Source organism: Tasmannia lanceolata, unplaced genomic scaffold (genome assembly GCF_043159265.1).
Source record: "Tasmannia lanceolata isolate RefF3 unplaced genomic scaffold, GAP_Taslan_0.1 ptg000015l, whole genome shotgun sequence".
In the NCBI taxonomy this organism is placed as follows: Eukaryota; Viridiplantae; Streptophyta; class Magnoliopsida; order Canellales; family Winteraceae; genus Tasmannia; species Tasmannia lanceolata.
In genome coordinates this window covers 12,128,218-12,390,055 of record NW_027518692.1, presented here as the reverse complement: position 1 = coordinate 12,390,055, position 261,838 = coordinate 12,128,218, and the positions used below count along the sequence as shown (strand labels likewise).

Below are 261,838 nucleotides of genomic sequence, written 5' to 3'. Positions count from 1 at the left end.
CCCACCATGGTGGTTGACCCATATGGGTGAACCCACATGAGCTCCATCTTTGCGGGCTTTAGCCCAATGGGCCATTTCATACGGGTTTCGGGTTTTTCCGTAAAAAATCAATAAAATCTTTCTAAATTCAACATTCTATATATGAACCCAACTCATTTGACATTTATAGTGCATCCCTCACACATGATCGGACCATTCTTTTTTGGAAAATAACTTTTCGAACTAAAATGCCCATATTTGACTGTTAGACATCTAAATGCGACCAAAATACCCTCAGATTGATTCACCCCTAAAGGGAAAAATTAAAAATGGAAAGTCTTTGTGGTCAAACTTCAAAAATAGAAACTTTTAAAATTGGGTCCTTTCGGTGAGAAATATTAAACACGATCATTTGGTATCCCCTGAAAATACCCAAAATGCCCTCAACACTTAGAATTTCCAAATTAAGCGAAACTCCTGAGAAATTCTAAATTTAACAGGTTTTTCAAATTTTAGAAAATTATTCATAATCTCTCAGACATATTTCGGGGATCAAAAGAATTACACAGGAAAATACCAAATTACCTCGAGGTGCTAGAATTTGGCGAGACTAGGGAAAACCCTGAGAAATTATAAAAATAGCAGATTTTTGAAAATTTATAAACGGACTCAAGATTTCTTAGACACAACTTAGGGACCAAATATGATATGTTTGGAAATGTCTAAAATACCCCCGAAGTGCAAGACTAAGAGAAAATCTTGAGATATCTAAATTTAGCAGGTTTCCCAAATCTTACGAAATTACTCCTAATCCATCAGCCGTACCCTCGATATGGTTTTGAACATATGAGAAATGATTGAAATATCAATAAGATGATGAATATGTGGAAGCCCCATGAGTTTCTAAAAATAGCAGCTTTTTCAAAATTTGTAAAATCACTCAAGATTCTCAAATATAACTCGGGGGTCAAACGAGACACATCGGGAATGACCAAAATACCCTGCAGTGCAAAATAGGCAAAAATGAGGGAAACCCTAAAAATTCTAAAAATAGCAGGTTTTTTTCATTTGCTTGGGAACTTTAACTTTCATCTTCCAGAGGCCAAAGGAACCTCCTAGAGACCTTTAGGATCGCGAATCAACTTCAAAACTCCCATAATGAAATAAATCTACCCTAAAATGCATGGATGCCTAATCTAATGCTGAATACGGATTCAACTCGATGATACTACCGAATCTTTTACTTTTTAAAGCGTAGCAAAATTGGGGTGTCTACAGATGCCCCTTTTTGGTAGAGGGGACGTAGTCATCGAATACCAAAGCAAAAAGTGACATAACCGTTTTGCGAGCTTTAATCAACAATGGATTCACTAGACAATGCAACCTAACCTAATGCAAGACCCTAGATGAAGTCCTAGAACATATTCAAGATCATTTATTCTAAACACTGTGACTTGATGGTTCAGAATAATGAAGAAATGAATCTAATCTGATTTGCAAAAATTTCGCAACTCAAAATGAAATATAATTATGAGGCAGCGCCGTTTTCAAACGGGCAATGAGGAAATGAGAGATCATTTTCAAATGGATACTGCTTTCAAACAGGCTCAACAGAAATGAGGTACTGTAATTGTACAGGCCAAAGGGAAATAAGAGATAGATCATTTTCGAATGGACTCGGATAAAATGAAATGCCATATTTATACAGATTCTAAGGAAATGAGACATCATATGGATCTCAAAGAGAAACAAGAGACCATTTTTAAATGGACTCAGATAGAATGAAATACCGTATTTTTACGGATTCCAAGAAAATGAGATATCATATTTGTATGATGTTCAAAAAGAATTAAGAGATCATTTTTTAATGGACTCAGATAAAATGAAATACTGTATTTTTACGGATTCCAAGAAAATGAGACATCATAATTGTATGATGTTCAAAGATAATTAAGAGACCATTTTTAATCGACTCAGAGAGAACGAAATATTGTATTTATACGAATTTCAATAAAATGAGACGTCATATTTGTATGATGCTCAAGGAGAATAAGGGACCATTTTTTAATGGACTCAGAGAGAATGAAATACCGTATTTATACGGATTCCAAGGAAATGAGACATCACATTTGTATGATGCTCAAAGAGAATAAGAGACCATAGTTGTATGGACTCGAAGAGAATGAGAAATAATTTTCAAATGGACTTTGAAAGAATGAGATACCGTATGTATACAGGTTCAAAAGGGATGAAAGACCATAATTGTATGGACTTAGAGAGAATGAAATACCGTATTTATACGGATTCCAAGGAAATGAGACATCATATTAATATGATGTTAAAAGAGAATAAGAGACCATCTTTGAATGGACTCAGAGAGAATGAAATATCGTATTTTTACGGATTCCAAGGAAATGAGACATCCTAATTGTATGATGGTCAAAGAGAAACAAGAGACCATTTTTTAACAGACATCAGAAAAAATGAAATACCGTATTTTTACGGATTCCAAGTAGATGAGACATCATATTTGTATGATGTTCAAAGAGATACCATAATTTGAGTTTTGACTGAGGTTATCAGAAAAAGGAAATTGAAATCTCCATTTAACAACTTTAGAAGTAAATGATCATATGATAAAGGCCTTTCAAGGCCTGAATTTGAGTCGCCACTTCATTAGCAACCAGCCCCAGCTTGAGGCATTCTGACCTCCTTCTATTCTTTCATCAGAGGTCAATCTTCAAAGATCTTTCGCCATTCATGACGGTCCTGCTTTTTTCAAGTTTCTCAGAACCTGTTGATGAACCCGTTTTCAAAGTGATTGCACCCTACAACAATTCTTAAAATAGAATTTGTAAAAAAAATAATTTAAATAAAACCACAGACATTTGTAATGAAATGACAAAATAAGAAAGATTACTCAAGTAATCCCGTGATGCTTCTGACTTATCAGTATTTTCTTTTGGGTTAGGCTTAGCCTCTTTTAAAGAATGTTTCTCCATTGATAAACATCTTCACTTATTATTTAAAACAGTATGTATTTATCTGTCAACCTTTTGATTACTAGAAATTAATGCCCCTAGTTTCAAGAATCATTGCTGTTTTTGCCTGACCTATTGTGATTTCAGAGATCAATGTAATTCTTCTGGCGTGAACCCAATCTTACCACGACCAAGTTCCCTTTTTGGATTTTTGACTTGGCAGACCGCTTGGCCTTAACTTTTGCCTGAATCGTCTTTTCAGGTTTTCGACTCAGTAGGCCACCCCCTTAACTTTTGCCTAAGCCGCTCTCAGGTTTTCAACTTAGCAGGGGAATGATCCTAAATTTTGCCTAGATAGCCTTTTCAGGTTTTCAATCTAGCAGATCTTCAAGCTCCATTTCTTCTTCTAATCTCTTTTTTTGTTTTTCATCATCATTTTTTTACTTGAACACCAAAAGGACTTTATAGGTGAGGTAGGGCTTTTCAAAGAATGGCTTAAGATTTTGCAAGAATTTCGACTGAACCTGTGAACAGGTTGCCTACGTATCCCAGGGTAGGAATCAGGCCGTGCGTAGTTCAGGGCGAGTGCCCCTAGTTTGAAGGTAAATTATTCTTCTTTTTTGTTCTTTCTCTCTTTTTTGTTTCTTTTTGTCTTTTATCGTGACCGAACTCGTTTTGACCGAGCTGCCTACGTATCCCATTATAGGGATCAGGTCTTGCGTAGTTCAGGGCGGATGCCCCGAGTATATTGGATTTTTGAAGGAAAATATTACTTAGGCTCAAAAGGGTTCGCAAAAGGTCATATTTTTTTTATCTTGGGTTATGAATTTGGGATTTATTCGGCCAAAAGACGGCCTTCTGGTGTTCAAGCATAGAACCTCTTGAGTTGATCAAGGTTTGTTGGTTCTGGTAATATTTCTCCATTTAAATTACGGAGCTTGACGACTTTTCCGGGTAAGATTTGGTCTACCATATATGGTCCTGACCAATTAGGTTTGAACTTACTCTTTTGGTCAAATATTGGTGCTCGGTTCTCTTTCAGAACAAGATTGTCTTTTTCTAAATCTCTGACCTTAACCTTTTTATTAAAAGCCTGGGCTATTCTGCGCTGGTAACTCTGCACATGGTAAAGCGCCTTTAACCTCTTCTCGTCTAGCATGTTCAACTCTTTATATCTGGCATCTGCCCATTCATTTTCTGGCAACTTAACCTCAGTCAATACTCTTTTGGATTGTTAGGTTTTAATTAGGAGAGTTCGTTTCGAACTACGTTGGCTTGATCCTCTTCCACGAGGTACGTAGTGCAGCTTGAGATTTATATCCCAAGTCCAGCCAAACATTTGTAAATAGCGTTTTAAACCTTTTTGAATAAACAGCATTTGATTTCGAAAAGCTCTTCCTTTAGAGTTGGGAGTTTGTCCTAGATAGAGAGTTTAGAGTTAGGGTTTGATCTTTGTTTTGTTGTGTGCTTGTTTGTGATTGTTTTAAAGTTAAGGGTTTGTCCTAGAGTTATAGGAGCGCCTCCGTCCGGTCAGTCGGCGATCCACATCGCTGAGTGATGACTAGAGTAGGATACGCTAGTCCACCTTTTGTTTTCCTTAGGAAATACAACCTAGTTACACATAGGTTGTAGGAATCACCTGCATTAGCTTAGACCTAATCTGCATTTAGTTAGGCATATAGGGTGTCCTAAAATCCACAATTCACTGGAATTTAAATAATTGTATAAGAAACTTTAATAACTAGTCCGGTCTTTTAGATCGAGTCTAGGATAGAGGTCTAGGTGTCTTAGGCATCCTGGCTTAGAATAGGCGCGAAGAACTACGTTGCCTTGATTCTCGTGGAGGCGGGGATACGTAGGCTTCTTTGGATGAATACCAGACCATCCGAGGACTCGGGCTAATGTTTTAGAGTCTTAGGATTTATTGTGTTGTTATTATATGTTTTGATGTGTTTTCTTACTTTCTCGTACTGATCCTATACCTTTAGCTATAGCTTGCATGTGTTTGCACATCAGAACCTAGACACTCATTAGGCATGTCACTCATAACCTAGCTATGCTTAGGTGACATCTTTCATTTTATTTTATGTGTGCTTATTATCTTTATCCTCAGGAAATGCATGCTTAGGTAGACAACTCCTGAAGATTGTTCCCATTTCACATGATTTTTTACCCAAACTTCTTTGGAGTTAGTAATAAATGGCATAAGAGACCAAGTGCTTGCACTCGGACGAATTGGGGGTGCTCTCAGACCTTCTCCATTCGTAACCAGGCACGAACCCATATATATTTCTGGTTATCCATTGCACAGAGGATTTGATTTTAGGGTTCCATGGCATATCCATGGATGGCGACTCTGAGTTTATTTTAGGTATGTCCTGGTCTCTAGCCTTGGCTCCAGATCAAGACATATCTCTTTCTTTTTATATCGCCACCCGTGCTATGCTATGAGGGTGGCAACCGTTTCGAGAGTTCCTTGGTAGAGCTCTCCTTCACACGTGGATGATCCAGAGGGTGTCAGGGACTCGTTCCCTCACCTCTATCTCGGATCGGGGTCCACAACCATCTGGCGGTCCTGCCTGTCAGGGCTGGTTTTTGAAAGAGATACTTCAGAGGATCCATGATTGACAAAAGCAGAACCTTATGTGATAAAAGATAATGCCTGAGTCGTTGAGTAGCCCAAACCAAAGCTAAGCAGGTTTTTTCTAGGACAGTGTACTTCTGTTCATACTCCAACATCTTCTTACTAAGATAATATACAGCCCTTTCATGCTTGGTTTCTGGATCTTGTTGTGCTAACATACAACCCATGGTGGTTTCTGTTACTGACAAGTAAAGCAGCAATGGATGTCCCGGTATTACTGGTGCTACTATCGGTGGTTCATACAAACTTTGCTTTATCTTCTCAAAGGCCTGTTGACATTCCTATGTCCATTCTTTGGAAGTATTTTTCTTTAAGAGCTTAAAGATAGGTTCGCAAGTTGATGTAAGATGAGCAATGAATCGTCTTAGGAACTGTATCCTTCCTAGGAATCCTTGAATTTCCTTCTCGGTTTTAGACGGCGGCATCTCCTGGATAGCCTTAATCTTCTGAGGATCTACCTCTATGCCCCTTTGGCTCACCATGAATCCTATCAACTTACCAGAGGTAACCCCGAATACACACTTACTCGGATTCAGACGCAACTGATATTTGAGTATTCTTTCAAAGAACTTCTTAAGGTTCGGGATATGATCGCTCCCTTCTTTGGCTTTCACAATCATATCATCGACATAGACTTCAACTTCCCTGTGTATCATGTCATGGAGTAAGGCTGTAGCTGCTCTTTGGTATGTCGCACCGGCATTCTTAAGACCAAATGGCATTACCCGATAGCAATAGGTCCCTCAATGTGTAATGAACGAGGTCTTAGTCATGTCCGCAGATGCCATTTTAATTTGATTGTAACCAGAGAAACCATCCATGAAAGATAGTAATTCATGCCCGGCCGTATTGTCCACCAGGATATCGATGTGGTAGAGGAAAATCATCTTTTGGACTTGCCTTGTTCAAATCCTTGAAATCTACACACATTCTCACCTTTCCATCTTTCTTTGGTACAGGTACTATATTTGCGAGCCATTCTGGATATTCCACTACTTGCAGAAACCCAGCATTCAACTGCTTAGTAACCTCTTCCTCTATTTTCAAGACCCACTCGGGCTTCATTCTCCTTAGCTTCTGCCTTTTAGGTTTAATTCCTGGTAATAAAGGTAGCTTGTGCTGAACAATGTATTCGCTCAACTCGGGCATATCTTTGTAGGACCAGGCAAAAACTTCTTTATATTCCCTAAGTAGGTTTATTAATTCATCGTGCTCTTCAGGAGATAGAGTATTTCCAATTCGTATTTCCTGTTTTAAAAGCTTCTGTTCCGATGTTTATAATATCGATTTCATCTTTAAGAGGCTGGGCTCGGCGCTCCTCCTCTTATTTGAGCATATGCTGCAATTCAAGGGGAGTTTCATCGATCCCTTCTTCCTCGTCTAAGGAGGGAGTGTTATTATTATTAAAGTTAGAAGCAAACACAGAGACATACTGAGAATCAGATTTCATTGGATTAAAAGAAATTACATCATCATCATCGGACTCATCCTGAACAGGCTCAGGATTCACATTGAAAATAAAATCAGAAAATGACTCGCCAAACTAGGCATCGACACAGACTTGACTGGACTCGACTTAGCAATAAGATAAGTAGGAAAAACATTAGAACTCCAGTTTGAAAGATTTTCTGTTGCAGGTGCAATCTGACTCTGAGGTTCACTAAAGGTAGCATCGCTCTGAATAACTGCTACTAGCACATCTTCACGGTCTGTCTCTTCTTGTTCTTCAGAATGGTCTAAAACTGGCAACTCCTGCCAAGCAACATCAGGCTCATCTTCTTCAAACAAGGACTCCAACATATCTGGCTCAAGAAAAACTACCCAGTCCTCAACAGTTTTCTCAACATAATGCACCGGCGGTTCTGTTTCTGGGAGAGCAAGGCCACTAAATATTTCAAAACCAGGTATCATAATTCCTGTCACCGAGTCATACCATGGTTCGGAAAACCCATAGTATGGTGAAGTCTCGCCTTCTTTGACAAAGTGACCATTCATCGATAAGGAGTATAGAGCCATTGGGAGTACCCCTCCGGTGCGGCAGATTTCTTCCCTCAATTTCAACAATTCTTCCATGGCTTCTTCCTCTTCCTCAGTAAGTATATATCCGAGACCGAAAGTTCCATGGTTTGCTTTGATTGGGCGCCAGTGAGACGCCTTGCTTGGATCACGGCCCAAATTCATGCCAGGAAAGTAATTCATTTTTCTCATTATCTTGGCAACCACATGACTGATGGCAAAAGGTAAACACAACTCCTCCTGAGAGGCCTCTTCATAGAAAATAGCAGCAACGTCGAACACGAAACTATTCAAGTTATAGTCTTCTGCTTTTGCAACTGGGAGGATCAGAGTTTCTCCTGTTATTTGTCTTATTTCTGGCTCTTCGTCACCTCTGACAGTAATCAACTTTAATTTTTGATGAAGGGTTGAAGCAACAGTGCCTTCCTTATGCAACCAGGGACGTCCCAGAAGTATATTAAACGAGGCCTTGATGTCAATAACCTGAAACTCAACTTCAAATTCTTGACCACCTACAACAATCTTGGTGGTAAGGACCCCGACTACATTTCTGCGCGTGTTGTCGTATGCGAGGATTCCAAGGGTTGATTCGGCAAAATCAGTGGGGCCGAAACCCAAGGTAATGGCAGTTCTCAACGGACACGCATTCAACGCAGATCCGTTATCTACTAACACAGATGGTACTTTATTGCCTTCACAGACAATAGTGACATGAAGAGCTCTAGCATGATTCCGACCTTGAGGAGGCAGCTCCTGATCTGAGAAACTAATGACTCTAGCGGCCTGGGTTAGAGCAACAACTTCAGCCAATTGCTCTGGAGATATTTCTGAGGATACCTGTGTAGTATTCAATTCTTTTAACACGGCTTCTATGTGTTTCTTTGACGCTATTAACAATCCCCAAACAAATATAACAGCCTGAGTTTTCTTCAACTGCTGCACAACCTCATCATCTGGGTCTTTCACATACTGCGCTTCTTCTCCTCAAGCTAATGCCCCTGGATTTTCAACTCTCAATTCAACAGGCTTGAAAATTCTTCCGCCCCTAGTAACATGTCTGACCTCATCTAGCTCTGGCTCGTCATAAGTATTAACTTGAGGAACTTGTGGCTCATAGGTGATCACCAAGGGAGATATAGACTCTCTTAGGTATGATTCATCACAGAAGATGATTTGAGGTTCTGAAACGGGTTCTAAGGCACAGAGGAGGGTGAGAGGGTCAAACTCAGAATCTCCTATGGTTATGGCATTAATGGCAGCAGGAGGATTGGCATGACCAGGTAGCGGGTTTTGGGTAACATTGGGTCTTGGCTAGAATGCAATGCCTTTCTCATCAATGAGTTTCTGAATTCTAAATTTCAAGGCAATGCAGTTGTTAGTAAGATGACCAAGACCCCTGTGATACTCACAATGTTGGTCAGCTCGCCAATTTGCAGGTAGAGGATTGGGGGGAGGCCGGATGGCAGGTAGGGTTATGTGACCTGAGGCAAGACACTGCTTAAGTACCTCTGAAGATGGAATAGGAAGAGGGGTAAATTCTACCTAGGTTCGTTGTCGAGGTGCAGCCGCGAGTTGGGCATAGTCCATCACTAGAGGTTCCTGGGACCTAGATGACTGAGCATTGGAACGAGAAATATTACTAACTTGGGCTAGGGGAGACTTTTTGAAATCCCTGGTGTTTGGGTTACTACGGTTGAATACACCTTGAGCCATAGCCTCCTCTATTTGGGTGCCTGCCACGATGAAATGTTTAAAATCCGGATAATATTGTAGAGACATGTGATACTGGAGTTGGGGGGAAATATGCTTCATAATTATTTGGACCTGCTCTTCCTCAGAAGGGCGCTCCATCATTTGCGCTGCCAGTTTCCTCCATCTTTTTACGAAGGTTAGAAAAAGATTCATTTGAGTCTTGCTTGGTTCTCTCCAAATCTTTTCTAGTGATTTCTGTCCCATCATCGTATTTGAACTGCTTAATGAATTGTTCACCAATGTCCTTCCATGTCTTATAACGGGTTTTGTCTAGGACCATGAACCATCTCCTAGCAACTTTAGTAAGTGAAACAAGGAACAATTGAGCCATCTGCTCAGGAGATAAGCCTTGAGGTTGACACATGATGGTAAACATTTGTAAATGGGTGATTGGACAACCCACACCATCATATTTATCAAAATCCGTCTTTTGAAAATTAGCAGGGAGACGGATTTCTGGAAATAATGTAAGATCACTTGGGTTGAAACCACCCTAGTCCTAAAGCTGGATGTCTTGAACTTTCCTGGTAAGACTTTCTAATTTCTCCATAACTGTCTTATCAACCGTGGACTGAGAAGGCTTACTGCGATCCTCGCTGTACTGTTCTTTTTCTAAGTCTTCTTCTGTTTTATCAGGGATAGGGATGAACACTGGCTGGGCAGGTGCTGCTGAAGTAGCTGTATGGTGCATAGGCCCTTTATCTTTGGAAGACGATGGCCCCAACTTCTCAGAAAGCTGAGCCTTGATAACTCGATTCTCCTCTTTGAGCTCTTGAAGTTGCTGGAGAATTAATGTGAGAGTATCGGTAACAGCAACGGGTGGAGGATTATCTTGGTTTTCTGCCATTGGCGAGGATGAGGGTGAGAAAGAAGCAGATGATGGGGTCCTCAGAGAAGGTGGTGGAGAGACAGATTTCCTCTCCAACCGTAAATAAATCCGAACCCAAGGAGTAGTAGGCTTAGCTATGGTGTTACTGCCCTGAAATATTTGAAAGACATATTTTAAAATCACAGAAGGAAGCAGACAATGATACATACATAGACCAGGATAATGAGAGAGAAAGATGAACTTTATTGATCAATCATTAAAGCTTGAGTACATGGTTCACTCTTATTAAATCACAGATAAACTGACAGGACTGAAAAGACTAAACATTCTTTCTAAACTTTTTCTTCGGACGATAATCTTCCTCAACTGACTCCTTTAAAGGTTTGATGATTTTGACATCCCAAGCAGATGAAACGACTCTGACAATCTTGGGCTTGAGATCCTCAGGCGGATAAAATGACGAAGGGGAGGCACAATAGATTGCTCCCTTCCATACTGACGCAGAATCCTGGCAGGAACATAAAAGGAGGTCTTTTTGAGACCAAGAAGGCGAACATAGTTAGCTTCTCCAGTGTTGAAGACAGCTTCTTAGATTCCAGGAATTTGCCAACAAATCTGATCTTGTTGGTGAGAACTTAACCAATCAGCCCAATCGCTTTTATGATCGAAGGAAACATCATGACGCCATTCGCTGAAGGTGTACAACGTATGATCGAAATGTACAGGAGCTGCGATTTTTAGCTTGTGGCATAATCACACCTGGAATAATGCAGGACATCCTGAGAAGGACCCAACGAAAGAGCGAACGTAAGAGCCTGGACCTGAGCTGGCATGAAGACGAGCCATATCATCCAATCCATCGAAGGTTTCTGCAAGCATAGTAGGAATTGGATTGGCGCCACGATCCATTTGATCAGCGAGATCCAAAAGAACAGCTAACGCAAAGCGAGAAAGCTGGACAGTGAGGAACCTAGCAAAGGAGCAGAATCTCAAAGCGCGACGTCGAGCCTTTTGAATATCAACAGCGCCAATGTGTCCAATAGGAGGGTAAGTGTCGATCAGCTGTTGCATGGACACTTCTTGGCCTTTTATGAAAGAGTCCATGGTTTCATCTGGATTATTCATTAAGCGAAGGAACAACGGACGATAATCCGGCAGACAGGATAGCTTCACCAGAGGGCCATCTACAGGATATTCCAACAAGGCACACCATTCTTCAAAAGTGTGACACATTTCTTGGTTGCCGAAACGGAAGACATGATGATCGGGATCCCAACACTCTGATGCGGCATAGAGTAATCCCCAATCGAGCTTAATGGTTGCTATGTAGCCAAAGAGATTTTTCTCTTGCTCACTTATGGCATAGATGTGTAATTCCTTTAATGTACCACGGATCCAATCAAGAATTTTACGAGTAGACATGGTGCCTGTGCGCCAAGAGAAGGGATACAAGAAGGATCAAGATTACATAAACATGAGATTGGGACAAGTTCCTGTCAGTTTAAAGAAAATATGAAGACATGATCGAATCGTATTAATGAAAGAGACCTGATCAAAAGATTACATAAGATTACATAAGATTACTTTCAACGGGTAGATCAAGAATGACTAATCTTATGAGATCTTAGAAAAGATGAGATTTATATCCTAACCCCAAAGGGAAAGTTTTTTAATCTTCGTACATTTTAACAGTGTTACCTGAAGGCATCAAACCCTAATCCTAATCTAGCGGAGTGGAGAGATGATCTCGACTAATGACTTTGTTTGTGTACCTAAGGACCGATCGTAGCCATTGGAAGATGGACTACGGCCTAATCTATACACAAATGGATAGGATATCCTAAGCTAGGCTCACACACGTGATGCACGTGTGTTCGTATACTGCATGCATGTGTGGGTTAATCTAGAGGTAAGGCCAAGAGTTCCCTTAGCGCGAATCCGTGCTCAATATACTGTACCAGTGTCCGGCATATCAGTACGTGAACAAGAGATCCGTTTACGCACCATAAAGGTGCTAGGCTAAGGGTGGAATGCTTCTCTAGCACATAGGGACCAGGTGATGAAATCCCAGTCAACCATGCTAGATAACACTCCGGGTTCCTAAAATAGGATGTGTGTGCATGTGAGATGCAAGAGTTTAGATGCAAATGATGTAAGTGTGTGCAATATATTTGGGCAATCTATGATGCCTTCAGGTTTTGTTAGATTAAGTTTGAGTATTATGTGATGAGAAAGTAAAGCAAACAAACTAATCTACCAACCATATAAGAGATAGAGTTTTCATGAGGCAGTTAAATTAAATTTAAATGAGTTATCCTTTGAAGTTTTAATGAAGTTAGGTGGTCCCCAGCAGAGTCGCCAAACTGTGGGACCCGATCTCGCGAGAGGGTCGCGAGCGCGCGAGGCGCTACACTCTCTATTGGTCTCCCGTACCCACGCGAATGGCGTGTGTTTTTTATTATTGATTTTAATTACTCAACCAAGCAGGCAGCAACCAAGCCATAGTGTACAAACAAACGTGCAACCCAGTACCCATAAGGGCAGGGGTAAACTGCCGAGCCTAGCAAGGTGTGATTTAATTCATCTTTTCCGTGAACTTGGGATCACTAAGGCAATCCGAATTCCACGCAAAAGAAAGTAACAGAGTCGCCACCTAGATGAGGGATCTAGGACCCATAATTGACTAGAAATCTAGACTCGTTACCTGGTTACGAGAATGGAAGGTATGGGGAGTTACCACCACATGCACCATTCCTGCCCGATAATCGGTCTTCAATTCCAAAAGTTAACTCTTTTGAATTTCTTTTAAATGGCTCATTTAACTCTATATTAATGTGCAAACTACATGACATGCATCCTAAGATCTAATTTCAGTGTAATTCCTAAATGTGTATCTTGATTTTCTTAATTTATTTGAATTCAATCTAAGTGAAAGTTCTCCTAAAATTCTAATTTCATGGAAAGTCCTAAGTGATTTAATTACTTTTAATTTAAGGATTAATGTACAAAACCCCACCACTTATGTATGGAGCCGACTCGGGCTTGGTATGCCACTCAAGTATCCAAGTTGCCTACGTATCCCAGCCTCACTGGAATCAGAGTCGATCGTAGTTCGGTGCACCTGAACTAAGCTACTTATGCCAAACTCATCTAGGACACCGATCTAGACTGGATTTACTGTTTTAACAGTTTAAGAGAAATTATTTAGTTCAAGTTGAAGATTTTATTATCCTAGGACTCCATCTAAGATGCTATATGGTCCTATCTAAGTGCAAGACATCCCTTTGACTAATGCAGGTGATCATACATCCTAGGTAACTGGGCTTGTCTTATGGGAAAAAGGGGTGACTAGTATAACTAGATCTATTAGCACGGTTGTTATCCATAGCAAACGACCGTGATGAGGCTGAACTCCTAACTCTAGGACTCCCTAAAACCTAGGACACAACGAGACGTAAGTGTTCCTAAGGGGCCCTAAAGGTTCCTACGATAGGAGACCGTAATCCAACGGCTCCTAAGACTCGGATCGAGTTAATTCGATTTGTTAAACTTGATGATTTTCGATTTTTGAGGATTTTCGATTCTTAAACATCTAAGGAATATCAAAGGTTCTATGGTTCGCAAGTTTCGGCCTCGAATCGCAACCATGGAAGGGAATCGTGCTCTCAACACTTGTATAATTTAGCACGTAAATTATAGTATCTTATTACCTGGCATATTTCTTAGGATTTTCGTGGACAGTGGACCTCGGAACCAATATCATACTATAATTTATGCACTCCAATTATGCAGAATTAATTGCAATTAGTATACGATTACGGTTACGATCTCGGCAGTTAGACTATCGCGGTATAGCGAATTTACAATGGAGATCTATGAACCCTAAGGTTTCTGTTTCAAACAAGTTAGGGATTAAATTCATGATGTGAATTTAAGATTTGTTTGAGGTTTTTACTGAAATTTGTGTTGATTTGCTATTAAATTATGATTTATTAACATTAAGATCAGATTGCTAGGATTACACAGAAATCCTAAGCAATCAAACCCCAAATCAGCTAAAACTTTTCCAGTAATAAGATATGGATGATTGTGGCTTACTGGAAAATTTTCATGAATTATCATTAAGATTTGATATCAATTTCCGATTTTCCAAAATTTAAATCAGATTATAGATTAACACAACAACTTCTAGCATATCAATTTCGAATTAATCCAAATTTTTACAGAATAGAAATCTAGATTATTATAGCGTATTGGAAAACTTATATGAATTTTTATTAAGATGTGATATCCATTTCCAATTTCTCAAAATTCAAATCAGTTCATAGATCAACACAGTAACTTACAGCATATCAATTTCAAATTAATCCAAACTTTCACAGAATAAAGATAACCATGAGATTAGACTACGGTATGAATTTCATGAACTTTTATTATGATTTGATGTCAATTAAAATTCACACAAAAACCGGATGAAACCAAAGAATTACTTAAAAATCAAACCTAATAGCATCCTAAAATCAAATAAAAAATTCCAGTAGATATATAATAGATTATAAAATTTTCTATCAAAATTTCAAAACTTAAAAATTAAATCTCCTCCATAAAATCGATTTTTAAATAGAAATTGAGAATTTGTTTCCCGAGAATTGAAACCCATTTATTAAAATAAATTACAAAACCATATTAAAACTTTGCAAAACCAATTGAAAATTTTTATCTAACATTCCAGTAACCAAATTACTCGTTTGTAAAGAAAAATTTTAAAATTTTACTAATTTAATACGAAAATGAATTACGGCACGTAAAACGAAAAAGCGATTAGAAAACAGATAAAAAAAACTTTTTTCGAAAAAACAATTTCATGAGAAATTCAATTTATTATTGAACATTAATTCTGGAGAGTTTCATCAATTTGTAAAACATTCTGATATTTATTAAAAATGACCGAAATTTAAAATAATTTATAACCGAATTAAACAAATTCAAAAAAATCTGAAAGTTTTTGGGTGCTCTGGAAATCAAAACATTGGTTTGGAAACAAGATTTCACAAATTTTGGACATGGTTTGATATACTTTTGAATTCGTTCATCAAGAAATAACCCCTTTCGGGGTTATTGTTTGAAAAATAGAATGAAAATTAAAACGGCCAAACCGCGATTAAAAATTAAGTTTCCAGCTGTATTTTATTTTATATAAATTCCAAAAAATATCAGTTTTTAAAGAAACCCACATTTTCTAACACTTGCTTTGATAATCCGATTTAAATCCATATTGAATAAAAAACAAAAGAAAATCATTATTAAATGGAGAAAATTTAATTTTTTGGTGAAATTTTGAATTTTGAAAACTTATAATCTATACTATAACATACTGGAATTTCAAGAAAAAATTCATTAATTTGATCTATCAAAAATAAAACCCTAGCATATTTTTCTACTTTTGATATTACAAAGATAAAGATCCTACCGTTGATCGCGCTCCTTGTTTCTAGGGTGCGTAGATCCGAGGTATACGCTTTGTCACACCCTTTTATATGATGAAGAAGACCCAAAGAACACCCCAAAGATCCTTGATGTGTGATTTGTTGAAGAAGAAAGGGGATTTTAAGAATCCCTTTTGTGAAGAACCCTTGAGAGATATGAACACACTTCAAGAGAGAAGAGGTTTTTTTTTTATTTCTTGGGAGGAGAGAGAAAAATGACGAATTTGGATTTTTTTCAATCTTTTCTAGGATTGTTTGCTTTGATTTTTATACAAAAAAAAGCTAGGGTTAAGAGATAAATAGTAATTTCTAATGTGAGAGCTCCCTTTTTGGCTTGTTTCCAATTTTCCCCTTTTGCTTTCTTTCTTTCTTGTTTCCACATTAGATTTGATTCCAATCTTAATTTCTTGTCAATCAAGACATGCTATTCTCATTCCACATTGCTTCTTTGGAAGAAAACTTTTTTAAGCAATCATTCATCTTTTCCTTCTTTCCTTCTTTTTATTTTTCTTTTAACAAATATGATGTCACGTGACCCATATGGGTGAACCCACATGAGCTCCATCTTTGCGGGCTTTAGCCCAATGGGCCATTTCACACGGGTTTCGGGTTTTTCCGTAAAAAATCAATAAAATCTTTCTAAATTTAACATTCTATAAATGGACCCAACCCATTTGACATTTATGGTGCATGCCTCATACATGATCGGACCATCATTTTTTGGAAAATAACTTTTCGGACCAAAATGCCCATATTTGACTGTTAGATATCCAAATGCGACCAAAATACCCTCAGATTGATTCACCCCTAAAAAGAAAAATTAAAAATTGAAAGTCTTTGTGGTCAAACTTCAAAAATAGAAACTTTTAAAATTGGGTCCTTTCGGTGAGCAATATTAAACAGGATCATTTGATATCCCCTGAAAATACCCAAAATGCCCTCAACACTTAGAATTTCCAAATTAAGCGAAACTCCTGAGAAATTCTAAATTTAGCAGGTTTCCAAAATTCAGGAAATCATTAATAATCTCTCATACATATTTCGGGGATCAAAAGAATTACACAGGAAAATACCAAATTACCCCGAGGTGCTAGATTTGGACGGACTCAAGATTTCTTAGACACAACTTAGGGACCAAATATGATATGTTTGGAAATGTCTAAAATACCCCCGAAGTGCAAGACTAGAGAAAATCTTGAGAGATCTAAATTTAGCAGGTTTCCCAAATCTTACGAAATTACTCCTAATCCATCAGCCGTACCCTCGAGATGGTTTTGGACATATGAGAAATGATTGAAATATCCATAAGATGATGAATATGTGGAAGCCCCATGAGTTTCTAAAAATAGCAGCTTTTTCAAAATTTATAAAATCACTCAAGATTTTTCAAATATAACTCGGGGGTCAAACGAGACACGTCGGGAATGACCAAAATACCCCTGCAGTGCAAAATAAGCAAAAATGAGGGAAACCCTGAAAATTCTAAAAATAGCAGGTTTTTTTCATTTGCTTGGAAACTTGAACTTTCATCTTCCAGAGGCCAAAGGAACCCCCTAGAGACATTCAGGATCACAAATCAACTTCAAAACTCCCATAATGAAATGAATTCTACCCTAAAATGCGTGGATGCCTAATCTAATGCTGAATACGGATTCAAAACTCGATGATACTACCGAATCTTTTACTTTTTAAAGCGTAGCAAAATGGGGGTGTCTACAGTGGTGTCGAGTCGTGTTGTGTGTTTTGCTATGTTTTCTTATTTTCTTGTACAAACCTTATACCTTTAGATGTAGTATGCTTGTGTTTGCCCACCAGAACTTAGACACCAATTAGGCATGACACTCATAACCTAGCTATGCTTAGGTGACACTTCTTTCATGTATTTTGTATGTGTTTATTATTGTCATTCTCGGGTCATGCATGCCTAGGTAGACGTCTTCTCGGGGATATCTGCTCCAATTTCACATGATTTTTGCTCAAAATTCTTTGAAATTAATAAATAAATGACATAAGAGACCGGGTGTTTACACTTAGGCGAATTGGGAGCGCCTAACACCTTCCCCATTCGTCATCAGGCACGGACTTTTGTATCTCTGGTTATCCGTTGTGATAGAGTATTTCATGGGTTCCATGGCTTATCCATGGATGGCGACTCTTCTTTGTTTCAGGTACGTCTTGGATCCGGGCTAGTCCTGGAATCAAGAGGTATCTCACGTACATCGCTACCCATGCTGTGAGTGGCATCATTTCGAGAGTTCCTTGGTAGAGCTCTCCTTCACGTGTGGAGGTCTCAGAGGATTGACGGGGATCTTGTATCATCCTCGCAGCCGTCCTCGGGATCGGGGTCCACAATAATGTTTAGTGATCCATACCTTTCTGATTTCATAAATTTTGAATGATTGATTATTGCCTGTAGGCTGTCGATCAGGATAGTTTAAAGGAATCTAAACGATCATGTTTTTCCCGAAAAAAATAAGGATTGCAATTGCACCAAGTATTAGTACGAGTGGTGACTTTTGCCTGTAGGTGGGTCGCTACTTGGTAAGATATTGCAGTGGCATAAGGCAAGTGTTAGATGTACATGATTTAGAGGATCTCGTCTTGCCCGTAGTGGCGAAGTCTTCGATGACTTTTGTTCATCTAGAAACTTGGCCTTATGATAAAGAGAGGACCTATTACACATTGCAATTCGCCTTGCCCGTAGGTGACGGATTGTAATGGTGTGCCTGGACTCTATTCAAACTGGGACTTATAAGGTTCTCAAGACCAGTTTGATTTAGATCTGATTAATCGCCCAAGTTAATTGTATTTTATTGCATATCAAACTTCTATGATACATGCTTTCATGTATGGATTTTGTGTTGTGCACTATGTGAGCAATTTGTTTTACCAATTTTAAATTCCTCTACAATTGGTAACCATCTTTCTACCATTAAACACTGAGAGACAATCCTAAGGCCAACATGAAGTGGATTGAGAAGCAAAGCACTTCCCTAGCTCTTGTATGTTCAGAAACCAATTTAGTTGATGTTCTCCTTAATACATGGTGGATTGATACTGGAGCCTCAATTCATGTCACAAACTCCTTGCATGGTTTTCAAAATAAGCAAAGGCCAAATCAGGCCTAGAAAACTATATACATGGAAAATGGAGAGAAAGCAGAAGTTAAGTTTATAGGAGTCGTCAGATTACCGTTAGTCACTGGTTGCACATTGGACTTGGTTGACACTGTTTACGTAGCTTCTCTCAGACGGAGCTTGGTTTCCGTTTCTAGACTAGATTCTAGTGGCTATAGTTTAGAATTTGCCAATAAGGGTTTTGTTATGTATTTTGACTCTCATGCGATTTGTTCTGATGCTTTGTATGATGGCTTGTATAAGCTAGATTTGGATCCTTCCTATTATAAAGTCTCACTTCCACATGTCATTAATGATGTTGGTTCTAAACGCAACAGAATAGAGGATCATTCCTCAATGTTATGGCATAGGCGTTTGGGACACATCTCTAGAAAGAGAATGGAAAGATTGGTTAGAGATGGTTTTCTGGATCACTTGGATTTGTCAGATTTCAAGACATGTGTGGAATGTATCAAAGGGAAACTCACAAGAACTAGGAAGAAAGGAGCTATAAGAAGTCAAGGTGTTTTATAGATTGTGCATACAGATATTTGATGGCCTTTTCCCATTTTTGCTCTAGGTGGTTTTCGTTATTTTATCACCTTTATTGACAACTGCTCTCGATATGGTTATATTTATCTCATGCATTTAAAATCTGAGTCCTTGGATTTTTTTTAAGATTTACAAAGCAGAAGTTGAGCTCAAAAGAGATAGAAAAATCAAGATTGTGAGATCTGATCGTGGTGGCGAGTACCATGGTAAGTATGATGAGAGAGTAAAATCCAAGTCCCTTTGCTAAATTCCTGCAAGAATGCGTCATTGATGCGCAAAACACCATGTCTGGGACACCCGAGCAGAATGGAGTTGCCGAAAGAAGAAATAGGACCCTTTTAGACATGGTTAGGAGTATGATAAGTAATTATTCCTTGCCAGAGTTCTTATGGGGCAAGGCGCTGAAAACTGCTGCTTATATTTTGAATCAAGTTCCCAACAAGGCAATTTCCAAGACTCCATATAAGCTTTGGACTGGGAAGAAGCCTAGCTTAGGGCACATGCATGTTTGGGGATGCGCATCAGGAGCGAGGCCTTATAATCCGCAGATGAGAAAACTAGATTTGAGAACTGTCAGTTGCTACTTTATTGGGTACCCAGGCAAGTCAAAGGGTTATCGATTTTACTTCCTACTCTAGTAGGGTCATAGGGACATATCAAGCTGTATTTTTGGAAAGTGATGATATCAGTGGGAGTTTTGAGCCTCGGAAGATAGTTCTTGAGGAAGAGCGAGTTATGGTTCCCATACCTGTAGCTCCACCAAGTACCATTGTTCGCTCTCTGATTGAACAAGATGACATTCCCATCCAACAAGTTGATAATCAGGGTCCTCAAATTGTTTATGAAGATAGAACCCAGTTGACAGATGATTTACAGTTGAGGAGATCTTAGAGAGTGCGTAGACCGGCCCTATCAGATGACTTTGTTGTATACTTGCAGGAGCATGAGTTTGATGTTGGGGTTGATTATGATCCAGTTTCATTTTCAAAGGCAGTTGGAAGCCCTAATTCTTCTAAATGGCTGGATATTATGCATGAAGAGTTAAAGTCCATAGATGACAACCAAGTTTGGGATTTGGTTGACCTGCCAAATGGTTATAGGCCCATTGGTTTCCAATGGGTATTTAAAACAAAACGTGATTCAAAAGGTGAAGTAGAAAGATACAAGGCAATGCTTCTAGCCAAAGGTTTTAGTCAAAAGGAGGGCATTGATTATAGGGAGACTTTCTCACCGGTATCTTCTAAGGATTCTTTTAGAATTATTATGGGTTTAGTTGCACATTTTGATTTAGCGCTTCATCAGATGGATGTGAAGACAGCTTTCCTAAATGGAGTTTTGGGAGAGGATGTATACATGATGCAAGGTTTTCAAGTGGCTAGTAAAGAGCTCTTGGTGTGCAAACTAAAGAAGTCTATATATGGGCTTATGCAAGCTTCCAGACAGTGGTACCTAAAGTTTGATTAGGTTGTTACCTCTTTTGGCTTCAAAGAAAATCCAGTTGATCAATGCATTTATCTAAAGATCAGTGGGAGCAAGTTTATTTTTCTAGTTCTCTATGCTGATGACATTCTCTTGGCTAGTCATGACATCGGTCTCTTGCATGAGACGAAGCGGATGTTGTCCAATCATTTTGAGATGAAGGATATGGGTGATGCCTCTTTTGTTATTGGTATACAGATCCACCGTGACAGGCATCATGGTATTCTTGGCCTATCTCAGAGGGCATACATCGATAAGGTTCTTAAAAGATTAACATGCATGCTTGTTCTCCAGGGATAGTACCTTTCCATAAAGGTGATAAGCTCTCTAAACTTCAATGTCCCATAAATGATCTAGAGAGAGATCATTAGATAATAAAGGATGGAATGAAAGATGATTGCAACATCGAGGCGGGTTTATACTTAAAAAACTAGCTTGTTGTCGCATTACACCTGCATCGAATGGAGATAGGCTGTAATAAGAACATGTGACCTTAGGGTAGAGAAGAGAATGAGATTAGGTTTTCACTCATCTATTTGAAATAAAATATCTTGATATTTTTATAAGGGAAATGTTATCAACACTACTGTATTTTGATGATCACACTCCTCACTTTAATAAAAGTACAGTATGACCTGCACCATAGGATGATCCAAACCGTCCATTAGATGGGCCATAGCCTAAATAGGTTGTGCTCCACAAATCATTTACATAGGTTGATCCTAAGGGTTAAGATCAACCATCTAACATTCAGATAAGAGGGTTAGGATCAACCTATGGGAATAATTTTTGGGGCACAACCTATTTAGGTTGTAGCCCATCTAATGGACGTTTGGATCATCCTATGGTGCGGGCCATACCGTACTTTTAATAAAGTGAGGAGTGCGATCATCAAAATACAGTAGTGTTGATAACATTTCCCTTTTATAAACTCTCAACTCGGTCTTTCTAATCTTAATTGAAGTTAGATTATAAAGGAACTCCCAATCACACTCAAATTAATAATATCCATAATATAAAAAAAACTCTTAATAATTCATATTCACTATTTTTTCTTTACTCGGATGCATATTATAATAGATATAATTTACATTCTCTTTTTCGTCATAATTAAAGATATTTATATGAAAGATTACAACATATAATCAATGAGTTTTAGTAAAGATCGATTGCAAAGCGGGGTTGGTGCTTACTACTTCCAACCCATAGTTAGCAGAACGTGATTCAGCAATAAAACAGGACTGCAAAATTTCAAGTTTAATACGGATGTAGTTAAAAAAAACATGGTAAAAAAACGGAAATACAAAAAAGTGCCTTTAAATTTTTGAAATTTACAAAATTTAGTAGGGATAGAGTTGGGAAGTTGGCCAAAAAAAAGTGCTTAATACGTTTAAAACGCATTTAAACGTGTTTAAAACATTTTCCTCAAATTACTGTAAAAGTTTTAAATGGAATTTTAAACTGCAAACTACTAAAATGAGTTTTAAAACGCATTTTTTGGAAGAAAAAAAATGCCGTTTTTGCCAAGTATGTTCCAACCCCTACCCCTATTTGATAAATCCACTATTCTACAGGGTAAATTCCAGGTAAATCCAATGTTTGAGCTCAGTTTGGTTGCAGGTATTACCTTGTAGAGTAGTGGTGTAAGTAGTCAGCAAGGAGGAGATATGCCTTGGATTTACTTGGAACTTACCCTGTTGGGAGGAGACAAGGGTGACACTTCATCGGACATAGAAAATGGTTAAAGTAGAAGACTTCCAAACAAGGGGGTTTTGCTGATGTGGTATCCAAATGCCAGGTAAAGCCCCAGTCATTCTGGCGTTGTATTCAGCGCAAGAATAAAACCACCGTGGCTTTTTCGTTAATCCGTAAGAGAACGTGGGCAGGTGTGGATTTCCAGCGAGAAACAGCTAAGCTTTCGCCTTTCGTCACCTTCACGTGTATTTATTTTCCGTGAAATGACGATACTATCCTCAAAATCTCATACCTAAGTCTCGATTCTCCAATGGCATTTTTGTCATCCAGTGATTCTTTCTTAAATGTCGGCCGTTTTCTGTTTGGAAAACAGCCGTGGGGCCAGAAACATCAGGATATTTTTGTGGCCCCCATAACGCACTCCAAAATTTTAGGGAGATAATTTTAGCCCCCGTGCAGGATAATGCGCCTCCCTGTTAACATAAATTGTGGGGGCAAACTTTAACCCTTTTTGTCTGAGGTCGTTCCGATCCCGACCCAACACTTCGATGTATAATGCACGGCTGAGATGAATCTCGGCTGACAAAATTTTCTGCTAAATAGAGAAAGAGAGAGAGGAAAAAATTAGGGTTAGGGTTTTTTGGAGAATCGAGAGAAATGAGAGAGATAATCAGCATCCACATCGGACAAGCAGGAATTCAGGTCGGGAATTCATGTTGGGAACTGTACTGCCTCGAGCATGGAATTCAACCTGATGGAATCATGCCTAGGTCTGTAAATTTTTCCCATTTTTTCGATAATTTTGTGCTTCTTTGTTTTTTTGCCAGATCCTGCTTTTAATCTTCGTTTTTTGCGAGAAAGTTTCCTTTTTGCGGTGTAAGAATTAGATTTCCTAGATGCATTAGAACTTATGCTCTTAGTTTCTGTAATTTTGTCATTTTGTTTCTACTTTTGCGATTTTTTATTTTTTTTTGTGCGTCTGAATAGGATAAGCTTGGATCAGTTGAAATGGAATTCGTTTTTTTTTTTTTTGCGGTAATTTTGTAGTTTTTTTTTCCCATTGGCATTGATTTTTTTTATGTAGTTTTCAAGTTTTATTGGATGAATTAAGAGCCTTGTTGGTCGATCTGCGATGATTTTTATATCTGCATTTGGTTTTTTTTTTTTCATATTGTGATGGACGCTGGATCGAATCTGAATGATTTTGCAGTCTATTTTTTTGTTAATTCCTTTATTTTTAGATTTCAATTGGATTTATTGGAAAATTGGAAGTAATGTTGAGCCTTTGTTAGAATTTCTCGTTTTTCTCGGTATTATTTGTGGTAGAAGTTATTTGATTTTCTGTGAATTGGAATGATCTGCGCTTTTGGTTTGATTTTTCAGATGTGTTATCGAAGCGAGAGAATTTCAAGGATTCTATCGTTTTTCTTATCTCCTATTTTACTTCTCATGGTTTTGTCTCTTTTACAGATCTCTTCCTGTGCTAGTTTTGTTGTTCAAACGAGCAAATGGATAGGGTGTATGAATTCAAACGAATTTTTGGAGTTATTGGATTTTTATGGTGTTAAAAAAGTGGAATTTGTTTGACTCGCTTATGTTGATTAGGGTTTATCTTGTCGTTTCCCTTGTATTTTTTTTGGGATCTTAGAATAATTGTGAACAGTTTTGTTGTTTTACATCTTTGCCGCTTGGGCAGGTATCAAATAGTTTTGTCTGTTGTCACCGGAGAACTTGTTCCATTTGTAGGATTTATCTTGTCGTTGAGTTTTCTATCTGGTTTATGGGAAACGACCAGTTGAATGACTGAGCTTTGTTAATTTTTGAACTCTGATTGTTTCTGTTTTTCTAGAATGGAAGTAGAATGTTTCCGAGACATTTTTGAAGTTCTTGGATTTTGACAGGCTATTGGCTATTTTCTTTTTGCTATTCTTGGGAAACATGGGCTATCTTGGTTTAGTTTTTATGTATTTTTGGTCAAATTTTCAGTTGTCAAGTTAATTTTCATTCTTATCTGGAATCTTCTTTTTTAGCTGTTTTCAAAGTACAGAATGTAGGGATTTTTAATTCGACGTAACTTTATCGTGTTTTTGTCACCTTGCCAATTAATGTCCTAATTCTTGAATAAAATAAAATCTCGAATTGCTATTATTCTTTGAGCAAGTGAAAATCATTTAGACTAAAAGCAAAAGACCAATCATCAAGAATGGAGCACCCTTACAATGAATACCAGATCTAGAATGTTGGCGCATTCTTATTGTTTGAACTCCAACGTTTACCAAGTTATAAACTGACAGCTTCCTTATGTTTGTGGATATGGGAAGTCTTTCCTATGTTGAATGGAAGGATAAAATACTTGATCTCTTGGTATCTTGAAAATTCTCACTGCAATGCTAGAATGCTATCTGAAGGTCGCCTGGTAGCATTTTTTAAAAACTATTATTAATATTTTAATTTTGATCACTTGGAAGCGTCTACTTTTCCGCTGCGTTTACAGTGAGTGTCTTTTCTCATTTTATATTTAAAACATTTTGAATCATTTTCTGAAATATAAAAACATTTTGTTTTCTCATTTTGGTTGGCAATGCTATTTTATAGGCCTTTAATAATCTTACGGTCGCATAGTGAGGTTTTCTGTTGCTTGAGTTTTGTGTGTTTAACACTTACAGATTTATGTTACTGTTGCTGAAATTGGAAAGGTCTCTGTCTCTTTTGAGATTCATTGATGATTGCTGCTGCTTGACGGGTGATGATAATGTGAAATGCCTTTGTTTTGGTGCATGGAATTTTTTTTGACCTAAATGTTGGTGGGCTTGCACTTAGGTAGAAGGATTTTGATATCTATAGCTTTAATTTTCAACCTATTTGAACGGGTCATATTCAATTCAGTTAGTAATATTTACACTGATATGTAGGCATGTTTTATGATCGTGGTGTGATCCCTCTGTCTTTTTTCCCGCCTTTCCTTTGCATTGAAAGTTGTAGTGATGAGTTCATCTTTGAGACTCAATCACAGTAGAACCTTATGTGCTCTCTCCTCTTGACAGTGATAAATCAGTAGGTGTTGCACATGATGCTTTCAACACCTTCTTCAGTGAAACTGGTGCTGGCAAACATGTTCCCAGAGCTATATTTGTTGATCTGGAGCCCACCGTCATTGACGAAGTTAGAACTGGGACTTACAGGCAACTTTTTCATCCAGAACAACTTATTTCTGGCAAGGAAGATGCTGCTAATAATTTTGCCAGAGGACATTATACTGGTAATTTTTTGTCCTCCTTCTAAGCTTCAAGGTCCATTTGAGTGCAATGCTTATTTTACACATTTTTTTGGGTTTAAATTGGTTTTCGTTTATGAGTTGCAGTGGGGAAGGAAATTGTTGATCTATGCCTTGACCGGGTGCGGAAATTAGCAGATAATTGCACTGGTTTGCAAGGATTTTTGGTTTTTAGTGCTGTTGGTGGTGGCACTGGATCTGGTTTGGGTTCCTTACTGTTAGAGCGTTTATCCGTGGATTATGGGAAAAAGTCAAAACTTGGGTTCACCATTTATCCATCTCCACAGGTAACAATACTTCACGGGACCTTTTAAACTTTTGAGTTTATGTTGAATCATTTTGGATGTCATTTTCTTTATCTTACACACAAGGGGCATTTTAGTCTCTCAACATATTACCTTTATGTTATTGTTCTGATTTAATAGTAGGATATAAGCCTTTATGGCCAAACACAGAGACACACATATTGGAGATTGGGGATAATGCTCCCATTTCCCAAAACCCGGGAGTGGATTATACGGATATGGGTATCCAATGTAATATTTGTTGTTGATACTGGTTACAAATGCCACTGTTTAAAAGCTCCTTGAGTCAATTATCTACTCGCCCAAGTCGATTCCCGTTTACCTTTGTTCAGTTCTCGTCCCGGGTCCAAGTTTTGCACATAGAAGCACGAAGTGGGTGAAGGGAGCGGGGGCGGGGGCGAGGAAGCGTGGGGTCTAGAAGAGTCTAAGGTTGGGAGCACCGTGGGAGCGTTAATGTAATATTTTCATCATCTTCGTATAAATCTTTCAAAATTTAAGTACATCAAAAGTAGTAATTTCTAACTGTCTTCATTTTTATGTTCTCTTTCCTCATGCCTTCTGAAGATTTGCTTCCTGGTTGCTCTAATGAAGTACTTTGAACAGTTGGAGGAGTTTGATACAAGTAAGTTGGTGAGGGGGTTACAAATAGAGTACTAGGGGAGGGGGTTGGGATCGCAATGGGAGTGGTTTCCATCTCTTCGGGATCGTGCTCCTTGGAAGCTCCTTCCGAAGGAGCGCCGAATCAAGGTTCCGAGTCGGGAACATCACCCCGAGGGAAGATTCCTGCCTCTTAGGTTTTGACCTACCAAGTCAATTAGAACACCTTTGACTCACCTCGGGTAATGATAAATTTAGCGTGCCAATCATTGACCCGTCCGGGTTGATTCTTTTTTTTACGTGGTCGAGCTCTTTCCTTAGTCCAAGTTTTGAAACCTTGTTCAATACCATGTCCATACCAATTCACTAGGTGCTTTTATCCCATCAATGCCAGGGAATCCCAAGCCATTAGCATTAGCTAGTCAGGGTGATATTATTAATTTCTATTTCTTTTTTTTCCCATCAATGAAATTTTGAGTTTCTTTCTTCAATTTTGGTTACTAAACCAGCTGTCCGTGACGCCTGAATTATGTGCTCTAGAATCGCACCCCTTTGTGGGTTTTATGTATGTGAATTTCCACTTATGTGGGCTACTTCCTTAATTGCAGGTTTCTACAGCAGTTGTGGAGCCTTACAACAGTGTACTTTCGACTCATTCCCTGCTCGAACACACGGATGTTGCAATTCTTTTGGACAATGAAGCTATTTATGATATCTGTAGGAGATCCCTAGATATCGAGAGACCAACCTACACCAACTTGAATAGGTTGATATCTCAAATTATATCGTCTTTGACTACATCTCTGAGGTTTGATGGAGCAATAAATGTCGATGTTACCGAGTTCCAAACCAACCTTGTACCATATCCCCGAATCCATTTCATGCTTTCCTCATATGCCCCCGTTATCTCAGCGGAGAAAGCATATCATGAACAGCTATCAATTCCCGAAATCACAAACGCAGTGTTCGAGCCTTCGAGCATGATGGCGAAATGTGATCCAAGGCATGGGAAATACATGGCCTGTTGTTTAATGTACCGTGGAGATGTTGTGCCCAAGGATGTGAATGCTGCCGTTGCAACCATTAAAACCAAGCGAACTGTTCAGTTTGTCGACTGGTGAGCTTCCAATTAACATTACTTAGTAGGCAGTTTCTGTTGAGGGTCAAGGAATTTTGGTTTTGGTGAAAATTTCGGCCCAAATCTTTTAAATTTCGTGGAAAAGTTTCGGGTTCTCTAAACTTTCATTGGAAATTTCTGCGAAATCCTGAAAAAAAAATGATTCCATGCGGATTCTGTTTCGGTCTTGGTGGAAATTTGAAAATCCGAAATTTTAACCGAAATATTTTCTTTTCTTTCGAAATTTAAACCTTGTGTTCCACACGAAAGCAAAGATCCCACATTGGATAAGTGAACGGATGCGGATAGGCTTTGTAAGGACTTGGGCACCCTCCCCTTAGCGGCTGGATTTTAAGGGTGAGTTCTACCCGGGTCCCAACAGTTTCTTGATCAATAAGCTGTAAAAATCCAGTCTATGATGCCGCAGTTTCTCTTCTTGTTTTTTTTTTGGTTTAAATGGAACAATCCAAATGAGAAATGCTGTTTTTGTTTTGTCTCTCTCTTTCCTTTTTCTCAGTTGATATGGATGGTGGAATTGCAGGTGCCCAACCGGTTTCAAGTGCGGAATCAACTATCAGCCTCCGACCGTGGTTCCAGGGGGTGATCTAGCCAAGGTCCAGCGAGCCGTTTGCATGATCAGTAACAACACGGCAGTGGCAGAAGTGTTCGCACGCATTGACCACAAATTTGATCTCATGTATTCCAAGCGTGCATTCGTCCACTGGTATGTCGGAGAAGGGATGGAAGAAGGGGAGTTCTCCGAAGCCCGTGAGGATTTGGCTGCCCTAGAGAAAGACTACGAGGAAGTCGGGGCTGAGGGCGTTGAAGATGATGATGAAGGCGAAGATTATTAAGGGCGTTCAATCCTTATTTTGGGCAGATCTTGTGGCCGTTGGAAATGGAATTACATACTTTGGTTCTGTATTATTTTTTTTCTGTTGTGTGTTTTCTTTTTCATTTCCCAAATGCTATATAAGCTATGGGCCTGCATCTTTTTGCTATATGTTTCTGTCTTTTCACAGTAATGCTATTTCCTGCTACCTGCTTAGCAAATGAAATGATATCACATGCCCACATCCCGGAGTTTCTCATCTTTTTCAGCACTGTACCTTCGAAATGCCTACAAATCTTTGGTCGCCTAGGATCCACTTTCGCACAGATTTATGTCTCTCATGCAACAGCGGGCCTGCGAAATGCCTTCTGCATGGTCCCTAGCAAATCCCTTAAACTTTAGATGTTATTAAACGTGCTACTGATATTGTCACTACCATGTTATGATAATTGCGCAGACTCATCTTGTATTTTATCATTCAAACAATTGTAAAAAAGTTAAAAACAGATAATACAAAGCTGAGTTGGTGCAATTATTAAAACATGGTAGTGTCAATAGCAATAGCATTTCTTCCACTTATTTGTGACGAAAGTGATGTCCTGTTTTTTTGTTTGTAAGGAAAATGTTAACCGCACAGCCATGTTTTAATAATTGTAACAAACATTTTATTTTTTTCCAGGTAAGCTAGGCTACAGACTTTGTCACTGTCTATAAATAATAAAAGACAAAATGAGTTAGTGCAATTATCAAAACTTTGTTAGGGTATATTCTCGGTTCCTCTCTGGGTCTCTACAGCAGCACTCGAATGAGAACCCTTTCACTGGCTTTCCTGCTAATTGGGTCGCGTTCTACTGAGTAAAACAACAGACAGAAGGGCAGAGACATGGTTTTTTGTGCAAAATTCGCAGGAAGATTGAGCCTTTTCCAGTCTTTTTATGCTCAATCCTCATCTTTCAGAGGTGCTCTTTACAAAATCGTCAGTTCCTTTTCCTTCTTCTTTAATAACTCTCCTTTTACCTATTTTTCAGCTTCACAGCCCCAAAACTTGGGAGTTTATTTATTATCTCTTCCACCCATCTCGTCTTTTTTTTTTTATTACTCTGTCTCTCTTTTTTTACTTCAAAACCCAATACTAATTATCCAAAAAATTTATCCCTCCCTATCCATCTTGTTTTGTGTCTTTCTTACACTATTTGTTTGGCTTTAAAATCCAATTTCGTGGTTTCATTCGAATTTTTATTTTCTCACTTCTTTCTTCTGTCTTATTTTTGCCATTTTCTGCTCCAAAACCCAACTTCATGACACTTCTCTGTTTTTTTCGCCTGCCAAAAGTTGGAATTTTAATCTATCCATACCCTTTTACTCTTTTCTTTTTCTTTTTTTCTTTTTTTGCCATTTATTACTGTTTTTCTAGCTTCAGACCCACACTCTGGGTATTTATTTAATTTTCAGGTCTGCCAAAGTTTATTAGTTTCCGTTCTCTGCATCGAAACCCGGATTTTAGAAAGGTTTTTCCAAAGAAAATGGAGTGTAATTTGAAGAGATGCAATGCCGATGTGGAGGTCAATGGCGGAGTCGTTCTTCCTGCCACAGAAGATCACTTGGAAGAAGCTATTGGAGCAATCAAAGAAGGGAAAGTAATCGCCGTGCCAACAGATACCCTTTACGGATTCGCTTGTGATGCCTGGTACGAGATGACACTCTTTTTCTATCAAGGTTTTATATTTTGGTTTCGTTTGGAAATTTCGGTCGAATTCCTATAAAATTAAGGAAACATATGCAAATGATAGAATTTAAAGATGAAACTTCAGGAAATGCTAGAATTAGGACAAATACACACTTAAACAATCATATTAGAATAACAACCATCCAAAATAGTTTAAAAACATCGAAGTATCAAACACCTAGTGACATGCACTGTCACCCATGTCTGATAATTTAGTACACACCAAATTTCACAATCATAGTATATCACTACTACACTTACAATTTTTGTTTATGCATTTCGGTCGCTTCGGTTCCGATTTTGGTGAGGGAAAATTCTCAGTCATTTCGTATCAGTTTCTTTGGAAATTTAAAACCATGCTTTTTATGGCATATTTTATCCCTTATGAAGATGTCTTTTTTCTTCTCATGTTTAGGGATTTGTAGAGCTGAAAACTTATAGTTGTCATTAGAAATGCCAATAATTATGCTTTCTACCATTGTTTTGAAAATCCTAGATGAAAACTTTCTCGTTTTGTTGGGTGACTGGAAGCCAAGAACACTGAACTTCTGTTTCAGAAAAAACATTCACTAGGGAACCCAATGAGAAGGGGAAGGGGATGAAATGAAGAAGTTATAATCCTCTAGAAATCTAGACCAAGGGGATTAAATATATGAGAGGAAGGAAGTGTAGAAACTATGAGAACTTGAAATTTCGGAGCTGACTCAACTCTATCAACTGTCAAGACTTGGGTCATGTTTTGTAAGTTGGTCACTGTAAACTTTAACAAAAAAAAAATAGATCAAGTACTTGAAAACTTGCAATTACTCTGTAAACCCAGGTTAGTACATAACTTTTTGAAAATCAGATTATGTCATAATAAACTTGAAAAAGGTAGGTTGAATGCTCGATTGAGTTTTGAGTCAACTCAGATTTGGTCTCTCAATGAGACTGAATCATGTTTTCAGTTTGCACTGATTGCACATGGAAGAGTGACTAATTATGACCTAAAAATCCATTTCACATGCCCTGTAGCAAATTGGGGGACACTTCTCAACATCAGTGATCAATTAATTTGGTATCTGTTTTTTATTTTTTATACTCTTCCGGACTGACAACAGTATAATTTCATATTTTACTAAAGCCTTACAAAGTATAACATTCCAAGAGATTTGACCCAAGTTTCAAGAATCTCAAAATCCATTAGCAACTGTATTGGCCTCTGTAAATATGACTAGCCAGGGAACTGTTAAAAAATAAAATGAAAATCCATGTCTATAGGAAGTACTGTTTAGGGACTGGTGGCTTCAAAGTTCAAACAGACACCAAAAATGCATCCTTGAACAGCAGCAGTGAAAATTCTCAACGTAGGCCCCATTTTTTTCCAGTTAGCAATTGTCTCTAAAACTTTTAATTTGGATTGAAATGATGTCGAATCTATAGTGATTTGAGATCCTAAATTTCAGAATCCCACCCCTCCACACCACCCTTCTCTAGCATTCGTATGAAAGCCTTGAGTTCAATGTTTGGAAATAGCAATGGAGAGGTAGGTAAGGGTGTCAATTTTGGCTCGGGCTCAGAAGCTCGCTCGAGCTCGGCTTGAATCCTTAACGAGCCGAGCCGAGCCCGAGTTAGGCCAGGCTCGGCTCGTTAAGAATTTTATATATATATATATATATATATATATATATATATATATATACACACATACACTAAAAGGGTTGTCCAGGGAGTGAAAGGGGGAGGCAAAATATGTCACTTCTTTTTTGAAACCCCATTTGTTACTTGGACCAAGGTTGCCAGGGCGGGATTCGAAATCGGGATTCGATTCGGGAATCGAAGGTTCCGGGGATGGTTGGGAGCGGGATTCGATTTTTCGCCGGGAAATCGCCGGAGATTCGCCGGGGAGTCGTCGGAGAGCGATAAAAAATTAATAAAAGATAAAATTTAAGGAAAAATACCTGAAAATCAAAATCTAAGCATTCAACTGTACACCATTAAACATAAACATGATTCTCCAAATACTGAAATTATAACAGTTTTTCATTCAGGAGCCAGGAGGCCAGAAGTCCAGGGACCAGGACTCCACCATTAAACAAAAAATTCAGTTTCCAAAAAGCGAAATATCAAAATTATTATAGAATTTCTCGAGTATTTTCAAAAAAACGAAATAAAGTTAGGCTTTTCTCTTTCCCTTCGAATAAGCATGATCAACTCGTCCTCTTCCTTCTCCTCTTCCTTCTACATTTTCTGTAAAGGAAAAGTTTAAATAAATGAATTAATATTTATAAGACTAATATCTTCACTGGGAAATTGCAAGTGCTAAAGATTTTGTACCTCCCCTTGTACGTTCTCCACGCCCCAGGAAACTAGTAATACGACCTTGAGTGTTGGATGGTCGTCCAATTTCAAGTTCCGAGCTACTGACCACTCTTGGAGTCCCAGATCCTGCAGCTTCGTCATTGTCATCTAAGTCACGAATAGTGAGTGAAGGACTCGAAAGTAATGACTGTGATGACGCACGAAATGTAGAAGGTCTAAGGAAATCATCATCGAGATTCTGCCATCGCATATCCTCCATTCTGATAGAGGAGTCATCCATAAGTGGGAGCTCTGGGTTGATGTCCCATTTTCTATTTGGTCCTTCTTTGTATGCAGCCGCATTAAATCTAAATAATAGATTCGAAATTAAATAAATAATCTGACATAAATAATAAAAAACAATTATTGCATGCAAAAACGAAACAAACTTTAAACCTAGATAGGAGTCGAAGATTTGAGTGGATGTACACAAGAGTATCAGCACGATGTGAATTTAAGCGATTACGCTTTACATTGTGTATGAAGCTATACGTGCTCCATACTCTCTCTGCAGAAGATGTGCTGATAGGCTGTGAGAGAATTTTGATGGCCACTAACTGTAACTCTGGTACATGACTTCCATGAAAGTTCCACCATTTGGTCACACACACATTGGGATCTTTCGCATCATCCCTAGCAAATTTACTAGAAAACCTTCCAACCTTTTCTATGAAATCATATAACTGACGTCTAATCATACCACTCATCTCATCATCAGGGGAGAGATCCATAATGGCTTCATATACAGAATCCATGATTTCAGGGTCTTTATCTGAAAATAAAATTGAATAATCGATCAGTCGATAACATAAATGAAGATAAATACAATTACATTATGAAAATTCACAATATGATAAACAATTACATACCTGGGGTGACTCGTTTACCACCGCCTGGTGCTGGAATATTGAGATATGCAGGGTCATAATATTTTGGAGTGAGTACATGAGCCAAGGCATGCATTCGAACATTCATCTTCCCCCATCGTCCCACGACAATACCATGAATATGATTGTACATGTCAGGCACATCTTTCAAGTTATCTTTTATTTGTCCTAACATATTGTCCATGCCTTCATACACTTCTGATATCAGACAGCCTTCTTAGTCAGTGAACTTAATCATTTTATAGACGGGCTTCGTAATTAATAATGCCAATTTTATGCTCATCCAAAATTCATCAGAGACTACACAAGTAGTTGTCATCTCGCCCCTCTCTATCATCACTTTATCGGTGCAAGCATTCAACCAATCTTTCCAAGCATCTGTTAATACTGTCATCTGCAACGCCTCCCTTACATCAAGAAGTCTCTTAAGTGTAGTATAATGCGTTGCAAATCTAGTCTTCGCAACTTTCAGCAACTCAAACTTCGAATTGCTTCTAAATATAGCAAGAGCCTGCGAATAATTGGTAATATATTTGACGACATCCTTGCAGGAACGGTAAGTCTCTTCAATCCAACCTAGGTGTTTATGCTTGGTCAAGTCTTTGAATATCAGATTTAATGTGTGAACCACACAAGGAGACCAAAATATGTGGGGATAAACTTTATTAACCTCTGTCCCAACAAGCTTGCAATTCGCTGCATTATCTGTCAGCACTTGCACAACATTAAAAGGCCCTACTTCTTCAATAGCATCCAACCAAAACTTTGCAATGTTTTTCCCTGATTTCTCCACGGCAGAGAAGTCGTGCGCATAGAGAAACATTGAACCGAACATATTCGATACCAGTACATTAATCAGGGCTTTGTTCTTCACGTTTGTCCATCCATCAGAGACAATAGAAAGCCCATGTTCAGGCCATTTTTCTCTCACAACACCTAGATCTTTTGTTACATTATCTTTCTCATGGTCCAATAAAGTTGTTCTTGCTTTCTCATAAGAAGGCAACTTGTATCCAGGCACAAAATTGGCGGCAGTTATCATCTCTTGAAAATATGGAGATCGGAGGACGTTAAAAGGAATCCCCTTGGCGGCCAAAAATCGCAGCACTTTATGATCAACATCGTCTCTATCCTTTGCTCTAAAAGACTTGCCAAGTGGTGATTCACCAACCTTACTTGAAGAAGTCGCACCGGAGCTGGAAGACTTGCCAAGCATGTCTAATCGTGATTTCTTCAGTGGCAGTCTCCCAGGTAAATTCTCTGCTCTTTGGACTTGGGTTCTGATGTGCTCTTGTAATTGTTTGTCTTTTGCAACTGCACTGCAATATGCTATTCCTTGACCTTGACCTCTTGGTGCTTTCACAAGGTGTGCATGCACCCTTGTATAAGTCCCAGTGTAAACCTTCTTACAGTGCTTACATTTCCACTTTTTGGTTCCCCCATATCCTTCGCTAGCTTTCTTTCCTTTGACTACGTGTGACCATAAAACTGTCGCTGACCTTGCGTTCGGAATCAACACTATGTCCTCGTCATAATCTTCTTCCACATATTCTTCATCATAGTTGTATTCTAGGTCCCCTTCAAAAACTACGTCATCATCACCTACACCTTGGCCTTGAAATTCTTGGTCGACAGTCTCGTCCATCTTTCCTCAATTGCCTCCTGACAAAATCAAATTGTAAAATATTTGAATAGTATGATAGATATTTTCTACTGTGAGTGTCTTACATGCATGCATGCAAGGGTATGCAGCGGTAGGCTCAGGGTTGGGTTTCCATGGGAATTCCCGAGGGTATTCACTATTTTGGGGTAGGGTGAGGGTTGGGTTTCCCGTGGCGCAGTGTCGAATCCATTGGATTTATATCCAACAGACCGTCTTACATGGGAATTCCGGAGGGTATTCACTATTTTGCAGGGGTAGGGTGAGGGTTGGGTTTCCCGTGGCGCAGTGTCGAATCCATTGGATTTATATCCAACAGACCGTCTTACGTGGGAATTCCCGAGGGTATTCACTATTTTGCAGGGGTAGGGTGAGGGTTGGGTTTCCCGTGGCGCAGTGTCGAATCCATTGGATTTATATCCAACTACCATTACATAAGCCCTATTTGATAATGCAAAATAGTAATCAACTAATTAACTATTACATAGATCTGAATATCTGATACCCGTTCAGCAAAATACATCATCAAAATACAAATAAATCACCCCCTTGCCTCACCAGTCATAGAGGCAGCACTTGACTGTGTCTCACCAGTCCCATACCATTCCCAAAAATAGTTGTTCACCTCTCCAGGGGTGGGGTTGTTCTGAACGACAACGATGGTTCGCCGATTCCAGTCTCTATCAATCGCATTCACTATCCTCTTCTTCAAGGATTGAGGGCGAATGGAGTCTGGTACCGAAACATCCATCATCGCTATGTGATGTTGGGCTCCAAAGTACTGTCGGAGGATCCGAAGAGGCAAGTAAAAGGAAGTGCTTTGGAAACCCATTATCCGAACGCACTTCTGACCAAAAGTCTCTAGGACTGCAGAGGAAATGGGAGCCCATGGGAGAGTTCACTCAATGTCCTTACTTTCGCGACCCTTAAGCCATAGAGCCCAACTGTCCTGATCATTGAATGAAACCAACACCTCCCGAGTATTAAAACTCCTCGTCCAGGCTCGTCTTGGCAAAGGTGGTGGAGCCAAAATTCGTAATCTCTCCACTAGCCAAACCTAAATAAAAAAAAGTTAGAAACAATAATTATCCATAACCAAGTACATCATTCAAGCATTTTTAATAAACCATCCAATACTTACATAAAGAATGACGGAACTTCCCAAGAAGTCAGATCCAGTAGATCGGCGAGCACTATCTAGGCTATCAAAAAGTTCCGCTAAGACAGTAGGAGCTAGATTTGTACCTTGGCGAACTTGATCAACCAAGTCTACAAAATATAATGGAATCAAGTCTGATGACTCTGATCGGCCCGGAAAGAGAAACATTGGATAAGCACATAATGCTAATGCATTTTCACGGCAACGACGATACTCCATATCCAGTTCTCTACTTGGTGAAAAGACTTGTACTAGCTTATGCACGAAAATACTACTTGCCTGACGGTAGTGACCTAGGGACTTATGTGGCACCCCAATCAGACGGCTCAATGCCTTATCATATCCTCCCTTAAAGGAAGGCTTGAACATGGGACCATCAGGAGAAATGCGGAGCATCATGCAAATATCTTCATGAGTCGGACAAAGCTCTTGCATTCCAAAATGAAACACATGCAAATCTGGATCCCAACAACTGATTGCGGCACGAATCAAACCCCAATCAACACAGACAGTGGTAATATTGCGTAAGGTGCAGAGGCCCGCCGTGCCAAGATTAACTCCTTCCACTTGATGCAACCCATTGATCCATGCCAGTAAACCATTGTTGGAGACTTCAGCCATTCCGCTCGCCATCACTCATAAAGGCCCCTTGTAGGCTCGTTATGTAGTCTCGTTACTCTCGTACTATTATCGAATGACAAATGATAAACAATATCTTATTATATCAAAAGATAGGCTAATAAGATACGCCCACCGTAAGTCAGAGAGAAATTGAGTTTGTACAACTACAACTACAATGCTACAATCAGCAATTCAGCACATTCAATTTGAGTCGGACACAAAAAATCAACAATTCAGCACATTCAATCATAAACAATATTTGATAAAAATATTTTTGCACAATGCTACAATCAGCTCATTCAATCTAAATAATATTCAATTTTGAACTCAAACTCAATTCTCAAATTCTAAAATTAATTGGGCCTAAATGTAATTTTGAAAAATCACTTAGTTGTGCAATATTAAAAATTTTAAACATGGTAGTGCTAAACTGCTAACATCAGTAGCCAAAAGCCACTGCCAAACCCAAAGTTATCAACACTACTGTATTTTGAATCTTTGATGCGGGCACTCCTCAGTCCTCAGTCCTCACTTTATTAAAAATTTAAAAATATGGTATGGCCTGCACTACAGGATGATCCAAACCGTCCATTAGATGGGCCACGGCCTAAATAGGTTGGGCCCCAAAAATCATTTCCATAGGTTGATCCTAACCCTCCGATCTATAGAGGGTTAGGATCAACTCTCAAACATTCAGATCGGAGGGTTTGAGAGTTGATCCTAACCCTCTAATCTATAGAGGGTTAGGATCAACCTATGGAAATGATTTTTGGGGCAAAAAAACTTTTTTAGGCCGTGGCCCATCTAATGGACGGTTTGGATTATCCTGTGGTGCGGGCCATGCCATACTTTTTAATAAAAATACAAAAAATCAAAAATCATGGATTATCCAAAGTTCCAAACCGTGAGGATTATCCACGGTTTGGATTATCCTGTGGTGCGGGCCATGCCGTGAGGAGTGCCCTCATCAAAAATTCAAAAATCAAAATGCATGAGTCAACCGACCATTTCACAGAAACTGTGAGAGAATGGTTTCTCACAGAAACCATCCACACAGAAAACCCATCCCTTTTTTTTGTTTTTTCAAAAAAAATAGAAAAAAATATATAATACATACCTTCTCTTCTTCTTCTTCTTCTTCTTCTTCTTGCCGGCGAGAGAGAGGGGCGGCAGCGAGAGAGGAAAGGGGGAGAGGAGCGGCTGTGAGGAGGAAGAGAAGAGGGTTTTTTCTTTTTTGATTTTTTCGTTTTTTAGGATTTTATTAGCTGTTATAGGTTTTAAATTGAAATTACAAAAATAACCCCACTCAAAATATCACCCTTACGGTTAAAAATAGGCTATAAATGTAATTTCACGTCAAAAAATTGGGATTCGCGATTCCCATCACTAAAAGACCGGATTTGATCTTATGGGAATCGCGGTTTTAAATTATGTGATTCCCGAATCCAAATGACTAAAAACCGCGGATTTTATTTCCATAAAACGCGTATTTACTATTCCCGAATCGCGATTCTGGCGGAAACAGAATTGCGATTCCCAAATTACGATTCGCGATTCCGATGGAATGGATTCGGGATTCCCCAGAATCGGGAAATCGAATCGAATTGCGATTCCGATTCGCGATTCGGGGGAATCGCGAATCCCTAACCCCAGGTGCGAATCCGGCTTCTCTGACTTGGACCACCCCCCTAGTGTAAAAAGAGTAGTCAAATTACACTAGATAGGGCTGTCCAGGGAAGATGAGAGCTGTGAATTTAATATAACCCGAGCTCGATAAGGCTCGCAAGCCTAACCGAACCGAGCCGAGCCGAGCTTTTGAGCTTGACGAGCCAAGCCGAGCCTGGCCAAGCTCGACTCGTTTACACCCCTAGAGGTAGGTGGATATAGCAATGGAGATTTAGGTGGAAGAAATTGATTTCGTGTCGGATTTAATGGGGGTCCACCGGAGCTTGGTGGTGGTGAAAGGTGGAGGCTGCCGGAGATCGGATGGTGAAGATGGCTATCGTGCGCGGTTAGTGGCGCACAATAGCTCTAAGTCTTCGAGTAGGATTTTTGAAAATTGAAATCGCCAACTGGAATGAGGTGGAGAAGTCTGTGTGGCATGGCTGACAGGTATCATGACTTGGTGGGGCCCACAAATATAGCACTTTTGCTTGGATTCGACACAAGTAGGCTACTTGGTAATGTAATGGGGAATGGGGATGGGTAGCATATAACGGATATGTAAGCTACTTCTACTGATTGTAGGGGGCGGTCCTCTTGCAGCCGTTTAGGGGACAACTTGTCCTTTATTTGGCACTTTTTGGAATAATAGTCAATTTTCAAAACAAAAAAAAAATTGGAAATCCTTAGTACCAGAAACCAAGATGAGAATTATGTATGAAAGTTTTTAAGATCGAGTTCTAAGACCTCATTGTAAATGTACGCCTAACTTTGATAATATCTACAAATCGAATTATGTATGAAAGTTTTTAAGAGCGAGTTCTAAGACCTCACTGTAAATGTACGCCTAACTTTGATAATATCTGCAAATCCAGATTAGAAGTAGGAGAGAGGGAGAAAGGGAAACCAAAACTTAGGGAAGCCTTCTATTTTTTTATTTTTTTTATTTTTTTGAGCAGGTAACAAAATTTATTCCATCAAAAAGCGATTACAAGAGGGGAACTGTTAAATTTTAAAGTATATTTTTTGGGTAGCTTTATTTTATTTTTATTTTGAGTGTTGTAGTGAGGGCAAATATGTACTTTTGTGTCCACGGGCATATTGGTCTTTTTGCCTAGCTTGCACATGTGTGAGCCACACATGTTTGCTCCAACTTTTCCCACTACTTCCTATTTCAAATTCAAACCCTACTTGAAACTCTAAACCCACTATCCTAGCATTAAAGTCCCCACTTTCCCATACCCACTATCTCCTACCAAAGCTATTACTTCTCTTTACTTTCCGTTGACTAGCCTATTCTCATTAACTTCATTTTGGTAGAGATTCTCCACAACCTAGACCTCCATTGAACCTCTTTTGTGTGCAAGCTTTCCTCTTGAAGCTTTCTTCTTTTTTTGTGTTCTTTATCTTGTATGTTTTGTTCTTCTCTCATATATTGAAGCACATCTTTTTTGGGCATTGTTCTTCTTCTACTTTGGTTGTTGTTCTTGGGCTAGTGTAAACTTTGGTTTCACTATTTGAGAAGAGGATTTTCCGGTGTGTGAAATCCGTCTTTCTCTATATGGTATCACAGCCACAAGGGTGGTAGTTAGTGCTTGTCAAGATATCCTTGGTGAAGAAGTTCAATCGGTGCTTTGAAGATGGATATGAGTGGAAGGGTTAGTGGACTCGGCATTGAGTTGCTAAATCAATCAAACTACAAGATATGGAGAACATGTATGGAGTCTTATCTTGTGGGAGAAGATTTATGGGAGGTTGTTTGTGGCAATGCCGTTGTAGCTCCGGAAGATATACAAGAAAATGCCGATGTATTGAAGGCAAGGAGGATGAAGAATGCTAAGGCCGAATTTCTTTTGAAGCGGTCTATTTCGCATGACTTGTTTGAGCACATCATTGGGTGTAAATCGGCAAGTGAGATTTGGACTACTTTTGATGGATTGCTCAACAAGAAGAATATGGCTCGTCTACAAATGTTGGAAAATGAGTTGACAAATACTACACAAGGTGGTCTCTCTATTTCTCAATTCTTTTTGAAGATCAAGAATCTTTGTTCGGAGATTTCTCTATTGGATCCGGAAGAGCCTATTTCGGAGGCACGAATGAAGCGGCATATTATTCGTGGGTTGAAAAGAGAGTATATTCCTTATGTTACGTCGATTCAAGGGTGGGATCGACAACCTTTTTTGGTAGAATTTGAAAATCTTCTTGCTTCACAAGAGTCTTTAGCTAGACAAATGGCGGGTTGTTCAATATCCGGGAGTGAAGGAGAAGCATTATTTTCAAGCAACAAGGAGCCTTCCAACAAATATAAACAGAAGAAAAATATTCCAAGTAAAGGTGGAGATGAAGGAGGATCATCCGTTATGGGTAATGAAAACCGAAAGGGTATCAAGTGTTACCGATGTGGTAAACTTGGGCATATACAAAAGAATTGTCGTGTGAAATTGAAGGATCGTAATGTAGCCGAAAATGTTGATGACCGAAAAAATGAAGAAGATTGGGGTAGATGTTTCGTGGCGGAAACTACTACGGTGGGTGCTTTGGCATCCATCTATTTTGAGGATGATTGGATTGTCGATTCCGGTTGTGGGCATCATCTTACCGGCAACGAATCCAAATTCTAGTTCCAAAAATATGAAGGCGACGTTGCTATTATCACGGCGGACAACACTATACATTCGGTAGAGAAAGAATAGGCCATTACCATTGGTGGTGCAAATGAGGATCCTATTACACTTAAGAGTGTGTTTCATGTTCCCGGTATGAAGAAGAATCTTTTCTCGGTTGCAAATGGGGTTGATGAGGGAAATTATATTTTGTTCGGGCCTAAGGAGGTGAAATTTCTTCGGAATATTTCAAGCTTGAAGGCTGATGTTGTCTATACCGGTAAGAGGGTTAAAGATTTATTTGTTTTATCGGCTTCAACTTTATATGTTGATAAAATGAGTACAAATGATGGTGCTTCAATTTGGCATGCTAGATTGGGTCATATTAGCATGGATAAATTGAACGTCATGGTGATTAAGAATCTAGTGAATGGGCTACTAAATTTGAATTCTTTTGGTGGTGGAAAGGTGTGTGAGGGTTGTCAATATGGTAAGGCACATCGTCTTCCATTTGACAAGTCTCTTTCAAGGTGCAAGGCCCCCTTGGAGCTTATCCATAGTGATGTAATGGGACCTTGTAGGACACCTTCACTTTCCGGCTTCCGCTATATGTTGTTATTTGTTGATGATTTTACTAGATTCACATGGGTGTATTTTATAAGGGAGAAATCCGAATCATTGTCTAAGTTTGTTGAGTTCAAGAAGACCGTTGAAGGTGTACTTCACAAGAAGATCAAGCGGTTGAGAACCGATAATGGTGGGGAGTTTACTTCCGATGACTTTTCTATATTTTGCCGTGATCATGGTATACAAAGGGATCTCACTTGTGCCTATACGCCTCAACAAAATGGAGTCGCGGAGATGAAGATTAGGCATCTTGTGGAAACTTTACAAGTTGGTTGCATGCAAAGAACTTACCCAAGGCCTTATGGGCGGAAGGTATGGCATGTGCAACTTATGTGATTAATCGGGTGCCTCTTAGTCCGATTAATATGAAGTCTCCTTATGAGTTGATGTTTGGAGTGAAGCCTAGTGTCAAGCATTTCAAGGTTTTTGGTTCAATTTGCTATGTGCATGTGCCGGATGAAAGGAGAACCAAGTTGGATGCTAAGGCGAAGAAGTGTATTTTCATTGGGTATGATGAAAGGAAGAAAGGTTGGAAGTGCATGGATCCTACAACTCACAAGTCCATTGTTTCAAGAGATGTTGTGTTTGATGAAGTTTCTTCTTATTATGCTTTGGATGGTGGTTCCACTAGTGGTGTGGGTGTAGGTGAGCACATCCTTGTTGAGGTTGAGCCTCAAGCAACAATGAACTTGCCGGTGACACGAAATGTTCTAATGGAATTTTGGTCTTCCTCTTCTTTGCCGATGGGGGAGGAAGGTGATAGGGGGAGTGATGTTGCATGTCACGTTCAAGAAGATGAGCAAAATGAAGAAACTAATGAAGAAGAGTGTAGTGCATCACATCTTAGAAGATCAAAAAGAAAGATTGTCAAGTCGGCACGGTATCGGGATGAAAACATGGTGAGCACTTATTCTTGTTTTCTTTCCGGTCCAATTGATGATAATGAGCCTTCTTGCTTAATGAAGCAAAAGGGGTGAGAGAATGGAAAGATGCTATGAATGAGGAGATAAAGGCACTTGTGAAAAATGAGACTTGGGATCTTGTTCCTAAGCCTAAATATGTGAATCCGGTTACATATAAATGGGTGTACAAATTGAAGTGGAAAGCGAATGGGAGTGTGGATAGATTCAAAGCAAGGTTGGTGGCTAGAGGGTTCTCTCAAAAGTATGGAAAGGATTATGAGAAGACCTTTAGTCCCGTTGCCAAGATGACTTCCGTTCGAATTGCAATTTCATTGACCGCTTGCCATGGTTGGAAATTGTTTCAACTTGATGTGAAAAATGCATTTTTGTATGGTGAGATTGACAAAGACATCTACATGGAGCAACCGCCGAGTTACAATTCAAGTGATCATCCGACTCATGGTTGCAAGCTCAAGAAAGCTCTTTATGGGTTGAAGCAAGCTTCCAGGGCATGGTATGGTAAGATTGTCGAATACTTGCAATTTTGCGGTTATTTTGCTTCTAACTCCGATTCTAGTTTATTTGTGAAGAAAGACAAAGGCTTGCTTGTCATTGTGCTTCTTTACGTCGACGACATGATAGTTACCGGCAACAATGATGTTGAGGTTGCAAAGCTAAGGGGGGAGCTTTCTATTCGTTTTGAGATGAAGGACTTGGGAGAGCTAAGTCACTTTCTTGGCTTGGAGGTGGAAACTTTGAAAGACGGAGTGCTAGTTTCTCAAAAAGGCTATGCGGAGAAATTAGTTAGAAGATTTGGGATGGATCGAAGTAAAAGATCCTCTACTCCTCTTGATCCCAACTTAAAGATAAGGCGGGGAGAAGGCAAGCTTCTTCCGGATGCGCGGCCGTATCGTGCTCTTGTGGGTAGTCTCATCTACTTAACTATCACTAGTCCCGATATTTCTTTTTCCGTTGGGCTTGTTAGTCGCTATATGCAAGCGCCACGAAAACCACACTTGGAGGCGGCAAAGAGAATTTTGAAGTGTGTGAATTCTACCCTTGACTTTGGGTTGCTTTACAAGAAAGGGGTTGTTGATTTTGTGTTGAATGGATTTACCGATGCCGACTATGGAGGGGACTTGGATGATCGAAGATCTACTTCCGGTTATGTGTTTTTGTGTGGATCGGCGGGTGTTTCTTGGTGTAGTAAGAAACAAGACTCGGTGTCTCTTTCAACAACGGAAGCGGAATATAAGGCCGCCGCTCTTGCGTCTCAAGAATGTGTTTGGTTGCAGCGGTTGATTGAAGATGTTCATTTACCTATCCACAAGGCGACGACTATTTTTGGTGACAACCAAAGTGCGCTCAAACTTGCCACAAATCCGGTTTGTCATGCAAGAACAAAGCATATTGAGATCGAGCATCATTTCATTCGTTTCGTGAAAAGGTGTTAGATGGTACAATTGGTGTAAGGGAAGTGAGGAGCAAAGAGAACATTGCCGACATCTTTACCAAGTCACTTTCCAAATGACCATTTGAGCTACTTCGGGGTAAGCTTGGAGTAGTTTCCAAAAAATCACTTTAAGGGGGAGTGTTAAATTTAAAGTATATTTTTTGGGTAGCTTTATTTTATTTTTATTTTGAGTGTTGTAGTGAGGGCAAATATGTACTTTTGTGTCCATGGACATGTTGGTTTTTTTGCCTAGCTTGCACATGTGTGAGCCACACATGTTTGCTCCAACTTTTCCCACTACTTCCTATTTCAAATTCAAACCCTACTTGAAACTCTAAACCCACTATCCTAGCATTAAAGTCCCCACTTTCCCATACCCACTATCTCCTACCAATGCTATTACTTCTCTTTACTTTCCTTGACCAAGCCTATTCTCATGAACTTCATTTTGGTAGAGATTCTCCACAACCTAGACCTCCATTGAAGCTCTCTTGTGTGCAAGCTTTCCTCTTGAAGCTTTCTTCTTTTTATTATTGTTTATCTTGTAGTGTTGTTCTTTCTATCATATATTGAAGCACATCTCTTTTGGGCATTGTTCTTCTTCTACTTGGTTGTTCATCTTGGGCTAGTGTAAACTTTGGTTTCACTATTTGAGAAGAGGATTTTCCGGTGTTGTGAAATCCGTCTTTCACTATCGAGTTCTAAGACCTCATTGTAAATGTACGCCTAACTTTGATAATATCTGCAAATCGAATTATGTATGAAAATTTTTAAGAGCGAGTTCTAAGACCTCATTGTAAATGTACGCCTAACTTTGATAATATCTGCAAATCCATATTAGAAGTAGGAGAGAGGGAGAAAGGGAAACCAAAACTTAGGGAAGCCTTCTATTTTTATTTTTATTTTTGAGCAGGTAACAAAATTTATTCCATCAAAAAGCGATTACAAGAGGGGAACAAGATGTCCCCAACCTGGGACTAAGCCTAAAGCAGAAACAAAACTCCAAAACCCAGCCAAATCCCATTACAATAAGGAAGCCTTCTATTAATGCTTTCAATCACTTTACATGATATGTTATATGCAAAACCAAACTTCAGAAAGTTACATGTAAATTACATTAATGCCACTCATACGAATTCCTCAACCCTATTTGTGATGGTCGTACCCAAGAATTGCATTGGATTATCCTTAGCATGCATGCATGCATTCAAATCATAAGCTCATTCATTCTAGTGGTGTTTTAAGAATATTGTCCTTAAATATGCTGTGAGGCAAGTGGTATTGCACTGTGGTTGAAGTTGACTATAACATCATTTCCTTCATCTTATGTTTAAGATGTATGCCCCCTTGTCTATGATATCAGAAGCTCTGTTGTAGCAGAACAACTTTTCTTAATAATCAATCAAATTGTTTTATGAAAACCAAGTCGCCTTTTTAACTCAACCATTAATTTTCGAAGACCTGATTGAGTGTTTGAACATGGATTTGACGACAGGATCTCCATTATATTTCCAACCCAATAATCGACGAATTTTTCAAATGTTTGCTATTGTTTGCAAATCCTTTCAGCGCCTTTAAAGTTTGATGTCTGATGCCATTGATATGCTTCAGTGAAATTTCTTTGGAGTTATCAATTGTGTTTTGTATAATTTCTGTCTTTTACGAATGGTTACACCTTTTATATGTACGCCTCCCTTGTGAAATATTATATGTATGCTTTTGATTCATGCAAATGTGTTGTAACAGTTCAATGGAAGCAGTTCATAGAATATATGAGATCAAGGGGCGTAAATATACGAGTCCATTGGCAATTTGTGTTTCTGATGTATCAGAGATAACACGTTTCGCTGTCACGGACCATTTGCCTCAGGGGTTGCTCGATAATCTCCTTCCTGGACCTGTCACTGTTGTGCTAAGACGAGGTTCGATGTATGCCCTTACAGAATAAAGCTATTGTAACCAAATGAAAACTATAATTGTACTTTATTTCATTGTTCCTTTTTAACATGTCTTCAAACATTGAGTTTACTGCAGGTGAATCTAGCATCCTTGAGAAGTCTTTAAATCCAGGTTTGGATAGTATAGGAGTTCGAGTTCCAGACTCCAATTTTATCCGAATAATTGCGCGTGCCTCTGGAAGTGCACTGGCCCTTACAAGTGCCAACCTTTCTGGGAAGCCTAGTAGTATCAGCATCAACGATTTTGAGAACCTCTGGCAACATTGTGCCTATGTTTATGATGGTGGCTTGCTTCCCTCCGGGCGTGCTGGATCCACCATTGTAGACCTCTCAATACCAGAAATATACAAGATCCTTAGACCTGGCAGGTATTCATCCAGCTATGTCAGAATCTCATTCCTATAGGCAAACATCCATCATGTACTGTTTTTCTCTCTGCTGGAGCAAACAGTAGAATGAGATTCAATGGGGAAAAAAAAAAACTGTAGAATCGTATTCAATGAATTTATAACTGCACATACTACTGCCCATCCCCCCACTCCCTCACTCAGAAAGCCACGTCAAAAGTTGTTAATTTTGCTTGAATTCAGAAATATTGTGTATCTTTACCTGTACATGACCCACATTTATGTGATCAACTGAACTACCTTAGTAACAGTGATTAATGGAACTTGTTTAATTACTTTAAATAATAGAAAATTGAAAATAAGAGTTGCAACTAATTCATTTTTTGTACAAGTGATAAGGCTACATCACCATCAAATCCACCATGAGGAGAGTTTATCGTTATTTATTATATTTATTCAAGTATTATGGATTATAATTGTATAGATTATTGATAGTGCATTAATAATGATGTCCTTATACTGCAGTGCAATGGAAGAAACTGTAGCAATCCTTGAGAGATTCCACCTTGAAAAATCTTCTTGAGAATATGGGAATCATTCCTATGGTTCTGCTGGTGTTAGATTTCCAGGTCTCTATCTTTTTTTTGTTCTGTTCATCACTCTAGTTTGACTTAAGGGTAAGTGTCGATGTAAGACCTTATTTTTAACTTAATAATGAATCTTTAGCTGACCTTTCATAGCAGATTAGTGTTGGGGCTTGATGCTGCTGCTTTATGTCCTGTGTTTTAGTTTTATTTATGGTTCGCAGATCTCTATGTATTTCCTCTTCAATTTCTTTTTAGTTCTTGAAGGTTTGCTAGTTTTATATCTGTCTTAATTAATGTCTTTCAAAGTGGACTTAGTGCGCCGTTACCTTCAAAAATTCTTATTTGCAAAGCCTGCCAATTTTGGCAGTATCCAAAGAGGCCGTTACACTCTCAATCTAATGGTATTTTCCCTCTATTTTAGTTGGGGACTTGTCCATGCTGTAGTGGTTATATTACGTAGGATTTGTGAAATGGTTTTTTTTTTCTTTTTGCAATACTCTGCTATAGTGTATGTATTATGTATAAATATTTACATAAATTACACGTAAAATGTCCTATTTATTGTATTCTCTTACATGTGCAACAATGTGTGTCACTATGTGACCAGGCCATGTTCTATTCTTTGGATTTCTAGGATGCTGATGGCAAAGAAATTCCAATCAAAGGTGCCTAGCCTTATCAGATTCTGCCTTTTTTTATCCATCTCACATCAATAACTCGACCCCTTCTATTCGGTTGATTAAGGATGCTCTTGATGAATTTGAGATAATGGCCGGCTTAAAAGCTACATAGTTGGATCTCATCCTTCAGAGACTACGAGTGTAATAGGAGCATCTATCGACTTAGTGGATTTATTCAAATGCCGGAATAAGAGTCAAAGACCAAATCTGTAAGCCCACTTGGGTACTGAGCATTTACCTGTAAGAACTGAATTGCCTAACATATTTAGTTTAGAAAAAAGAGAGATCTTATATTTCGCATTTCAACTTAAAATGCATCATAAGGAATGGTCTGGTCTTGTGCAATGATTGTAATTCCATACTGATTTTTAAGGGGAATTATAAGAGATACCCAATCTATGCCCACCCATGACATTCAGTACTATCCAAACCCTTCATTTTCATCTGATAGATTGGATTGTGGAAATAGGATGATCAGAAAATCACACTTAATCGACTACAGGATCAACTTGTGAGAAAAATGGAGTTAGTTATTGCAGTCCATGTTCGTTAAAACAATGCTTCAGCCTTATCTGAGACAAATTTGGGATCAGTCTTGGGATTGATGGAAGAGGTATGACCCGGTGCAAAGTGGTCCACAAATAACTAATGGAAACGGTGCTTAAGTAATATATTCTTTCCAAGAAAACCTCGTTAGCTCTGTTTCTTTCCAAGTAAAATGGGGAGAAAACAAAATTTACTTCAATTTTCCCACTGTTTCTTTTTTTATGTAATTTGGGCAAAATATATTGTATCCAAGAGAAATTTCCATAGAAATTGCATTATATTTCTAAAATATCGATTGACTTAGATGAAAATTTGAAAACAAGCAAAATGCCTTCTTATTCCCTTTTTTTTTTTTTTTACCTCCACCACCTGGGACAGAGCCAGGGGGTCCAAGTGGGCAATTGTCCCAAATTATACTCTCTCTCTCTCTCTCTCTCTCTCAAGTAACGACCGGAGTGTTAGCTGACAGAAAAACGATGAATCAAATGTCATATTATGTCCTCAGAAGGTATTTTGAGGGCTGGCTGTTGCATGAGAGCAGCCACATAGGCTCACTTTTCCAACAGATTTTGTCTTATTCATGAGGTGGCTGCTCTCTAATGCAACAGCCAGCCTTCAAAATGCCTTCTTGGATGGTCCCTAGCAAACCCAATATCGAATATGAAATAAGATTAACACAAGAACAAACAGGAAAAAATCTAAAATTATAAAAGGGAAGAAGATGATTAAAAAGAATAGAAACAAAGAAAATGTGGAAGAACAGATAACAATTGTAAGATACAAATTTTGGACTGAAAATTTTGTTGTACCACAATAAATTTTATTTTTTTAGCACTCTTAAAGCTTTTCCACGCTGTGCTAAAACTTCTACCTCTAAAAAAAATTTCGCCAAAAATCATTTTCACCTTCAAAAATTCTTTTCTACATTTTTCTTCCGAGTCAGTCTGTTTTAATTCTTCCTCCTTTTGTCTTTATTTTCTCTATTTTTTTTCCTATTTGTCTCCATCTTCCCTTAATAATCCCATTCTCTGTGAAGTACTCAGTAGATACTACAAAAAAAAATATAACAATAAAGTTTCCTTCCTCACTTAGTCCGTTCATGCGTTCATGCAAAGAATCACTATTAGAATACTACTTCAGCACAACAATCCTAAAATATGAGAGAGAGAGAGAGAGAGAGAGAGAGAGAGAGAGAGAGAGAGAGGGGGGGGAGGATTTATACAAGAAAAAAGAGGAAATGAAAAAGAAGATGAAGATAAACAGTAAAAAAATCCTAAAAAGATTAAAAGAATGGTAAAAATCCTAAAAAGAAGTAAAAAAAATTTTTTAAAAAAAAAAGGAGAGGGAAAAGAGGAGGAAGAATTGGTGAAAATCGAAAGTTACAATAAAGTTCTCCCCTTTCCCCATCCTCCTCAGCCCCTCTCTTATCACGACAATCTAATTTTCCAGTGAAAAACAAAAAATGTATGCCTGCATTGTAAAATTTTCAAGAGGATATAAAGAGAAACAAGGAAATAATAAATTCAGCACCGAAAAGTACACTCATCTCCACAAAGAGGATCAAATAGTATAGAATAATGGGGGGGGGGGGGGAGAAATAGGAGACGAGCACCAAAACTGCTACAAGAATTGCCTCAAAAATTCAGTTTTCTTCCTCCCCCACCACTACCACAACAAAAACCTCAAAGCCAATCACCTAACACTTTATCGTAGACCCGCACCCATTGGTGACTATATAATAAGCTTTCCAACTTGTATACACATTCTACACCAAAACCACATCTCACCCACGCACAGCTTTCATTCACCCTCAACAACCACCACATTGCAGGAAATCCACGCAAGCAATGGATACATTTATAAAGAATGGATAATAATAAACAGAATATAATAGACAACTGACCGGAGGACAGAAGTGTTTGCAAGATGAAACCCTAGGATGAGAGAATGGACTGCAATGCAAGCTGTTGCTGGGGCTGCAATGAAGACCAGGTTGAGGCCAACGCTGAAGGTGGCAATGTGCTCTGAAGCTGCCTCAGAAGATTGATCATGCGGCTTGCAGTTTGTTCCGTAGCCAGATCTTTGCCCGCACATAGAACCTGTATTTTCAGTACATATTGCCAGACCTTGGTTAAAATTTCATGAGAAATTTCAGTCCAAAGTGATGCAAATTACAATACATGCCAAGCATTAAAAATATCAATTGACAGATAACTCGATTTGGAGAATAAGCTATGATTTATTCAAGACTTTGAATTTTCAGCAGACAAGTGTGTGTCGACACATATCGATACTTATTAAACATTGTTGCAAATTATAACTAGTGATCGGTAATTAGCAATTGGTACTTTCCAAAAGTATCCTACTCCTAACTATAGCAGTGCAACAATAGTCTTTACATTTGTATGATTAATTGTTAGGATTAGCTAGTGAAAATGTTAGAAGTGGGTCATTTGAGGTGGCACATTCACGAGGTGGCTGGTCTGACATGCAACAGACCAGCCGCAAAATGGCTTTTGTGATGGACGCTAGCAAATCCCTAGTCTGATTCTGTGCAGGGCATTGTTGTCGAAATTGTGTGATTTGGCTTTCAATCAAAACATAACACCAATGCCTGAAGTCATCACCCATTAAAATCTGGACAAAGTACTAACGAGGAGTAAAATTTGTCCAAAAATGCATTATTCACAATTTAAACCATGCATGCTGACAAATATCATATCAGCCAATTCTTTTTATTCGTTGTGCTTTTTCTGTTCAAAGATATCCAAAAAGAATGGATATCCAAAAAGAATGGTCATGATTTTTAAGAAAGTTCTACACAACAAAATCAATCTTCATTTGTGGAAAGATGGATAGGGTTTCTATGCTGAATCTTTTGAATTGCTGTTGTGTTATTTAATTATTATTTTTTGAATTAATGTACCGAGAAAGTAAAATTTCTATGCCGGGCGATGGTGCCATGGAAGAAAAAGGCAAGATACTTTAGCAAGTTTCCTTCCTAGCCACTATTTGGGTCCTTTGGAGAACGCAATGCAAGTATTTTTAAAGGATACACTAAGGGAGCTCAATTTCTTTTCAATAAGGTGATTGCTCTAACTATATCTTGGATAAAAACATTGGAATGCTTCAGATTTGTATCGGCATATGATTTGTGGCATGGTTGGAAAGAGATTTGTACCGAATCTAGCAATAATCCCAAAGTTATTCAACGATGGTTGCCTCCAAGCCAAGGAATTTTAAAATTGAACTTCGACGGTTCCAGTTTGGATAATCCGGGACCTTCAGGTATAGGAGGGATGTTGAGGGATGAAGATGGAATAGTACTATGGGCATTTAGAGGCCCTATCGGAGTAGCTGACTCAAATGAGGCGGAAGTCTAGGCCATTCACCATGGAATCAAAATGCTCCAAAATGTAGACCTAAGTAAGGTGGTGGTGGAAGGAGATTCTCGAAATGTCATTAGATGGCTAAGAGACCCATATTGTGTTCCTTGGAGATCAGGCGACCTGTTTAATGAGATTCAGGATAGATTAGGGATTGCGTCCATCTCTTTTAATCATGTAAGGCGGTCAGCAAATAGCGAGGCTGGTAGAGTGCTCCGTTAATTCTCATAGCTCTAAACCATATTAATGTAAACAATTACCACTCCAAAAAAGTTGTAAACAATTGATGTATAGGAGATGATCATACAATAGAAGCCACTTCAGAATGCTAGGGAAAAGAGGGAGGCAGATAAAATATAACTTGATTTTATTAGGAATTTTGGCAGGCTATGTGGTTTTTCTTTTTGTCCGTTTAGAAGAATGACTTGATGAAAATGGACCCCACAAAAATATGAAGGTATTGCACTGCAAAGTAAAGGTCTGAAGTACACTAAATGTGAGCCATAAATACAACTTTGTTTACCTCAGCAAACACAGAAACAATCTTAGGAAGGTACTGGTTATTAGGGCCCAAAAGTTCCCTATCCGACCTGAAAAAAGACAAAAAAAAAAAAATAATAATAATACACAATATATGCCAAAATCATGCCAACATAAGTTAAATGTGGCGCTCTATTACAAGAAGAGAAAAAAAGATTGTGAAAAGAATAGGTCAGTAATATTCATGCTACTCTTCACCTACATAGTAATATAAGGCAAAAGCCCTTACCTTTCAACCATTGAACAAAGCTGGTCATGTACAACTTTGGCTTCAATCAAATCACCTTTAATTGGCAGACAACTTAACCAAGCAGGAACAACCTGCCAAACAATATGAAAGATTTACCGTTTATGGAAGAGCCATATCAGAAAAAAAAAATTGAAACTCGTGACCTACAGAATAGACTACACAAGTTCTTAAAACTAATAATAAAAATGTCATCACCAAAAACATTTCAAATGTGCGCGTGTGTGTGTGTGTGTAGGAATGATATTTCCACCTCCAATTTCAGTTTTTCCACCCTTCAAGTCCTCAACCACCCAAAAGAAGGTAACCCTGTTCTAAATAAGCTACATTGCTTTCAGTCACGCGGCCTTTGTTTTCAGTCATAAGGCCATGCATCTTTTTCTTCTTTTTCACCAAACTCAACTAAATCCGCTCTAGTAGTAGAGCTTCCAAGAGTGGCTTTAAGAAAGTAAAAGGTATGCTAATTCCGGAAGATAAGGCGTTGGCGGCTTTGACGCAGGCAAAGCAAATGGCAGTCCAACAGGAAAGGGGTTAGAAACTTAGAAATTAAAGTATTGCCACGGGTATCTTTGAGGAAGGCAAGGAGACGGACACTGGGGTGTCAGATAGAGGATTCGTTGAAGGAGTTGGGTTCAGATGGAAGAGAGAGGAGAAGGAATCACGGGTCAGATTTTGGATGGTAGATTCAAGCTCAGAAGAGGTAATGACATGGATGTATCGTACTGATAACTAGTCGGTTAAAATAGTTTAAACTTCCAATTCAAAATTCCTGGTGTCCATGAATTTTTTTTGGGAAATGATATATCCGCCCCTTTTGATCACCAGGAACACCCCCTGTCAGTGTATCAATGACTAAAGAGGGGCTGTTGTACTTATGTCAGAAGAATTAAATGCCCTTGATTGCCACAAACACTGGCAGGGGGTGTTCCTGGTGATCAGAAGGGGCGGATATATCACTTCCCTTGTGGGATGGAAAAATGGGCAGATTAGTGAACAAACAGTATCTGTCCATTTTCACCCTAAAAAATGGACACCCTATGGTGATCCAATGAAGCTGATTTTTGGTACACACCCCATCCATGATGGCGCCTTTCAAATGAATGCTTAGGATCACCCATCAATGTGGGCCCACGCCTGTTTCCAACACTCGAGCGCAGGAACCCTTCTCTCTCTCTCTCTCTCTCTCTCTCTCTCTCTCTCTCTATATATATATATATATATATATATATATATATATATATAGACACACACTAAGTAGCTAACTTTCCAAAATGTCATTCACTTTTTCCAATGAAAAAAATTTTGGAAAAGTTTTTCCGCCCCTACGAATTATGACTCTTATCTTTTAGCATTTAATGGCCACGTGAGTGCTTTTTGGGAACGGTAAAAAGCATGCCTTTTAGTTATTTTGGGGGAAAAGCAATCTAAGAATTCACATAATTGTCATATTTTGATGCATATTATTTGTAGTTTTTTCCCGTAGTTGCCATATAAAGGGACATTTTCTTAGTACTTTTTCTACTTTGTAGCCCTTTTTCTGTAATTCATAGCATGGGCCTACCATTTTCCATGGGCTTTTTTATTAGATAAGGCCCACCTTTTGCACATCATTTTTGATAGTTTGGGTCTCACCACTTTAATTTTATAACCATTCCTAGTACGGGAGGGCCCCACAATTTTGCACATCATTTTTTTTAGTTTGGGTCTCACCACTTTAATTTTATAACCATTCCTAGCATGGGAGGGGCCCACAAGGTGAGCCAACCATCTGTACGCGAACCTATGCACTAGGGTGGAACCCACCATTTTACACCTCCGTTTGATACGGTGGGGTTTCCTATTTTACACCCATGCATAGCATGGGTCCAGCATGCTAGTATATATACTAAGCAGCTAACTTTCCAAAATGTCATTCGCTTTTTCCTATAATTTTTTTTGGAAAAGTTTTTCCTCCCCTACTCATGATGACTCTATCTTTTAGCATTTAATGGTCACGTGAGTGCTTTTGGAGAACCGTAAAAACCATGCATTTTGGTTATGTTGAGAAGAAAGTGATCTAAGAATTCACGTAATTGTCATATTTTGATACATTTTCTTTGTAGTTTTTTCCGTAGTTGTCATATAAAGGTACCTTTTCTTAGTACTTTTGCTACTTTGTAGCCCTTTTTCCGTAATTCATAGCATGGGCCTACCATTTTCCATGGGCTTTTTTATTGGATAGGGCCCACCTTTTGCACATCATTTTTTATAGTTTGGTCTTACCACTTTAATTTTATAACCATTCATAGCACGGGAGGGCCCCACAATTTTACACATCATTTTTTATAGTTTGGGTTTCACCACTTTAATTTTATAACCATTCCTAGCACGGAAGGGGCCCACAAGGTAAGCCAACCATCTGTACTCGAACCTATGCACTAGGGTGTAACCCACCATTTTACACCTCCGTTTGATAGAGTGGGGTCCCCTATTTTACACCCATGCATAGCATGGGTCCAGCATGCTAGTATATATGAGGAAAGGGTTGTTGCTAATGTTAGCATCAAATAAGGTCGGGCCCACATTGTTGGGGGGATCCAAAGCATTCATTTGGAAGGCCCTTTCATTGATAGGGTATCCACCAAAAGTCAGCTCTATTGGATCAGCTTAGAGTGTCCATTTGTGAGGTGAAAAAATGGGTAGATTAGGGGACAAAGTGACAAACAGTATCTGTCCATTTTCACCCCCACAAATGGACATCCTATGATGATCCAATGAAGCTGATTTTTGGTACACACCCCATCCATGATGGGTCCTTTCAAATGAATGCATAGGATCACCGCAACAATGTGGCCCCACCCTTGTTTTATGCTAATGTTAACAGCAAAGCTAGCTGCTAACCCTCTCTCTCTCTCTCTCTCTCTCTCTCTCTCTCTCTCTCTCTCTCTCTCTCTCTCTCTATATATATATATATATATATATATATATATATATATATATAGAGGAAACGGTTCCTACACATATGTGTAGAGAGTTCTCTACACACTAGCTTAAAATACAGTGGGGGCCCACATTGTTTGGGTGATCCAAGCCATCTATTTTAAAGGCCCTCACATAGATAGGGTGTCTACAAAAAATCAGATCCATAGGATCATCCCAACCCTACGATTTGTGGAGGTAAAATGGATGTCTTTAAACCTTCACAAATTAGTTCATTTTTTGCCTCCAAAGTTCGAATGGTTAGGATGATCCTATGGATCTGATTTTTTGTGGACACCCTATCTATGAGAGGGCCTTAAAAATGAATGGTTTGGATCACCCAAATAATGTGGCCCCCACTGTATTTTAAGCTAGTGTGTAGATAACTTATCTACACATGTGTGTAGGAACCGTTTTCTCATATATATATATATATAATAGCATGCTGGACCCATGCTATGCATGGATCTAAAATAAGAGACCCCACCATATCAAACGGATGTGTAAAATGGTGGGTTCCACCCTAGTACATAGGTTCGGGTACAGATGGTTGGCTCACCTTGTCGGCCCCTCCCGTACTATGAATGGTTATAAATTAAAGTGGTGAAACTAAAACTATCAAAAATGATGTGCAAAATTGTGGGGCCCTCCCGTGCTAGGAATGGTAATAAAATTAAAGTGGTGAGACCCAAACTATTAAAAATGTTGTGCAAAAGGTGGGCACTATCCAATAAAAAAGCCCATGGAAAATGGTAGGCCCATGCATTGAATTACGGAAAAATAGGCCACAAAGTAGAAAAAGTACTGAAAAAATATCAAGAAAAGGTACCTTTATATGACAACTATGGGAAAAAACTACAAATAATATGCATCAAAATATGACAATTACGTGAATTCTTAGATTGCTTTTTCCCCAAAATAACCAAAAGGCATGGTTTTTACCGTTCTCAAAAAGCACTCACGTGACCATTAAATGCTAAAAGATAAGAGTCATAATGAGTAGGGGCGGAAAAACTTTTCCAAAAATTTTTTCCTTGGAAAAAGCGAATGACATTTTGGAAAGTTAGCTGCTTAGTATATATATAGATAGATATATATATATATATATATAGGGAAATGATTTATGCGCTCCAATGTTCTCATAAACATGCGCTCCAATTTTTGTCAGAGGTGTGAATGATATGTTAGCATAATATTCCTGAAGTCTCAAACTTCACACAATGACATGTCTCACAAACACCTTCAACATCATTATACACAACCGTGCAAAATTTCCTCTTTTCAAAATCACGCATGCATCTTACATTCTACGTTGTCACAGTGCCAATTTTACTACACCTCTTATGCCATAAATCAGTACTACCATTCATCTCATCCTGGAATAGCTTAAAAAAATTTCCCGTATAACATTTTCCAGCCTGTGCTTCCCATAGGCTACTTGAACTCAATAAAGCATCTGAATTTTTGGACTTCAAATCTTCTTTTGATTCCTTCTTACAACGCTCAACAAGTGTATTATCATATTGATCTAAGAATTCATGCAAATGAGTCTTCTGGTTAATATATCCATCAAAGAAATCATTTATAATTTCGTTGCGCCCACTAGAACTCATGCCTGCAGTCAATGTATCTCTCCAATATGCTGGCATCCAAGGAGCCCGTAGCTCCCACATTTTAGCTACCCAATTCTTTTCACCAATTTTATATTTTTCCACCAATTTTCGCTGTTCCATCTCACATTCGTTTATTTCTCTCCTGTAAAACCAACAATTGTAATCCTTGTGTAACTCACTATCGGCATCTCGCATGGCTGCGACATTCTCAATTAAATACTTATGAATGTGCCAAGAACAGAACCGATGGCGGGTATTTGGGAAGACACTTCTAACTGCATTTCGCATCGCCCCGTCCATATCAGTTATGATAGCTCCTGGAGCTTTCCCAAACATGCATGCCAACCACTACTAAATAACCAACTAAAGATCTCCCCAGTCTCATCTGATGTCTTTGATGATTAACTACAGTAAATGATGCAAAGGGCATCAGATACCTATTCGTCTTATAGGTCACATTAAATACAATTAGATTACTAAAGGTTGGGTCAGCATTTCTCGCCCTAGAATCAGCCCAGAACATGGATCGCAATGTCCCTTCCGTGTCCAATTCCATAACAAAATAGAAGTTCGGGTCTTCTAATTGTTTTTGTTGGAAACGTTTGCCTACTATGACAGTGTCTCAGCCCATATTGTTCTCCATATGTCTCTCAAATGGGACACCACTTGGTTTATTGAGAGAATACCATCTAATCCATCAAATGCAGCATTAATGGTCTTTGCCATTTAATAATGGTTGTATCCCTATGCCATGGAGCAGGTCCATCAAATTCTTACAACTTTCAGTCTTATGGAATTAATCATGGAAACGATGCAATCGTCTTCTTGGTGGAGAAGTAAGATCGTGAGAATGATTTGTCTTCAGAATCTGTCACTTTCCACTTCCGATCTCACAGGTTGATCTCCATTAATGATTTGTCTTCATAGGCAATGCCACTGCTTTCAAACACCCGGTCAACAAACGGCTCGTTATCTACACTCTTCTCGCCATCATCCTTATTTGACATACTAAAGGTACGAGTACAATCCTCATTTCCGTCATTCCCATCAGTAACAACCCATACTAGATTATCATCATTGTGATTTCTCCCTCATCAACCAAAATTAGTCCATTAGTATCTACTTAATTTATTAATAAGCCACAAGCTTGCGACAAAGCATCATTAACCAACCGTAAGGATGTAGCATCATCTTTTTGGATTGCTAAAGTTCCAGAATTTTCTGCTGTAAAAAAGTGCGACAAACAAATGGCAAGACTGGCACCTGATACTTTTTCTCCTTCTGTCAAATAACTATCACACTCCTTCACATGAAACATATAAAGTTCCAGAATTTTACCTTAATCAAGTTTAAGGATGTTTATCTCGATTTTCAAATCTGATTCCAGTCACTTAAAACAGAAATTAAGGATTCTTTAATTAGTAAAACTAGCTTGTAAAGTCTAAGACACTTCCATTCAGTTATTTCAAAAGAAAGTCAGTCATTTTAATTTCCAGTCAAGTTGGCGAAAATATATCCTTCTGACATGGTAAGTTTGCATCTTTATTATCCAAAATGCCGATAGGCAGGTTTCAGGCGAATCAAGTCATCATAACTCATAAGTGACCTTCGAACCAAATTCATGACATATTTAACTGTGATAGTAAATAAAGTTGTGGAAAATAAAATAATGTAATGAAAGCTAATGGTTCATTTGCCACACGGCCCACACAAAATCAGCAATATGACCATATAAGGAATTCTGGAAATGCCAAAAGCATGTAATCAAAGTTTTATTCTGCTTGGAAGAATAGCCAACCATGTGTTTTGAACCATGAGCAAAATGATCAGAATACTAACCCAAAGTTGTACAGAAGCACCCATTTCTTTTGGTATTGAAAAGAGACACTGAACAGTAAAGTGGCTAGATAAAGAAATGCATGCACATTACAACAAATATTTTGAATTTTTTTTTCAATGATACCAATATTTTGAAGCTTGTCCAGTCAAAATACCAGAAACCAAAGGCAATAAAAAGAACAAAGAGAATGCGGGAAGTACCTGAGTGGCATCTATGCTATCTCGATGGAACATGCATATTTTCCCTAGAGCTGAGACAGCATTGTCATATGCCATTACATTATCTGAATGCAGTGCATTAGGCTGCCTTATCACAAAATTTAGTCTGGAAAGAGCCTCTGTATAAACCAATAAAAATCAGATGTGGGTAATCAGTATTGAAAGCAGACTATTATTGAAGGTACACACATAGAATAAGCAAGATACCTCTAACAAGAGGCCTAATCACAGACCCACCAAACTCTGCACAAACTCCAATGCCATAAACAGCAGCCTGAATATAAAAGTTAGTTCAAATATGATCCATAAAGATGTCCAAAAAGAAATTTGGACAAAAGTGAAGGCCATGGTCTAAAGGACGAGCCTGTCGAACATCAGGGTTTTCATCATTGCATGCCTCCAATAAAAATGGAAGATATGTATCATAATACCTGTTGAATGATGAAAAAAATACACATTTAAGATATGCTAATAAATCAGAATTCATATTTTCAGTTATATACTAAAAGGGAACTGGCTTACTTAAGAGCTGATTCTCGGCATTGTTCTGCAACATCATCAAAAATACAAATGGCAACCCTTCTCTCTTCAGCTGTTTTATCCTTGCCCTGATAATTAAAACCAATATAAGTCAGACCAAAACATAAACATTCCCTGCCGCTGCTTAAAAAGAAAATGTACTCAAGACGTAAAGTTGACAGTATTGCATATCCAAAGGTTGACAAAGTAATGACCAGAATAACACATGAACATTATTCAGTGGATAAGAAAATGATTCATGCATTCATTTAAGTTTTAACATTAAATTGTTGCTTCTCTTATGTAAGCAGGAAAGTATATTTGTCCCACAGCAGCATAACGTGTCTTTGGAAATCAAATTGCGTACACATCTTACACGTCTATATGAAGGTAAAACATAATTTTATATAACAAGAAAATAAATACTAATGTGAAGAAAAAAATGCAGGTCGTCCAATGCTCATTGCAATGAACATAAATACAACTTCCTGCAAATGTAGTGAGGAATCTAAGAGATAGCGGTGAAACTAGTGATGATACACATCAAATACTTCCTTTGACCAAGTCCCCTTAGCAACCGAAGATGATTTCATGAAAGATATTGGTGAAGTCAGACCCGTTAAATATCCAACATTTTGATGTCGTCCTCTTAGCAACCCATGATGATTCCAATCATCATTTTTTATTTTTTTTGGAACAATTTCCAATCATCAATTTTTATTGAAAAAAATATATAATTATTTGCTTGATGTGCACAGATTAGCTTTTTGCATTATCTTGACATCTTATTGTTGCAACTGAATCAAGCTCCAAAGAGACTTGGAGTCAATCAAGGTTATTCAATGGAGCTGTGTGGGATGGGCTCACATTGAGACCAATGGCAGTGATTTTCGTTTTCCAAGAACTTTAAATGGTGCTAAACCAATTGCTGGTGTTAAAAGAGTTCATTTCCATCCAAACTTTTCACCTATGGGAATATTGAAATACGGATGGCATCAGTCCACAAGAAACTCCGTCGTTGAATTTCCAATAGGCTAGGCAAATGCAACAGTAATGTGGCATACACTATGGAGAATGCTTTTGATTTACTCCATGCCCAAAAGCAATGGCTAGATGTTAAAAGTGTTCCAACTGGGGGTGTTCAAACTTCAAAGAGCTTCCTTCAATCCAAACTTTTCAAATAGGGGAATATTGAAATAAGCATGGCACCAATCCATAGGTGTTCAGACTTCAAATAGCTTCCTTCAATCCAAACTTTTCAACTAGGGGAAAATATTGAAATCAGCGTGGCACCAGTCCATAGGGAAAGGAACTATTGCTAATTGTTGTAGAATTCCTATTGGATTAAGTACTTTGGATATATAAAATGGAGAACACTTATTCCCTTTCCAAAAGCAATGGTTAGGTCATGGAGACAATGAAAAATATTGTTCTCAAGCTTCTCTCATAAGATTTCCAAACTTTGAATGTCTCATTGAGATATCATAGATCTCGCGCAAACAACAAAATTGTAAAAGAGGCAACAATAAATAAAACAACAAAATAAACATGTACGGTATGGTAGATATGCAAAAATGGGATTATATTGAGAAATGCCAAGACATGTCCTTTTCTGAAAAAAAAATACCGGGAAATTTTAGAAATCTTGGATATACTTGTCACGGTGGTTAGAGGGAAGGTTTACAAGCCAAGTTGTCAAATCCATTTTGTTTCGCGTTTCAGTCGAAATTTTTCGTTACGCTTCCCGGAGGTAATTTTTTTTAAAAAAAATGTTAAAAATATGGAAAAAATCCAAAAATCAGAAAATGTTAGAAAATAATAAGAAACAATTAAATGAACCAAATATGTAAAAAATACATCTTGATCTTAGATGGTGGGAAAGAGTGTAAAAGTAAAATTAGAAGAAGATTAGAGAAGCTTGAAGAGCTTAGAAGAAGATTAGAGTAGATCTTAGTTGTGGGAAAGTGTGTAGATGAAGTTTGTAAGAAAAGGGTGAAAGAGAAGAATGTGGAAAAACAATGGTTAAAGGGATATATATATAGGCTTGTGGATGCGAAAAGATGGAAAATACCCTTCCAACGGCTATAAAACGGTCACAAACGGTCATAAAATGACGGTAGAATCGTCACAAAACACCTCGCAACGGCTTTAATGGCAAACATAGTAATTTTTTCAAACTTTTCCGCATTTTCAGGCTTTTCGGGCAAAACACCTTGTTTCGCCCGTTTCGACCAAAACGACCGAAATCTGGAACGAAATGATTTCGTTCCAGATTCCAGACTGAAACCAAAATTTCGGTCCGTTTCGGCCGAAACGAAATGATATTTACAACTTAGTTTACATGTCATTTAAGTTTAGTTTCAATTGGCAGTGGGGGTTTAAATGCCCCATCCAATCCAACCCTAATTGAGATCTTGATATGTTGATGAAGCTGGACAAAGGAGAAATTTTTCAAGAAGAGGGAAAAAAAGATGAAGCAGGACAGAGGATGGCTCAATTATTGAACTCCATAATGACACCTCTGATCACTTCAATATTGACGAGGATTTCCCCATAAAGACATGAGAGTTCTAGTGGTTCCATTCCAAAAGAAACACATCAGCATAGAAAACAAGTACACACCATCACGTTGTTTGTTGTCAAGGAATATCCCACAAGGAATCAGATGTAGAAATGAAAGTAAAATACCACTGAATGATTTTAGATATTTGAAATTTAATAGAATGATAGCCATTCAAAAAAAAATATAGAATGATATAATTGATCTCCAGATAATAACTTTTCATCCTTGTTTCCTATAATTTGTTTGTATATTCTCTAAGTTGATTTGATTTTTATTGTTTATTTAAAAAAACAAAGGTTGTGACTTGTGGCCCTAGCACTTCTCACCTCCAAGTAGTCCTGGATGCAAATCAACTCCGTGACACAGTACTTTTTTTTCTTTATTTAACCAGTTAGTCAGTCATGGACTTTTTTCAGACTCCAGCCATTTCCAAAGAAAATACCAGGTGCCTTTTTAGTAGGAAACATTGTCCTGTCACTTAAACGGAGTGAACTCCATTTGTTACCTAAATTTAAATATATATTATTTGGTAGAAGAGCATAAGAAAATGCAGAATTGATACCACAGAACCCCCTTTTTTTTTGGACAAAGAAGATAATAATCTGATTTAGTGGAAACAATGAGGTGGCCGATCGCCTCACTAGAGAGGGTGTCTCCAACAAAGCTCTAGCGTTGTCTGATTCCCTTCCCCCATGAGCCATCTGTTGTCATTGTTCCTATTTTCTTTTCTGTTTTTTCGCTTTATGTTCTCTTATCTTGTATTGACCATCTCGGTCTTGTTTTTATCAATGAAATTGGCTACCATTCAAATATATATATATATATATATATATATATATATATATATATATATATATATATATAATGTAGGTTTCTAAAGAAACAAGAAACAAGAAACAAGACCTTCTACGTGTTTTCTGCTTCTTTATACATGCCAAAAGAGGTGTATTACTTATTTGCACCAACAGTGTATCAAAGGAGTATAGGACAGCACCATTCTTACAAGAAATCATTCAAACCACCCACCTATGCAATGGAGCAGCTGGAAGTAACAACGTAGTAGAATAACCAAAAAAACAGTCATCTTTTTTCAATGACAGATGGAGAAACATTCCTAGCCCATGTCTTAACAGATTAAGTATTCTACAAAGCTTTCCCTTGGGTTTCACAATTTTTTTATGCTTATTGTTGCAGCATATTCAAGTTCATTAGTCGATTAAAAGAAATAGAATAATTAAGCAATATTAGTTTGAATGCATTACCAACCAGAGCAGAAGCACCCCCAAGGGGTTAATAGTTCAACTTACATTATCCTCTACCTTAGTAATAACAACTGCAATTGTGACCTGACAATGGTCTCAGAAAATGCATAGAACACAGACATGTCCCAATTCTCTAGAAGAACCTAAAACAGTCTACTTTCCAGCACACAACGTAAGAGTAATATTTATTCATTATCAAGATAACTTACCCACATAGGCGTTATATATGATGAAAGTTCATCAAAGAAAGGCAAGAATGAAGCTTTGAACGTTTTGATCAAAGTACCCAAGCAATCACCAACCTGTAATCCAAAAATATTCAAGAGACTGAAAACAGACTCAAGTTTTTGGCTTGTGAAATCAACTACGATATAAAACAATTAAACAAGCACCAAAAAAAACAGAAGTTTGAGCATTTTTAAGACAGACTTGGTCAAAAACTTCTTCTTCTTGCTCGTTTTCTTCTTTCAGTAATTCCCCTTCCTCAGCATCGAAGTCCTCTGCTTTGGCCCTCTCTGCTCTTTCTCTTTTTCTAGTGGAGCTAGCAGTTATCACCTGCTTTATTTCATCCACAATACACCTCACCTGGCTTTCATCAAGAAGCAGACCGGAGATCTGAAAAAAGAAGACAAACACAGGAAGGTAATGCATGAAGGATTCATCATGTACTTATAAATGAATGACATCAGAAGGGAACAAAAAAAATGCACCCCAGAGGAGATAATTTCCACATTTAAGCATCAAGGGCAACATGAATCAAACATCGACACTCGATAAAATATGGCATGCTGCCCAAAAAATTTTGAGAAAAAAAAATACAGTTATTGGATCAACGATATGCCAAGTTTTTCTGCAGTTGTACGATTCAATGTTATTATAATTCAGAAATCCAGAAGCCATAGAAGACGTGTATCTCACAAAAGCACAAAGAAGATATACACATTTAATGCCTAATGGTGGAAAAGATTATGATGCCCTACATGTTCATTCAAATATTTAGATCCATCATGTAAGTCCTCGGAGCAAGAAAACATATAGTATCAAGTTTGATACATTTTAAGAAGATCGTGAAAGAGAACTAACTTTACTTAAGCAGCATTCTGTATGTGTATGAGGAAAGTAGAAATGAGACAACAAGCATCACAGTTCATAGTGCATCCTGCAGATTCTTTAGATTAAGCAAATATTCAGGGGACAACTTTGGCCTTTGCATCTTATGGCCGGGACATTGTGCCAGATCTTTAATAACATTCCCATATTACACAATCAAATAGGCAGTGTTTGGTTGCACAAACTCTCGACATCGATTGGAATTTTGATAGAAAAGTAAAGCCGATTCCTCATTCGGTTGCCAATATTGCATTGAAATTCAAGGAGAGTCCCTAACGTGTTTCTGACATAATTATTGCTTATCTGCTCATGTGGCATTCATGTCCCTTCCTTCTCACTTAACATGTGTATTTATTTGGAAGATTGTTTTGTTCACAACTATTTGGGTGATATCGAAAGAAAGGAATGATTGAGTCTCTCATGTCTCCGTTAAACGCCTGTTGTTCGCCTTCACGCAGATATATCGCTCCGTATTTTTTGGGCAAAGTCTTTCCCTTGTTTCAAATGTATCTCTAGCTCAGATCTATGGCGCTGGTGGAGTGAGATTTGTATTAATGGGGATTGGGGAGCGGGTGGATACTCCTCATCCTAGTTGGACTCCTCTTTACCTTGGGATCTATAAGCTAAATTTTGATGGCTTGAGTTTTGGCAATTTGAGGACGAACGGGGTTGGAGGTCTCCTTAGGGACGAGAGGGGTAGCATCAAATGGGTGTCTCCTTAGGGACGAGAGGGGTAGCATCAAATGGGCTTTCTCCATATCGATTGGGGTTTCTAATGAAGTTGAGTTAAGCGAGGTCCTTCAAGGCATCAGGATTGCCGATGTGAGTGTTCAAGCTGCTCTTTTCGTAGACTTTGGACTCCCTGAATGTGATTTGATAGATGCTCAGGAGTGACTCTCACCCTTGTAGGTTTGCATATCTGGTGGATGAGACTCAGGATTGAGAGGGGGACTTTCAGTATCCTTTTGGCACGTTAGGATGCCAATAGTGAAGCGGATGGGCTAGCCTGAGCGGTGTTGGTAGATCCCACTTGGAGGTTTTTGACTTTCTCCCACGCTGTGATCGGTTTGATATGCTTTCTTGTATTTTGTCCGCTCTTTTCTTTCCAACCATCTTAGAACTCTTACTCTCTGTTCAACAAAACATCTTACCATTCAAAAAAAAAATCCGCTTGCCAGAGCGGTGTTGGTAGATCCCACTTGGAGGTTTTTGACTTTCTCCCACCCTAAGATCGGTTTGACATGCTTTCTTGTATTTTGTCCTCTCTTTTCTATCCAACCATCTTTATTTTCTTGCTTTCTGTTCAACAAAATATCTTACCATTCAAAAACAAAAAAACATGTGTTATATCTTTTATAATGTGTTTATTGCCATTAAAGAAAGGTGTTTATCTTTTATAGCATGTTTAAACATTACATATTATACAACGCCTTAAATATGTTATTTTAAATTGTATACCAAGTTACCAACTAACCAAAAAATATAATACCATACTCAATAATGGATTTTTTTTTTAATGGCAAATAAATTTCATTAAAAAAACAGAGACCGAGAAGGTCCCTAAACAGGAGTATATCGAAGAAACGATAAAGATTTTACAATAAAAGACTGGGGGGGGGGGGAGAAAATCGAACTGCTCAAGGCTATCTTTGTGCACCCCTGCCCTCGGTAGACTATCCGCATCACCATTCGCAAACCGCCTAACATGCTTGAATGTGACAGTTGTCATCGCAATTCTATCAAGAATTTCCTCAAAATAAGCTCCAAATCCCCAAGGTACTGGCTTTGATCGTCGAAGCCATCTAATAACATTGAGTGAGTCCCCTTCCACCACCTTGTTCATGTCCACATTAAGAAGCATCTTGATGCCCTGATGAATTGCGTGCACTTCCGCCTCATTTGCATCTGCGATACTAATGGGACCTCTAAAGAACCAAATCACCACTCCCTCTTCATTCCTCAACAATCCTCCAATGCCGGATGACCCAAGATTTCCCATACTACAGCTCAACTCAACTCAACAAAGCCTTTGTCCCAAACTAGTTAGGGTCGGCCAAATGAATCCTTTAGAAAAATTTTGTGAAGAAGGTGAAAGGAATCTACCCTACTCTAATCCTGGCTCTAGTTGGGTTCGTCTACGTGGATCATTTTCTTCCATTCTATCATATCCAAGGTCATGTTCGATGTTATGTCCCTATCTATCAAGTCTTTCCTCACTGTTTCTACCCAAGCTGTTTTCGGTCTGCCCCTACCTCTTTTTACTCCAACTTGGCACGAGTCACCTCTTCTCACTGGAGCATCCAAAGGCCTACGTTGGATATGTCCAAACCATCTTAAGCGGTGCTCTCTCATCTTCTCCTCAATTGGTGCCACTCCCATCTTTTTACGAATGTCTTCATTTTTAATTATATAATTTATATCTAACCTTGTGTGGCCACACATCCATCTAAGCATTCGCATCTCCGCTACACTCATCTTATGCACATGCTGCTTCTTAGTGGCCCAACAGTCTGAGCCGTACAGCATGGCTGGCCTGACCGCTGTCTTATAGAACTTTCCCTTCAACTTGGTAGGGATTTTACTATCGCAAAGAACTCCTGAGGCAAGCTTCCACTTCAACCAACCTGCTCTTATTCTATGGTTAACATCATCTTCAATCTCTCCTTCCTTATGTAGAATTAAACCAAGATGGCGAAAGATATCCCTCTTAGGTACCTCCTGACCAGTCATACTTACTACACCCTCACCCCGCCTCCTTACATTACTAAAGTTGCACTCCATATACTCTGGCTTAGTCCGACTCAGTCTAAAACCTTTGGATTGCAAAGTAATTCTCCATAACTCTAACTTGGCATCTACTCCTGCTTTGGTTTCGTCGATTAATACTATGTCATCTGCAAATAACATAAACCACGGCACCTCATCCTGGATACCCTCCGTAATCTCATCCATAACTAGCGTAAAAAGATGAGGGCTTAGAGCTGATCCTTGGTGCAGCCCTAATGTAATTGGAAACTCACTAGACGTGCCATCCGTGGTTCTGACACTAGTTACTGCTCCATTGTACGTATCCTTAATCACATCAACATATTTAGTAAGCACTTTTTTTCTTTTCAAGGACCAACCACATAAAACTACTGGGAACCCTATCATACGCTTTCTCCAAATCAATGAAAACCATATGAAGGTCCTTTTTATTTTCTCTAAATCTCTCCATTAACTGACTAATCAAGAAGATAGCTTCCATAGTCGATCGTCCGGGCATGAAGCCAAACTTATTCTCTGACACCTTAGTCTCTTTTCTTAGTCTATGCTCAATTACCCTCTCCCAAAGCTTCATGGTGTGACTCGTTAGCTTAATTCCCCGGTAATTGGTGCAACTCTGAATATCCCCTTTATTCTTATAAAGAGAATTTCCCATGCTAGATCCATCGAAATTCAATTTTAGCATTCCATGGATGTGATTATTCTAGCATTCAATTTTAGGATTTCCCATGCTCAGTAATAGATTATTGATGTGATTATTTTATTATCAGTTTATTCCGAATTATCATTAAAAAAAATAGTTTATTCTATATATCAATCTTGTCTCTTCTTGTCCTACGCTTAACTGTTGTTGAATTTTTCCTTTTTTTAAGTTGTTAGAATTTTTCTTATGTTTTCTTGATTCAATTTTAAACTAAGATTCACTTAGGTATTAGTGAACTTGATTAAAATTGATTAGCGAACCAAGGATATCATAAATGGACCATTGTGAAGGCTTTCCAGTACATTACAATTATAATACCATTTCTTTGGTGGTATACTTATTATAATTATAAATTATTTATTGTTAGTTGCAATGTCAAATATATACAGTTATGTTTATATTTATATTTGGGCGTTCTTGTAGACACTATGGGCCATATAGTACAGGGGTTACCTACGCTAATTTACAGCCATGCCCAATGAATTAACAAGAGATCCAAGAGTGGAGGCTTTATTTGGGTTGGGCATGTAGCTCAGCGGTTGAGGCTTTGTTTCTCAACCCTGAGGTCTCAGGTTCGATCCTAGCTTACCGATAAAAAAAACAGAGATTTTGAGAGAGAATAACCAACTGAAAGTTGTTGATTTTACTGGTAGTGCGCTGAGAACTGTTTTACAGATTCTCGCACCGTCCCTGTTTGCACCTCAATTGGTGGATTCTTGCAATCTTGTTATTTCAGTTATCAGCAGACTTGCTCCGGTGGAAAAGAAAATTTTGAAAGCACCTTTCTCGTGTACAGCCCGAGTAGGCTTGATGCCCATGCCCAGTCTTAGCCTTGCCTCTTCTATTATGTTGACGATCCTGGAAGAGTAGATATCTCAAGATATATTAAGCTCTTTTCTTAATCTCTATGGCTATGGATCTGTGGCATAGGCTCGGAGAGTAGTGGAATAAGAAGTTAAAAGGGAGGAGACAAGCATTGAATTTGTCTAAAATTACCTCTTGGAGAATAGTGGAATGGATTATAGTAGTGTTTGGTTGCGCAGCAGACTCGAAGAGTAGGGGAAAGAGTAGGGGGTGTCATTACCAATAGAGAGAGAAGAGGGAAAGACAGACAGAGAGAGAGAGGAAAAAACACCATTTTCAAGATTTTTCAACCAAAATTCTCTCTTTTTGGCTTAGCACTTAAACCACTAGCCACTTGTAAATGAGAGCAGATGCTAGCCATTAGAGGATTAACCCAACATCCGAAGTAGGAAGAAGTCACAAGAAAATTTGTAGTGTCCTCATAATAGTTGAATTTGTAAGCCCTCGTAAATTAAAATGTCAGCCAGTACTTAAATCTCAAGATATTAACTTTGTTTTTCCCTTGCCATTAAAAATAAATGTTTGGTCTTGAGGCTCTTGCCTCTTCTTGAATGGGACTAGATAAGATCTCACAATCATACAGAATGAACAGAAGTGGGAAGATCTTCCAACAGGATGAATGGCATATACGTCGGCATGGGATATATTGAAATTCATTGATAAAAGAGTCTGCAATGCCCAACTTGTGTGTAGATTCAAGTCTTGTAATATTTGAACCATAACACGGGTTAAAATTGTTGTTAGGTTATAACCTGGTAAGGACCCGCAATGAAAATATTATATGTAAAATATATCTTTTTTTTAATGATATATGTAAAATATATCTACTTTATCAGAACAGAAAAGCATGAATCACTATGCGACTAAAGCACAGATAGCTTGGTAGATGAGTCATAATTTTAGTCCTAAAATTTTCCCTAAGCATAATACAACATAACAATTTAATCGCATAAAACCATTCAAAAAAAAAAAATTAATCGCATAAAATATTTAGTAAGTTTGCAGGAAAGTTACAATACATGTAGGAACCATATAATTTCGAGGTCGAATCCCTAATGCAAGTGCATAATATAACTTCACAGAAGAACATGGCAAACCTGTATGCATTCATTCAATGAATCCAGCATGCTTGCACAAATCTCTGTCTCTGGCTCCTGCAAGCCAGTCGCAATTCAAAGAATATTTAATTCAGTGCCAGCAAAAGGAAGACAGGTGGACAATGTCAAACAATAGATAGAGAACACAAAGTAAAAAAGATTAAAAACATCAAATAACCATGAAAACTAGAATGACCTTATGTAAAGCTTCAACCAAAGCTGGAATTATGTAGTCAGACAACTGCTTAACGTAAGACTCATCACGGCCTTGTGCTTGCCCCTTCTCTACAGCTAGCTTAGCTGAACGTAATAGCTCCGGCATGGCTAGACAATAAAAGAGGAATGACCATTTTCCCCCAAAAAAAAAGGAATGACATCAGGAACAAAATCCAAATCACGAAGCAATCAAGAAAAAGAATGTTAGAAACTAGACATCGCAATTAATACCTGAAACAGCCGCCTTCCTAACTTCTTCATGGAAATAAAATTTGAGAAGTGGAACCAAAGTGGGGGCAACCTGCAGAAATTGTAACACCACTTGATTAATCCCAATTATGTTACAAAGTACACTACAGAAGGAGCTTATGTAATACATTAAGACCAACCTGATCAATCCATGGGTAGAACCCTTCCTTCAGCTCATCAGCATAACAACAGAGCATGTTACAAGCTGTAGCTTTCTCCTCCAAGACACTTGTCTTGATCCCTATCCGTTTATCACCGAGAGTAATGGTTTCAATACTGCATTAGATACACAAACCTTAGATGTAAGTGAAAATCACAAGCTCCTATATCAGTCATAATTCCAGGATTGTCCGTCAAAGCTATTGTTTAGACTGACCCAGAAAAAAAAATTTATAACAATGACAACAGCAAAAGAAATAGAGGCTTCAACTACTAATATAATTGAGTAAGAAAGGATCAAAGTTCAAACCATCTGTATCAGCTTCGCCAGAGCTAAAACCAACATGCACTGGCTGAGACATGTGATAATTTTCCTTTCGAAGTCCAAAAGTTACAGCGATATGTGATATTTTGACCCACATTCCTGTTTACTTTCACTTTTAATGATTTTTCGCATAGTTTTCGAACAAATACCAATGTTTTGATAAATTGAATGGGGATTATAATATAGAAGAATAGTTAATTGGTTACTTGACGGTCACTCAGGCCTGAAATAACCTTTGTAGTTGGAAGGGTTAATAAGTTCAGGCACTCATCAAGAAAACAACACTGAGATGGGTTTGTAGAATTTTGAGATATCTAAAAGGTGCTCCAGGTAAAGGTCTTACATACAGACGTTTCTGACATAATGGATATTACAAATTTTTCTGATGCTCCAAGTCCAGGTGAGGTATTGTATGTTTGTAGACAGCAATTTAGTAATGTAGAGGAAAAGGACACAATGTTGTAGTCAAATCAAGTCTTGAAGCATGGCCTATGCAGTGTGTGAAGTAATTTGGGTAAAGTCTCTCCAACAAGAGATGGGCTTTATCACCGCAAGTCCTATGAAGATGTACGGCGATAATCAGTAGCCATCTACATTTCCAATAACCATGTGTTTCATGAAAGAACCAAGCACATTGAGGTTGATTGTCATTAGATCAAAGACACTTTCATGAGTTGAAGATCAGTACCCCATTTGTTTAAGTCTAAAGAATTTGTTCATGGGTTCAGTAAGGGACTGGGTAGAAGTTAGCTTCAAATGAATTGTAACATGTCGGGTATGGGTGATATCTATGCCCCAGTTTGAGGGGGTATTACAAATTATATTGCAAGTCTATGTACTCAATAGGGTATTTTAGGTATTTTGATATTTGTGAACTAATATAAAACTGGGGGGGGGGGGGGCGCCGCAAGTTCGATCATATTCTTCTCCTTCTTTTCCCTCGACCATTCTTTACTCTTCCTCTTCTCTTATGCAGCTAACAGCATGCAACACCATACTTACAAAGACTAAGATTATAGCCAGTATCATTGACAACCTTAAAACAAGTAATATTCTTACAAGAACTAAGATTATGACTATTGTTGTTGACAAACATAAAACACACTTAGGCATTTACCACATTCCTAGAGTAAAATTAATTCTTGAAATGATGGTAACAATCGAGAAAGGGCTTTAAGAATTTTGTCAGAACAATCCTAGATAATTTTAGCCACAATTGAATTTGATTGCTTTAAAGACTTGCCACCATCAATATAGTGGTACCATAGGATAGGAAAAGGAAATTCATAGAATGCGAAGAAAATTTTAGGCCAATACCTTTTGTTTTCAAACATAACTTCAATAATTGCAAATGCAATGCATGTATTTTCTTGAATTAAAAACAAACCTTTCATCATCTGACTCATCTATGTCATCATCTGAATCCGCAGATGTAATGGTCACATCCGGTTTAAGCTGAGCAGACTGAAGCAACGGGGGCATCACAACACTCATGTAAGGGAGAAAATCTTGCCCTAGGCACTTGCAGAGTCTGGCCCATGCCTACAAGTAAAACAATCAGAGGTTAATTGATTCAACAAAAAGTCCTTAGAGCAAACTGTGTACAGGAGGCTTCAGTTTACTTCGAAAGAACCTAAATAATAGAAAGAAAACACACTTGTAGCATGTAGCTTGTTGTCGGATCATCTGATTCCAACGGAGATCCTTGCAATGTCATCAGCACTTCCATAACCTAGCATCACACAAATTAACTAAAGGGATGAAGCAACCATGCCTGACAAATCTTGGAAATAATAAGCTATGACACCAAGATAAGCATGCTGAAGAAAGAAAAAATAATTGCAATGCCTACACAAAAGGAATTTCTTTAGTAGATAAGAATGATAAAGTTTGACTAGATCTTGTGCAAAAAAAGAGTATTAAAACATGAATCCCTACATATCATTATCAAAGTTCACAATATAATGGAACTGTTAGAAACTTAACACATTGGTATCTTTCAAAATCAAACATATAGAATCAATCAGTAGAACAAGTGGTTCAATAATCTACCTGTTTAGCATCATCCCTGAACTTCTCCTTGCCCACAGCCATTCCAACCAAGCTAATGCATTCCATGGATTTGGCACGGAGCATGCGATTAGCCTTATCAGTTGCATTCACCAAAATAGCTTTGAGATAAGGCATAACTGCATCATAATATTTTTGGAAGTGCTCCTGCGTAAATAAATGTGATTTCAGACAAAGTCATTCAAAGACAAATGATGCAATAATTGCTAAAGCAGCCCTTTGTGGTACCTGGGATGAATCCGCAACTGACGCTAAAGCCGTCAGCGCTCCCTCTTGCACCATCTGCTTCCCATTCTGGATTGCACGAATGATACAACATTATAATCCATCACAAATCCCAAGCATCCAGAAAGAATAAACTTAAGTAAATACTGTGGCAATAAATACAAAACAAATATGATACTATACCTGTAAAAGTACAAGCAATTTGCTCACTATTCCATCCAAGTAAGGTGTTAAGATATCCGGTGTGCAGTTCTCGCTGAAATTGAGAACTGCTGAAGCAGCATGTGCCTACATAAAAAGAAAAGAAGAAAAAAAAATATGAACCAAAACAAATGTTTCCTTCTGAAGGGAAAACAATCAACATAAACAATAAAGATTGTATGACGTATATGCATGTGAGCACAGAACAGGACAAAATAACTGTCATTCTCATAAAGTACTGAGCTGACGCTTACAGGAAAGAAAACATCCGGTGAACAAAAGGTAGTCAAATACAGGAGTCAAATAATGAAAAGTCCATTGTATCTTCACAACATAAGATGCTTGGTCTAAAATTTAGATATCCGGAATGCTTGCTTAGATGAAAAAAGTTTCGCACAAAATCGTAAGAATCCATACCAAACTTGTACCCCATTCTAATGTTCACATGAGTACCCAAAATACTAAAAAGTAAAGTTCCATATAGATAAAGCACCGCAAAATCACCAGTGAAGGTTGATGAGGTGGATAAAATTCAGTTTGCTAAGATGGTATCACAAATCCAACAACTAGCAGTTGCAAAAACTAAATAAATAAAAAATTATGTGCCGTTGACAATACTGCAGCTGCCTCTAATAACAAAGCCCTAAGAGACAACTACATAAAATGCTGAAACAAGACAGCCTGTATCTCACAATTATAGTTGCCACTATCTTGGATATTTAAGAAACTCCAAGATTCAGCAGTTATAGAAATAACATAAACTTTGAATGCGCAAACTCCCAAATTTATCACTATCTTGGTTCTTTAAAAAGACTCACAATATTCTGCAGTTATAGAAATAGAATAAACTTTGAAAGAGCAAGCTCTCAAATTTGCCCTCTTACTCAATTAGGTTTAAACCTTAATACTGCAGTAAAAGCATTTCTCCCCAGCAATTTTGACTACTGGAAAAGAGAATCATTATCATCGTATTAGAATTTTGGCAATGCTCCAAGAACCATCAAGCTTTCTGTCCAGTTTTCTACAATTTTCATCTGATAAAAATGAAGTACACATAAGAGTAACGAAGAAAATAATTGAACAAATCAGTGAGTTGAAATTCAAATAAGAAAAAAAAAATTAGATAGGTTCGGTAAGGCATACCAAGTGAGGATGCTACTAGCGGGCTATGGTGAAGTTAGAAGCAAGGTTTTAAATTTCGGTTTCGGTACTCATTTCGGACCCCACTGAAATCCGAAATTTCCGGCCGAAATTTGGCATTTCGATTCAAAATTTCGGACCGAATTTCCGTCCAAAATTTTGGCCGAATTTTTGTATTTTGCGAAATCCAGGATTTCGGCAAATTTCGGTTTAGGTCTCCACCGAAATTTCGGATTTCGGTCGAAATTTAAAACCATGGTTAGAAGTCAGAATTATTGCATACTTCGCGATTTAACGAGGCTTAGTGAGAAAAAACCCAACTTAGTGCTCTTTATCACTACAAAATTTGAAGATGATAGGCATGACAAGATGTAACTAATTCAGAATTATTTAATCACAGGAGTAGTACTGTTTCTAAGAAGACAATAGCAACATCTGTTACATTTAATCCACATCAATGTTCCCATGATTTCAAGTTCTAACGGGGTTGCGTATCTGATGTCAGTTTCTTCTATTTAGAAAAACTTATTACAATCAATCAACAAACAAAAGGATCATGAAACGCATGTCAAAAATTGAATTACCTGAACTCGGGGATTCTGGAAATCATCCATAGCTGAGGCTAATGCAGGAAGCACCCGTTGATGATATTGAACTTGTAGATCTGGGCCCAAATCAGTAGACAGCTGGCCAACCGCATTAATGGCTGCCCACCGCACGCGTGGATGGGGATCTTGGAATGAATTCAACACCATTGTCACTACTTGCTCCAGGTTTTTTATCATCACCTACAGAAAATAAAAATAAAAGAAAGAATGGAGAACAACATCAAAAATTAAACACAAACAAAGAAAACTTCATCAACTCAATGACATCCTGAAATAGTAGATGCATCATCACTACAAGTTTCATCCATTATACATTAAATTTTCTTTCACTTGTAGCACTAAATTTCTATCTAGTAACGAGTTCAGCTCTGAATCAGATATTGGATGAACGATGAAGTCAGACTTGGTATACAGCCTTAACCTGAAAGTTGAAACCCATCTCAACTCTGAATTCATGAGATAAAACTCGTGAGATAAAACTGAACATAAAACGACAAAAAATTATGAAACTTGATCTCTTTCTAATTTATATAGTTAGCTGAATATTTCATTGTTCAAGTTGAAACAGGAATCGATAATTTCTTTCAAAATGAATTTTTATTGTTTAAAATGGAAAATGAATCGAACAGTAGGATTTGAGTTGCAAGTTGTTGACACCTGTTAGAATGCAAGAGATCAGATCTTTCTAGATCTGACCTGGATCATTATAGTGGTAGATTAGGATGTTATTTTAGTTATGTATTTTGAATTCTAAACACAAGTACATGTTTTCATGTAAACTACTTGTAAAACCCTCAATAAATATAGTGCAAAAGGCACCTAGAATGCATTGGGTTTTCACCATAATTTCTAGACATTTTCACATGGTATCATAGCTATTGCCTCATGGCAGGTCCTGAGTTCAAAACGATCTCATCTAATACATTCTAACAACAACTTAACAAGACAGTCATTACCTTTGAGCACCCCTCTGCAATTTGTGCCAGAGTGATGAGTGCAGCATGATGTTTTTGCCACTCTGGTGCAGCCAAATATGCTGGCAACAGCTCAGACGCAACTGGAACAATCGTATTCCCTCCCAACGAAATCGAGAGTCTATCCAAACACTCCTGCCCAACACTATAATTGCTCGTCTCCCCCGCATCCTCATCCTCACTCTCCGCATTATGCCACACAGGATCATCCTCAATATCCAACAACATCTTCATAAGTATCCCAAACAGCCTCCCAATAAACTGGGGCAGCTTTCGCATCATCCCAGGCGCTCTCTCCCTTGCCTCCGCGAGAGTGATCACAAATTCAATCGCTAAATGCCGCGTGCCCTCCTCGAGCGTATCAGCCTCAGCAATCTGCAACATAGACCCAACAACTTCAACTAACTGCCTGCGAAGGAACTTAGGTTCAGTCCCCGCAAGCTCGATCAGAAGCTCGAGCGCCTCTTGGGCAGTAGCCTCCTGTCCAAAATTTAGGGCTTCAGTCAAGGTCTGCATCATCGCAGGTAAGAGATCCTGAAACCGATCTCGATCCGACGGTGAGGATAAGCACTGGATGAAATTAATGGCAGCATTGAGGGAAGCAATACGAACATCGGGCGAAGATGGGGATGAAAGGCAAGAAAAAAAGACATCATGGAGGGTTGCGAGATGGGGGATTAGGGTTTCGCCGATGAATTGAGAGAGCTGGGCGAAGATCAAGAGGGCGGATTCTTGTAAGCGAGGGGAATCGGAGGTGACGGATTGGAACATGAAAGGGAGGAGCTCCGGCCAGCCACCGTCCGGGAGGATGCCGGAGGCGAGCTCGGAGACGGTGTCGCAAAGCTTTTTGGAGATTGATTTTGCCTCTTCGCGTTGGACTGAGATTAAGAGGTGAGATTTTAGGGCAGTTTGTGTGGATGGGGAAAGACGAGGCCAGAGATATGAATCATCACGGGTTAGTTGTTTGCGGAGGAGGATTGCAGACATGGCTCGGAGCTCTACGTGAGGGGAATTTTGGAGGATGTGTGCGAGTTTTAGGGTAAGGGCATCAGGTTGGTTTTGTTTGCAGAGGTTGAAGATGGCTTCAGCTTGTGATCTCTGTTCGTTGGCTGCTGACATGAGATGAGAGATTAGGGTTTCGAAGGGAGAAGGATCAGGGCCGAGTATCGAGGCGAGTTGAGCTTGCTGAAACTGAGAGGAATCCATTGGAGGAAATGCTAGGGTTAGGGTTTTTCTGAGAGAGATTCTGGTTTTTAGGGTTAGGGTTTTTTTTGTTTGTCGATGGAGAATTATGGTTTGGGTTTTTGTTGGATGGGTTTTGGAGGTGAGGGTTAGGGTTAGGGATTTGTTTAATTAAATTAAATGGGGTTTCTTTGTTTAGATTAGAGAAAGATAAGGTTCAGGGAATAAACACACGTAACAGGAGATTAGCTGTTTGTTAGATGTACGGATGTGAAAATTTGGGATTTTTTTGGAGGGAAAGGGGGAGGAATCCTAACATGCTTCCCGCCAGGAGTTAATGTACTATGCTTTAGCATGTGGGCCCACGAAATTACCTAAATACCCCAAACATTCTTAAAATTTCATTACACGATGACTTTTGCAAAGCGCAGAGGTATCGCAAAAAGGGCAGGGCCTTTGATTGATACGGACCATCCACTAGTGGGCCCGCTATATTATTCCTAACAATCGATTATCCAATAATTGGATCAGATGTCATTTTTATTAAGAAAATGATTATACGAAAGTCATCTTTAAGATCCTTAAAGAAAGCCACTTATTGGCCCCTATTTCTGCATCGTTTATACTTTCCAAATGATAATCACCAGGCTGGAAAGTGGCAAATGTTGCTGATAATACCTTCATCCGATGATCCTAACCCATAAGCCCTCGATCCACCAAGCTTCGATCAAGCCTAATTTAGGGTCCCACCAAGAATAGTTGATTTTTGTAGGGTCTTGATCTCGCATACATGCCTTCCAAATGGCCGACCCAAAAATTGCCTCGATGGGATACTAGGGCCGCACTAGATGGATGGCATGTATGTGAGATCGAGACCCTTGATCTTGCAGAACATCATAAGGCAACCCAAAAATTGCCTTGGATCAAGGGTTATGGGTTAGGATAATCGGATGAAGGTATTATCAGCAACATTTGCCGCTTGCTAGCCTGGTGATTAACATTTGGATCAACGGCTCTGATCATATAAACGATGCAGAAATAGGGGCCAATAAGTGGCTTTTAGTAAGGATCTTAAAGATGACTTTCTTAAAAAAAATGACATCTGATCCAATTATTGGATCAATCGATGTGTTAGGAACCCATGTAATGAAATTTTAAGAATGTTTGGGGTATTTAAATAATTTCGTGTTCCTTAAAAATCCGATTATTGCAGTGGGATTTGGGTCTTTGGTTGACCGACAGGTCAATACCTTAACAAGTAATAGAAAGCCCACAAGTAATGAGTGCAAGTATTAGCCTTTTTATCTTATAGCCGGCGTGGAAATTTCAGCGCTTCCTAAGATTGAATATGACGGCGGGGCTGCAAACGAGCCGAGCTTTGGGGCATCGGCTCACTGGTTTTATATTTCAGTTTCGGTACTGGTTTTGGACCCCATCGTATTCGATACCAAATTTCGGCCGAAGTTTCAGTAAAATATTTAATTAATTAAAAAAATACAGGTTTTTGGGTGAAATTTCGAAATTTTGGAAAAAACAAAATTTCAAGCCGAAATTTCGGACGAAAAAAATACCATTTCAGGATTGTGACATTTCGGTGTCGATCCCAACCGAAACCCAAAATTTCGGATTTTGGTCGAGATTTAAAACCGTGGTTTGAACAACAGCTCGAGTTCGGCTCAGGTCGTGACGAGCTTAATACTATAGGGCTCAAGTTCGGCTCGCAAAATATTCAACCAAGCTCGATCCTGGCTCGGCTCGGCTCGGCTCATCAAATGGAACGAACCGAGCATAAGCTCGTTATCAAGTTCGCGATCGGGAATTCGCAACTCCAAACACATTCCAAGAACATGATATCAAACAAATATCATTAACGTCAATTAATTGAAAATTGCAACTTGCAAGTCAAAATGACAATATATATTAATAGGGGGTGCGGTTTGTGAGCTAGAGCTCAGCCTAAGCTAGAGCTCATAAATACACCATCTCCATGTTGTTTAACTCATCTAACTCATTCATTCTGTAGGACCTCACATAGATAAGGTGTTCCTAATAAACCATCTCCATATTATAATTATAACCATTTGATCTATAGACGCCCATTTTCCAGTCATCCATTTTAAATATCCACAAATCATAACCCTAACCATAACCTATAATCCGAACCATAACCATAACCTATAAAATGACTGGATTTGATAAGTCAAACAACTATGGGATATATGGTTTCTGAGCTCTAGCTCAGGTTGAGCTCTCGCTCACATACCATATATCCATATTAATAACGCCCAAAATATCATTTTTCATAATTACATTTGAAGTATATCACTTCTTTTCCCATCTCCATTGTATCATCAAAGCAAAAAAGCCATGTCATTTACCACACTAAAAGTTATAACCCATTTACAATTAGTCCTGAAAACAAGTATTATAATTCCAGCAAAACAATTGGTCTTCCTTAAAATCAAAAGGCCAAGACATGCAACTGCAACTCACTTCTACCTTAAATTTTATCAAAAGAAAACCATATGCTTTTCCCTGGAAATTACAAGGAAACAAGAGTACTAGAATAATTGAAGGAGAATCGAGAATACCAAATCAGAGAGGTAAAAATTAATCAGCAGATACAACACACATACACAAAAAATCTTATCAAAACCAATAATCGTAGCTGAAAGTTGATTGCTTCTACTGAAAAAGTGAAACATATCAACCAAAGCAAATCATGAGTGGGCTTCCTCGAACAATTATCCACATAACAAGAGATGAATAGAAATTCGCAAAATTTTAGTCAAACCAAACTCGTATAATCATAAAGAGCCAAGAGCTATATGGCAGCTTTAATATAAAGAAAAACCTTGTAAACGAAACTAGTGAAAGCAACTCACATGATTTCTTTTTAATGCAAGCACTCCACAAAACAACTAAGGTCGGTGTATCTCCTTTAAATCATATGTTGTTCTCTACAAAAGAGAAGAAATATCAACAATGAAATAAAACAAAAAAAGAAATTTAAATGATATGAATTCACATCTAGATTTATATAAAAAGAACTTACAATATAATCCTCCTTGACTCCATAAAGAGCACACGTATCCAATCGCCTCCACAAACCAAAACTTCCACGGTCTTTGTAGATAATGATGCACGATACTGTAGACACCCCATTTTGATCGAACCTTAATTAGGTGCGCTTGAACAAAATTCTTACAAATCAAAGACTTAGTGTCTTAAATTTCATCATAGAGTAGGTTAGAGTCCTAATTAGGCCTCTTTAAAATTTCGTCAAAATTCGTTAACATTTGCCCAGTGAGATGAGCGTGGTTCGTAAGACAGTGTAAAATAATGTAGCAAAAGGGGGGTATTTTATCCGGTTTAGGGGTAAGCTAGATTAATGTATCTTGCTGTAGAGGGTTGTCCCTGGATAACTAAAGGAGCGAATTTATTCCTTTATTTTCTATTAGAATTTTTCTTGCGGACTACTCAATTTCGTGAAAACTCAGTGTTAAATATTCACAGGGGCTGTCCAGAGTACATTTGGGGGGTGAAAAATTATCGAAAAAAAAATCTATAAATAGCAGTGAGAGTTTTCATTAAGAAAAAAAGAGAGATATTTTCTCATTTTCGTAAGAAAAATTAGAGAGAGAAAGAGCGAGAGTTTTAGAGAGAGATAAAGGGGATCTTAGATCCGAAACCCTATTTTTTTTTTCTCTCTCCCGATCGGTTTCTCCGACGAGATTATTGGAGCTTTGGTCGTTTGCCTTTTGATTCAAGCCTTTCATCTTCCTTTCCTATTTCTACTCTTGTCATAGAACTTGTTTTTAGAACCTGAAACCCTAACCCTAGATCTCATCTTCTTCGGTGATCTTTATCTTTTCCGCAAGTTTTTAGCCTGAATCGAAGAGCTTTCATCAGATTTGTGGATATTGTCAAAGGAAAGGAAAGAAATCTTTGTCTCTAAACAAGAATTTCAGATCTGGTGGTCTCCAACTACGATTTGCATTTCTGGAAGTCTTCTCAACAAATTCAAGGGAAGAACTAGGGTTTTGGTGTTATTTTTCACCGTCGACATCATCGGCATCATGTCTCGTTCTCTGATCATCTTCATTGTTGATTTCCGACTTCAACAGGCTTAGTTCTTGCTTGCAATTTGCGTTCATCATATTAGGTAACCTTATTATCTTCTTTAATTTAAATTTTAAGTTTAAATCAAGGTAAAACTAATTCAATTTATTTTCATTTCTCTTATGAGCTCTGTGTAGCATTTATAAATCTTTGTTTTCAACAGATTTCATTTTATTTTCGCCTAACTTCAGTTTTAGTTATGAATGTAATCTTGATAGATTATGGTTGTAAAAGAAAAAAAAATGAATCGGTAATGATGCCATAGCTGTAATTTAATTTAAGATCCTTCACAATTTGTAGAATTAAGTTCGTTTTAGTTAAAAAAAAATTTTTTACAAATTTATTTTTTCTTCTTTTGAATACTCTGTTACATTTGAATTTTGTATAAATTGCTATTGTACATATTTTAGCTTAAATTCTCGTTGATTGTTTTTAAGAAATTTTTTTTTTTAGTATTGCCTCAATAATGTGAACTGTAATGAATTGATGAAATTATATGTATAGTGATGAGTTCTTGATGATGTTTGTGAGTCTTTTGCCATTTAAATTATCAAAATTAAATATAGTTGTCATTTCCATTTAAAAAAAAAATCCTTTATGACATTAGGAACAGGTGGAATTTCCAGTGTTTTGTCCTTTAGTCACATCTTGTTTTGTATGCTAGCTGTTTGAAACTCTTGAATTGATTATATGAATTGATTATATTGTTTGAAAATCTTGTTTTGTGTGCTTTGTCCTATAAATCTGTCCTCTGTTTAAGTACAGTTTTTCCCTACTTTAGCCCTTTGCTTGAGCACAGTTTTCACCACATTGCTACCCCTGTTTCAGCGCAAATTCTGTCCCCAGTTCAGTCCATGTGGCTGCCCAGTTTCGCACATATATTCATTCATGTTGCAGCCTCTGTGTTTAGCACAGATTTAGCCTTGTTGCTGTCCCCAGTTTTCAACACAGTGTTTACCCACAAATCAGCTTTTATTGAGCTCAGTTTTTACCCATAGTTAGTCCCTGTTTGGCCCCTGTTTGAGGCATAATTATGTCCGTCATATGTACTGTCATATGTCAATGATAACAATTTTTGAATTTTGTCCTTCTTCAAATGATCTGTTAGAATTCTTTAAAGTTTATCATCAGCCCCACACCATTTTTAATATGTACAAACCTTACCTTCTTCGCTAATGACCTCTCTCTTATCTTTAAACAATGAAAACCCCTTTTGCTATGTAACTTGCAGAAGCTATGCTGTACTTCCTGATTTTCTTTTTTTCTTTTTCTTTTTAAAAAAAAAATATATATATATATATATATTTTTGAGATAGAAAATGCAGCAGAGGGTTGGGTTATAAAATTCAATTGTCATTTCATTTTCGGCATAGGTCATAATTGGATTTATTAATTATAAGTGTTGACATTTTTATGTATGTATGGCTGAATTGTATGTGTTGACCATGTGTAGACTTGGGCCAATATTTTGCTCAATGGTATGTTATTGTACACATTTAAACTATTGTAACCACCCATGTTTTATGCAACATTGTGGCTCACTGCAGCCAAATGGATTGTCATAGATGTAGTCATGTCTATTACCCAGTTTTTTTTTTATGATGATGTCTGCGTCACAGACTTCATGAGTTAATGAGCTTAAGGAGCTTAGATATATACTGCAAGTACCTTGTGTTGAGAGAGTTATTTTAGCATGATAACATGATGAGTAATATTTTAACTGTTGTGGGTTTTGTTTTAATATTGGGTTGTACATCGATATCTTTATGATAATGGTCAAAGAAATTAAATTTGTTAGGAGTAACATACATCTTGGAAGGTTGATTTGGAATCACATATTAGCAATCCTATTGCCTTGTGGACGTTTCTAATGATAGTTTGAGTAATAATTTTTATAGAACCCCTTTTGATATAGACATCCCTTTCACCATCTTGATGTTGGCAGCCCATATACACCGATAATTTCAGCCCTCTCATTTTTTTTTAGCCCAATGTAACTTAGTTTAACACCTTGAAATCCATCCCAAAGCAGCCCCTGTTTTAGCCTTCGGCTACCCCTGTTTTGATTTTTCAAATTCAACCCAAAACCAACCAAACAGCCCTTACCTCCTTAGAAGGTTCTTTTTATTATAGCATGGAAATTTATTTAATAAAACTTATTTGAAATTCTTTTATTGGGCAGAGTATAAAGGCTGAAGGTACAGATGTTGTCACACTTATATATATATATATATATATAATAAAATCATTATGTTGTATATGGTATGACATCTGATTTAATTTAAATAACAGTTTAAATTGGTTTAAAGTATGAAAACTAGTCAGCCTTAATTTTTTAGATAGTATATAATGATGTTTAAATGCTTTTAGTGCAATTTTGCCACTTGCTTCAAGAAGGCAGATGAATACCTTGAAATAGATATGTACAGTTCGATGTTTATTTTTATATTTTTAATCATAAATTGTATCTGTTGGAAATGGGATGTTCCCATGAAAAGCTAATCATGTTATATTTCTTTTGAAAAGAGTGGTTGGATATATTTGTGATTTTACTTGTAAGATTAGGAGGTGCTGACGTATATTTATTTCTCTTTTATTTAAATAAATTGTTTTAAGAAAGAAGGAGATCAGATGACTACTCTATTCGATATTATCGACATGAGTACTGTCTGATTTCAAGGCGGGATTAGAAATATTATCATGTGTATTATGATATCAGATGATTACTTTAGCATTATCTGATTTCATCCCCATATTGGGGTGGTGTTTGTGTTTGGGCATAGAAGTGTTTGATATTGTTTTTGCTTTATTAGGCTATCCAGCGGCTGGTCTGGACTAATTAATGTTGTTTATTATTTTATGATTGCTACAGGTTGTGCACTCTTTAGTTGTAGATCATATTTTGCTGATATTTGATTTGTTTTTATAATAATTGATTGAAAATTTGAGATTATCTGGTATCCTTTTCCCTCTCTTCGGGTAGACTAGCACAGTCTTTTGGGTTTCTGATTAGATTTCTTTAGACACTATAACATATACTAGGAGACATACTCTGTCTCGTTAGGCAATCATCTTTTGGAGGCACGTCTCGCTTTTAGCTTGACCTCAAGGAGGTTGCTTTGATTTTGATAAATGGTGTACACATAGGAGGCATGCCTTGCCTCATTTAGAGAGCCTTTGAATATTTCGTTTATGTGGTGATGTTATCGGGGAAGTCTTTGATTCATTTAATCTTTATTGATGTTATTAGGGAGTCATCTGTTTTGGCTTTGTAAGTAATTAGCTTTTAGAAGGCCTGCTTGGCCTCATTTGTAGAATCCTCTCTGAGGTTGCACCTCAATTTGTTCCTCTGTTAATTAGAGACCAATTTGGTCAATTAGTTGTCTTAGCCTTGCTTACCCCTTGCAAGGGCAATGATAAGGTTACTTGGAGCCCATCTTTGTGTGTGTTTGGGAGACCCGCCCGGTCTCATTCTCTCGCTAGTTCTCCTCTTTGTGCGTCGTTTGGTTTTGGAAGAACATCCTACTCGGCTTGGCTTCATACCCTTACCTTTATGGGTATTGGGTTGCACATTTATTGCACCCTAGGGCTAGGTAGCTGTGGACCCCGATCCGAGAGAGAGCGGCGAGGGACGTGCCCCCACGCGAGTCAGTCTCAGGATCATCCACGTGAATGGAGAGCTCTACCAAGGAACTCTCGAAAGAAGTGCCTCTCACAGCATGAGTGGCGATATAAAAGGTGAGATACCTCTCGATTCGGGGACTAGCCCAGATTCGAGGCGTACCTTAAACAAAGAAGAGTCGCCATCCAAGGAAGTGGGCCAAGGATCCCATACTATGCTCTGTTGCAACGGATAACCAGAGATTATAAAAGAAGGTTCGTGCCTGGTTACGAATTCGGAAGATCTGAAGAGCACCTCATCCGCCCAAGTGCAAACACCTGGTCTCTTACGCCATTTACTTAATAATTTTGAAGAGTTTTGGACGAGAATCATATGAAATGGGAACACAAATCTCCGAGAAGACGTCTATCTAATCATGCATGTCTCGGAGGAATAATAAACACACATAAAAGAAATAAAAGTGTCACCTGAGAATAACTAGGTTATGAATGTCAAACCTAAATTGGTGTCTAAGTTCTGATGAACAAACACATGCATGACACACCAAAAAAGTATAAGGTCTGTGCAATAAAGTAAGAAAACACTGCAAAACATAGAAAATGACTCGATACCATACAACCCTAAGACTCTAATCTATACCTAGGCCCGAGTCTTTAGATGATCTGATGTTCATCCAAAGAAGCCTACGTATCCCCGCCTCCACGAGAATCAAGGCAACGTAGTTCTTCGCACCTATTCTAAGCTATGATGCCTAAGACATCTAGACCTCTATCCTAGACTCGATCTAAAAGACCAGACTAGTTCTTAAAGCTTCTTGTGTGATTATTTAAATTCCAATGGATTGTAGATTTTAGGACACCCTATATGCCCTAACTAAATGCAGGTTAGCCCTAAGCTAATGCAGGTGGTTCCTATAATCTATGTGTAGCTAGGCTGTATATCCTAAGAAAAACAGTAGGATCTATCGCATCTTAGACCTAGTCATCAATTGGCGATGTGGATCGCCAACTGACCAGACGGAGGCGTAAAACTCCTAGCTAGGACTCACTCCTAACTCTAACACAAACAAATAAAACACACAACAAACAAACAACGAACGAGGGAGCAACTCCCGACTCAAAAACTCTCTAACTAGGACAACCTCCTAACTCTAGAGGAAGATCCTTTCGAAAAAACAATATTTTGAAAGATTTTTGTAATTTTGAAAGATTTAAAATGCTTATTTTTAAAGGTTTGGCTGGACTTGGGATGTGGATCCCAAGCTGCACTACGTACCCTGTTGAAAGGGATCAAGCCAACGTAGTTCGGAACAGAATTCCTAACTACTCTCCTAATGACTCAAGATTTTTGAGATTTTTAGTTTTTCAGATGTTTTTGTTGTTTTTAAGTGTTTTTGACTCAAGGGGGACAAATCCTATCATCATAAGGGGAGGACAGACTCCCGATATCCCGCAAAGGTTGGACAGCATCCTATGCTTTGCGGGGGAAAAAGACAGAAACACGACTCTGCAAGGGTTGGACAGCATCCTATACCTTGCAAGAGAGGATAGAAGAACATGATCTGATGAAAGGTTGGATAAAATCCTAACCCCTATGATGATAGAATTTGATTCCTGAATAAGAGGACTGACTCTCTAGACTAAGAACGAATTCCTATGCTAGTGAACTATCAAACTAAGATAAAGCTCAACAAGTAATAAGGAAAAAGAAACCTTGTGCATATTTGGCAAAGGTAAAACAACCAGCCGGGCCGGACAGCTACCTAGCCCTAGGGTGCAACAAATGTGCAACCCAATACCCATAAGGGTAAGGGGTATGTTGCCAAGCCGAGTAGGATGTTCTCCCAAAACCAAATGATGCACAAAGAGGAGGTTTAGTAAGAAAATGAGACTGGGTAAGTCTCTTAGACACATAGGTAGGATAGAGAAAAATGTTAACAAGGAAAAAGAGACCTTGTGCATATTTGGCAAAGGTAAAAACACCCAGCCGGGCCGGACAGCTACCTAGTCCTAGGGTGCAACAAATGTGCAACCCAATACCCATAAGGGTCGGGGTATGATGCCAAGCCGAGCAAGGTGTTCTCCCAAAACCAAAAGACGCACAAAGAGGAGGTATAGGAAGAAAAATGAGATTGGGTGAGACTCCTAAACAAAAAGATGAGCTCCAAGAGAGGTGCTGACGAGACATGGCATGTCTCCTAAGGATAGACTCACTAATGAGACAAAGCTTGTCTCTAAAGGATACAACTTTCTCTGTCTGAGACATAGCCTGTCTCCCTGAGAGGGCTCTAGAGAACTCTTTCATTGCCCTTGCAATGAATGGATTTCTAATTTCTAGGGGATACACACCATAAAGACTTGAACAAGTCTTTAAATAAATGAGAGGAGTACTACTTGGACTAAGCGAGTCCCCTAAGGATGGGCTTAGGCTAGCGCCTTCATCGCCCTACAAGAAAAGGAGATTCTAGTATCTAAAGAATCTTAACAGAAATCTATAAGACTGTGTTAGTCTATCAAAAAGAGAAGAAAAGGCTATCAGATAATCGCAAATTTTATTCTAAAAATAAGTCAATTGCCAAGCAAAGAAAAATATACAATCTAATAGCAATCATAAAACGATAAATAACATTAATTAGTCCAGACCAGCCGCTGGATAGCTTAATAAAGTAAAAACAATATCAAACACTTCAAAACCAACCACAAACCCCAATACGGGGACTCCAATGAAATCAGATGATGCTAAAGTAATCATCTGATATCAAATACACATGATAATATTTCTAATCCCGCCTTGAGATCAGACAGTACTCATGTCGATAATATCGAATAGAGTAGTCATCTGATCTCCTTCTTCCTATTAACAATTTATTAAAATAAAAAAAATGAATATAATAGGCTTTGAGATAATCTCACCTGAACAATCCATTGATTACCGTCTTCGAACCCTAACTCAAAGCTTAGTATGAAAGAGAAGTATTAAATTTATAAATACAGGACTATAGGCTTAATTTTGGAAATCCTTATCGAAATTTTCTTAAATTTTACTTCAAAGTACTCTTTATTCAGTTTTTTTTTTATATAGAACGACTGTCTAAAGAATTATAGCTTGTGACATTTGTAAGAAGGCCATATACTAACAAATGCTATCCAACTTAGCACAAATTCAAACCTGTTTGTAAGCCACTTACAGCTCAAGTTATTTAACCAGCAAGAATAGTGATAAATCAAACAAGGTCAAATTACTTTTCACTTCCTCAACATGCTTATGTAAATAAGCCATTTGCACTAACAGCTCTAAGGACCAAAACATGAGAAGTCAAGACATGGATAAGTCTCACCATGCTTTTATCCAAACATTCATTTAGCTTTTAGATATCTACCACAGTGATCATAAAGCCAGAATAAAAAAAAGAGAAGGATTTTGTCTTTGTCATATATGTTTGACCTTCATAGGAAAAAGAAAATTCTATTTTGATCTGACAGTCATAAATTCAAACAGACATATTCATATGTTAAAGCAAAGCTCCCTTGTACCTCAACTTGCCCAAAAACAAAACTCTCACTAGAGAGTAATGAGCATTTCTTATTTTATCTTTAAGACTCAAACCTATAAAATTTTCAAACCTGAACCTAAATCATCATATAACAACACTGATTTTAATAAGTTTCAACAATTACCATAAGAACAAGTCTAAAATTCAATTGTTCTATTCCATTTCCAAACAAATAATCAAATCATAGAATAAAACAATTAAGAATTTGCTCTTAAAATATCATATTCTTCAATCATATTGATCAATGTACTAACATAACCAAAATTATCAATCAGAGCAAATGAAAAGATTACCTGAAGGAATGTCTTCCAAAAGAACTGACAGATAAGTTGAAAAGGATGATGTTCACTTCTCTCACGGCCTTGAACAGATAGACTTAAGGTTTAATGCAAGAAAAGCTGCATAATTCCAGTAAGAAGGGCGGAAAAAATGAAAGATCCAGCTAATTTTCTCATCTTTGCTAGAATTGACAAGGATTAGATGTAAGAATTTTAAACAGATCAGGTTAGATGAATTAAAAATCCTGGCAATAGGAATAAGATCTAGGGTTTCTACTAATGGTAAAACTAGCAGGAATGATATCAAAGGTGAAGGATCTAAGTTGCAGGTGCTAAAGGCCGGAGCTAAGATTTGATTGAGGGAAGTAGATCAACCGGAGCTCGAATCCACCGGTGGATTCACCGGAAAAAGAAAAAAATAATATAGCAGAGGAAGGAGAAAAGCTTGCTGTGAATAAAGATTGATCGGAAAATAATCGGAATCCGACAAGGACTTACCGGAGAAGAAGATCGGAGCCTTACCGGAGAAGAAAAAAAAAAAGGGGGAAATGAAACCCTAAATATCTCTCTCTCTCTCTCTCTCTCTCTCTCTCTCTCTCTCTGCAAGATGCTTGTTGTAGAAGGTGAATCGGCTAGGGGAAATGACCGGAATTTGATCGGATCAAATCGGAACTAAAGAAACTGCCGGAGAAGATGACCGGCGAAGGAAAAGGAGGATCGGCTGAAGAAGATGCCGGAGAAGGATCGTTACCGGAGATCGTGATTGCCGGAGACGAAGGAGTGGAGACCGGAAAATGATCGGAGGGTTTGGGCGAGATTTGATTTCTCTCTCCTCAGAGTATCTCTCTCTAAAAAAAATTAAGAAAAACTTAAGATCTCTAAAATGAGGCTTAAGCCTTTATTTAAAGGAAAATGAGTGGTTGATATCAGCACTCCCATTTGATAAGCGCACACATGCGCGACCCCAGCTGGCTAATGCACCCTCCCCACGCTTGATAACTGCACTAACTCCACTTGTCTTTTGTGAATTTTTTCGTCGGATCTTTCTGGAATTTTGCAGGGATTTTTCTGGGGTTTTAAGGTTTCCAAAAATGTATTTATGGGCACTTAAGGTCTTTGGATGACTGGAACTTTCCTTCAAATACACGGATTTCAGAGTAAAATGAAAAACTTAGCGGGCCACCCCCCTATTTACACTACACACACCCTCTTAGCCCGATTGCTGGGCAAACGCGCTCAGATCATGATGAAATTTTGCAGGGGGTTAAAAGAGACCTGAATCCAGCCTAGGGTGAGCTTTGGGACCCCAATGCTGAGATTCGGATGGATTTGGCACAAGCTGGGAAGGTGTAGGGCTTAGTCAAAATGGGGTGTCTACAGTAGCTGTCCGGCCCGGCTGGGTGTTTTACCTTTGCCAAATATGCACAGGGTCTCTTATTTCCTTTTTACGTCATTTGTGTCTCGGAGACAAGCCTTGTCTCATGTAGAGAGTTTCCCCTTTAGGAGGCTTACCTAGCCTCATGTTAGAGTAGCCTCCTCTTTTAGAGTGAGTCTTTGACTCGGTAGTGTTATTAGAGAGTCTTTGACTCATTTGTTCCCCTCTTTAGTGTCGTTAGTTCAGAGTTTCTCCTTTAGAGTTGTTGATTACTTCGCTTCGATTCAAGACTAACTCAGTCTTATTAGAGCCTTCCCTGCTTGGGATCTTTGTTTGTTTTCTCTGTTCTTGGGTCGTTATCTTTCTTGTTGTGATTTGTCTCTTTGAGACGCTAGTTGCTTATTTGGGGTTTCCCCTTTAGATTTAGGGCTTTGCCCTAGTTTGTGGTGTTGCTTGCGTGTTCTCTTTAAGATTGAAAACATTTAAAGGTTCAGAGCATTTGAAAAGCTTTAAAACTCAAAAAAAACATTGGAAAAACTTAAAAAAAAATATCAAAAACATTAAAAAATATCAAAAATATAAAGTGTTGAATGTTTTTAGAGGTAGCAATTATGAGAGTTCGTTTCGAACTACGTTGGCTTGATCCTCTTTCACGAGGTACGTAGCGCAGCTCGGGATTTATATCCCAAGTCCAGCCAAATTTTTGTAAATAATATTTTAAATCTTTTTGAATAAGCAATCTTTAAAACCCTGTTTTCAAAAGATCTTCCTCTAGAGTTAGGAGTTTCTCCTAGATAGAGAGTTTTAGAGTTAGGATTTTCTTTTGTTAGGTTGCTTGATTGTTTGTTTGTTGTGTGTTTGTTTTAGAGTTAGGGGTCTGTCCTAGAGTTATAGGAGCGCCTCCGTCCGGTCAGCTGGCGATCCACATCGCCGACTGATGACTAGCATAGGATGCGTTAGTCCACTCTTTGTTTTCCTTAGGAAACGCAGCCTAGTTACACATAGGTTGTAGGAACCACTTGCATTAGCCTATGGCTAACATGCATTTAGTTAGGGCATATAGGGTGTCCTAAAATCCACAATTCACTGAAATTTAAATAATTGTACAAGAAACTTTAATAACTAGTCCGGTCTTTTAGATCGAGTCTAAGATAGAGGTCTATGTGTCTTAGACATCATAGCTTAGAATAGGCGCGAAGAACTACGTTGCCTTGATTCTCGTGGAGGCGGGGATACGTAGGCTTCTTTGGATGAATATCAGACCATCCGAGGACTCGGGCTAATAATTTAGAGTCTTAGGATTTGTTGTTTTGTTATATTGTGTGTTTTGATGTATTTTCTTACTTTATCGTACTGATCCTATACCTTTAGCTATAGCTTGCATGTGTTTGCACATCAGAATTTAGACACCCATTAGGCATGTCACTCATAACCTAGCTATGCTTAGGTGACATACCTTTCATTTTATTTTATATGTGTTTATTATTTTTTATCCTCAGGAAATGCATGCTTAGGTAGACGACTCCTGAGGATTGTTCCCATTTCACATGATTTTTACCCAAACTTCTTTGGAGTTAATAATAAATGGCATAAGAGACCAAGTGCTTGCACTCGGACGAATCGGGGGTGCTCTCAGACCTTCCCCATTCGTAACCAGGCACGAACCCATATATATTTCTGGTTATCCATGGTATACAGAGCATATTTTGTTTAAAGGATCCACGGCCGTATACTGTGGATGGCGACTCTGAGTTTGTTTAGGTACGTTTCGAATCTGGACTTATTCCCGAATCGAAAGGTATCTCTTTTATATCGCCACTCGTGCTATGCTATAAGGGTGACATCCGTTTTGAGAGTTCCTTGGTAGAGCTCTCCACACACGTGGATGATCCAGAGGGTGCTAGGGATTCGTTCCCTCGCCTATCTCGGATCGGGGTCCACAGATACAGATTTATTACTCTCCCTCCAGTGCTAAAGAAAGACTCAGAAGCAACAGTAGTGATGGGAATTGATAATATATCAACTGCCATCTTGGACAATATGCGGAAAAATTAGGCTATTCAAATAAACGAGCCGAACTCGAGCTTTGTATAGTTCAGCTTGGACAAGTTCGTGAACTTTTTAGGCTCGGTTCATAAGAGCCGAACTTTAAAGCTCGGATTATGTTCGTTATATATATATATATATATATATATATATATATATATATATATATATTACAGATGAATGGAATTGGGATTATCTTTTGATATCTCCCAGTCTCCAAGGCATACCTACGGCAACAGGCTATAAGGCTGATAACAATAAATGCAAGGCATACCTACAATCATGACTCAACAGTTCCCAATTCCAATTGCTTCTTTGATTTCTACATCTGCTCGTGCGAGAAATCGATTTGCTGCTAATTAGGCGACCGGTGCTGCTGCTTCAATTTCTTTGTCTGTTGCTGCGTCAGCATTCAACAATCGGCCCTTGTTGCTACAGGGAAAGATTTTTTATGAAAATAAAAATGGAAAATGGGGGTAACAAAAAGAAGGAATAGGCAAAAAAATGTGTTTTACTTTTATGATCTCCCTATTCTCTTCTCTTTCTCACTGTTTTTTTAATACAAGCTGTGAATGGGAGTTCTTCATCTCTCTCTTTATTTTATTTTTTAAAGACCTATTTGTTTAAAGAGAGTTGCATGGTGTCTCTCAGCAAAATTTCGAGTTCATTTACATTGTTGACCCTCTCTTTTGGTATGGTGACAAAACATCTAGTGAGTTTCTCCTTCTCCCCGTGGGAATCGCCTAATGGATAAAACCAGGTTTTAATTTTTACTTTCTTCATTATGCACGAGAAAGCTCTAGAACTTTAGATCGTGTGGTACTTTAAGAACAGAGGAAGAATAAAAACAACAATGTTATTATTGGCTTACATAAAATGTTGTATTTACTTATTTTATCACTAGTTTTCTTTCTTTCTTTCAGTTGTTGTGATTCTTCTATAATCGAAAAGAATTCTTGTTTGAACTTTGAGCAAAGATTCTATGAATCTTTAATGTTAAATTTGTTTTGTTTACCATTATGCTTATAAAAAAAAGTATGTTCCTGCTATTCTAATTCTTGTACACATGGCTACTTCTTCATTCATGGCTAATGTGGAAGAAAATACAAAGGTAATAGTTGTTAATGAGAACATTGGGGTTACAGGGTTACAAAAGTTGTTGATCAACAAGAAATCCGTTGCCTAGGAAAGAAAAAAGAAAAGGAAGAAGTGAAGGAAAGGAAAGCATTTGCAACTATTGGGGGCACAGGGATCTATGAGGTTGTTGAAGAAGAAGAAATACCTTACAAAGGAAAAAACAGAAGAAAACATCGGCGATTCGGACCACTATTGAAGAAATCACTCTCGGTGATGGTTCTCTTCGGGCAAAATGTAAACTTTGCAAGAAAATACCCAACTTCAGCCACAAGCCACCTTCTTAGTCACAAGAACTTCACATGTCCACATCGACAACTAGCCAAAGCGAATAATAAGCAGGGGTACTTAAATTTGGAAAAAGGTAAAGGAAGTGAGGGGCGTGTTACTAATTTTAAGTACGATCATGCGAAGGTTAGGGAAGCTCCTACTTACATGATTCTTGTACATGAATATCCATTTCGGATGATGGAGCATGAGTTTTTTAACCATTTCATGAAGACTACCACACCACACTACCAAAAGATATCACGAACAACAACAAAACATGATTGTATAGCAGCTTATGAGACGGAAAAGAAGAGACTGGAGCAAATATTGAAATGTGTGAACAAAATCAACGTTATATCAGACTTCTGGAAATCAGGGCAACAAATTGGACACATGTGTCTTTCGGCGCACTTTATTGATTCTGATTGGAAGCTTCAAAATAGAATATTAAGCTTCTGCAATGTGCCACCTCCTCACACCGTGCCATTTTCAAGTGCATGACAAATTGGGGTATTGAAAATAAAGTGTCCATAGTAACCTTTGACAATGCAAGAATAATGATGCAGCCACAAGGTTTTTGAGAGAACTTTGAGTTGAATAGAAATCTTTTCTTTCGTGGGAAGATTTTTCATGTGCATTGTCGTGCACATATAATTAATCTAATGGTGTAAGATGGACTAACTAAGATTCAAAAGGTAATAGAAAATGTTCGTGAGAGTGTGAAGTATCTAAATCATTCGGAGGGCCGGCTTTTAAACTTTAGTGAGCTTGTAAAACATCTGCGTTTGCCTTCAAGGAAGTTAATTCTTGGTGTCCCCGCCCGATGGAATGCAACATATGCAGTAGTTAAAGCTACAATACAATTCAAAGAGGTGTTTCCAAGATATCAGGACAGGGATCCCACTTATCGGTGGCTGCCAAGTGTAGAGGACTGGAAGAGAGCTGAAAAGATGTGTGAATTTTTGGAGATTTTCCAAGAAGTAACTGACACAGTCTCGGGAAGTACATATCCAAGCTAAAATTTATCTCTTCCTAAGATTTGGAAGATTAAAGAAGTCTTGAATGATAAGTCAATAGATGGGAATTTTTATATGCGCTCGATGGCTAACATGATGAGAGACAAGTTTGATAAGTATTGGGGTGAGTGTAGCCTTCTAATGGCCATAACAGCTGTTTTGGATCCAAGGAACAAAATGATATTAATAAGGTTTACATTCCCTGAGATTTACTCTAAGAGTGAAGCTCAAACCAACATTAGACTGGTTGAGGATGCCTTACATGAACTCTTCAATGACTATGTTGCCATTTACACCTTAAGCAATGCAGAAGAAGTGTCACAGGTAGCTAGTATAGGAGGTACTAGTAGCTCTGTTGTGGGCACTTTAAAGCACAAAAACAAAAGGTAGGGCTGAGTTTGATCAATTTGTAAGAAAAATGGAGATTACTCGGCCATCAAAATCTAACTTGAATACTTACTTAGAAGGAGTTTTCATTTGTGAGGACATTCATAATGAGGGTAACAAGGATTCATCGTACAAATTTGATACTATAGAGTGGTGGAAGGTGAACCACCTCAAGTTCCGCATATTGTCCAAGATGGCAGTTGATATATTATCAATTCCCATCACTACTGTTGCTTCTGAGTCTTCCTTTAGCACTGGAGGGAGAGTAATAAATCTGTATCTGTGGACCCCGATCCGAGATAGGCGAGGGAACGAATCCCTAGCACCCTCTGGATCATCCACGTGTGTGGAGAGCTCTACCAAGGAACTCTCAAAACGGATGCCACCCTCATAGCATAGCACGAGTGGCGATATAAAAGAGATACCTTTCGATTCGGGAATAAGTCCAGATTCGAAACGTACCTAAACAAACTCAGAGTCGCCATCCACAGTATACGGCCATGGATCCTTTAAACAAAATATGCTCTGTATACCATGGATAACCAGAAATATATATGGGTCCGTGCCTGGTTACGAATGGAGAAGGTCTGAGAGCACCCCCGATTCGTTCGAGTGCAAGCACTTGGTCTCTTATGCCATTTATTATTAACTCCAAAGAAGTTTGGGTAAAAATCATGTGAAATGGGAACAATCCTCAGGAGTCGTCTACCTAAGCATGCATTTCCTGAGGATAAAAAATAATAAACACATATAAAATAAAATGAAAGGTGTGTCACCTAAGCATAGCTAGGTTATGAGTGACATGCCTAATGGGTGTCTAAATTCTGATGTGCAAACACATGCAAGCTATAGCTAAAGGTATAGGATCAGTACGATAAAGTAAGAAAACACATCAAAACACACAATATAACAAAACAACAAATCCTAAGACTCTAAATTATTAGCCCGAGTCCTCGGATGGTCTGATATTCATCCAAAGAAGCCTACGTATCCCCGCCTCCACGAGAATCAAGGCAACATAGTTCTTCGCGCCTATTCTAAGCTATGATGTCTAAGACACATAGACCTCTATCTTAGACTCGATCTAAAAGACCGGACTAGTTATTAAAGTTTCTTGTACAATTATTTAAATTCCAGTGAATTGTGGATTTTAGGACACCCTATATGCCCTAACTAAATGCATGTTAGCCCTAGGCTAATGCAAGTGGTTCCTACAACCTATGTGTAACTAGGCTGCGTTTCCTAAGGAAAACAAAGAGTGGACTAACGCATCCTATGCTAATCATCAGTCGGCGATGTGGATCGCCAGCTGACCGGACGGAGGCGCTCCTATAACTCTAGGACAGACCCCTAACTCTAAAACAAACACACAACAAACAAACAATCAAGCAACCTAACAAAAGAAAATCCTAACTCTAAAACTCTCTATCTAGGAGAAACTCCTAACTCTAGAGGAAGATCTTTTAAAAACAGGGTTTTAAAGATTGCTTATTCAAAAAGATTTAAAATATTATTTACAAAAATTTGGCTGGACTTGGGATATAAATCCCGAGCTGCGCAACGTACCTCGTGAAAGAGGATCAAGCCAACGTAGTTCGAAACGAACTCTCATAATTGCTACCTCTAAAAACATTCAACACTTTATATTTTTGATATTTTTTAATGTTTTTGATATTTTTTTTAAAGTTTTTCCAATGTTTTTTTGAGTTTTAAACCTTTTCAAATGCTCTGAACCTTTAAATGTTTTCAATCTTAAAGAGAACACGCAAGCAACACCACAAACTAGGGCAAAGCCCTAAATCTAAAGGGGAAACCCCAAATAAGCAACTAGCGTCTCAAAGAGACAAATCACAACAAGAAAGATAGCGACCCAAGAAGAGAGAAAACAAACAAAGATCCCAAGCAGGGAAGGCTCTAATAAGACTGAGTTAGTCTTGAATCGAAGCGAAGTAATCAACAACTCTAAAGGAGAAACTCCGAACTAACGACACTAAAGAGGGGAACAAATGAGTCAAAGACTCTCTAATAACACTACCGAGTCAAAGACTCACTCTAAAAGAGGAGGCCACTCTAACATGAGGCTAGGTAAGCCTCCTAAAGGGGAAACTCTCTACATGAGACAAGGCTTGTCTCCGAGACACAAATGACGTAAAAATGAAATAAGAGACCCTGTGCATATTTGGCAAAGGTAAAACACCCAGCCGAGCCGGACAGCTACCTAGCCCTAGGGTGCAATAAATGTGCAACCCAATACCCATAAAGGTAAGGGTATGAAGCCAAGCCGAGTAGGATGTTCTTCCAAAACCAAACGACGCACAAAGAGGAGAACTAGCGAGAGAATGAGACCGGGCGGGTCTCCCAAACACACACAAAGATGGGCTCCAAGTAACCTTATCATTGCCCTTGCAAGGGGTAAGCAAGGCTAAGACAACTAATTGACCAAATTGGTCTCTAATTAACAGAGGAACAAATTGAGGTGCAACCTCAGAGAGGATTCTACAAATGAGGCCAAGCAGGCCTTCTAAAAGCTAATTACTTACAAAGCCAAAACAGATGACTCCCTAATAACATCAATAAAGATTAAATGAATCAAAGACTTCCCCGATAACATCACCACATAAACGAAATATTCAAAGGCTCTCTAAATGAGGCAAGGCATGCCTCCTATGGGTACACCATTTATCAAAATCAAAGCAACCTCCTTGAGGTCAAGCTAAAAGTGAGACGTGCCTCCAAAAGATGATTGCCTAACGAGACAGAGTATGTCTCCTAGTATAGGTTATAGTGTCTAAAGAAATCTAATCAGAAACCCAAAAGACTGTGCTAGTCTACCCGAAGAGAGGGAAAAGGATACCAGATAATCTCAAATTTTCAATCAATTATTATAAAAACAAATCAAATATCAGCAAAATATGATCTACAACTAAAGAGTGCACAACATGTAGCAATCATAAAATAATAAACAACATTAATTAGTCCAGACCAGCCGCTGGATAGCCTAATAAAGCAAAAACAATATCAAACACTTCTATGCCCAAACACAAACACCACCCCAATATGGGGATGAAATCAGATGATGCTAAAGTAATCATCTGATATCATAATACACATGATAATATTTCTAATCCCGCCTTGAAATCAGACAGTACTCATGTCGATAATATCGAATAGAGTAGTCATCTGATCTCCTTCTTTCTTAAAACAATTTATTTAAATAAAAGAGAAATAAATATACGTCAGCACCTCCTAATCTTACAAGTAAAATCACAAATATATCCAACCACTCTTTTCAAAAGAAATATAACATGATTAGCTTTTCATGGGAACATCCCATTTCCAACAGATACAATTTATGATTAAAAATATAAAAATAAACATCGAACTGTACATATCTATTTCAAGGTATTCATCTGCCTTCTTGAAGCAAGTGGCAAAATTACACTAAAAGCATTTAAACATCATTATATACTATCTAAAAAATTAAGGCTGACTAGTTTTCATACTTTAAACCAATTTAAACTGTTATTTAAATTAAATCAGATGTCATACCATATACAACATAATGATTTTATTATATATATATATATATATATATATATATAAGTGTGACAACATCTGTACCTTCAGCCTTTATACTCTGCCCAATAAAAGAATTTCAAATAAGTTTTATTAAATAAATTTCCATGCTATAATAAAAAGAACCTTCTAAGGAGGTAAGGGCTGTTTGGTTGGTTTTGGGTTGAATTTGAAAAATCAAAACAGGGGTAGCCGAAGGCTAAAACAGGGGCTGCTTTGGGATGGATTTCAAGGTGTTAAACTAAGTTACATTGGGCTAAAAAAAAATGAGAGGGCTGAAATTATCGGTGTATATGGGCTGCCAACATCAAGATGGTGAAAGGGATGTCTATATCAAAAGGGGTTCTATAAAAATTATTACTCAAACTATCATTAGAAACGTCCACAAGGCAATAGGATTGCTAATATGTGATTCCAAATCAACCTTCCAAGATGTATGTTACTCCTAACAAATTTAATTTCTTTGACCATTATCATAAAGATAACGATGTACAACCCAATATTAAAACAAAACCCACAACAGTTAAAATATTACTCATCATGTTATCATGCTAAAATAACTCTCTCAACACAAGGTACTTGCAGTATATATCTAAGCTCCTTAAGCTCATTAACTCATGAAGTCTGTGACGGAGACATCATCATAAAAAAAAAACTGGGTAATAGACATGACTACATCTATGACAATCCATTTGGCTGCAGTGAGCCACAATGTTGCATAAAACATGGGTGGTTACAATAGTTTAAATGTGTACAATAACATACCATTGAGCAAAATATTGGCCCAAGTCTACACATGGTCAACACATACAATTCAGCCATACATACATAAAAATGTCAACACTTATAATTAATAAATCCAATTATGACCTATGCCGAAAATGAAATGACAATTGAATTTTATAACCCAACCCTCTGCTGCATTTTCTATCTCAAAAATATATATATATATATATTTTTTTTAAAAGAAAAAGAAAAAAAGAAAATCAGGAAGTACAGCATAGCTTCTGCAAGTTACATAGCAAAAGGGGTTTTCATTGTTTAAAGATAAGAGAGAGGTCATTAGCGAAGAAGGTAAGGTTTGTACATATTAAAAATGGTGTGGGGCTGATGATAAACTTTAAAGAATTCTAACAGATCATTTGAAGAAGGACAAAATTCAAAAATTGTTATCATTGACATATGACAGTACATATGATGGACATAATTATGCCTCAAACAGGGGCCAAACAGGGACTAACTATGGGTAAAAACTGAGCTCAATAAAAGCTGATTTGTGGGTAAACACTGTGTTGAAAACTGGGGACAGCAACAAGGCTAAATCTGTGCTAAACACAGAGGCTGCAACATGAATGAATATATGTGCGAAACTGGGCAGCCACATGGACTGAACTGGGGACAGAATTTGCGCTGAAACAGGGGTAGCAATGTGGTGAAAACTGTGCTCAAGCAAAGGGCTAAAGTAGGGAAAAACTGTACTTAAACAGAGGACAGATTTATAGGACAAAGCACACAAAACAAGATTTTCAAACAATATAATCAATTCATATAATCAATTCAAGAGTTTCAAACAGCTAGCATACAAAACAAGATGTGACTAAAGGACAAAACACTGGAAATTCCACCTGTTCCTAATGTCATAAAGGATTTTTTTTTTTAAATGGAAATGACAACTATATTTAATTTTGATAATTTAAATGGCAAAAGACTCACAAACATCATCAAGAACTCATCACTATACATATAATTTCATCAATTCATTACAGTTCACATTATTGAGGCAATACTAAAAAAAAAAAATTTCTTAAAAACAATCAACGAGAATTTAAGCTAAAATATGTACAATAGCAATTTATACAAAATTCAAATGTAACAGAGTATTCAAAAGAAGAAAAAAAAAATTTGTAAAAAATTTTTTTTTAACTAAAACGAACTTAATTCTACAAATTGTGAAGGATCTTAAATTAAATTACAGCTATGGCATCATTACCGATTCATTTTTTTTCTTTTACAACCATAATCTATCAAGATTACATTCATAACTAAAACTGAAGTTAGGCGAAAATAAAATGAAATCTGTCGAAAACAAAGATTTATAAATGCTACACAGAGCTCATAAGAGAAATGAAAATAAATTGAATTAGTTTTACCTTGATTTAAACTTAAAATTTAAATTAAAGAAGATAATAAGGTTACCTAATATGATGAACGCAAATTGCAAGCAAGAACTAAGCCTGTTGAAGTCGGAAATCAACAATGAAGATGATCAGAGAACGAGACATGATGCCGATGATGTCGACGGTGAAAAATAACACCAAAACCCTAGTTCTTCCCTTGAATTTGTTGAGAAGACTTCCAGAAATGCAAATCGTAGTTGGAGACCACCAGATCTGAAATTCTTGTTTAGAGACAAAGATTTCTTTCCTTTCCTTTGACAATATCCACAAATCTGATGAAAGCTCTTCGATTCAGGCTAAAAACTTGCGGAAAAGATAAAGATCACCGAAGAAGATGAGATCTAGGGTTAGGGTTTCAGGTTCTAAAAACAAGTTCTATGACAAGAGTAGAAATAGGAAAGGAAGATGAAAGGCTTGAATCAAAAGGCAAACGACCAAAGCTCCAATAATCTCGTCGGAGAAACCGATCGGGAGAGAGAAAAAAAAAATAGGGTTTCGGATCTAAGATCCCCTTTATCTCTCTCTAAAACTATCGCTCTTTCTCTCTCTAATTTTTCTTACGAAAATGAGAAAATATCTCTCTTTTTTTCTTAATGAAAACTCTCACTGCTATTTATAGATTTTTTTTTCGATAATTTTTCACCCCCCAAATGTACTCTGGACAGCCCCTCTGAATATTTAACACTGAGTTTTCACGAAATTGAGTAGTCCGCAAGAAAAATTCTAATAGAAAATAAAGGAATAAATTCGCTCCTTTAGTTATCCAGGGACAACCCTCTACAGCAAGATACACTAATCTAGCTTACCCCTAAACCGGATAAAATACCCCCCTTTTGCTACATTATTTTACACTGTCTTACGAACCACGCTCATCTCACTGGGCAAATGTTAACGAATTTTGACGAAATTTTAAAGAGGCCTAATTAGGACTCTAACCTACTCTATATGATGATTTAGGTTCAGGTTTGAAAATTTTATAGGTTTGAGTCTTAAAGATAAAATAAGAAATGCTCATTACTCTCTGGTGAGAGTTTTGTTTTTGGGCAAGTTGAGGTACAAGGGAGCTTTGCTTTAACATATGAATATGTCTGTTTGAATTTATGACTGTCAGATCAAAATAGAATTTTCTTTTTCCTATGAAGGTCAAACATATATGACAAAGACAAAATCCTTCTCTTTTTTTTATTCTGGCTTTATGATCACTGCGGTAGATATCTAAAAGCTAAATGAATGTTTGGATAAAAGCATGGTGAGACTTATCCATGTCTCGACTTCTCATGTTTTGGTCCTTAGAGCTGTTAGTGCAAATGGCTTATTTACATAAGCATGTTGAGGAAGTGAAAAGTAATTTGACCTTGTTTGATTTATCACTATTCTTGCTGGTTAAATAACTTGAGCTGTAAGTGGCTTACAAACAGGTTTGAATTTGTGCTAAGTTGGATAGCATTTGTTAGTATATGGCCTTCTTACAAATGTCACAAGCTATAATTCTTTAGACAGTCGTTGTATATAAAAAAAAAAACTGAATAAAGAGTACTTTGAAGTAAAATTTAAGAAAATTTCGATAAGGATTTCCAAAATTAAGCCTATAGTCCTGTATTTATAAATTTAATACTTCTCTTTCATACTAAGCTTTGAGTTAGGGTTCGAAGACGGTAATCAATGGATTGTTCAGGTGAGATTATCTCAAAGCCTATTATATTCATTTTTTTTTATTTTAATAAATTGTTAATAGGAAGAAGGAGATCAGATGACTACTCTATTCGATATTATCGACATGAGTACTGTCTGATCTCAAGGCGGGATTAGAAATATTATCATGTGTATTTGATATCAGATGATTACTTTAGCATCATCTGATTTCATTGGAGTCCCCGTATTGGGGTTTGTGGTTGGTTTTGAAGTGTTTGATATTGTTTTTACTTTATTAAGCTATCCAGCGGCTGGTCTGGACTAATTAATGTTATTTATCGTTTTATGATTGCTATTAGATTGTATATTTTTCTTTGCTTGGCAATTGACTTATTTTTAGAATAAAATTTGCGATTATCTGATAGCCTTTTCTTCTCTTTTTGATAGACTAACACAGTCTTATAGATTTCTATTAAGATTCTTTAGATACTAGAATCTCTTTTTCTTGTAGGGCGATGAAGGCGCTAGCCTAAGCCCATCCTTAGGGGACTCGCTTAGTCCAAGTAGTACTCCTCTCATTTATTTAAAGACTTGTTCAAGTCTTTATGGTGTGTATCCCCTAGAAATTAGAAATCCATTCATTGCAAGGGCAATGAAAGAGTTCTCTAGAGCCCTCTCAGGGAGACAGGCTATGTCTCAGACAGAGAAAGTTGTATCCTTTAGAGACAAGCTTTGTCTCATTAGTGAGTCTATCCTTAGGAGACATGCCATGTCTCGTCAGCACCTCTCTTGGAGCTCATCTTTTTGTTTAGGAGTCTCACCCAATCTCATTTTTCTTCCTATACCTCCTCTTTGTGCGTCTTTTGGTTTTGGGAGAACACCTTGCTCGGCTTGGCATCATACCCCGACCCTTATGGGTATTGGGTTGCACATTTGTTGCACCCTAGGGCTAGGTAGCTGTCCGGCCCGGCTGGGTGTTTTTACCTTTGCCAAATATGCACAAGGTCTCTTTTTCCTTGTTAACATTTTTCTCTATCCTACCTATGTGTCTAAGAGACTTACCCAGTCTCATTTTCTTACTAAACCTCCTCTTTGTGCATCATTTGGTTTTGGGAGAACATCCTACTCGGCTTGGCAACATACCCCTTACCCTTATGGGTATTGGGTTGCACATTTGTTGCACCCTAGGGCTAGGTAGCTGTCCGGCCCGGCTGGTTGTTTTACCTTTGCCAAATATGCACAAGGTTTCTTTTTCCTTATTACTTGTTGAGCTTTATCTTAGTTTGATAGTTCACTAGCATAGGAATTCGTCCTTAGTCTAGAGAGTCAGTCCTCTTATTCAGGAATCAAATTCTATCATCATAGGGGTTAGGATTTTATCCAACCTTTCATCAGATCATGTTCTTCTATCCTCTCTTGCAAGGTATAGGATGCTGTCCAACCCTTGCAGAGTCGTGTTTCTGTCTTTTTCCCCCGCAAAGCATAGGATGCTGTCCAACCTTTGCGGGATATCGGGAGTCTGTCCTCCCCTTATGATGATAGGATTTGTCCCCCTTGAGTCAAAAACACTTAAAAACAACAAAAACATCTGAAAAACCAAAAATCTCAAAAATCTTGAGTCATTAGGAGAGTAGTTAGGAATTCTGTTCCGAACTACGTTGGCTTGATCCCTTTCAACAGGGTACGTAGTGCAGCTTGGGATCCACATCCCAAGTCCAGCCAAACCTTTAAAAATAAGCATTTTAAATCTTTCAAAATTACAAAAATCTTTCAAAATATTGTTTTTTTGAAAGGATCTTCCTCTAGAGGTAGGAGGTTGTCCTAGTTAGAGAGTTTTTGAGTCGGGAGTTGCTCCCTCGTTCGTTGTTTGTTTGTTGTGTGTTTTATTTGTTTGTGTTAGAGTTAGGAGTGAGTCCTAGCTAGGAGTTTTACGCCTCCGTCTGGTCAGTTGGCGATCCACATCGCCAATTGATGACTAGGTCTAAGATGCGATAGATCCTACTATTTTTCTTAGGATATACAGCCTAGCTACACATAGATTATAGGAACCACCTGCATTAGCTTAGGGCTAACCTGCATTTAGTTAGGGCATATAGGGTGTCCTAAAATCTACAATCCATTGGAATTTAAATAATCACACAAGAAGCTTTAAGAACTAGTCTGGTCTTTTAGATCGAGTCTAGGATAGAGGTCTAGATGTCTTAGGCATCATAGCTTAGAATAGGTGCGAAGAACTACGTTGCCTTGATTCTCGTGGAGGCGGGGATACGTAGGCTTCTTTGGATGAACATCAGATCATCTAAAGACTCGGGCCTAGGTATAGATTAGAGTCTTAGGGTTGTATGGTATCGAGTCATTTTCTATGTTTTGCAGTGTTTTCTTACTTTATTGCACAGACCTTATACTTTTTTGGTGTGTCATGCATGTGTTTGTTCATCAGAACTTAGACACCAATTTAGGTTTGACATTCATAACCTAGTTATTCTCAGGTGACACTTTTATTTCTTTTATGTGTGTTTATTATTCCTCCGAGACATGCATGATTAGATAGACGTCTTCTCGGAGATTTGTGTTCCCATTTCATATGATTCTCGTCCAAAACTCTTCAAAATTATTAAGTAAATGGCGTAAGAGACCAGGTGTTTGCACTTGGGCGGATGAGGTGCTCTTCAGATCTTCCGAATTCGTAACCAGGCACGAACCTTCTTTTATAATCTCTGGTTATCCGTTGCAACAGAGCATAGTATGGGATCCTTGGCCCACTTCCTTGGATGGCGACTCTTCTTTGTTTAAGGTACGCCTCGAATCTGGGCTAGTCCCCGAATCGAGAGGTATCTCACCTTTTATATCGCCACTCATGCTGTGAGAGGCACTTCTTTCGAGAGTTCCTTGGTAGAGCTCTCCATTCACGTGGATGATCCTGAGACTGACTCGCGTGGGGGCACGTCCCTCGCCGCTCTCTCTCGGATCGGGGTCCACAGCTACCTAGCCCTAGGGTGCAATAAATGTGCAACCCAATACCCATAAAGGTAAGGGTATGAAGCCAAGCCGAGTAGGATGTTCTTCCAAAACCAAACGACGCACAAAGAGGAGAACTAGCGAGAGAATGAGACCGGGCGGGTCTCCCAAACACACACAAAGATGGGCTCCAAGTAACCTTATCATTGCCCTTGCAAGGGGTAAGCAAGGCTAAGACAACTAATTGACCAAATTGGTCTCTAATTAACAGAGGAACAAATTGAGGTGCAACCTCAGAGAGGATTCTACAAATGAGGCCAAGCAGGCCTTCTAAAAGCTAATTACTTACAAAGCCAAAACAGATGACTCCCTAATAACATCAATAAAGATTAAATGAATCAAAGACTTCCCCGATAACATCACCACATAAACGAAATATTCAAAGGCTCTCTAAATGAGGCAAGGCATGCCTCCTATGTGTACACCATTTATCAAAATCAAAGCAACCTCCTTGAGGTCAAGCTAAAAGCGAGACGTGCCTCCAAAAGATGATTGCCTAACGAGACAGAGTATGTCTCCTAGTATATGTTATAGTGTCTAAAGAAATCTAATCAGAAACCCAAAAGACTGTGCTAGTCTACCCGAAGAGAGGGAAAAGGATACCAGATAATCTCAAATTTTCAATCAATTATTATAAAAACAAATCAAATATCAGCAAAATATGATCTACAACTAAAGAGTGCACAACCTGTAGCAATCATAAAATAATAAACAACATTAATTAGTCCAGACCAGCCGCTGGATAGCCTAATAAAGCAAAAACAATATCAAACACTTCTATGCCCAAACACAAACACCACCCCAATATGGGGATGAAATCAGATAATGCTAAAGTAATCATCTGATATCATAATACACATGATAATATTTCTAATCCCGCCTTGAAATCAGACAGTACTCATGTCGATAATATCGAATAGAGTAGTCATCTGATCTCCTTCTTTCTTAAAACAATTTATTTAAATAAAAGAGAAATAAATATACGTCAGCACCTCCTAATCTTACAAGTAAAATCACAAATATATCCAACCACTCTTTTCAAAAGAAATATAACATGATTAGCTTTTCATGGGAACATCCCATTTCCAACAGATACAATTTATGATTAAAAATATAAAAATAAACATCGAACTGTACATATCTATTTCAAGGTATTCATCTGCCTTCTTGAAGCAAGTGGCAAAATTGCACTAAAAGCATTTAAACATCATTATATACTATCTAAAAAATTAAGGCTGACTAGTTTTCATACTTTAAACCAATTTAAACTGTTATTTAAATTAAATCAGATGTCATACCATATACAACATAATGATTTTATTATATATATATATATATATAAGTGTGACAACATCTGTACCTTCAGCCTTTATACTCTGCCCAATAAAAGAATTTCAAATAAGTTTTATTAAATAAATTTCCATGCTATAATAAAAAGAACCTTCTAAGGAGGTAAGGGCTGTTTGGTTGGTTTTGGGTTGAATTTGAAAAATCAAAACAGGGGTAGCCGAAGGCTAAAACAGGGGCTGCTTTGGGATGGATTTCAAGGTGTTAAACTAAGTTACATTGGGCTAAAAAAAAATGAGAGGGCTGAAATTATCGGTGTATATGGGCTGCCAACATCAAGATGGTGAAAGGGATGTCTATATCAAAAGGGGTTCTATAAAAATTATTACTCAAACTATCATTAGAAACGTCCACAAGGCAATAGGATTGCTAATATGTGATTCCAAATCAACCTTCCAAGATGTATGTTACTCCTAATTGCTCTGGTACTCGGAGTTTCTTCTTCAAGAGGAAAACATGAAGTGGTTTTGCTCGGCGACTCTCCTCCTGTTGAATCATGTGTTTGATTTCAGGGGAAGTTTCGTCGGCATCCTCATCAGAGGGGGAGTCTTGATTATCATTATTATTATCAGATTTTAAAGCAGATTCAGTAGATGAAACAGAGACAGGAATATACACAGAAGAAAACTCCTTTATTTCATTGAAAGTAAAATTGAATACATCCAATAACGAATGGCCCACATCAGGCTTTACAATGGACTCATGAAATGTATTTACAGACTCAAATGGTAGGTTGATATCAGTATCAACCGATTCAAACAAATGTAAAGAAGAAACGCCAGGCCCGTCAGTAGAAACAGCCTCCAACTTGACCTCACTAGGTGAAATGGACTCATCACCGACTTCAGAAATGGACTTGACCTCTACAGTACTTGCATTAAAAGAATCATTAGAAACGGAAGACCCTGAATTAGACTCAGAGAATGACACATACTTATAAACAACTGACTCTTTTGAGGGAGAATGACAGGACTGGAAAGTAACCTGAGGTAGGACTTGAGAGGTCCAGTTAGTCAAAGGTCCCTCAGCCGGGGTGATAAGATGAGTAGGATTCAGTACAAGCGGGTTCCTGCTGATCACGGCCACAGTCTGTGACCCCTCATGAAAAAGAGAGCTCAGCGCATCTGACCCCATTGCATCTGCCCAGTCTATTTCAGTATCTGTTTCAGCTCTTGTGCCCTGCAGACTCATCAGCTCATCATCAAGTTTTAAGTCAAAGAAGATCTCAAAGCCCGGCAGCCACTGCCCAGTAGATTCATCTTTCCATGCTTCAGCAAAGCCACAGAATGGGATATCAGATCCTTCTTTGCGGAACCTCCCATTCATAGTCAGATCAAATGGTCCCATCGGCAAGTCTACACCTCTGCGGCGACACTCTGCCCATTTCATCATATATCGTTTCATTTCTTTGATCTCTGCCCTGGTTGGTTCATACCCAAGTCCAAATAAACCATTAAAGGTCTTGAACACTGGCCACTCAGTCATACCCTGATGGTATCTGCCAAGTCCTGCCCCTGGGATATAACCCTGCAGACGGATCATTCTGACAACATTGGAATTTGTACTGCTTAAGAAAAAGATTTCTTCATTCATCGCTTCTTTAACAGTTATAGTCGCCACTTCCAAAGAGAAACCAGTCAAACTAATATCTCCCTCCTTTCCCACAGTCAATTCTTGCGAAATCTGACCCACTTCCAAATCCGGGTCTCCTTTAACAGTGACCACCTTATGGTTCAAAATGAATTTCAATTTCTGATGCAAAGTGGATGGAACAGCTCCAACCTTATGTAACCATGGACGGCCAATCAACAACAAAAATGAGGCCTTAATATCAAGAACTTGGAATTCAATATCGAATTCCTCTCCACCTATTTGTACTTCAGTTATTAAGGTTCCTATCACATCACGCCTAGTCCCATCATAGGCCAAAATACCCTGATCTGAAGGAATGAAGCTCTCGGGTCCAAAACCCAAAGTAGTTGCTGTACTTAATGGGCATACGTTCAGGGCAGACCCATTATCGATAAGGACTTCAGGCACCTTCATTTTGTTGCAAACAACAGAAATTCGGAGCGGCTTTGTATGGTCCTTCCCTTCTGGGGGCAAATCACTGTCTGTAAATGAAAGAGTTTTTGCTGTTCTAGCCACGGAAACTACACTGACCAGCTCGTTAGGAGTTATCTCAACAGATACCTGGGCAGAGTTCAACTCTTTCAACACCACTTTCCGGTGTTTCGAAGACGACATCAAAAGACCCCAAACAGAAATGTTCGCTTGGGTTTTCTTCAATTGCTTTAGAAGGTTATCATCTTCTTCATTCACTACAAACCGATTCTGCCTCTGGCCATCAGCAGCCCTTGCAATCTCTGCCGGATTGTCAGCGCTCAACTCAGGAGGTTTAAAAACTCGCCCTCCTCTGGTCATGTGACGCATCTCGTCACATTGATCATCCAGCAGCAACAGCTCATCGTCATCCATACTTAAAATGTAAGGAATTTTGATATCTTCTTGTTCAAAGTCATCCATTTCTAAAACGTATGCAGCCTTCTTTCCTTTCCCCATGTCAACATTATGAGGAAGATACGATTGAGATGAAGAGGACTCCGCAATCTCTATATCACTGAATGACAAAACATAGGGCTGCTTCCCTTTCACATCTTGAAGTTCTTCTTCATCAAACTCTAAAACATAGGTGTTATCTGTCATGATAGCACATATAAGGGCAGAGGGATCAAGGATGGGCTCATCACAAAAAATGGCATTAGCTGTAGGAGGAGGAGCAGCACGATGATTCGGGAGGGGATTCTGAGTAATATTCGGCCCTTTAATTGAGAGCTCATCCTTATCAATCAGATTTTGAATTGCATGCTTCAAGGCGAGGCAATTTTCAGTCAAATGGCCAGAATTCCTGTGATACTCACAATGCTGATCTAGCCTCCAGTATGGTGGTAATGGATTTGGCACAGGTTTCAGATCCGGAAGCTTTATCTTTTTGTCCCTCACCAGCTTTTTCAATATCATCGGTAAAGGATAAGGGAGGGGATCGAATTGTCTGAAAACATTTTTTCTTACTGGTCTAGCCACCTCAGCGACAGCCTTGACCTCTGGTCTGAAAGCCGGCTTGAAATAGTTCATTGTATGAACTTCTTTAGGTGGGGCCATAGGCCTCTTGCCTTCCCGCACATCAGACAGTGCCTTTGCTCTAAGCCCCTTGGCTATAGCATCTTCCGTCTGGGTGCCAGTTTTAATCAAATGATCAAAACTGGGATAATGCTGGGGTGCAATGAAATGGAAGTATTGTGGAGACAGACTTTTGATCACTAATTTGATCTGATCTTCTTCTGGCATCCTCTGACTCAACTGAGCAGACTTGCGCCTCCAGCGCCTGATAAACAACGTGAAAGTTTCCTGAGGACCTTGCTTTAGCTGCTTCAGGTCTCTCTTTGTTATCTCGATCCCTTCTTCCATTGAAAACTGCTCAACAAACAGGTTCGATATATCGTCCAAAGATCTGGTTTCTTCAGGCTTTAACCTCAGAAACCACTTCTTAGCTATTCCTATGAGAGACATGGGAAATAGCTGAGCCATTTGTTCACGGCTCAACCCGTGCTACTGAGAGAGGGTTATGAACCATCTGACATGGTTTCTGGGGCACCCAGTGCCATCATATCTATCATAATCTGGTGCTTTGAACTTCGGCGGCAAAGTAACAGTAGGAGTCTCAAAGTACTCAGAAATGTCGAATCTTTTCGGCCCCTGGAACTTCATGTTTTCAATGTCCTTGGCCATCTTCTGACACATATTGAATAACTCATTCTCCCTATTTGTCTGCGGAGCACAATACTCTTCAGCATATTGGCCCTCGTCGAGGTCAATCTCCTCAGCAGGCACATGAGGTCTATTGGGAGCAGGAAATGCAGAAGGAGTAGGCTGGATGACAGGCGCTCTAGAAGTAGAGGTCTTGTCAGTATTCTGAGATTTCAGCACGGCCATTTCTTCTTTCAATCCCGAGATATCTCGAGACATGTTTCTCAACATTTCTTGAATGACCATCATGGGATCAGTTATATCAGCCATTTGGTCAGACTCAGATGAGTTAGATAACTCAAAGGTAGGGGATAAAGATTCTCTGGATGATATAGGTGAGTCAAAATGACGGACAAGTCTAGCAACAGAGGAAGATCTAGACCAGGTAGGTTTGGACTGGTTTTCTTTTGATGGAGCGATGGTTGCTCTCTTTCAGAATCCTGAATGGAAATTAACATATTAGATTAAATGAGTGATGAGTGAAATAAGACATTTTGAGCAAATAAAGATAAGAGAAAACAAACACACTTTTATTGATAAAATTTGAACTGCGATTACAACAGTTGAACTGGTAAAAGAAAGGATAGCATGGCCAAAATAGTGAAATTCTGAACAATAGGATGCTCAGGACAAGATAGATGAAGATTCTCAATCGTCTTTTTCTTCCAACCTAGCCCTCTTAGGTTTACGATTTTCGATGTTCTCCAATAACCACTGATAATACCCCTCGGATACTCCACAATAAGTCTTGCCTCGCAAGCCCCACGATAATCGCATTACTTTATGATCCCAATCTCTACAGATTTCTTCGGCAATATTACGATTGAATTGTACAAGAGGACGATCAGGTGCTGGGATATAAAACTCAGTTCGAAAATCCCCATGCGAACATTCAGTTTGAAATCCTCCGAACTGACGGAAGATACGGTCTGGGATATAGAATGAGGTTTTCTCCAGACCAAGAAATTGAACAATTCTACTAGCTCGGGTCTGGGTCACGAACTGATGATAAACAGGGAACCACCAAGCAATTTGATCAGCTTGACGGGAAGCTAACCACTCAATCCATTCAGCCTTAGAATAGGAAAAAGTTTTCTGTTCCCATTGGTCAAACTTGGACAAGGTAAAGTCTTTGTTTTGCAAAGGAACATAAATTTGGAGTTTTAAACAGAGCCAAATGTACAGAAGGACTGGGGATCCAGCAAAAGTGGTACGGACTCCATTGACAATGTCATCAAATCCATTTAGGGTTTCTGCAAGCATGGTGGGAATTGGATTACTCCCTTTGGAAATTTGATATACAAAGTCTAAAAGTTTAGGGGAAGCATAATGGATATCTTGGGAAAGTAACCATTTGGCGTAAACACACAAAACCAGGGCATGACTACGGCTGGTTTGGAATTCCTTGGTTAGCTTACCAGGCTGAGCAAAAAATTTGACCAATTGCTTAATGGACACACCTTTCTCCCCTAAGATGGATTTAACTGGAACAACCTAAGAGGAGATAAGCTGCTCAAAGACATGATTATAACCTAACTTGGTATCAATTTTGACCAAGGGGCCAGAGCGATCACGGTCCATCAGATAACACCACTCGTCAAAAATGGGGCAGACCTCTTGCATGCCGAATCGAAACACATGGACATCCGGCTGCCTTAAGGAGGTTCCAGTCAATCTTATGGGTAGCAAGACGGTAGAAATGAGAAAAGTCATGACCAGAGAAGCTAAGGCGACCACCTCTACGATCAGAAATCCACTCTTTCAACACTTCATTAGACATGATAAATCACCTATTCCGGGCACTTGAAGCAACAAATGAAGAAGAGGATGAAGATACGATCCGTTGATGCAACAGACGAGTCCACACGCCCAAGATCGGAGCTTGGATCGGATCTAGGGTTTGGTGAAAGCAATTTGGGGATTTCTCTTTTTAAATCTCTCTTGATCTCAGATCTGTATAAACGAAGAGTGCAGTTGGACAAATTGTGGCTGCGAAATAGATGACCGGAGGAAAGATCAGAGCCGTGCTAGAGTGGATGGAAGTTTTGATCGGAGCCGTCGATCGGATGATAGATCCGATAGGATTTGCAGAGAGACGGTTGGAGGTTGCTGGAGAAAGAAGGTACCGGAGAAGGTGAAGGAGATGGCCGGAGAAGATAGATGAACCTTCTAAGGCTCGATGAAGTGTGAAGAAGGTGAGGGGATGGAATTCCAGAGGTCGGATCTCTGGCAGACGGCCGGATTCCGGCAAGATCTTGCCGGAGAAGATGAACAAAAGCTACGGCTTTGAACGGATTTTTTATTTATTTTCTCAGATCGCAGATCTCTCTTGAAGTTTAAAGGAACAAACAGAGCTAAGACCGGAGAAGATGAGCTTGTCCAAGCTTTTGACCGGAGCAAAGCCGAAAAAGAAGATCGGAGGATAGAAAAGGTTAAGATTCTAGGGCTAAAACACAGTGCTAAGGTTTGAAAATATTAACCGAAGCTCTTATAGATGATCGAAGAAAAGAAGTGATCAAGAAAACGAACCAGATTCCGGCATAACTCGCCGGAGAAGATGAAATTTCACCGGAGTCCGGGCCGGAGATGAAGGATTGATCAGAGGAGAAGAGGAATGACCGGATCTGCAAGAAATCAAAACCAGCAAGCTGCCGGAGAAGAGGATCGGAGAAAAGGTGGATCTCAGCCAGATCCGATCGGATTCTTGCCGGATTTTGACCGGGGCAAGATCGGAGAAGAAGGAATGAGCGGAGAAGAAGGATCGGTACCGGATTTGTAGCGATGGCCGGCGGAAATGGAAAGTTGCAGAGTTGATGGAGATCTGATCGGAAAATCCGAGCGAAAATGGAAAACCCAAATTTTTTCTTTCTCTTCTTCTCTTTTCTTCTCTCTGCGATTTTTTTTTCTCTAACAGTAACCTCGAATTTTTATATATATAAATTTTTTTTTTTGATATTGGCACTCCAATTATGGATAAAGCGCGCGGTTCGCTAAGCGCACTCCCGCCGCTTTGTCCTATTGGCAGAAGACAAATTCGAAATTCTGCACCTCAAAGGCGCACCCCCTCTGCAGATAATCCACCCCCTTACAGCTTTAAACTACGACATTGATTCAATCCGTTTGCTGATCAAACGAGCTCGGATTCCAACGAAATTTTGCAAGGACCTAGACGAAACCCTAACCTAGCTTAGGGCGAAGTTTGGGATTCTAAATCATTCATTTGAAGGGGTTTCAATCAAACATGGGAGGTTTAGGGTACGGTCAAAATGGGGTGTCTACAGATGCCCCTCTTTGGCAGAGCGTGCTTGTCGCGTGAATGCCAAAGCCGAACTGACAACTCACTTTGATCGACCCGAAAACAAAACAAAGTAAATTTTGAGCTTTTCGGTTCAAAGATGATATCCACAAAAGTAAAACAACAAAAAAAAAAACTATAAGACTCAAAGCAAATAGGGAATTGATCTCTAAAACTTGATGATGAGCTGATGAGTCTGCAGGGCACAAGAGCTGAAACAGATACTGAAATAGACTGGGCAGATGCAATGGGGTCAGATGCGCTGAGCTCTCTTTTTCATGAGGGGTCACAGATTGTGGCCGTGATCAGCAGGAACCCGCTTGTACTGAATCCTACTCATCTTATCACCCCGGCTGAGGGACCTTTGACTAACTGGACCTCTCAAGTCCTACCTCAGGTTACTTTCCAGTCCTGTCATTCTCCCTCAAAAGAGTCAGTTGTTTATAAGTATGTGTCATTCTCTAAGTCTAATTCAGGGTCTTCCGTTTCTAATGATTCTTTTAATGCAGGTACTGTAGAGGTCAAGTCCATTTCCGAAGTCGGTGATGAGTCCATTTCACCTAGTGAGGTCAAGTTGGAGGCTGTTTCTACTGACGGGCCTGGCGTTTCTTCTTTACATTTGTTTGAATCGGTTGATACTGATATCAACCTACCATTTGAGTCTGTAAATACATTTCATGAGTCCATTGTAAAGCCTGATGTGGGCCATTCGTTATTGGATGTATTCAATTCTACTTTCAATGAAATAAAGGAGTTTTCTTCTGTGTATATTCATGTCTCTGTTTCATCAACTGAATCTGCTTTAAAATCTGATAATAATAATGATAATCAAGACTCCCCCTTTGATGAGGATGCCGACGAAACTTCCCCTGAAATCAAACACATGATTCAACAGGAGGAGAGTCGCCGAGCAAAACCACTTGAAGAGGAAATTGAAATCGTGAATATTGGTGACGAAACTTTAATTCGGGAAATAAGGATTGGCAAAACTTTATCTCCTGAGGAGCGCAAAGAATTAATCTCTTTACTTAAAGAGTTCAAGGAGGTTTTTGCTTGGTCTTATGATGACATGCCGGGATTAAGTGAGGAGATTGTTCAGCACAAATTACCCTTGATCCCTGGCATTAATCCAAAGAAGCAAAAACTCCGAAAACTCAAAACTGAATTGGAGTTGAAAGTTTATGAAGAAGTCAAGAAGCTCCTAGAGGTGAAATTCATCCAAGTGGTTGAATACCCTGAATGGCTCGCTAATGTAGTACCAGTGCCCAAGAAGGATGGGAAGGTTCGAATGTGTGTTGATTTTCGAGACCTGAACAAAGCAAGTCCAAAGGACGATTTTCCATTGCCAAACATTGATCTCCTGGTGGATAATACTGCTGGACATGCTCTGTTATCCTTTATGGATGGGTTCTCGGGATATAATCAGATCAGGATGGCACCCGAAGACATGATGAAAACAGCGTTTATCACTCAGTGGGGTACTTACTGCTACAGAGTAATGCCATTTGGTTTAAAGAATGCTGGTGCAACTTATCAGAGGGCAGCAACTACTCTTCTTCATGATATGATTCACAAAGAAGTCGAGATCTATGTAGATGACATGATCGTTAAAGCAAAGACTAGACCAGAGCATACAATTGCCTTGAGAAAATTCTTTGAGAGAATCAAGAAATATCAGCTTCGCCTAAATCCAAACAAGTGTGTATTTGGAGTTACATCAGGGAAACTCCTTGGATTTATGGTCAGTGAAAGAGGAATTGAGGTGGATCCTCAAAAGATCAAGGCAATCCAGGAAATGGAACCGCCAAAGACAGAAAAGCAGATCAGAGGTTTCCTTGGAAAAGTTCAATATTTGAGAAGGTTCATATCTCATTTAACTATGACATGTGAACCAATTTTCAAACTTTTAAAGAAGAATTCCTCGAAGAAATGGAACGAGGAGTGTCAAGAAGCTTTTGAAAAAGTTAAACAATGTTTATCTTTACCTCCTATTTTATCTCCCGTTATTCCAGGCGAGCCATTATTGTTGTACTTGTCCGTCACAGAGACAGCAATGGGTTGTATGCTTGCTCAGCGAGATGCAGGGTCCAAAAGGGAGAAGCCAATCTATTACATCTGTAAGAAGATGCTAGAATATGAGTTAAAGTATACTGTTTTGGAAAAGACTTGTCTAGCATTAGTTTGGGCAACCCAAAGGCTTAGGCACTATCTGTTATCGAACAAGGTATTTTTATTGTCACGGATGGATCCGTTAAAGTACTTGTTTGAAAAACCCGCCCTTACAGGAAGGACTGCAAGGTGGTTATTGTTATTGTTTGAGTTTGACATCACTTATGTCACTCAGAAGTCCATCAAAGGACGGGTTATAGCAGAGCAATTGGCTGATTCTCCTGTTGAGGAGAGTGCTTTTCTGAAGGCTGAGTTTCCTGATGAAGAGATCGTGGATATTGAAGAAGAAACTCCGAGTACCAGATGGTCGATGTATTTTGATGGAGCAGTCAATAACCGGGGTCAAGGAGTGGGTACTGTTTTGATATCTCCAAAGAAAGAGTATATCCCTATATCCATCAAGCTGCAGTTTGAGTGCACGAACAACATGGCAGAGTATGAAGCTTGTATTGCAGGGCTTGAGGCAGCTTTAGCTCTTCAAATTCAGGACATAGATGTGTTTGGGGACTCAATGCTCATTATTTGTCAGATCAATGGGAAATGGAAAACTCGAGAGGATAAATTGATTCCTTATAATACATATTTGGAATTTCTGGTTAAAAAATTTAAGAATATCATTTTTACTCACCTGTCGAGAACCAGGAACCACTTTGCTGATGCTTTGGCTACTTTGGCTTCGATGCTTGACATCTCTGCAACTATGGAAGTCCAACCCTTAGCTGTGAGATTACAGTGGGCTCCGGCGCATGTGAATGCAATTGAGATATCAGCCAGGTGTCCAGATGGGAAGCCGTGGTTTATTGACATCAAGAACCTCATTTCTGGTAAAGGACATCCTCCTGAAGCTTCGAGCAAAGAGAGGAAGACTCTTCAAAGATTAGCTGCCAACTTCATCATTTGTGGTGAAGAGCTGTACAGGCGATCTTTTGATAGTATTCAACTCTTGTGTGTGGATGAGGACAAAGCTGCAGAGCTTATTGAACAGACCCATGAAGGAGTCTGTGGCCCTCATAAGAATGGGAAGATGTTATCTAGAAAGATTTTGAGACTTGGTTTTTATTGGCCCACAATGGAAGCAGACTGCTTTGCTTTTGTGAAGAAATGTCACAAGTGTCAGGTCTATGCGAATCTCATTCATATTCCTCCTTCGGAGTTGCATTCTTTGTCTTCGCCATGGCCATTCTCAGTATGGGGAATAGACATAATTGGAAAGATTTATCCGAAGTCCTCGAGTGGGCATGAGTACATTTTGGTAGCTATCGATTATTTTACAAAGTGGATCGAGGCTGCATCCTATGCTTCCATAACTTCGAACACAGTTGCGAAGTTCATTCGTGCGAATATTATCTGTAGATACGGAGTACCTCATGAGTTGATTTCAGATAATGGGTCACATTTCAAAAAGGAGGTTTTACACCTGTGTGAAGAGTTCAAGATCAGACATCATAAGTCGTCTCCTTACAGACCTCAAACAAACGGGGCTGTAGAGGCAGCGAACAAGAATATCAAAGTCATTATCAGTTAGATGACTGAGACTTATAAAGACTGGTCGAACAAACTTCCATATGCTTTGTGGGCTTATCGGACATCGATCAGATCTTCGACAGGTATGACTCCGTATTCTTTAGTGTACGGAATGGAAGCGGTTTTGCCGGTTGAGCTGCGAATTCCCTCTTTGAGAGTGATGATAGAGGCCAGCTTACCAGAGTCTGAGTGGGCAAGAGCCAGACATGATGAGCTGCAGATGATAGATGAGAAGAGGCTGAGAGCCTTATATCACATTCAGGGATATCAAAGGCGGATTGAGAGAGCTTTCAATAAGAAAGTTCGTGTCCGAGACTTGAAGCCTGGAGATCTTGTTTTGAAGTCCAACAGAGCACCAATATTTGATCCGAGAGGGAAATTCAGGCCAAATTGGTCTGGTCCTTACATTATCGATGAAGTCATGCCTGGAAAAGCCGTAAGACTCCTCAATGAGAGCGGAGAAAAATTAAATGAACCTACAAACCTGGATCAGTTAAAGAAATATTACGCCTGATACACCAGGAGGCCATCTTTGATCGATTTGAGCTTTGAGCCAACAACCTACATGTTAAAATCATTTTGTAAACCCTTTAAGCCAACAAAAAAATAATACTTCCTTTCTTTGACAAACTCAAACCAGGGGCATCTTTTATGACTTGCGTCATAAAAGATATTGAACCTGAACTACGTTATGACCTGATCCCTTTTTAAGGGTACGTAGGTAGCCTGATTAATTCAGGTTCGGTTACATCTTTCATAGCATTTTGAAAATAAAAATCTTTGAAACTCCAAATGGGCGAACTACGCAAACCTGATTCCCATTTTCTTCAGGGATACGTAGGCAGTCTGGAAGGTCCAGATTCGGTTTAAAAACATTCAAACACACCAATGTTTACCCTGCTTGAACCTAAGCCTACCTGAAAGTCCTTCTGGTGTATTTTAGGCCCAGGTTTGTAGAGAAACAGAAAGAAAAAAAAATGATGGGTCATTCACCCGCTAAGCTGAAAACCCGAAAGGGCGGCTTAGGCAAAAATTACGATGCAGAACCTGCTGGATGGAAAATCTGCAAGGGCAGACAGTCCAGGCAAAAATTAAGGCATACGGTCCGCTAAATCGAAAACCTGAAAAGGCGATTTGGTCATGGCAGTGACTTCATGCAGAAAGGACAATTTCCAAGAGCCAGCCAGACTTTCATTTGCTTTGGATCTCCTACATTGTCTGAGTAAGCACCAGCAATGTTTCTTTTAACACTCTTTGAGTTAGGGAGATTGAGACTAAGCAATCCAAAGGGATAATAACCATAACTGAAATACCGAAAAGAGGAATGAAACGCCTTTAAACACGGTATTCAAAAGATTCTAAGAGTGTTTGGCTTTTACCATTTTTAAACATTTATCAGTCTAAGAAGCAGATTCAGTCTCTCTTAGTGTAAAAAGTCATTTGTTTGTCAGAATCCTCGTTTGTTACTTGTCAGAGTCTTTCTTTTGTCGAGTCGAGTTCAAGTTTTGAGGTCTCGTTAGTCAAAGTTCTCCCAACCCTCAGAGAAGTAGAGAATTAGTGGCTCCTGTGGATAATATGAAACCGAGCAGAGTTCAGAAAATGACAGACTCTTAAACTTCTTTGCAGTATCAGCAGATGGCAGAAATGAAGAGAGTTTTTGAGCAGAACAAGTTTCTTGTACCTGTGAAAAGCCTTGTAAATTCAAATGTTCGTGAGAAGAATCTTTTGTAAATCCCAAGTGTTTGATAATGAAAAGTCTTTGGCCTATTTTTCTTGTGTTGCTCTATAATGAATCTTGTTATGGAAGTAATCATACTAGGGGCATCTTTTATAACTTACGTCATAAAAGATGTCAATCAAATAATGATTTCTGAGATGGATATTTTCATCCGATAGAGACTAGAGAAGTTTGAACATGCTCTTTTGAGTTGAACTCCTCAGTCTAGTTGGTCTCCTTTGGAGTCAGATCTTTTGGAAATTCTTTACCCCAATGAAGTCTAAAATTTATTCTAACAATCTTCAAACTTCTGTTGAATGTTTTTCATCTTTGAAAAAAGGTTGATACCCGAAAAATTTCTTCACGTTACTTAAGTCCGGTCTTTGACCGAGATCAGGCATTTTTAGTCACTCTTTGTGAGAAATAGCCGGTCCATCTATGAAATCAATAAGAGTCAATCTTTTACTTCGTTTGTTTTGAGATATTTTAATAAGATAGAAAGTTATCAGAGTCTGCATCTCATGCCCTGGTCCTTTTCTTTCATCAATTTGAAATTTTTATAATGTCTTTTCCTTCAATCATCCATTGTTTTGAGTTTCTAAAAAGAATAGAAATTGAATGTTCCGTGTTTCACGGGCTGATTTAATTTCATCATATTGAGGAGTTTCCAATAAAGTTGGAAATTACTGGAGTCTATACTGCGTGGTTTGATCTTTTTTTCTTTAAGTGTTGAAATAAGACTTTTTTGGTTTTATACTCATTTTGATGAAGTTTTTCATACAAGGATATAAAAAAAAAAAAACTCTTTGAGTGTTTGGTTTTGTATCTGTATGGAGCTGGTTTATGCGGCAACATACAAATCAAGGTTAATCCGCAATGTGTCGCTACCTAACGAAGTTGGGAGTCAGGCATATCTGCGAAGAGATTCTTGTAGAGCTGGTTTATGCAGCGCTATATAAATCTTAGGTGATTCGCTACCTTGAAAGAGAGGAGTCAAAGTTACCTTGATAGCTAAACAGATGGATTTTCAGCAATGGTCTGTATAGCTATCGCCCCGTTTTTAAACTCTTTGAGTGTTTGGTTTTATGTTTAAGATTCGTATTGAAGCTGGTTTATGCAACACCACATTTGTTTTGAAAAATCACATGGAGCTGGTTTACGCAGCACCGCATTTGTTTTGAAAGAATCATAGGGCTGGTTTATGCAACACCACATTTGTTTTGAAAAATCATATAGGGCTGGTTTATGCAGCACCGCATTTGTTTTGAAAAATCATGGAGCTGGTTTATGCAGCACCGCATTTGTTTTGAAAAATCATGGAGCTGGTTTATGCAGCACCGCATTTATTTTGAAAAATCGCATGAAGCTGGTTTATGCAGCATTGCATATATAAAAAAAAACTTTTGAGTGTCTGTTTTTATGATTGTTTTGGTATATCTAAAAGGAGGTTCATATGGATCTGGTTTTTGCAGAGCCATATGAATTTGGCTTTATATGGAGCTAGTTTATGCGGCACCATATAAAGCAAAATTTATTTGAGTGTTGGTGATTTCAAAAATGAAAGAGTGTTTGTGTTTTGGTGCTTGTTTAGTTGAGTCATGAGCGTTAGAGAGGCTATCTCTTTGAGATGTCATTGTTTTTTTTAGGATTAGTGAGGGATCATTTCCCTATTTGTTTTGAGTCCTGTAGTGTCTTTTTGTTGTTTTATTTTTGTGAATATCGTTTTTGAACCAAAAACCCAAAAATTACTTTCTTTTATTTTCAGGTCGATCAAAATATGTTGTCTGTTCAACTTTGGCATTCGTGCGACAAGCACGCTCTGCCAAAGAGGGGCATCTGTAGACACCCCATTTTGATCGAACCTTAATTAGGTGCGCTTGAACAAAATTCTTACAAATCAAAGACTTAGTGTCTTAAATTTCATCATAGAGTAGGTTAGAGTCCTAATTAGGCCCCTTTAAAATTTCGTCAAAATTCGTTAACATTTGCCCAGTGAGATGAGCGTGGTTCGTAAGACAGTGTAAAATAATGTAGCAAAAGGGGGGTATTTTATCCGGTTTAGGGGTAAGCTAGATTAGTGTATCTTGCTGTAGAGGGTTGTCCCTGGATAACTAAAGGAGCGAATTTATTCCTTTATTTTCTGTTAGAATTTTTCTTGCGGACTACTCAATTTCGTGAAAACTCAGTGTTAAATATTCAGAGGGGCTGTCCAGAGTACATTTGGGGGGTGAAAATTTATCGAAAAAAAAAAATCTATAAATAGCAGTGAGAGTTTTCATTAAGAAAAAAAGAGAGATATTTTCTCATTTTCGTAAGAAAAATTAGAGAGAGAAAGAGCGAGAGTTTTAGAGAGAGATAAAGGGGATCTTAGATCCGAAACCCTATTTTTTTTTTCTCTCTCCCGATCGGTTTCTCCGACGAGATTATCGGAGCTTTGGTCGTTTGCCTTTTGATTCAAGCCTTTCATCTTCCTTTCCTATTTCTACTCTTGTCATAGAACTTGTTTTTAGAACCTGAAACCCTAACCCTAGATCTCATCTTCTCCGGTGATCTTTATCTTTTCCGCAAGTTTTTAGCCTGAATCGAAGAGCTTTCATCAGATTTGTGGATATTGTCAAAGGAAAGGAAAGAAATCTTTGTCTCTAAACAAGAATTTCAGATCTGGTGGTCTCCAACTACGATTTGCATTTCTGGAAGTCTTCTCAACAAATTCAAGGGAAGAACTAGGGTTTTGGTGTTATTTTTCACCGTCGACATCATCGGCATCATGTCTCGTTCTCTGATCATCTTCATTGTTGATTTCCGACTTCAACAGGCTTAGTTCTTGCTTGCAATTTGCGTTCATCATATTAGGTAACCTTATTATCTTCTTTAATTTAAATTTTAAGTTTAAATCAAGGTAAAACTAATTCAATTTATTTTCATTTCTCTTATGAGCTCTGTGTAGCATTTATAAATCTTTGTTTTCAACAGATTTCATTTTATTTTCGCCTAACTTCAGTTTTAGTTATGAATGTAATCTTGATAGATTATGGTTGTAAAAGAAAAAAAATGAATCGGTAATGATGCCATAGCTGTAATTTAATTTAAGATCCTTCACAATTTGTAGAATTAAGTTCGTTTTAGTTTAAATTTTTTTTTTACAAATTTTTTTTTTCTTCTTTTGAATACTCTGTTACATTTGAATTTTGTATAAATTGCTATTGTACATATTTTAGCTTAAATTCTCGTTGATTGTTTTTAAGAAATTTTTTTTTTTAGTATTGCCTCAATAATGTGAACTGTAATGAATTGATGAAATTATATGTATAGTGATGAGTTCTTGATGATGTTTGTGAGTCTTTTGCCATTTAAATTATCAAAATTAAATATAGTTGTCATTTCCATTTAAAAAAAAAAAATCCTTTATGACATTAGGAACAGGTGGAATTTCCAGTGTTTTGTCCTTTAGTCACATCTTGTTTTGTATGCTAGTTGTTTGAAACTCTTGAATTGATTATATGAATTGATTATATTGTTTGAAAATCTTGTTTTGTGTGCTTTGTCCTATAAATCTGTCCTCTGTTTAAGTACAGTTTTTCCCTACTTTAGCCCTTTGCTTGAGCACAGTTTTCACCACATTGCTACCCCTGTTTCAGCGCAAATTCTGTCCCCAGTTCAGTCCATGTGGCTGCCCAGTTTCGCACATATATTCATTCATGTTGCAGCCTCTGTGTTTAGCACAGATTTAGCCTTGTTGCTGTCCCCAGTTTTCAACACAGTGTTTACCCACAAATCAGCTTTTATTGAGCTCAGTTTTTACCCATAGTTAGTCCCTGTTTGGCCCCTGTTTGAGGCATAATTATGTCCATCATATGTACTGTCATATGTCAATGATAACAATTTTTGAATTTTGTCCTTCTTCAAATGATCTGTTAGAATTCTTTAAAGTTTATCATCAGCCCCACACCATTTTTAATATGTACAAACCTTACCTTCTTCGCTAATGACCGCTCTCTTATCTTTAAACAATGAAAACCCCTTTTGCTATGTAACTTGCAGAAGCTATGCTGTACTTCCTGATTTTCTTTTTTTCTTTTTCTTTTTTTTAAAAAAAAAAAAAATATATTTTTGAGATAGAAAATGCAGCAGAGGGTTGGGTTATAAAATTCAATTGTCATTTCATTTTCGGCATAGGTCATAATTGGATTTATTAATTATAAGTGTTGACATTTTTATGTATGTATGGCTGAATTGTATGTGTTGACCATGTGTAGACTTGGGCCAATATTTTGCTCAATGGTATGTTATTGTACACATTTAAACTATTGTAACCACCCATGTTTTATGCAACATTGTGGCTCACTGCAGCCAAATGGATTGTCATAGATGTAGTCATGTCTATTACCCAATTTTTTTTTTATGATGATGTCTGCGTCACAGACTTCATGAGTTAATGAGCTTAAGGAGCTTAGATATATACTGCAAGTACCTTGTGTTGAGAGAGTTATTTTAGCATGATAACATGATGAGTAATATTTTAACTGTTGTGGGTTTTGTTTTAATATTGGGTTGTACATCGTTATCTTTATGATAATGGTCAAAGAAATTAAATTTGTTAGGAGTAACATACATCTTGGAAGGTTGATTTGGAATCACATATTAGCAATCCTATTGCCTTGTGGACGTTTCTAATGATATTTTGAGTAATAATTTTTATAGAACCCCTTTTGATATAGACACCCCTTTCACCATCTTGATGTTGGCAGCCCATATACACCGATAATTTCAGCCCTCTCATTTTTTTTTAGCCCAATGTAACTTAGTTTAACACCTTGAAATCCATCCCAAAGCAGCCCCTGTTTTAGCCTTCGGCTACCCCTGTTTTGATTTTTCAAATTCAACCCAAAACCAACCAAACAGCCCTTACCTCCTTAGAAGGTTCTTTTTATTATAGCATGGAAATTTATTTAATAAAACTTATTTGAAATTCTTTTATTGGGCAGAGTATAAAGGCTGAAGGTACAGATGTTGTCACACTTTTATATATATATATATATATATATATATATAATAAAATCATTATGTTGTATATGGTATGACATCTGATTTAATTTAAATAACAGTTTAAATTGGTTTAAAGTATGAAAACTAGTCAGCCTTAATTTTTTAGATAGTATATAATGATGTTTAAATGCTTTTAGTGTAATTTTGCCACTTGCTTCAAGAAGGCAGATGAATACCTTGAAATAGATATGTACAGTTCGATGTTTATTTTTATATTTTTAATCATAAATTGTATCTGTTGGAAATGGGATGTTCCCATGAAAAGCTAATCATGTTATATTTCTTTTGAAAAGAGTGGTTGGATATATTTGTGATTTTACTTGTAAGATTAGGAGGTGCTGACGTATATTTATTTCTCTTTTATTTAAATAAATTGTTTTAAGAAAGAAGGAGATCAGATGACTACTCTATTCGATATTATCGACATGAGTACTGTCTGATTTCAAGGCGGGATTAGAAATATTATCATGTGTATTATGATATCAGATGATTACTTTAGCATCATCTGATTTCATCCCCATATTGGGGTGGTGTTTGTGTTTGGGCATAGAAGTGTTTGATATTGTTTTTGCTTTATTAGGCTATCCAGCGGCTGGTCTGGACTAATTAATGTTGTTTATTATTTTATGATTGCTACAGGTTGTGCACTCTTTAGTTGTAGATCATATTTTGCTGATATTTGATTTATTTTTATAATAATTGATTGAAAATTTGAGATTATTTGGTATCCTTTTCCCTCTCTTCGGGTAGACTAGCACAGTCTTTTGGGTTTCTGATTAGATTTCTTTAGACACTATAACCTATACTAGGAGACATACTCTGTCTCGTTAGGCAATCATCTTTTGGAGGCACGTCTCGCTTTTAGCTTGACCTCAAGGAGGTTGCTTTGATTTTGATAAATGGTGTACCCATAGGAGGCATGCCTTGCCTCATTTAGAGAGCCTTTGAATATTTCGTTTATGTGGTGATGTTATCGGGGAAGTCTTTGATTCATTTAATCTTTATTGATGTTATTGGGGAGTCATCTGTTTTGGCTTTGTAAGTAATTAGCTTTTAGAAGGCCTGCTTGGCCTCATTTGTAGAATCCTCTCTGAGGTTGCACCTCAATTTGTTCCTCTGTTAATTAGAGACCAATTTGGTCAATTAGTTGTCTTAGCCTTGCTTACCCCTTGCAAGGGCAATGATAAGGTTACTTGGAGCCCATCTTTGTGTGTGTTTGGGAGACCCGTCCGGTCTCATTCTCTCGCTAGTTCTCCTCTTTGTGCGTCGTTTGGTTTTGGAAGAACATCCTACTCGGCTTGGCTTCATACCCTTACCTTTATGGGTATTGGGTTGCACATTTATTGCACCCTAGGGCTAGGTAGCTGTCCGGCCCGGCTGGGTGTTTTACCTTTGCCAAATATGCACAGGGTCTCTTATTTCCTTTTTACGTCATTTGTGTCTCGGAGACAAGCCTTGTCTCATGTAGAGAGTTTCCTCTTTAGGAGGCTTACCTAGCCTCATGTTAGAGTGGCCTCCTCTTTTAGAGTGAGTCTTTGACTCGGTAGTGTTATTAGAGAGTCTTTGACTCATTTGTTCCCCTCTTTAGTGTCGTTAGTTCGGAGTTTCTCCTTTAGAGTTGTTGATTACTTCGCTTCGATTCAAGACTAACTCAGTCTTATTAGAGCCTTCCCTGCTTGGGATCTTTGTTTGTTTTCTCTCTTCTTGGGTCGCTATCTTTCTTGTTGTGATTTGTCTCTTTGAGACGCTAGTTGCTTATTTGGGGTTTCCCCTTTAGATTTAGGGCTTTGCCCTAGTTTGTGGTGTTGCTTGCGTGTTCTCTTTAAGATTGAAAACATTTAAAGGTTCAGAGCATTTGAAAAGCTTTAAAACTCAAAAAAAACATTGGAAAAACTTTAAAAAAAAATATCAAAAACATTAAAAAATATCAAAAATATAAAGTGTTGAATGTTTTTAGAGGTAGCAATTATGAGAGTTCGTTTCGAACTACGTTGGCTTGATCCTCTTTCACGAGGTACGTAGCGCAGCTCGGGATTTATATCCCAAGTCCAGCCAAATTTTTGTAAATAATATTTTAAATCTTTTTGAATAAGCAATCTTTAAAACCCTGTTTTCAAAAGATCTTCCTCTAGAGTTAAGAGTTTCTCCTAGATAGAGAGTTTTAGAGTTAGGATTTTCTTTTGTTAGGTTGCTTGATTGTTTGTTTGTTGTGTGTTTGTTTTAGAGTTAGGGGTCTGTCCTAGAGTTATAGGAGCGCCTCCGTCCGGTCAGCTGGCGATCCACATCGCCGACTGATGACTAGCATAGGATGCGTTAGTCCACTCTTTGTTTTCCTTAGGAAACGCAGCCTAGTTACACATAGGTTGTAGGAACCACTTGCATTAGCCTAGGGCTAACATGCATTTAGTTAGGGCATATAGGGTGTCCTAAAATCCACAATTCACTGGAATTTAAATAATTGTACAAGAAACTTTAATAACTAGTCTGGTCTTTTAGATCGAGTCTAAGATAGAGGTCTATGTGTCTTAGACATCATAGCTTAGAATAGGCGCGAAGAACTACGTTGCCTTGATTCTCGTGGAGGCGGGGATACGTAGGCTTCTTTGGATGAATATCAGACCATCCGAGGACTCGGGCTAATAATTTAGAGTCTTAGGATTTGTTGTTTTGTTATATTGTGTGTTTTGATGTGTTTTCTTACTTTATCGTACTGATCCTATACCTTTAGCTATAGCTTGCATGTGTTTGCACATCAGAATTTAGACACCCATTAGGCATGTCACTCATAACTTAGGTGACACACCTTTCATTTTATTTTATATGTGTTTATTATTTTTTATCCTCAGGAAATGCATGCTTAGGTAGACGACTCCTGAGGATTGTTCCCATTTCACATGATTTTTACCCAAACTTCTTTGGAGTTAATAATAAATGGCATAAGAGACCAAGTGCTTGCACTCGGACGAATCGGGGGTGCTCTCAGACCTTCCCCATTCGTAACCAGGCACGAACCCATATATATTTCTGGTTATCCATGGTATACATAGCATATTTTGTTTAAAGGATCCATGGCCGTATACTGTGGATGGCGACTCTGAGTTTGTTTAGGTACGTTTCGAATCTGGACTTATTCCCGAATCGAAAGGTATCTCTTTTATATCGCCACTCGTGCTATGCTATGAGGGTGGCATCCGTTTTGAGAGTTCCTTGGTAGAGCTCTCCACACACGTGGATGATCCAGAGGGTGCTAGGGATTCGTTCCCTCGCCTATCTCGGATCGGGGTCCACAGATACATATTTATTACTCTCCCTCCAGTGCTAAAGGAAGACTCAGAAGCAACAGTAGTGATGGGAATTGATAATATATCAACTGCCATCTTGGACAATATGCGGAACTTGAGGTGGTTCACCTTCCACCACTCTATAGTATCAAATTTGTACGATGAATCCTTGTTACCCTCATTATGAATGTCCCTACAAATGAAAACTCCTTCTAAGTAAGTATTCAAGTTAGATTTTGATGGCCGAGTAATCTCCATTTTCCTTACAAATTGATCAAACTCAGCCCTACCTTTTGTTTTTGTGCTTTAAAGTGCCCACAACAGAGCTACTAGTACCTCCTATACTAGCTACCTGTGACACTTTTTCTGCATTGCTTAAGGTGTAAATGGCAACATAGTCATTGAAGAGTTCATGTAAGGCATCCTCAACCAGTCTAATGTTGGTTTGAGCTTCACTCTTAGAGTAAATCTCAGGGAATGTAAACCTTATTAATATCATTTTGTTCCTTGGATCCAAAACAGCTGTTATGGCCATTAGAAGGCTACAGTCACCCCAATACTTATCAAACTTGTCTCTCATCATGTTAGCCATCGAGCGCATATAAAAATTCCCATCTATTGACTTATCATTCAAGACTTCTTTAATCTTCCAAATCTTAGGAAGAGATAAATTTTAGCTTGGATATTTACTTCCCGAGACTGTGTCAGTTACTTCTTGGAAAATCTCCAAAAATTCACACATCTTTTCAGCTCTCTTCCAGTCCTCTACACTTGGCAGCCACCGATAAGTGGGATCCCTGTCCTGATATCTTGGAAACACCTCTTTGAATTGTATTGTAGCTTTAACTACTGCATATGTTGCATTCCATCGGGCGGGGACACCAAGAATTAACTTCCTTGAAGGCAAACGCAGATGTTTTACAAGCTCACTAAAGTTTAAAAGCCGGCCCTCCGAATGATTTAGATACTTCACACTCTCACGAACATTTTCTATTACCTTTTGAATCTTAGTTAGTCCATCTTACACCATTAGATTAATTATATGTGCACGACAATGCACATGAAAAATCTTCCCACGAAAGAAAAGATTTCTATTCAACTCAAAGTTCTCTCAAAAACCTTGTGGCTGCATCATTATTCTTGCATTGTCAAAGGTTACTATGGACACTTTATTTTCAATACCCCAATTTGTCATGCACTTGAAAATGGCACGGTGTGAGGAGGTGGCACATTGCAGAAGCTTAATATTCTATTTTGAAGCTTCCAATCAGAATCAATAAAGTGCGCCGAAAGACACATGTGTCCAATTTGTTGCCCTGATTTCCAGAAGTCTGATATAACGTTGATTTTGTTCACACATTTCAATATTTGCTCCAGTCTCTTCTTTTCCGTCTCATAAGCTGCTATACAATCATGTTTTGTTGTTGTTCGTGATATCTTTTGGTAGTGTGGTGTGGTAGTCTTCATGAAATGGTTAAAAAACTCATGCTCCATCATCCGAAATGGATATTCATGTACAAGAATCATGTAAGTAGGAGCTTCCCTAACCTTCGCATGATCGTACTTAAAATTAGTAACACGCCCCTCACTTCCTTTACCTTTTTCCAAATTTAAGTACCCCTGCTTATTATTCGCTTTGGCTAGTTGTCGATGTGGACATGTGAAGTTCTTGTGACTAAGAAGGTGGCTTGTGGCTGAAGTTGGGTATTTTCTTGCAAAGTTTACATTTTGCCCGAAGAGAACCATCACCGAGAGTGATTTCTTCAATAGTGGTCCGAATCGCCGATGTTTTCTTCTGTTTTTTCCTTTGTAAGGTATTTCTTCTTCTTCAACAACCTCATAGATCCCTGTGCCCCCAATAGTTGCAAATGCTTTCCTTTCCTTCACTTCTTCCTTTTCTTTTTTCTTTCCTAGGCAACGGATTTCTTGTTGATCAACAACTTTTGTAACCCTGTAACCCCAATGTCCTCAATAACAACTATTTCCGTTGTATTTTCTTCCACATTAGCCATGAATGAAGAAGTAGCCATGTGTACAAGAATTAGAATAGCAGGAACATACTTTTTTTTATAAGCATAATGGTAAACAAAGCAAATTTAACATTAAAGATTCATAGAATCTTTGCTCAAAGTTCAAACAAGAATTCTTTTCGATTATAGAAGAATCACAACAACTGAAAGAAAGAAAGAAAACTAGTGATAAAATAAGTAAATACAACATTTTATGTAAGCCAACAAAAACATTGTTGTTTTTATTCTTCCTCTGTTCTTAAAGTACCACACGATCTAAAGTTCTAGAGCTTTCTCGTGCATAATGAAGAAAGTAAAAATTAAAACCTGGTTTTATCCATTAGGCGATTCCCACGGGGAGAAGGAGAAACTCACTAGATGTTTTGTCACCATACCAAAAGAGAGGGTCAACAATGTAAATGAACTCGAAATTTTGCTGAGAGACACCATGCAACTCTCTTTAAACAAATAGGTCTTTAAAAAATAAAATAAAGAGAGAGATGAAGAACTCCCATTCACAGCTTGTATTAAAAAAACAGTGAGAAAGAGAAGAGAATAGGGAGATCATAAAAGTAAAACACATTTTTTTGCCTATTCCCTCTTTTTGTTACCCCCATTTTCCATTTTTATTTTCATAAAAAATCTTTCTCTGTAGCAACAAGGGCCGATTGTTGAATGCTGACGCAGCAACAGACAAAGAAATTGAAGCAGCAGCACCGGTCGCCTAATTAGCAGCAAATCGATTTCTCGCACGAGCAGATGTAGAAATCAAAGAAGCAATTGGAATTGGGAACTGTTGAGTCATGATTGTAGGTATGCCTTGCATTTATTGTTGTCAGCCTTATAGCCTGTTGCCGTAGGTATGCCTTGGAGACTGGGAGATATCAAAAGATAATCCCAATTCCATTCATCTGTAATATATATATATATATATATATATATATATATATATATATAACGAACATAATCCGAACTTTAAAGTTCGGCTCTTATGAACCGAGCCTAAAAAGTTCACGAACTTGTCCAAGCTGAACTATACAAAGCTCGAGTTCGGCTCGTTTATTTGAATAGCCTAATTTTTGGGCTCGTGTTTGGCTCGTTTAGTATACGAACGAGCTCGAGCAGAGCTTTTAATGAGCCGATCCCAAACTCGTTCGTGATCCGGCTCAGTTCGTTTGCAGCCCTAAATATGGCATCTTTTGCTTTATATTTGTTTCTCAGTTTGTTATTTGGAAAGACTATTTCCCCCGAGTCATTGAATAAATGAATAACCGGCGATGCAACGAATAGAGGGTGGAGATAAAACAAAAAAAAAGGAAATAAGAGAATGAGCTGAAGAGCCCAAAATAATCTTTTGGACTATATAGGTCCTTCCAAGGTGAATAGAGTTGAAGCAACCAAGTGACCAACCGCCTCTAAATCGTACTCTAAAGGTAACTATTTCATCTCTTGCTCCTCAACTTTAAAAAAAATATTCAGAAGTCCTTAAATAGTCATAAAAAATCGACAAAAATGCCACCCTCCAAAAACTTTCAAAATCTTGTATGGGTGGGCAGTGTGAGGCACGACATGGTGGCGCAGTAGGCACTCCAGTCCAATTGTTCATGATGGTGAGGGCGGCACTTTGGGGGTGATTATGGAGCAAGAGGTCTACCAATCGGCACGGTTAAAGTAGGGGTCAACTCGGGTCGAGTTCAACCCGAAGAAAAAAAATGGGCCAGGTTAGGTTGAGTTTGGGTTGACTTTTCCCAACCTAGGTTGAACTACGGTTGGGTTTGGGCAGCCCGACATTTTTATGTCTTTTTTTTTTTTTTTTTTTTTTGTAAGTTTTAAACTCGGGTCGGGTCAGGTAGAACCTCGCTGGGTTGGAAATCGGGTCGGGTCGGGTTGTCCCCAACCCGACATGAGCTGCACCCCCAGGTTAAAGCTGATCCTGTTGGAAAAACTGTTGGTCGTGCCGGAGTTCGAGGGAAGGTACGTGCATTGGACGATGCTTGTCGGATTGTGCCATTGAGGCTTAAGGCATGGAATTAGGTTTTGGTTGATTATGGAACACATGGAGAGATTAGTGGAGGGAATTGCCGTCATAGTTGAGAAGTGAAATATATACAGATAAATAGAAGATAATCAGGGTTAGGGTTTTGAATGGAAGAAAAGCTTGTCGCTCTGTGAAGGAACCCAAGCTAAATAAAAAAAAGTTTGGTGGATTTAAACGAGGGAGGGAGGGAGATAAATATGAGATGGAATCTTCCACCTACGCTTCTAATCTTTCTCCTCTCTCCATACGAATATACGAAGGGCTTTTGAGAGGGTTTGATCGACCGAAGATTACGTTTCAAGTTTTTTTATGAAAAAAAGAGTGCAAGCCTGGCCAACACGACACAATTTAAGTGGGCCGCAGATCATGGGCCGTGTCATGTCTAACTCTCAGAATTGGTGGCCCATTTTGGCACAACCTGTGACCAAATCGTGCCGTGCTTGGCCAGTGGGCCACGTGGCTAAGAATAATTGTGCCGCCACGGCACATCCCATTTGACACCTTCAGTTATCATTATCGCGTAGAGAAGATTTACCAGGCCCACTCTATTTAGGGAGAGCTTAAGGCCACGTTTGGATACCCACAAGATTTAGATTTGGAATTCTCACATTTGTAGTTGAGATTTGGAACTGGATCAAATCCTTAGATTTCCAAATCAACTACAACAGTGAAAAGAACTTCGATTTTCCAAACCAATTCACTATTAGGTCGAGTGAATAAATGGATAGAGCTCTATGCTCCAATTATAGGGAAACTAGAAGTAACGGGCGGGCTTTTGTTCTTATTCTTAATTCGAATGATTACCCGATCTAATTAGATGTTAAAAATAGATTAGTGCCTGATGGGGAAAGGGTTCTCTTGTGAGTAGATTATCGATTCCTTTTTTTAACTAATCCTAACTATTAAATATTCTTTTCTTTCTCGATCATGGAGTGGAGACGAATGTGTAGAAGAACGGTATACTGATAATCGAGCATTCATACACACTTATGTATAGTATAAAAGCTCAAGAGCAGCAACATAGAAGGGTCCAATTTCCCGGATCAACGGGACAAGACAATTTTTGTGTCCTGCAAGGAGGTACAAAGAGCATGCGTGTGAGATCAAGACCGTTCATCTTGTAGTACGTCACAAGCAATAAATCTTATAACGAGACAAAAGCAGGGCCGCGTGAGTGTTATTTAACAAGGGTGGAGGCTTCATCAGAGGAGTGGGGATGCAAAGTAGAAGAGGATGGCCTTGAGCCGAATCATCTCAAAGCGTGGGTTTTGCAGTAGTGCTTCTCTCACTCATAGGCCATGGCTCTTCGTTGGTCTCGGAAACCCTGGAGACAAATACAAAGGCACCAGACACAACGTACTTTTCGAATCCTGTATTTCTTCTTAAACCCTAAACCCTAAACCCTCTTCTCTCTCTCATTCTCCTTCATGTGATGGAAGCAGGTAGGGTTCGAGATGATCGATGCATTCGCTGAATCGCAAGGGATTCCGGTAAATACTGTGCATTGCAAGGCTCTCTTTGGACAAGGTCCTCATTTTTCTCTTAATTTTGTTTCTTTTTCTTCATCTCCTTCTTTACCGTAAGGTTAATGGCTGTGAGATTTCTTCTTCCAGGTTTAGTTGGAGACACTCCCGTTTTGCTTGCAAAGCCGCAGACTTACATGAACTTGAGCGGTGAATCTGTAAGTTCAAATTGCAGTAAATTCTAGGGTTTCCTATCGATATCTCCCTGTTTGTTCGTTTTTGCTGCGTGTTATTATCTATCTTTTCATCTCTCAAAAATTTATTTTTGAAAGTCAAAATCGAAGAATAAGAAGAACTTACGTCAAAAGTAGATGATAATAAGAGCTTTATAGGATCTTATACAGAAGTTGCATATTGGAATTTCTCAATGTAGGGTCCATGAACTTGTTTGAATTTTTAGACGATTGGGAATAGGCCAACACACTTCAGATTTGAGGTTATATATCCAACAGGGGGATTGTTATAGGTGGATGATCTTTTTTTTTTCCCTTTTTTCCTATCCGTTCGGCTCTTTGATTGATAGTATGTTACTTTGATACTTTGATCTATCTCTTGGTGCTGAGGTATACTCTAGCAATATCCTCAATCTCAGATTCTATGTATCACACACCTTTTGTTAGATAATCTTATCGATGTCAGCCTAATACGCAGTGTATTCGTTGACTCAAAGCACAATCGGCAAGTGCAGGAACAAGTAAGGCTCACAATGTCCACCCGGAAAATTTCAAAACTTCATAGGGCTACATGGTCATTGACAATATCATTTTTCATTTCTTTCGCTGCTGAGTGTTGCGAAACTCTCTTGATATGCTCTTATGACCCTTAGACTTTACCAACAAGTATGGAATAAATAGGTGGATAACCGGCTATCCTAGAATCCATTCATTGGGTTGATGCTCTGGTGGTTCCTTGTCACCCCCGTGTCTTTACCAGTTACGACCAAGAGGGATTTTGGCTGTTCTCTGGTAGTTCTTTACAACCACCTTGGTCATTTTTTCCTTGGACTCCTTTTTTGTTGAATAAAACATTTCTGATATTTGTTCCAAAAAAAGAGAAAGTTCATAACTTCATCTGCACCTTTAGAAACATGCTTGAAAGAGATGAAAAATCTTGCATCTCTTCCTCTTTACTGGCAAGCCTCAATGAAGTGGAACTGGAACCAATTATTATTGCCCATTAAATAACATCAAGTGAGTCACCTTCCACAGTCAATGTACTGAAGATATTCCAAATGTTCCCATGCTCAGCTATCAAATATATGATACCTTCTGTTTATTGGTTGAAGTTGCCAAGTTCTTGACTTGAAGACTTGATAGAGAGGATTGATTAACAACATTTTAATTCATTTGTTTTTTTTGAAATATATTTTAATTCATTTGTGTGCATGCTAAGTTCTACAACAAGAAGCTTAATGGATAAAAGTGTTGGATGTATTCTACAATAGTTATTTGCTTTCAATATAGTTCTATGATTTTTTTTTAATTGGAAAATGACACTATATTTATTCATTTATTTTGGCTGCACTGATTGTAGGCTGGACCGCTTGGAGCATATTATAAGCTACCACTTAATCGTGTATTGTTGGTACATTTCTCTTTCAATTTTGTAAATAAATTTTGATTTCGGTTACTTTTGAGTTTGAATGAACAGAATATTTCTGAACCTTTCATGCTTATTGTCCCATAAACTGTAGATTTTTGATGACATGAACTTGCCATGTGGGGTTCTTCGTCTAAATCCAAGAGGAGGACATGGGGGACATAATGGGTATTAGTCAAAAAACTTTTTTCCATTTATTCCCAGAACTATCTTTTGTATTGTCAAATACAATATATATGTCCATCACAATTTAAGTAAATGTATGAAGCTACAAGGGGCCTTTTGGATACGACTCTGTGTTCATGGCAGTGAATGATGTGATACCAGTTGTAGAAATTTAAAATCTCTTAGTCTGTTGTGAATTTTGTTTTGCTTTTATTATTTTCTTTTTCTACTTTTACTTAAAAGCTTATTTTCTAGTTGCTCCCTTGCGAGAGATCGTGTGATGCAGCTCCCTAGTCCCTACATTGAGTAGGGAGCTGACCTGCAAGTTCTACTACTAAAACTGAATTCTAGTTCTAGAAGACCTCTCAAATCGGCAGTGAATGAGAGGATGAATCTTCACCCATTAACAACAACTAGTTAGAGGGGAATAGAAGTTAGAAACAAATGTATGTTCTATTACAGACAGGTAAACCGTGAACTACACTTTACATGGATCAGGCATATTTATGTAATTATGTGCAATTGTCTACAATAGCTTCTAATTTTATTCTAATTCCAAGAATAATTCAAACACTCAAAAAATTACGTGAATAATTCAACTGTAATTTTGCTTATACTTGTATTAAAATGTTTCTACTATTTTTAGATTTTCCTAAACAAAGAAATAATAATAAAAATTCCCAGCGTCAGAGCCGTACTACGAAATTGACACTTATTCCTTACTAAAAACTCTTTGAAAAGTCTTATAACTCATATATTAGAGCTTCTAATTTCTACCCACATTGAGACTCACTCAAACTCCCAATTTCCTGCAAACATTTCTTCCTTAATTGGAGTTATTCCAAATTGCTGGGTGTTACAAGCAAAAATTTCTTCCTTAATTGGAGTTATTCCACATTGCTGAGTGTTACAAGCTGTATGGTCAACACAAAATTGCGTTTTTGGAAAACCCATCAGATCATCTTATTCGGAAATACACTTTGAAAAGTCTTATTAACTCACACTTTGAAAAGTTTTATTAATTCCTTATTTAGAGCTTCTAAATTCTACTCACATCTAAGCTCACTCAAACTCTTTATTTCTTGCAAAAAATTGTTCCCTAATTAGAGTTATTCCAATTTTCCAAATTGCCGGTTGTACAAGCTGTGTGGTCAACACAAAATTGGGTTTTTGGAAAACCCATCTGATCATCCTACTCAGAAAAACACTTTGAAAAGTCTTATAGCTCCTATTTTAGAGCTTCTAAATTCTACCCACATCTAGGCTCGGCCAAACTCCCTATTTCCTGCAAACATTTCTTCCTTAGTTGGAGTTATTCCAAATTGCTGGGTGTTACAAGCTGTGGGGTCAACACAAATTTAGCTTTTTAGAAGGAGAGATGATTTTTTCACCCCCCATAGGATTATGCGCCCCCCTTTTAACGTGATTTTGAGCAACTTTAACGCTTTTTGACGTCAAATCAACTTAAAAGGGGGGCGCATCATTCCTACAGGGCGTGAAAAAAATCATCTCCCCCTATTAGAAAACCTATCAGATATTCTATTTAGATCAGGAAAAGGATTCTCGATTCTAAAAAATAAAAATGTAAATAACAGTCAAGTCCTTAGTTTTTTTTTGCCAAGGGATGTCAGCAAGATATCATGCTGAGCAAGTATGACCTCACATGGGTTCCAAATTCTCTTTCCCTCGTTCTTCTTCCCTCTCATTTAGATCCTTATAATCATTCGCTCTTTCTTCTTCCTCATGTATTTCCATATGGGCATGTTCGGATGTCCAGAAATTTTTTTCATAGAAAATAAAACTTTCCTGGAAATTTTTTAATGAATTCCTTTCTAGTGCTTGGTTTCTTATCATTCAATTTTTTTTGAAATTTTAAATTCTACTGTTTGGTAAATTGCTAGATTATTGGAAGTGAAAGTGTTTTAAATTTTCAAAAAAAAAAATAAAAAATAAAATCTACTGTTTGGTTGATGTTAGATACCATTTTCATAAAATAAATATATTAACAAAAATTAATAAATAATCTAACATTGAATAAGCAAGATGGGAGTTTTCTAGAGACAAATTTTTTGGATGAATATCTAGACAGTAGTCAATAATAAAGGTATTCACTTCAAGACTATGTAAACCATGCCATCATAATATAAAATGCTTTTTTTTTCCGAATGATAAAAGTAGGTTTCTCGGTTCATCCGTTGGGAGGTGGAAACCGTAGGGCTTATCTCTCATAATATAAAATGCTATACACACAATCTGCATAAAATAAAACCCATGCTCACACCATAGAGCAGGTTCAAATTTCATGTCAAACACATCAAAATGTCTCCATAAGACATGTTCAAATCATGTATACATAAATAAAATATGTTTAAAAGTAAATAAAAGTATATCGACCGAATACCTTCCTAAATTAGAAGATGAAGCTGCAACTATTAATGCATGACATGCCCGTTAAGCACTAAGAATATGATCGATTTGTTCTCATTCTCACATAAGAAGTCAAGTTCCTTCAAGCAAGTATTGCCGTGGATGCATGAGATCTTCTTAATCTCCCCATAAGAGATCTTAACTTTACTTTTCCTGGCCACAATAGCTTCCATTTGCTCAGATAACTAAGCAGAATCCATTCAAAAAAAGAAAAAAAGTAATAAGATAACTCATCAGAAAATGCAGAATAGGTTGGATATAATATATTGGTTCTTATTGGCCTCTAAAAAGAAAGCGAGAATAACATTATCTCTTTCAATCTAATCTTAAAACTTGCCTATGCCAACAAATGTCATTTCATTGCTTCTAAACTCCTACATTGCTTACACCAAAGCTGCCACAAGATTGCATCCTTCCCGTTGGGGCGCTTTTCAGTGGCTAACCATCTAGAACAATTTTGCTTCAATTCATTGATCCAATTGACATAATGGGGTCGTAGAAGTAGTTCTTTATCTTTCCACATCAAAGTCACATTTAAAGAAATGACGAGAGGTAGATTCTGGCTTTTTTTTTTTGGCATGAGACACACCTTGAAACCCCTCATGTGTTGTTTGAAATCAGCCACTAAGGGTGTTAGTCGAGAGAGATTTTAGTGACTTTTCGCGAATCTGATGAGACCCGCATTAGTCGCGCATGACATTTTTTAAGAACTTATACTAGTATGCATTTGTGGGCTCCTCTAATGTTTCTGAATAAAGGGAATATTTATAGGTCTAAATAATGGGTAAAACTCGGATTTTTCTTTGATAGATATTTTTACGTTGTTAGAACCTGAATGTCAAAAAATGTTATATGACTTGTATATTTATATATATAATATATACTGCAAAATATAGCAATCTCATCAATAATAACACCAAAATACCTCAAAGGACACGGACGAATGTAGTTCAATCTCCTACCGACTAACCAAGACAATCTACACCATAGTTTCAAAAATACCTCAAAGGACACGGACGAATGTAGTTCAATCTCCTACCGACTAACCAAGACAATCTACACCATAGTTTCAAAACTCCTCCGCATCATCGTGTACTCCCTTGAGTTGACTGTCTTTTACCCATGCCACCTTTTTGTTTGAGTCCGCATTTTGCCCTATAAAGTCAATGAAAACTCATTTGACTCGAGTTATGACCACACCAACTAAGCACTTAGGCGCGTCAACTAAGTACTCATACCGCGTTGTGCCGAGTCGACTAGGATTTTCTTTGGCCGTGTTTTGACCCTTTTTCGCGTTTTGAAACGTTGATCTACACAGATCCCCATCAATATCCAATATTAACTGCCTATTCTTCCAACCAACTCTTCAATTTTTCCTATTACGAAAAATTAATAATAAACTAACAACTACAATTTAGGTCATCATTAAAGAAATTTAAATAAGATAAACAATGGAACATAACATTTTTAATGACCAATTGTATGACATCTAATCTTGTCACATCCTAATGGCCATATTATCGTGCATTGCAATGCTTTGCTCAAGTTGTTGAGTCTGAGTTTACAATCCTCTCGTTAAAATCACAATCATCGCCATCAGTTGACATTATGGGGTATTTTTTTCTGTGACTCATCTGGTGGGAACTCATCACTGCTGCATTTCGTCCTTAATTAGTTTTGCAAAGCACATGCCATTACTAACTTCATTTGTGATTTATAAAGGTGGGATGGTTGAACCTTAAATATGATGAAATGAGATTTGAATATACGAAATATCCACTTAACTACATTCCTTAGCGATGAATATCGATGATTGAACACCTCTTTGGGATATCGTGTACCACGATATAGGGATAATGATCGAACCTTATTTCGATATCCGACATCGACTAAGTAAAACTTGCCTACATAATTGACCAAATTTATTATTTGAAGATATTGTTAAATGATCTTCTTAAAAATATAATGATTTTCTAATTTTTACCCTCTGGTACTCTAAGATTGTTACGCCTTGTCAAAGCATCCTTCAACACATGATGTGATCCGACCGTTGGATCACCATTTTATTATGTTTGCACTTATTTATTTTGGTTTATTTGGACTTATTTGATATTATTGGATTATCCTAGATGTGGAGGATGTCCACATCATCTAGGGCCCACCCTTGCGCACACCACTTTTGCCTTTTACCCTTTTGTTTAGCTAGTTTTTCCTATAATGCCCTTATGCTACGCTAGTTTTTCCTATAATGCCCTTATGCTACTAATTCTTCTTCTTTGTGAGTTGGGGTATGACAGTCTTTTCACTTTCTTTTAAGTGAGCTAGCAAAGGGGCCCACCAACAAAGCAATATAAAAGAGATAGCAAGAGGGGAGAAAACCTAGTTTTGAAACATTGTGAAGAAAAAGAAGAAAAGAGGAGCCGACGGCCTCCCTTCTCTAACACGCCCTAGGGCGTCACTATCTATCCCCTTCTTCCCTTCTACAAGGTGAGTTCTCCTTCTTCCTTCCTTTGTTCTTCTCCCTCTTTCTCCACCTGTCTCTCATCCCTCTCTCTGATCTCTCTCCTATCTCTCACTTTTGTTACCTCTAACTCTCTCATGCACTCTCTCTTTCTCTTCCCTCTTGATCTCTCTATTTCTATTACTCCCTCTATTTCACACTTTCTTGACTCTTATCTCGTTATCTTCTTCTCTTCTTGATTTCTTTCTCTTATTTTCTTTCCTCAACCCTATTTCGAAATTTATTTGTGGGAGCACTGCTGTCCGGAGTTTTGGAACGTTGCAACAGGTTTCTCCCCCATTCTCTTGGCCTCTTTGCTAGCGAGATTTAAAGTGAAAGGACTGCTGCATTTTTATGGTGAGATTTTCCCTTGATTTCAGCCCTTTTAGAACCCTTTTGCCTTTGAAAACCTGCAGGAACTTTACCCATAAGTTACCCTTGCATATTTTTGAGCCTTTTATCATTTTCTAATAAAATTTTGGCCCTAAATCTTTCTTTTCTGTTATTGACAGCAATGAATCAGTGAATAAATTTAGTTATTTGAGCCTTAAAATCCAATCTTTGAGTCTTTTATTTGATATGTTCAGTAACTGCTCGAAGTAGAAGTATTTATCATTGATGGTCCGTTGCTTACAGTTCATTTCATGCTTTATTTATGCTGAGATTTACTATTAAATGTTTTTCCATTTGTTTATGGATTATGGATGGTTGTATGGATATGAAAATTTGGTCCCATTGAGCTCCTAAAATCCTGGTTGTTATTTGCGAGCCTCCGGGTTTGCACCAACACACGCGCCTCGGTCATAAATCCTTTCCAACCAGCGAGCACGTACATGAATAGGAAATCAAATGTATATGCCATTAAGACATTTGAGAGAGCTTACCCTTTCGTTTGTGATAAGCAAGTATGTCATCGTCACTGACCGTAGTTGGAATATAAGTTCCGTTGAGGGCTCCAATATAATCTTCGTGTCAATCAAGGAATTAGTGACAAGAAAGTAGCATGGTTTTAAATTTCGACCGAAATCCGAAATTTCGGGTTTTGGGCGAGAGCGAAATCGAAATCCCATATACTTGAAACGTTACTTTATTTCGAAATTTCGACCGAAATTTTGCTTATCCCGAAATTTAAGGGATTTCACCCAAAAATCTAAGATTTTATCTTTATTTAATATTATCCCAAAATTTTGGGCGAAATTACCGAAATTTCAAAGCAGATAAAATATACTTTATTCTATTTCGTCGGATTTCGAACAAAATTTTGAAATTTCGGCCCAAATTTCGGCTTCGGTGAGGACCGAAACGCATTTCGAAACTGAAATTTGAAACCATGGAGAGTAGAATAATTATTGAAAAACAATAGAACAATATATACATTTAAGGATTCTGATATAAATTTGATGATACTTACCTTAAAATATGAGTTCCGATAGGCATCATTCAAGATATTCTCAAAAGTGCTACTTGAGGACGGGCCATCATGTTAGCCCTAATGCTATCATCACATTTAATGCTTTATTGAAGTTTGTACGTAGTTGTTCGATCTATGCGAGAAAATCACTCTTTACTAAGATAGTACGTCTTATTTTGTCCAACGATAAGTTAAAATGTCATCACAATTTCTTTTAGAATTATGTGCTTTGTATGAAATATTAGTGCACCCTCTTTTAATATCCGGCACAATTTCAAGATGACGTCTGTATACATCCTATACATCTCATGAAATTCAATTGGTGGTGCCTCTAGTTTATTCATAAGATATACATAACATTTTAAATTAATTGGATGACGATGTAGGTTGGACAGTGAGAGTGGAGAGCAAATGATGCCATGAGTAGGGCTCTGTGACTCATAATTCTAACGTTTCTATAGTCATCCGTGGATGTACAATTGGATGACCCTGAAATACATATGATACCTACGACAATCAAAGTAAAAATTCATGCCAAACATTTATATTATGCATATACAAACATGAATCTACCATATATATATATATATATGTATATATAAACGAATCAACAAAGAAAGATCTTAAGAACAAAGCATCTTTTAGCACAAATAGTAATACAACAAAATGAAGAAAATGAATTGTCTTATCAAATCGTAACTCCCAACAAATAAAAAATCCACAAAAATCTCCACAACACTATAAATCCATAAAAACCCAAGAATCTAAATAAATAAATTTACCTCATGCTCTCAACTATGAGCTTCTCTTTCAGTTATTTATCTCAAAATATTCCTACGAGTCTATACTTCAATCCCTATAAATTGCTCTTTTACCTTTGATGTATTTAAAAACTCATGGGCCGTAAAACGTAGGTCTCGTTCTAGGTTTGGAATCTCATATAAAGCATCTAGTCAATTGGCACGAGTGACTTCTTTTGGATTAATGACCTTCATTTTACTAATTAGGTTAGCAAATAAGTCTACCGACACTTCATTGATGTCGTGCCCTTTGACATTATGAAGTGCCTTTCTTCATATCTATGCTTTCGTTGCCTTTATGATGTGGTAGAATGGCTAGCAGGCACTTGTGATGCTGCATCTGCAACAAAGTCATCTCCCACATTGCCTATATCCTAATCTAATGTAATGTAATCAAATTCGCTGCTTATATTCGCGTCGCGTCTGAAACATTTACAACATTTGAACCAACTGCAAAACTGTGTTTATGATCATTTTCAAGTCCTTGAATTCCTCATCTGATTTCACTTTACTGATGGTAGTCGATGGGTGAGCCTATATTTAAGAAATATTTTTTTTTCTTAAATATGGAACATGTATAATATAATAACCTTGAATAATGTTATGCTATTACCGCAATATAAGCATCCAAACATCCTTTGAGACTGTAATTTATTTAATAAACAGGTCCAACTAAATTCTTGATGTCATTAATTTCGCAATCTGTTTGTATACACTTTGAGACATTTTCATAAGTTTTGTTACATTCAAGTTTTGGATTCAATCCTGGAAGGACTTTAGCAGTGATGAGGTTTTTAGAAAAAGACCTATCACTTTGTCTCGCCCCATTATTGGCTTAATCCACTAATATCCTTAGTAACTTTAGAGATTCTTAAGCACTCTATTGCTTCGTATGCTCCCTTATCTCTTGGTGGCTTTGTCATCTAAAAGTTCTTAAAGTATAAAAGGTTTTGGTAAAATGATACGTAATAAAATCAAAATACCTAATTCCCTATACGATCTATCAAATTAAATGAGACCAAACCAACTATCAAATCAAGATTGTCCCAGTAGTTGACCTTACCTTGAATATCCATAGTCCAAAAAACACTATCGTTGGATGATCACAAGGGTCCCATGTACAGGAGGTCAACCAATGAAATGAGGATTTTCAATAATAATTATATTAACTGTATTTATATGGCATGTTTTAGTAGTTGAAAACTAAACTTGAATGTATTTCAAGGCTCAACTACCTTTTTGTGAGCAATGGTGATTATATAACCATGATTGCCATATAAATTACTGGCCAAAGGTATTGTTGATAATATAGCCTCAAGTAAGCATATGAACAATGCTATATGACGTTGCAAATTAATTGCTACCATGATTGGTACCCAAATGCTTTCTGATGAGCTGAAGTTGATCATAGAAAAGGAATGCATAGAACCTGAAAAAGAGTCTGACTAATGGAGGGCTCCTATCCGAGTAAGTTGAGAGTGGAGCCAAATCGAATTCTTTATAACATGGAAATATGAGCGCAGGCTTTTGGATTTTGCTGCGAAGGGGAAGCCTTACCTTGGATATCCATAGTCCAAAAAATGCTATCCTTACATGATCATAAGGGTCCCATGTATGGGAGGTCAATCAATGAAATGAGGATTTTCAATAGCGATTGTATGAACTGAATTTATATGGCATTTTTTAGCAGTTGAAAACCAAGCTTGAATGTATTTCAAGGCTCAATTACCTTTTTTTGAGCAATGGTGAGTATCTAACCATGATTGCCATATAAATTACAGGCCAATGGTAAGGTTGATAATAAAGCCTCAAGTAAGCATATGAGCAATGATATATGACGTTGTAAATTAATTGCTACCATGATTGGTACACAAATGTAAAAGATAGAAAACGAAATCAATCTTTTTTATGAGCTGGAGTTGATCATAGAAAAGGAATGCACTCGAATACAGAACGTGAGAAAGAGATTCTTGGATTGGATTGACCTTTTACAAAGGGCTTTTAAAACCGGCATTTCGAGAGTTTAACTGAGAGCATATTTAAATAAGTTGAGGCATTTCGAGAGTTTAACTGAGGGCACATTTAAATGAGTTGTGCCACTGTTTTTTCTATGGCTAAAAGAAGAATGGATGAACGAAATGGAAATGGGAAGAAACCCCATTTTCATGGGGAAGTGAGATCTTGAAATATGATCGGCACATCATCTTTGCACAGAGTTTTCTCTGAGCGTGTCCCCGATTTGGCCCCATCGAAAAGCTCATAAGTCAGTCCATTGCATCCTTGCCATACAATCTTTATCCCATTAACCAGTCGATGAGGGATCACGCCATGCAATCTCTATCCCATTAACCAGTTGATGAGGCAAGCAGAATCAAACATATTGTAAATTAAATAGTAAAATAACTAAGAAATTCAGTTAATGATGCAAACAGTAACCATCTCTAGAAAAAGTGAACCACGTAAAACCCATAACAATAACCTAGAATATACAAACCAATTGCAAATTAAATAATAAAATAATTGACGGCAAGAACAACCAATTAATGACGGTGACCTTTTACTTCATTATTTACCATTTTGCCAGAACTTTTTATACATTATTTAGGAATATTATTTATTTATGAACTTTTTCTAGATGTCAAAGCCATTAAGACGCAATGGTGCTTATGAGCGATAGAGTGCTTAAGAATCTCGAGTGGTACTAAGGATATTGATGGATGTGGCCAATAATTGGCGGAGACAAACTGCTGAGTCTTTCCAAGAATCCCATCACCACTAATGTTTTTCCAATATTGAATTCAAGACATCAATGTAAGAGAACTTATGACCATACTATGAAGAAACTCAGAGTGTAAACGAGAATATACAAACCAATTGTGGAATTAATGACATGAAATTTAAGATTTGGTTGGAACTCATTTATTAAAAAAATTACAGCCCTAGAGAAAGTTTATGATGCTTATATTGCGGTAATAGCATAATATTTTTCAAAGTTATTATATTATAATATGATATAAAATTATAAGGATATCTAAGGAAATTTTTTCTTGCTTCGATACGTGCCCCACTTGGAGGCTGCCAACTATAGAGTAATGGTATTTGAGAAATTCGAGGATTTGAAGACGATCATGGGACATTGTAATTGGTTCAAATGTTGTACAGGGTTTCAGAGGCGGGCGTGAATATGTGTAGAATTTGATGATATTATATTGGATGATGACATAAGCAATGGGGTAATTGACTTTGTTGCAGATGCATTTTCATAGGTGCCTGCTAGTCATTCTGTTACATCATCAATGCAGAATGCATAGATTTGGGGGGTGTACTTCATTTCGACAAAGGGCACGACCTGTTGTTGACATCAATGAAGTGCTTATAGATTCATTTGCTAACCTAGTGAAATGAAGGTCCTTAATCTGAAGAACGCCACCTATGTCAACTTGCTAAATGCTTTGAATGAGATCCCAAGCCTAGAACGTGGCATACCTTAGAGGCTCTTGAGTTTTTAATTACACCAGATCCCAAAGAGCATTTTATAGGGATGGACGTAGACTTAGAATATTTTGAGATAGATGTCTGAAAATAGAAGCTCGTAGCTGAGAGCGTGAACAAAAATTTGTTTATTTAGACTCCTAGGTTTTTATAAATTTGTGGTATTGTTGAGATTTCCTTTATTTGTTGGATATTCTGATTTGATAAGTCAATTTATTTGTTTCATTTTGCTATATTGTTATCTAAGCTAAAAGATGCTTTGCTCTTATGATTTTTCTTTATTTTTTGGTTTATTTATTTATGTATATACTTGGTGGATTCATTTTTTGATATGCATAACATAAGCTTATAGCATGGCTTCTTACCTTGGTTGCCGTAGATATCATGTATATTCTAGAGTCATCTGGTTATTTTTCCGAAGAGTATAGAAAGGTTAGAATTATGGGTTACACAACTCTACTCATGACATCATTTCCACTCCACTCTTATCGCCTAACCCTAGATCATCGTCCAATTAGTTCGAAAGGTTATGTATATTGTATGAATAAACTAGTTGGGCTACCACATATTGAATTTCTCGAGACGTATTCTTGAAATTGTGTCGGATATTAAAAGAGAAGACCCTAATATTTGATACAAAGCACGTAATTGCTGAAGATATGGTGATATTCTGTTAGTAAAGATTGATTTGCTAGTACAAACTTCAATAAAGTCTTAAATGCGATAATGGCCTTAGGACCTAGCATGATGGTTCGTCTTCCAACTAGCAATCCTAAAAGGATTTTGAATAATGCCCGTTGGAACCCTTATTTTAATGCAAGTGTTATCCAATTTATATACTGCATTGAAGCTATCGACGAAACTTGTATTCCAGCTATGGTCTGTAAGGATGGCACACTTTATTATCTTAATCGAAAGGGTCAATTATCTCAAAATGTCTCAGTGGCATGTACATTTGATTTTCCATTCATATATGTGCTCGTCATTTGGGAAGGGTCTACGAATGATGCACACATGTCGAATGATGATTTGACAAGGCGTAATGGTCTTAGAGTACCAGAGGGTAACAACTGGATAGTTACCATCTTTTTACATAAAGTATTTAATAATATTTTCAAACGATAAATCTGCTCAAGTAAGCAAGTTTTACTTAGTGACTAATGTTGTTCGGGATGCCCCATGGACTGGGATTGTAAGTAAACCGACTCAAAGAACGAATACCTACGACTGAACTGGTCACTTGGCATATAGTCTTCTCAAAGAAGTCAAGGTTAACACCTAGGAATAACTTATTTGCCGAATCAAGGGCTGGTGGATGCCGAATATCCAAACAAGGATCAGTTCATGGCTCCATATCTTGGTATAAGCAATCACTGAAAGAGTATGATGCCCAACATCAATGGCCCCAAATTCCCAAAGTGGTGTTTAATCATTGACATTCATCGCTAAGGAATGCAATTTAGTAGATAGTTGGTCTTCATTATATTAAAAGTTCAACCACCCTATCCTCCTTATATACAACATAAATGAAGTTAGTAATGGGATGTTGTGCTTTGCACAACTACTTGAGGGAATGCAACAGTGATGAGTTCCTAGTGGATGGGTCAGAGGAAGAAACACCTCATAATGTTCTAAACAATGATGGGGATTGCAAACTTGGACTCAACTACTTGAGCTAGGCATTGCGATGCGAGATAATATGGACATCAGGATGTGGGAAGATTCATTACGTTATACAAATGATCATTTAGAGTGGTATGTTTCATTATTTATCTCATTTCAATTGCTTTCCTAATGAGTTCAATTTTAGTTGCTAACATATTATTAGTTCTTTCTTAATAGGAAAAATTGAAGAGTTACCTGGAAGAATATGCAGTTTATATTAGATCTGTGCGTGGATTGCCTTGGTTGGTCGATATGAGATTAAACTACATTTCTCTATGTCATTTGTTGCATTTTGGTATCATTATTGATGAGATTGCTATTTTTTTTTTTTGAAAAGTGACTATTGTATTCATACCATGAAATATACATGGGGACCAGTTATCCCACCAGAAATTACATAGTATGATGGTCCAGGAGCATACTCCAGGATCCCAAAAGAAAAAGCATAAAAGACTGTATGCAAACTTCCTCCAACACCTAACAGAATTCCACCGTCATCTAAACTTCCTTTCACATCGACCCTTCCCAGAAACCTTCCACTATGCCTTCCAAATACATCCAACAACAAAAGCACCATATAGCCCCCACATCATCGAAACCAAGGAGTTAATATGCCTTGAAATGCCTCAAGATCCTAAAGCGTTTTTTCACCCAACTTGGTAAAGAAGAACACTCATGGGTAAGAATGGTTATCTAAGGGAGAAAATCTCTCCTTAGTTGCGAAGGACAGTGTCCTTCAAGCACGCTCAGATAGACCTAGTTACCCATCCTTAATTTTCCATTGAATTTTTGAAGTGGATGTTCTAATAAGGTAAAATTATCAAAGTAAAAGTCGAGTTTTACCCTATAGTTGGGCCTAGAAATCATTCTTTATTCAGAGACAATAGTGGGGCCCACAAATGCACACTAATATTTTGATCCATTACTAGGGTCCACAAATCCATAGGGTAATAGTAAAAATGAATATTAAACCTCCAAGACTTCGAAGTCATGTACTTGTTGATGACAAACGTGCGGTTTTAATGTCCGAGTAACTCTAAAAGTTATGACTGAAGACTCTTTCTAAAATTGTGTGTAAATCTTGCAGAATGTTACACCTCTTATAATTTTTCCCAGCTGAAGAGCCTCATATCTTTGATTTCACATACACTGCACATCTCCTTAATAGCAAGGAAATGAGGAGCTTAATATCTTTTGAGTCTACTATTTCTGCATCCTGCCTATTCTCTATAATTTTTACTTGTAAAGCTTGTAGCCCATTACAGCTCTCACTAATTTTCTCAGACTGAAGAGTGTGATATACCATTTCCATGGGAACAGAGAGTTTGCTCGACTACGAATTGGTTGGTTTGAAGTTCCAATTTGCCTTATTTTATCTATTAAAATCATTTGTTTTTAGTGACCAAAATTTATGGGTACTCTCTTGTTAAGGTATAGGAAAACCACCTGGGCAAATGGATCCCAAAGCTTTCTTGCTTCAAAAATTCAATGCAACTTCTCGTGAGCGAGTAAGTAGATGATTTCCCTCTTCATTACCCTTCAAAAAATGTAGATGATTTTTTTTTCTTGTTCACATAGAGCACAGCCGAGTTTACTTCACTTTTGCAGGGGTTTTAGCTTTCAATTTCATGAAAATTACCTATTTGAATCTCCTATCAGTAACTAAAATTCTGAATTTTAAATTGAAATAATGAACTTCAAATTCTTGGGGTGACAATTGCACCCCGTAGGATTTTTATTATTAGTTAATGTGCCTATTTATTAAGTATGCAACTTCTCATGCTTGTATTGAGATCTCAATTACAGGCCTATTCATTCATTTCCCTTGTGTAGATTAAGGATTGTCTCTCTTTATGGATTTGTGAAATGAAACCTTGGTGTCCATTCTAACATGTCATCTGGTTTTGCACAAGATTGATGCTGCTTTGCAAGAAGGGGTTGGCATATTGAAGTCCCTCATATCCCATGGCTTGACAGAGAGTGCTAGATGTTTCAACACAGAACAAAAGTACAAACATGCAAGATTACAAACATTGCAGACCTGAGTAATTAACTTTGGGTGTTATCTTAAGGCTGCAATGTTAGACTCTTGTCAGTGTGGGCCTCATATATCTGAACATAGAGAAAGCACAATAGCTGAAAGAGATACCAGGAATGTCTAGAACATTGTGATGAACAGTGTGTGAAATATAGAGGAAAAGAAGTCTCGGAAGATTTGGAATTGGAAACGGCACGACCAAAGTGGAGGGCATTTTCCCTGAACTCCTGAAATGAAAGAACTGTGTCGTCAACCTCCTTGATTTAGAGGGGTCAACCATGGTAGGACTAACCCCAAGATTACAACCCAATTGAACTATATATGTTTATCTTCCATTCCAATGAATGTTGCTTTTGTACCAAATCCAAGCATTTGTGTATCATATCTCATGGTATTTCTGATAAGCATTCTGATTTGTGTCTAATTAGATCTTTTGTAGTTCGAACCATGGTTTTAAATTTCGACTGAAATCCGAAATTTCGGAAATTTTGGGAATTTCGTTGAAATTTATAATAAAATAACAATTTTTTACGCCCGAAATTTTGGGATTTAGGATAACTCCGAAATTTTAGGTGAAACGGAAATTTAAAACCATGGTTCAAACTGATGATAAATTTGGACCATCTTCTCGATTTGGTTCCGTTTTATCCGATGTCCCTAAAGAGACATAACTGGGTTTTCGAGACTAATTCTTTCAGGATTCTCTCTCACCTCCTAGTATTGCTTGTCATGTTGTTTCATCTGGTCATGATACCACTGTTAGAATTTGATCCTTAGGTATATAAAATCTCATACATACTATAGTAGTTGTTGACTTTTTATGTGAAAAAAGTCTTTTTGTAATTCAAACTTACAATGGGGTGTTTTTAGTCATTATATGTATGCTTTTGGGCTTCTCATTCAAATTACTTGGGCTTCCCTCCAAAAAGACTAAAGTGATGAGAAAACTTTAGTCCTAGATGGGAAGTGTGAGAGGATGAGAGTGGCCATATATATACTTTCACTCTCTCTGCCTTGTGAATGTGCAAGAGGTCATGGGGATCCTACGCGCACGGATCACCCAACTTTTTCATCCAGAACAACTTATTTCTGGCAAGGAAGATGCTGCTAATAATTTTGCCAGAGGACATTATACTGGTAATTTTTTGTCCTCCTTCTAAGCTTCAAGGTCTATTTGAGTGCAATGCTTATTTTACACATTTTTTTGGGTTTAAATTGGTTTTCGTTTATGAGTTGCAGTGGGGAAGGAAATTGTTGATCTATGCCTTGACCGGGTGCGGAAATTAGTAGATAATTGCACTGGTTTGCAAGGATTTTTGGTTTTTAGTGCTGTTGGTGGTGGCACTGGACCTGGTTTGGGTTCCTTACTGTTAGAGCGTTTATCCGTAGATTATGGGAAAAAGTCAAAACTTGGGTTCACCATTTATCCATCTCCACAGGTAACAATACTTCACGGGACCTTTTAAACTTTTGAGTTTATGTTGAATCATTTTGGATGTCATTTTCTTTATCTTACACACAAGGGGCATTTTAGTCTCTCAACATATTACCTTTATGTTATTGTTTTGCTTTAATAGTAGGATATAAGCCTTTATGGCCAGACACAGAGACACACATATTGGAGATTGGGGATAATGCTCCCATTTCCCAAAACCCGGGAGTGGATTTATACGGATATGGGTATCCAATGTAATATCTATTGTTGATACTGGTTACAAATGCCACTGTTTAAAAGCTCCTTGAGTCAACTATCTACTCGCCCAAGTCGATTCCCGTTTACCTTTGTTCAGTTCTCGTCCCGGGTCCAAGTTTTGCACATAGAAGCACGAAGTGGGTGAAGGGAGCGGGGGCGGGGGCGGGGGCGGAGAAGCGTGGGGTCTAGAAGAGTCCAAGGTTGGGAGCGCCATGGGAGCGTTAATGTAATATTTTCATCATATGTCTTTCAAAATTCAAAGTACATAAGAAATAGTAATTTTTAACTTTCTTCATATAAATCTTTCAAAATTTAAGTACATCAAAAGTAGTAATTTCTAACTGTCTTCATTTTTATGTTCTCTTTCCTCATGCCTTCTGAAGAGTTGCTTCCTGGTTGCTCTAATGAAGTACTTTGAACAGTTGGAGGAGTTTGATACAAGTAAGTTGGTGAGGGGGTTACAAATAGAGGAATAGGGGAGGGGGTTGGGATCGCAATGGGAGTGGTTTCCATCTCTTCCTTGGAAGCTCCTTCCGAAGGAGCGCCGAATCAAGGTTCCGAGTCGGGAACATCACCCCGAGGGAAGATTCCTGCCTCTTAGGTTTTGACCTACCAAGTCAATTAGAACACCTTTGACTCACCTCGGGTAATGATAAATTTAGCGCGCCAATCATTGACCCGTCCGGGTTGATTCTACCCGGGTCCCAACAGTTTGTTGATCGATAAGCTGTAAAAATCCAGTCTACGATGCCACAGTTTCTCTTCTTGTTTTTTTTTTGGTTTGAATGGAACAATCCAAATGAGAAATGCTGTTTTTGTTTTGTCTTTCTGTTTCCTTTTTCTCAGTTGATATGGATGGTGGAATTGCAGGTGCCCAACCGGTATCAAGTGCGGAATCAACTATCAGCCTCCGACCGTGGGGCAGAGACATGGTTTTTTGTGCAAAATTCGCAGAAAGATTGAGCCTTTTCCAGTCTTTTTATGCTCAATCCTCATCTTTCAGAGGTGCTCTTTACAAAATCGTCAGTTCCTTTTCCTTCTTCTTTAATAACTCTCCTTTTACCTATTTTCAGCTTCACAGCCCCAAAACTTGGGAGTTTATTTATTATCTCTTCCACCCATCTCGTCTTTTTTTATTTATTTCTCTGTCTCTTTTTTTACTTCAAAACCCAATACTAATTATCCAAAAAATTTATCCTTCCCTATCCATCTCGTTTTGTGTCTTTCTTATACTATTTGTTTGGCTTTAAAATCCAATTTCGTGGTTTTATTCGAATTTTTATTTTCTCACTTCTTTCTTCTGTCTTATTTTTGCCATTTTCTGCTCCAAAACCCAACTTCATGACACTTCTCTGTTTTTTTCGCCTGCCAAAAGTTGGAATTTTAATCTATCCATACCCTTCTACTCTTTTCTTTTTTTGCCATTTATTACTGTTTTTCTAGCTTCAGACCCACACTCTGGGTATTTATTTAATTTTCAGGTCGTCCAAAGTTGATTAGTTTCCGTTCTCTGCATCAAAACCCGGATTTTCGAAAGGTTTTTCCAAACAAAATGGAGTGTAATTTGAAGAGATGCAATGTGGATGTGGAGGTCAATGGCGGGGTCGTTCTTCCTGCCACAGAAGATCACTTGGAAGAAGCTATTGGAGCAATCAAAGAAGGGAAAGTAATCGCCGTGCCAACAGATACCCTCTACGGATTCGCTTGTGATGCCTAGTACGAGATGACACTCTTTTTCTATCAAGGTTTTAAATTTTGGTTCGTTTGGAAATTTCGGTCGAATTCCTATAAAATTAGGGAAACATATGCAAATGATAGAATTTAAAGATAAAACTTCAGGAAATGCTAGAATTAGGACAAATACACACTTAAACAATCATATTAGAATAACAACCATTCAAAATAGTTTAAAAACATCGAAGTATCGAACACCTAGTGACATGCACTGTCACCCATGTCTGATAATATAGTACACACCAAATTTCACAATCATAGTATATCACTACTACAGTTACAATTTTTGTTTATGCATTTCGGTCGCATCGGTTCCGATTTTGGTGAGGGGAAATTTTAAGTCATTTCGTATCAGTTTCTTTGGAAATTTAAAACCATGCTTTTTATGGCATATTTTATCCCTTACGAAGACGTCTTTTTTCTTCTCATGTTTAGGGATTTGTAGAGCTGAAAACTTATAGTTGTCATTAGAAATGCCAATAATTATGCTGTCTACCATTGTTTTGAAAATCCGAGATGAAAACTTTGTTGTTTTGTTGGGTGACTGGAAGCCAAGAACACTGAACTTCTGTTTCAGAAAAAAACATTCACTAGGGAACCCAATGAGAAGGGGAAGGGGATGAAATGAAGAAGCAAGTTAATAACTCCTAGTTTATAATCCTCTAAAAATCTAGACCAAGGGGATTAAATATATGAGAGGAAGGAAGTGTAGAAACTATGAGAATTTGAAATTTCGGAGCTGACTCAACTCTATCAACTGTCAAGACTTGGGTCATGTTTTGTAAGTTGGTCACTGTAAACTTTAACAAAAAAAAAAGATCAAGTACTTGAAAACTTGGAATTACTCTGTAAACCCAGGTTAGTACTTAACTTTTTGAAAATCAGATTATGTCCTAATAAACTTGAAAAAGGTAGGTTGAATGCTCGATTGAGTTTTGAGTCAACTCAGATTTGGTCTCTCAATGAGACTGAATCATGTTTTCAGTTTGCACTGATTGCACATAGAAGAGTGACTAATTATGACCTAAAAATCCATTTCACATGCCCTGTAGCAAATTGGGGGACACGTCTCAACATCAGTGATCAATTAATTTTGTATCTGTTTTTTATTTTTTATACTCTTCCGGACTGACAACAGTATAATTTCATATCTTACTAAAGCCTTACAAAGTATAACATTCCAAGAGAGTTGACCCAAGTTTCAAGAATCTCAAAATCCATTAGCAACTGTATTGGCCTCTGTAAATATGAGTAGCCAGGGAACTGTTAACCAATAAAATGAAAATCCATGTCTATAGGAAGTACTGTTTAGGGACTGGTGGCTTCAAACAGACACCAAAAATGCATCCTTGAACAGCAGCAGTGAAACTTCTCAAGGTAGGCCCCATTTTTTTCCAGTTAGCAATTGTCTCGAAAACTTTTAATTTGGATTGAAATGATGTCGAATCTATAGTGATTTGAGATCCTAAATTTCAGAATCCCACCCCTCCACACCACCCTTCTCTAGCATTCGTCTGAAAGCCTTGAGTTCAATGTTTGGAAATAGCAATGGAGAGGTAGGTAAGGGTGTCAATTTTGGCTCGGGCTCGGAAGCTCGCTCGAGCTCGGCTCGAATCCTTAACGAGCCGACTGGCTAGGCTTGTTAAGCTTAACGACCGAGCCCGAGTTAGGCCAGGCTCGGCTCGTTAAGAATTTAATATATTTAAATATATATATATTATATATTAATATATACACTAAAAGGGTTGTCCAGGGAGTGAAAGGGGGAGGCAAAATATGTCACTTCTTTTTTGGAACCCCATTTGTTACTTGGACCAGATAAAGGCTGTCCAGGGAAGATGAGGGGTGTGAATTTAATATAACCTGAGCTCGATAAGGCTCGCGAGCCTAACCGAGCCGAGCAGAGCCCGTGCCTGGTTCGAGCCCGACTCGAGCTTTTGAGCTTAACGAGATGAGCCGAGCCGAGCGTGGCCAAGCTCGGCTCGGCGCGGCTCGTTTACACCCTTAGAGGTAGGTGGATATAGCAATGGAGATTTAGTTGGAAGAAATTGATTTCGTGTCGGATTTAATGGGGGTCCGCCGGAGCTTGGTGGTGGTGAAAGGTGGAGGCCGAGGAGATCGGATGGTGAAGATGGCTATCGTGAGCGGTTAGTGGCGCACAATAGCTCTAAGTCTTCGAGTAAGATTTTTGAAAATTGAAATCGCCAACTGGAATGAGGTGGAGAAGTCTGTGTGGCATGGCTGATACGTATCATGACTTGGTGGGGCCCACAAATATAGCACTTTTGCTTGGATTCGACACAAGTAGGCTACTAGGTAATGTAATGGGGGATGGGTTGGGTAGCATATAACGGATCTGTAAGCTACTTCTACTGATTGTAGGGGGCGGTCCTCTTGCAGCCGTTTAGGGGACAACTTGTCCTTTATTTGGCACTTTTTGGAATAATAAATGTCAATTTTCAAAAAAATAAAATAAAATTAGAAACCCTTAGTACCAGAAACCAAGATGAGAATTATGTATGAAAGTTTTTAAGATCGAGTTCTAAGACCTCATTGTAAATGTACGCCTAACTTTGATAATATCTGCAAATTGAATTATATATGAAAGTTTTTAAGAGCGAGTTCTAAGACCTCATTGTAAATGTACGCCTAACTTTGATAATATCTGCAAATCCAGATTAGAAGTAGGAGAGAGGGAGAAAGGGAGACCAAAACTTAGGGAAGCCTTCTATTTTTTTTTTTTTTTTTTTTTTTTTGTGCAGGTAACAAAATTTATTCAATCAAAAAGCGATTACAAGAGGGGAACTGTTAAATTTTAAAGTATATTTTTTGGGTAGCTTTATTTTATTTTTATTTTGAGTGTTGTAGTGAGGGCAAATATGTACTTTTGTGTCCATGGGCATGTTGGTCTTTTTGCCTAGCTTGCACATGTGTGAGCCACACATGTTTGCTCCAACTTTTCCCACTACTTCCTATTTCCAATTCAAACCCTACTTGCAACTCTAAACGCACTACCCTAGCATTAAAGTCCCCACTTTCCCATACCCACTATCTCCTACCAAAGCTATTACTTCTCTATACTTTCATTTGACTAGCTTATTCTCATTAACTTCATTTTGGTAGAGATTCTCTACAACCTAGACCTCCATTGAAGCTCTCTTGTGTGCAAGCTGTAATTCATAGCATGGGCCTACCATTTTCCATGAGTTTTTTTTATTAGATAAGGCCCACCTTTTGCACATCATTTTTGATAGTTTGGGTCTCACCACTTTAATTTTATAACCATTCCTAGTACAGGAGGGCTCAACAATTTTGCACATCATTTTTTATAGTTTGGGTCTCACCACGTTAATTTTATAACCATTCCTAGCACGTGAGGGGCCCACAAGGTGAGCCAACCATCTGTACCCGAACCTATGCACGAGGGTGGAACCCACCATTTTACATCTCCGTTTAATACGGTGGGGTTTCCTATTTTACACCCATGCATAGCATGGGTCCAGCATGCTAATATATATACTAAGCAGCTAACTTTCCAAAAATGTCATTCTCTTTTTCCTAGAATTTTTTTTGGAAAAGTTTTTCCTCCCCTACTCATGATGACTATCTTTTAGCATTTAATGGTCACGTGAGTGCTTTTGGGGAACCGTAAAAACCATGCATTTTGGTTATGTTGAGAAGAAAGTGATCTAAGAATTCACGTAATTGTCATATTTTGATACATTTTCTTTGTAGTTTTTCCGTAGTTGTCATATAAAGGTGCCTTTTCTTAGTACTTTTGCTACTTTGTAGCCCTTTTTCCGTAATTCATTGCATGGGCTTACCATTTTTCATGGGCTTTTTTATTGGATAGGGCCCACCTTTTGCACATCATTTTTATAGTTTGGTCTCACCACTTTAATTTTATAACCATTCATAGCACGGGAGGGCTCCACAATTTTACACATCAATTTTTATAGTTTGGGTCTCACCACTTTAATTTTATAACCATTCCTAGCACGGAAGGGGCCCAGAAGGTAAGCCAACCATCTGTACTCGAACCTATGTACTAGGGTGGAACCCACCATTTTACACCTCCATTTGATAGAGTGGGGTAGCATGCTAGTATATATATATATATATATATATATATATATATATATATATATATATATATATGAGGAAAGGGTTGTTGCTAATGTTAGCATAAAATAAGGTCGAGCCCACATTGTTGGGGAGATCCAAAGCATTCATTTGGAAGGCCCTTTCATTGATAGGGTATCCACCAAAAGTCAGCTCCATTGGATCAGCTTAGGGTGTCCATTTGTGAGGTGAAAAAATGGGTAGATTAGGGGACAAAGTGACAAACAGTATCTGTCTATTTTCACCCCCACAAATGGACATCCTATGATGATCCAATGAAGCTGATTTTTGGTACACACCCCATCCATGATGGGTCCTTTCAAATGAATGCTTAGGATCACCGCAACAATGTGCCCTACCCTTGTTTTATGCTAACGTTAGCAGCAAAGCTAGCTGCTAACGTGAGCAGCAACCCCTCTCTCTCTCTCTCTCTCTCTCTATATATATATATATATATATATATATATATATATATATATATATATATATATATATATATACTAGCATGCTGGACCCATGCTATCCATGGGTCTAAAATAGGAGACCCCACCGTATCAAACGGATGTGTAAAATGGTGGGTTCCACCCTAGTGCATAGGTTCGGGTACAGATGGTTGGCTCACATTGTGGGCCCCTCTCGTACTATGAATGGTTATAAAATTAAAGTGGTGAGACTCAAACTATAAAAAATGATGTGCAAAATTGTGGGGCCCTCCCGTGCTAGGAATGGTAATAAAATTAAAGTGGTGAGACCCAAACTATAAAAAATGATGTGCAAAAGGTGGGCCCTATCCAATAAAAAAGCCCATGGAAAATGGTAGGCCCAAGCTATGAATTACGGAAAAAGGGCTACAAAGTAGAAAAAGTACTGAAAAAATACCAAGAAAAGGTACCTTTATATGACAACTACGGGAAAAAACTACAAATAATATGCATCAAAATATGACAATTACATGAATTCTTAGATTGCTTTTTCCCCAAAATAACCAAAAGGCATGGTTTTTACCGTTCCCAAAAAGCACTCACGTGACCATTAAATGCTAAAAGATAAGAGTCATAATGAGTAGGGGCGGAAAAACTTTTCCAAAAAATTTTTCCTTGGAAAAAGCGAATGACATTTTAGAAAGTTAGCTGCTTAGTATATATATATATATATATATATATATATATATATATATAAATGATTTATGCGCTCCAATGTTGTCATAAACATGCGCTCCAATTTTTCTCAGAGGTGTGAATGATATGTTAGCATAATATTCCTGAAGTCTCAAACTTCACACAATGACATGTCTCACAAACACCTTCAACATCGTTATACACAACCGTGCAAAATTTCCTCTTTTCAAAATCACGCATGCATCTTACATTCTACGTTGTCACAGTGCCGATTTTACTACACCTCTTATGCCATAAATCAGTACGACCATTCATCTCATCCTGGAATAGCTTAAAAATTTTTCCGGTATAATATTTTCCAGCCTGTGCTTCCCATAGGCTACTTGAACTCAATACAACATCTGAATTTTTGGACTTCAAATCTTCTTTTGATTCCTTCTTACAACGCTCAACAAGTGTATTATCATATTGATCTAAGAATTCATGCAAATGAGTCTTCTGGTTAATATATCCATCAAAGAAATCATTTATGATTTTGCTGCGCCCACTAGAACTCATACCTACAGTCAATGTATCTCTCCAATATGCTGGCATCCAGGGAGCCCGTGGCTCCCACATTTTAGCTACCCAATTCTTTTTACCAATTTTATATTTTTCCACCAATTTTCGTCGTTCCATCTCACATTCGTTTATTTCTCTCCTGTAAAACCAACAATTGTAATCCTTGTGTAACTCACTATCGGCATCTCGGATGGCTGCGACATTCTCAATTAGATGCTTATGAATGTGCCAAGTATAGAACCGATGGCGGGTATTTGGGAAGACGCTTCTAACTGCATTTCGCATCGCCCCGTCCATATCAGTTATGATAGCTCCTGGAGCTTTCCCAAACATGCATGCCAACTACTACTAAAATAACCAACTAAAGATCTCCCCAGTCTCATTTGATGTCTTTGATGATTAACTACAGTAAATGATGCAAAGGGCATCAGATACCTATTCGTCTTATAGGTCACATTAAATACAATTAGATTACTAAAGGTTGGGTCAGCATTTCTCGCCCTAGAATCAGCCCAGAACATGGATCGCAATGTCCCTTCCGTGTCCAATTCCATAACAAAATAGAAGTTCGGGTCTTCTAATTGTTTTTGTTGGAAACGTTTGGCTACTATGACAGTGTCTCAGCCCATATTGTTCTCCATATGTCTCTCAAATGGGACACCACTTGGTTTATTGAGAGAACACCATCTGATCCATCAAATGCAGCATTAATGGTCTTTGCCATTTAATAATGGTTGTATCCCTATGCCATGGAGCAGGTCCATCAAATTCTTACAACTTTCAGTCTTATGGAATTAATCATGGAAACGATGCAATCGTCTTCTTGGTGGAGAGGTAAGATCGTGAGAATGGTTTGTCTTCAGAATCTTTCCCTTTCCACTTCCGATCTCACAGGTGATCTCCATTAATGATTTGTCTTCATAGGCAGTGTCACTGCTTTCAAACACCCGGTCAACAAACGGCTCGTTATCTACACTCTTCTCGCCATCATCCTTATTTGGCATACTAAAAGTATGAGTACAATCCTCATTTCCGTCATTCCCATCAGTATCAACCCATACTAGATTATCATCATTGTGATTTCTCCCTCATCAACCAAAATTAGTCCATTAGTATCTACTTAATTTATTAATAAGCCACAAGCTAGCGACAAAGCATCATTAACCAACCTTAAGGATGTAGCATCATCTTCTTGGATTGCTAAAGTTCCAGAATTTTCTGCTGTAAACAAGTGCGACAAACAAATGGCAAGACTGGCACCTGATACTTACTTTTTCTCCTTCTGACAAATAACTATCACACTCCTTCACATGAAACATATAAAGTTCCAGAATTTTACCTTAATCAAGTTTAAGGATGTTTATCTCGATTTTCAAAATTAAATCTGATTCCAGTCACTTAAAACAGAAATTAAGGATTCTTTAATTAGTAAAACTAGCTTGTAAAGTCTAAGACACTTCCATTCAGTTATTTCAAAAGAAAGTCAGTCATTTTAATTTCCAGTCAAGTTGGCGAAAATATATCCTTCTGACATGGGTAAGTTTGCATCTGTATTATCCAAAATGCCGATAGGCAGGTTTCAGACGAATCAAGTCATCATAACTCGTAAGTGACCTTTGAACCAAATTCATGACATATTTAACTGTGGTAGTAAATAAAGTTGTGGAAAATAAAATAATGTAATGAAAGCTAATGGTTCATTTGCCACACGGCCCACACAAAATCAGCAATATGACCATATAAGGAATTTTGGAAATGGCAAAAGCATGTAATCAAAGTTTTATTCTGCTTGGAAGAATAGCCAAACCATGTGTTTTGAACCATGAGCAAAATGATCAGAATACTAACCCAAAGTTGTACAGAAGCACCCATTTCTTTTGGTATTGAAAAGAGACACTGAACAGTAAAGTGGCTAGATAAAGAAATGCATGCACATTACAACAAATATTTTGAATTTTTTTTCAATGGTACCAATATTTTGAAGCTTGTCCAGTCAAAATACCAGAAACCAAAGGCAATAAAAAGAACAAAGAGAATGCGGGAAGTACCTGAGTGGCATCTATGCTATCTCGATGGAACATGCATATTTTCCCTAGAGCTGAGACAGCATTGTCATATGCCATTACATTATCTGAATGCAGTGCATTAGGCTGCCTTATCACAAAATTTAGTCTGGAAAGAGCCTCTGTTATACCAATAAAAATCAGATGTGGGTGATCAGTATTGAAAGCAGATCATTCCAATGCAGAAGGAAGAAAATCTCACTCAGAGGATGATCTTAGACACTTTACTCTTTTCAAATTGCCAATTTTCATGAGTTATTTGCAAGTGATGCAAATTTTATGATCTTTAATGGCGATGGGTTTTGAGACGGTGAACTTTTCACGGTGAGAGGGGATCGTCATCCGAAGGAGAAGCTAAGTAGAACATGGGGCTTGGACTTCTACTGTGGCGGTTTGGACTACTCCTCTGGGGAGTAGATGGGTTTTGAAAGGTTGAAAGTAAGTTTTCTGAGTTGGAGGTGTCCGGCGGGGAGCGCCATCTTCGTCGTGTCCCAGACAGTCTGGAGGGAGGCCTTTTGGTGGGTATCGGTTTATCTCCTCCCATTTCTGCTGTCTCTTCTGTCTCGACCGTTCTTGCTGACTCGGATTCTCTGTTCAGTGCGTCTTCTTCTCTCTCGTCTTCGTCTTCGTCTTCTTCATCTTAGTCTTCGCTTTCATTTTCTTCGTCTGTTCGGGTGGAAGTGCTATCTGTTTCCGTGTCTGTCTCCCCTACAGTATATACTTCTGGTTCGTCATATTTAGTTTCTGTCTCTGACTCGATCCCCATTCCATTATCTTCTTCTGATTCCGTCTCCTCCTCAGTTGTGGGTGGTGAGATTGGTCTGCACATTGTGAGTTAGTGAAGTTCGGGTTGGTTCACCAGCTCGAATGGAGGAGTTTACGAAGAATATGCGTTCGTCCAGCTTGGAGAAAAGTCGAACTGCCCTCCAGGCTGCTATCGGAAATCGTAACTACGATGGTGGGAAAAAACAATCCTACAATGGTGGGGAAAGCTTAGACGACAAATGGAAAGTTAAACTGAGTCGTCGGGAGGAGCGTCTGCAAAGGGTAACAATCAAAAGAAAAGAATGCAATCTGGGAGACTGGAGGTGCTCCAAATGCAATTTCATAAACTTCCGGAGAAGAGCCGAATGCTACAGATGCAGGAAGGTGTGGTCTGGTTTTGATTTTAACTTCCTAGTTGGTTTTCAAATTATTTTTCTAAAAATCTCTTTTAGAACTTCAAAGAAGCAACTTCCCAGAAATAATTCGACTAAACGACCGATGGAGGAGGTCCCAAGAAGTCCAATTGAGAAGATTGGGAGTCAGCCGGTGGAGGAAATTGTCGGGGCAGGCTCGGATATGGGTGACCGTCGTTCTTCATGCCCTGAAGAAATATGGGCTGAATCCATAGAGTTGGGCGCTAGATTTGGCATCCAAAGAACTATATGGGGTAAAACCAAAAAAGGAGCAGTTAAAGACTCTAAGGAGTTGAAGAGGTGGTTAGAGAAAGCCTCGGGGATTTCAGCAGAATTCGAAATTATGCAGATAGCCAAAGGGGAGTTCGCTATAACCTCCTCACCGGATGCTTCATATATTGATTGCAGGCTTCGGTGGTCTAATGCAGAAGATAACCCATTTGAAGAATTGTATGAATGGAAGGATAAATTCTCTAGGACCTTCACTTCTTCGTGGTGGTCGATTGAAGGTATTCCTCCCCATGCATGGATAGGTGAAAATTTTCGAAAAATAGGATGCCGGATTGGAAGAGTCCTAGAACCAGATGGTTCCTGTAATGAAGGTGATGGCTACGAGAAAGCGTTGATCTTGCTTATGACTTCATTATCAGCACCAGATATAATCAAGATCCCGGTTTGCATAGATGAAACAGTATATTGGGTGTCGGCGGCGAGAAATGTCACCCGTCCTTCTGTTTACAATGTTCGTCAATCGGAGGAAACCTTAGCGTTGTTTAAGCAACCATGGTCGGGTTCTCTCTGTAACCGTGGAATAGGTCCGTCGGAGAAGACGAAGGCGCACGGTAGTCAAATAGGTGTAGAGGGACTAACAAGCGCCTCTTCTTATTCTCACCAACCCAACTACGTGTGCGCTGCAGAAAGCGTTAGCGTGAGCAAAAGAACTGATGGGACACGAGACATGCAAGAAGGTCCTAGGCTACAGTACTTGGATGAGGTGTCGCGTAACGATTACTTCTCAAGTCGGCGGTATTCAGCTTTTAAAAGTGCAATTTCCTATGAGGAGGGATCTCCGTTGATTTGTCTGGAGAGTCCCCCTCCGTCAAATGTGTGTCTACGTAAATCGTGGGCCCTTCAAAGCCCGCCAAAAGCTATGGGCCGTCCGGAAATAGTGATTAATGGGCTTTCGCCTCTTCAGCTGGAGTGGCCATCGAAAAGGGATGAAGTCCATCGGGGTTGTTTAAAAGGCGGTGAGAGTAGACAATCTTCACCGTTGATTCGGCTGACGGTATCAGATGACCACTTTCTCAAGCTCTCAGATTCCAGGATGGTTTTGATTGGCGATAAGGCATCCGGAGGAAACTCTCGACTCGCGGTGAACCTTTTTGACGATTTTTCGGAAGCTTACTCTGAGAGGCCTTCTTCAGCAGATGATCATATGGGACTTGCTCCAGTACAGGGGGAATCTCAGCGCCAATTGTATTTGGAATCAACAACTCAGGACAATTATTCTCGTGCTCCAAGTCAAGCGCTTCAAATTTTCGGGGGAGGTACACAGGGGTTTTGATTTGGGGAAGGGAGAAGGTCATAATCAAACATGGGTGGACTCACCAGAGAAAGACCTAATTTCAGTTTCACCCAGTCAACCAAGGAGTGGTAACACACAGATTGATTGTTGGGAGAATATGGGAGAGGAAGCCGATAATGGATGTGGGTCTCCATTCCGAGAAGCTTCAGAAAGGGATAGCCTAGCTTTAGTCGTAGGCGTGGAGGAAAATCTTAGACCCATTTCCTGGGTCGACCCAAAATCTGAAATCGTAGAGATTTTCGTGAACCATATCATTTCCACAAGCAGAGTTTTAGGTTTGTCATATTCGGGCCCGGAAGATCAGCTGAGGTCTATGTTCAGAGCCGCAGAGATTAGAGAAATGGATCATCGGAGTGTATCAGATCCTTCAAGTATTGAAGGCATAAGGAAGTTGTTATGGGAGCTAGCAAAACTAAAATCTGATGTGAATTATGGAGTCTCTGCCGCCGGAAAGCAGAATGGTGGTAATGAGCGGGGTGTGCGAAGAAACTACTCAAGGGGAAGTGCTACGAGGTCGAATGGTCTTCCATGAAGATAATATCATGGAATGTTAACGGTTTGGGGTCTTTAGAAAAAAAGGCTCAGGTTAAAGAAATAGTAAAAATTAATAAGCCGGTTTTAGTTTGTATCCAAGAGACAAAGCTGGGGGCGATTAACAGATCTATCGTCAAGAGTTTAGGAGGTAATGAGAATTGGGAGTCCGTATCTCTGGACGCTGTTGGAGCTGCAGGAGGCATTTTAGTTATGTGGGATCAATCAAAATGGGAGATTCAAGAGTATTGGTTAGGCCAGTTTTTCGTTTCTGTAGTACTCAGAAAGGTGGGAGAAGCGATTACGGTTACCTTCTCAGGAATTTATGGGCCAACAGATAGGATGAAGAAGCCTCAGCTGTGGGAGGAACTTACTCTGATTAGAAGTAAATGGGTTAATCCTTGGTGTATGGGGGGAGATTTTAATGAAATCAGGAGCGTCGAAGAAAGACTGGGGTGTAGAAGATCTTCTCCGAATATGATTGATTTCTCAGATTTTACTGCTGAGAATGAATTGATTGATATTCCGATGCAGGGGGCTAAATTCTCTTGGTCAAGAAATCTCAGTAAAAGTAGATTAGATCATTTTTTGTTTTGCCATGGATGGATTTCCCTTTTCCCGGAAGTGTGTCAAAAGGCGCTAGTGCATTCAGTGTCTGATCACTGCCCGCTTTTGTTGGATCCAAGATTGGACTCGTGGGGGCCTCCCCCTTTCCGATTCAATTTAGCCTGGTTAGAAATTCCGAAAGTGGACGAGATGTTGGGGGGATGGTGGACATCATACAAAGTTGAAGGGGCGGCGGATTTTATTATAGGGGAGAAACTCAGATTTGTCAAAAAGAGACTCAAAGTGTGGAATTCCCTCAGGTTAGGAGCAATCTCCGAGAGGAAACTATGGTTACATAATCGAATCAGGAACCTTTCTCGGGCCGCTGAGGAAAGTTTAGCTACAGAGGAGGATTTGCTCGATCTTGGAAAAGTCAAGGAGGAACACAAAGCTATTTTACTTCAGGAAGAAATATCGTGGAGGCAGAAGTCTAGAGTAAATTGGCTAAAAGAAGGTGATAAAAGCACTGCTTACTTCCATAGCATGGCAAGTGCAAGAAGACGGAACAATAGAATTGAGGCACTGGAGGTAAATGGATCCTTATCTCGTAGTAAAGAGGTGATTACCAAGGAAATTGTGGACTACTTTAGATTGTTATATTCTTCGGAAAATATTGTCAAGCCTGGGCTTGACGAAGTAGTTTTTAAATCTCTGGATGAGAATTACAAGCTGACGTTGGAATGCCCTTTCTCGGAAGAGGAGGTGGCGAAAGGCGTTTTCTCGATGAATCGGGACAAAGCTCCGGGGCCGGATGGTTTCTGTCTTGCCTTCTTCCAGGTTTGTTGGGAAAGTGTGAAGAGTGATATAATGTCATTTTTTCGAGAATTTTATGACGGCATGGAGCTGGACAGAGGAACTGGCGCCACCTTTATTGCTCTCGTGCCAAAAGTTAAAGGCGCAGTGAAAGTATCTGATTTCAGGCCTATTAGTTTGGTGGGTTGTCTTTATAAGGTTTTGTCAAAAGTATTGGCGGATAGAATAAAGCTCGTCCTTCCTAGTATCATTTCCGAGAATCAGTGTGCCTTTGTTAGCCAGAGACAAATTTTGGACTGCTCGCTGGTGGCAAATGAAATGGTGGATTGGATGGCAAAATCAGGTGAGGAAGGTGTTATTTGCAAGCTGGACATGGAAAAAGCATATGATAGAGTGGATTGGCTCGGTTTAGATTATTTCCTTGGAAGGATGGGTTTCGGGGAAAAGTGGCGGGGTTGGATTAGATGTTGTTTATCTTCGGCCTAGTTTTCCATTCTTATTAATGGATCTCCAAAAGGTTTTTTCAAATCCTCGCGAGGCCTTCGCCAAGGGGATCCTTTATCTCCCTTTCTCTTTGTGATAGTAGCTGAAGCTTTAAGTGTGCTGATGATGAAAGGACGTTTGGAGGGTCTCATCTCAGGGGTAAAATGCAGCCAGAATGGGATTGAGGTGTCGCATTTACAATTTGCGGACGATATTTTACTCTTTAGTTCCCCCCAGGTCTCAAAGATTCTCAATCTTAAGGCAATCCTTCGTTGTTATGAAATAGTAACAGGTCTCAGATCCAACTTCTCAAAATCCAGATTGTATGCTCTGAATATCGATGAGGCAGATGCCTCTAGACTAGCAAATATAATGGGTTGTCCTCTGGAAAGTCTGCCTTCTTCTTATTTAGGACTGCCTTTGGGGATGGGTCGTCCTCACAAAAGTGCTTGGGATCCCATTGTGGAAAGAATTGAAAGAAGACTTGATACATGGAAAAGGAATCTGGTCTCAAAAGGAGGAAGAGTAACCTTGATTAAGGCCGTTTTGTCCAATATCCCCATTTACCAGTTATCTTTATTTAAATGTCCTGTGTATGTAGGTAAGCGCATTAAACAGATTCAAAGAAGATTTCTGTGGGGGGGATCTGAGCAGAAGAGATCTATGGCTTTAGTAAGTTGGGAAAATATTTGCAAACCAGTTCAAGGAGGAGGTCTCGGTATTAGACGGATCAAACAAGTTAATTATGCCTTAATGGGTAAATGGCTGTGGAGGTTCGGTGAGGAGAAAGAGAGACTCTGGGCTGAAGTGATATCAGGGAAATATGGCGTTGCTCCAGGTAATTGGATTTCTTTAAATAGATTGAGCAAACCAGGAGTGGCAATGTGGAGGGATATTCTATGTCAAAATTCTAGTTTTGATCAAGGTGTTAGATATAGAGTGTACTCTGGAGAAATGATTTCTTTTTGGACCATGCATTGGTGCTCGAGCGCCCCCTTGAAAAATTTGTTCCCTGATCTATTTTCAGTTGCTCAGGATAAATCAGCATTAGTGAAAGATTGTTATGAGAGAATAGATGGAAAAGTGATATGGAAACCTCTTTTCAGGAGGAATTTCTTTTGATAGAGAAATGGCTTCGGTGCTTAATCTATTTCAGGTCCTTGAACAGAATTACATCAGTGTGTCAGGAGTGGATAAACGACTTTGGGTGTTCGATTCTACAGGTTGCTTTTTAGTCAAGTCTTTTTATAATAGCTTGATTCCTTTCGCGAAAAGTCCATTTGCAGAAAGGGTGTGGAAAATAAAGGCACCTCCAAGAGTTTGTTTCTTTGGCTGGACCGCGATAGACAATAAGATCCAAATGGTGGATTTTCTGAGAAAAAGGAATATGCTGATTATCGATCATTGTGCATTATGTCTTACATCAGGGGAGTCGGTAGATCATATCTTCATCCACTGCAAAGTCGCTCGTGAGGTATGGGGAAGGATGTTAGACAGGTTTGGAATGAACTGGGTTTTCCCTTCCTCTCTTAAAGAATTATTTGAAGGATGGCCATGTAATCCATGGAGAAAAAAAAGAAAAACCTTATGGTGGCTTTCCTTGTTGGCCATATTGTGGGTGCTATGGATTGAAATGAATAATAGAGTATTCGAAGGTAAAGCTAAATCCTCTTATTTTCTATTCATCAAGGCCATCTCCTTAACTATCTCTTGGGCTCGGGCTCTTCCGCTTTTTCAATTTATTTCGGCTTTCGATCTGTGGGAGGGTTGGAGAATCGTATGCAATAGTAAAGAGAATATTACTGTTACTTCTCAGGTCTGGAGCCCTCCCCCTGAGGAGCTAGTAAAGTTAAACTTCGATGGATCCAGTTTAGGTAATCCTGGCCCTGCTGGGATCGGTGGTGTCCTGAGAGACTGCGCCGGCGATGTTGTTAAAGCTTTCTCTGGTCCAATTGGAATAGCAGATTCGCATGAAGCAGAGGTAAGAGCAGTTCACCAAGGCATTTTGACCATAGAAAGGGCACATTTAGGCAGTTGCATTGTAGAGGGAGATTCGCTTAATGTTATAAGATGGCTCAGGGGATCTCTGAATCCTCCGTGGAGATTTCTACATTACTTTGATGAGATAAAAGATCGTTCAGAAGGGCGTTCGGTTTTATATCAACATGTGAGAAGATCTGCTAATGCAATGGCAGATAAATTGGCAAAAGATGGGGTTTCTAGGCAGGTTTTAGAGCTTTTTGATTTCCTTCCGCCCTAACTGAATATGGGTGGGGTGTAATAGCCTCTATTGGTTTGTATGTGTGTCTTTGTACTGAAGGGGGACCTTCTCAATCTTCTTTTAATGAATTCTGTTACTATTAAAAAAAAAAAAAAAGTATTGAAAGCAGACTATTATTGAAGGTACACACATAGAATAAGCAAGATACCTCTAACAAGAGGCCTAATCACAGACCCACCAAACTCTGCACAAACTCCAATTCCATAAACAGCAGCCTGAATATAAAAGTTAGTTCAAATATGATCCATAAAAATATCCAAAAAGAAATTTGGACAAAAGTGAAGGCCATGGTCTAAAGGACGAGCCTGTCGAACATCAGGGTTTTCATCATTGCATGCCTCCAATAAAAATGGAAGATATGTATCATAATACCTGTTGAATGATGAAAAAATAGACACATTTAAGATATGCTAATAAATCAGAATTCATATTTTCAGTTATATACTAAAAGGGAACTGGCTTACTTAAGAGCTGATTCTCGGCATTGTTCTGCAACATCATCAAAAATACAAATGGCAACCCTTCTCTCTTCAGCTGTTTTATCCTTGCCCTGATAATTAAAACCAATATAAGTCAGACCAAAACATAAACATTCCCTGCCGCTGCTTAAAAAGAAAATGTACTCAAGACGTAAAGTTGACAGTATTGCATATCCAAAGGTTGACAAAGTAATGACCAGAATAACACATGAACATTATTCAGTGGATAAGAAAATGATTCATGCATTCATTTAAGTTTTAACATTAAATTGTTGCTTCTCTTATGTAAGCAGGAAAGTATATCTGTCCCACAGCAGCATAACGTGTCTTTGGAAATCAAATTGCGTACACATCTTACACGTCTATATGAAGGTAAAACATAATTTTATATAACAAGAAAATATTGTTATATAAAATAGCTTCCTTCAATCCAAACTTTTCAACTAGGGGAAAATATTGAAATAGGCGTGGCACCAGTCCATAGGGAAAGGAACTATTGCTAATTGTTGTAGAATTCCTATTGGATTGGCAAATGCTGAAGTACTTTGGATATATAAAATGGAGAACACTTATTCCCTTTCCAAAAGCAATGGTTAGGTCATGGAGATAATGAAAAATATTGTTCTCAAGCTTCTCTCATAAGATTTCCAAACTTTGAATGTCTCATTGAGATATCATAGATCTCGCGCAAACAACAAAATTGTAAAAGAGGCAAAAATAAATAAAACAACAAAATAAACATGTAAGGTATGGTAATTATGCAAAAATGGGATTATATTGAGAAATGCCAAGACATGTCCTTTTCTGAAAAAAAAATACCGGGAAATTTTCGAAATCTTGGATATACTTGTCACGGTGGTTAGAGGGAAGGTTTACATGCCAAGTTGTCAAATCCATTTCGTTCGCCGTTTCGTTTTGGCGACCGAAACTGTACACTTCGGTGTTTCGGCCATTTTGTTCCGCGTTTCGGTCGAAACTTTTCGTTACGCTTTCCGGAGGGAATTTTTTTTTTAAAATAGTTAAAAATATGGAAAAAATCCAAAAAATCAGAAAATGTTAGAAAATAATAAGAAATAATTAAATGAACCAAATATGTAAAAAAGACATCTTGATCTTAGATGGTGGGAAAGAGTGTAAAAGTGAAATTAGAAGAAGATTAGAGAAGCTTGAAGAGCTTAGAAGAAGATTAGAGTAGATCTTAGTTGTGGGAAAGTGTGTAGATGAAGTTTGTAAGAAAAGGGTGAAAGAGGTGAGTGTGGAAAAACAATGGTTATATATATATATATATATATATAGGCTTGTGGATGTGAAAAGATGGAAATACCCTTCCAACAGCTATAAAACGGTCATAAAATGAGGGTAGAATCGTCAAAAAACACCCCGCAACGGCTTTAATGGCAAACATAGTAATTGCTTCAAACTTTTCCGCATTTTCAGGCTTTTCGGGCGAAACACCTTGTTTCGCCCGTTTCGACCGAAATGGACCGAAATCTGGAACGAAACGAAATCCGTTCCAGATTCCAGACTGAAACCAAAATTTCGGTCCGTTTCAGCCGAAACGAAATGATATTTACAACTTAGTTTACATGTCATTTAAGTTTAGTTTCAATTGGCAGTGGGGGTTTAAATGCCCTATACAATCCAACCCTAACTGAGATCTTGATATGTTGATGAAGCTGGACAAAGGAGAAATTTTTCAAGAAGAGGGAAAAAAAGATGAAGCAGGACAGAGGATGGCTCAATTATTGAACTCCATAATGACACCTCTGATCACTTCAATATTGAAGAGGATTTCCCCATAAAGACATGAGAGTTCTAGTGGTTCCATTCCAAATGAAACACATCAGCATAGAAACAAGTACACACCATCACGTTGTTTGTTGTCAAGGAATATCCCACAAGGAATCAGATGCAAAAATGACAGTAAAATACCACTGAATGATTTTAGATATTTGAAATTTAATAGAATGATAGCCATTCAAAAAAAAATATAGAATGATATAATTGATCTCCAGATAATAACTTTTCATCCTTGTTTCCTATAATTTGTTTGTAGATTCTCTAAGTTGATTTGATTTTTATTGTTTATTTAAAAAAACAAAGGTTGTGACTTGTGGCCCCAGCACTTCTCACCTCCAAGTAGTCCTAGATGCAAATCAACTCCGTGACACAGTACTTTTTTTTCTTTATTTAACTAGTCAGTCAGTCATGGACTTTTTTCAGACTCCGGCCATTTCCAAAGAAAATACCAGGTGCCTTTTCAGTAGGAAACATTGTCCTGTCACTTAAACGGAGTGAACTCCATTTGTTACCTAAATTTAAAGATATATTATTTGGTAGAAGAGCATAAGAAAATGCAGAATTGATACCACAGAACCCCCTTTTTTTTTGGACAAAGAAGATAATAATCTGATTTAGTGGAAACAATGAGGTGGCCTATCGCCTCACTAGGGAGGGTGTCTCCAACCAAGCTCTAGCGTTGTTTGATTCCCTTTCCCCATGAGCCATCTGTGGTCATTGTTCCTATTTTCTTTTCTGTTTTTTTCGCTTTATGTTCTCTTATCTTTTTCTGTATTGACCATCTCGGTCTTGTTTTTATCAATGAAATTGGCTACCATTCAAATATATATAATGCAGGTTTCTAAAGAAACAAGAAACAAGGCCTTCTACGTGTTTTCTGCTTTGTTATACATCCCAAAAGTGGTGTATTACTTATTTGCACCAACAGTGTATCATAGGAGTATAGGACAGCACTATTCTTACAAGAAATCATTCAAACCACCCACCTATGCAATGGAGCAGCTGGAAGTAACAACGTAGTAGAATAACCAAAAAAACAGTCATCTTTTTTCAATGACAGATGGAGAAACATTCCTAGCCCGTGTCTTAACAGATTAAGTATTCTACAAAGCTTTCCCTGGGTTTCACAATTTTTTTATGCTTATTGTTGCAGCATATTCAAGTTCATTAGTCGATAAAAAGAAATAGAATAATTAAGCAATATTAGTTTGAATGCATTACCAACCAGAGCAGAAGCACCCCCAAGGGGTTAATAGTTCAACTTACATTATCCTCTACCTTAGTAATAACAACTGCAATTGTGAGCTGACAATGGTCTCAGAAAATGCATAGAACAGACATGTCCCAATTCTCTAGAAGAACCTAAAACAGTCTACTTTCCAGCACACAACGTAAGAGTAATATTTATTCATTATCAAGACAACCTACCCACATAGGCGTTATATATGATGAAAGTTCATCAAAGAAAGGCAAGAATGAAGCTTTGAACGTTTTGATCAAAGTACCCAAGCAATCACCAACCTGTAATCCAAAAACATTCAGGAGACTGAAAACAGACTCAAGTTTTTGGCTTGTGAAATCAACTACGATATAAAACAATTCAACAAGCACCAAAAAAAAAGAGAAGTTTGAGCATTTTTAAGACAGACTTGGTCAAAAACTCCTTCTTCTTGCTCGTTTTCTTCTTTCAGTAATTCCCCTTCCTCAGCATCGAAGTCCTCTGCTTTGGCCCTCTCTGCTCTTTCTCTTTTTCTAGTGGATCTAGCAGTTATCACCTGCTTTATTTCATCCACAATACACCTCACCTGGCTTTCATCAAGAAGCAGACCGGAGATCTGAAAAAAGAAGACGAAGACAGGAAGGTAATGCATGAAGGATTCATCATGTACTTATAAATGAATGACATCAGAAGAGAACAAAAAAAATGCACCCCAGAGGAGATAATTTCCACGTTTAAGAATCAAGGGCAACATGAATCAAACATCGACACTCGATAAAATATGACATGCTGCCCAAAAAATTTTGAGAAAAAAAAAATACAGTTATTGGATCAACGATATGCCAAGTTTTTCTGCAGTTGTACGATTCAATGTTATTATAATTCAGAAATCCAGAGGCCATAGAAGACGTGTATCTCACAAAAGCACAAAGAAAATATACACATTTAATGCCTAATGGTGGAAAAGATTATGATGCCCTACATGTTCATTCAAATATTTAGATCCATCATGTAAGTCCTCGGAGCAAGAAAACATATAGTAACAAGTTTGATACATTTTAAGAAGATCGTGAAAGAGAACTAACTTTACTTAAGCAGTATTCTGCATGTGTATGAGGAAAGGAGAAATGAGACAACAAGCATCACAGTTCATAGTGCATCCTGCAGATTCTTTAGATTAAGCAAATATTCAGGGGACAACTTTGGCCTTTGCATCTTATGGCTGGGACATTGTGCCAGATCTTTAATAACATTCCCATATTACACAATCAAATAGGCAGTGTTTGGTTGCACAAACTCTCGACAACGATTGGAATTTTGATAGAAAAGTAAAGCCGATTTCTCATTTGGTTGCCAATATTGCATTGAAATTCAAGGAGAGTCCCTAACGTGTTTCTGACATAATTATTGCTTATCTGCTCATGTGGCATTGATGTCCCTTCCTTCTCATTTAACATGTGTATTTATTTGGAAGATTGTTTTGTTCACAACTATTTGGGTGATATCAAAAGAAAGCAATGATTGAGTCTCACATGTCTCCGTTAAAAGCCTGTTATTCGCCTTCACGCAGATATATCGCTCCGTATTTTTTGGGCAAAGTCTTTCCCTTGTTTCAAATTTATCTCTAGCTCAGATCTATGGCGCTGGTGGAGTGAGATTTGTATTAATGGGGATTGGGGAGCGGGTGGATACTCCTCATCCTAGTTGGACTCCTCTTTACCTTGGGATCTATAAGCTAAATTTTGATGGCTTGAGTTTTGGCAATTTGAGGACGAACGGGGTTGGAGGTCTCCTTAGGGACGAGAGGGGTAGCATCAAATGGGCTTTCTCCATATCGATTGGGGTTTCTAATGAAGTTGAGTTAAGAGAGGTCCTTCAAGGCATCAGGATTGCCGATGTGAGTGTTCAAGCTACTCTTTTCGTAGACTTTGGACTCCCTGAATGTGATTTGATAGATGCTCAGGAGTGACTCTCACCCTTGTAGGTTTGCATATCTGGTGGATGAGACTCAGGATTGAGAGGGGGACTTTCAGTAATCCTTTTGGCACGTTAGGATGCCAATAGTGAAGCGGATGGGCTAGCCTGAGCGGTGTTGTCACCCCCGTGTCTTTACCAGTTACTACCAAGAGGGATTTTGGCTGTTCTCTGGTAGTTCCTTACGACCACCTTGGTCATTTTTTCCTTGGACTCCTTTTTTGTTGAATAAAACATTTCTGATATTTGTTCCAGAAAAAGAGAAAATTCATAACTTCATCTGCACCTTTAGAAACATGCTTAAAAGAGATGAAAAATCTTGCATCTCTTCCTCTTTACTGGCAAGCCTCAATGAAGTGGAACTGGAACCAATTATTATTGCCCATTAAATAACATCAAGTGAGTCACCTTCCACAGTCAATGTACTGAAGATATTCCAAATGTTCCCATGCTCAGCTATCAAATATATGATACCTTCTGTTTATTGGTTGAAGTTGCCAAGTTCTTGACTTGAAGACTTGATAGAGAGGATTGATTAACAACATTTTAATTCATTTGTTTTTTTTGAAATATATTTTAATTCATTTGTGTGCATGCTAAGTTCTACAACAAGAAGCTTAATGGATAAAAGTGTTGGATGTATTCTACAATAGTTATTTGCTTTCAATATAGTTCTATGATTTTTTTTTTAATTGGAAAATGACACTATATTTATTCATTTATTTTGGCTGCACTGATTGTAGGCTGGACCGCTTGGAGCATATTATAAGCTACCACTTAATCGTGTATTGTTGGTACATTTCTCTTTCAATTTTGTAAATAAATTTTGATTTCGGTTACTTTTGAGTTTGAATGAACAGAATATTTCTGAACCTTTCATGCTTATTGTCCCATAAACTGTAGATTTTTGATGACATGAACTTGCCATGTGGGGGTTCTTCGTCTAAAATCTAAATCCAAGAGGAGGACATGGGGGACATAATGGGTATTAATCAAAAAATGTATGAAGCTACAAGGGGCCTTTTGGATAGGACTCTGTGTTCATGGCAGTGAATGATGTGATACCAGTTGTAGAAATTTAAAACTGTACAAGGGGCCTTGTGTGATGCAGCTCCCTAGTCCCTACATTGAGTAGGGAGCTGACCTGCAAGTTCTACTACTAAAACTGAATTCTAGTTCTAGAAGACCTCTCAAATCGGCAGTGAATGAGAGGATGAATCTTCACCCATTAACAACAACTAGTTAGAGGGGAATAGAAGTTAGAAACAAATGTATTTTCTATTACAGACAGGTAAACCGTGAACTACACTTTACATGGATCAGGCATATTTATGTAATTATGTGCAATTGTCTACAATAGCTTCTAATTTTATTCTAATTCCAAGAATAATTCAAACACTCAAAAAAATTACGTGAATAATTCAACTGTAATTTTGCTTATACTTGTATTAAAATGTTTCTACTATTTTTAGATTTTCCTAAACAAAGAAATTGACACTTATTCCTTACTAAAAACTCTTTGAAAAGTCTTATAACTCATATAATTTCTACCCACATTGAGACTCACTCAAACTCCCAATTTCCTGCAAACATTTCTTCCTTAATTGGAGTTATTCGAAATTGCTGGGTGTTACAAGCAAAAATTTCTTCCTTAATTGGAGTTATTCCACATTGCTGAGTGTTACAAGCTGTATGGTCAACACAAAATTGCGTTTTTGGAAAACCCATCAGATCATCCTATTCGGAAATACACTTTGAAAAGTCTTATTAACTCACACTTTGAAAAGTCTTATTAACTCCTTATTTAGAGCTTCTAAATTCTACTCACATCTAAGCTCACTCAAACTCTTTATTTCTTGCAAAAATTTGTTCCCTAATTAGAGTCATTCCAATTTTCCAAATTGCCGGTTGTACAAGCTGTGTGGTCAACACAAAATTGGGTTTTTGGAAAACCCATCTGATCATCCTACTCAGAAAAACACTTTGAAAAGTCTTATAGCTCCTATTTTAGAGCTTCTAAATTCTACCCACATCTAGGCTCGGCCAAACTCCCTATTTCCTGCAAACATTTCTTCCTTAATTGGAGTTATTCCAAATTGCTGGGTGTTACAAGCTGTGGGGTCAACACAAATTTAGGTTTTTAGAAGGAGAGATGATTTTTTCACCCCCCATAGGATTATGCGCCCCCTTTTAACGTGATTTTGAGCAACTTTAACGCTTTTTGACGTCAAATCAACTTAAAAGGGGGGCGCATCATTCCTACAGGGGGTGAAAAAAATCATCTCCCCCTATTAGAAAACCTATCAGATATTCTATTTAGATCAGGAAAAGGATTCTCGATTCTAAAAAATAAAAATGTAAATAACAGTCAAGTCCTTATTTTTTTTTTTGCCAAGGGATGTCAGCAAGATATCATGCTGAGCAACTATGACCTCACATGGGTTCCAAATTCTCTTTCCCTCGTTCTTCTTCCCTCTCATTTAGATCCTTATAATCATTCGCTCTTTCTTCTTCCTCATGTATTTCCATATGGGCATGTTCGGATGTCCAGAAATTTTTTCATAGAAAATAAAACTTTCCTGGAAAATTTTTAATGGATTCCTTTCTAGTGCTTGGTTCTTATCATTCAAATTTTTTTGAAATTTTAAATTCTACTGTTTGGTAAATTGCTAGATTATTGGAAGTGAAAGTGTTTTAAATTTTCAAAAAAAAAATAAAAAAAAAATCTACTGTTTGGTTGATGTTAGATAGCATTTTCATAAAATAAATATATTAACAAAAATTAATAAATAATCTAACATTGAATAAGCAAGATGGGAGTTTTCTAGAGACAAATTTTTTGGACGAATATCTAGACAGTAGTCAATAATAAAGGTATGTAAACCATGCCATCATAATATAAAATGCTTTTTTTTTTTCCGAATGATAAAAGTAGGTTTCTCGGTTCATCCGTTGGGAGGTGGAAACCGTAGGGCTTATCTCTCATAATATAAAATGCTATACACACAATCTGCATAAAATAAAACCCATGCTCACACCATAGAGCAGGTTCAAATTTCATGTCAAACACATCAAAATGTCTCCATAAGACATGTTCAAATCATGTATACATAGATAAAATATGTTTAAAAGTAAATAAAAGTATATCGACCGAACACCTTCCTAAATTAGAAGATGAAGCTGCAACTATTAATGCATGACATGCCCGTTAAGCACTAAGAATATGATCGATTTGTTCTCATTCTGTTGGAACATTTTGTATAGAGAATGGATCTGATCTATGGTTTATTCGAACCCAAAAAATCTACAACTTGAAATGAAAAACTCTTTCTGTTTGGAAATTAGAAATAAAATAGAACTTATCTGTTTGGTTGAAAACCCTTTGGAAATCGGATTGAAAAGAATAAGGCTGAGTCGTGCCACTGGTCACTTTCCTTAAGAATCGTATCCGCCCCCTACCGGTGCAACCGGGATTTGCGAACCGACGCTCCAAGATAAAACAGCCGAAATTGGCCCTAGTCCACGTGCACTCGCTGACTGGTTCACCCAGAATCACCAATAGAACTGTGCTCAGAAAGAACGGAACGAAGGAGGAAGCAGAACAGAAAACCTTGAGTGCAAAAACGTCTGTGTATTTTTTCTGTGTATAAAACAATCTGTCTCGTCCCCTTTTATAGACCTGAAAGTGTCTGTTGGGGAGAGCCACCATTAAGACATACCCTTAAAGGCCAGTAACGTTTTCCCTCCCAACAGTCATTTTTGTGACCGTTGAGATTTTAAACGGTTATTTGCAATTAAGGTGGTGTGTCCATATCAAAACCGAAGGGTAAAAATCAAAACGGTTTTTTTGCAATAAAAATAACCTTTTCATTTAAACCCAAACCCAAACCCAAACTCGGACCACGGGCCACGGGCCACGGCCCAACCCGGCGAGGCGAGGCGCGCGCGAGTGTGTTTTTTACTCATGGGCTTGTGCTCTTCTAAAAGCCCAAGACCCAACAAATTCTAAAGCCCCTTGAAGGCTCAAGCCTTTCTCCAAATCTTCATCTTATATGGATGAGAAAATTTCTCTCAAGCTCCCATGTGGGACTATTTATTTTGCCTTGGTTTAGAGAGCACAATGTTCACACACACATCGAGGTCTTGGGTTCAAGTCCCCATTCAAGCAAAAGACTTTTGCCTACTAAATAAGAGAGGGAAACTTTAATTTGAATCTTCCCTCTAAATTTTAAATACAAAGGAAAAGTATCTTTGACTTTTGAACTCTAATTTTGATTTAAAAATACTAACAATCCCCCACAAGATGCAAAATATAGTTACAGTTTTGAAAACGGAAGTTTCTGACCATATTAGAATAATAGAGCGGATTCATACCGGTGTCTTTTGGACTTCAACCGATATTTAGTATAAACAGATTACGTTACCGAGTACGGGTAGAGTTAGACTCCTTCAACCTTTCCTCGTAGGTGTAACCGACTAACCTGTCTACCATCGATTCCTTGGTGATTCAATCACAGTTTTGGAATATTTTGGCCTTGTTCCCCTCTTGGTTCTCATGAATGTTCTAGAGAATTACTCGTCAAATTCTCATAGGAGGCGGCCTTACTTCCACATTCACTTAGGTCAGTCATCCAGTATGCACTGCAAGTAACATACCACCCAATATAGGTTATGAACTGATTAAGAGCCTATAACTCATCCTTTCTCATTTGCAGTGAACACTATCTTCCAACATTTTGCATCTAGGAGTAGGGGTGATAGTGTTAACAAACCATCCGGTGACTTGTTAGTACCCATTGAACCAAATTCCAGGGATCTCCTTTCACATTGGTTGGGTGTCCATCACTAATGGTTCATGCTACGAGCTTTAACCCCATTCCTTGCGATGCCTCATAAACCACCTTGTTTATCTGTGGCTTTGTCAGAGGATCTGCCAGATTCCTCTCCGACCTTACAAAGTCGAGTGCTATTCTTCCCTCACTCAAGTATTGCTTTACCAAATTATGCCTCAGGCGAATGTGCTTTCTTTTGCCATTATAGGTCTTATTTTTGGCCTTGGCTAAAGCAGCTTGGCAGTTACAGTGTAGAAACACCGAGGGAACTGGCCTTGGCCATAAAGGCATCTGCCATAAAATTCCTGAGCCATTCGGCTTCAGCTCCTGCTAGGGCTAAGGCTATAAATTCTGCTTCCATAGTGGAACTTGCACTATATGTTTGTTTAACCAATTTCCAAGAAATCGCACCACCACCAAGGGTGAATACATATCCACTGGTAGACACTGAATCTCTTGAATCAAAGATCCAATTCGCATCACTATAGCCTTCTAAGACAGCATAAAACCCCCTAAAATGCAGTCCAAAGTTCATTGTACCTTTTAAGTACCTCAACAACCTAGTCAAAGCCCGCCAGTGTTCATGTCCTGGTCTATGTGTGTGTTGACTGAGTTTTCCAACTGCTAGTGCAATGTCAGGTCTAGTACAGTTCATTAAATATGACACTGAACCTATAATACTTGAGTATTCCTTTTGGGATATCAACTCACCTTTGTTTTTCTTTAGGTGAACCTGACAATCTAAAGGTGTCTTTGCAGGTGAACTATCATATTGTCCAAACTTCTTAAGAATGTTTTCCACATAGTGAGACTGAGACAATATTATTTCATTTTCTTTTCTAATGATTTTCATTTCTAGAATTATATCAGCTTCACCCATATCTTTGGTTTCAAAATTTGACATTAAAAATCTCTTAGTAGATTTAACTATGTCCAAACTAGTACCCATAATCAGTATATCATCTACATATACACACAAAATTACACCTTCATCACCATTAAACTTACTATAAACACATTTATCAGATTCATTTATCTTATAGCCATTTGTAATTAAGACACTATCAAATTTGTCATTCCACTGTTTAGGTGCTTGTTTTAAGCCATACAGTGACTTAATTAATTTTCAAACTTTGTTTTCATGTCCAGTTACAATGAATCCTTCAGGTTGTTTAATGTAGATCTCTTCATCTAAATCTCCATTTAAGAAAACTGTTTTTACATCCATTTGATGTATTACTAATTTATGAATAGAAGCTATAGCTAATAATATCCTAATGGTGGACAACCTAGCAACAGGAGAATAAGTATCAAAGTAGTCTATATCCTTCTTCTGTCAGCCTTTAGCTACTAGCCTTGCTTTAAACTTATCAATTGTCCCATCAGGTCTTAGCTTCTTTTTAAATATCCACTTGCTATCTAGTGCTTTAGTTCAAGGAGGAAGGTCCACTAGTTCCCAAGTGTGATTTTCTATTATGGAGTCTAGTTCACTTTTTATAGCTTCTTTCCAGAATACAGCATCTGGAGAAGTTACAGCTTCAGTATAAGTTACAGGATCTTTATCTATTAGATAGGTGAACATCCCATCTCCTAGATTTATTTCTTTCCTTTGTCTTTTACTTCTTCTGAGTTCTTGAAACTCAGAGTCCAATTCATTTTCAGTTTCAGTTTGATTTCTTGAAACATTACTAGGTTCTTTAGGAATTTCTTTCTTCATAGGGAAGTGATGTTCAAAGAACTCAACATCCCTAGATTCAATTATAGTGTTATATTCTAGGATATTTTCAATTGATTTCAAAACCAGAAATCTATAGGCAGTACTATTTTGAGCATATCCTATGAATACACAGTCACAAGTTTTAGGTCCTAATTTTCTTTTCTTAGGTTCAGGTATTCCAACCTTAGCCAAGCAACCCCAAACTCTTAAGTGAGATAAACTAGGCATCTTGTTATGCCATAAATCATGTGGTATTTGACCCTTCTTCTTTGGAGGTATCCTGTTATATATATAACACGCCGCCAAAAGTGCTTTCCCCCACAAGTTTAAGAGTAAACCAGAACTTATTAACATATCATTAAACATATCCTTTAAGGTTTTGTTCATCCGTTCTGCTATACCATTTGATTCAGGTTGGTATGGGACTGTGGTTTCATGGATAATACCATTATCATCACAGAACTTAGTTATAGAGTATTCTGTTCCTCTATCTGTTCTAAGTCTTTTAATTCTTTTATCTAATTGATTTTCCACTTCATTTTTATATTTGATAAAGGCTTCTTCAGCCTCATTTTTAGATCTAAGAAGGTATACTTTAGTGTACCTAGAGTAGTCATCTATAAATGTTACATAGTACCTTTTACCTTCTCTAGATTCAAGATTTCTAAAATCAGCTAGATCACTATGAATTAGCTCTAATAATTCAGTTTTTCTTTCAACACTAAAGTGATGTTTCTTAGTGAATTTTGCTTCAACACAAATTTCACATTTTTCTTTACTAGGTTCAATCTTTTCATTTATTAAACCTAAGTTGCAAAGTCTTTTAATATAAGGTGCACTTCTATGACCTAGTCTACCATGCCATATATCAAAAGATTCAACTATGTAAGCAGAAGAAGATGGTTTTTCATTCATAATTTCAAGTACATTCAGTACAAACAAACCATTGGCATTATAGCCCTTTCCTACAAATACATTACTTTTACTAAGGATCGCCTTGTCTGCTTCAAAAGTGAGCTTCAGTCCATTTTTGTTGAGGAGCGCGCCAGACACTAGGTTCCACCGTATATCCGGCACATACAGCACTTCTTGCAATGCAAGTATCTTTCCTGAAGTTAACTTCAGAAGGACCTTGCCTTTGCCCATGACTTTCGAGGTCTGTGAGTTGCCCATATAGACTTGATCTCCTCCATCAACTGTAGTGAAGTTGTAGAAGGAACTTCGGTCTCCACATAGGTGCTTGGTAGCACCTGTATCCAGCACCCACTCTTTTGGATTTTCCACCAAGTTCACCTCAGTCACAACTGCTGCAATCATATCTGCCTCGGTTAGATTAACCTTAGCACTGGATGAACCAGTCTTTCGGTGTCGACAATCCTTCTTGTAGTGTTCGGGTTTCCCACATTCAAAACAGACTCCTTTCTTCTTAGGTCCAGATTTCTTGAAGTTTTTATCCTTCTTCGGTTTCAGATTCTTAGATCCATCATTCTTGGTTTCAACAATGTTTGCCTTAGAGGTGTACTCTTTGGCCTTTAGTTGTTTATCCTTAAGTCTGTTTTTCTCTTCAATTTTAACCCGAACAACCACTTGGTCTAAGGTCCATTCTTTTGTCTTGTGTTTCATTCCGATTTTAAAATCTTTCCAAGACAAAGGCAATTTCTCAATGAGAGAACCAACCATGAATGTATCAGGTAATTTCATACCTTCCTTAGCCAATTCACCAATAATGAACTGATACTTATCTATTTGGGCATAAATAGGTTTCCCATCTTCCATAGTAAAGTCTAAAAAATTTCCTATCACATATTTCCTATTTCCAGCATCCTCTAATTCATATTTAGTTACTATGGCATTCCAAAGATCAGCAGCATGCTCATAGGAATAATAGATATTATAAAGTTCATTTGACAAACCATTCAACAAATAATTTTTGCAGATATAATCTGCATTATCCCATTCAGCAGTTTCTTCATTTGGTTTTGGTTGGGTAAGGACAAAAGCAACACCAATTTGTTGCAAAGCAAACAAGATCTGTTGTTTCCACCTTTTGTAATTCAAACCAGTTAGTCGTTCGATTTTGAAAAAATCAGGAACAGTATTGAGAATTCTGTTCCCAACATGTGTTCGAACGACAGAATTTGGATTGGAATTCTCACTAGAGATGGGAAGAACATAAATTGGGTTTGGATTATCAGAAGCCATAAGATCAAATCTGTTTTATTACGATTCTTAAGACTGTTGGAACATTTTGTATAGAGAATGGATCTGATCTATGGTATATTCGAACCCAAAAAATCTGCAACTTGAAATGAAAAACTCTTTCTGTTTGGAAATCAGAAATAAAATAGAACTTATCTGTTTGGTTGAAAACCCTTTGGAAATCGGATTGAAAAGAATAAGGCTGAGTCGTGCCATTGGTCACTCTCCTTAAGAATCGTATCCGCCCCCTACCGGTGCAACCGGGATTTGCGAACCGACGCTCCAAGATAAAACAGCCGAAATTGGTCCTAGTCCACGTGCACTCGCTGACTGGTCCACCCACAATCACCAATAGAACTGTGCTCAGAAAGAACGGAACGAAGGAGGAAGCAAAACAGAAAATCTTGAGTGCAAAAACATCTGTGTATAAAACAATCTGTCTCGTCCCCTTTTATAGACCTGAAAGTGTCTGTTGGGGAGAGCCACCCTTAAAGGCCAGTAACGTTTTTCCTCCCAACAGTCATTTTTGTGACCGTTGAGATTTTAAATGGTTATTTGCAATTAAGGTGGTGTGTCCATATCAAAACCAAAGGGTAAAAATCAAAACGGTTTTTTTACAATAAAAATAACCTTTTCATTTAAACCCAAACCCGGACCTCGGACCTCGGACCACGGCCCGGCGAGGCGCGCGCGCGTGTGTTTTTTACTCATGGGCTTGTGCTCTTCTAAAAGCCCAAGACCCAACAAATTCTAAAGCCCCTTGAAGGCTCAAGCCTTTCTCCAAATCTCCATCTTATATGGATGAGAAAATTTCTCTCAAGCTCCCATGTGGGACTATTTATTTTGCCTTGGTTTAGAGAGCACAATGTTCACACACACATCGAGGTCTTGGGTTCAAGTCCCCATTCAAGCAAAAGACTTTTGCCTACTAAATAAGAGAGGGAAACTTTAATTTGAATCTTCCCTCTAAATTTTAAATACAAAGGAAAAGTATCTTTGACTTTTCAACTCTAATTTTGATTTAAAAATACTAACACATTCTCACATAAGAAGTCAAGTTCCTTCAAGCAAGTATTGCCGTGGATGCATGAGATCTTCTTAATCTCTCCATAAGAGATCGTAACTTTACTTTTCCTGGCCAGAATAACTTCCATTTGCTCAGATAACTAAGCAGAATCCATTCAAAAAAAGAAAAAAAGTAATAAGATAACTCATCAGAAAATGCAGAATAGGTTGGATATAATATATTGGTTCTTATTGGCCTCTAAAAAGAAAGTGAGAATAACATTATCTCTTTCAAGCTAATCTTAAAACTTGCCTATGCCAACAAATGTCATTTCATTGCTTATAAACTCCTACATTGCTTACACCAAAGCTGCCTCAAGATTGCATCCTTTCCGTTGGGGTGCTTTTCAGTGGCTAACCGGTTATCTAGAACAATTTTGCTTCAATTCATTGATCCAATAGACATAATGGGGTCGTAGAAGTAGTTCTTTATCTTTCCACATCAAAGTCACATTTAAATAAATGACGAGAGGTAGATTCTGGCTTTTTTTTTTGGCATGAGACACACCTTGAAACCCCTCATGTGTTGTTTGAAATCAGCCACTAAGGGTGTTAGTCGAGAGAGATTTTAGTGACTTTTTGCGAATCTGATGAGACCCGCATTAGTCGCGCATGACATTTTTTAAGAACTTATACTAGTATGCATTTGTGGGCTCCGCTAATGTTTCTGAATAAAGGGAATATTTATAGGTCCAAATAATGGGTAAAACTCGGATTTTACTTTTTTTACGTTGTTAGAACCTGAATGTTAAAAAATGTTATATGACTTGTATATTTATATATATAATATATACTGCAAAATATAGCAATCTCATCAATAATAACACCAAAATACCTCAAAGGACACGGACGAATGTAGTTCAATCTCCTACCGACTAACCAAGACAATCTACACCATAGTTTCAAAAATACATCAAAGGACACGGACAAATGTAGTTCAATCTCCTACCGACTAACCAAGACAATCTACACCATAGTTTCAAAACTCCTCCGCATCATCGTGTACTCCCTTGAGTTGACTGTCTTTTACCCATGCCACCTTTTTGTTTGAGTCCGCATTTTGCCCTATAAAGTCAATGAAAACTCATTTGACTCGAGTTATGACCACGCCAACTAAGCACTTAGGTGCGTCAACTAAGTACTCATACCGCGTTGTGCCGAGTCGACTAGGATTTTCTTTGGCCGTGTTTTGACCCGTATTCGCGTTTTGAAACATTGATCTACACAGATCCCCATCAATATCCAATATTAACTGCCTATTCTTCCAACCAACTCTTAAATTTTTCCTATTACGAAAAATTAATAATAAACTAACAACTACAATTTAGGTCGTCATTAAAGAAATTTAAATAAGATAAACAATGGAACATAACATTTTTAATGACCAATTGTATGACATCGAATCTTGTCACTTCCTAATGGCCATATTATCGTGCATTGCAATGCTTTGCTCAAGTTGTTGAGCCTGAGTTTACAATCCTCTCGTTAAAATCACAATCATCACATCAGTTGACATTACGGGGTATTTTTTCTGTGACTCATCTGGTGGGAATTCATCACTGCTGCATTTCGTCCTTAATTAGTTTTGCAAAGCACATGCCATTGCTAACTTCATTTGTGATTTATAAAGGTGGGATGGTTGAACCTTAAATATGATGAAATGAGATTTGAATATACGAAATATCCACTTAACTACATTCCTTAGCGATGAATATCGATGATTGAACACCTCTTTGGGATATCGTGTACCACGATATAGGGATAATGACCGAACCCTATTTAGATATCCGACATCCACTAAGTAAAACTTGCCTACATAATTGAGCAAATTTATTATTTGAAGATATTGTTAAATGATCTTCTTAAATATATAATGATTTTCTAATTTTTACCCTCTGGTACTCTAAGATTGTTACGCCTTGTCAAAGCATCCTTCAACACATGATGTAATCCGACCGTTGGATTACCATTTTATTATGTTTGCACTTATTTATTTTGGCTTATTTGGACTTATTTGATATTATTGGATTATCCTAGATGTGGGGGATGTCCACATCATCTAGGGCCCACCCTTACGCACACCACTTTTGCCTCTTACCCGTTTGTTTAGCTAGTTTTTCCTATAATGCCCTTATGCTACTAATTCTTCTTCTTTGTGAGTTGGGGTATGACAGTCTTTTCACTTTCTTTTAAGTGAGCTAGCAAAGGGGCTCACCAACAAAGCAATATAAAAGAGATAGCAAGAGGGGAGAAAACCTAGTTTTGAAACATTGTGAAGAAAAAGAAGAAAAGAGGAGCCGACGGCCTCCCTTCTCTAACACGCCCTAGGGCGTCACTATCTATCCCCTTCTTCCCTTCTACAAGGTGAGTTCTCCTTCTTCCTTCCTTTGTTCTTCTCCCTCTTTCTCCACCTGTCTCTCATCCCTCTCTCTGATCTCTCTCCTATCTCTCACTTTTGTTACCTCTAACTCTCTCATGCACTCTCTCTTTCTCTTCCCTCTTGATCTCTCTATTTCTATTACTCCCTCTATTTCACACTTCCACTATCAAGGTACCATGTGTTCTTCTTGTTATGGCTTTTAAGGCATACCTCGTTGTTGTTGTTTGTTGAGGCCATGAAGCAAACGTTTCTTGCTATCAAGCAATCTTCCCCATCGTTTTGTTCGCCTTCGCTTTCAATTTCCTCATCCCATGTGGCGGTCATTCCTTTCTTGCATTCTCTTCTCTTGAAGCGATTATTTGAAGTAGGCCTTCTCTTCTCTTGAAGCGATTATTTGAAGTAGGCTCATTGTTGAGTGGACAATCCGGGCGAATGTGTCCAAGCTTTTTGCAACCGTAGCATCGGGGTTGAGAAGATCCATCACCAAGTTCTTCTTTCTTCTTGAATGGAGGATTGGTCCTTCTATTTCTCATGCCTCCCATATTCCTTTGCAAGAATTTGATCCTTCTTGTTAGGAGGGCAACTTCATCTTCCATGTCTTCCTTTGCATCTTCATTTTCACCTACATTACAAGCAAAAGCAATTCCTTTTCCTTTTTCAATTTTAGTTTCAATTTTGGGTGCTTTTGTTTTGAAAATCATCTCATGGGTGATCAAGGACCCTATTAGTTCATCTAGGTTTAATGTATTAATGTCCTTGGCTTCCGTGATTGCGGAGGTTTTGGATTCTCATGACAAAGGTAGGGGACCTAAGGATTTTGGTCACTAAATCTCTATTAGAAAATTGTTTTCCAAGTCCCCTTAGTCCATTTACAAGATTAGTGAATCTAGTGTACATGTCGGCAATTGTTTCATCGGGTGTCATTTGAAAGAGTTCATATTGCCGAAAAAGATGGTTCATTTTAGATTCTTTGACTTGGTTGGTTCCCTCATGGGTGACTTCTAAGGTATCCCAAATTTCCTTAGCCGAATTCAAATTAGATACTCTATTGAATTCTCCTGGAGACAAAGCACAAATAAGGGAATTCATGGCTTTGGCATTATAATTTGAAGCTTGTTGTTCGGCTTCGGTCCAATCATTTAGATTTTTTGTGGGTAATGTATATTCATTATTAATGGCTCTCCACATTTGATAATCTTGGGTTAAGAAGATTTTCATTTTAGTTTTCCAAAAACCATAGTTTGTTCCATCAAAATAGGGTGGCCTAGTGTTTGAGTAATCTTCATGGTGTTGAGGATGGTTTGCCATTTTAGAATCTTTACTCTAGACCGGTTAGATTTTTAAAAGCTTAGAGACGAGGCTCTGATACCAATTGAAATAAACAAGAGGGGGGGGTGAATTGATTTTAACACTAAATTAGCCCTTTTAAAAATTAATTATGAACCCTAATTTGAATTTTCTTCACTTGATTAAATATGTGGTTAGTGCAAATATAATTAAAGACACAATGAAATGCCAAACCAAAAAGCAATAATGAAAGTGCAAGAATAAGAGATGACACACCGATATATAGTGGTTCGGGCAAAGCCCTACTCCACTCTTCTTAAGATCGTCCTTAAGGATTTCCACTATTGGAGACCTCCACGATGCCCGGCTCCGAGGCGATTACACTTCCAAGGGATATTAAATAAGGATGCCCTTACACCTTTACAAAAGACTCTCCTTCTCCGCCGAGTTCTAAGCGGTGCTCCCTAGGGTATTAAGGTAGGATGCCCTAGCCACCTTTACAAGAAATAGAGATTGAATAGCTTGGCTTCTCTTGAAAGCTTGATGCACTTTGTAGTCCCTTGATTGCTCTTCAATGATGGTTGCAAGTGAAAGCTCTAAAAATCCCAACTCAATAAATTTGCAAGTGCAAGGCAAGTTTGGGGAGAAAACAAAATCTTAAGCACAAAATGGGTTGCAAGTTTTCTTCAATGCTTAAGGAGGTTTTCAAATCATCAAGAGAGAGGAAATAAATCCTGTAGATGTTGTATATATAGCCTCTCTGTAGAATATGACCGTTTGGGGGTGTAGATAACAAAAACCAAGAATTAATTCAAATCCCAACGGCTATATTCTCACCTGTCGCGAGGTTCTCGGAGTTCCGAAAGAACGGCTAGAAGAAATAAAATTTCTACTGGACCATTTCTCGGAGTTCCGAGAAAATGTCCAGAAGCTACTGGACCATTTCTCGGAGTTCCGAGGGAACTCTCAGAGTTCCAAGCTCGGAGCTCCGAGAAAAATCTCGGAGTTCCGAGAAGCCTAAAAAATCAGCAGTTTTGAGATTTTATTGCTTGTTTGATTTTTGGCTTTTGGAACTCAACTCCTATGATAATTTTGGAATGTTTATGAGGGTCCCAACATGTTGGTCCACTTCATAACCATTCACTAAACCTTTAAAGTTCTTTAAGTGTTTTTTGAAAAGTATTTTGAAAACACTTTGCCTTGACTTGAAAATCTAAAGAGAGGGGATGTACAATGATACCTATGCAACCTTCAATTTCTCTTTAGCTTTGGTCTTCAATTGATCTTCCATCTTTGTATGCTTGCTTGAGTGATGTGAGCTCCACTTAGCTCCTTTGACTCTTGTTAGGTACATCTTCAAGCATGACCATGTAGTGTGTTGGTTTCTTCAATGATCAATCCTATCTTAAACACAACACTTCAAAGCAAATTGATTAGTATTCAAAAACACAATCAATTATGTTTAGAATCATCAAAACAAGATTGGAGAGTAGACCCTTGGGCTTACATCTTGGTTTCGAGCCCTGGCTCCGGATCAGGATGTATCTCTTTCTTTTTATATTGCCACTCATGCTATGCTGTGAGGGTGGCAACAGTTTCGAGAGTTCCTTGGTAGAGCTCTCCTTCACGTTGTGGAGATCTTAGAGGATGTAGGGACACGTTCCCTCACCGTCCTCGGATCGGGGTCCACACTTTGCAACAGAGAAATGGAGTTCCTGGACGAAGAAATCCGACCTAGATTTCTTTTTCAATCTCGAATCTCATCCTCTTCAACATCAAAACAAGAGATCCAAAAAATCAGCAAGCTTGAAGTAGCCCTATGCGCTTCATCCTATCAAGCTTCAGATCAAGCCTCTGTTAATGTAGATCTGAAGAAAATTTTGATTATTCCTTTGTGAATAAGAGCTTTCCTAATTTTTGAGCTTACAAGGAGAAGGACGGCTGAGATCTTCTCTGGAGATTTTCTTTTCTAGCAAACTTCAGAAACCAAGTAAGTGTTTTATTAAGTATTTCCTGTTTAGAATGAGCGCTGTAGAGAGATAATTACCTAATATGATCAAGAAAATGAAGGATTTTATATTTGATTGATTTCCTTTTGTATAAAATTAGTTGCTGTTGATTTATTGTAATTTTATCTTGAGCAAAAATTGAAACATGTAATCTGGGCTCTGTGATTTATCTCAATTTTTTATTTATTTCAAGAATCGATCTCTGTAGAATGAATTTTGTAGCTTATCCTGATCTCTCTGAATTAAGCTAATTGGAGAATTGAAGTTACCTTGATCTATTTTAATATTTTCTTAATCCATGCTCTGTAATTCATCTTGATTCTGAACATTATGATATTTATAGTTAATGACCAGTGAGATTTTTATTATTTTTTCATATATATGTTGGGGTTTTTCTCAAATAATCTTTTGATCTGGATATAGCACTTATTAAGAGACATTGTGTTCAATTATATTTTCTAGTTTGCAGGAAAGTTATATTTTTCAGGATTTAATAAGTACATAATCAACTTGTATTAATTTTATTATTATTATTAATTTTCTTACAGTTAAAGTGTAGAAAGGGATTTCTTTAGAAATGTATTTCTTTTGTAAACTCATGTATACTGCCGATGTCAGGCTCCTCTGTTGGTGTTCCTTATGAGTGATTATATTCCAATCTTTCCTTCTTATAATAAATGTAAAATACCTAGCTAGTCATTAGTTGGATTCGTTGACGATATTATTAAAGTCAAGCCTTATAGCCACGAGTATATGATCCCCCATTGCTGTTTTACAACTGTTAAATCTCAGGTTATGTTTGTCATTATGCATTCGCATATGCTCTTATACATAGTTTTAAGGATTTGCTAGTAATTTTTGAGGAAAACCATTTGTTAGCCCACCTTTACAAGAGATAACAGCCACACAGGCAGAACTACAAGCTTAATTTCCCTCTGCACAGGTAGCACAAAATTAGGTTTTTTACATTTTGGGTCGCATTTCTCGATTGGATCTAAAGGTATCCTGATGGCATAGAATTAGAATATAAGCTATTAGCAAAATCATGTGACCTCTGTGTATTATTCTTTCCATTCTTGGTTTTATTCAAGTTGTATCTGCCATTTTGGTTGTCTTCAACAAATCCCCTGTTTTTCTTTCTCCTTCTTTAAATAGAAGTTTCTTAGCTTTTAGACATCCTTTAAACCCTTGCCCTTATTAACTCCAGGGCGATGAAGGAGTCATCCTAAGCCCATCATTAGGGGACTTGCTCAGTCCAAGTAGCACTCCCCTCTTTACTTAAAAGACTTGTCCAGTCTTTTAAGTGTGTATCCCTTGTATATTAGAAACCCATTCATTGCATGGGCAATGAAAGAGTCATCTAGAACCTCTTTTAGGAGACAAGCTGTGTCTCAGAAAAATCAAACCTCTTTTAGGAGACAAGCTGTGTCTCAGAAAAATCAAACCCCTTTTGGAGACAGGCTTTGTCTCATCGGCCCTACTTATCCTCTCTTTTAGGAGACTTGCCTAGTCTCATTAGCACCTTTCCTTGTCTCCCCTTTCTCTAAGAAGACATGCCTTGTTTAGATAGCACCCCTTCTTAGAGTTATTAGTCTAAGAGAGTCAGTCTTAGCATAGGAGTCAGTCCTTTAGTTTCTGGAATCTGTCCTATTATCATAGGGGTTAGGGTTTTGTCCAACCTCTCATCAAGTCATGTGATTTTTATCCGCTTCTGCAAGGTATAGGATGTTGTCCAACCCTTGCAGAGTTGTGATTCTGTTCTTTCTCCCCGCAAAGCATAGGATGCTGTCCAACCTTTGCGGGATATCAGGAGTCTGTCCTACCCTTATGATGATAAGGATTTGTCCTCTTGTGTCAAAAACTCAAAAACACTTGAAAATTCAAAAACATCTAAAAACTAAAAATCCTCAAAAATCTGAGTATTTTAAGAGTAGTTAGGAAATCTGTTCCGAACTACGTTGGCTTGATCCCTTTCAACAGGGTATGTAGTGCAGCTTGGGATCCACATCCCAGGTCCAGCCAAACCTTTAAAAATAAACATTTCAAACCTTCAAAAAAATACAAAAAAACTCTTCAAAAACCTTTTCAAAAAGATCTTCCCCTAGAGTTAGGAGTCTGTCCTAGATATTTGGGGTGTTTTAGAGTTAGGAGTCTGTCCTGATTTATTGATATGGTGTGTCGAGTCCTGTGAGTGTCTCTAGAGTTAGGAGGCCTCGAGTCGATCGGTTAGACATTTAGTCGAACCGATGGCTAGACTAGGAAGCATATAGTCAGCCCATGGTTTTCATTAGGATGCACAGCCTAGATACACATAGGGTGTAGGGCCCACCTGCATTAGCTTAAGGCTAATCAACTTGCATTAGTTAGGGCATATAGAGAGTCCTAAAAATTACAATTCACTTGAAATTAAGCAATCGTACGAAAAAGCTTTAAAAATCAGTCGAGTCTAATGGATCAAGTATAGGATAGCGGTTCTAGATGTTTAGGCATTGTAGTTTAGAATAGGTCATCGAACTACGTTGACTCCGATTCTTCCCGAGGCCGGGATACGTAGAGCAGCTGGGATGGACGGCCATCTTGGTCCGAGTCAAGTCGCATTAGAGTTAGGATTTGTCTTGTCCTGTCATATATATGATTGATTTGTGTTTTATGTTTTGATGTGTTTTCTTACTTTCTTGTACTGATACTATACCTTTAGCTATAGCTTGCATGTGTATGTCTACCAGAACTTAGACACCAATTAGGTATGACATTCATAACCTAGTTATTCTCGGTGACACTTATTTCATTTCTTTTGTGCGTGCTTATTATTCATTTCCGAGACATGCATGATTAGATAGACGTCTTCTCCGAGATATTCGTTTCCATTTCAGATGACTTTCGCCCAAAACTCTTCAAAATCAATAAATAAATGGCATAAGAGACCATGTGTTTGCACTTGGGCGGATGAGGTGCTCTTTGGACCTTTCGAATTCGTAACCAGGCACGAACCTTCTTTTATATCTCTGGTTATCCGTTGCAACAAAGCATAGTATGGGATCCAGGGCCTACTTCCCTGGATGGCGACTCTTCTTTGTTTAAGGTACGCCTCGAATCTGGGCTAGTCCCCGAATCGAGAGGTATCTCATCCTTTGTATCGCCACTCATGCTGTGAGGGGCACTTCTTTCGAGAGTTCCTTGGTAGAGCTAACCATTCACGTGGATGATCCTGAGACTGTTAGCGTGTGGGGCCCGTTCCCCGCCTCTCTTGGATCGGGGTCCACAACTGCTGCATTTTTATGGTGAGATTTTCCCTTGATTTCAGCCCTTTTAGAACCCTTTTGCCTTTGAAAACCTGCAAGAACCTTACCCATAAGTTACCCTAGCATATTTTTGAGCCTTTTATCATTTTCTAATAAATTTTTGGCCCTAAATCTTTCTTTTCTGTTATTGACAGCAATGAATCAGTGAATAAAGTTAGTTAATTGAGCCTTAAAATCCAATCTTTGAGTCATTTATTTGATATGTTCTGTAACTGCTCGAAGTAGAAGTATTTATCATTGATGGTCCGTTGCTTACAGTTCATTTCATGCTTTATTTATGCTGAGATTTACCATTAAATGTTTTTCCATTTGTTTATGGATTATGGATGGTTGTATGGATATGAAGATTTGGTCCCATGGAGCTCCTAAAATCCTGGTTGTTATTTGCGAGCCTCCGGGTTTGCACCAACACACGCTCCTCGGTCATAAATCCTTTCCAACCAGCGAGCACATACATGAATAGGAAATCAAATGTATATGCCATTAAGACATTTTGAGAGAGCTTACCCTTTCGTTTGTGATAAGCAAGTATGTCATCGTCACTGACCGTAGTTGGAATATAAGTTCCGTTGAGGGCTCCGATATAATCTTCGTGTCAATCAAGGAATTAGTGACAAGAGAGTAGCATGGTTTTAAATTTCGACCGAAATCCGAAATTTTGGGTTTTGGGCGAGAGCGAAATCGAAATGCCATGTACTTCAAACGTTACTTTATTTCGAAATTTCGACCGAAATTTCGCTTATCCCAAAATTTAAGGGATTTCATCCAAAAATCTATGATTTTATCTTTATTTAATATTATCCCAAAATTTTGGGCGAAATTACCAAAATTTCAAAGCAGATAAAATATACGTTATTCCATTTCGTCGGATTTCGAACAAAATTTTGAAATTTCGGCCCAAATTTTGGCTTCGGCGAGGACCGAAACGCATTCCGAAACCGAAATTTGAAACCATGGAGAGTAGAATAATTATTGAAAAACAATAGAACAATATATACATTTAAGGATTCTGATATAAATTTGATGATACTTACCTTAAAATATGAGTTCCGATAGGCATCATTCAAGATATTCTCAAAAGTGCTACTTGAGGACGGGCCATCATGTTAGGCCCTAATGCTATCATCACATTTAATGCTTTATTGAAGTATGTACTTAGTTATTCGATCTATGCGAGAAAATCACTCTTTACTAAGATAGTACGTCTTATTTTGTCCAACGATAAGTTAAAATGTCATCACAATTTCTTTTAGAATTATGTGCTTTTTATGAAATATTAGTGCACCCTCTTTTAATATCCGGCACAATTCCAAGATGACGTCTGTATACATCCTATACATCTCATGAAATTCAATTGGTGGTGCCTCTAGTTTATTCATAAGATATACATAACATTTTAAATTAATTGGATGACGATGTAGGTTGGACGGTGATAGTGGAGAGCAAATGATGCCATGAGTAGGGCTCTGTGACTCGTAATTCTAACGTTTCTATAGTCATCCATGGATGTACAATTGGATGACCCTGAAATACATATGATACCTATGACAATCAAAGTAAGAATTCATGCCAAACATTTATATTATGCATATACAAACATGAAACTACCATATATATATATATGTATGTATATATAAACGAATCAACAAAGAAAGATCTTAAGAACAAAGCATCTTTTAGCACAAATAGTAATACAACAAAATGAAGAAAATGAATTGTCTTATCAAATCGTAACATCCAACAAATAAAAAATCCACAAAAATCTCCACAACACTATAAATTCATAAAAATCCAAGAATCTAAATAAATAAATTTTCTTCACGCTCTCAACTATGAGCTTCTCTTTCAGTTATTTAACTCAAAATATTCCTACGAGTCTATACTTCAATCCCTATAAATTTCTCTTTTACCTTTGATGTATTTAAAAACTCATGGGCCGTAAAACGTAGGTCTCGTTCTAGGTTTGGAATCTCATATAAAGCATCTAGTCAATTGGCACGAGTGACTTCTTTTGGATTAATGACCTTCATTTTACTAATTAGGTTAGCAAATAAGTCTACCATCACTTCATTGATGTCGTGCCCTTTGACATTATGAAGTGCCTTTCTTCATATCTACGCTTTCGTTGCCTTTATGATGTGGTAGAATGGCTAGCAGGCACTTGTGATGCTGCATCTGCAACAAAGTCATCTCCGACATTGCCTATATCCTAATCTAATGTAATGTAATCAAATTCGCTGCTTATATTCACGTCGCGTCTGAAACATTTACAACATTTGAACCAACTGCAAAACTGTGTTTATGATCATTTTCAAGTCCTTGAATTCCTCATCTGATTTCACTTTACTGATGGTAGTCGGTGGGTGAGACTAGATTTAAGAAAGATTTTTTTTCTTAAATATGGAACATGTATAATATAATAACCTTGAATAATGTTATGCTATTACCGCAATATTAGCATCCAAACATCCTTTGAGACTGTAATTTATTTAATAAACAGGTCCATCTAAATTCTTGATGTCATTAATTCCGCAATGTGTTTGTATACACTCTGAGACATTTTCATAAGTTTTGTTACATTCAAGTTTTGGATTCAATGCTGGAAGGACTTTAGTAGTGATGAGGTTCTTAGAAAAAGACCTATCACTTTGTCTCGCCCCATTATTGGCTTAATCCACTAATATCCTTAGCAACTTTAGAGATTCTTAAGCACTCTATTGCTTCGTATGCTCCCTTTTCTCTTGGTGGCTTTGTCATCTAAAAGTTCTTAAAGTATAAAAGGTTTTGGTAAAATGATACGTAATAACAATAAAATCAAAATACCTAATTCCCTATACGATCTATCAAATTAAATGAGACCAAACCAACTATCAAATCAAGATTGTCCCAGTAGTTGACCTTACCTCGAATATCCATAGTCCAAAAAACACTATCGTTGGATGATCACAAGGGTCCCATGTACAGGAGGTCAACCAATGAAATGAGGATTTTCAATAATAATTATATGAACTGTATTTATATGGCATTTTTTAGTAGTTGAAAACTAAACTTGAATGTATTTCAAGGCTCAACGACCTTTTTGTGAGCAATGGTGATTATATAACCATGATTGCCATATAAATTACTGGCCAAAGGTGTAGACACCCCATTTCGCTCTGCTATTAATCAACAAAAAAGTTAGTATTCTTGTTATCAGTCTTTTTCAGTGTTTCCTATTCCCGTGTCCGTCCCTTATGCTTTATCAATCTTTCCGATCATTTCCGCAATGTTCCGCATTTTTCTTTTCGCTAAGTGTCGAGAGGGGTTATTCAGAAGAATCCAAGCCAGGGGAGAATTCAGACCCATTCGGTGGGCCCGCATTGAACATTTATTGAAATTTGGACTCATTTGGTCGCCCACATTGAACATTTGGTCACACAAGTGGAGCCTGCCGATTTTCTAGAAATTAAATTATTTCATGGAATTTGACAATGGGGGTAGACCTATAATGATTTATTACATGGTGCAAATTTAGCGTCAGGTGCCAATGTCGATTTCTATTGTACATTCTTCTTAAAAGAAATCAATTTCCATGGAAAATTGCAGGGTCTAAACTCGGTCGGGAAAGGGACATATCATTTTTTTTATGCTCAAATTTTAAGATGGGGACAGAGGCGGGCCCATCGAATTCCTAAAATTGGGTTTTATCCCCTTGGCTAGAACAAGCGAGTGAGCCCCTTGAGTTTTGAATTCGTTTATTTCAGGAATTTCGGCCAATGAGTGAGACCTACCAAAATGTTCAAATTATGGATTACGCCCAATGTGATGGAAACATACCGCATCAATTTGTTCACCCTCTTTGGAAAGTACAAGTGTAATAGAAAGTGGGTGGCTATATCAAAAGAGATAGAAAAGAGAATTCTTTTTTGGGGTGAAGTTGAAGAAGGCAAGAGTTTCTTTTGCAGCCGACGATTACCCTTTGGGGATTATTGCAATTTCGTGAGATCCGTCCTTTGTGAATAATGTTAACAACCAAATTTAATTATTGCTATTTGGAGGATTGTTTGCTAAAAAAAGGAAAAAGAAAAAAACCATAACAGGAAGCTCGGCAAAAGAAAGAAAGAGAGGAGGGGTTTCTAAAAAAAGAAAAGAGAGAGAATGAGCCACGGGATATAAGCTCTCGATCTCTCTCTCTCTCTCGGGGGCGGGGTTTTCTGGCTGAAGGTATACTCTCACCTTTCAACCATTATATAGGTTTTGGAAGCAAAGGAAGGTTTTTTTTTTTAGAAAAAAGAAGAGCGGCACCCTCGTAGGCTCTGTTTTCCCTCTCTCTTGGTTTTCTCACACAGCGATCCCACACTCAATCTCTAAACTCTCTCCCCTCTCCATCTCATCCTCTCCCACGCTCAGAAACAGAGCACGAACAGCCCTCTCCATCTCACCCGTTCCCACGCTAAAAAACAGAGCGCAAACAATCCTCTACCTCTCTATTTCACTCTCTCTCACTCTCACTCCACTCTCTCTCTCCCTCTCTCTCTCAATCTCATCCTCTCCTCCTCTCGTTCATACTCTCACCATATCCTTCATTTTTTATAAAAAAAAGAAAAAGAAAAAACAAACAGAGTGTGTCGTTCTCTGTTTTTCGTTTGGTTTTTTGTCTCTCTCACTCTCTCCATTGTCCACACTCTTTCTGTTTTTCATCCTCCATTCTCCACACCCTCTCCACACACTCTCTCTCTCTCTCTCTCTCCCTCTCTCCCTCTCTCACTCTCTCTATATCCCTCTCACCATCTCTCTGTCTCAATCTCTCTCGGTCTCCACCACTCTCCCACTCTCTTGGCTGCTCTCTCTCGGCCTCTCTCCCACTCTCTCTCTCTCTCTCTCTCTCTCTCTCTCTCTCTCTCTCTCTCTCTCTATCTCACTCTCAAAATAGCTCTCTCTCGCGCTCGCAGCTCTCCGTTGAGGAAAAACAAATAAAAAAAAAATAAAGAAAAGAAAAGAAGAAAAAAATCGGATCGGATCACACATCGGCGGGATATTTTCGGATTTTTCGGCTCTCGGATTCGACGAGGATCTCGATCACATGTAGGTGCTCAATTTTCGGACTTTTCCAGGATTATTTGGTATATTTTATGTATTTTTGCATGATTTTTAGTATTAAATTGGATTTAATTGAATATTAAATATGTATGCTCAAAATTATGATCTGCATGGGTATTTTAATTCCGTTTCATCCCGAAATTTAATACAATGATCTATCTAAATAGAGTAAAATAACTATCGGATCGGATCGGACATTGGATCAACGGTTTTTTAGAATTTGAGTGAAGAGTGGAATTTTATTTAAAATAATGGCTGAGAAATTACGAAATTCGAAAAAATAGCCATCTCAGGATGATCTATTTTTTAGAATTTAAAAATTTTCAAGTGTTCATCACATCAGAATAAGGTTGGAGGACGTTTTCCGGAGTCGTAATTTTCTCGAAAATCGTGTTTTAAAAATAGAAAACTCTTCAAAAATATATTTTTGACGAAGAAAAATAAATTATATACTAAACGGATTCGAAAATTAATGAAATTTCGTGGGAAAATAATATGATACTGGTATATTCTACCATGAATTTTTGAGAATTTTTGGAATTGGTTTGGTATATTATTTTATGCTTTCTTTGAAAATTATCAGATTTTGGGAGAATTTTTACAGGCATCAGATCACAGTAGTCTTATATTCCATATTTCTAGTTGCTGTAAAATTTTCAAGTGCTTTGGATCTTGTTTCATATGGAATGTAGTGTTAATTCATAATCTAGGCTGAAAATTGAAAAATCCGAAATTGATAGTAGATAGTTTCTAAAATTCATGAAAATATCACAGCATGCTATATTTACTCATATCTTATTTCTGTAGAAATTTCATTGAATTTAGATTTCTATTTCTAGTAGTTTCTGTGTTAATTTTGCAATCTGGTCTTATTGTTGTTAAATCAAAATTAAATATGAGCTTAATGTAAAAATCTGCAAAATTCATCCAGTAAGCTACATGCATTCCCATCTTGCTGCTGTAGAAATTTCGATTCATTTCGAATTCGTTTGCAACAATTTCACTTGTAAAATCACTCACATGTTTAAAATTGATAAATTCCATTGAAAATTCGAAATTAATAAAAAAATCATTATCAAAATTTCTAAAGAACCTTACATTTTTGTCACAAATTCACTCCTCAATCTATTGAAATAAAAATCTTAGGATCTTTAGATTTTCCTGGAAAAATGGCCAGTGCATCCATAATCGTACCCTAATTGCAACCAATCTTTGACAATTTGAATATTTAAGCTATAGCATGTTGTTGGCTCCGAGGTTACTGTCCACGGAAATCCTGAGATATGCCAGGCAATAATGTGCTATAACCTAAGTATTAAATTGCACAAGGAAAGAGTGCACGATTCCCTCCCTTGGATGCCATTCGAGGCCGAAATTGGTGAACCTTAGAACCATTGGTAATCCTTGAATGTCCAGAAACCGAAAATCCTTGAAATCTGAAATTAATTAACTTCAAGAGCTTGAATCGATTTGTCTCGAGTCTTTCGGAACCATTGGATTATGGTTTCCGATATAAGAACCATTACAGCCCAAATTAGGAACACATACGTCGTGTCGTGTCCTAGGTTTTAGGGAGTCTTAGATTTTAGGGAGTCCTAGAGTTAGGAGTCCAGCCTCATCACGTACGTTTGCTATGGATAGCAACCGTGCCATAGGTCTAGTTACACTAGTCACCCAATCTTCCCCTAGGACAAGCCTAGTAAACTAGGATGTAGGCTAACCTGCATTAGTCTAAGGAACAACTTGCATTTAGATAAGAATCATATAGCATCTTAGATGAAATCCTAGGATAATAAAATCCTCAACTTAAATTAAATAACTCCTCTTAAAACTGTTGAAACAGTCAAATCAGTCTAGATCGGTGTCTTAGTTGAGGTAGGCATAAGTAACTTAGCTTAAGTGCACCGAACTACGTCGACTCTGATCCCAGTGAGGCTTGGGTACGTAGGCAGCTTGGATGTCTGATGGCATACCAACCGCGAGTCGGCTCCACAACAAATTGTGGGGTTTTGTATATTAATTTTATTGTAAATGCTTAATTAAATCACTTAGGATTTTTCTATGAAATTAGAATTTTAGGAGAACTTTCACTTAGATTGAATTCAAACAAATTAAGAAATCAAGATACACATTTAGGATCTACATTGAAAATAGATCATAGGATGCATGTCACATAGTTCGCACATTAACAAAGAGTTGAATGAGCCATTTAAAATAAATTTAAAAGAGTTAACTTTTGGAATCGAAGACCGATTATCGGGCAGGAATGGTGCATGTGGTGGATAACTCCCCATACCTTCCATTCTCGTAACCAGGTAGCGAGTCTAGATTTTTGGTTAATTATGGGTCATAGATCCCACATCTAGGTGGCGACTCTGTCAGCTTCTTTTGTGTGGAATTCGGATTGCCTTAGTAATCCCAAGTTCACATAAAAGACGAATTAAAATCAATAATAAAAACGCACACGCCAATCGCGTGGGTATGAGAGACCAAGAGAGTGCGTGGCGGCTCGCGCCCCACCCCTCTCGCGGGATCGGGTCCTACAGTTTGGCGACTCTGCTGGGGACCACCTAACTTCATTAAAACTTCAAAGGATAACTCATTTGAATTTAATTTAACTGGCTCATGAAAACTCTATCTCTTATATACTTGTTAGATTAGTTTGTCTTGTTTTATTTTCTCATCACATTTTACTCGAACTTAATCTAACAAAACCTGAAGGCATCATAGATTGCGCGAAGTATTTGCACACACTTACATCACTTGCATCTAAACCCTGCATCTCACATGCACACACGTCCTATTTTAGGAACCCGGAGTGTTATCTACCATGGTTGACTGGGATTTCATCACCTGGTGCCTCTGTGCTAGAGAAGCATTCCACCCTTAGCCTAGCACCTGCTGGCATGTAAACGGATCTCTTGTTCACGTACTGATACGCCGGACACTGGTACAGTATATCGAACATGGATTCGCGCTAAGGGAACTCTTGGCCTTACCCCTAGATTAACCCACACATGCATGTAGAATACGAACACATGTGCATCACGTGTGTGAGCTTAGTTTAGGATATCCTACCCATTTGTGTCTAGTTTAGGCCGTGGTCCATCTTCCAATGGCTACGATCGGTCCTTAGGTGCACAAACAAAGTCATGAGTCGAGATCCTGTCTCCACTCCGCTAGATTAGGATTAGGGTTGATGCCTTCAGGTAACACTGTTAAAATGTGCGAAGATTAAAAACTTTTCCTTTGGGGTTAGGATATAAATCCCATTATTTCCAAAGATCTCATAGGATTAATCATTCATGATCTATCCGTTAAAAGCAATCCTATGCTATCTCATCCCATCTCTTGATCGTACGATTTTCAATCTTCTATCATGTGATTCGATCGTGTATTCATACTTTCTTTGTACTGGCAGGAACTTATCCCAATTTCGTGTTCATGTAATCCTGATCATTCTTTATCTCTTCTCTTGGCTTGCAGGCACCATGTCTGCTCGTGCAATTCTTGATTGGATCCGTGGTACATTAAGAGAATCCCACATCTATGCCATAAGTGAGCAAGAGAAAAATCTCTTTGGCTACGTGGCAACCATTAAGCTCGATTGGGGATTACTTTATGCCGCATCAGAATGTTGGGATCCCGATCACCATGTCTTCCGTTTTGGCAACCAAGAAATGTGTCCCACCTTTGAAGAATGGTGTGCCTTATTGGAATATCCAGTGGATGGCCCTCTAGTGAAGCCATCCTGTGTTCCAGATTATCGTCCTTTGTTCCTTCGCTTAATGAATAATCCAGATGAATCCATGAACTCTTTCATAAAAAGCCAAGAAGTGTCCATGCAACAACTGATTGACATTTACCCTCCTATTGGACACATTGGTGCAGTTGATATTCAAAAAGCCCGACGTCACGCTTTGAGATTCTGCTCCTTCGCCAGGTTCCTCACTGTCCAGCCTTCTCGCTTTGCGTCAGTTGTTCTTCTGGACCTCGTTGATCAAATGGATCGTGGCGCCAATCCAATTCCTACTATGCTTGCATAAACCTTCAATGGATTGGATGATATGGCTCGTCTTCGCGCCGGCTCAGGTCCAGGCTCTTATGTTCGCTCCTTCGTTGGTTCTTTCTCGGGATGTCCTGCATTACTCTAGGTGTGGTTGTGCCACAAGCTAAAAATTGCAGCTCCTGTCCATTTTGATCATACGTTGTACACCTTCAGCGAATGACGTCATGATGTTTCTTTCGATCATAAAAGCGATTGGGTTGAATGGTTAAATTCTCGCCAAGAAGATCAGATTTATTGGCAAATCCCTGGAATCCAAGAAGCCGTCTTCAACACTGGAGAAGCTAACTGCGTTCGCCTTCTTGGTCTCAAAAAGACTTCCTTTTATGTTCCTGCCAGGATCCTGCGTCAGTATGGAAGGGAGCAATCTATTGTGCCTCCCCTTCGTCATTTTTATCCACCTGAGGATCTCAAGCCCAAGATTGTCAAAGCCGTTTCATCTGCTTGGGATGCCAGGATCATCAAACCTCTAAAAGAGTCAGCTGAGCAAGATTGTCGTCCAAAGAAGAAGTCTAAAAAGAATGCTTAGTTCCATGTTTAATCTTATCTGTTTATCTTTGAAAGAATGAACCTTGTACTCAAGCTTCAATGATTGATCAATAAAGTTCATCTTTCTCTCTCATCATCCTAGTCTATGCATGCATCATTGTTTACTTCTGTCCGTGATTTTAAAATGTGTCTTTCAAATATTTCAGGGAAGTAAACATCATAGCTAACCCTACTACTCCTTGGGTTCGGGTCTCTTAGCGATTGGAGAGGAAATCTGTATCCTCGCCACCTTCTCTAAGAACCCCATCATCTCCTTCTTTCCCGTCCTCATCCTCACCAATGGCAGACAACCAAGATGGTCTTCCACCCGCTGCTATTACCGATACTCTTACCTTGATTCTCCAACAGCTTCAAGAACTCAAAGAAGAAAACCGAGTTATCAAGGCTCAGCTTTCTGAGAAGTTGGGACCGTCGTTGTCCAAGGATAAAGGGCCTATGCACCAAGCAGCTACTTCAGCAGCACCTGCCCAACCAGTGTTCATCAATATCCCTGATAAAGCCGAAGAAGACTTAGAAAAAGAGCAGTACAGCGAGGATCGCAGTAGGCCTTCTCAGTTCATGGTTGATAAATCTGTTATGGAGAAATTAGAGACTCTTACCAGGAAAGTTCAAGACATTCAGTTTCAAGACCAGGGTGGTTTCAATCCCAGTGATCTTACTCTATTTCCCGAAATCCGCCTTCCTGCTAATTTTCAAATGCCCGATTTCGACAAATATGATGGTGTGGGTTGTCCAATCACACATTTGCAAATGTTCACCATCATGTGTCAGCCTCAAGGCTTATCTCCTGAGCAAATGGCTCAATTGTTCCCAGTTTCCCTAACCAAGGTTGCTAGGAGATGGTTCATGGTCTTGGACAAAACTCGTTACAGGACATGGAAGGATATCGGCGAGCAATTCATCAGGCAGTTCAAATATGATAATGGGACAGAAATCACCAGAAAGGATTTAGAGAGAACAAAGCAAGACTCGAGGGAATCCTTTCTGATTTTTGTGAAAAGATGGAGGAGAATAGCAGCTCAGATGATGGAGCGCCCGTCTGAGGAGGAGCAGGTTCAAATAATCATGAAAAATATTCCCCCCAACTCCAGTATCACATGTCATTACAATATTATCTAGACTTCAAGCACTTCATTGTGGCAGGCACCCAGATAGAGGAGGCTATGGCTCAAGGTGTATTTAACCGTAGCAACCCAAACCCCAGAGATTTCAAAAAATCCCCGCCAGCCCAAGTCAGTAGTATCTCTCGTTCCAATGCTCAGCCCTCTAAATCCCAAGAACCTTTAGTGATGGACTATGCTCAACTCGCGACCGCACCTCGGCAACAAACCCGGGTAGAATTTACCCCTCTTCCCATTCCATCTTCAGAGGTGCTTAAGCAGTGTCTTGCTTCAGGTCGCATAACCCTACCTGCCATCCGGCCTCCATCCAATCCTCTACCTGCAAATTGGCGAGCTGACCAACACTGTGAGTATCACAGAGGTCCTGGTCATCTTACTGACAACTGCATTGCCTTGAAATATAGAATCCAGAAACTCATTGATGAGAAAGTCATTGCCTTCCAGCCAAGACCCAATGTCACCCAAAACCCGCTACCTGGTCATGCAAATCCTCTTGCTGCCGTTAATGCCATAATCATAGGAGATCCTGAGTTTGACCCTCTCACCCTCATATGTGCTTTAGAACCCGTTTCTGAACCCCAAATCATCTTCTGTGATGGATCATACCCAAGAGAGTCAGTACCTCCCTTGGTAATCACCTACGAGCCACAAGTCCCTCAAATTATCACTTATGATGAGCCTGAATTGGATGAAGTCAGACATGTGACAAGGGGCGGAAGAATTTTCAAACCTGCTGAATTGAGAGTCGAAAACCCAGGGGCATTGGCTCGAGGAGAGGAGCCGCAATATGTGAAAGATCCAGATGATGAAGTTGTGCAGCAGTTGAAGAAAACTCAGGCTGTTATATCTGTATGGGGATTATTGATAGCATCAAAGAAATACAGAGAGGCCGTGTTGAAAGAATTGAATACCACACAGGTATCCTCAGAGATATCTCCGGAGCAACTGGCTGAAGTTTTGGCTCTAACCCAGGCCACCAGGGCCACTAGTTTCTCAAATCAGGAGCTGCCTCCTCAAGGTCGGAATCATGCTAGAGCTCTTCATGTCACTATTGTCTGTGGAGGCAAGAAAGTACCATCTGTGTTGGTAGATAACGGATCCGCCTTGAATGTGTGTCCATTGAGAACTGCCATTACCTTGGGTTTCGGTCCCACTAATTTTGCCGAATCAACCCTTGGTATCCTCGCATATGACAACACCCGCAGAAATGTGGTCGGAGTCCTCACCACCAAGATCATTATAGGTGGTCAAGAATTTGAGGTTGAGTTTCAAGTTATTGATATCAAAGCCTCGTTCAATATGCTTCTGGGACGTCCCTGGTTACATAAGGAAGGTGCTGTTGCTTCAACCCTTCACCAAAAACTGAAGTTCATCAAAGATGGGAAGTTGTTCACTGTCAGAGGTGACGAAGAGCCAGAAATAGGGCAGATAACAGGAAAAACCTTGATCCTTCCAGTTGCAAAAGCAGATGACTACAATTTGAATGGTTTCGCATTCGACATTGCTGCTATTTCTTATGAGGATGTCTCTCGGGAGGAGTTGTGTTTGCCGTTTGCCATCAGTCCTGTGGTTGCCAAAATAATGAGAAAAATGAACTACTTCCCTGGAATGAATTTGGGCCGTGATCCAAGCAGGGCATCTCACTGGCGCCCAATCAAAGCAAACCGTGGAATTTTCGGTCTTGGATATGTACCTACTGAGGAGGAGGAGGAAGCCATGGAAGAATTGTTGAAATTGAAGGAAGAAATCCGCCGCACCGGAAGGGTATTCCCAATGGCTCCATATTCCTTATCGATGAATGGTCACTTTATCAGAGAAGGTGAGACTTCTACATACTATGGGTTTTCTGAACCATGGTATGACTCAGTGACAGGGATCATGATACCCGGTTTTGAAATATTCAGTGGCCTTGCTCTCCCAGAAACAGAACCGCCGATATATTATGTTGAGAAAGCTGTTGAGGACTGGTTAGTCTACCTTGAGCCAGAGGTTCTGGGATCTTTGTTTGAAGAAAATGTGCCTGATGTTGATTACTATTCTGAAGAACAAGAAGAGACAGATTGTGAAGATGTGCTGGTGGCAGTTATTCAGAGTAATGATACCTTTACTGAACCTCAGAGTCAGATTGCACCTTCAACAGAAAATCTTTCAAACTGGAGTTCTGATGTTCTTCCATCTTATTTTATTGCTAAGTCAAGTCTAGTCAAGTCGATTGAATCAGTGTCAGTACCTAGTCCAGGCGAGTCATTTTCCGAGTTTATTTACTATGTGAATCCTGAGCCTGTTCAGGATGAGTCCAATGATAATGATGTAATTTCTTTCAATTCAATGAAATCTGATTCTCAGTATGTCTCTGCGTTTGCTTCTGACTTTAATAATGATAACACTCCCTCCTCAGACGAGGAAGAAGGGATTGACGAAACTCCCCTTGAATTGCAGCATATGCTCAAACAAGAGGAGGAGCGCCGAGCCCAGCCTCTTAAAGATGAAATCGAAATTATAAACATCGGAACAGAAGATTTAATACAGGAAATACGAATTGGAAATACTCTATCCTCTGAAGAGCGCGATGAATTAATAAACCTACTTAAGGAATATAAGAAAGTTTTTGCCTGGTCCTACAAAGATATGCCCGGGTTGAGCGAAGACATTGTTCAGCACAAGCTACCTTTGTTGTCAGAAATTAAACCTAAAAAGCAGAAGCTAAGGAGAATGAAGCCCGAGTGGGTCTTGAAAGTAGAAGAAGATGTTACTAAGCAGTTGAATGCTGGATTTCTGCAAGTGGTGGAATATCCAGAATGGCTCGCAAATATAGTACCTGTACCGAAGAAAGCTGGAAATGTGAGAATGTGTGTAGATTTCAGGGATTTGAACAAGGCAAGTCCAAAAGATGATTTCCCTCTACCACATATCGATATCCTGGTAGACAATACGGCCGGGCATGAATTACTATCGTTCATGGATGGTTTCTCGGGCTACAATCAAATTAAGATGGCACCCGAGGACATGGCTAAGACCTCGTTCATTACACAATGGGGGACATATTGCTATCGGGTAATGCCATTTGGTCTTAAGAATGCTGGTGCGACATACCAAAGAGCAGCTACGGCCTTACTTCATGACATGATACATAGAGAAGTCGAAGTTTATGTTGATGATATAATTGTAAAAGCTAAGGAAAGGAGAGATCACATCCCGAACCTCAAGAAATTCTTTGAAAGAATACTCAAATACCAGCTTCGCCTGAATCCTAGCAAGTGTGTATTCGGGGTTACCTCTGGTAAGTTGTTAGGATTCATGGTGAGTCAAAGGGGTATAGAGGTGGATCCTCAGAAGATTAAGGCTATCCAGGAGATGCCGCCGCCTAAAACCGAGAAGGAAATTCGGGGATTCCTAGGAAGGATACAGTTCCTGAGACGATTCATCGCTCATCTGACATCAACTTGCGAACCTATCTTTAAGCTCTTAAAGAAAAACTCTTCCAAAGAATGGACGAAGGAATGTCAACAGGCATTTGAGAAGATAAAACAAAGCTTGGCTGAACCACCGATAGTAGCACCAGTAATACCGGAGCATCCTTTGCTGCTTTACTTGTCAGTAACAGAAACCACAATGGGTTGTATGTTAGCACAGCAAGATCCAGAAACCAAGCATGAAAAGGCTGTGTATTATCCCAGTAAGAAAATGTTGGAGTATGAACAGAAATACACTGTCCTAGAAAAACCTGCTTAGCTCTGGTTTGGGCTACTCAGCGACTCAGGCATTACCTTTTATCACATAAGGTCTTGCTCCTGTCAAGGATGGATCCTCTGAAATATCTCTTTGAAAAATCAGCCTTGACAGGCAGGACTGCCAGATGGTTATTGTTGTTGTCTGAGTTTGACATCACCCATGTAACCCAAAAATCAGTAAAGGGCCGAGTCATTGCTGAGCAATTGACAGAAGCACCCCGAGAAGAAAATCAGCCTTTCAAACCAATGTTCCCAGATGAAGAGATCATGATGGTAGAAGATGAATATCCAGAAACCGGTTGGACCCTCTATTTTGATGGAGCAGCAAACCAAACAGGACAAGGAGTAGGGGCATTGCTTGTGTCACCTCGAAATGAGCATGTTCCCCTTGCCGTTAAGTTGCAATTCAATTGCACCAACAATATGGCAGAGTATGAAGCATGCATTGTTGGGCTTGAGGCCGCATTGGCCTTAGGCATAGAGAATCTTGACGTATATGGAGATTCAAAGTTAATCATTTGTCAAACTCAAGGAGAGTGGAGAACCAAAGAAGAAAAGCTGTTGCCATATCATGAATACTTGGATGCTCTTGCTAAACAATTCCAGTGCATCACTTTCAGTTATCTGCCAAGGTTGAAGAATAGATTCGCCGATGCCTTAGCGACATTAGCTTCTATGATTGACATACCTCACAATATGAAGATGAGGCCCATCACGGTTCAAGAGCAATGGGCTCCTGCATATGTTGATGCTATAGAGATAGCTGCAAGATGTCCCGATGGTAAACCATGGTATACGGACATAAATAACTACATCTCAGGCCAGGGGCATCCCAATGAGGCATCGAATAAAGAAATAAGGACTTTGCAGAGATTGGCAGCTAATTTTTCATCTGTGGAGGGGAGTTGTATCGACGGTCTTTGGACGGAATTCAACTCTTATGTGTCACTGAAGATCAGGTAGAAGAAATTCTCGCAGATATTCATGAAGGGGTGTGTGGGCCTCATATGAATGGAAAGATGCTGGCAAAGAAGATCCTACGTCTGGGGTACTATTGGCCAACATTGGAAGCAGATTGTCATACATTTGTGAAGAAATGCTATAAATGTCAAATACATGCGAATCTCATTCATGTACCACCCACCGAATTGCATTCTCTTACCTCTCCTTGGCCGTTTTTGGTATGGGGAATTGACATCATTGGCAAGATTTCTCCTAGGTCATCTAATGGTCACGAGTACATACTCGTTGCAATTGACTACTTCACCAAGTGGGTCGAGGCCGCTTCTTATGCAAAGCTTACATCCGCATCAGTCGCTAAATTCATACGCACCAACATCATTTGCAGATATGGAATTCCCCATGAACTTATCTCAGATAATGGATCTCATTTCAAGAAGGAAGTAATCTCTCTTTGCGAAGAGTTCAAGATTAAGCATCATAAATCCTCGCCTTATCGTCCACAGACAAATGGAGCGGTAGAAGCGGCAAACAAAAATGTCAAGACTATCATTAGCAAAATGTCAGAAACTTATAAGGATTGGTCGAATAAGTTGCCGTACGCCTTGTGGGCTTACAGAACATCAATTAGAGCTTCAACTGGAGCAACCCCTTACTCTCTTGTTTACGGGATGGAGGCAGCACTACCTGTTGAGATCCGTGTACCTTCGCTTCGAGTATTGACTGAGGCTAAGTTGCCAAAAAATGAATGGGCAGATGCCAGATATAAAGAGCTGAACATGCTAGATGAGAAGATGTTAAAGGCGCTTTACCATGTACAGGGCTACCAGCGCAGAATAGCCCGAGCTTTTAATAAAAAGGTTAAAATCAGAGATCTAGAAGAAGGCAATCTTGTTCTAAAAGAAAACCGAGCACCAATATTCGACCCAAGAGGCAAGTTCAAACCAAACTGGTCAGGACCATACATTGTGGACCAAATCTTACCCGGAAAAGCCGTCAAGCTCCGTAATTTAAATGGAGAAATATTGCTAGAACCAACAAATCTTGATCAACTCAAGAGGTTCTATGCTTGAACACCAGAAGGCCGTCTTTTGGCCGAATAAATCCCAAATTCATAACCCAAAATAAAAAAAAAATAAAATAAAATAAAAAATATATATATATATATATAACCTTTTGCAAACCCTTTTGAGCCTAAATAAAATTTTCCTTCAAAACCCAATATACTAGGGGCATTCGCCCTGAACTACGCATGACCTGATCCCTACACCGGGGTACGTAGGCAGCTCGGTCAAACTGAGTTCGGTTGTTTCAAAAGAAAAAAAAATCAATAATTCCAAAAAGAAGTTAAAAAAAAATTATGCAAAAAGAAAAGAAAAATTGAAATACCTTCGAATTAGGGGCATTCGCCCTGAACTACGCATGGCCTGATTCCTACACTGGGATACGTAGGCAACCTGTTCACAGGTTCGGTCGAAACTCTTGCAAAATCATTCTTTGAAAAGCCCTACCTCACATATAAAGTCTTTTTGGTGTTCAAGTAAAAAGAAAAAGAAAATGAAAAAATAAAGAAAAAGAAAAAAAAGAAATGGAGCTTGAAGATCCGCTAGATTGAAAACCTGAAAAGGCGATCTAGGCAAAATTTAGGATCATTCCCCTGCTAGGTTGAAAACCTGAAAAGGCGGCTTAGGCAAAAGTTAAGGGGGTGGCCTGCTGAGTCGAAAACCTGAAAAGGCGATTCAGGCAAAAGTTAAGGCCGAGCGGTCCGCCAAGTTGAAAATCCAAAAAAGGAAGACTTGGTCGTGGTAAGATTGGGTTCACGCCAGAAGAATTGTACCGATCTCTGAACTCGCGGTAGGTCAGGCAAAGCTAATAAACAATGATTCCTGAAACTATGGACAATAATTCCAAAGCAATCCGAAAGTTGATAGAAAGATATATGAAGTATCACTGTCTTAAAAATAAGTGAAGATGTTTATCAATGGAGAAACATTCTTTAAAAGAGGCTAGCTTAACCCAAAAGAAAATGCTGATAAGTCAGAAGCATCACGAGATTACTGGAGTAATCTTTCTTATTTTGTCTTTTTATTACAAATGTCTGTGGTTCTATTTTGTTAAAATAAATAAATTTACGAACTCTATTTTTAGAATTGTTGTAGGGTGCAATCACTCTAAAGGCAGGTTCATTAACAGGTTCTGAAAAACTTGGAAAAAGGTGACACTGTCACGAATGGCGAAAAAAATCTTTGAAAAGATGATCTCTGGTCAATGAATAGAAGAAGGTTAGAATGCCTCAAACTGGGGCAGGTTGCTAATGAAGTGGCATCTCATATTCAAGCCTTGAAAGTCCTTTGCTGCATGGTGTTATTAAATCATTTGCTTCTAAAGTTGTTAATTGGAAATTTCGATTTCTTTCAAAGCTCAAATTATCATATCTCTCTGAATCCATTTGAAAATAATATTTCCTCTTTGAGCATCATACAAATGTGATGTCTCATTTCCTTGGAATCCGTATAAATACGGTATTTCATTCTCTCCGAGTCCATACGACTATGGTCTCTTATTTTCTTTGAGCATCACACAAATGTGATATCTCATTTCCTTGGAATCCGTACAAATACGGTATTTCATTCTCTTCGAGTCCATACAACTATGGTCTCTTATTCTCTTTGAGCATCACACAAATGTGATATCTCATTTCCTTGGAATCCGTATAAATACGGTATTTCATTCTCTTCAAGTCCATACAACTATGGTCTTTTATTCCCTTTGAACATCATACAATTATGATGTCTCATTTCCTTGGAATCCATATAAAAACGGTATTTCATTCTCTTCAAGTCCATACAACTATGGTCTTTTATTCTCTTTGAGCATCACACAAATGTGATATCTCATTTCCTTGGAATCCGTATAAATACGGTATTTCATTCTCTTCGAGTCCATACAACTATGGTCTCTTATTCTCTTTGAGCATCACACAAATGTGATATCTCATTTCCTTGGAATCCGTACAAATACGGTATTTCATTCTCTTCGAGTCCATACAACTATGGTCTCTTATACCCTTTGAACATCATACAACTATGATGTCTCATTTCCTTGGAATCCGTACAAATACGGTATTTCATTCTCTTCGAGTCCATACAACTATGGTCTCTTATACCCTTTGAACATCATACAACTATGATGTCTCATTTCCTTGGAATCCGTATAAATACGGTATTTCATTCTCTTCAAGTCCATACAACTATGGTCTTTTATTCCCTTTGAACATCATACAACTATGATGTCTCATTTCCTTGGAATCCGTATAAATACGGTATTTCATTCTCTTCGAGTCCATATAACTATGGTCTCTTATTCTCTTTGAGCATCACACAAATTTGATATCTCATTTCCTTGGAATCCGTACAAATACGGTATTTCATTCTCTCCGAGTCCATACGACTATGGTCTCGTATTCTCTTTGAGCATCACACAAATGTGATATCTCATTTCCTTGGAATCCGTACAAATACGGTATTTCATCTTATCCAAGCCCATTAAAAAATGATGCTTTGTTTTCATTAAAAATCTTTCGAAAGTTATCCATTATTCTCTCTGAGACCATTTGAAAATGGCGTCTCATTTCCTCTGAAGCTGTTCAAAAGTGATATCCCTTTCCCTCTGAATATCCATTTGAAAATGATGTCCCATTCTTTCGCTGCCTGTTTGTGAACGGCACCGCAGCGGGATTTCTTATTGCGTTCCAAGTCTAAGATTTCATCTAGGGTCTTGCATTATATTAGGTTGCATTGCGTTTAGGGAGTCCTTTGTCGATTAAAGCTACGCAAAATGGCACTGTCACTTTGGCTTTGGTGTTCGATGACTACGTCATCTCTACCAAAGAGGGGCATCTGTAGACACCCCATTTCGCTCTGCTATTAATCAACAAAAAAGTTAGTATTCTTGTTATCAGTCTTTTTCAGTGTTTCCTATTCCCGTGTCCGTCCCTTATGCTTTATCAATCTTTCCGATCATTTCCGCATTTTTCTTTTCGCTAAGTGTCGAGAGTGGTTATTCAGAAGAATCCAACCCAGGGTAGAATTCGGACCCATTCGGTGGGCCCGCATTGAACATTTATTGAAATTTGGACTCATTTGGTCGCCCGCATTGAACATTTGGTCACACAAGTGGAGCCTGCCGATTTTCTAGAAATTAAATTATTTCATGGAATTTGACCATGGGGGTGGACCTATAATGATTTATTACATGGTGCAAATTTAGCGTCAGGTGCCAATGTCGATTTCTATTGTACATTCTTCTAAAAAGAAATCAATTTCCATGGAAAATTGCAGGGTCTAAACTCGGTCGGGAAAGGGACATATCATTTTTTTTATGCTCAAATTTTAAGATGGGGATAGAGGCGGGCCCATCGAATTCCTAAAATTGGGTTTTATCCCCTGGGCTAGAACAAGCGAGTGAGCCCCTTGAGTTTTGAATTCGTTTATTTCAGGAATTTCGGCCAATGAGTGAGACCTACCAAAATGTTCAAATTATGGATTACGCCCAATGTGATGGAAACATACCGCATCAATTTGTTCACCCTCTTTGGAAAGTACAAGTGTAATAGAAAGTGGGTGGCTATATCAAAAGAGATAGAAAAGAGAATTCTTTTTTGGGGTGAAGTTGAAGAAGGCAAGAGTTTCTTTTGCAGCCGACGATTACCCTTTGGGGATTATGGCAATTTCGTGAGATCCGTCCTTTGTGAATAATGTTAGCAACCAAATTTAATTATTGCTACTTGGAGGATTGTTTGCTAAAAAAGAAAGAAAGAAAAAAACCATAACAGGAAGCTCGGCAAAAGAAAGAAAGAGAGGAGGGGTTTCTAAAAAAAAAAAAAGAGAGAGAAGGAGCCACGGGATATAAGCTCTCGATCTCTCTCTCTCGGGGGCGGGGTTTTCTGGCTGAAGGTATACTCTCTCCTTTCAACCATTATATAGGTTTTGGAAGCAAAGAAAGGTTTTTTTTTTTTAGAAAAAAGAAGAGCGGCACCCTCGTAGGCTCTGTTTTCCCTCTCTCTTGGTTTTCTCACACAGCGATCCCACACTCAATCTCTAAACTCTCTCCCCTCTCCATCTCATGCTCTCCCACGCTCAGAAACAGAGCACGAACAGCCCTCTCCATCTCACCCGTTCCCACGCTAAAAAACAGAGCGCAAACAATCCTCTACCTCTCTGTTTCACTCTCTCTCACTCTCACTCCACTCTCTCTCCCTCTCTCTCTCAATCTCATCCTCTCCTCCTCTCGTTCATACTCTCACCATATCTTTCATTTTTTATAAAAAAAAAAAAACGGAAAAAACAAACAGAGTGTGTCGTTCTCTGTTTTTCGTTTGGTTTTTTGTCTCTCTCACTCTCTCCATTGTCCACAATCTTTCTGTTTTCCATCCTCCATTCTCCACACCCTCTCCACACACACACTCTCTCTCTCTCTCTCTCTCTCTCTCTCTCTCTCTCTCTCTCTCTCTCTCTCTCTCTCCTCCCTCCCTCTCACTCTCTCACTCTCTCTATATCCCTCTCACCATCTCTCTGTCTCAATCTCTCTCGGTCTCCACTACTCTCTCCCACTCTTTTGGCTGCTCTCTCTCGGCCTCTCTCCCACACTCTCTCTCTCTCTCTCTCTCTCTCTCTCTCTCTCTCTCTCTCTCGCTCTCTCTCGCGCTCGCAGCTCTCCGTTGAGGAAAAACAAATAAAAAAAACAAAGAAAAGAAAAGAAGAAAAAAATCGGATCGGATCACACATCGGCGGGATATTTTCGGATTTTTCGACTCTCGGATTCGGCGAGGATCTCGATCACAGGTAGGTGCTCAATTTTCAGACTTTTCCAGGATTATTTGGTATATTTTATGTATTTTTGCATGATTTTTAGTATTAAATTGGATTTAATTGAATATTAAATATGTATGCTCAAAATTATGATCTGCATGGGTATTTTAATTCCGTTTCATCCCGAAATTTTATACAATGATCTATCTAAATAGAGTAAAATAACTATCGGATCGGATCGGACATTGGATCAACGGTTTTTTAGAATTTGAGTGAAGAGTGGAATTTTATTTAAAATAATGGCTGAGAAATTACGAAATTCGAAAAAATAGCCATCTCAGGATGATCTATTTTTTAGAATTTAAAATTTTTCATGTGTTCATCACATCAGAATAAGGTTGGAGGACGTTTTCCGGAGTCGTAATTTTCTCGAAAATCGTGTTTTAAAAATAGAAAACTCTTCAAAAATATCTTTTTGACGAAGAAAAATAAATTATATACTAAACGGATTCGAAAATTAATGAAATTTTGTGGAAAAATAATATGATACTGGTATATTCTACCATGAATTTTTGAGAATTTTTGGAATTGGTTTGTTATATTATTTTATGTTTTCTTTGAAAATTATCAGATTTTGGGAGAATTTTTACAGACATCAGATCACAGTAGTCTTATATTCCATATTTCTAGTTGCTGTAAAATTTTCAATGCTTTGGATCTTGTTTCATATGGAATGTAGTGTTAATTCATAATCTAGGCTGAAAATTGAAAAATCCGAAATTGATAGTAGATAGTTTCTAAAATTCATGAAAATATCACAGCATGCTATATTTACTCATATCTTATTTCTGTAGAAATTTCATTGAATTTAGATTTCTATTTCTAGTAGTTTCTGTGTTAATTTTGCAATCTGGTCTTATTGTTGTTAAATCAAAATTAAATATGAGCTTAATGTAAAAATCTGCAAAATTCATCCAGTAAGCTACATGCATTCCCATCTTGCTGCTGTAGAAATTTCGATTCATTTCGAATTCGTTTGCAACAATTTCACTTGTAAAATCACTCACATGTTTAAAATTGATAAATTCCATTGAAAATTCGAAATTAATAAAAAAATCATTATCAAAATTTCTAAAGAACCTTACATTTTTGTCACATATTCACTCCTCAATCTATTGAAACAAAAATCTTAGGATCTTTAGATTTCCCTGGAAAAATGGCCAGTGCATCCATAATCGTACCCTAATTGCAACCAATCTTTGACAATTTGAATATTTAAGCTATAGCATGTTGTTGGCTCCGAGGTTACTGTCCACGGAAATCCTGAGATATGCCAGGCAATAAGGTGCTATAACCTAAGTATTAAATTGCACAAGGAAAGAGTGCACGATTCCCTCCCTTGGATGCCATTCGAGGCCGAAATTGGTGAACCCTAGAACCATTGGTAATCCTTGAATGTCCAGAAACCGAAAATCCTTGAAATCTGAAATTAATTAACTTCAAGAGCTTGAATCGATTTGTCTCGAGTCTTTCGGAACCATTGGATTATGGTTTCCGATATAAGAACCATTACAGCCCAAATTAGGAACACATACGTCGTGTCGTGTCCTAGGTTTTAGGGAGTCTTAGATTTTAGGGAGTCCTAGAGTTAGGAGTCCAGCCTCATCACGTACGTTTGCTATGGATAGCAACCGTGCCATAGGTCTAGTTACACTAGTCACCCAATCTTCCCCTAGGACAAGCCTAGTAAACTAGGATGTAGGCTAACCTGCATTAGTCTAAGGAACAACTTGGATTTAGATAAGAATCATATAGCATCTTAGATGAAATCGTAGGATAATAAAATCCTCAACTTAAATTAAATAACTCCTATTAAAACTGTTGAAAAAGTCAAATCAGTCTAGATCGGTGTCTTGGTTGAGTTAGGCATAAGTAGCTTAGCTTAAGTGCACCGAACTACGTCGACTCTGATCCCAGTGAGGCTTGGGTACGTAGGCAGCTTGGATGTCTGATGGCATACCAACCGCGAGTCGGCTCCACAACAAATTGTGGGGTTTTGTATATTAATTTTCTTGTAAATGCTTAATTAAATCACTTAGGATTTTTCCATGAAATTAGAATTTTAGGAGAACTTTCACTTAGATTGAATTCAAACAAATTAAGAAATCAAGATACACATTTAGGATCTACATTGAAATTAGATCATAGGATGCATGTCACATAGTTCGCACATTAACAAAGAGTTGAATGAGCCATTTAAAATAAATTTAAAAGAGTTAACTTTTGGAATTGAAGACCGATTATCGGGCAGGAATGGTGCATGTGGTGGATAACTCCCCATACCTTCCATTCTCGTAACCAGGTAGCGAGTCTAGATTTCTGGTTAATTATGGGTCCTAGATCCCATATCTAGGTGGCGACTCTTTCAGCTTCTTTTGTGTGGAATTCGGATTACCTTAGTAATCCCAAGTTCACATAAAAAACGAAGTAAAATCAATAATAAAAACGCACACGCCAATCGCGTGGGTACGAGAGACCAAGAGAGTGCGTGGCGGCTCGCGCCCCACCCCTCTCGCGGGATCGGGTCCCACAAAAGGTAAGGTTGATAATATAGCCTCAAATAAGCATATGAACAATGCTATATGACGTTGCAAATCAATTGCTACCATGATTGGTACCCAAATGCTTTCTGATGAGCTGGAGTTGATCATAGAAAAGGAATGCATAGAACCTGAGAAAGAGTCTGACTAATGGAGGGCCCCTATCCGAGTAAGTTGAGAGTGGAGCCAAATCGAATTCTTTATAACATGGAAATATGAGCGCAGGCTTTTGGATTTTGCTGCGAAGGGGAAGCCTTACCTTGGATATCCATAGTCCAAAAAATGCTATCCTTACATGATCATAAGGGTCCCATGTATGGGAGGTCAATCAATGAAATGAGGATTTTCAATAACGATTGTATGAACTGAATTTATATGGCATTTTTTAGCAGTTGAAAACCAAGCTTGAATGTATTTCAAGGCTCAATTACCTTTTTTTTGAGCAATGGTGAGTATATAACCATGATTGCCATATAAATTACAGGCCAATGGTAAGGTTGATAATAAAGCCTCAAGTAAGCATATGAGCAATGATATATGACGTTGTAAATTAATTGCTATCATGATTGGTACACAAATGTAAAAGATAGAAAACGAAATCAATCTTTTTGATGAGCTGGAGTTGATCATAGAAAAGGAATGCACTCGAATACAGAACGTGAGAAAGAGTCTATTCTTGGATTGGATTGACCTTTTACAAAGGGCTTTTAAAACCGGCATTTCGAGAGTTTAACTGAGAGCATATTTAAATAAGTTGAGGCATTTCAAGAGTTTAACTGAGGGCACATTTAAATGAGTTGTGCCACTGTTTTTTCTATGGCTAAAAGAAGAATGGATGAAGGAAATGGAAATGGGAAGAAACCCCATTTTCATGGGGAAGTGAGATCTTGAAATATGATCGGCACATCATCTTTGCACAGAGTTTTCTCTGAGCGTGTCCCCGATTTGGCCCCATCGAAAAGCTCATAAGTCAGTCCATTGCATCCTTGCCATACAATCTTTATCCCATTAACAAGTCGACGAGGGATCACGCCATGCAAACTCTATCCCATTAACCAGCTGATGAGGCAAGCAGAATCAAACATATTGTAAATTAAATAGTAAAATAACTAAGAAATTCAGTTAATGATGCAAACAGTAACCAGCTCTAGAAAAAGTGAACCACGTAAAACCCATATACAATAACCTAGAATATACAAACCAATTGCAAATTAAATAATAAAATAATTGACTGCAAGAACAACCAATTAATGACGGTGACCTTTTACATCATTATTTACCATTTTGCCAGAACTTTTTATACATTATTTAGGAATATTATTTATTTATGAACTTTTTCTAGATGTCAAAGCCATTAAGATGCAATGGTGCTTACGAGCGATAGAGTGCTTAAGAATCTCGAGTGGTACTAAGGATATTGATGGATGTGGCCAATAATTGGCCGAGACAGACTGCTGAGTCTTTCCAAGAATCCCATCACCACTAATGTTTTTCCAATATTGAATTCAAGACATCAATGTAAGAGAACTTATGACCATACTATGAAGAAACTCAGAGTGTAAACGAGAATATACAAACCAATTGTGGAATTAATGACATGAAATTTAGGATTTGGTTGGAACTCATTTATTAAAAAAATTACAGCCCTAGAGGAAGTTTATGATGCTTATATTGCGGTAATAGCATAATATTTTTTAAAGTTATTATATTATAATATGATATAAAATTATAAGGATATCCAAGGAAAAATTTTCTTGCTTCGATACATGCCCCACTTGGAGGCTGCCAACTATAGAGTAATGGTATTTGAGAAATTCGAGGATTTGAAGACGATCATGGGACATTGTAATTGGTTCAAATGTTGTACAGGGTTTCAGAGGCGGGCGTGAATATGTGTAGAATTTGATGATATTATATTGGATGATGACATAAGCAATGGGGTAATCGACTTTGTTGCAGATGCATTTTCATAGGTGCCTGCTAGTCATTCTATTACATCATCAATGCAGAATGCGTAGATCTGGGGGGTGTACTTCATTTCGGCAAAGGGCACGACCTGTTGTTGACATCAATGAAGTGTTTATAGACTCATTTGCTAACCTAGTGAAATGAAGGTCTTTAATCCGAAGAACACCACTTATGTCAACTTGCTAAATGCTTTGAATGAGATCCCAAACCTAGAACGTGACATATCTTAGAGGCTCTTGAGTTTTTAATTACACCAGATCCCAAAGAGCATTTTATAGGGATGGACGTAGACTTAGAATATTTTGAGATAGATGTATGAAAATAGAAGCTCGTAGCTGAGAGCGTGAACAAAAATTTGTTTATTTAGACTCCTAGGTTTTTATAAATTTGTGGTATTGTTGAGATTTCCTTTATTTGTTAGATATTATGATTTGATAAGTCAATTTATTTGTTTCATTTTGCTATATTGTTATCTAAGCTAAAAGATGCTTTGCTCTTATGATTTTTCTTTATTTGTTGGTTTATTTATTTATGTATATACTTGGTGGATTCATTTTTTGATATGCATAACATAAGCTTATAGCATGGCTTCTTACCTTGGTTGCCGTAGATATCATGTATATTCTAGAGTCATCCGGTTATTTTTCCGAAGAGTATAGAAAGGTTAGAATTATGGGTTACACTACTCTACTCATGACATCATTTCCACTCCACTCTTATCGCCTAACCCTAGATCATCGTCCAATTAGTTCGAAAGGTTATGTATATTGTATGAATAAACTAGTTGGGCTACCACATATTGAATTTCTCGAGACATATTCTTGAAATTGTGTCAGATATTAAAAGAGAAGACCCTAATGTTTGATAACGTAACTGCTGAAGATATGGTGGTATTCTGTTAGTAAAGATTGATTTTCTAGTACAAACTTCAATAAAGTCTTAAATGCGATAATGGCCTTAGGACCTAGCATGATGGTTCGTCTTCCAACTAGCAATCCTAAGAAGATTTTGAATAATGCCCGTTAGAACCCTTATTTTAATGCAAGTGTTATCCAATTTATATGCTGCATTGAAGCTATCGACGAAACTTGTATTCCAGCTATGGTCTGTAAGGATGACACACTTTATTATCTTAATTGAAAGGGTCAATTCTCTCAAAATGTCTCAGTGGCATGTACATTTGATTTTCCATTCATATATGTGCTCGTCAGTTGGGAAGGGTCTACGAACGATGCACACATGTCGAATGATGATTTGACAAGGCGTAATGGTCTTAGAGTACCAGAGGGTAACAATTGGATAGTTACCATCTTTTTACATAAAGTATTTAATAATATTTTCAAACGATAAATCTGCTCAAGTAGGCAAGTTTTACTTAGTGACTAATGTTGTTCGGGATGCCCCATGGACTGGGATTGTAACTAAACTGACTCAAAGAACGAATACCTACGACTGAACTGGTCACTTGGCATATATTCTTCTCAAAGAAGTCAAGGTTAACACCTAGGAATAACTTATTTGCCGAATCAAGGCCCCAAATTCCCAAAGTGGTGTTCAATTATTGACATTCATCCCAAAGTGGTGTTCAATCATTGACATTCATCCCAAAGTGGATGCCGAAACCTTCCACTATGCCTTCCAAATACATCCAACGACAAAAGCACCATATAGCCCCCACATCATCGAAACCAAGGAGTTAATATGCCTTGAAATGCATCAAGATCCTAAAGCGTTTTTTCACCCAACTTGGTAAAGAAGAACACTCATGGGTAGGAATGGTTATCTAGGGGAGAAAATCTCCCCTTAGTTGCGAAGGACAGTGTCCTTCAAGCACGCTCAGATAGACCTAGTTACCCATCCTAGACCTAGTTACCCATCCTTAATTTTCCATTGAATTTTTGAAGTGCATGTTCTAATAAGGTAAAACTATCAAAGTAAAAGTAGAGTTTTACCCAATAGTTGGGCCTAGAAATCATTCTTTATTCAGAGACAATAGTGGGGCCCACAAATGCACACTAATATTTTGATCCATTACTAGGGTCCACAAATCCATAGGGTAATAGTAAAAATGAATATTAAACCTCCAAGACTTCGAAGTCATGTACTTGTTGATGACAAACGTGCGGTTTTAATGTCCGAGTAACTCTAAAAGTTATGACTGAAGACTCTTTCTAAAATTGTGTGTAAAACTTGCAGAATGTTACACCTCTTATAATTTTTCCCAGCTGAAGAGCCTCATATCTTTGATTTCACATACACTGCACATCTCCTTAATAGCAAGGAAATGAGGAGCTTAATATCTTTTGAGTCTACTATTTCTGCATCCTGCCTATTCTCTATAATTTTTACTTGTAAAGCTTGTAGCCTATTACAGCTCTCACTAATTTTCTCAGACTGAAGAGTGTGATATACCATTTCCATGGGAACAGAGACTTTGCTCGACTACCAATTGGTTGGTTTGAAGTTCCAATTTGCCTTATTTTATCTGTTAAAATCATTTGTTTTTAGTGACCAAAATTTATGGGTACTCTCTTGTTAAGGTATAGGAAAACCACCTGGGCAAATGGATCCCAAGGCTTTCTTGCTTCAAAAATTCAATGCAACTTCTCGTGAGCGAGTAAGTAGATGATTTCCTTTTCATTACCCTTCAAAAAATGTAGATGATTTTTTTTTTCTTGTTCACATAGAGCACAGCCGAGTTTACTTCACTTTTGCAGGGGTTTTAGCTTTCAATTTCATGAAAATTACCTATTTGAATCTCCTATCAGTAACTAAAATTCTGAATTTTAAATTGAAATAATGAACTTCAAATTCTTGGGGTGACAATTGCACCCCGTAGGATTTTTATTATTAGTTAATGTGCCTATTTATTAAGTATGCAACTTCTCATGCTTGTATTGAGATCTCAATTACAGGCCTATTCATTCATTTCCCTTGTGTAGATTAAGGATTGTCTCTCTTTATGGATTTGTGAAATGAAACCTTGGTGTCCATTCTAACATGTCATCTGGTTTTGCACAAGATTGATGCTGCTTTGCAAGAAGGGGTTGGCATATTGAAGTCCCTCATATCCCATGGCTTGACAGAGAGTGCTAGATGTTTCAACACAGAACAAAAGTACAAACATGCAAGATTACAAACATTGCAGACCTGAGTAATTAACTTTGGGTGTTATCTTAAGGCTGCAATGTTAGACTCTTGTCAGTGTGGGCCTCATATATCTGAACATAGAGAAAGCACAATAGCTGAAAGAGATACCAGGAATGTCTAGAACATTGTGATGAACAGTGTGTGAAATATAGAGGAAAAGAAGTCTCGGAAGATTTGGAATTGGAAATGGCACGACCAAAGTGGAGGGCATTTTCCCCGAACTCCTGCAATGAAAGAACTGTGTCGTCAACTTCCTTGATTTAGAGGGGTCAACCATGGTAGGACTGACCCCAAGATTACAACCCAATTGAACTATATCTGTTTATCTTCCATTCCAATGAATGTTGCTTTTGTACCAAACCCGCATTTGTGTATCATATCTCATGGTATTTCTGACAAGCATTCTGATTTGTGTCTAATTGGATCTTTTGTAGTTCGAACCATGGTTTTAAATTTCGACCGAAATCCGAAATTTCGGACCGAAACAAGAAGGTACCGAAGCCGAAATTCCCGAAATTTACTCGGAAAATTTTGTTAGAAATTTGGTTCCGTTTTATCCGATGTCCCTAAAGAGACATAACTGGATTTTCGAGACTAATTCTTTCAGGATTCTCTCTCACCTCCTAGTATTGCTTGTCATGTTGTTTCATCTGGTCATGATACCACTGTTAGAATTTGATCCTTAGGTATGTAAAATCTCATACATACTATAGTAGTTATATAAGAGATTCTTTATTCTCTTCAATGGATTCGAAATAGACAATACAGGACAAAGAGTTGGACAAAGGAGTGGGCTCAATTGCATTTTCCTTTGCCTAAGAAGGCAAGAACATTGAGATGTAATGACTCCCTTTAATGCGTTCCTATTTTAGTCTGCTTTCCACGTTCTCAAAATTCAAAATAAGTGAGGGGTGCCAACACTTCCAAAACAAGAGTCCTAATATATCATCTTTCTATCATTAAAGTGACACGTTAAACATGCCATATTTATCTCGATCAGATATATGTTAATAGGTGACATCTTGTTGAATGAAAACGACCATTATTCAATACACACGTGGCCTAGTATATTTTTTGAGTGATCAGGCCCGTTGACTTGATGGGCCATCACAGTGTGGCCAAGTGGGTCCATCTCTGATACTGAAAAGAAGATTTTAGTTTGCATCAACGGCTTAAACTAATCTTTAGAACAAGTTTTTCATCAAGCTTGATCAAAGGTTTATCCTTTGAGGGTGGGACCAAGGGAAATAGGCCAATATAACTCACGAACCCAATCACCTTATAATATTTCCAGTAAGCAAATTACGTAGATAAAATGCAGAAGTCCGTGAGTGAAAAATGGTTTCTTAATGGCAAAGAAAGCTCAAAGTCGTTGTTGTTTGAGAAGAGACACCATGTGTTTTGGAAACCGATTTTGGTCGGTTTACTCAAGATAAAGATATCTTAAAATATAAAAAGTTACTTTATTGGGCATTGCTAGCGTCCATCGCGAAAGGGTTTTCGCGGCTGGTCTGTCGCACATCAGACCAGCCCCCTCGTGAATGGAGACAATAGCTGACAGACCAGCCGCGAATACCCTTTTGCGAAGGACCTTAGCAAATCCCTTTTATCTATACTATCTGTAATGGGAAAACTTGAGGGACACTAAGGCTACTTAGAACTTATAATCATAAATTTTCTTTATTTATTAAATAACTTATAAATTTAAAATTCTTTTTACTAATAAATATAATTTTTTTGTTGTTGTTAAATACATTGTGAATTTTCTTTACATTGCATAACAAACAAATATATATATTAAGGGGATATGATCTATATTATTATAATAAAAAGGTTCACATTTATAAAAAGAAAATTTAAAAACCTACAGCTATTCCAAGATCTAAATCCAAGGATTTATTGTCCGCGGTCACGCCGTATGCCTGTGTATGCAGACACTTACACATACTTGCACCCACGAGCATACACACGAGAAAGACAATTGAAACTCTTGAGTCTTGATAAAATTGGATGATCTTAATTAGGAGAATTTATATGATGCCCGACCGTCAAAGCAACAAGAGCTAGGTGGCAAACCACTTAACCCTTGATTTTTCATCTGGTCAAAACACATTTTTTGAGTGTTTTGCCACTTAGCTCTTGTGATTCTCACTGTCGGGCATCATATAAAAACTCCTTAATTACAACCTTTATGACATGAAGCGCCTTTTAGAGCCCGTCAAAAGAAGCTATACAGCTGATTTTTTTTTTCGGCGTTCTCCTTAAAGATGAGGCTTGTATGTGAAGTGGGACCATGATAATGTGGGTGGCCTCACAAGGATCTACCAAATCAATGGTCTTGATTGCACATTATATGTAAAGTGGGACCCAAGCTTGATCAATAAGATTATATCTTAATAATGATCATTTGGTTACTGAATTAGTAAATTTTACATCTCTTATTTTACCGCATTAAAACTTTCTTAATTGTTTAATGTAATTATATTTAATAATTTTTTATGGGGAGCGATAAATCGATTCCCCAATATCTTAAATCGATCCCCCATGTGTCTATCTCTCTCTCTCTCTAACCCAGAGGAGAGAGAAAAACAGAAGGGAGTCGATTTAAGATATTTGGGAGTCCATTTATCACTGCCCCTCTTTTTATTTATAATTATATTAATAAGTAAAACACACTTGGCATCATAAGAAAAGAAAAGAGAAAGAACCCATAAAAAGAATCGATCATCTCACTCAAACAAAAGTCATGTGTACCTTTGTTTCAAGAATTGCAGAAGCCCTTCACTCCCCTATCATGAAAATCCTTACAAACAAAGCTATGAGTTATTAATATCATAGAATACAAAAAACATGAATAGAAAAACATTTTAGGAAAAGGCATGCAAGAGGGTTGGAAATATCATTTCCACTCCTAGGGATCAATTATAATTTTGGACTTAATTATTAGTTGCCAATCTTATTTTTGAGAGGATCTTGCAATATTATCCTATAGAAGGTTAATGGCAATTTTGGAAAATCTGCTGCCAATATTAAGTTTAAGGGCTCTAGTGATGGAACTAAAACCCTCGCTAGAATTGGCGTCGGGATGGAGCTATAGCGACGGTTTTTGTGATTAGATATATTAGAAAACGGTTTCTACACACAAGTGTAGATTAGTTATCTACACACTAGCCTAAAATACAGTGGAGGCCCACATTGTTTGGGTGATTCAAACCATTTATTTGATTGGCCCTCACATAGATATGGTGTCCACAAAAAATCAGCTCCATAGGATCATCCTAACCCTTCGAACTGTGGAGGCAAAAGATGGACAGATTTGTGAAGGTTTATGCACGTCCATTTTACCTCCACAAATCATTAGGTTGGGATGGTCCTATGGAGCTGATTTTTTGTGGACACCCTATCTATGTGAGGGCCAATTAAATGAATGGTTTGGATCACCCAAACAATATGCCCTCTACTGTATTTTAAGCTAGTGTGTAGATAACTTATCTACACTTGTGTGTAGAAACCGTTTTCTCTAGATATATTTAGAAATTGCTTAATTGCAACGGATATATCAATGGCTAATTTTATTATATTTTCTTTTTCTTTTTAAAAATAAATTTATCGGTTTTAGCGAAGGAATATTCGTCACAAAAAATGATGACAGAAAAGAAATCCGTCGCTATAAACCATTTATTATAGTTACGGAACAATGGTGACAGATTTTTTCCATCGCGACAATGCCTTTTCCTTGTAGTGTTGGATGTTGATAGCATCTTGAGTATGTAATAGCCGTTAAAATTTTATCTTGAGTATTGTAGCAGCCATTAAAATTTAATTAAAGAGCAAAAAGCAAAGCAAGTAGTGCCATTATCAAAATATGGTAGTGTGGATATCAGTTACCATTTTTTCTTACTTGTAACCAAGGTTAAAAATTTTGGGTTCGGTACCAGTTTCGGACCCTGAAATTTCGGTCGAAATCTGGACAAAAATCGAAACCAATATTTTATTCAATATTAAATTTCTGCCGAAATTACCAAAATTTGGGTAAAATATTAAATTAATTAAGAAAAAAAAGATTTTTGGGGTCAAATTTCAAAATTTTGGCCGAAATAAATGACCGTTTTGGTTTTTGGTGGTTTCGGTGTCGGTCTCCACCAAAATCCAAAATTTCCGATTTCATTCGAAATTTAAATCGAAATTTAAAACCATGCTTGTAACATGATTAGATGGTCATTCGACGATTGCCAATTTGGTTGCACGTAGTCGCATCATAGGGTAGTGGTGAAATAGAAAGTAGTAAACAGATGTGACAATTTATCACAACAGTGAACTAGTCTCCTAGTAGTGGTAAGTAGTGTTTATTTGTTTGTTTACTGACGAAAATCGTCATTACCGACGTAAGGGCATTAGGGGTGTCATTATATATATATATATATATATATATATATATATATATATATATATATATATATATATATATATATATACACCGTCGGTGTAGCTAACTTAGCTACACCGTCGGTGTAGCTAACTTAGCTACACCGCCGGCTTAAAATACAATGGTTCCACATTGTTTTGGTGATCCAAACCATTCATTTGATTGACCCTCACATAGATAGGGTTAGGATCACCAAAACAATGTGGGCCCATTGTATTTTAAGCCGGTTGTGTAGCTAAGTTAGCTACACTGGCGGTGTAGCTTCACTATATATATATCCTAACCCTCCATTCTATAGAAATTCCCGTAATGTGCGGTCGTGATCAGACGGTTAGGGTCATCCTATGGAAATGATTTTTGGGGTTGGATAATCCTATGATGTGGGTTGTACCATACTTTCTGAAAAATAAGGGTTCATACCGCCACACACATAAAAAATATCTTATTTCGTCTCCAAAGGCCCCCCCCCCCCACCCCCTTTCTTCCTTTGGCCGCCTCTAATAATGTAAAAACTAAAAAAGTGTATTCATAAATAAGGAACACAGGGGGTTGGCCCGAGGAAAAAATAAAAGTGAATATATATCACTTCCTTTCCAGTATTTTTGAAGTGTTTCCTTAACGATGAAGCATACAACCAGATGAATCCATAATGGTCTTGGATGGCCTAGTTGTTGACAAATTGATTAACAACGGTCCACATTCCAATTGATTGCCTTCACCTCGATCAGATAATACTAAGCCATCGATGACCTATTAATCTAGATTTAGGATTCCCCCAAGAAAAGCTAAACCGTTGATTTTTATAGTCCTTTATCTCACACATGATATATCTGTTCCTAATGGGACGAAGACCATGTGGGTACCAGATCACCCCAATTTTCTTACGTACAAAGTAAGTTTTCAGGCAAGATACAGTTAAAATTTATTAAAATGGAAATAAAAATTAAAATAATGGCTGCTGATATTGGCACTACCATGTTTTGATACTTGGACAACTCATCTTGTTTAAGGCGGTGAAAAATTCACCCCCTTCCATGATTAATTCACCATATATTTTTCAAAATGGACCTCACAGCCCACACCATAGGATGATCCAAACTGTCCATTGGATGGGCCACAATGTAAATAGGTTGTGCCCCAAAAATCATTTCCATAGGATGCTCCCAAGCATCCGATTTGTAGAAGTTTCCATAATGTGAGTCCCTCTTTAGACCGGAGGGTTAGAATCATCCTATGGTTAGAATCATCCTATGGTAATGATTTTTGGGGCACAAACTATTTATGTTGTAGCCCATTAAATGGACGGTTTGGATCATCCTATGGTGTGGGCTTACGGTCAAAGGTTATTACAATTCCCCAAAAAAAAAAACTCTTGAAAGCTAATTAAAAATGAAAGTACAAGATGAGTTAGTGCAATTATCAAAACATGGTAGTGCCAACATTAATAGCCAAAATAAAACACTGTTTTTTCTTTTCCAAATAAAAGCTAATTTGACGGTGGATACGAATTTACAAAAGGGAAATAAATTATATCCAGAACATTTCAACCGTCGTTTGTTGTCGTGTCATGAAGATAAAGTTAACCCATCAAAATGAAGATAAAGTTAGTCTAATGAAAAGACAAACAAAAGGGGTGCAAACAGCAATTTTCATTCATACAAAAAAATTATTCCAAATACACCTCGACACTCAGCTAGCTGTGTGCCCAAGCATACCAGGAAATAATATATCCCCCCATTTATTACCCAGGCCACCTTCTAAAATCACTAGAGGGGTGACCCTGGGAAGAAATGGGGGACAAGTATATCAGCTCCTCCACCCTATCCTATGTATAGTCCTTTTCATCTATCCCTTCCAAACCCAAATGAACAAAAACCCAACCAGAAAGAAAGACATATATATCAGAGAGAGAGAGAGAGAGAGAAAGAGAGAGAGAGAGATGAGAAATCCTTCACCATCAGGTAGTAAGAAGATATCAACCACAACACCATGTTGTATCAAAGTGGGTTTGAAGAGAGGGCCATGGACACCTGAAGAAGATGAGCTTCTCTCTACTTACATAAACAAAGAAGGTGAAGGACGATGGAGAACTCTTCCAAAACGCGCCGGACTCTTACGCTGCGGCAAAAGTTGCAGACTCCGTTGGATGAATTATCTTCGCCCTTCCGTCAAACGCGGCCAGATTGCACCCGACGAAGAAGATCTCATCCTTCGCCTCCACCGCCTTCTCGGCAACAGGTCCTCATTACCCTAAAACCCTCCTTTTTTAGGGTTTGTTTTTTGATATTCTCACTCCTTTTTCTCTTTTTCTTTGTTTTTTTCTTCTTCTTTCAGGTGGTCTTTGATTGCTGGGAGAATTCCGGGACGAACGGATAATGAAATCAAGAACTACTGGAATACCCATCTCAGTAAGAAGCTTATCAGTCAAGGGATAGATCCTAGAACCCACAAGCCATTAAACCCTAACCCTAATTCTCATGCACCTCCAGCTCCACCTGTACCAAAACCTAACCCTAACCCTAACCCTAACCCTAAACCTAATTTTTCTTTACTGGAAGAAACGGGTCGTAGGGTTATTGGTAGTGAGTATTTGGTTGAGAATAACTTGGATGAAGATGACAGCTGGCGGAATTCGAACGGGTTGTTGAAGATGGGAGTGCAAAGTAGCCATGGGAATGATCGTAGTAATGAAGATGATGAGATGGATATCTGCACTGATGATATTTTTTCTTCATTCTTGAATTCTCTGATTAATGAGGATATGTTTATACAGCAGAATCAGCAGAATATGGTTGCACCTTCTGATCCTTTAGTTTCTTCATTACCAAGTTTGGGCTATGGAACTTTCTGGGAAGCCACTGTTTCGTCTGGAACGGGTGCAAATGAAGATGAACAAGGACGCTTTGAAGATCGTATTGATAAGAGGTTTTGAACCACCTGTCCGTACAAAACATAATAATTCAAAAGATTGTATTGTGAGTTATATGTATGTTGTTGTTGCTGCTTCTGTTATGAAGGTATGGATCTATTAGGTACATTAAAAGATGATTAATAGGCTTTCCTTGTTTGTATTTTATTGTTTCCTTCTGGGTTTTTCTCATTCTGCTTTTAGTGAATGAATGAATGATGATGTGAAGTTTCCCTAGTTTCTCTTGGACAAAAAGGAAGCTTCTTCTGGCTTAAATTTTATTTCCTTACATCATGAAGTAAACAGTACTATGTGCTTCTTTCTGCATATTTCAACCTGTCTACCTTTACCTTCAGTTTATCATTTTGAGACCATTTACATGCTTCTAATCTACAGACGAAAAGGATATATATGAGGAGAAAAAATGAACTTGTTTTTCTATACAATAGCCTCTTCGGCTGATGTTTTTTGGTTAATGAGAAGTCTTGCTTCCTACTAACTGAAGTCATTGATTGAAACTTTAATTATTCAATGATAAGAAGAAAAGAAGCGAATACAATAGCAAAGCATTTGGTGTGTAAAGACCTGTGCTTCAAGAAACCATTTACGGCATTATATTATTAAATTGATGGCTACCTTGCATTAATGAAGAAATTTCTCTCCATTATCTAAGTTTCCTTACGAAGAAATTTCTCTTTATTATCTAACACTGCACACTTTGAGATTCAATTCCATTAAATGATAATCTGCCAATTCTGACAGTTTTCATGTGGTAGGCGCATACTATAAGCATGCTTAAAAAAATTTCTGATGATATGGGCAGGTAAAATGAAAACTGGTTTATGTTTTTCAGAAGAGAAAACCATTTACCTAAGATTATACACGATCTTGAATACAATTTCATGAAAAATAATCCATATTGTTGTCTGATCTCTGCAACTTCATATTTGTGTGTTGTCTGAACTCTAAAGTCTGAACTGTCTGATCGGATGAGCAGGCTAAATAAAATGCATACAACATATCAAATTTGAGGAGGTCATTTTCATCTTGCTAGTTTTGTTCAAGTTATAGTCTAGAGAGGCCTCTAACTCTTGCATTGCTGATATAGAAACAGCCATTACCTTAAGCTTATCAAATTAAATATTATGTGAGGGGAACAAATATTTCTACATGCTTCAAATTGTTTACAGTTCTACTTAAGATGATATCATAGTATTTTCAGAAGCCCAAAAATACTAACAGCTATATATTCACGATTCACTAATCAATATGAGAATACTTCAGTATGTTGCAAAAATATCAAAAAGGCTATGCATAAAAATATTCCTTGTCATGGCCATTGGAGATTATGCCTTTGGTAGAAAATATCACACTTCCATGTACATGCATTCATAAATTTTCTTTTGGTGACTGAGGAGGAAAAACAGTCCATTATAGTTATCGACTGCCATCTCCCACAGCCGGTTCTCCGCCGAATCAGCCTTACCAAAGCAAAGGACCGACCTTTTCTAATGCAAATATCATTTTCTTGCTGTTATTTGAGCTAATATTCAGTTATGCATGATACTCATATATTCATTTCATGAGGCAACTATACATTACAACTTTGACATTCAAAGATGCAATTGGGTCACAAATTTTTATTGATAAGCATATCATCGGATGTAAGTCCTTTCTGAACAGCGAAGATTTCACTTGCAAGCTGACTATTGTAATGTAAAATATCGTATGAAAACCAAAACTTAGAATTCAACCACATTGGTGATTTTTAAATTTACAATTTATAGAATTACTAAAAAAAATTGTACTTTGCTCAGAAGAAAAATTATCCAAGCATAAATATAATCATTGCATAATGGCTATTGAATGTGCTGCTTTAGTTGGCAACTAGCTATAATGCCTTTTTCTGATGAATCACATATTCCTACGATTTGATGGACTAATAAATCCATCAAATGAATCGTAATAACAATTGAAATGATCGAAAAAGATATGTGAGTTAATATATGTTCTAAAGTCGCAAATATCATAAAAAATTATTTTGTAAAAAAAAAAAGGGGGGTGTGTGTTCCTCAATTATGGAATGGAAATAAGGAAAGGGACCTTTAATTAGGAGAATTGTTAGGTTGCACTGTAATTTTGGATTGGATTTCAAATGCTAATGCTAACAACTAAGCTAATTAAGTGTCTTCTTGTAACAAGATACAGTGTATAATACCATAAGAGACAACACAAAAATATTTAATCAATATAATAATTAAGTTTTGACTTATAGTCCTTTTAAACCAGTGTCAGAAGGATCCAACGATTTTAGTAGTACCCCTGCGGGTTGTCTTTTGTGTATACTGCAATTGCTTTTTATGACCATCTATGTCTTTAGTTATTTCAGCTTCTTTCTCATATATTATATATGGAGAGGCGCAGACATCCCCATCAAGGACAAGGGCAGACCCATGATTGGAGGAGCACGTGAAAAAAGCATTTAGACAAGACAAGGAAGACCTGAAAATGGTGAGATTAAGCAGGAGGGAGCTCTTTAGGACTCCTTTCTTAAGATAAGTTGATTCTAACTTTGCCAAAAAGTTTCTGCAACTATTTATATATCTGCATCAAAATCCAAAACAAACAGGGCCTTACTTATATGCCGAGATAGTGTTGAGAAACAATAATAGACTACGAGATAAAAAAAAAGTGGGCATAGTAAGAAATATATGATAAAGAGCAATTTGCCTTCTGAGTTTACTTGGAATAAACAATCACCAAGATAGAGGTATAATATAAATATAAGTTGGTATTTGCTAGCGTCCATCGCAGAAGGCATTTCACGGATGGGCTGTTGCATGTGAAAGCAGCCACACTGGCTATCTTTTCAGCAGATTTTGTCTTCATTCACGAGGTGGCTGCTCTCACATGCAATAGGCTATCCGTGAAATGCCTTTTGCAATGAAAGCTAGCAAATACCCTGATATGAATATATGATAGGCCCCACATTGAGATCATGTGAGGTAGGATAGTAGAATACTAATTATTTGGTTTTTTAACTTTTTGGAAAGCTGGTAAGGATTTTGTTTCCTAAGTATAGTAGGATTACCCTTCTAATTATAAGTGTTCTAATTTAGCTACTTTGTTTATGTGTTAGGATTCTAGATCTTTCTTTTAGGAGAAGTTTACTCATTTAGGTATTGCATTTCTTTTATATAAGAGGTTGTAAATTGTAAGTTGGAATAATCATGGAATAATATCAAAGACATTTTGTCTCTCTATCTCTCTTTTCTTCTTCTCCCCCTTCCTAGTGGATTCTAGGGTTCTTCTTCTTCTTCTTCTTAGTGGATTCTAGGACAATTTTCGGATCGTACGCTTCGGCTGTGATTCCCGTTTGATCTGTTGCATTAGTTGGTATCAAAGCTAGTGGTGACAAAAGATTGCTCAAGTTGATTACTTGTGCACAACATATTTGTTAGCTGAAATAATTTCTCTACCAAGGCCCACAACCAATACCTAGCCACTATCCTATAATTTCACCAACCATCTCAACCTATACCCATATCCTTAACCTTTTATGCTCCGTTTGGTTGCTTGGGGTGGCTCGGAAAGTAGTGGATTATGAAGTCAAAAGAAGTCAAACGGGAGGAGAGAAGCATTTTGATTTGTCTAGAAATTACCTCGGAGAATATTGAAGCAGTGTTTGGTTACACGGCATATTGTTGGAAAGTAGGAGAATAAGTAGGGGTGTCATTACCAATATAGGGATAGAGGAAAGAGAGAGAGAAGAGACAGAAAGAGAGAGCATCATTCCCTAGAAAATTCAACCAAAATTCTTTAGTTTTGGAAGGATTTGCAGAGGGGACAAGGAATCCACATCATCACACAAGTAATTATTACATGAGAGACATTCAAGGGAGCCCAATGCTATTTTGGCAACCAAACATGGAATGGCATGCCAAATCCTAACCAAATTCCGACGGCTACCAAGCTTTTCTGCAACCAAACGAAGCATTACCTACACTTGACTCAAACCAACTGTCCCTTTTCCTTTTTCCACACGCCTCTAATATTGATAATGACACCACCACCATTCAGTTTCCTAGGTCTTTTCCCCCTCTCCTAGTTTTCCTTTCTTTTCCTTAACCTATCATGGATTTACAGTTCATCCCATCGTTCTTTGGGTATGGAGATTGCAAGACCGCATGTTTGGCTTGGATTGATACAATTGAGGATTGTAGAGAAAAATATGGGCTGAGCGAAATAGAGACGATTAAGTGTGCCAGAGCGACAACAATGTTTCATGCTAGATCTATGTTGAAAAGGATAGAAAGCGAGAGATATAGATTGGGATATCCGTAGTTCAGCTATTGGCATGAAATTCGTGATCCCTTTATCAAAGAATTTGCGCTAGTTACGTATCAAGAGTCTTTGAAAATTCAAGCTAAAATCAGGCGAGAGAAAGCCCAAAAGGCCAAGAACCATGCTAAGAAGAAAGCTGCTTGTCCTTCTAATCCAAAAGGCATGGTGTATGTACCGGGCCAGAAGCGAATATAAGAGTACATCAGTTCTGCAATCAAGGTTCAGAGCTGGTGGTGACAAACGATCGCTCGAATTGATTACTTGTGCACAAAATATGCCGCCAACGTCATTCAGAGAGCTTGGAGAGCCCAGATCACTCGATGGAGAATGATGAAATTCGTAGGTGCCGCATACGAGTCAGAAATAATAGACAGAAATTTACTCCCTCTCTATGATGACAACACCGTTCATACTAAACATAGTGAAGGATATATTCTACCTAAACTAACCAGGATCGAAGAGTTTATCGAAGGCGTAATTTTTAGTCGAATCAAGTCTGACCACCTATGCACACATGCCAGATTACCAGGCAGATGGAAGTATCTGATTCGATGGAAAGGATTTCAATTCGAAGTCGATGCAAGCCGTTCATCTGCACAGATCTGTTTCACAACGGATCTACATTTCAGCTTGTTCTCTCCATCTTTCGTCCAAATTGGAGGACGAGTTTCTTTCAAGTGAGAGGGACTGAGGTAGGATAGTAGAGTACTGATTATTTAGTTTTTTACTTTTTGGAAAGTTGGCAATGATTTTCTTTATTTATTAGGATTTTGTTTCCTAAGTGTAGTAGGATTACCCTTCTAATTATAGGTGTTCTAATTTAGTTACTTTCTTTATGTGTTAGGATTCTAGATCTTTCTTTTAGGAGAAGTTTACTCATTTAGTTATTGCATTTCTTTTATATAAGAGGTTGTAAATTGTGAGTTGAAATCAATCATGAAATAATATCAAAGACGTTCTGTCTCTCTATCTCTCTCTTCTTCTGTCTCTCTATCTCTCTCTTCTTCTTCTCTCATTTCCTACTGGATTCTAGGGTTCTTCTTCTTCTTCCTAGTGGATTCTAGGACAATTTTTGGATCGTGCGCTTCGGCTACGATTCCCGTTTGATCCGCTGCGTATCATGTGATTACCGTGAATAGTAAATAACTAAATACTGTATTATATACTGTGAATAGTTGTTGCAGGCAAGAGAGAGAGAGAGAGAGAGAGAGAGAGAGAGAGAGAGAGAGATTATGTTTTTACAGGGAGGGGAGGGAGTGATGAAGGTGGAAATGAGGAAGACGAGTCTCGTTTCTGTCCAAATTTGTCGTGGGTTAACTCTTGAGGTAGATATGTCAACTCCCAAGTGTTTTGTTCGAATTTGCAGACCAGGGTAAACTCTTGAGGTTCAATATGTTTGAAGCTAGATAGGTTTTTTCATGGTTGATAAACTTTGACATAGTTTTCCTCGAAGCCAACTTAAGCCCGCATTTATGGGTGCTTTGTGTCGCAGCTGATGGGATTTATGGCATTTTATGTGGCAAGACCATTTCATTGTCAATATTCTAATTCTCTCCGACCATGCTCTAATATACATGATGTGATTGATGGAATCTTCTTAGCCGATTAGGACTTATATTTCCACGATGAGCAGGGTGCTAGGAATGGGAACTGACCTAATTGGGGCGGGGATAATACCACTGAATATATTGTAGTGGTGTATTCATGGTATCCGTTGGGAAAATATGCCGAGCAAATCCGATCCAATCATGCGCATATAAATGTAAAAGTAAAATTAAACATAAGCCACAAGATGAACACCAGAAATTTACGTGGTTCGGCCAAAGATGCTTATATCCATGGGCGAGAACACGATCTTCACCATGAGGAAGCAAAATTACAAGGATTACAATGGTGTCACAAAACCCACAAACCCACAACCCTTTCCCTTGCATCCCAACCAAGATTGTACCCACAAGAGCAACCCGTGAAAAAACCCATGAGAAAACCCGAAAACCCCGAGAGAAATCCCAAGAAAAAATCTCCTTTTTTATTTTCTCCCTTCTATTTTTTCTTTCTATCTCATTCTAATGCCCAAGCCGCCTCCCACCAAAGGAGAACACATGCTCTTTCATTTTTTACGTTTAGGTTTCCTTAAATCCGAAAGAATTTGTTTCTATTTTGCCTCCCGCTATAAGCGGTGAGAAATAATGCAACTTTCCCAACAATCTCTACATCGGCTTGTTTTCCAGCCACTTGAAGATTATCAGTTGATGTCTCCACTGGTCCGCTTTCATCGCAAATAGCCATTGGCCTTCTAAAGTACCAGCTACACACTATCAAATCACCTTGGTTTTAACTCCAAATGATTTGATCAACACGGCCAATGCACATGTGTAGCTGCCATCCCGTTGACTCAGCCAGTCAACCCTAGAGAGAGATCTCAATCCGTCCTTCCCGTCATAGGAACTTTCAGCTTCTCACCACCGTCTGCAACCTGGAAATCCATCTTTGCACCAACTACACAAGGGACCCTATTCTTGTGTACACCCCTCTATTTCTAACTAGCCATCGAGATCTTACGAACTCTAGTCATTGTGTCCTCGACTAGACGATATTATCTTCCTTGCATCTCTTCTTTCATTAGAACCATAAATTCACATGTGATTTTCTTAGCTCCACTTGCAGCTGAATACCTGCAACCGTTTGAGTCTAATTGTCCAAGTGACACTAGATTCTTTTGTATCTTTAGGACATAAGCCACAACACCCAAAGTACAGACCACTCCATCAAACATCTTGATCTTCATTGTTGATGTCACAAGTTGAGCCGTCACGCAAGGACACTGCACCCGCCCTTCTCTCCTAGAAAGTTTCAAAATATTACCTCCTGGAATGAAGAAAGCACCTAATTGAGAATCCACTCATCATGAAAAGTATGATTACTTGATGAGGAGAAGTGTGATCTCCTGTGGAGACTGTGAGCAAGGTTTTAAATTTCGGTGTTTCCCGAAATCGAAATTTCGACAAAAATCATGAAATTTCGGTCGAAATTGGGTAAAAGCCCTCGAAATACTGATTTTTAAAGCCAAAATTTCGGCTGAAATTTGGTAAAGGATTAAAATAATAAGAATTTATCATTTATTTCGCCGAAATTTCCAAAATTTCAGTCGAAATTTTGTACATTTCGAAAATTTCGGTTTAGTTGTGATTTCGTTTCGGTCCCGACCGAATCCGAAATTTCAGATTTCGGTTGAAATTTAAAACCATGACTATGAGAACGTCTCCAACCATTTCGCTTTTCTCATCCGTTAAGACTACCACCGTATTTGTAGCACTATTGTCCGACGTGTCGGCCCACTTCAAACAATTCCGCTTGAAGTGGCCATATTCCTTGCAACAATAACATTGCTTGCCCTTTTCGCTGACCTTGGATCTTGACTTGCCTTTTCCCGATCCATTATCAGACGACTTTCCTCTTTGCTTCTCTCCATGAAAAACCAACTCATGCTCTTGAACAACATTTTGATTAGACCCCCCTCCTAGTCTCATTAGATAAGAGCATCACCATGACTTCACTTCATGGTGTCCTTACCGGATAATAACATAGTTATCAGATTGTCGTAAGAATCAGGAAGCGGAGTAAGAAGCAAAATGGACTTGTCTTATTCCTTCATCTTTTCTTCAAACATTGTTGAGTTGATCAATAAGTCCATCTAACAGAATCACGTGTTTTAGAATATCTCCACCTTTTTGCATCTTCAGCTCGTACAACTGTCGCTTTCAGATACATTGGCCATGCTTTCTGACAAGGCTTTTCAAATTTCTCTCATAACTTAGGCTCTTCTTCTTCCTTCATAATCTTAAACACAACATTATCCGACAGACATAGTCAAATTGTGCTCACCGCCTTCGACTCAATTTCTTCCTCCTCGGTATCGTTGTCTCCTCCGACTTTCCATCTTTTCCCTTCGATGCTTTCACAAGGCCCTATTGAACAAGGATGCCATTCATCCTCATCTTTCATAGGGTGAACCTACCCTTTTCATAAAACCCATCGATGTTGAATTTGGTAAAACTAGATTTTTTCACCATCTCAGATCACCCTTGATGCGAGAAACTCTATCTTTAATGAGAATCTCTCAAACAATCTTTCTACCTCCGACGATCACTCTAATCGTGATCCAATCACAACACCCACAACTGCTCTAACCGGACTCAACGCTCGTTCCAACTTTAGCTCTGATATCACTTGTTGAGAAAATCCGCCTGGCAAATCCGATCTGATCGTTTACAAATAAATGGAAAAGTAAAAATAAACACAAGACGGAAGATGAACACCGAGATTTTACGTGGTTCGGCTAAGATGCCTATTTCTGCGAAGACCATACACACAAGAGCAGCTCGAGAAAAAACCTTTCCATAAAACCCAAAAAATAACCCGAGAAAGAACCTCGGGAGAAATCCTAGGAAAAACTCTCCTTTCTTTCTCTTCCTTCTATATTTTCTCTTTGCCGCCTTCTAATGCCCAAAGCATCTCCCGTCAAGACAGAACACATGCTCCTCTTTTTTATACGTCGGATTTTCTAAAACGTAAAGAACTTATTTCTAGTTTGCCTCCACTACACACGGTGGAAAGCAAGGCAACTTTCCCGACAATATCATATATTCATTTGGAGTTTTGAGAATTGATTTTGAATCTAAAATTGATAATGGACTCAGAATTGTGTCTAATTTTGAGTCCAATAATAAGTTTTGGACTTAGAATCGATTCTCAAAATCCTAAACGAACCGGTCTTACTCATTCTCTACATATGTTTCAATATATTATGCAGTAATACATACATGATGAACAGATAAAACATATGCATGTAGGAGGCCCTAAAAAAAAAGCATATGGATTATTTTTACGAAAATATCCATGAAATAATAGTTAAAATTATAAAATTTTGGAGGGTATATTCATAAAATGGTACTTAAAATTATAAAAAATTGAGGACAAGGAAATGCTATGGGTTGGATTGCTTGTGTGTCCACGGGACAAATCTCATTTGAAATGGATGGTGTGAGTTTGTCAAATGCTTGACAAGCCACTACATTAGCGTCGCATAAACCCATAGGAACTACGAGATCACCCCAAGGACTCCTTCGGCATCCAGGGTTCACAGACCGACCATAGGCCTTGTTCAATAAGTGGACCGCATTAGCTGTCACTTCTTCGGTTGAGCAGTAAGGGCGGTTCTTTTTCTTCAGAATTCATCTTCATCTGCCTCCACTTCGGGGCGGCTGCTACATTAATCTGTCAAAATAGCGGTCTAATTTCTTGTGTTCTTAGGAAGAGCCATACGAGGCAGCTCACGTACGGTTTGGGAGCCGAGCCCTTAGGGGCTTAGGTCAACACTTATATATTAGCCATTCATCAATTGAAAGCGGGCAATCTACTCAATAGCCCAAATACTTAGAGCACATCTTTTGTTGTTTCCATTGCTTGAAGTGATTGTTATGACCACGAAGAAACGACGAATCCTAACTACGGCGGGCGTGAGACAACTCTCTAAGAAACTCGGCAAAATAGCCCCGTAACTTTGGGAGAAAGGGTTCCTCCTCACAAAGGAGGTCGTAGTACTTGCTCGGGAATAATTTCGAATACCATATTAGGGATCCAAAATGAATCCATTAATCTTGCTAATGCGTCAAGATCCTATCCGTTTAAGTTTGAATTCACATGGCCCATTGTGTAGGGACCCTGGTAGCACTCACCAACTCACCCTTTAAAGCTAACCGTTAAGGAGAGGGTGCACAAGTCCTTATAGCCCATCCACATCCTCTCACTTTTCCGATGTGGGATCTTTGCTATTGCGTGGAACCCCCAACAAACTCACCCTTTAAAGCTAACCGTTAAGGAGAGGGTGCCCAAGTCCTTATAGCCCATCCACATCTCTCTCACTTTTCCGATGTGGGATCTTTGCTATTGCGTGGAACCCCCAACAATCTCCCCCTCCACGCAAATGCAACGTGGACAGTCTCACCCCTCCACACGGTGGCAACGTATTGAGATCTTTCATCGAGGGACTATTCCGTCCTCGGATGCACACCGGCTCGATGCCACTTGTAGTAGGGTGGACATGGTTCCGGTTCAACCCGAAGAACCGAACCAAACCGAACCGGCCTATGTGGTTCAGTTCGGTTCTAGGATTTGGTGGCTCGGTTCCGGTTCCCAAAATTGGGAACATTTTGTTTCCGGTTTGGCTCTGGGTTTGGATCTTGGAACTGAGAACCGAACCTTGTAATAGACTGACTTTTAAATTTTTACAAATTTTCTTTTGACTTGAGAACTGAACCATCTGGAAGAGTGTAGACAATGAAATAAGGGTCTGCTGCCTTATATCATTCCTTCATACTTAAAAATAGCATGATAACTGAGCCCATGCATTCCATTAATTCATCCAAAAAAAAGAAAAAAATAATAAAAAAGGTTGGGTAAACCTAGAACCGAATCTGTTTCGGTTCCAATGGTAAGTGGTTCGGTTCTGGTTCCAAATTCTGGGAACCGATAGCAATTGGTTCGGTTATGGGTATACCCTAGAACCAAACCGACCCAAATCATGTCCACCCCTAACTTGTAGGGATCGGGGTAAAACTTACCCTCAAAAGCTAGCCGTCAAGGAGAGGGTGCTGAAGTCCTTCTAGCTCTTCCTGTTAATGTCTGTTTTGAGAGTATGTGTGCACATCCACATCTCTCAACTTTTCCGATGTGTGATATTCTTTGCTTTTGCGTGGAACCCCAAACACATTTGACCGCTTGGGTCCATGGACACCTCTCTCTCTCTCTCCATTGGGCTGGCCCGTTGGGGCCTACATATTTTCCAAGGACAGTATGCAACCGAAAACACCAATATACCGCCAAAGGTCGAAAGGCACGGTATTTATTTTTATTTTTAAAAAGAAAAGACTCCACAGATCAACGCTTTAGGATAATCCTTTGGCTCCCATTTTAAAGACACGGCCTATCTAAGACATGGAGACCAAAAAATGAATGGCTTAGATCATCCATTCATGTGGGTCCCACCATACATTTTATGCTACACACGTGTGCACAGTATAAAAACTCTCGACAGTTGAAGATGGAAATATCGGACGAGTTCTGTGTATGGTCGCCGATGTTAGTGTTTTCGACGCGCCTAAGTTCGACTAGCTTTTAAATCAAATTTTCATTCCCATTTTACCCCTATTTAGTTTTGTCACCGAATGACGGAAATACCCTTATGATTTTCGACTTGTTCTGGAATAATTGTACTTTGCCTAATCTGCAGCTTTAATTGCTCTTTGATAGGAATTGGTAACCGCACCAATCGGAAGACTTCTAAAATGAAGAATGGGCGTGTGGTATCAAAGCGAGGGGGCTATGAGAAGGGCAATCCCGAGAAAGTCTTCAAAATTCCCTATCACCGGTCTAATCTATACAGAGATTTCCTGACTTCCACCACTTCTGTAAATTTCAGTGTACGTTTATTACATTGATCACCCAAGGTATGTTCAGCAACCATGAAAACAAAAGGGAAATGATATATCCGCCCCTTTTATCACCAGGAACACCCCTGTCAGTGTATCAATGGCTAAAGAGGGGCTGTTGTACTTTTGTCAGAAGAATTCAATGCCCCTGATTACCACAGACACTGACAGAAGGTGTTCCTAGTGATCAAAAGGGGCGGATATATCACTTCCCAAAACAAATCATAGAATATTTGTTTTCTAAGTGTAAGAGAAGGGCAAAGAGGTGAGGGAGAGAGATTTGAGGGGGCCGGCAAGTGACGAGATCATGGGATGTAATTAGTGTTAGATCAAGTAAAGGTTACTTGAAGCATTACACCCAAGATATCTAGTTTGGAATAACAAGTTTGTTGCCTCCAGCCCCTATATATAGATACACTAGGGTTAATGACTGGTTAATAGACTCTAGCCTATGTAGGCCTACCGGTCAATTATCTTATTGGGCTTATATTAGAACATATATGGGTTATACTATATACCCAACAATTAGAAAACAGGGAAAACAAAAATCCTATTTAAACAAAGAATTTCTATTATTCGTTTAGGGCCCAATCACATGTTCTCTCAAATCTCTCTCAGCAGCCCTCTCTATGCTGCTCTCACCTTGGTTTAACAAATATTCCATGATTTTTTTTTCATGGTTGCCTAACATGCCCTTAATTACTGTCTCTAATTAAACGGTATAAAAAATATTGATTTTCTGATACATTATTAAAAAAATCATAGAGAGAAAAAAGCACACAGGAGATCACACCCATACATTACTCGAATTCTCATCAAATGTTTTATATTGTCCTTATGCTTAAACATACTTAGGCAGAGTCAAATCTCACAAATTCATGGGTTCATTCCTTGCTTATCCAACATCAATGAAAGTAAAATGTCTTAACAGATTATTCTCAATTTAGCTCTAACTAAGTGCAAACTTCCATTCTAAAACTTCCTAAAGTCTAAAATTTAGGCTTGCTTTCATAGAAACATAGTCTAGTACCGAAAATGATCCTACATTATACATGTTACACACCCATCGATTTGAAAAAAGAAAACAAGCAAGAAATCCGAGCAAATTCATAATAAATGTCGCTTATAACAAATGTGCTACAATTATATATCAAGTCACCCATAAATTTGAAGGAAGGAAATGCAAAATTCATTCAAATTGCACCACTAAATTTAGTAAAGAATCGCTCAAACAACTAACCTCAATAAGTTCATGAGTTGCACTACCCCGTAAAAGAGCTTCACGTTCATTAGGCCCGTTTCTTACACTTCTCTCTTAGTTGAAGTTAAATGGGGCCATGGATATTGTAGGGGAGCCTAAAAAATAAACTATAAATTGGAAATTGGTGCGCAAGAGAACTAACTCTGATACGCGCACCAAGACACGTTGATCAATAGACTATGTGAGGATGAACGGTGGGTGTAAATAGATGTGTGTGGGGGCTATGAAGAAATATTTATATGAGGAGGATATAGTGACCGTTAGATCTATGTTGTTTGTTTGGATTGACTGGTAGCTTTAGCTGTATGGATTTGTGGCTCGATCACCATAAAAAGACTTGAGAGACCCGACCAAACATTCCAACTCTAGAGTCTGATTTACGTATTAGTTAGACCAACCTTTCTTTGAACTCAACGGTCTTTCCAGGGGTATTTACGTCATTTTAGAAGTGAAGTCAGATATCTGGGGCAACAGTACGCAAACGTATCTAAGTTTCTGAGTGTTGAAATGACCCAAATGCCATTTTATTGTTTAGAGGTAAAGTGAGAGGGTCTTTCCTAACAGTCACCTTTTGGACTTTGATTGTGCCACGTGGATGTGATCGGATCCGTTGATTCGATCAAAAACCATGTTTTTTACAAGAAAACCTTGATCGGATGATCCTTGGCCCTTGATCTCATGAGCCACTTTTTACAGTACTCTAAAAAAAAAGCTGAATTGTTAATTTTGTAGTCCTTTTAATGGGACCATGACCACATCGATCACTGCATCAGGGTCCACAAGATCAATGGTCTCGATTGCATAGCTATGTCCCCACGTGGGCCCCAAAAATTGTTCATTTGATGGGCCCGTGCTACAGGTGGGTCAGTGCCTAAAATCTGCCACGTCATCAAGGTGAAGTGGGCCCTTAGTATAGTACTTTTGCCCACAAAAAGTATTTTTGTTTATCGTGAGGGCATTTAGGGAAAGTTCAAGATATCCCAAAGGGAGATGATTTTTTCACCTCCCAGGATTATGCGCCCCCCTGAAATCAAGTCAACAAGGGGGGCTCATTATCCTTAGGTGGGGGGCGAAAAAATCATTGCCCTAATACATTTTCAAAAGTCAACATAAAGAGGCGGATTATCTAGGGTTAACCACCAGCAAACGGCATGAGTCCGGGCTGCCATTCCACGTTGGAACCTTCAAACATATACCAAGGTTTGAAACGGCATGAGTCCGGGCTGCCATTCCATGTTGGAACCTTCAAACATATACCAAGTTTTGGCAAGGCCTATTTTAATTAAATGTTATTTCAAGTAAAAGGTCTGTTGCATGTCGGAGCAGCCACAACTTGAATGAAGACAAAATCTACTGAAAAGTGAGCCGATGTGGCTGCTCTGACATGCAACAGCCCATCTGCAAAATGCCTTCTGTGATGTACGCTAGCAAAGAATGTCATTATTCGATTTTTTTTTAATTCTCCACGGAGGAAAAAAATCACAAAAAGTCCGGCAGCGAATGATAAAAAAACAACCTTATTTTTCCAAGTTTTGTTGATGCTCATTTTCGTTTAAAGTTATTTCAGGCAAGATTTTCTAACAAAAAAAAAATAGAAATTATTACCTCAAATAGTTTTTACCTAATAATTAGGGTTAGCAGTCATTGTAATTCCCAATGTGTTATGGGTATTCTGAGTTTTTTTTTTTCTTGAAAATTGTTTTTTCCAACAATTGGTAAGCTATTTTTTCAGTAAATTTTTTTATTTTAATAGAAAACTATTAAGGAAACAAAAACCATGCTATAGTCGTGTTTTCCTCAACTTTCACTCCAAGAATTTAAGGTAAAAAAAAAAAGATTTAGGCCATGTTTGACAACCATGAATTATTTTTCCATGAAATATTAGTTTATCATGTAGTGAGAGAGGGCCAGCGAGGGTGGGAGGTGAAGAGACTTAGGAGAGGGTAAGATGTGGCTAAAAAGTAGAGAAAAATAAATTGCAAGTCACTTTCTCCCACCAGTCCAAGCACTCTAGCGCTGTCTCATCACTTTCATAGATTAAAATTCCATGGAAAATTTTTTCATGGACTGAGACAGTTTGATCGATGAACAGGGTTCGATCTGGTTAAAATGGATCTAGACACTAATTTTAATATAAGGGGTCTATTATAAAAACCTGTTTAGCATTTGACAAATCATGGATCCATATTCAAGTTCTGCAAGTATGTCTGGATCTGATTAGGGTCCGTCAAACTATGAAATGCCAACAGATGCTTTGAATGGTTTACTATAAATCCCCATGCCTAATCGGCCGTAACACAAATTAACAAAAATAAAAGAGAGAATAAAGAGGGGGATGGTTGATTCGAGGCAACCGGACCTCCCAATGCATGTATCATATTCTGAGTATTTTTCATAACAAGACCTAGTTTTAACCATAAGGGTATTTTAGAAAGATTTCATAAAAATATATCGACATTTGCTCATTGCACTTCGTGATGAAACTAATATATGTTTCTATTTTGTTGTCGGGTCTTGGCCGGTCCAATTGGACTGTTCATATCTGAAGGTACTTGGATTCAAAGGCCGAGAGTAGGATCCCGAGGAATTCTGATTAGGGAAGAAATCAAATAACAAGAGAAAAAGAAACAGGGAAGAAGGGTTATGAGAACAGACGAGGAAGATGGATAGAGAAGTGGGATATGAAACACTCCATATAGATTTCCCACTTCTAATGTGAGTTGCAAATTACAGGCCTGATCAACATTTGGTTGCACAAAAGCCGAGATGGCTTAGGGGTTTTGCTTGGCATTATGGTGCAACATGCCAATATGGCATTGATATCCATGGAGACAGCTTGGGATGTCTCCAGGTTAATCATTGCATGTGCTAATGTGTCACACTGGTATCCTCCCTATAAAAACCGAGCCAAAAACTACAAAAAAGTAAAATTCTACTTGGATTTCTTGGGAATTGTGCTTCTCTATGTCTATATTGGTAATGATTCTCCCTACCACCACTATAAAGTTGACAACCAAACACTACTCACTATTCTACTAGGTAAGATCCAGGCAAATACAATGCTCGTCTCCTCCCTGTTTACTAACACCACTACTCCACGAGGAAATCTTATATTTGAACAAAGTGACTGTTCAATATATGGTGAAAAAAAATCCTATAATCTTATATTTGACCACGAAAACAGAAAAAAAATACACAGAAACATGTTTTTTAAGAGGTTTATGACTAATTTGTTCATGGCTGAAAGTGATCAACAAATCTCCACAACATAGAAAGAAAGAAAAACATAGGATACAAATGTGATGTAAGAGGTATAATTAGTTTATGGCTGAGAGTGATCAAAAAATTTTCCCAACATACAAATAAAGGAAAACATAGGATGCAAGTGCGATTTAAAAGGTTTAAGAGAACGTATAATTAGTCTGGCTGAAAGTGATCAACAAATTTTTTACAAAGTACAAAGAAAGGAAAGTATAAGATACAGGTGCTTAAACCCCACAAGGGAACTTACCTCTCTCTCTGAAAAAACCATCGAGTTCTTCGCAACTCTCACGCTAAGAAATATTTTCTTACAAAACATTGTCCCAGAGAAGATCTTTAATAATCTCACATAGCCAAGCATTATTTGTAAAAGAGGAAAGATAGCACACAACAATTTACAACATCTTCCCTGAGATAATCTTTAGCAATCTCACATAGCCTGGCATTATTTGTGAAAGAGAAGATAGATACACACAACAATTTGCACCTTACATTAAATTCTACAGAGCTTTCACACAGACACTCATCAATCATCTTTTGCATCACACCCTCTCTTAAGGTGCCATGAAGCTTAGCTTGAGTTAGGAATTGACTTTAGTAATAATGCCACTGTAATATTGATCTTTTTTTAGAGGAACTTCACCGCTAAACAGACTCTTACAAAGTGACATTTATATGTGGGTTTTTTCAGTTTTTTCTATAAAGAAGATAGAAGGGAACAATGGAACCTAGAACTGTTTATTTCTATTATTTGAACAAGGCATATGGCAAATAGTTCCTTCAAGCAAAACTCATAATCATCGAACTATTAATATTTTCAACAAACAGAGAACAAACTACCCCAAACACAGTGCCAAATAGTTTTCATGAGAAAAATGCCTATAAAGATGTTCATGAATATCCCAGAATTACCTAATATGAATGCAAAAGGGAAACAAAACCCTCTATCTTCAAGTCCCTGGTAAAACCACTAAAATCTAGCAATTAACGGTTAGCCTTGGCGACACGCTCGATTTCATCTTTCTTCTTGATTGCATAGCTGTATAAAAATACAAAAATAAACATAGAGATCAATTAAGAAGAGTACAGAATGCCCACTCTGTGCAAAGATGAGGAAGAAAATCAGAAAAGAACAATAGAAATAGCGAAAGATTGCATCACCTGTTTGATGACCCCTTTGCTGCATTAATTAGTTCATCAGCTAAGCACTCTGCTATGGTCTTGATGTTCCTAAAAGCACTTTCACGGGCACCAGTCGTAAGAAGATATATGGCCTGGTTAACACGCCTAAGAGGAGAGATATCAACTGCTTGACGCCGTACAACACCAGCAGAACCAATTCGAGTCGCATCTTCTCTTGGCCCACTGTATCAAAAGATTGAAAATAAGAATGAGGAAATACATATACATGGGAAACAGGTAGTTGCACTCAAGGTTTTAAATTTCGATTTCGGCTATAATTTCAGGCTTCACTGAAACCAAAATTTCAGCCGAAATCCCGAAATTTCAGTCGAAATTCGGTAAAAGCTATCGAAATATCGGATTTTTCTCCCAAAATTTTGGTAATTTTGGCTGAAATTCTGTAAATGAATAAAAAATAATATTTTAATGAAATTTCGACCGAAATTTGTTACGTTTCAGGAATTTCGGTTTCGGAATGTTTCGGTCTCAGTGTTGATCGAAATCCGAAATTTCAGTCCGAAATTTTGGATTTCGGTCAAAATTTAAAACCTTGGTTGCACTTGCTCACCTGTTGATGACAGCATCAACAATAACTTGAATGGGGTTGAGGTCTGTGAGGAGGTGGATAATTTCCATTGAGTGCTTGATAATGCGGACAGCCATCAGCTTCTTTCCATTGTTTCGGCCGTGCATCATCAGGGAATTTGTCAATCTCTCAACAATTGGGCACTGAGCCTTGCGGAATCTTTTAGCTGAGTACCTCCCAGCTGTATGAGGAACATATGTAGCATGCTTCGATGCAGACACACCGATATAATCTGCCAAAGATATGTCGCCTACCTGCACAAGAAGTTTAAGATGTAACAGATAATTTAACAAGCATATACACAATTTACAGTTCTTATGGGGATTATTCTATTGAAGAAATTAAAGACTCTAAATGGCAGACATTATGGCTATTCAGCCTATTCTTATTGGGATTCACAAAAAAGACTAGGACATTCGTGACATATTGCGGAGGACAACTCTCAATGAACTCAGATGGTTGAATTATCCTTGGAGTCCTGCAGATGCTATTGAGGAAATTAAGAACAAAATTGTGGGTCGATCTATTGCCTTCCAGGATGATGTTTGGTGTACGGCTTATTTTGACGCGGATTGATCTGGGATATCGAGGGAGGAAATTTTTGAAGTTTTGACTTCCTCCCACCATAAGGGTGGCTCAGTCTTTTATTTTTCTTTTATTTTGGTTTTTCCTTTTCACTTCCATAGATATTTTGAGCATATTGGCCGCTTCTCTGTTTTCTTTTTGTTCCTTTAATAAAATCGCCTTTTAGAAAAAGAAATATATCCAATAGTGCAGTAGTGCATCCTGGTGTCACTCCCCCGTTACCCATATTTCATGGTAAAGGCTAGTGTATGGGATACTACACTTATTATTATAAGTTGTTTTTTTAATGATGATTTGCTAAAGAAAGCAAAAGCTAAAGATTACTATTGAAAGCAGCATAATCACAACTGAGTACTTTTGGAATCGCATATTATGCAAAATCCATCAAGTCTAGTCAACCTATGCATCTTACGGAGTTGGACAATGTGACTAAACTAAAAGGACTTGCACATGTTGGGCATTTCACTTGCGACCAATAACTATGCTTTCTTAAACATTACTGTTGGTCAGCATAGAGCAAGGCAGCAAAACATAATGTACACAACTGGTTACAAATGCATCACTCAATTGGGACAAGTTGAAAAATTTATAAAGAGGCTGTCATCATATGTTTACTATTGATATGCTCTTTTCTGAATGGCGAATAAAAATGACTTATAAATCCACCAGATAAGAGAACATTCATAAACTAGAACTGTATAAATAACAAAAGCCTATCCAATTTTTTTTTTTTGTAGTTTCATTTACTCCAGAAAGAAATGTAAGGTTGAGTTTCCATTTCGGAAAATTGACATATTTCTAGCTGAAAGTTGCAACATAACAAGCAAAGGATGAATGAGAGCTGTCCAATAAACACATTTCAAATATCAAATCACAAGCTTCCCACAAAAAGCAGTTGTATACCTTTTTGGTTCTTTAAAGGTAAATGTATTAAAACCAACCAAACAAACAATCCAATCCGAGGTCATCTGGAAGAGAAACAGAGAAAAAAAAAACCACAATAAAGAGATAAGAAGAACAGTGCAAAAAGGAAAGGGCAGACAACTAATACCACACTCACCCAACCCGAGACCCACTAGGCAACAAGCCTCAAGGAGGAAGAAAATAAAAAACTAACATCACGACGCTATGAAGTATCAACCCTATTCCGAGCGACACGATCTACCTCACCATTAACCAACCACTAGATGCACTGAATATCAATATCGTGATGCTCCATTGCCTCAAAAATCACCTCAATATCATCAGCAAATCTCAAATGATAGTGAATAACTCATCTCACAACATCGTGAGAACCCCCCTTGACGATGACTCTATCCGACAAACTCTTATCCATCAGGCGGATACCATGAAGAAGAGCTTGAACTTCCGCTTCATTCGTGTTTAAAGCCAATCAGACTAGAGGAAGCCCCACCTAACCAAGCTCCCGGAGCTGCTAAGAGGACCCTTGAAGATAAGCTTCAAGTACCCAGGAGGGTTTCATCTAGCTTTTTTGATGACTCCTGGTCAATGGAATGGGATAGAGTACTCATATGTTTCAAAAAACTGAATTCGTTTATTGTACAATACACAATTAACATAGTTACCTAGGCACCGACAGTAGTACTTTCCAGATTAAACCTACCTCACTTTTTAGCTCCAATTTTGTGTAATTTCAATTACTAATTGAAAACCAATTTTCTATCTCATTGCATGAAGATCAGTTTCAAGTACCCAGGAGGGTTTCATCGGGGCGAGGATGCTCCACTCTACATCTGCTCGTTTGAATCTCTTCCTAGGAGCTGTAGAAAGAAGTTGCTGAAATGCCTTTGAAGTTGGGTACGCAAGAAGCTCACCACTGCAAAAATTAATCTCTAAATGCAGCACACACTGCTAGAAACTCCTTTGAAAAACTCTCATTTCTTTCCTTTACTGTCACGCCCCGACCCAGGATATGCGGTCTAACATGCCTTGCTGGAGATTTCTGTTGTTGTTTAGCATGTTTTGGTAAAGGATATCGAACTGTAGTATTAACGGGATTTACATTATTTTGAAGCATTGTCTTTGAAATGTTGATGCGATATTTATGAGAAATTCCAAAAGTATTTCAAATGCTTGAAATAACGTATGTGAACTTGATGGGCTATGTATGCTATGATTCAAGAATGTTTGTGACAAGTGTTATCATCCCATGCTAGGCATGCATTTTATGATCATGGCTAAGAAGCGATTGTGTTTGGATTTTGTGTCATTTCTCATGACGACTTCCCCTCCCACCACTGGGAAGTGGTGGTATGTTGGCACCCCAGTCTTGCCAAGGAGGTATAAATACATGGCCCTCCCACCAATGGGAAGTGGTAGGTTCGCACCCAAGTTTTGCCAATGGAGTATAAATACTTAGCCCTCCCGCCAATGGGAACTGGTACGTTGGCCCTGTCAACTTATATTCTGAGAAATCAGTTTCGATCTGTGCTGCTGGCACAATATTAGTTGATTCCGTGATGTGATTCTCCAGTCTATACACATGAGATATTAGTTGATTCAATTATGTGATCCTCCAATCTATACACACGAGATTCTGAGTTTTCTTACATGCGTGCAAGGATCCTGCTTTGGTTTTGTCTGTTTTGATGCAATTGAGAAACTTCTGACATTATGTTTTAAGCCTAGTCAATTCCTGACCACACTTTGTTTAATCATACGGTTTAGCTATGTTCTTGGCATGCTTAGACCAATTAAGAATTTGCTACATTACTTGCTGGCTTTCGAGCTCACTCATTTTGTTTTCTAGTTTTTGGATCCTAAGCTTTGATTCTTGCATGGGACCAGGGGAGTGCCCAGCTAGTCTAGCACACTGAGAAGTTTCTTAGTTGTTGGTCTTTTATTTATTTTGAGATGTATCTTTTGTTTTGGAAAATTGAAGGAATTGTAATAGTTTAAATAGTCTTGGGATTGTGAGTAGTAGCCCTGATAGTTTAATTACTTATTATGAAGATGTCTTAGTGGCTCTGACTACTGCTCTAGGTAGACCCGGCAAAATGGACCCGTACCCACAGGGGTACGGGTACCAATTTCAATACCCGCAAAAAAAAAATACCCGCACCCAATCCGTGACCTGCGGGTGGGTCTGGGTTGGGCGTTGGTGCCCCCGGGTTACCCGCCATTTGGTTTTCAACTTTTTATTCTTAAGGCCTAAACACTAAACACTACAAAATAGATTATGTGGGTGGGCCAACAAAACAAGTCAAAGCAATCAGACCATGTGTTGGTATCTTTGGTTGTACCCAAACAAACATTTGTTAAAGTAAATGAAAAATTGTAAGATGAATGGGCATATAAACATGTACTCATCATCCCGTCCTTGATATTTGATCCAACAGCAGCTGACTTGTTAAGAAGTTGTTGTTGGATTAAATATCAAGGCTTGTACATCCATCGTACCACCTTTATGTGTTCATACACCCATTCATCATATAATTTCTTTCCGTAATTATATATATAATTTCTTCTTTAAATTTGTCGGGTTACCCGCGGGTATACTTGTACCCGCCCGGGTGGGTTCCGGGTTAATGAAAGGCCGCGCCGGTATTTCTTACACGTACCCGCCGGTACCCGTACCCGCCTGGGTTACCCATTTGCCAGGTCTAGCTCTAGGGTGTTGAGGATGGATGGCTGGAATTGTATGAATATTTAGTAAGAACGCCTTGCGGGCTAGCGAGGTTCTAATTTGCAAGCACGCAATGCCTGTCGCGCCTTCGGATCGGGGGCGTGACATATGATAGTTGTTAAACTCTTACGAGTCAACTTCGAGTCGAGTCGAGTCGCTAGGCTTTCGAGTCGAGTCACATGAGTGACTTGCCTCTATTGAAGACTCTTACGAGTCGTCTAGTGACTCTTACGCGAGTCGATTAAAAAAACTAAGACTCTTACGAGTCAAGCAGAGTCGTTGGGCCCAGGCTATCTTGTTTGGATGGTTGAAAACTTGGAATTTGGAACTTAGAACTTAATTATTATATTTTGAATAGTAGGCAATTGCATTTAATGCCGAAAAAAGACCGAGGAGGTCTATACAAATAAAGAGACAGAAAAAGAAAAAGGAAGACAAGAACAAGCCCCATTACAAGGGTCAGGGAGGAACTTAATTATTTTTGTGCATACAAGTTATACGCATATGGTTATTTATATTTTTGGCTTAGTGCTTTATCTATGTGCTATTGGGTTATATTTTTTACATGCTTCATGTTTTGATATATGATTATATTTTTTCAACTAAATTTCTGTTCTTCTCAAAAACACTTATGAGTCACGAGTCGAGTCGAGTCACGAGTCATAAAATTAAGAAATCAGGTCACGAGTCGAGTCACGGGTTGACAACTATGCACTAGTGTACTTTGCTATCCAACTTATGGGCTCTGTCCTCCATCCTTCCCATTGTGCTTGGTTAGGGCATGCAAGAATTGAGACCCTAATATCAAATGTTACAAGTATCTTCTCCTAAGAGAACAAGTTAGATCCTTCTCGAGGAAGGGCCTACCTCATAGCAAGTGAGCAAAGAGACTGAATTAGAAAAATCCACCTTCATTACATTCATTTGTAATACACAAGGAACTTGGGAGAACACAAATATGGCAACTCACGATATTTAAGGAAACTACTAACAAATGATTCGATCCGGCCATGACTCCACAAGTTTAAAGTGACTATATTGATTTTGTTGTCATTTTTTGTATTCAGGACCTTTAAACCTCTAACAAACTTAATCCAAATAGTCAGTGTCCAGTGTCCCTGAATCAGGGAAGACTTACTTACCATGTACTTTACACTCTCCCCTCCTAAATTCAGCCCGTGGAATGTAGCAAAAAGAAAGGCAAATGGGAAAGATGTGACTGTTACACAATGCCATTGGCCAAAGGACTCCTCTAGGGAAACTCAGCTTTCCCGTCATGTGGAACCAAGCAAGAATGAATTATTGGTTAGCATACCTAAAAGAAATAAAATCTGTTAAAAACCCAGCTGGTGTTCCTGCAACCATTTAGTGTGAACCCATTCCTTCTACACATTATGTCACAAGCCCAAAAAAAAAAATCTAATGATATCAATTTTTATCATCGAAGAGTTCGAGATCAAAGATTCATATTTATCATATCAGCATGTCCAAGATAAGTTTAATTCAAACTAATGTCAAATGTTGCAATAACCTAAACCTAATTACCTAAATTCCAGAATTTTCTCTACATATATATGGAAGAGAAGACAAATTCAACTCTAATCAATTTAGAACTAAATTAGACATATACATAACAGAATAATGGACGCTAGGATATGCTTGGGATTTATAACAGCCTAATAGAGAATACCCAAGCACACCATTGCAGACAAAGTACAAAAAAAATAAAATTTGAGAGATGGTTGCGTAAAACATACATGATAACCACAAAGTAAACCCAAAATAATACAACATTGGACATCATTTTTATGAAAATTGCGAGATTCTAGTTCTCTAGGCAGGAAAGACTTATATCTGGAGGTAGATGATTAAGAAGAAGTGGAGGCTCTTTCAGGACATCCCAACTTACATTTTGGCTCATTAACCCAGTGTCATTCTGTAGACAAACATGAAAATCCTTTCACTACTCTCACCTCTCTAAAAACCCATCATTAAAATTACCCAAACATTTCTTTTATAAAATCTCTATTATGATTGGGGTTCATAACCCAATTATCATAATCAAGAAAAAATAGAAACAGAAGAATGAAATAGAAAAAATAGTGTATTGCATAAGATCTACTGAATCAAAAGCATCAGAAGGTAAAAAACAATAAAAATAGTGTATGACATGAGATCTATAGAAACATTGAATCATATATTAGATAATATAAAAGTTTATGAATCGAAAAAAGATTAAAGTATTCGAGGAGAGAGACCTCTACATCTTCGAAAGACCATCTATTGAAGAGCTTCACTTCGGGCTGGGCAACAACGGCCATGGCTACTCCTGCAACAAAAGCTCTAAAGCTTTGAAAACCCTAAAACGAGAGAACCTCTATTCCAAAACCCTAATCTCGCTATAAAACGAAGAGATTTTATATGAGGGAAGAAGAGTGTCAAATTACCAAAAAGTGCCCGTCATAAGACCGAAATGCCCCTGCTTGCCTATTTGAGGTGACCAGAGGAATACTTCGTAATGTGGGACCGGGGATGGTGAGTCCGAGCCATCACTAATCTGAACCGTCCACTAGAGATGGAATTTGCTTTGGATCTCCTATGGATGCTAAGGACCTGTCTGGAATGGATTGCAGGAATCTTCTTGGAAATTTTGGAAAGGAAAAATATTTCCAAAATATTCTAATTTTCTTTTAGAAAAAAAACGAAACTTTTCTTCTAGACCCGACCTATTCAATTTTTACTTAGAAAGACATTTGATAATATGAGTTTTTATATGGTGCCCGATCGTGAAGTACCATGAGAGCGGTACCACCCTTATATCTGATCTACCAGTAGACTACTTTTTAAGAGGCTGTTGTTGGATCGAATAGACTTCATGGTCGGCCTGGCCACCATATAATTTTACTGATAATATTCTTATAAATTAACAACAATTAAATTATTTTTTATAAATCGTGCAAGAAAGAGAATTCCTAAGGAATTTTTTACTGCTAGAAATGTTTTTCTTGCAATCCAAACAGAGCCCAAAGGGCTGATTGAATGCCTGGAAAATTTTTAGGGCACTTTTGGCTATCATGAATTTGTTTTCATGATAAACCGGTGGAGATGAGGGTGAAGTTACTAAAATTCTGGACACAAAATCCGGGAGACTATCAGACTAGTGGCTCCGGTGATGAGATGTGGCTAAAAATCAAGAAATAAAAAACTCTACACAAAATTGGATCGACCTTTTCCTGATTTTTGGCCACGTCTCATCACCGGAGACACTAGTTTTCGGCTCTCGTTTTGGGATTTTTAGCAACTTCACCCTCGTCTCCGCTTGGAGATACCGATTTATCATGAAAACAAATTCATCGTACCCAAACGTGCTCTTATTGGAAAACTTTTTTCATGCAAAAAAATTTCCAGCATTGGTAGATTTATTTTTCAAGGATTTTTCCAAAAATCTAAAGTGGCCCCTGTCTCCAAGAAAAGGGAAGTGATAGTCACGCCCCTTTTGATCAAGGTTTTAAATTTAGTCAAATTTTGGATTTCGGTGAAAATTTCGGTCGAAATTTTGTCAAAAAAAAAAAGATCTTTCCCAAAATTTCAGCCGAAATTATCGAAATTTCGGCCCAAAAAAAGGGATATTGTCAGTCTATACCAAATTTCGGGATTCTATACCAAATTTCAGGATTTCGGTTTCGGCTGGGTCCTAAATTACCCTGAAACCGAAATTTAAAACCTTGCTTTTGATCATGAGGGACACCCAGCGTCAGCGTATCAATGACAAACAGGGGGCTAATGTACTTGATGTCAGAAAAATCCAGTGGGCTTGATTGCAATGTACACTAGCGCTGGGTGTCCTGGTGATCAAAAGGGGCGTAAATATCATTTCACCAAGAAAATTGAAAATCTATAGGCTTTTATCCATGAATTATTATTTTCCAACGAAGAAAAAACCATATCTTCCCCCAGATCCAAATAACCCATAACATCTAATAATCTTAGGCTTTTACCGTTAAACATGGACGGCAAAATTCTACAGCTGGCAACAGAATAAGTTCAAGAAGAAAACACACCTACACATGCGTGGGCGCAAAATATTTGATGTTGTCGTTGCTTGGTTGGCTTTATTTTTGTGCCATAAGAGATCTAAAGCAAGGACCCCAATCGAACGGTTAGGATCAATCAAACGTGGGACCCCTTAGGCCTTATGCCATAGAAGGTGCGCCACATTGTATTATAATGATATGGAGCGCCCCCCACGCCGCCCCCCCCCCCCCCCCCCCCCCCAATTTGGGTACTGAACCATTCCTCTGAGGTGCTATACTTGATGAATTAAACTATGTTATTAAAAGTATTTTAAAATTGCCGTGTCATTGCAATTTTCATATTTTAGGGCCTCCTTGGTACCACAAAAATCAACCCTTATTTGCCAGTAAAATTATTTCAATTTTTACTTATTTGCATATAGGATTTTTAAGGCCTCTTTGAAGACATTAACTGTATCATTTCATAAACTAATGTAACCATTATTTGTAAATAATCATATTTAACTTCAAAACCCTTTGCGCATAAGATTGTGTGCAAATTGAAAACAAACAAAAGAATGAAAAATGATTTTAAAATAATGATATCACATAGGATTCACTTCCATTCAAAATAAAAATAAAAATAATACATGGATTTGCTGAAAGTAATCTACTTCTAATGGATTTGATTGATTTTGTTTAAGGAAGGAGAATAAGACTTCTGAATTATGTAAGGAATGCTATGCAACAGTTAGAAAGATGTGGGATTTGAGAAGACATAAGAATTTGAAAACCTCGAAATGAATGTAATTCATGCAAATGCAAATTGATTGTAATTTAGGCCCCATCTCTTTTGATGTAAAATGGACGTAATGCCCATTTTGCACTTAAAAATGGGTGTAAAATTTGTTTTATGCCCATTTTACATTGAAAGAAACGGAGCCTTAATTCCATTCAATTTAAAATAAATTACAAACAAATAGGTAAAGAAGCTTTAGGCATTTCCTATGGAACTTAATGATCACGATTCATTATTCTTTTGTTTCCATTCGTGCTTTACTTTTTCACATTAGGGAGAAGAAAACCTTTGTCCAAAACTAGTTGCGGTCGGCTAAATGAATATATATGAGAAAGAGTAGGTACTCCCTGGAGTAGATAACTTATCTACTCCCTAGCTTAAAATATCAGTTGGGGCCACATTGTTTGGGTGATCCAAAGCATTCATTTGATGGCCCCCGACATAGATAGGGTGTGACCAAAAAATATGCTCGAAAGGATCATCCTAACCCTATGAACTGTAGAGGCAAAAAATGGATAGATTTGTCCAGGTTTATACACATCCATTTTTGCCTCCACAAGTCATAGGGTTAGGATGATCCTATCGAGCTTATTTTTTGGGCACACCCTATCTATGTGGGGGGCCATCAAATGAATGCTTTGGATCACACAAACAATGTGGCCCCAATTGTTATTTTAAGTTAGGGAGTAGATAAGTTATCTATTCCAGGGACACTCTACTCAGTCGAGTAGATAAGCTTATCTATGGGTTAAATACAGTGGGGACCCACATTGTTTGGGTGAACCAAACCATTCATTTGAAAGGCCCTTACCTAGATAGGGTGTCCACAAAAAATCAAATCAATAGGATCATCCTAACCCATTCAACAGTGAAGGGAAAAATGGGAAAAAATGGATAGACACAGTTTGTCCACAAATCTGCCCATTTTTGCATCCACTGTTGGATGGGTTAGGATCATCCTATGGGGCTGATATTTTGTGGACACCCTATCTAGGTAAGGACCTTTCAAATGAATGGTTTGGATCACCCAAGAAATGTGGGCCCCACTGTTTTTAGCCGTCAGAATAGATAAGCTTATCTACTCGACCGAGTATGCTCACTTCCCTCCCCACACACACTCTAGTAAAAAACCCCATGCGATGCACGGGCCGACAAAGAACTCTACAGACCACATCATAGGTTGATCCAAACCGTCCATGTGATGGACCACAACATCAATACGTTGTGCCCGTAAAATCATTTCCACAGGCTGATCCTAGCCCTCCCATCTATAGAGGTTTCCATAATCTGTTGTTCCTCTTCAGGTGCCCGGAATTCGTAAATATGTTTAAAGGTGTCCGGAATTTATAATATCCTCAAAAAATTCATAAGGAAAAGTAGTTTTTTCATAATTGTCATATGTCGATACCTCATCTTTGTAGTTTTTTTTCGTAATTGTCATATATAGGTACTCATTTCGGTACTTTTTTCCGTAATTTTGAGGACTTTTAAGCACTCTTTCCTAATTTTCTCCAAAAAGTTTAGTACGTACCGATTATTATTGCCTTTGTTCACTTTTTTTATTCAAAAAGCATAAAGGAGGGCGTAGGATTGAAATTATGTGGTTTTAACGGGTGCCTTTGTTACAAAGCATAAAGGAGGGGGTAGGATTAAAAATATGTGGGTTGAATAGGTGCCTTTGTTAAAAAAAGTCAAAAAAAGTGATGTGTAATTCTATTAGAATTTTGGGAGAAATTCAAATAATTCTTATCTTTGTTCTTTTGCTATATAGTATACAGATAGATAGTATACAGATAGATATCTATCTACTACTATAAAGAGGGAAGGAAGTTTTACTATTCACCCTTACGTGTCAGCCTCCCCTTCTTCGCTACATGTTTTGCTTTCTTTAGTGCATTTTGTAAATTCCAACAAATCCAAGAAATTGAACTGAAAAAGAAAAAAATCTCGAAAGATCCTATAAAATGGGAATACATTCCCACTTCTCACGATAAGGAGGAGATATCGTGATTTTTCGCTGGATTTTACGGATAAAAATGAATCAAACGAGGTGGGGATATCTCTCTGTCCTCAGGTGCTGCTCTTTTTTCAGTGCTTACACAATCAGTGAGGAACGATCCAAGAATCAAAGGTACTTTTCCCCTTCTTCTTCGCTGATTTTCCCCTTTGTTCTTCTTCTCAGATTTTCTCTGTCTTCTCCTACGTTTCTTCATTGGCTGCTTAGGATAAGTTCACCCCTTTAACGTTTTTCTTTGCCTCTTTGTTTTCGATTTTTGAGTGTGGATCTTAGCCAATATTGCAATTGATCTGTAATATATACTAAAACCCTCTTTGTTTTCGATTTTTAGAACCAGTTGTGTGTCCAACTAGTTCACCTCTTTGTTTTTGATCTGTAATATACACAACTGGTTATAGTTGTGTGTCCAGGACTGATTATTCTACTCAAAATTAAAGGCCCTGTTTGTTTTGGTTCTAATTCATTGGGCTCAAAATCTAATTCTCATATACTGAGACCCTCTTTGTTTTCGATTTTGAGGACCAATTGTGTTCTCAGATACTAAGACCCTCTTTGTTTTCGATTTTGAGGACCAATTGTGTTCTCATATACTAAGACCCTCTTTGTTTTCGATTTTGAGAACCAATTGTGTGTCCAGAACTGATTATTCTACACAAAATTAAAGGCCCTGTTTGTTTTGGTTTTGATTATTGACTCAAAAATCTAATTCGTTGGACTCAAAATCTAATTCTCAATATTCAAAACTGACGGTAATCAGTTTGCGAGTCACAATTGGTTTTGATTATTTGTTTCCTTTGTCATTTTGTTTCATTGGAAATTTCTACGATGTAAATAAAGATGAATTTACAAAAAGACAAAAAATAAGCGGTTGTGGTTTAGTCCCGTTTGAGACCATATGTCACAAACCCAAAGAGGGTACTGCAACTGATCCCAATTGAGTCGCCAAATCTAACGAAAAAGACAGTACTGTAAGTAAAAGTAAAAAGGCCTAAAATAAGCGGTTGCGGCATAATCCCGTTTGAGACCATATGTCACAAACCCAAAGAGGGTACTGCAACTGATCCCAATTGAGTCGCCAAATCTAACGAAAAAGACAGTACTGAAAATAAAAGCAAGTGAGAGAGATTTATGTCACAAGCGCTCGGCCGTACGGAACAAGTCTTATGACATCTCAATCTCGTACCTTACTTGTTCAGAAAGCTATAAATTGCAGAAAGTAAAAGCAAGTCAGAGAGATTTACGTCATAAGCGCTCGGCCGTACGGAACAAGTCTTATGACATCTCAACCTCGTACCTTACTTGTGCAGAAAGCTATAAATTGCAGAAAGTAAAAGCAAGTCAGAGGGATTTCGTCGTAAGCGCTCGGCCATGCGGAACAAATCTTATGACATCTCAACCTCGTATCTTACTTTTGCAGAACGCTGTAAATTGCAGAAAGTAAAAGAAAGGAAAAGACAGTGCGTAAAGGAAAAACTGCAGGTAGAGGGGCTTACATCACAAGACCTGGGGGCTAAGTGAGCCGGAGATCTTATAATGAAACCCACCCATTCCCATTTTGTAAATACACAACTGAAATAAAGCGATAAAAGCGTAAGAAAAGATTAAAAGAGGCGATTGTTTCCCTGATTATGATCGTATGCTATAAAAAAGTTTCTTGAGAGACCTCTGAGTTGACCACAATCAAGGAACACCGTTTCATATCTTTAGCTTGCCAAAAGTTGGAAATGTAATCAAACGAAAAAAGTACAGGAGTAGGGTGGTGATTACAATTTACCAAGATTTGCAGATAAATCGACAGCGTAACGACGCTGTATTGATGATGAAGCTTCGGGTTTGCCGAGATTTCGGCAGAACAACGGCGCTACTATTGAAAAGTAGCTCGTAGTTCTGCAAAATTCGGCAGAATAAAGGCGTAAAAAGAGGATGTCGCTCCGAACCTTCAAAATTTCGGCAAAGTGCCGACGCCCGATGTGAGCTCAGTGTTTCTCTACTTTCTCTCTTCTAAAAGGCAAGCTAACTAGGAGTTTTTCTGGATTTCTGCAGGGGTTTGGTGTATAGAAATACACCGAAGGAGGGTGTATACACCAGAAGAGAGAGAGGAGAGAGGAGAGAGGAGAGAGAGGAGAGAAAACCAAAAAAAGGGGGGAGAGAGGGAGAGAGAGGAATGAAAAACCCTTACCCCCTCCTCTCTATTTATAGAGTTTGGGAGGGGGATATTTTTGGCCAAAGTCGGTCAAAATTCGCCCCAGGCGAATTTGGTGGTTTTCTGCCTCTTTTGCTGTCCGTTTTTAAAATGCGTATAACTTTTTCGTTTGAACTCGAATTTACACGTGGTCAGGTGCGTTGGATTCCTCGTTCCGCGTACTTTCCAATGAACATAATATTTTTTAATTTTGGGAGACAAAGTGTCATTTGATTTGTCAAAAAAGACGGGTGCTATGTAAAAACAGGCTTTCTGGTTGCCAAAAAGGTGGGTGCTGCGTAAAACAGGCATTTCGGTTGTATTTCTGAGATAACACGGTTTTTGAAAATCCTTTCCTTTTACAAATACCCTAAAGACTAAAGAGAGATTGAGAGAAACACAACTGGTGCTCTGGGACTTGTCATAAGGTTCTTCCTCACGACACCTATCATTATACTGCCTTGACAAAATTGGGTGTCTACATTAGGTTTCACGTCCAAATTAGACCATTTAGGTTGCATGTCACATAGCTCGCATATTGGAGAATCAAACGAGCATTTTAACCAAATTTAAGAGAGTTGTTCCTTTGAAATTGAAGACCGGTTTACCGGGTGAGAATGATGCCTAACACCCTCAATTCTTGTAATCAGGTAACAGACTAGACAAATGGGATCGCAGATTAGTTTAGCAGTGTCAGTTATGGGTCCTAGGTCCCTTACCTAGGTGGTGACTCTGGTCATCTCTTTTGTGTGAAATTCGGACTGTTTTCATAGTCCCAAGTTCACAGAAAAGAGAAGTTTTATCGATAAGCATAAACCAGTAAAGAGCAATTCAAATCCAGGCCACCCTCGTGGGTCGTGAAGGGATCTCCTCCCAGGTCAGGTGTCACAGCTACACTGCTAGATATAGACATGAAACTATGATAAATAAAATGACCTTCTTAGCATAGTTATGAGCAGTAATGACTACTAATAGTTACAGGCATGAGTGCAAATTGATAGCTTTGTGAGATCTCAATAATCTCATGATTGGTTGATAGCTCTGTATAGCTCTGTGATTTATTGATGATTTGATATTAGTTGATGAATCTGTGTAGCTTAGTGAGATCTTGATGATCTCATTATAGTTGATAGCCCTATGAGATCTCGGTGATATCATGTTGGTTGATAGCTTTGTGTATATCTTGATGATATGATATTAGTGGATAGATATGTGTAGCTTTGAGATATCTCGAAGATGTGATATTAATTGATAGCTCTATGTAGCTTCGTATTATCTTGATGATGTGATCTTACTTGATAGCTCTATGTAGCAATGTGATATTTTTATGATCTGATATTGATTGATATATATGTGTTGTTCTGTATTAATATGTGAGCTAACTATTCTGGTATGTGATGCCATAGTTAGCTTATGTATTAATTTTAGTTAGTATATGTTGGTATATATATTTTGCATATGCATCATACTATCCAGCATGCATGGGTGTGCTTCCTCCCTCAAGAGTGCTATGCGTTCAGTGCATTCTCACATACTTAGCCACACCAGTTAAGTTCTGTAAAAGATACTGAAAAGATAAGGATTCTGAAAGCCTACGGGCGTCAATTCTGTAAATGCCAGCAGG

The 261,838-nt window shown here is 38.2% G+C and overlaps 9 protein-coding genes and 2 long non-coding RNA genes across 14 annotated transcripts; 4 read left to right on the top strand and 7 right to left on the bottom strand.

Annotated features, from left to right (window-relative positions):
* The first annotated feature begins 23,114 nt into the window (after positions 1–23,114).
* LOC143847009 (tubulin alpha-3 chain-like) lies at positions 23,115–28,898 on the top strand. The gene is made up of 5 exons (XM_077355661.1): positions 23,115–23,299; positions 25,574–25,788; positions 25,891–26,090; positions 27,314–27,822; positions 28,364–28,898. The coding sequence occupies exons 1-5, from the start codon at positions 23,187–23,189 to the stop codon at positions 28,674–28,676; spliced, it is 1,350 nt and encodes a 449-aa protein (XP_077211776.1). The 5' UTR covers positions 23,115–23,186; the 3' UTR covers positions 28,677–28,898.
* A 350-nt stretch (positions 28,899–29,248) lies between these two features.
* On the top strand, positions 29,249–47,361 carry LOC143847010 (uncharacterized). 2 transcript variants are annotated; one of them, XM_077355662.1, is made up of 5 exons: positions 29,249–29,613; positions 30,107–30,341; positions 46,044–46,219; positions 46,332–46,623; positions 47,128–47,361. In XM_077355662.1, exons 1-5 carry the CDS (start codon positions 29,538–29,540, stop codon positions 47,183–47,185), a joined length of 837 nt encoding a protein of 278 aa, XP_077211777.1. In that variant the 5' UTR covers positions 29,249–29,537; the 3' UTR covers positions 47,186–47,361. The 2 variants fall into 2 exon arrangements, with proteins under 2 accessions (XP_077211777.1, XP_077211778.1); XM_077355663.1 differs by having other exon boundaries at positions 29,264–29,630.
* A 2,601-nt stretch (positions 47,362–49,962) lies between these two features.
* LOC143893134 (uncharacterized) lies at positions 49,963–77,614 on the bottom strand. Its single transcript, XM_077398116.1, has 20 exons — positions 76,251–77,614; positions 75,271–75,474; positions 73,529–73,633; positions 73,349–73,414; positions 73,103–73,267; positions 72,708–72,782; positions 72,438–72,592; positions 70,707–70,842; positions 70,549–70,618; positions 70,298–70,425; positions 70,102–70,158; positions 63,991–64,176; positions 63,771–63,863; positions 59,740–59,825; positions 59,582–59,648; positions 59,425–59,491; positions 59,200–59,336; positions 52,571–52,662; positions 52,325–52,391; positions 49,963–50,514 (listed from the first exon to the last, which is right to left on the bottom strand). Exons 1-20 carry the CDS (start codon positions 77,472–77,474, stop codon positions 50,350–50,352), a joined length of 3,345 nt encoding a protein of 1,114 aa, XP_077254231.1. The 5' UTR covers positions 77,475–77,614; the 3' UTR covers positions 49,963–50,349.
* A 29,305-nt stretch (positions 77,615–106,919) lies between these two features.
* On the bottom strand, positions 106,920–110,591 carry LOC143891725 (uncharacterized). Its single transcript, XM_077396261.1, has 5 exons — positions 110,374–110,591; positions 108,063–110,265; positions 107,664–107,987; positions 107,017–107,032; positions 106,920–106,924 (listed from the first exon to the last, which is right to left on the bottom strand). Exons 1-5 carry the CDS (start codon positions 110,589–110,591, stop codon positions 106,920–106,922), a joined length of 2,766 nt encoding a protein of 921 aa, XP_077252376.1.
* An 8,723-nt stretch (positions 110,592–119,314) lies between these two features.
* LOC143891724 (zinc finger BED domain-containing protein DAYSLEEPER-like) lies at positions 119,315–128,434 on the bottom strand. Its single transcript, XM_077396260.1, has 3 exons — positions 128,133–128,434; positions 127,867–128,035; positions 119,315–119,479 (listed from the first exon to the last, which is right to left on the bottom strand). The coding sequence occupies exons 1-3, from the start codon at positions 128,432–128,434 to the stop codon at positions 119,315–119,317; spliced, it is 636 nt and encodes a 211-aa protein (XP_077252375.1).
* Positions 128,435–132,919: 4,485 nt separating this feature from the next.
* LOC143845881 (Peptidyl-tRNA hydrolase family protein) lies at positions 132,920–152,973 on the top strand. Of its 3 annotated transcripts, none has more exons than XM_077354290.1 (11): positions 132,920–133,245; positions 133,332–133,416; positions 133,503–133,570; positions 134,946–134,996; positions 135,106–135,179; positions 148,756–148,814; positions 148,909–148,979; positions 149,385–150,646; positions 150,749–150,948; positions 152,073–152,224; positions 152,684–152,973. In XM_077354290.1, the coding sequence occupies exons 1-8, from the start codon at positions 133,123–133,125 to the stop codon at positions 149,514–149,516; spliced, it is 663 nt and encodes a 220-aa protein (XP_077210405.1). In that variant the 5' UTR covers positions 132,920–133,122; the 3' UTR covers positions 149,517–150,646; positions 150,749–150,948; positions 152,073–152,224; positions 152,684–152,973. The 3 variants fall into 3 exon arrangements, with proteins under 3 accessions (XP_077210405.1, XP_077210404.1, XP_077210403.1); XM_077354289.1 differs by having other exon boundaries at positions 132,925–133,245; positions 148,903–148,979; positions 152,073–152,207; XM_077354288.1 differs by having other exon boundaries at positions 132,925–133,245; positions 148,903–148,979.
* Positions 152,974–158,428: 5,455 nt separating this feature from the next.
* LOC143891723 (protein FAR1-RELATED SEQUENCE 5-like) lies at positions 158,429–159,070 on the bottom strand. Its single transcript, XM_077396259.1, has one exon. It carries the CDS (start codon positions 159,068–159,070, stop codon positions 158,429–158,431), a length of 642 nt encoding a protein of 213 aa, XP_077252374.1.
* A 9,409-nt stretch (positions 159,071–168,479) lies between these two features.
* Positions 168,480–172,157, bottom strand: LOC143893067 (uncharacterized). The gene is made up of 4 exons (XR_013255704.1): positions 172,146–172,157; positions 171,925–172,017; positions 168,682–168,767; positions 168,480–168,589 (listed from the first exon to the last, which is right to left on the bottom strand). It is a non-coding gene; the product is annotated as an uncharacterized LOC143893067 (long non-coding RNA).
* A 55,414-nt stretch (positions 172,158–227,571) lies between these two features.
* LOC143847539 (uncharacterized) lies at positions 227,572–242,201 on the bottom strand. Its single transcript, XR_013235070.1, has 2 exons — positions 241,923–242,201; positions 227,572–228,877 (listed from the first exon to the last, which is right to left on the bottom strand). It is a non-coding gene; the product is annotated as an uncharacterized LOC143847539 (long non-coding RNA).
* LOC143847538 (transcription repressor MYB5-like) lies at positions 227,781–229,011 on the top strand. The gene is made up of 2 exons (XM_077356416.1): positions 227,781–228,178; positions 228,275–229,011. The coding sequence occupies exons 1-2, from the start codon at positions 227,805–227,807 to the stop codon at positions 228,870–228,872; spliced, it is 972 nt and encodes a 323-aa protein (XP_077212531.1). The 5' UTR covers positions 227,781–227,804; the 3' UTR covers positions 228,873–229,011.
* Positions 242,202–245,928: 3,727 nt separating the features above from the next.
* LOC143845668 (small ribosomal subunit protein uS7-like) lies at positions 245,929–253,617 on the bottom strand. Its single transcript, XM_077354065.1, has 4 exons — positions 253,462–253,617; positions 246,955–247,226; positions 246,366–246,569; positions 245,929–246,243 (listed from the first exon to the last, which is right to left on the bottom strand). Exons 1-4 carry the CDS (start codon positions 253,522–253,524, stop codon positions 246,189–246,191), a joined length of 594 nt encoding a protein of 197 aa, XP_077210180.1. The 5' UTR covers positions 253,525–253,617; the 3' UTR covers positions 245,929–246,188.
* Positions 253,618–261,838: the final 8,221 nt, after the last annotated feature.

What these genes read in the sequence shown, in the direction of transcription:
- LOC143847009 (XM_077355661.1), top strand. Translation starts at nt 23,187, where the DNA reads ATGAGAGAGATAATCAGCATCCACATCGGACAAGCAGGAATTCAGGTC. An exon ending in CCTGATGGAATCATGCCTAG is followed by an intron (nt 23,300 to 25,573) that starts GTCTGTAAATTT and finishes TCCTCTTGACAG; the next exon opens with TGATAAATCAGTAGGTGTTG. An exon ending in CCATTTATCCATCTCCACAG is followed by an intron (nt 26,091 to 27,313) that starts GTAACAATACTT and finishes CCTTAATTGCAG; the next exon opens with GTTTCTACAGCAGTTGTGGA.
- LOC143847010 (XM_077355662.1), top strand. Translation starts at nt 29,538, where the DNA reads ATGGTTTTTTGTGCAAAATTCGCAGGAAGATTGAGCCTTTTCCAGTCT. An exon ending in CACTGTTGTGCTAAGACGAG is followed by an intron (nt 46,220 to 46,331) that starts GTTCGATGTATG and finishes AGTTTACTGCAG; the next exon opens with GTGAATCTAGCATCCTTGAG. An exon ending in AAGATCCTTAGACCTGGCAG is followed by an intron (nt 46,624 to 47,127) that starts GTATTCATCCAG and finishes CTTATACTGCAG; the next exon opens with TGCAATGGAAGAAACTGTAG.
- LOC143893134 (XM_077398116.1), bottom strand. Translation starts at nt 77,474, where the DNA reads ATGGATTCCTCTCAGTTTCAGCAAGCTCAACTCGCCTCGATACTCGGC. An exon ending in TCAGGGATGATGCTAAACAG is followed by an intron (nt 72,783 to 73,102) that starts GTAGATTATTGA and finishes GTGTGATGCTAG; the next exon opens with GTTATGGAAGTGCTGATGAC. An exon ending in TTGTTTCTGTGTTTGCTGAG is followed by an intron (nt 50,515 to 52,324) that starts GTAAACAAAGTT and finishes CTGAAAATACAG; the next exon opens with GTTCTATGTGCGGGCAAAGA.
- LOC143891725 (XM_077396261.1), bottom strand. Translation starts at nt 110,591, where the DNA reads ATGGCTCAGCTATTTCCCATGTCTCTCATAGGAATAGCTAAGAAGTGG. An exon ending in ATCAGGCGCTGGAGGCGCAA is followed by an intron (nt 110,266 to 110,373) that starts GTCTGCTCAGTT and finishes GCATTATCCCAG; the next exon opens with TTTTGATCATTTGATTAAAA. An exon ending in TGATCAGCAGGAACCCGCTT is followed by an intron (nt 107,988 to 108,062) that starts GTACTGAATCCT and finishes GTCCTACCTCAG; the next exon opens with GTTACTTTCCAGTCCTGTCA.
- LOC143891724 (XM_077396260.1), bottom strand. Translation starts at nt 128,434, where the DNA reads ATGGCTAACATGATGAGAGACAAGTTTGATAAGTATTGGGGTGACTGT. An exon ending in TTAAAGCACAAAAACAAAAG is followed by an intron (nt 128,036 to 128,132) that starts GTAGGGCTGAGT and finishes TTTCATTTGTAG; the next exon opens with GGACATTCATAATGAGGGTA. An exon ending in CCTTTAGCACTGGAGGGAGA is followed by an intron (nt 119,480 to 127,866) that starts GTAATAAATATG and finishes GGCTTTTCACAG; the next exon opens with GTACAAGAAACTTGTTCTGC.
- LOC143845881 (XM_077354289.1), top strand. Translation starts at nt 133,123, where the DNA reads ATGGCCTTGAGCCGAATCATCTCAAAGCGTGGGTTTTGCAGTAGTGCT. An exon ending in ACAAAGGCACCAGACACAAC is followed by an intron (nt 133,246 to 133,331) that starts GTACTTTTCGAA and finishes TGATGGAAGCAG; the next exon opens with GTAGGGTTCGAGATGATCGA. An exon ending in ATGCAACTTCTCGTGAGCGA is followed by an intron (nt 148,980 to 149,384) that starts GTAAGTAGATGA and finishes GTTTTGCACAAG; the next exon opens with ATTGATGCTGCTTTGCAAGA.
- LOC143891723 (XM_077396259.1), bottom strand. Translation starts at nt 159,070, where the DNA reads ATGTTTGGGAAAGCTCCAGGAGCTATCATAACTGATATGGACGGGGCG.
- LOC143847538 (XM_077356416.1), top strand. Translation starts at nt 227,805, where the DNA reads ATGAACAAAAACCCAACCAGAAAGAAAGACATATATATCAGAGAGAGA. An exon ending in CACCGCCTTCTCGGCAACAG is followed by an intron (nt 228,179 to 228,274) that starts GTCCTCATTACC and finishes TTCTTCTTTCAG; the next exon opens with GTGGTCTTTGATTGCTGGGA.
- LOC143845668 (XM_077354065.1), bottom strand. Translation starts at nt 253,524, where the DNA reads ATGGCCGTTGTTGCCCAGCCCGAAGTGAAGCTCTTCAATAGATGGTCT. An exon ending in GTTGATGCTGTCATCAACAG is followed by an intron (nt 246,570 to 246,954) that starts GTGAGCAAGTGC and finishes CTTTTGATACAG; the next exon opens with TGGGCCAAGAGAAGATGCGA. An exon ending in GCAAAGGGGTCATCAAACAG is followed by an intron (nt 246,244 to 246,365) that starts GTGATGCAATCT and finishes ATTTTTATACAG; the next exon opens with CTATGCAATCAAGAAGAAAG.